At 38.0% G+C, this 288,358-nt stretch overlaps 1 protein-coding gene across 2 annotated transcripts; it reads left to right on the top strand.

Annotated features, from left to right (window-relative positions):
* Positions 1–12,311: 12,311 nt before the first annotated feature.
* ANTXR2 (ANTXR cell adhesion molecule 2) lies at positions 12,312–141,997 on the top strand. Of its 2 annotated transcripts, XM_070394185.1 has the most exons (17): positions 12,312–13,117; positions 13,738–13,809; positions 15,881–15,952; positions 28,750–28,831; positions 29,290–29,397; positions 29,526–29,594; positions 30,340–30,420; positions 43,940–44,000; positions 45,699–45,797; positions 47,557–47,626; positions 59,371–59,449; positions 69,143–69,238; positions 82,634–82,678; positions 84,326–84,418; positions 90,163–90,330; positions 90,642–90,722; positions 140,089–141,997. In XM_070394185.1, the coding sequence occupies exons 1-17, from the start codon at positions 12,966–12,968 to the stop codon at positions 140,125–140,127; spliced, it is 1,467 nt and encodes a 488-aa protein (XP_070250286.1). In that variant the 5' UTR covers positions 12,312–12,965; the 3' UTR covers positions 140,128–141,997. The 2 variants fall into 2 exon arrangements, with proteins under 2 accessions (XP_070250286.1, XP_070250279.1); XM_070394178.1 differs by lacking the exon at positions 140,089–141,997 and having other exon boundaries at positions 90,642–90,788.
* The last annotated feature ends 146,361 nt before the right edge of the window (positions 141,998–288,358 follow it).

Here is a 288,358-nt window from a genome sequence, read left to right on the forward strand (position 1 = left end):
TAAAAATCTTATATAATAAAAGCCTAATATGCTAAGTGTCTAGTTATCTGGTTGGCCATTCAAACAATCAAAGCATAATATGCTAATGATATGCTAAGGCCACTCAACTGCTCACTATGATGTGCACTGACCACCAGGGGGCAGATGCTCTGATCAGTAGGTTACCTTGCTGTGGGATCTGGCCGATTGGGACTGAGCGAGATAGGCCAGACATGCCCTGGAGCCCTGCCATGGTCCCTCCCTGTCTGGCCAATCTCCTGCGCCCCTCCCTGCCCCAATCATGCACCAGTGGGGGCCCTCGGCCTGGCCTGCACCCTCTCGCAATCTGGGACCCCTCAGGGAATGTTGGAGAGCCAGTTTCAGCTGGACCGCAAAAGGACCTGTTGCTATGATATGCACTGACCACCAGGGGGCAAATGGTCAATGCAGGAGCTGCCCCCTGGTGGTCAGTTCACTCCCACAGGGGAAGCACCGCTCAACCAGAAGCTGGGCTCACTGCTAGCAAGTGCTGTGGCAACAGCGGGAGCCTCTCCCACCTCTGCGCTAGCATTAAGAATGTCCAACTGACATCCTTAAAGGACATCTCCTGAGGGCTTCCAGATTGTGAGAGGGCTCAGGCCTGGCTGAGGGACCCCCCCCTCCCCCAGCACACGAATTTCATGCACCAGGCCTCTAGTTAATTTATAAAAGCCATTATCAGCCTTATCTTTGTCTAGTTGAGCTTCATGTAAGGGTAAAATCTTTTGGACAGAAAGGAGATGAGAATATGATCAATATAAACAATATACATATTGCACTCTATGGAACTGAGGTATCCCCCAGAGAACTTGGGTGTAAGTAGAATTTTTGAAAGTGAATCTTGCTCCTTTGAGGACTCTCTTAATAAAAGATGGGCTACATGTCTTGTGGAAGATACCTTTGGATAGCCCCCGGCCTCTAGGAAATGTCCTCTCACCACCAAGGGTGAGGCCCTGTCTGCCATGTTTTGATTACACGTTCATGCCTCTGAACTTGAGCTGCAATCAAGGGTGGACATCCGATCCAAACTAGATCAATACAATAGAATCTCCTTTCCTGGGAATTTGAAATTGGGACCTGGACCTTTCAGGTTAGACTCTGGTCTCACCCATAGGCTTCATTACAGTCCTCCCCTTGGTTTCTGTGATACACTCTGGAGCTTCCTTTTGTCTTTACCTTATTCACATTGGTACCTGTTACTATGACCAGATTTACATCTTTCTTGGAGTGAACCCAATGGATTGAATTGAAGACTTTAGTTTCGAAATGCAAGCTTATTATTGTCAAAACCTTCTGGGACCTTATTCCAACAATGAGATATCCCATAGGCTGTTTCCTTTGAGCCTTCTCTCCCACAGTCTCATGCACAGGTGCCCAATCTCCAACTTTTCCCCTGGCATCTCTTGCCTTCGGAATACATCTATTTCTCTGAGGCCCTTACCTTCCCACCCCTAGGAGTGCCTTTCTTCTGATTTACTGTTAAATTTACACTTTTGAATCAATCTAGACTTTAATATTTCATGGAACACAAGATAAAAAGCAATACAATAATAGTAAGTTTTATCTATTTTGAAAATATTGTTTTTTAATACATTTTATTGATTTTTTACAGAGAGGAAGGGAGAGGGATAGAAAGTTAGAAACATCGATGAGAGAGAAACCGATCAGCTGCCTCCTGCACACCCCCCACTGGGGATATGCCCACAACCAAGGTACATGCCCTTGACCGGAATCGAACCTGGGACCCTTAAGTCTGCAGGCCAACGCTCTATCCACTGAGCCAAACCAGTTAGGCCGCAGTGGTTCTCAACCTTCTGGCCCTTTAAATACAGTTCCTCATGTTGTGACCCAACCATAAAATTATTTTCGTTGCTACTTCATAACTGTAATGTTGCTACTATTATGAATCGTAATGTAAATATCTGATATGCAGGATAGTCTTAGGCGACCCCTGTGAAAGGGTAGTTCGACCGCCAAAGGGGTCGCGACCCACAGGTTGAGAACCGCTGGGTTAGGGCATTGAAAATAGTTTTAAGTGCTCTCAGCTTCTCGGCATCTTTCCTCTCCGATTTATCTTGCCACAGCACCTGGTTATCCTTCTAAAAGTGTAGCACTATTGAACCCCTCTGACATTTAAATTTATTATTGTCTCCATTTCGTCTATTGAAAATGTTCACACTAAAAGGTATTTTTCAGGCAAAGTCTGGCAAACCTTGTCATTAAAGGTGAGGTAGTAAATATTTTAGGTCTGTGGACCATATGGCTTCTGTCTCAACTATTCAACTTTGCTGTGGTAACAGAAATGGTCACAGGCAATATTCAAGCAAATGGGCATGGCTGTGTCGGACAAAACATTATCCACAAAACAGATCGTATGTGGGATTGACCTAAAGCCTTCTTCATGTTGGATCTCAGCCGGCTCTGTCCCTTGGCTTCCTACCCCATCCCTTCACACTCTCGGGGCTCTACTGACATTAAATTTCTTTCTGTGGCCCTGAGGTACTCCGTTCATTCACTACTCAATGCTTCTGTCCCCTTGGATGAGGGCAGGGGTGGGGCATAGGGAGATAGTTGTTTCTCCAAGCCCATTTTCCACAGGAGGTCCCTTTGCATCAACTTTAAGGTAACATATAGTCTTAATTCTGGTTAAGGGGATGATGACAATATTCTGAAGATAGCATGATAAAATATATGACTAAAACTCAGTGCTAATACCAGGATACAGGTAATACTATGAAATAGGTAAAGAGGTAGTCATAGATTTGTGCCTTTTTTTTTGGTTACTCCTTACCTGAGGATATTTTTCCATTGATTTTTTAGAGAGAGCGGAAGGGAGAGGGAGAGAGAAACATCGATGTGAGAGGGACACATCAATTGGTTGCCTACTGCATGCACTCCAACCAGGGTCAGGGAACCTGCAGCTGAGGTATGTGCCTTTGACCAGAATTGAACTAGGGACCCTTCAATCCGCCCACCTATGCTCTATCCACTGAGCCAAACGGGCTAGGGCCTATTTTTTTTTTATATGCATTCTCTTCTCCCTATCTTCATTAATGATGCCAGACCCTACCCTTAGATATAGAAGCTGGCTATGCCTTTCTCTCTTCAATTTTCTTTTTCAAGTTGCAGGTTAAATGTTCTGTCCTTTATCAACTCTGATCTCTCCAACTAGCAGTAATTTCTCTCTCTTTGGGATTCCTGTTACACCCCATCACATCACATATGGTTAAAAAATAACCACAATCCTGTATCATGGTTATTTTTTAAAGTGTTTTAGTTTAATAACTAGACTATCTATTTAGAGTGTCTCTGGGAATGGACTGGATGCAGTGGTCGGCAAACTCATTAGTCAACAGAGCCAAATAGCAACAGTACAACGATTGAAATTTCTTTTGAGAGCCAAATTTTTTAAACTTATACTATACAGGTAGGTACATTGATATTAACTTAATTAGGGTACTCCTAAGCTGGCCTTTGCTAAAAACATCCTCAATCTGACTGAGGTACATTCGCTGAGGTCGACCCCTTCCAACTCTCCCATCCACACTCGTCTTGTATACTTGTTTCATCTATCTCCTTTTGTTCATCCTCTCTATACATCCAAACCATCTCAACATACCTTTCTCAATCCTCGACACTACATCTTCTTTCACTCCACAACGTTCCCTAAAATTAACTTAATAAACTTTACTTTTGTCACCCGCGCACTATTTGCGGACGCGACTAGCACTAACCACTGCACAATGAGACTGCTGACTGACTGGCTCACTCAACTCCTGCATGAATCTCACGCACCTCCCCCTCGCTGCATATCCCACAGCCTGCCTGTGCTGCGTCTCCCATCGCCCGACCAACACCTCCCACTTCTTCTAACGCCACTTCTTCAAAACAGACTCGCCCAGGCCAAAACCTACTTCTGAGCATGGGCCAGGAAGTTTCAATCGCACTGTACGTGCGCGCCCGCATGTGGTGTTTTGTGGAAGAGCCACAATCAAGGGGCCAAAGAGCCACATGTGGCTCGCGAACCGCAGTTTGCCAACCACTGGTGTATCCTAAAGACCACAGACCAGTGCTTTGCAGAGAGTAGGCATTAGAAAGTTATTGGATTAATAGATTTTTAATACTTTATAAAGATGGATTTCTTCACATTGAAGTTCCCTTTGTTTGATGAAGAAGTGTTAACTCTGTATAAAGATCAAGGTCAAAAGCAAACCTTTGGTTCACTAATCTTTAAAAAATATCCTCAGGCACTGTGGTCCAGTGTTGCTGAACTGCAGTTGGCACTTTTGCTAGCCAAATTCGCTCCATATGAAACCCACTGGCCATTTGGGGATTGACAACTCTCCTACTGCTCCTTTCAAAGAACTTCTTAAGGAAACTGGGATAGATAATCTATGTGCCATATGTGCTGTTAAAATAAAGTTGGATATGCACTAATCAAGCGGTTTCCATGAGAAACGCAAGGCCTCCAAAATATGAAAAATCGTTTTAATTGTAGGACTTATGGTAAGCACTCCAAATAGCAAAATTACATTTCAAACTTTTTTATCTAAAAAACTAGTTTGTACCAAAGCTTAAATATCCTGGAGCAGAAACACTGTGGCTGTTTAAAATGTTATAAAACAAGTTTGAAGCAAGCAAAAGAAAGTTTTCTCTTTCATGTTGCCTGCAAAGTCTTTAACTTAGTGCTTAGCTTAAAAGCAATACATATATATATATATTTTTCTTTTTTTCTTTTTGAGAAGGTGGAGACTCAGGTACAGGTACAGGGTTCCCCTTTCTCTCGCATAGCAGACTGCAGGCAAGAGAGTGAGAATAGCCAAATCGAAGTCCCTTAGCTGAAGCACTGGCTGAGAACATCCTGATTTAGGTGTCAGATCCAGGATAAGCCAGTTTTTTTGTTTGTTTCTTTTGAGGAAAGTGATAGTTAAGGAGGAATTGAGATGGAACACTGTTAATTTTTAATGCACCCAGTGTTTAAAGCCAGCTGATTGTCAACTAAAAGTGTTTTTTTTTTAATCAAAAAGACAATGTAGACAGAAGCACTAAAATCTATAACTTCCCATCCAAATTGGTTTCTATTGTTATTTTTAAGTTTTATGTTATTACAACATATTATGAAATAAAGATTACAATAGTAATTTAAATTCTTCTAAGTTATTGTACATTGTAATCTCTTAGAAGCTGGTATAAATATACAACTTATTTGTTTAAAATAATTTGGGAGTGGAAGATTGAAAGATTACTTCTGTCCTTTGCAATTTTTAAATTGAATTTATTGGGTTGACATTGTTTTACAAAGCGATACAGGTCTCAAGTGCTTGCTGCAACTTGCTTCATTTCCCTTCTGAATTGTCTGCTTCTATTTATATTCACTCCTAGGCTTTGAATTTTGTTATTTATAATTTCTACCTCTGATTCTATAGGTGGCTTAAAGGATTTGTACTTGTCTTGCAGTATTCTCAAAGGAGGAGATTGGATCTTCTTTTATTAAATCTATTTCTCTTTTTCCTCTCTAGGGTATCTATGTTTCCCTTGGAGGAGGAATCATATCAAATGAGTGCGATGGATAATTTAAAACTTCCCAATTTTTTATCTTTTTTTTTCATGTATAACCCTTTAATTATAAATGCCAACAAAATGACTAATTTAAGGTTTATAGAGATGATAGAATGTTAGGACTTGTCAATGTCTTTGAAAACAGAATCTGCTCTAGCGACTTTAAACGAAAGGGCCGTATTAAGGGTGTAAATAGCTTCCAGAGGCATTTGGCTAGCTGAAGAAGGAGAGGGAAGGCTGAGCTCCCAGGAACAACTCCCAGAGCATACTCGGGCACGGAGCTGCAAGGGGGCTGCTCTCTGCTGGGATCAGGGAGGAGATGAACCCCAGATCCATCGAATGGGCCCCCAACTGCTGCCTCCTGCGCGCTGCCTCTGTCAGGACCCGCGCCAGCAAAAAGGACACCCCATGTCCTGCCTCTCTCCCCATGGGCCTCAGTTCTGATTCAGAGTCTGGCCTGAGCCTGTATGGCCAGATTCTAAATCATGAGGAAACCCGCCCGTAGGGGAGTCCAGGAGATGTCTCTTTTAAGCTTTTCCTAATGTGCAGAAGGACATGTTGAAGGGGAGTTGGGTCAGTATTGTGTTTACCCACAGGGTCCACCATGCCAGGCAATTTTTATTTTCTCTTTTCTTTGATTCCCACCTCTCCCCCAGGTGGGATGCTGATAAACAGCAAAATGATTAGAATTTGAAAGCTGGTTTAGGAATCAAGTTGTGTCAACATGCATCAAAGACCAATGAGGAAAATAACTATTTTCCCATTTCCTTACATGTACCTTCCTTCTCTGATGGTGAAAACATGGCTCCCATGATCTATACTTACTGAATTTATCAACCTCCCCTGTCTGTAACAATTTCTCCTCACCACTGTGAGCCTCAGCCTGCAGGAGCTCTGACACCACCACCAGCCTGCACCGCCACCCAGGCTGTCAAACTCCCCACGTGGCTGCCACTCTGCCAGGGCAGTTTCTACAGCCCATCCCCAGATTTCCTGACAATTTATGGGGGAAAGTGATCCCTGAAAAGAATCCCCCCATGGAGATTACATGGGTTTTCATCTCCCATGCTTGGCTGCTCCTTGATCTGAACTTCTTTTCCCCTGCTTGCCCCACTCCTGCTCCACATTATGGACAGCTCATCTTCTAGGCTCTCTCCCTTCCTGTTCATGCTCTGACACCCAGCACTGGGGTGACACCCCTGCACAGAAGTCCATGCTGGTGCTCCAACTCCTCCAAGCTGAGCTTCCCTCATAAAGATGTCCTCCTCCCCTCACGTAGGCTCAGAAACCACACTTTGGGCAGTGCTGCCTCTACATACATGTCGCACACACGCATAACCTCCTCACCTGGCTTGTTCTTTGACTCTTCATGTTGGGCCACTGCCTTCGCATGTGGACATCTCTCTTACCCTTTTTGGGCTCCAATACCCCATGCCAGGATGCCTCATTCTGCACCAGGGGACACTCCTCCATGTGCTTGGCCTCAGACACCCTGTGCAGGACCACGATAGCTTCTCTTTTCCGTGACACCATTTCTTGCCCCTACCTAGTGGCTTTTGACCTGAATTGTTCATTAAGGGAATGGAAGAGCAGATAAATAGGAGGAACGTGGTATCAGAGAAATGGGGGTACAGAATGAGGTAAGACCAAAGGTATAACTGTGTATGTATATGAGGGACACAGAGTACATAAAGAGGACTTATTAGCAGTGATAATAGAGCTAATTTGTGATGCTACTGTGGAGGGCCTTAAATTGTCAGGGAATGAGATTTCTTTGGCAGTTGGTAAGTGATTGGCTTTTATACTTCAGAAATAAATCACATTGCAGTATAAAAGGTATGGGAGACAGAATACTATTAGAATAATTCCACTGAGAATTGAGAAACTGACCTGAACCAGGTCTATGAGAAAGGGCATGAGAGGAAGGGATGCAGTTACACTGAGGTGGCCAGATTATTATGACCGGCCAGATTACTATGACCACCCCATCAGTAATTCGTTGGGCCACCTCTTGCCTTCAGTACTGCGGCGATTCTTCTTGGCATTGACTCCACGAGATGTTGAAAGGTGATGCGAGGAATCTGACACCATGCCTGATGAATAGCCCTGTCCAGTTCTGTGAAATTTGATGGTTGTGTAACCAGCTGCCTGATGGCTCTTTTAACTTCGTCCCACAAATGCTCAATTGGATTGAGATCTGGTGATTGTGGGGGCCACCTAAGCAAGGTAAAGTCTCCCTCATGTTCTTGAAACCACTCCTGCACAATACGAGCACCATGGCATGGCGCATTGTCTTGTTGGAAGAAGCCATCTCCATTGGGATACGCCATCAACATGATAGGATGAACTTGATCAGCAACGATACTTAGGTATGTTGTGCTATTTAGACGTTTATAATGATCTGGCTCTCTAACAACTTCAGCATAAAATTATAGCTAATTTGCCTACAAACGTCAGGCAGTCATAATAATCTGGCCACTCAGTGTATAGTGCAGTTATAGATTTTATCCTTCCAGAATGCCATTCTGAGCCTGACCTGGTTTGTGAAGGTCTGACATTGCACGTGAGATGTGACTTTCATCAAACAAGCTGCCAGGTGTCTTGGATTTTCGTGGGAGTTCTAGATGCTATAGTTGCATCACCTGGATTCCTTCATCGGAGGCACTCCTTCCCCAAAGCCAGGAGTTTGGCTGCTGACAGCTCACCATTGAGTTCCTCCTTAAAATTGCCTTGAGCCAAAGGAAGCTGCCTTGTCCCCGGTTATGCTCCCTCTACAGGGGCAGCCACATTTAATGAATGGTCTGGAGGGGACACAAAACCCTGGCCTCATTGCGTCACTGAAATCAGGACACCTATGAAAGACCATTTCAACTCCAGGAGCTACCCCTGAAGGTGGCTGAGGCCTCCTTTGCAACTTCATCATGTTCAACTTTCCCTCTGAACATTCCTGCTTCTCGCACCTGTCATAGTGTTTGCTCCTGAGAGCACTCTCCAAAATACCTCCTGCATGCAAAGCTCAGAGTCTCGGGTCTGTTTCTGGAAAACTGGATTTAAAACGCATTCAATCACAAACGCAGATGTTGGTAATCATTCTGTCATTGGTTGACATCCTCTGTTGTCATACACGGAGATATTAACGTTGAGGTAGAATCATTTTGTTCTCTTTCAGGAACTAGTTCAGACATTGGGGAAGTCTAGCTCTTTCATGACTGTACCTGATAAAAGTTTAAATAAGCTTTGTCACCTATGGGTCCTGAGGATTTATTTTCTGCTTCTGAATCACTGGAGCTGTGTAATGAATCACTGCATGTGATGTGACTATGATTCATTTCCAGTGTGGTTCTTCCCTTCCAGGAGAGTCGTATTTGTTGCTGCGGATGTAACACAAAGGTATTTACTTGTAAATAATTTAGATCATATGATTTTTTTACACAGAAAGGATACATGTATTTTATTTTCCTATGTGTATTATTGTTGCTTATTTTCCCCTGCTGTTTATTATTTGTCTGGGTGGGAGACATAGAAATAAATTAATGATAGGGTGTTGGAGAGGTGAATTCCTGAGAGGAGTGGGTATATAATATGTGCTTAGAACATTGCCAGGTACATAGTAGGTATCAAATATTTTTTAAATAACAGTTAGTAAAGAAATAATTAAATAAAATTGAACAAGAAGTCCATGGGAGCTCTGCAGGTGGCAGAGGGCTTAGTGAACATTTTTAGTCATTGGGTGTCCACCTCAAGCTACTCTAAGTCTGTATAACTGGGTTTAAAAGGGTTTCGTATTCAATAGCATATTTTTTTATAATGAGGTGATAAATTCTAACATTGAATTTGAAGTTTGGTTTGATACCAAGAATAATTTTCAAAGAGTAGGGTCTTGTATGGATTGTGAAGCAAAATACTTCAGCAGAAATCTAGATAATTTGATAAAAAATATTTTAGATTTATTTATCTAAATAATTCAGTCTAGCCCCTCATCTCTCTCTTCCTCTCTGCTTTCCCTCTCTAATATCCCCTTTCATTTTCTGTCTCTCTGCTTAAAAATCTGCATTTCCTGTCCCATTCTTGATTTAAAACTGAAAGTTAAACAGAGTCCCTTAACCTGGCTAGTGTCTAGCTGCCACAATGCCCCAGTCCTCTCACCTGGTAGAGGAGAAGAGAAGGTGTTGCTATTGTTACTGCTCCTTCTTCGTGGCTTGGTGAGATCCCAAGTCTGCCCTCATTATTGTTTGGGAATTCGGAGACCAACAGCCTCCTTCACCAAGGACCATCCCAGGGACTGCCCCAGTTTTAGCACTGACAGTCCCCTGTCCCTGGACACCCCTCATCTGGAACAGATCAGGACAGTTGTTTGCCCAGTAACTAATGCATTTTCCACCGATTTTTACTAGGTGAAAGTGATTCTGATAATTATATGATTATCGATTAATTATTGGTCTGTGCCAGGAGAGGCCACTTCCCTGCTTTGCTGAGACTCTTATATGTGCCAATGAATACAATGAAAAGAGTTCCAGAACTGGGCTGAACTGATTACCCAAACAAACAAAAGAATGGTGACAAACTTTAGTATATCAATCACCTCTACTGGCTTTGTAGTCAGGAAAGAGGAACTGAGTGGGAGGACTTGACTAGGGCCTGGGAATTGGAGGAAGAACAAATTTTAAGGTATTCTGTTTTACTTTGGGCCTAAAACAAGATGGTTTCTGAGATCAGTTTGTGGAGTCCCAGAGATGAGCAAAGAGTCAAGAAGCTAGGGGAAAAGAAAGCCAATAAATGTGAGTTTAAAATACTTCATCATGAGGATATGTCGCAGGCAGATAGTCATTATTCAATGCAGCTGGTCCTGAGGTCAGCCCTGGAGTTTCACCATTTATCTGGTTTTGCTACTTCTCTGGGCCTAAAGCTGAAATAGAACTGAGGCCTAGATGCTATCTCTAGGGGAGAAAGGTCACACTGGGGATGAGATCCCATCTTACAATTGTCCTTTGCTAGGCACCCAGGGCTTTCCACCACAGTGACCTTTTGTACTTGGCCCATTGTCCTTGCCCTGCTCATATCTGCCTTCCGGCCTACCATAGCCCCATCAATACCTTCCCCAACCCATCAATTAAGAAGTGGTGCATCCAGCAGATGGTATTAGAATTTCCATCTCCAAGTGGCAGATATTGCAAAAACAGGGTCCATCTGTATTTATTAAAGCTCTTATCCATTCATTTTTCTCGGTTAAGCTGCTGTAGGATGATATAGTCTCCTAACTGGTCTCCATCCTTTCATTCTTGTTCCTCCAAGTCCATTGTATCATATCAACATGAATAATCTTTGAAAAACATAGATCTTATTCCTTTATCCCCTATCCTACCCTCTGGGTTAAAATCATCTAATGGGTTCTTATCACACCTAATATAAAGTATCTGAAATCTTTATCACAGTTTACAAAGCATCACCTAATGTGGCCTCTGCCTACCTCTCTTCATCTTACCCACACAGCTCCAGCCACATGATTGTCTTTCTGCTTCTTGAATGTGCTCAGTTAATGACTATGGAGAGTTGCAGGAGCTGGGAATGTGTCCTCTTTCAGCTCCTGGATTAACTGCCTTCTTTTGGTTAGTCATCTAGTCAGTTATTTCTATTATATTAAAAGATTTTAAATCTCTGCAAACCACCTTTTAATATGGACATGATTCATTTATTTTTGCCTGTTTTTTCTTCCTTGACCACACCATAAGCTTGGTGAAAGCAGGTGCTTGTCACCTTGTTCTGTGCATTAGCTGTTAAGTACTAATAGATAATTGATAGCAAATCTTTGTCAAAGTGACTGGTTTCTATTTGCAAAATGCTTATAAACAAATCCGTTTGTATATAAAATATAACTTAAATGAAAAGTTGCATACACATGACAACAAACTGGAGAGATAGTAAAAGGCAATATGTAATTAAGTACTATGTGAACTTTTTATCACAAAGCCTTGCTTTAGTTAAAACACAAAGGACGAGGTGACACATCATATTACTGTCAATCATTATAAGTTCTAAAAGCCAGTTTCAACCAGGAGAAGGCAGAAGACTTAGGTGGAAGTGGTGGAAAGGAGAAAGGAGGGGGCGGGGAGTGTAGATGGCCTACACAGAGAGTTTGAATGCAGCAAACTTCAGCTCCTGCACTAGTTTGGTAAGGGCAGCCTGGCTTGCCCCAAGATGAAATTCTTAGTATTTGGAGCTTGGGGTAAATGACAGTGGGAAAAAATATTTTGAAGTACAATTTTCCATTCAGAAAGATCCCCTCCCACCTCCCTTACCCCCTGCCCTCCCCCCCCCCCCCCCCACACACACACACCTTTCCTTGGCTTGGCGAGATGAAACTACAAAGGTTTATCATAGAAAAAGAAGAAGTTGCCTTCCTAGGTGGAGGGTTGGGGAAGTAAAAAGAGTGTGTGTGCTTGTGGGAGTGGGGGTGGGGCGGAATAGCCTATCGCCCCCCTTGGAATTGTTAGTCTTCGGTCTTCGATCCCAGCGACTCCAGCTGCTGAAATGGACCAGGCCTGCAGGGTGTATGGGTGTGCAGCTGCTACAGGACATTTGCTTTTCTAAACTCCTCCTCTTCCCCCAATTTGGCAAGCATTAGTCATTTTCAACTCGGCAAGAACCCACAAGTGTGCGTGTGGGGCTGCGGGCTCCGGATCAGGCCCCGCCCACCCTGAGCGGTGACTTGGCCCCGCTGCGCGCTGGGCTCTGGTTGGAGTGGCCGGTCCGAGCCGCTCGCCCGGGGCCGCTCAGCCTCCTCCCCTAAAGGGGACCGCCCGGCCGCGCCGCGCCAGGGCCGCCGAGCACAAGGAAGAAAGTTTGCCGCGCCCGGGCGAGTCGGGCCGCCGGAGGAAGGGAAGGAGCCGGAGGACCGGGACCTCCGCTCTGAGTTTGTGCAGCCGTCGTGGCGTCCGGGGGGCGGCTGCCCGCCGCGCACTGCAGCCGCCGGGCTTCGGGCCACCCCGCGGAATGGGGCTCGGGGTCCGGTCCTAGGCGGGAGCCACAGGCTGGTCTGGAGGCCGGGGAGGAACTTCTTCCGCGCGCTGCCGCCTGGGCCCTGGCTGCCTGCAGAGACTCTCCGGATCCGCGGGGGAAGGACTGACTGCGCTCCGCCGGGATTCGCCTGGGTTCCGGCGGCGGCGGCAGCTGCGGCTGCGGCTGCAGCGTCTCCCTTTGTCCTCTGTGGACCTCCCTCCCGCCCCTTCTCCCTCCCGCTGTCAGGGAGTAGGTTCCGCTGCTCCAGGCGCCGGCGCCCTCGCAGCTCGTCGCCCCGGGGTTCTGGGGGACTCCTACCACCGCCGCCGCGTCCCGGGGAGCCCCGCCGAGGGGGCCGGGAGCTGACGGAGGCGCAGCCCCCCTCCCGCAGGATGGTGGCGCGGCTGTCGCTGGCCCGCAGTCCGGGGAGCTGGCTGGTCCCGGGGCTGTGGCTGCTGGCGCTCGGCGGTCCCGGGGGGCTGCTGAGCGCCCAGGAGCAGCCCAGCTGCAGAGGCGCCTTTGATCTCTACTTCGTCCTGGACAAGTGAGTGCCAAGGGGGTCCAGTGTCTTGTGGGGCGGGTGGCATGGGGTGAGTTGTGGCCGGGAAGCAAAGATGTGTGCGCGCCCTGGGGAGGGGAGTCAGAAACCCGTGGATGGCTACCTTGTTGCTCTTTCCGGGCACAGGGCCAGCGCTTTGGGTTCTTTGCGGGCTGGGGGTGGTGATAGGAGCCAGTCCTGAGGTGCAGGACTCTCTGGGAAAGTGGGGTAGTCCCTGCTTGCAGTCCAAGGGCTTTCTGGGAAATGGAAATGCGGCCACTGGGGGTAGCCTTCTGTGCCCCTGGAACTCAGACCAGACTGTTGGTCAGCCTCCCTGTCCTCACCCCGTCACTCTGGCTAAAGTTTGCTTGGTTTTATCCTAGGAAAGGCCCAGGGTTAACAAACCCTGTGTAGTTTGCATGTCCTGGGAAGAAGGCTGTGTTTACTTTAAAGAGCTGGGGTCCTGCTCCCAACTATTAGCAGGCAGGGGGTCCCCAAAGATGGGTTGACTTTCTCAGTTCTTGCAACACCTAAGTTTCATGGCTGGTGTTGTTACTTTGATTCTAGCAGCGGCCCCATGTACATGTTTGTTTTTCTGATCAGTTCTCTTTCTTTCTTTTTTTCAGGTCTTGGAGTGTGGCCAATAACTGGCTTGAAATTTACGATTTTGTCAAGCAACTTACAGAACGATTTGTGAGGTATTTCTCCCACTTTACTTTTCTAGCGACTGGAGTGTGAGGTTGAGGGAAGTAGACCAGCATGCAGGGTATTCCCCCCGCTTTTTTGGAAACCTTTTGCAGGAAAAGCCTTCAGTGAAATGTGGATGTGAAAGAGCCTCAGGATCATTATTACACACATGCTCTTATTAGGACAGACCTTCACTTGTTGAGGGCTTATGTCATCTGGACCCCAGAAACTTGGCTCAGGCCCCAGGGAAGCATCTTCAAATGCTATTCCACATGTCTTTTCCTTTTTGAATTTTCATCTGTTATGAATTTCAGTTATGCTTTCTCATAATTTATCACATTAAAATTTTTATGCTAATAGTATCCATCATATATTTTCCTTTCCACACGATTCTTAGCATTGTAGAGGTCCTCATTAAAAAAAAAAAAAGTGTTGGTAAACTTCAAATGAACATGTGTTAATAACCTACTACCAGAAAAGGCACTTGTGTGGTTGTTTAAAGAAATGACTTGTGTTTACAAAATGTGTGGGTGGGTGTGTGGTGCGTTTAGAATTTAACTGTTCTATATATGCAATGAGCCTTCCTACGAAAGACTGGTTTCTTCTCCTATAAAAAGCATAACTACTATGCAGTCCAGCTCACCCTCTTATTTAGAGGTAACTAGGGATTAGTGGCATCCCTACTTAAACATAGCCCCCAGACACCAGGCTTTTGAGGCTTTCTTCCCCCCTTTCATTTTTCTTTTTTAAAGAAAAACATGCAATGAGCAAATGCAAGTTTATCAAGATAATGGAAAGGACACAAAAAGGAGCTGTATCATTAAATATTGCTTCTTTCAGTCTTGTTAGCCCAAATGTTGTCTGTAAAACAGGCTTGGATGATCAAAACATTTTGAAAGTCATGTTGCAAGTAACTTCAACAATCTGTAGAGGCCTAGGCAATCCTTGCTTTCAGTTATTGGCAGCCGTAAAGTTATCCCTATAAAAATGTATGCTTGTCCACGTTCCATCATCGGTCTCCTGCTTCAGAAACCAAGTATGACACTCATTTCTGGGCGGGGTCAGAGGTAAAACTGTCTAAGAAAGAAAAACAAACAGGGCCCTATGTCCTTTAATGTCAAAGACAGAAGAGAGTTCTTGATAAGTTTCCTGATTTAATCCAGGAGTGTGCAGAGAGTTTTCACATAGATTTTGATTGAGAGCAATGGATCATTTCAATACAACATTTTCAAGAAGGGAGGTTCTTATTTATTTGGTCTGCTTTGCAAGTTGGACTTCTGTAATACACAGTTTTCTGGCTCAAGTTTGGTTGCTCCGTTACTAGGATACAGCGTAGGAAGTGAATAAAGGGTGACTACTGAAGAGAGTAACTTTCAAAATATGCATGGGACATCGTTCTGATCTTGCGGTCTGTAGGTCTTAGCTTCATACCTTCAGTTTCCAATCTGAGTAATGGTTGCAAAGAGTGTCTTAGAAACAGGAACCATTCTGTGGTATAAATGCCGAAAGCTTAAAAGACGCAGCTCACTGGGGCAGTGGTTGACTATGGCAATATGACCGTTGAGACTTGGAAAATTGAAGATGACTAATCAAAACGGGATTTGTTGGTCTCTTTCAAATTGCCCATGGCATTCTTTAAGTATTCTAAAGTATTCAGGATAACTTTTTATGAAATTCATAATGTAGTGGTAATTAAGTCAAACTGGCTACTCTCCAATCCCCGATATTGCTAGCCATAATCTTTCTGCAGGGTTTGGTCTCCTTTAAGGAGATAGGATAGAACATCAAGCAGTTTCTCAAAAGAATTGTTCATGGACCTAGAATTTATCTTTCTAGTAAGTCTCTTCCTAAACGGCCCCAAGGGTCATGGAGGAGTGCTTGAGTGCTGAGAAGCACGGCCTGAATCCAAAATGCCTTGTGCAGTAACATTAAGCAGAGTTAGTGTATCTTAGGGGTTCCATTGGAAAGGAGCCTGGGCTATTCAGTGAGACGGATTTTAAAGGAGACTCCCTAGCTATATATCTGCATTGTACCACTATTTCCTTTAAACATGTTTTAACTGCCTCTCTTCTTATTTTGCAGCCCTCGCATGAGAGTATCTTTCATTGTGTTTTCTTCTCAAGCAACCACTATTTTGCCATTAACTGGAGACAGGTTAGTGCATTATCATGTCGCTGCAGGCTTTTAGCAGAGACTAATCTTAAAAGAATGATTGATATTCCAAGTGGTGGTTCAGGCCTCTCAGTGGGATCAAGCAAATGCACAGACAATTGGGTTCTCTTCACTAATAGAGGGGAAAGGAGGTATGAGTAATATAAAAGAGCGGATAATCTGAAAATCAATATCATTCATATTGGCTGTGGAATGTACAGTGAAACCCAGAACTCTGCCTAGTTGTATATTCACTACCTCCCACCATTTCCCTTCTCTGTTACTATAAGTAGTTCTACATCTTTCTTGTTTAGATGTAATATATTAATCAATTAGGAATTTGAAGAACATTAGGGAGGGGAAGCTATGGATCTATTTGGATAATTCACTAGATTCAGCAGACATCCTGGATCTCTAGTCTTACTCTGAGGTGCACTGGTGCTGAATATGTTTATTTTTTTAAAGGAACTTGCTTTATATTATATTAGTATGTATATGTATATATATAACGTACATATAAAATACATCTATATAGCTCACATTTTTATCAGACATGTGTAATATATATGTATGTGTCTCTACACACAGATACACACACACACAAGACACACACACACAAATACATAAATCTTTTGTAAAAGGTATAGCTTTTTCCAAGCCAATGTCACCGTATTTCATATGACCATTTCTATGTCATTTGAACTCACTGTGGCAAGTTGGAAATAGTCATCACCGTATTTTAAAGAATGGCTAGTTTCCATGGGATCAGTTTTGCTTACTAGACTCTGAGTTCTTTGTTTTTATATCTACTTCATTTAATACCAGGTATGCATGATAGCTCTTGCTCAGTACTTGTTGAATCAATGAATGAGTTAGCATTATTTTGAAATCAAACTGTAGTTTTAGCAGGGGAGGCTGGTGGAGTTTGTTTTGCATAATATGTGGATTTCCCAGGAGTTATGTGTGAATACAGGTTTCTTTTATAAATTATTTTTCTTTGAAAAATGTCAAGAAAGCATAGTATTTAAAAGGATTCAGGGAGAGAACTTATATAAACTTTAAATTTATTTGTGCTTTAAGTATTACTTTTCCTGGAGAGGAAGTCTGTAGATGGGGCGGGGGGCACGCGGTCTGGCTTACAACCTCAGTCTTCTCATGGATACTTCCCTTCCATCCTTTTTTACGTGCACCTGGGTTTCTTCAAGGCCAGAACAATAGCAGCCCCTTATAACCCATATACAACATCTTTCTACACTCAGTGATGTGGCAGTCCTTGCCTTCATGGGAATACATTTTCTTCACTGCCCAGCCTATTTCCAAAGAAACGGATTTGGACCTAGCCTATCCTCTAGGAGGAAATAAAAGCATAATGGTGACATTTATGGAGCGCATATATAGGGAAAAGCACTTAGCATAATGCCAGACATATAGTAGACTTTCAGTAATTGTCACCTGCATATGCTGTGCCAGTAATTGTCCGTCAGACACTTTACATATGGGTCCTCCAGCCCTTTGAAGATGAAGTGTAATCAGTGGTCTCCAAGTGGATATTGCTTAGACATGCACATGAAGAGTTAGAATCATTCATTTAAATTAGAGGTTCTTCCCTTCTCTTGGTTGAATCTCATAGGGGAGAGATTGGAATGGGATAAAGAGGCTTCTATTTGAAGAGACAGCATAACATTGTTGTTAAGAGCCACTGAACTGGTATCTAGCAAAACGGTCATGGGCAAGTTACTTAACCTTTTTTTAAAAAAAAAAAAAAAGATTTTTAAATTGATTTTTAGAGAAAGAGGAAGGGAGAGGGAGAGAGACAGAAACATTGGTGTGAGAGCCAAACAGAGACAGGCTGCCTCCTGCACACCCTGCCTGGGAATCAAGCTTACAACCCGGGCATGTGCCCTGACCAGGAATCAACACAGCACACTTTCAGCGCAGGGGATGACGCCCAACCCACTGAGCCACATTGGCCAGGACACTTAACCTCTTTATGCCTCCTTTTCCCCCCTCTGCATACTGACGGCAAAGATGATGATAACAATAACTACCTCATAAGATTGTTGTAAGAATCAAAGTCAGTGAGTGAGGAGAATATACGACAGAATCTGGCACGTATGTATTCAAGAGGTGAAAGCTTTGGTGTTACCTGGAGCTAGGGAGTATGTAGTATTTAATGATCAGGGAAGAATTGTGTTTATATAAAGAGATTATTGTCCTTTTGAAAGGATTTGTAATACTCCAGGCAGAATTTTAATAGTGCTACTTGCAACTTATGTTGCTCGCCTGTCTCTTGGAAATAAAGATACATTTATTTTTATTGAATTTAATGATTTGTGGCATGTTGAACTAGTTTGGGATGGCAGAAAGAACACTAAGAAGGTCTGGGTTAGAGTTCTGGTTTTGCTACTTCCTGACTTGGAGACTTGGACCAAGTATATACTCAGTGTGTTACTTTTTATATGTATAAATCACAGGCATAAACTATCAAGTTTTCTTAAGAGAGATGTTATGAAGATCAAAATAAGATAACGCATAGAAAAGTACTTTGTATATCACAGAATAGTCTCCAGTAAAGGATATTATTTTCTGCTTCTAGTTATTCTTATACTAACTTTATTTAAGTCAGCAGTAACTTTTTAAATTTCTATGGCCCTCTATATTTGGATATAAGATCATTTTTCATCCATTACATACTATCAAGTGTGTAGAAACAATTTGCATATTTAGATGCAAGATCACTGAACAAATGTTTCCACAACTATTGTGGATCTTTGAGTTAAAGCCTAGAAATTGGTATTCTACATATCAACTTTCTTGATGGCGTGTATCAGACTGACAAACAGATCTACATGCATGAGCAACACAAAAGTTAAGCACAGCAGGTTTCACAATTTTGGTTCTATCACTCATAATTCTTCAGTTCTGTGGTAAATATGAGAAGTACCTCTTTCATGTTTCTCAGAGTGTTGCTAAATACTTTCAGTAGAGATGAAGCAAGATTGGAGGGCAGTACGTCCTTATGGTTGGGCAGTGTCTTCTCTTAGGGTTTCAGCATAACATCTAGTGCTATGTAAATGCACGAATAGAATAATGGCAAGAAATGACCAGTTATACATTTCATATACTCATCACTTAGAAACTTTATTCTTTTAAATATTTCAATTCAAGACACTCCCTTCTATTCTCTTGTCCTCATGATTTTTATCCTCCATATATCTGTTAGTCCATTTTTTCCATCTACCTGCATGCCTTCCTTATAAGATTTGTTGAGCATTGTGGGTTCTGGGAGTAACACAAAGATGTATAATCTAGTGTGTGTGAAAATAAGGGGTGTGCACATACACATCAGTAGTTCAAGGCTGAATTACAGGATCAGGTAAGAAGAAAGTGCTGAGTGTTTTTCAATATGGAAATTTCCAGCCTTTTAATATTAGAGAATTTGAAACAGAAATAATTTTAAAGGATATTTTAGTCTTTGTGGTACATAATTGGGGATAGTGAATTATGCTCAGTTGTGTTTAGTATGGTCTTAATGATATTAAAGTGATTTAGTTGAAATCATTTAGTGAACAATTATTGGTGCTAGGCAGTGTGCAAAATGCTTTCCATTCATTACCTCATTGAATCCTCCTATCAACTCCATGTAATACATACTATTATGATCTCATCTTTACAAATGAGGAAACTGAAGCTAAGAAAGGTAATGTAGCTTGTCCAAGGATACTTAGTTAATAAGTGGTGATCAGTATATCAGCCAGAATGGTATCTTAATGTATAAAGTAGATCATGCCACTCTCATGCCGAATACAGTCTAATGGCTTGGAATAGAAGAACACGTCTCCCCGTGGCCTAAAGCTCCTACCTGATTGCCTCACCCAATCCTCTGTTACAACACTAGATGCCATAGCTAGCCCACTGGCTGCCTTTCCATTCCCTAAAAAGGCCAAGCTTGTTTCCACATTAGGACATTTGCTCTTTCTCGGCCCCAGGTCTTGTCCAGGCCAGATCATTCTTGTCATTTTGGCCTTATCCCATGTGTCATTTCCTCTGAGAGGCCTTGCTTGGCCATCAAGTCTGAGGGAACCCTGACCTGCCTCCTCAGTAAATTCTCACAATACTCTATCTGGTTATCATGTTTTGAAATTATTCTATTAATTAATCAATATATTTTCATCTCCATGACTCTAATGTAAAGTACATGAGAGCAGAGCGGTCTTCTTTGTCTTGTTCACCCATATATCCAACACCTAGAACAGAGCGTGGCACACAGTGGATGCTCAATAGATATGTGTTGAGTGAATGGTTGAGTTTGTCTGACTCTAGAACCTTAGTTATTAATTGTTCTAATGTTTTTTCTCTCTTTGAAAAATGGTAAATGATGACATATTTCCAAATTTTCTCATTCTCATTCTTATAGATCAGTTATAAATATTTTCAATTCTGTTTTCAATATACTTGTCCCAAGATTTAAAAGGTTATATTTATTTGATCTGAACACAATTACCCATTACTTAGGGAAAAAAATATTCCTTGGCCTGACTTGTTGGAAATTGAAGAGAAGTCATTAAGTTTAGATAATATACACATTTCTATTATTTGAAAGAATTTATTCTAATTCCTTATCATCTGAATTAAAAATGTACTTGTGACAAGATAGTCCTTTTAAGGGACATATGACAGTCTCTGTAAATGTTTAGAAGGTTCCTATTAGCAGTTCTCCTTTTTAGGAACGATGTCTCACTGAGATACTAGCACCAGAGTGCAAAGATAGGCATGTGCAAAATTAGACGTTGCAGCTTTGTCCATAATAGTGAAAAACTGTATTCAATCCTAATGCCTATAAATTGATACTGTACTTAGAGTATATTCATAGAACAGATACTATGCAGCCATTAAAAGAATTGGAAAATTCATATAGATTGACATGAAAATATATCTAAGATATATTAATTGAGGAAGGAAAGTTGCCAAACACTCTGTTAAGTATGATTTTATTTTTTAAAATAAAAACAAAATATTTAACTGTTTCTATAGTTTTGTGTGTGAGAGAGTGAGAGAGAGAGAGAGAGAGAGAGAGAGAGAGAGATTATAGAAAAAAGGCTGGAAGATAGGCAACAAACTGTTAACAATGTTACTGTGAGATTCAATGTGGGGAAAGTCTTTGTGTTTTAATTTCTATGCATGTAGGTTATTCAGTTTTATTTCGACAATAATGTACCATGTAAAAATTAAAAGGAATTGTTACTGACTTTTTCTGTAGCTAGAGATGGCTATCTTGAAATCAGAATGAACCCAGGGGTTTGAAAGAGTAAGCGCTAGGAATAGAGCATATCCAGCTCTTCTACTGGAGGGTCCTGAAGTCTTCTTGTTAAAATGAAAACGCCAGGACTGCACCTTGGGTAAATAACATAGGAGCTACACACTAGCTGTGTGACTTTGGACAAGTCACTTTGCCTCTTGGTGCCCAATCCCCTTGCCTGCTAAAAGGAGCTTATCATCCCCGCCATATAGTGACGCTGGGACAATAAACACATGTAATGTGTGAGAAGGCCTGCCTTGATGACTGGGTGGGAAAGAGGCTGATGTGGAAATGAGATTTGGAGGTTATCAGTTACGCTGTTAGTATCATTTCCAACATGCTGTGCCAGGATGATAACTGAAGTGATTTGCTCAAGGTGACACCGCTGAGTAACTAGACCCAGAATTCCCGCCCAGGTCTGACCCCAGGTCTGACCCCGAACGTGAACCCTTACCTGCCGCACTGCCTGAGACTGTGTTCCCCCTTCACCAGCTTTCACAATTAGTCAGAATTTGTCATAACTCAAAGACATAGTCATCCTCTGAATTTATTATATTATGATGAGAGGAAGTGACTATAGGGTTTAGAAAAACTCTAATAGGGAAGTAATGACTCCTGTTTAGAAAAGCCAGTTTTGGCCACACACTGTGCTAATCCTGAGGGGTTTGGGCATGGCAGCAGCTCAGATCCTGGTCCTGGATATGTTGATACTTACTTTCAGTGAAATTCTATATCTGTTTTGTGTGTTCTAGAAAGTTAAATGCACTGTTACTCATGCCTGTGAGGCAGCTCTGGCTTCCTGAAGTGGTAGAATGCCGAGGTCCACTTCTCATGGCCCAGGAAGGCATCGAATGGGGAAATGGAATGAAAATGTACAAAATGCAGTTATGGACTCCAGGTGTGATCTGTGTGCCACACTTTGGTTAGGGTAGAATAAATTGGAGAGCAATCTTTCACAAAACCCGGATTGTGTGGAGCATTTTGTAAGCAGAGACTTTTGAGTCAGGACTGCTACCTTGGGGTCACTGGTTTGGACTGGAGCACAGAGGCTTGGGCATATGTTAGCCTTACAGTGACATGTTAAATAAACAATAAGCAAGTTTGTATATAAAGAGATAACTAAACTTAGATAATAGAATATATTAGCAATGTTTGTGTTTAGAAAATAATCTTTCACTGTTTGGAAACCTTAAAACATTTTTTTAAGTTGAAGAGCAAATAAGAAAACAATTACTTTTCTGAAATTTATCACTCATGCAGTATGTAGTATAGCAGAATATAACACAATTAAGTAGATAATTGGAGGAGGTATATGTGAATGAATGAACAGGTTTCCTCTCATATTGTTTTTTAAATTTCTGTCAGTCTGGTGAATATTGTGGCTTATTAATAGAATAAAACAATAAAAATAAAGTTCATTGAACACTTACTATGTATCAGACATTTTGTTAAATGCTTTATATACACCTAGAGGCCTGATGCATGAAATTCATGCAAGAGTAGGCCTTTCCCTGGCTGCCGTCACTGGCTACACTCTGGCACCAGGGACCCGGGCTTACCTCTGGCCTCTGGCAGGCACCCAGGAACCGGGGTTTCCCTTGCAGCCCCTGCTTCATCCAGAAGGTCGTCTCATCTACTCAGCATATTACACTTTTATTAATTAGAGGCCCGATGCACGAAAATTCTTGCAAGAGTAGGCCTTCCTTCCCCCGGCTGCTGGCACCAGCTTCCCTCAGGCACCGGGACCCGAGCTGGCTTTCCCCAGGCCGCCTGCAGGCACCCACGACCCAGGCTGGCCTCCCTCTGGCCCCAGCTTCATCAAGAAAGACGTCTGGTCTAATTAGCATATTACCCTTTTATTATTTTATTATAGATAATTCAGGTAAAGTACAGTGCTAAGTAAATCATTAGTAATTTTTTACAGACAAAATTTTGAGAATATTGTTTTGTTTCATATTCTACTCAATCTACTAAGGTCTACTTATAAAATAAAAGTTTTATTATATTATGTAAATGGGTTATTATGATAAAATTCTCAGGTATTTCCATGTTTTGTTTGCAGTTACCATTTATTTTAAAGACTAATGCCCCTGACTAATAACATCTTAAGGATAAATAACAGAATCAATGTATGATATAAACATCTATACATTTATGCTTATGCAGTTATCCAAATTGGCATTTGGTAGCATAGATGCCTGGAGCTTTTAGGTTTTGTGGTAGATTGTTCTTTTGTGACCTCCAATGAGGCACAGCATACATACATACATACATACATACATATGTGTATATGATCATATATGTAATATGTGTAATATATAAAGTACATGTATATATGAAATAAATATATTCATTTAACTATATAATTTTAAAAATCTGAGCTGGCCCTATTGCTTGCTTTAATCAAGATTGTGACAGACATAAACACGAAACATGAAACTTTACCAGTGTCAGGTCTAAGACTTAATAAGGCTTGGGGTTTCCTCTTCTTGTGGTCTTGGTAGCCAGCTGCCATATGAAAACTTTGACAACCATGAGACCACCATGGTAGGAGGAAACCTTGCTGAGCCACATGGACAAGTCTATGTGGAAGAATAAAGACGCTGGTCAGCAGTCCAGGCTGGGCTCAAAGGCAGTAGCCAGCACCAGCACCAGCATCAACTTGCCAACCGTGTGATGGAGATCATTTCTACTCTCCTAGCCATTCCAGCCTCCCAGCTCACAACCTGTGAAGTATAACTGCCCATTCAGTGCACAATATTATGAGAAACAATAAAATGTGTTTATACCACCAATTTCTGGGTAGGTTATTATACAGCAGTAGATAAGCACAATAGAAATTGTGGGAAGCTGAGTGACCTTGAGGAGACTGAGAGTAAAAACTGGAAGAGCAGAGACAAGTTGTTATTGGAGGCTGACGCAGAGATAACCATTTTATGTTAACGGAGTGAACAAAATCCTACTAACAGGGGAGTGACTGATATCAACAAATAACAATAGTAGCTACAACTTAGTCTGCACTTATTATGTGCCATTTAATCCTCATAATGCCCCCACAGGGTGGATATCTTCATCCCTATTTTATAGATGAGGAGACAAGGCTTAGAATAAATCTCTGTTCTCTCTGGCTATCTGCCATACTATCTCAGGAACTGTACTTTACAGTTTAAAAGAATATCCTTGTCACTCCCAAACCTCTTCAGTAGGACTGATTGGCAAAACAGGTAAGGAAAAGAGCATTCCAACAACATGGGAAAGTTTTTAAATTAGATTAGACCAGAGGTTCTTAGTTATTATTTCCAAAAAGTAACCCATCCCTATTACAAAGCAATTAGAGTTAGAATATTTAGGTAAATAAGGTAAATTAGAATCTTTTAATTAAGGCACAGAAGAGATTTTATAAAAAGTCCGTTAGGTGATTACAGGGCACAGCCAGGGTGGAGAACTACACTGCACCTGTAGAGAGGTATGTGGGAATAGCCATGGTCTATGTGTGAGCTGTTCTCACATCAGAATCACAGTGTTAATGTGGGGTGTGTGTGCAACAGATGTGTGTAGGTTGGTTGATTGACATCTGGAAAGAGCTTTGAGATCTGGAACATTAAGATAATGTGCATTGAAAAGTTCAAGTACTATAGAGATAAATTGTATACGAGTAAATGTACATCCTCAGCATAAGTAGAAGGTACTTAAAATTGTGCCTTAATTATGTTAGTTGGGAAATTTAGAATTCTCTGCCAACCCTTTTTTTATGCCACTATTCGTAAAAATACATCTTTGTTTTAGTTATGACATCATGAGCACCTTTCACAATTCAAAGTGTTATAGGGATGGAGAAAAGCCATTGACGTCACACAGTGCATGGTAGCTGTTGTTGCTGTTTCCTTCCCTTCCATTCTTTCTCTTGTCTTTTTATTCTTCCTTTCCCTTTTTATTTTTTTAAAATATATTTTTATTGATTTCAGAGAGGAAGGGAGAGGGAGAGAGAGATAGAAAAGTCAATGATGAGAGGGAATCATTGATTGGCTGCCTCCTGCACACCCCATATGGGGGATCCAGCTGCAACCCGGGCACGTGCCCTTGACAGGGAATCCATCCTGGGACCCTTCAGTCCGCAGGTCGATGCTCTATCCACTGAGCAAAACTGGCTATGGCCCCATCCCTTTTTAATCTCTTCCTTTCCCTACTCAGCAGAGAAATTTGAGAGGTAGTAATAGAGATGGAAGTGTTAATTTTATAGATTAAAAAAGGGTCAATTCTTATAGTTGATTATAGAGTTTGGTCTCCAGTTCTCATAAAAACAAAAACAAAAAAACACCGGTTAAATATACCATTTGTTTAAATTTTTCCTCTTTCCAAAAAGTATCTGAAGTTGCACAGAACATTGCAGAAAATTAACAACATATAAAAATAAAAGTGGCCATAGTTGGTTTGGCTCAGTGGATAGAGCGTCTGCCTGTGGACTGAAGGGTCCCAGGTTTGATTCTGGTCAAGGGCACATGCCTGGGTTGTGGGCTAGGTCCCTGTAGGTCCCTGGTGGAGGGTGTGCAGGAGGCAGCCAAATCAATGACTCTCATCATTGATGTTTCTATCCTTCTCTCCCTCTCTCTTCCTCTCTGAAAGCAATGAAAAAACAAACAAAATAAAAATAAATAAAAGTAAAGTAAAGATCTTGGAAAGAGGATGCAGCATTATAATAACCATAGGAGCTTCACAGGATTTTGTGAATGAGTAAGAAATTTACTGTGGGCTCCCCATTAAGAGGAGAAGGAAGTTTACATAATGTAGTTAGCAAAAAGGAGGAAGTGTGTAGCAATTACTCAGGGATGACAAGAAACTTCTGCTTTGGGACCTTCTAGGTGACATTGTGTGTCAGGAAAGCAGCACACGCCCTTGACTACAGCTTCATAGCAAGTAGTTTCAATATTGCTGTTCCTTGTAGTTGAAGACATAATGTTAAAGCCCAGCTCAATAAGGTTGATCTTCCAAGGTTGAGATGTTGGATTTTAGCTGATCTTTACAACATATCCATTTTTTTCTATGTTGACTTTTATCATTTCCTCCTTGCTTTTCTTTAGAGATTTCTTTAAGTCAGTGGTTCTCAACCTTCCCAATGCTTCGACCCTTTAGTACAGTTCCTCATGTTTTGGTGACCCCCAACCATAAAATTATTTTCGTTGCTACTTCATAACTGTAATGTTGCTCCTGTTATGAATCGTAATGTAAATATCTGATATGCAGGATGGTCTTAGGTGACCCCTGTGAAAGGGTCGTTCGACCGCCAAAGGGGTCGCGACCCACAGGTGAGAACCGCTGGCTTAGAGTCTTCTGCTGGTGTTGTCTGGTCCTCAGGGGTGATGGGGAGCTGAATCTGAACTGAAGGGAGAAAGCGATTTTTGCCAGTCAGAATCTGTTGGGGTAAACTTGAATTTCAGTTGTCTTTTTCATTTTCTTTTTGACAGCAAACATTAATGCTTGAGGACATGCTGCCACTCATTTCTGGAAAGCACCAAGTATTTGTTTTTTATCTGTGAGACTCAGACAGAATCAGTTTCAAGTTGTTTCTGTAGATACTAAAGATAAATATTTAGATTAAAAAAGTTTATAAATTATGTAATTTACTCCATCATCTGTGGAATTATGAATTTTTTCCTAGGGTAGATTGAAAAATTTATTGAACACTTACTTTGTAAAAGACATTACAATGAGTAGTAGGTGCAGAGTAGGGGGATACATTATACATACCAGACATGGGGTAGCCCACTGTAAACTTCCAGTCTTGTTGAGAAGTGAAAATATTACGTGAAATTAATATTTTAAATTATTTTAAAGTAGAATGTTTTTAAGAGACAGTTATTTATTGTAGTGAAAGCTAAACATTCATAAGTTTGGGGTACTGTAGAAAGAGAGTATAATGAAGTTAGAGATAGGTTCAGAATAGGTAGATTTTAAACCAAGTATCAAAAGAGACAGCATCTGTTATTAGAGATAACTAAATCAGGAAGGAGAAAGATTAAGATCATATTTTGAAAGTTGTCTTGTGTTTTGGGGAAACTTCTTGAGAGGGAGAACTTATCTAATAATAATTTGCATTACAATATTATCAATAACTTACTTTTAAAATGTGAGTGAGGCTCTTGTGAATGACTCATTTATTGCAAGTATTTGAAACACAACATTGCAGCATGACAAAATAATAAGTAATTTTTTATTAATTTCTGGCATGTGTTTTAATAGTATATGAAGTATAGATAGTATATACACATATTGTGTATGACCCCAGTAAATTCCTTGATTTTCAGATAATATGAAAACTTGAATTTCAGTTCTCTTATCTGCCATCTATCATCCTCATGAGTAGTGTGACTGCTCTTCATGATTTATTGAAAGCATTATACTTAAGTTTAATATTTCAAGACTTTTATTTAGAAAGGTATTTTTCTTTGCTTCTGTTTTAAAACTAAAATACCCAAAGCAATATATTAAGATCTTTCTCTTGTTCTTTTAAGTTTAAAATTTTAAAAATTAGTTTTGAGTTTATTTCAGGTTATTTTGCAACATTGAAGTATTTATCTCTTAAGATTCTTGAAGTGTGTCCCCCGCCCCCCTTTTTCTTTTTAAAAAAGTCTTTGGAATCTGTATTAAAAAAACTGAAAAATGTGTCTTCTCTTACTCATACACACAAAATACCTCTTACTATTATAGTCATACTTTATTTCAATGTACTCCATTGGGACAACTAATTAGTCATGATGAAAAAAATATTCTATGGTTCTTTCTCTTTTTAATTCATACTATTCTTCTGAATAATCTATTGTCATCCATCCATCCATTTATTTTTTATTTGTTCATCTCCATTTATTCTTTTATTTGTTCACCAAATACATGTTAAATATCCACAACATTCAAGAGAATGAACTGGTGTCTGGATGGATGAGAAGGTGCTATAAAATTGCCTACATCAAGAGACATGACTCTGGGAGACAAAAGTAGAAAATGTTAATTTTCATAAGTAACATCATTAAGTAACACACTTTAGGAATTTGCAGATAACAAGGAAAATTTCCAACTCATAGGGAGGTGGGTTAAGTGCTTCAGAAATATTTTTTTAGTTAAGCTGAACTACTCAGTCCTTGGTGGCTTTTCTTTTTCTTTTTTCTCTCTTTTTTTTTTTTTATGAAGTAACATATTTTACTCCTTAGCATTTAGTAAAATAAATATGATTGAAGGTAGATGTTCTCCACTCAAAATTACTAGTTTATGCTTAAATTTTCAAGATATTTCACATTGTTAATACTTTTGTTTTTTGTAGTTAAAACACAGATATTATTATATACTCATTAACATGACAGAAAGTATGAAGAGCTATCTGCCCTCAAAGCTCATGCTCTTTCCTTTTCTTACTGAAGAAAGCTTAGTTGCAATGCTGCCATGTGTTTTGAGAAGTGCTTATTGTGATCTTTGCTAATTTTTGTTTAATATTATAAAACATTATTTTCAGAGGCAAAATCAATCAAGGCTTGAAGGACTTAAAAGATGTTGTTCCAGTAGGAGAGACATTCATCCATGAAGGACTAAAGAAAGTAAGTTTTTTAACATTTATGCATATGGGAGAGAATGTTTTCTTATGCTGTGATGAAATAATTTATAACTCTCTAGTCAAAATGAAAACCCTATTACATATCTATTTAGAAAAAAATCTAAATTCATTTAGTTGTTTTAGGAATGAGGCTGATAGAAAACATTACTTATCATGATAAGAAAAATTTGGATGGTATTTTGCCTTTTAAAATTATTTTATTTTATTTTCTCTTTGGTAGCTAACCAAAGCTAAAAATCTATGTCATTTAAACACAATAGTAATTACTCTATAAAGTAAATATATGTATATTTCAATAAAATAGTTAACAAAAATACTGTATTTTAAAAGCCAGTCCATAATATCTTGATTTTGTCACAATTATAAATTCAGTTCGAATAGAACATGCTGGTTCAAAGTTAAGATTAAATTGTGAGTTAGATAATTATTCTTCATTTTCAGGCAAATGAACAAATTGAGAAAGCAGGAGGCTTAAAAACCTCCAGTATCATAATTGCTCTGACAGATGGAAAGTTGGAAGGTCTGGTGCCATCATATGCAGAGAAAGAGGTGAGTATTGAACTGAAACTGTTCTTTATACCCCAGTGTATTCATCGATAGCCTGATATTTGAGTAATTAACTTCTCTCTCTCTCTCTCTCTCTCTACCTCTACCTCTATCTCTATTTCTCTCCATAGGCAAAATTAGCCAGGTCATTTGGGGCTAGAGTTTATTGTGTTGGTGTCCTTGACTTTGAACAAGGTCAGGTGAGTAGAGCATATGCAAACTTTAACCTAAATCATATAATTGTCTTAAGGCTAGTTTATTAAATTCCTTTCACTGATGCTAAAGATTTTCTATAAAAATGAGCATATTCTTGTATGTCTTGATTAATAATGTCTGATCTTAACAGGTTTTATTACTGAAAAATAAAACTCAAAATTTATTGAACATTTTTTGGTTTGGAAGAACTCAGGAGAAACATTTAGGTTAAAATAATATAAGTACTTCTGTTCTTTAACTCAACTGACAAGACTATTATGACAGTCTTATTTAAGTGTTTTATTTTGATTTAAAACCAGACCCTTAGGAGTTCAGGGATTTAGGAAGTTTGCTTATGAGAAATCTTTAATTATTTTCTTTAAAAAACTTTTTTTCAGGAAGTTTTAAGGTTTTATATATTTAAAATGTTTTTTGCACTCACAAAATGATTTTGCATTTAAATTTTTGGTTGAGCATGACTAATTAGGACTCCTGTCTCTGGTGACATTTACAGCTAGTAGAGTTCTGTACTGTTCTGAAATTGAAACTTGAGGCCAACGTAAAGCTGATCTCAGTTCATTTCATTGTGATGCATTTAGAGTATCCCTAGTGCAGTTTCTGACAGGCTACAGTAGGGGATAAATCTTGTGGTGTAATTCTTCAGAAGAACATAATTAAAATGTAATGAAGTTTATAAAGTGTTATATGTCTCAACCACCTCTTAATTAAATTTTTCTCCTCTTTCTAAAGCTCGAAAGAATTGCTGATTCCAAGGAACAAGTTTTTCCTGTCAAAGGTGGATTTCAAGCTCTTAAAGGAATAATTAATTCTGTGAGTATTTCTCTGGGGGCAGGAAAGGCTCATAATTTTAGATACATTTTAAACTGTAAGAAGTAATCCTGAGATCCAGTTCAGGTGGTCATTATCTTGAAGAAAGAGGTTAAGGAGGAAGGTTGTTCAGCATTGCAAGCACCATGTAATTCTAAAGATCTAGATTTTGTTTGTCAGATTTGGTATTAATTTTTGCAAATTGAGCTCTGTGAGATTGGGTTTGTGATTTCAAGTTTAAGATTTTAATAAACAATCTTAGACACTTCTACCCTTTGAGCATGGTGTTCCTCAGCATCTTGATAGCTGGAGAGTTTTATAGGCTTTATAGAAGCAATGTCAAATAAAAATTTGGATTGGAATGTGTGATTACTCTCTTTCCAATATGGTATTTCCTAGCTATCAGTCAGGCAACTTGAAGCACCGGCTGAATATTTGACTGCTCTTGTTGTTCTTTCCATTTTAATGATTAATAGTTTCACTGGAACTCATAATATTTCTGTTTCAAATTCAGCAGAGCTGTCTCTGGTGATCATTAGAATCTGGGCTATCCTAAACAGGGTATGGGGAAGTGGAGTGATGAAATGCAAAGCAAAACTCCCAGGCTTTCACAGCTGAGGTTTATGTTTCATTTTACTGCCTTTTGCTAGAAGCACTAGGAACAGTTGCTATTAAGTATTTATGATATTTTGGTAAACATCATCCTAAAATGGAAGTGAATAATATGATATTCTCTAAGTCAAAGCTTTTCCTTTAATCTCTAGGTATTTATTGAAGGGGGAAATATTGTAGTTTCTTCTGACATTGGGCTCTGGCTTTTATAAAATTTTTCTTTAAAGATCATGTTTTTCAGAAACAGAGTGATATTTATTGAATTTGGTTTTAGTATCATGTAAGCTCTTTTTCCTATTTAATTAATGGAGCTTTTCAGAGAAGACATGTAATTTGGCCTTATCACATATTAGTACTTCTAGTGGACAGGCAAAATGTAAATGCAGAATGGAACAGAGATTTAAATATTTTAGGAGTTTACATACATTAGTAGTTTTTATGAAAAATTGCAATATTTTTATAGCTGGATTCAAGATAAATACTTTACAACTGTGATTTGCTTTAAAATATAGGAATATGTGTGGACATTGCAAAATAGAGGATAATTTGACCCAATCAATCAATCAATGGATTGTATTTTAAATAGAATTTTATTGTGCTTGGGAATTTATAATTATTTTAATAATTATACTGGCAGAGAGAAAAGACCTTACTGAGTTATTCCCTTTGGAATATTTTTTTCTCTATATGAAAAATTTAATTCAAAATTCTCCACATGACTAATTTCCTTTTCAAAACTCTTTATGGGTTATGATTACAGATTTCTCCTTCAAGAAATTAATAGTTAACTACCAGAGGAGATAATATTGTTGTTATTGCCTTGTTATATTTATTTGTTAAATTTTGTTTTTAAAAATTTGTATTAGGGAAACTTTAGAATGGAATTTCTAAATACAGTGTTTCTTTCCTGAAGTTCTTGATGGACTTTAGCTTGAGTAAATTGTGTTGAAAGACTTAGCATATGTTGGAGCAGATGTGGAGAAAAAGGAACCCTCATTCACTGCTGGTGGGAATGTAAACAGCCACTATGGAAAGCAGTATGGAGATGCCTCAAAAAAATTATGAATAGAGCCTCCATCTTACCTAGGAATCCTTCTTCTAGGTATCTACTTAAATAAGACAAATTATCTTCTCTGAAGGGACTTGAAAATAATGATAAATTGAGTTTTGGAATATGGTGATCCCCTGCAAGAATTATGAAGTGTTGGGATTTGGAGGTGGGAAATTTCAGTGAGCCACCCTATGTGGTAAAAAAAGAATCATATAATGTTATTTATGTTAAAATGACAATATGGCTACAGTAGAGTTGCCAGAAGGATGGGTTAAGTTTGATATGTGAAGTCATGGAAGCTTTTTGTGGTAGGGATTGGATTGTGCTGTGATAATTGGAGTAGATTGAATTAGAAACAAAGAACATAGACTTTTAGGAGCAGCTTGGGCTGAGTGGCTGAGGCACAGGAGGGAGTGTGGCTTGGCCTGGATCATGGAGGGATATGGGGGATAAACATCGACCTGTAGGCTGGGCCCAGATTATGGAGGCCTTCAGATGCTTGGATGGAGACTTTGCACTTATTTCATAAATAATTGGGGAATCATGAAAGATTAGAGTATGAAAAGTATATGATAGCAGTGAATGTTTAGAAAGAATACTTTTATGATAATGTAGAGCAGGGGTCCTCAAACTTTTTAAACAGGGGGCCAGTTCACTGTCCCTCAGACAGTTGGAGGGCCGGACTATAGTTAAAAAAAAACACACTATGAACACATTCCTATGCACACTGCACATATCTTATTTTGAAGTAAAAAAAAACAAAATGGGAACAAATACAATATTTGTATTTGCATGTGGCCCGCGGGCCGTAGTTTGAGGACCCCTGATGTAGAGGATGATTTGGAAGATGGAAAGGTGTATTCTAAGTGTCTTGCAGTAATGTCTGTGAGACACGGTAAAAGGAAACTTAATATAGTGGAGACAATATGGTTGGGAATAGAATGACCTGACTGAGCTCCAACCATACCACTGCCATGTGGCCTGTATGTGTTCTCTAATGTAACCTGAGTTTTAAAATTCTCATCAGCCCAATGGGGATATTAACATCTGTTTCATTGGGTTGTTTTGTGAATTAAATGAGATGATGATTAAGAATGATCTAACTCAGAAGGACTGGTAGGAAGCGAGGAATCGTGTAAAGCTGGGACTGTGTAGGAAAGGAGTCCCCTGAGAGAGATGCCAGTATTCTAAACAATCAACGATTTAGTCCTAAAAGGGCATGGCATTGATATGTGAGAGGATCAAATCTAGCAAGTGTGTCATAATAACAAAGAGTGCTAGATGATGTTGTTACCCATAGTCAAGTATTTGGCCAGGCCTTAGTTCTAAATCCTAAGGCTATGGGACTAGGGAACCAGTCAATAACTGGGGAAGGAGATTTAGTCTTCCCAAGACAAAAACTATGTGGAATTTCAGGACCCTGCATTCAGAAAAGAGCCACCATTCTCATGGGGGACCCTGTAGTGCAAATTAGTGATGCAGAGCAGAAACCTAGTTTTTAAGGAGGAAACAGCATCCCTGATGGACCCATACTTCCTCAGGAATTATTTCAGGCACTGGGATGCTAGGTCTTTTGCAATAAAACTAGGTCGAGAACTTCAAGGGAAATGACTAATAAACTCTGCCCTGTCAGAATCTTATCAATAGACAGGGTCGGACTGAACTCTAGGTATGAAATGTTTTTCTTTCTGAGTCAGCCTCTGGAGGCTCTGGCAAATATTCGCTGGCAGCTGTTCATTGCTGTTGTTACTGTCATGGCAGTGAAACTGGAAAGAAAAAGGTAAACTTGGTAAGCTTTAAAAAGTTAATAGGACTTGAGAGCTCACTGGATATACGATGAAAAGGACAGAGAGGGGCTCACATGCCCCTTGGGCATTCTCCCCCGACTTAGACGACTAACTAGAAACAGTGAGAATGAAAGCTCTTTTTAGAAAGTGTTAGGGTAGGAGGAGGAGTTGGGTAGGAGGGCAGAGAGAGATGTTGAATTGGGCCTCAGGAGAAATCCTAGTGGGAGATGTCCCTTCAGGAAGTGGAGGTCCAGTGAAATGTTCAAGTGGGAAAACTTTAGAATTTTAGTCATTGTTCCTCCTCTTGTTCTTTCCTCTCTCCCATTGCCCACAAACACGAGGGTATAATTCTTCTATTTTCCACTTTAGGTTGCCATTAACATCTTAGAATGTTTAACATTTATTTTTGGTTTCTTGGAAAAGTGAGTGCAGGACTTTTATTTAAAAGTGAAATATTTAAACGAGTATAAGTCAGACTGACATGTGAGTACCACGTGGTTTCTGGTTTAGTGTTTCATAATGCAGTGCTGTGGAAGAAAACATTAAAACTTTTGAAAATCTAGGATTGCTGAAAAATATGGAAATAATAAAAATCAAAATGCTCTGTGGAAGACCCCCCTCCTTTTTATTCCCCCCTAAAAACAAGACCATGGGATGTTTTTCTCTTTGCAATTAGTTCCATGATTTTTTTTTGATAGAGTACCTCAGAAAGTAGTAAACAGAAGAGATGAATCACTTGTGAAGCTGGTTGTATAAATAGCCCTCATCGGGAAGAATTAAGAGCTCTGCATCCTGGGTGATGGCAGCTACTGTCCCAGTTCCTAAGTCCCTAATGGGGAAGTACAGGAAGGTAAATAGGAAGGAAATGATTGCTCACACGTGTAGGAAATTTAAATAAAACTGTAATGCATTCTTTATAAAGTGAAAAAAAGTGCAACATACATTTAAAAAGTAACTTCATTCCCAGTGCTGAAAATAGAAGCTTCGTTGGACCTTTAGAGCTAAATTATTTCAGTAATGTCTATTATTATTGTTAGGTGTTTTTGTTTTTTTCTTTAAAAGTATCTAAGAAAGGTGTCTAAACTATGTTTTAATGGAATGATAAAACATTGCAAAACCATTTCCTCTTCAGGTAAAACATTTCCATAGAAGAGGGTACCTAATAAACATTCTGATAAGACCTTAGCTTAAGTGATTTTAGCAGGTTCTACTACGAATGTTGACTGGTTAGTTGTGGAAATCTTTATTTATAAAATCATGGTTTGATAAAAAGCCTAAAGTCTGAGCTAACTATAAAGATATATTTACAGGGAAAAAAACAAAACTGGCAGGACTTATTCACGATTGGAAATAAGTGTCTACAACTCTTTTTAAAAAGGACTGGCTATAGTGTAAGGCTCACTATAAATCAAATTCTTCTGCGCTTCTGTTTATCCAAGGATCTTCAGTACTGAATAGAGATGAGGAGTCTCATCAGGACATCTTTCATATTAATTGTAGGAAGGTTGGGACTATATTTTCCTCCTCCTTTTTATGCCTAGTGTCTAATATAGCATTGAGTAAGCAGTCATTGCTTAATTCAAATTTATAAATGAACAAGTCAATAAAATTTATGCCTCCTAAATTATTTTTATATTTTATAACATAGTTATGGTGTATTTAAGCATTAAGAAAAGCAAAAACTTTTTTTTTCCAGAAAATGCTTAAATTTGTTGCCAGAAAATGCTTTATTCTGGTTCCATATAACTTAGATTTCATCCTCTTATATATATTCCACTCTATTAAGATTTTCGGTTACAACTGATAAAATCCAAGTTCATAATAGCTTAAAGGAAATAAAGAAAGTTATTGGAATATTACAGGGTGCTCCTGAGGAGGAAATTGCCTCAGTTGCAGTTCGATCCAGTGAATTGATCAATTCTCATTCTTAGGGTTTTCTTTCTTTGTAAATTTTGTCAGTTATCCTATTTGTCTCATTCTCTTCTTGCTCAGATGAGGGTAATTGTCAAAGGTGTCAGGCTTACAGGGTCTTCAGTTAGCAAATCTGTTGAAAAGAAAGAGCTATTGTCTCTGGGCATCAGTATATTTGGTTGCAGATAAAGACTCTGATGGATTCAGTTGGGTCAAGTTCTCATTCTGTACTGATTACCTTGTGGACGGTATGTGGACTAGCCCGGATAGCCTGCCTGTTTCCGTAGGGGTTGGGAGCAAGGTAGAGAGGGAGAAGGCATCCTGATCCATAGCCTCACCAGGACACATGCAGTGGAGAACAGTTTCCCCAATAGAAACAGGAACACCGTTCATAGACATGTTAAAGATGAGAAAGTGTTCTTGGGTAGAAAAAAAAAAAGTCAATAGCTATTACAGTCCAATATATTCAAATAAATTTAAATTTTTTGATGTATATTCTAATAAGGCACTCTGTTTCTTCTAAATTCCAATGAACTAAAAAAAATACAAATATAAAATTTGCTTTAAATTATACATTTTATTTACTGAAATTTTACAATGTTATCTTGACATTCATTGTCCAGTGCCCTATTTCCATTTGCACACTCATTTTACTTAATACTAACATTAGTCATTTCTTTTTCTTTAGTTGGCTGGGATCGTAGGTTAAGGAAATCAAATTACTTTGAATAAATAATTACAGCTTTGTGATAGTTTGTGAGTAAACTAAACTGGTAACATGGGTTTACATCGCCAAAATTAGTGCCCAGTGTTTATTTCTTAGCAGTTATCTGTTGGGCTGCAAAAGGAGACGACAGTTAGAGGCTTACCTATTCTTGAAAAAGCAGATTCAATTCAGTAGAAGGCCATTGAAAAAGAGGAAACAATGGTTACGACTTATGAATAACTGTATCATCAGTGTAAATTGTAAATTGTAATGGGTAAAATGCATGATTTCTCAGTTATATCTTATTTTCCCCCAATGTTGTAATTCCTAATTCATTCAGAAGCACTTATTGAATATCTACTATGTGCAAGGTACTTTTCTGGGTGTTGAGTTACAAACATGGATATGGTACCCCTGATTTTTCTGAGCTCACAGTTTTTAGGCATATGTGTTTGATTGTAAAATTAATAGAAAAACAGATAAAGCTTTTTTTCTATTCTTGTTGGACAAGAAATATTTTATATGTCAATCCAGATTTTGAAAATTCAAATTGGAACAAGTGTAGAGTTAGAATGTCTGACAGATCTATTTCATGTTTCAGTTAATAAAACAAGAGAATGGGCAAATAGGACTAATATAAAATAATATATGCAGCAGAGTGAGAAACATGCTGGGATGCAATTTCTTTAAATTCTTAAATAGATGGTACATTTATTATCACTTTATCCCATAATTTCCATGAGCTTTTTGTGGAAAGTCTTCACCCTGTAAGCAAACATTAAGTGATTGTGCTGGTCAAAAGAAAAGAAAAACAAAAAGTAGAGACAGATAAACTCTTGTTTCTAATCAGTTCGTTTTTAGCATATTTCTATGATATAGACATATTTTCACCAGCAGTGTAATCAGCACTCTGCATTTGTTGTGGTTGGAGCTGAGGAGAGTAAAAGGCAATGATTATAACTTACACTCCTCCCTAGATTTCTTCGGGTAAAAGTGTGTTTAGAAATTTGTCACTTGTGCTTGTACTACCCGCTCACATGCAGAGGAAGGGAGACTCCATATTTAGAAATGGTCGGTGCAGAACACGCTGTATTGAGCAACTGGTGTTTTGAATCTTCAAGCACTTTTTTTTAAATGAACTCAACCAAAACATGTGATTACAAATTACAATTGCTTTTCATTGAACTATTGCCTCTTAGATAAAAATTTGATAGCCAGAGAGGAAATAAAAAGTATAAATCTGTGTATTGAGAGGTAAAAGGCAAACAAGAAAAGATTGTGAGAAACATCTTTCCAGTTGTCTTAACTGCTTATTTTATGCACAAATATGACTAATTACTAAAGCTTTATTCTGTTGGGAACTTTAGAACTAATGCTGTTCAGTGACTTTTTTCTTATGAGATTTAAAATCGGAATCCTTTATACTTGAGATGAGCTCCTATAGTACTCAGTGAGTCAGAAAAAAAGCATGCTTTTTTGACTTTATTATTATTCTTACTGACATTTTCTGACATGCTACATGTCATAGAAATTAGCAATTTCTATCTGTTAAAAAGGCACACCTAGGGTGCTTGTAAACTACCTGCAATGTTCTGTTGTAGGTGGTGTTATACGCCCAGAGTCAATGTTAGAAAATGATTGCTATGGTGAATATTTTGAATTTTAATAAAGCTTTAAAATGTTGGAGATGTTTAGGTGTCATTGAATTTAAGTATGAGGAAATATTTGGCTTTTAACTTTCTTGTGTTACTATATGGCAGGCTTTTCATCATACATTTTAAAGGAAGCTTTCAAGACACACACATTTTTAAATAGGACAGAAAGTTTTGATGATGAGGACAGTGACTGTTATTACAGAGAGTAAACATATAAAACCATCTTTATGCATTTTATTCACAGTTTGCAACAACATGCTGGAATGTCTAATTTTTACACAAAGTACCAGAACTTAGAATTCTATGTATTTTAACATCTTTTCTATTATAGATTTATATTTACTAGCTTATAAACACAAATTTTGCAGATGGTCTTGTGTACACCAATAGCTACTCTGTCTAGATCTCTTTCTCGTGGAAGTCCACACCCTTAGCTTCTACCCAACCTGTGCCCTATGTGTGCAACTGCAGGTGAAAAAGGTTTAAAGACCCTGCGGTTCAAACACATAGGAGGGGAAGAAACTAAAAAAAAAAGAACAACAGAGGACAGACCTTCTTCAGGCACACATGTAGGCAGACCGTGTTTTCCAATGTTGGCATTCCATTTCAGAAAACATTTTCCCTCACGCTGCTTGCATTTCTTGTCTTACTCATGGTTCTGCTGCCTGGATTTCCATGTTTAGGGTTTTTATGGCTAAAAAAATCCTCTTCATTTTTCCTAGGTATAATCCTGTCTAGTTGTTTGAAGGATAATCAGTTCACATATTCAGATGTACGTACAGGAGGTTGACAGTTATTTGTATGGAAAATAATATAATAACAAGTAATAATACAACTACAAACTCTGTTTCCTGTACTCACAACTTTAAACCTACTTTTGCCTGACTTGTATTAGTATGAATGAGTTTATGCAGTGAGAACAGCTACATTGAAATGGAATATTTTAAGAGTCAAGGCAAACTCCCTAGTGATTGTGTTTAGAAAATAAGTGTCTGTGTGAGAGAGTGGTGTGGAAAGGGACAAAGACAAACTTATTTTATATCAATAATTTGCCTGAACTCAGTTCCACATCCAGAAAAAATAGAGAAAAACAAAAGAAAATTGAAACCCCATGCCTTCTAGTGCTGAATACCCTTTCTTTTTCCAGGACTCAGGTGAGTTCTACGGTTTTTGAACTATGAAACCTAAATACTATCGATGCCATTACTTTTATGAAAAAAAAGAAAAATAAAAAAAAAGGTGGTTTGGTTCAGTGGATAGAGTGTCGGCCTGTAGACTGAAGGGTCCCAGGTTTGATTTTGGTCAAGGGCGTGTACCTCAGTTGCAGGCTTGATCCCTGGCCCTGGTCGGGATGTGTGAAGAAGGCAACCAATTGATGTGTTTCTCTTACATGGATGTTTCTGTCTCTCAGTCTCTCCCCTTCCTTTCCACTCTGTCTAAAAATCAATGGGAAAATATTCTTGGGTGAGGATTAACAACAAAAACAACAAAAAGCCTTCTTAGATCAAATAACAAATTAATTTTTCTAAACAGTTTCATTTTAGTTTTCCAAATGCTTGCTATGTCCCCAAACTAGAGTCAGGACCTCTGGTAACCTTTTAGGTTCTGGATGATGCTGAGAAATAAAAAATATGTGTTTTGTCTGTATAACACAAATTTGCAATAGAAAGCAGTAAAAGACAATAAAGAAAAACTAAATAAAAAGAAAGCAAGCCCTATGAATTTGGGTATCCTATATATTATTAATTCAGAGGATGATCTAAAATTTTTATTTATTCAAAGTCAGTGGTATTGGGAATTTTAAAACAGACCTGTAAAATCCCCAACAAATGAAAGTCAAAGTTTAGTGACATTCATTTGAAGATAGGAAAGAAACCAGATTTTAGATTGTTTTTGATAGCATAAAAGGAGTCCAGGAAAATAGGCAACTAAATTTCACTAGTTTGTTAGATATTAGATTTTATAATGGTTAGACTGTCAAAATGGGTAGTAGAGTGCACTGGTTAGAAGAATGGGCTTTGGACTCAATCAGACATGAATCTGGCTCTACTCTTTCAAAGTTAGTTATTCAGGGCAGCTTTTAAAAATCTCTGTAAGCCCCAGTTTTCTCATCTGTAAAATGGTTATAAAAATAGTGTGTATTCATAAGACTTGGGAGGATTAACTGAAGAAATTCAGTAAAGTGCCTAGCACAGTTTCTGGAACATAATGATTGTGCAACCAAATAAAAAGTGATAATTATGATTATCATTGTTAGTAATTTGTTTGAATTTTTGACTAATTATATTTGTATTCAATTTAGAAAGTTGACTGTTGTCATCCATATTAATATTTGAGGATTTAAAAGTAGGGATTAGGTAATTATATAAATATTACATGTATTTGTAAATATTCCTTAATACTAATATCACTTTTTAAGTGAACTGATGCTTTTGATCCAGGAGTATACTTTTCATGATGAACATTAAGTTCATTGTCAATTTATATATATTTTATATTCCAAAATCTCAAATGGTGCAATTTTGCATGTAGTGTGTGCAAGACTTCAAGTGCCCTGATTTTATTAATGGTATTTGTCTTGTTTTTAAATTTGGCTGATGGTGCTATTGGCTCTTTCTGATGTCAACCTTTATTTGAAACTATTTTCTGTTTCTATTGAGATATAATGAAGACAGATAGAAATACATATTTGAAGAAATATCCTTACAAGAAATCTGTTGTACAAATCATGGAAATACAGAGTATGAAAGATAATGTATCAGTTATGATAATTGGGACACCTGGTCCAATTTTCAATCAATCAATAACAGTATTTGATTTGATAAAAATTAACCAGAGTGTTTAAAATATTTGTCCCTCTCTGTCCATTGTCATTTAGTGATGACAATTTTAATAATAGACTCATTTTGAAATCTTGAACATTTGATCTTGTGCAATTACTTGGTGAGAATAGGTTATGAACTATTTTGTATTTATCTAACTGATTATTTAAAAAATGCAATGATGTAAACTTTTGCACACAAACATTAAATTAGTTCAACTTCTGGTTGTTTTCTTAAAAATAGGAATATGGTAAACTCCAGATAGAAAAACCAAAGTTAGGATAAATATTATTTTCTAAGAATTTATATACTTTCATCTTTCTCTTTTTTCCCTACCACATTCTCTCTTTGTCTTTGGTTATTTTTTCATTTGGAAATGGTTTTGGTGGACTTAGTTACAAATTATGTGTTCCTGGCTTTCCAGCATTCACAATTGATTGGAAGGGGAGATGTTTTTTCACATAAATTAACTTTATTTTGCCTTATGTTAGTCCTAATGTGATTGTTGTTTTGCTTATTAGGCAGACATTCTTAATACATAGTCTCATTACTTCATGGATTCAGTCATTGTTCTGTAAGTGTTTCTTGGTTGTACTGCATGTAAAAACCAATGTGCCAGTCCAGAAAGGGTTGAGAAGTGTAGTGTGATTCTATTTCTATACTCAGAGTTTGTCTTCTGAACAAGGAAGTGATTCATCCACTCAAATAATATGATATAAAGTCCCAATAAATTTTAAAAAATGAAAATATAGTTTATAGAAAGGCAGGTTGGTCTGTGGTAAATTCAAATGCATTGTGTATTCCTGTGTATAAATATGTATTTTTACAAGTTACTGCAAGATATGAGCAACCTTTAAATATTCATCCCTGCTTAATGTAACTTGATTTTTTTTTAAATTTCAGATCTGAGTGCAACACAAATTGCTAAATGATCCTGAACTCTTTGTTTAAAATCTAATACTTTACAGGGCATTAAAAGAGTCTAGTTTCAGAGATATAGACCATCAGTGGTACTTGAAGGTATTTAATCTTCAGTGTAAGGAGAGCTCTATAAGAATTGTTAATTTAATCTTGTTATTGAAACTATCATTTTAAAAATGCTTTGATAAATTACATCAAATAAAGGTGGAAGTCAATATGTACATTTGTCTTAAATATTACAAGTTCTGGTTTAATTGTGGTCAATTTGGTAGGAGAGAGAAAACCAACATAATTTCAGAAATTCACACAGGTCATTCTGGGATACATATTCTTTGACATGGCCTTTGTAAAATCTCTTTACAACTTTTTGATTTACCTTGTTCTAAGAAATATTTTTAAATAAATTTCTATTTCAATAGATTAAATCTTTAAACTACTGTCATACTTCTCCTTGATGCTTGAAACATTTTTCAGTGAGTCTAACAGAGGTGTAGCTAAAAACCAATAAAGAAATTGTAAACTTGGTGAAGTCCATAATAAATCTGTTTTAAAATAAGTTCTTACAGAACTGCTGGCAGAGAACACAGATTTGAGGGCTTTGTGTTTTTCTTTGACCTTCCATTTTGGTGGCTCACTGTTCTCACTTTCATTTCAGATCCACCAAAGCTAAAGCTATAATGTGTTTTGTTTTGTTTTTTAAGTTGGAACATTTTTAGCTCTGTATTCCTTTAGCAAAACTTTATAGTCTTGTTATCTGGATTATGTTAAAATATTTAAAGATATTAGTGATTTAAGATACTTCCCATACTAGAGTGCACATTAACCTTTGACAATAGTCTTCAATTCTTAATTATTTTTTAAAAAAAAATATTTTTATTGACTTCAGACAGGAAGGGAGGGAGAGAGAGAAATATAAACATCAAAGATGGGAGAGAATCATTGATTGCCTGCCTTCTGCCTGCCCAACACTGAGGATCGACCCTGTGATCTGGGCATGTGCCCTGACCAGGAATTGAACCGTGACCTCCTGGTTCAGAGGTCAATGCTCAACCACTGAACCATGCTGGCCGGGCTTAACTCAATTCTTAATCGAACAATGGTACTCCCTCCTCAGTGGATAAGATAAAATAGCAGACCCAGAGGAGGTATTTGGGTGTGGAAAGTTTTTGGGGTGCTCTGGAATCTCTTTGGTCAATCTCTTTCTGCATTTAAATAGACCTCATCTAGAATTTCTCAGATATAAAAATTTACTATATTTGTTTCCTAATCACTAGGTGAAAAGTGGCTTCACTGGGAAACTGTCTAAAAACAGTTGCCCCCAATCAGAGATGCATAGTCAGCAACAAAATTCCCTCAGTTGAACCAGCTGATTTTTAGAGTCTGACAGTTTATATTTTCACTGTTGTTAAAGAAAGCACTGAAAATGTTATTTCCTGCTACAGTCCTTCCTTCCTGTTCTAGTTCTGAGCAGGAGATGCTAGAAACCACTGTACGTGCATTATCTGTTTTCAACTCCCGTCAAGAAGGAATGCTGTGCAAAGATCATCTGGAGTTTGTCTGAGTTTGATAATGTAGTGCAGAGCAGTTCTAAAAATAAAGACAGGATTGTTGTGTCCATTAAGAACGGCCTATTTCATCATTGTTGTTTTTCACTTGTAGCCTTGTGCCTTGTATGGCGGTTTCTATTTTTCAGGACAAGCTAAGAAGAGCCATTCTGTGTCTTTGCCCTGGGAATGCGGCGCACAGAGTCTGTGTTTCTGAGAATAATATTTGGCTCATACAAGGAGCCTGTGTTCTGCAAGTGTCATGTCTGATACCTATAAGCAGTATCAGCATTCATAGGGATTGAGGCTTTACAAAATAAAGCCTTAGAATACATACTGAAAAACAATACAGATTTCCTAAGAGCTTGGTGACTGTGTATGTGATAGTTAATAGATGTTTCTCTGTCATCTGGTGAAGTTAAGGGGAGGACTCAAGATTATTAGTAGTCTTATAATTCACTTCACATGTTAAAATTTCGTTCTATATCTTGGTCTTCTCTGTTTCCTTTTTAGATACTAGCTCGGTCATGCACTGAAATCCTGGAATTGCATCCCTCAAGTGTGTGTGTGGGGGGTAAGTGGTTAGAATTTAAAAATACCATGGAAGAAAATGTGTTTTTTTCCTAGTTAAAATATATGATTTGAAACGCATGTTGGAAAGAGAATAGCAAAATTAACTTTTTTGGCATCTTTGTCTGTAAGAATTTTTAAATAATTCCTTGAAATATTTCTATTTTAAATTCAAATTTTTAAGACTGGAGTGTTATTTTAAATAATGAACATATTGTGTGACAGGCTTTTAGAGTCTTCTGTATATTTAGTTCATGTTTGAGACCTTCCCTATGACAAGTAAAATAAAATATGAAATTTTGTCTTTTATCTGATTATACAGACAGTCATGGATCTGTAGAGTTTGAGCTCCATGCTTTGATAACCAGGCCAAAGGCCAGTATCCACCAGCTCAGGGCACATAGGAAGTGACTTAGGGCTTGATGGCAGGAAGGAAGCAGGTGGCTTCTTTAGCTGGTGCTAAGTACAGACTCAGGTTTTAACACATCAAAGCCTTCCTTACCCAGAACATGAGTCTCTTTGGCCTTTTCTATTTCTCATTCATGTCTGGCCTGGAGTTCATTTTAACCTGACTTTACTTAGGAAAGGAAAAATAATTTGTCTGGTGGGGGAGGAAATGTGCTGTGAAGTTGACCATCGGCCTCCCAACTGCAGGACATGGTGTTGAGTTCTGTACTTTCTAGTCTCCTTAGCTAATGATTACTGAGATGTTTAGGAGGAATAGTGCATTGGGCCATCCCAGCAGTTTTATAATTCCTGATTCACAGATGGGGAAACTGAGGCAGAGAAAAATTACTATTTGCTATTAGTAATTGTCTTATTAGATCCCTTTGTCTGACTGACTCTAAAGCTCATGTTCCCTTTCTACTGAGTCATATTTTAATTATTACCTGCATTTTATTTTAACTTATGAGTAAAATTCCTTTTATAACACACTTAATGGCCAGTGACATGGCAGTATTTTCTTCCATAGTTACTTATTATGTATATGTTAGATTATGTGTTAGATAGGATGTGTCTGAGGGGATTGAGAGCCAAACACTATTTAAACAGTTATAATATATCATCTTGCAACTAAGAGGCACGCATTTATTTGCCAATCAAGATTTTAGACGTTAACTTTTTTTTCTAGCATGTTATTTCACTCTCTAATGTTAAGTGACTGCTCCTGTTTATATACATAGAGTACAATAAATTAAGTCAACTTTCTTTAGTGACTGGCCAGAGATTATCTGTAGTCCAAAATACTTTACCTCCAGTGAGTTATAAATTTGTATGCAACAAAAAATGAATGTGGGATTAGTAATGTGAAGAAGTTGTTAAAGAACTCTATATGGTGTGTCATACATAGATTAAAGAAAACACAACACATGACAGTTCTAAGAACCAAAGCGCAGCAATCATTGATGTTCTTTACATTCCCATACCTCAGTACCTGAAAATAGAGAAAAACAAAGAGGTTTTATTTCTCCTCATGTTTTCCTAAGGAGAGAATGGGGGGAAGTTTGTGTGGTAGATAATATCTCCACTTTTCCCCTAAAGGTCTAAGAAAGCACAGAGTTGGAAATAGAGCCATGTCTTCTTTGTTATCAGTTGGCTGAATAGTGTGAAGAAATTCATTCTTTCTACCTTGATTTTTCAAATTATATCTTTTTTTTTGTAAAGCAGTGATTAAAATGTTTATTTTTCTTTTTACTTCTAGAGGAATTTCAAATCGTTTTGAATGGAAGAGGACTCAACTTGGGCAGTCGCAATGGCGACGTTCTCTGTACCTACACAGTAAATGACACCTACACCAAGAGTAGGTCCCCATAACTTGTGTTGCTTTAATACCTCCTGAGCAAGTCAGCGTCAGATGTTTTCCTCTTTTCTCAACTGAAACCAACTGTCCTATATTTTTTAACAAAGGAAAGGGAAATGAAGTCCCGTGATAATAGAAATAGTAATAATTATTTAATTGTTATTTAATGAAGGCAATGTTTGTTCATAGCTTAAATGTTGGATGCTGTTCTGAGTAGCCTCATTACACAGACGATGGTCTTGTGGCTGAAAGAGTCAAATAACTTGCCTGTGGCGACTCAGTCAATAATGGGCAGAGCTGAGAGTTAAACCCAGTTTTCCTGTCTGCACTCTGTGATGACTGCATCAACTGCCTGATTAACTGCATCTTTTTCTAGATTTATTTCTTATCACTCTTGTTTGAAAATCTCACTCACTTGGACTACTCTACTACTTATTGTCACTTGTTTTCTTTATCCAATTTCCCAATAATTTGTTAATTAGGTTTTTGAGACAGGCTTTTTGTCTTATATTTTATGTCTCCAGTGCCCACCCAGCATAGTGTTTATTGATTATAATCATATTTATGGAATTAGGTTTTATTTTTCCTAGCTTGGCTTTTAAAAAAGCAGATGAGTATAATGATTTTATCTTCATTCTGAGAAATACTCCACTTACATGATCTTAGTATTCTGAGCATTTTGGGTTTCTGTTAAGACATTTTTCCCTCATTGATTATAGTGTCTTCTAAAATTTATACTGGAAGGCATATGCTACAACTCTGAACTCTGGTAGAATTATTTCTTGAGAGGTTCATTTGCAATTTTGCTGTTTATCTGATGGTACTAAACACTTCAATTAGCATAGCTTTGGCTACACACAGAGTAACTAAGTGTTCAATATGTGTTTGGTGAATTAAAGTGGTGATGATCTCAGCATGATAAATGTCATAATGAATTCCTTTCTTTTCTATTAAGATTATCATTTTGGTAAGGCAAGACAGTAACATTTTTTAATGAATTCTCTTTGTTGTAGGTCCCAAAATTGAAGAGGACAAATGATTTTATTTTTATTCAGTAGTCTTCTGTACCTAAGCATTACTTTTATCTAACTCCTTTTGATTACATAGCTGAATTGATTTTACTGTAAACATATTTATACTTGGCTACTTAAGATTAAGTTTATTAAAGTAAGTATTCAAATAAATAAGTAGAGATAGATTGTATTTTCATCATTCCCATTCTAGGATTATCCATTTGATCATGTAATGTGTGAATATTTATAGTCTAGATAATTTCCTCACATATTAAAATTACAAGGGAAACTTAAGCATGCAGCTTTATAAAATATAGATTTTATATTATAGACACAACTGTTTTATTAAACTCTTGAAATAAATTCATTCTCTTTTGGACATTCATCTTCGTTTTCCCATCATTTCTAAATTCTGCCTTTAAATATTTATACCATTTAAAAAATCTAAGGTATTTGACAAATTGGGGGGGAGATGATCATTTCATAGGGTCTACAAATGTATGTGAACTTAGTCTAAGTAAAAATGTCATGATTTATAATTTATCAATACTATGTATCAATTAAATATATAACTTCTATTTTTCATTCCTTTTTTCTTCTCCTTTTTCTATAGATGAGTGTCTGTTTTTTCATGCTAGTATATCTAACATTCCATACTTGAACTCTGATTGTCTTTGTCTTTCATATTATTAATAAACTGAGATTCCTAAAACCCGTTACCAAGTCTATGGCATTTTATTTTCCAGGTGTAAAGCCAGTAAGTGTGGAGGGGAATTCTGTGCTTTGTCCTGCACCTAGTCTGAATAAAGTTGGAGAGTAAGTACTTCATTAAAAACATTTAAAAACATTTTAGCTACCGATTATTAGGGAATGGTGACAGATATACATTATTTGTTTTATTATATTTTTTTGTATAGTTTGAACATGAAATAGTAAACCCTAAACAAACCACTCTGATTAGTACTTCACCTATACTCTTAGTTTAGTAAAGTCTGTTATATCTTATTTCTTAACTATTGATTAAAAAGCTATAAATATTTATCTGGGTGGGTTTGAGAACTATTGTTAGAGCCTTTAAAAAAATCAGAGCCACAGCCATTATTTTGAACTTCAGAGTATTTAATTTACACACACACACACACACACACACACACACACACGGTCCAAAGTGAGATTTTGACTAATTGCTATAGTTTTTAAATATTAAGATTAAAGATAAAAATGAAAATGGCTCAATAAGGCACACCTCAGACTAGAAAATACTTTTGCTTTAATTTGTTTGTCAGTCCTGTCAAAGTCTATATTCTTATGTTCTTCAGTTAAAAAAAGGGATATTTAGTTTGGGAGAAGACCTTTATTTGAATTACCATACACAAGTAATTTTACTAGTAATTTATTATTTCCATTTATGATTTTTTATATCTTCTCTATTAAGAAGGAAATGATTGGAAACATTTCAAATATTCCCTAGCCCAATAGTAGTGGATACAATATGCTTATGATAATGAATAGGATACAGTTTTGTTTTTTTAGGATCACTTTCAACAGATCTTGAACCTAAAGTAGAGGACAATAAAATATACAAGGCCCCAACCCCAATTCTGGATTAGTGTTCAAATAATGAAGATTATATTTTTCTCGATGGAACCCAAGAGAATCAATCATATTAGTAGTTTGAAGTTTACTTGAGCACTTATCTTCAGTGGATGCATAAATATTCAAGATATCTATTGAACATCACTTCGGGTCACCTAAGTAAATTCGGGCAGTATCAGCTGTCTATTTTAAATTGATTGAAGGAGTGCAAAACTTTTTTTTCTTTCTATAAAAATATTTATTTTGTGTTATGTAATAATCTAGTTTTATTGATAACATGCTCATGGCTGTATCAGGCTGTGTCTTGGAATTTGAAGCAGATCCATTTTGCCTAGAGCCAGCTTAGTCCCAAGTGCACAGTGAGACTCCACGACTTTCTGAGTAATCACATCTGTGTTAGCAGTGATAAATCTATGGACTTGATGTTTGGTTCTATTTTAACAAATCTATAATTCCATATTGATCCTCCTGATCATTCTCTTCCATCTGCTCCTGTGGCTGTCTTTTCTGTCTTAGTCATTAGCAGCTCCACCTTTTTTGTGGTTCAGGTCAGAAAGCTTTGATTCATTAATGATTTCTCTTTCATGCAGGCCATCAAAGAACCTCATTAGCTCTACTTTCAAAATATGTTCAGAATCCAATCCTTCCCCACCACCTCTACTGATATCATCCTAGACCAAGCTACTGTCATCTCTTGCTTGGCTTATTAGTCTCTCCACTGGTTTTTTCTGCTTCTGTTCTTGGCAGGAGTGATCCTGTTAAAGCACTTAAAATTGTCCATAATGAGTTCCCCATTCCACTCACAGTTAAAGTCGAGTCACTGCAATGTTTTACAAGGTTCTACAGGATCTGGCCCCTCCTATGTCTCAGACTTCACTTTCCTTTTGCCCTTCCCATTATGGTCACACTGGCCTCTTTGCTATTACTTAACCACATCAGCTTACTCCCATACCAGTACTTTTACACTTGCTGTTCCCTCAGCTTGAAATGCTCTTCCTCTCATGGTTCACTCTCTCACCTTCTTCGTCTTATTCAGAGGTCTTCTTAGTAAGCTCTTCTTGGTCACCTCGTGTAATTATAGTCTTATTGTGTCTCCTTCTTGCTAGGGTGCATTTTGTTTGCCTTGTTTCTTGCTGTATCTCTAGCACCTTACACATGCCTAACCTACAGTAGATTCGCTAAATGTTTGTTACCTGAAGGATGAATACATTTTTCTCCAATACTTTGGTTTACTAGTTATATAAACAGTTAAAGGAGCGCATTTGGTTGTTGGGGGCAGGGCCTATATCAGGTCAGAGAAAAATGATCAGATTCCTATTTTGGAAGGAATGCCATTTAAGAAAGCAGAAAACTATCTTGGATTTTTTTTGAATATTTATAGCCATTTATTTGGGAGCTTGCTTTGCCTATAAACTCACGACCGATAAGGCACATTGTTGCAAGATCATGGGGGCTGAGGGCGAGAGACCAATATGAGGATCCTGGTAAAGGGACAAAGTGAGAAAACTTCCTGTTTCTTCCTCCCTCCCCCAACTCCAGGAGCAAAGAGCCACAGGTTTCAAAGTCCAGGTGGCCTCCTCTGCACCCCCACCCTTGCTATCAAGCTTCCTTTAAAGCAACACATCTTTAAATATTAAGTTCTTCTGTTTTTGTTTTGTGTATTTTTTTATCATACGAGTCCAAAAAAACAATGCTTGGGAATTCATTCTCAAGAATTTATGTAGAACAGGTGGCCTAGATTAAAGCCTTGGCAAGATTCTTGGCCAAGCCGAATCCACAAACCAGCAGATCATGCACAAAGGCAACAGTTCTGGTGAGAAATGATGAGTTACTCCTGTTGGGTACAGGATCCTAGAGTTGGTCAGTTTAGGAGCCAAGGGCCTTCTGTCCTTGAAAGTATGAAACCAGGTCTGTGCCAACTCAATACTGCTGCTCTAGGAAGCAATGACAGCTACAGATAATAGAAACACAGCACAAGAAAAAAACCCTGTTTATATTTTATTGAGTAACAAGGAGCTCAGAATAGTCTGTTGTATTTATTTGCCTCCTGCCAAGCCCAGAGCTGCCTCGGGAGAGGATGCCGACTGACCTTGTCCAGAGTGGCTCTTTTGCAAAGTGGTAGGCTGTAGCGACAGGTGTTTCTTCTGTTCTTTTTTTGTGGATAACCTACCTCTTCCATAAACCAAGGGAAAGAAGCTGACAAAGTGCTTAGAACGTCTGTGTACAGTTCAAGTGCATAGTGATTTCTGCGCTGCTCTTTGTGTTCAGACACACCGAGTTTACTGTATATGTCAGGTTTCCTCTTGGTTGCCTGGCCTGACAATTAAGCTGATTGCAGACAGATGATTAAATACGAATTGAGCACACTCTGTATGCCATGGATATGCCCTGGAGACACTCTCATCCCTCTGGACAGTGAAGGGCCCTTGACTCGCCTGAACCAAATGACCATCAGTACATTTTCTAATCGGTGCTTTCTGTGTGGGAATCCCTTCTCCCTCCTGCTAGGAGAATGGATGCAGTACCCCCAGATTTTAGCCAGTGTGCCTTCTGAATGTTTTTCAATTTGTTATTTGCCAAGAATAACTGAGGAATAATATTTTATCTTTTAATTCTAAGAGGAAAACTTGGTTTGGGGTTTCTTTCTTGTGTTGTGTTTTGATTATCTTGGATTTTTAATAGTAGTGTCTACTTAAGGAAGACACCTTGCTTTCTTCTCCAAAGTAATTATAAAATGCAATATGCCTGGTCTGTCCCAGACACTGAATGTGCTTTCTTTAGAATTTGCCTTTGGGCGTAGTCTCCTTTTGAAGAGACTGCCATAGAGACTGCTGGTAGTCTTTAGTGACTTATAGATAGGCTACATTCAGGAGATGTGATTTTTAAAGATCATATAGAGCGTAATAAATACCAGACATGACATCCTCTGTTTGGCTTGTGACACTAATATTTCACCTACAAGCAAACTGAGATTGTTTGGGGAAGGAGCTTAGTCTAAGGTAATTACTTTTGATCTTTTTATTTTTTGAAATCAAATACATCATGCCACTGAGGCAAAACTTGAGAAGATTTTGTTAGTGTATGAGGTATTTAGGGACATCATTATTTTTTCTACTAAGTATGTTGCAAGTAATTTGGAGCTTTCCTTTGCCTTGACTTTTCTTCAGATGCTTTTGTAGCTCTCTTCTGAGATTGGATTAAAATCAACACAGCCGAAACACTTTAGCCTTGTAAGGTGACGGATGCTTAATATGCTTGCTTAATTATCTTTTGGCTAAGGTTTCAAACCCATTAAGTAGCTAGTTAGTCTATATTTCAAATGAACACATCTGGCCCAGCAACGAATGAAGGTTTTTCCTGTGTGAGAGTGACAGATGTGACGATGGTTCCCCCTGTTCCCTCACTTAAATAATTAACAACAGGCTGGTGAAGTAGCCTTAGACAGACAGTCTCAAAGCCAGATGTGTAGTCTTAGAGCTGGATCCATGGGCATGTGCCTCATCTCATTAGCCTACTCTAACAGTTCCTTTCTCATCTTTATGTTATACTTCCTGAATTACATTTGTTTGAGGATTATTTCTTGAAAACCCAGGGCTCATGAATTTTGGGTTGAAAGAGGGTTAACATGAAATTGTTGACTTGGAGATGAGAACGAAGGATGTAGCAGAGTAGTTAGGACATAGATTTGCATTCGGAAATTGATATGGAGTAAACAAAAGTTAAAACCACCTGGGCAACTCTTATGCAGGTATATCACCAGTTAGCCTTGTTGAAGTGGTTCTTCGAAGTACTTTCTTTGAGAAAAATCTTTCATTAAATTTCTTTATTTGATAGAGATTTTTAGACTAAGTTGAACAAATTCTTAATATTTAAACAGAAGGTATGTAAAGGTGGTAGTAGTGAGGTTGTTCTTTTCGATTTCTTTCATTGGACACAGTTTAATTTTAAAACGTCACACGATTAAACAAATTGTCTTACCAAGAAAACACAGTAGATAGTTTGGAAGCTTTTTTCTGCTAATGGTTCATTTGCACCAAACTGTCTTAAGTTTGAATAGAAAGGACTCTGTGAAGGCCTTTGAATCCTCCCATTCCAGGGCAGGCGCCTCGTGGTGTACAGTGCAGGTGTTAGCCGTATTTTCAGGATGGGTTTATTCTCTGACCCTTGTTTAGTGAGACAGCAGCAATAACACAGCTGCTCTGCAATAGTTGAGATCTCAAACCTGTAATTTGGCAAGAAGAACAGAGCAAATTGGGTAAATATACATAAACACATTGTGAAGAAAGAAAAACAGAACAGAATGAACCGGAGCCTTATCCTACAGTTTGTTTGATAGAGATTATTTAAGGAGGCATATGGTATAGTTAAATGTGCTTTCAAAAATGTTGGCCAGAATCTTCTGGCAAATATGAAATAAATACCTAAATCAGATGAAACTGATAGTATTAGTTCTCTTAAAAGGCACTGTGGGAAGACACTTGACAGAGTGTTTTTAGTAAGAAGTGGAGGAATATCAGCGAATGTGGAAAATTTTAATCATCTGGTGCTGATGGGTCATTGAGATGAATGGTGTGGTAGACTTGGGATTAGTGCCTGAGTTGATAATAGAATCTTTTTAAAATTTTCCTCCACATTGTTATGTTTCTAATATAATCCATTTTCCTGGAATAAATTGATTAATTTCATTACTCTTTCTTGGTTGGACAAATTCTGCCTTTACCCTAGCTTCTTACATGAACACTGCTTTTCAATATACCTATGTATGTACACCTATACAATCTCTCATTCCATTGTCTTAGTAGGTGGTAATACAGTCACAACTTAAGTCTTCTGTTTTCTCTGATGAATGAGACTTTTATCTACTTATTTTTATCATGGATACCAGGACGTTCTTTATGTCTTTATTTTGGATATAAACATTGATGCGTTAAGGCTGAGGACACTCTCTGTTTCTCAATTTCGGTACCTGCCCTTCAGTGGTGGAACTTTTATCTTTCCTTTCACATGGTGTATTGCTTTCTGATTACATATAAAAATGTGATAAGTTTACCTAATCTGCATTTTATTTCTATTTTAAATATTATGTTCTGTTCTGGAGATTGTCTTTTAAGAGCCAATCTATGGGTGGCCAACAAGATGTTGCCGAGTATGGAAATATTAAATAGGATGAACTTTAAAATTCTGGCAGAGTTGGATTCAGGAGTGACACATCAGCTCTGTGCAAACATCAGGTCTGGTCTGTCATGTAAGAGATAGATTTGACTTATTCTTTATTGCACCAAGTAAAGGAGAGAGAAAGAGTGGAAGGTAAAAGAAGGCACATTTCAGTTCAATATTGGGAAATCTTTCTAACAATTAGGATTATTTAGAGAGTGCTTGGTAACTAAAAGTGTTCAAAGAGGGACAGCTACGTGATTAGGTAGAAGATATCCTTAAATATGTATGTAAAACCTCTTATTATCTGCTTCTAAGTTTTATATTATTGAAGCTTCTGCTATTACTAAGACACTTGACATTTTTAGATGAAAGGCACTAAAAATTGAGTGATTATTTCTAAGTGCCTTTTTTTGTATTTTATTAAAATATACAAATCAGTTAAAAAAAGAGGTTATTTTCAGTGTAATACTGAAAACATTTACTATACAACATAGCTGTTATGTGCTATACATCTCTGAATATAGCTTTGTTTTTCTTCTGAAATCTAGCAATCTTCCTGACTGTAATCTTTGTTTTAGTTATACATATATTTTGAGATATCTCAAAAATAAATTACTTTATTTAAAAATCTTTTAAACATATTGAAGAAAATATTTTAGACAAAACATTAATTTATATAAATTCATAACTAGAAGTGAATTCTTCAAAGTATTCACAAATATAAAACTTCATTTTTCAACTTGTAATCTTTATTATGCATAAAGCTAACTTTTAAAAAGCTCTGCAGAGTATTTAATAGTAGCACTTAATTTCAAAATACCTTAAGTCACCTTAATTTTAATCACTTTCTGAGTAGTTGCCAGTTTAATTTTCAGTATGTGCAAATTGGAGGTAAATTATTTATTACTTCCAGCAAATGTCTTTCACAATTTTATTTAATTTTTTCACCATTTTTAATGGATCATAAAATGGCAGTCTTTTATTGGATATGCATAAAGTCAGTAGCAAATGAATACCTTGCAGATAGGTTACTATAGATTGAAATGTCAATCATATTTCATGGAGTATGAAATATCTCAGATCAGAGTAGCTCCGACATATGGCACTGAACTATTCCCTTGTTTTGGAATTGTCATACATCTTTAAAAATTAAATAAAAGCACTTTGACCATTAGGCCTCCTTACATTTTATTTAATGAATTATATATCACAATACTATTTAATATTTTCTCAAATGGAATAAATTTAGTTTTATCACAATTAATTGAGTACCAATTGATATTAAAATGCACTTCAAACAATCTTTTTGTTATGTTAGATTGTTTGGGCTTCTTCTATCCATCTACTTGGGGAAAAATTTTTTAAATATGGAGCAAAGAGTGGAAGCAATTCTAAACAATGTAGAACCAATTTATGGAAAAGGAACTTGAAAGAGCTGTTAGTTCTCAGCCTATCTTCCCAGACCACCATGTGTTATCTGTACTATGGGCCGGTCCTGTCTCAGAAGGTTCTTCCTTATATTTCATGAACTTCACTTTCTCACCTGCCTGGCTGTTTCTTCTCAGATGTGACTCAGGCTCTTCTTCTTGCAGTCCTTTGACTCTCAGTTTTCACCATGATTGCATTTCTGATCCACAAACACATCTTTTCTGCTTCCTTTTCTTGCTGATGAGCTTCAGATCTTCAGATAAGATCTTTTCCTTAGCGTAAAACCTACTATTCAAATGTCCACTATCCATATGTCTACTAACTCACTTATATTTCCCATAGTCACCTTACTCTTGAAGTTCCCAAGTTAAACTCATATATTTCTGTTCAAACCTGCTTCTTTTCTATGTTTTCTGTGTAGTTTATCCACCCACTTGTACAAGATGGAACCTATGAAGTCATCTTTATTCCTTCTTCCTCACCTACAACCAATAAGTGTCCAAGTCCGTTCATTCTGTCTCTCAGTTTTTATTTTCACACCACCCTTGTTGCTACTATTTTCAGTTCTACTTTGATTCTTATGTGAAACACAGTAAGATACTCTTAACTGGTCTTTCTACTGTAGAAATTTACTCTTCCAAGCCATGCTCTACACTGCAAGAAGAGTGATATTTGTAAAACACAATTTTGACCATATTTCTACCTAGTTTAAAAACTCTTAAGACTAATTCCACATGTCTAAAGATGGCATCCTGGATTTCCCCCCATATTCCCCTTTTAGCCTGAAGGCATATATTCTCACTCTCACACTCTAGGTTGCTGTATATTTAGTGGCTTTCAGTTCCTTGACTGTTCTTTGCCTTTCTTGCCTTCCAGCCTGTCAAATAGTGCTCCATCTTCTTGAATCCCCTTCTAATCTCTTTTCCTAACTTCTGATCATTCTTTAGGATTCATCTCAGAGGTGAATTCCTGCAGGAAACCTTTGTTGATGCCCATGGAAAGGCTGCATCAGTTGTGTCTCCCACCTCATTCTCTGGAACCCCTGTGCATATATCTATTTTAGTTAATATCACACTCATATTGTAATTGCTTATATGACTTCCTTTCAGTTACATTGTAATGCTGTGTGTGTGTTTTCTTTATTGGTTACTGCAGCCCTACTACCAAGCACAGCCTAGGTTGGCCTATTGCAGGTAATTTATGAATATATATTTAATTAACTAGTAATAGAATGATTGAGTGGTTGATTAAATAAGCTTATTGGAAAATATTCATAAACTAATTGGGAAGGCAGTTTTAGGTTTTAGGTTTAACACACAGCTCAACATTGCTACTGTTGCCCCATCCTGTGTGTAATTAAGTAAAAATGACATAGCTTTAATATATTTTTGTTTGTAATAAAAGCTCTATAACTGAGAGTATGGGTTTACTGTCTTGATTATATAGAAGTTATATAGCAATAGGAATGAGAAATCCATATATACTAACAGAAGTAACATGAAAAATTACAGAAAACTTTAAACCCATATACTGGAGCCTTGGGGTGAAGAAAATCATGGTATTGAGTTTGGTTAGAGGGTAAGATGGTTTTATCAATGTGTGTAGTAAGCAAGTAGCATAGTTTTAGACAAAGGTCTTTTCCCAGCAAGCGTGTGTGTGTGTGTGTGTGTGTGTGTGTGTGTGTGTTCATAAATAAATATCTCAGCATGTAGTAAATGTTATTATAGTTATACATAAGAAATATGTGAATATAGTGAAAAATTAAAGGAGTGATACTAAGCCCTTGTCCGTGAGAGAGATTTAAATATAAAACCCTAAAATATTTACCAAGGATTAAGGTAGTTTGTGGTAGAAGTGACTATAGAGTCAGAGAAGTCCAATATTTGGGCAAGTTACCTTTTAAGCTTCAGGTTACTTATTTGGACAATTGAGATAATACTACTTCCTACCTCATTGGCTTACTGTGAGAATTAAATGAGAAGGTAAATTGAATATGGCTTATAGTTAGGATTGATAAATGCCATAATCATTGATACTGCTGTTGACAGCAATGCTTTGATCAAGAAGGTGAGGATTATATTTTTTCAATTGAGTCCACATGTCAAAAGATTTACCAGGTAGCTATCCATGTATGCAGTCTTTTTTTCTTTAACACTCATCCGAGGATATGCTTATAGATTTTAGAGGGCAGCGGGGAGAGAGAGAGAGAAAGAGAAAGAGAGGTGAGGGAGAACATTGATTGGTCACCTTCTATACATGCCCAGACCAGGAGTCTAACTGGAAAGCTTTTGTTGTACAGGACTATGTCCCAACCCACTGGGCCACACCAGCCAGGCCTCCAGGTCTGTGGAGTCTTCGATCAGTTTTATTTGACAGCAGCCACATTATACTAGACTGAGTTTTGGAGGATAATGTGTAGTTATTTTGGTTGCCTACAAAATCTCATCAGCATGCTTCTCTACCATAGGAAAGAGTGAACTTTCTTGTAAAACAAAAACTGTTCTACGGATCCCTTGAAAACTGAATCAATAAGATTACCCGCAATAATCACACTTTATTATAAATAAAATAATCTTCCCCCAAACTAAAGCCATGTCATGTCACATGCTTCCTGGTACGTGCTTTAAAGTAGAGGAATTAAGAACTAGGAAATATTATTTTTGGATTCAACTGTGCTTAGTCTTCAACAAAATAAAACATGGCATTCAGTTTTGCAGAATAAGCAATTAGGTTTAAGTTTTCTTTTTTAAGTAAGACACTTGGCATTCTACGTTGGAATAGTTCAGAAGTTCACTTAAGTTGATATAAACACCCTAAGTTCTCATTCTCTTGTGGATTTAACTAAGCTTTGTTTTAAACACAAAATGTTTTGAAGAGAATATTTTACAAGAAATATTATTAATAGGAGTATTCCTGAATTTTGAAGAAGTTTGCTAGTAGTCACTTTCCTGGTGGTTCTCTCTCTGTACAAATGCATACTAAGTTCACATTGAGAAAAGAAACACATTAGGAACTTTTATTTCATCAAGCATGTGTAGTATGATGGAAAGAGTTCAAAATTTGTTAGAGTCCTAGTTTTACCACTTTCAGCAAGGTAATGAACATTTCTGGGCCCCATGTACCCCATCTGTAAACTGTGGAACTACTTCTTACTTGAAGAGTTATTGTAAGGATTAAATGAGGTGATGTCTGTAAAATGTCCATGATAGCATCTGGCACAGAGCAGGCACTAAATGATACCTCTCATCCCTCCTCTCCGGCATCTTTATTCTGTTTAATCCTACCTCTCCTTAACTAACATATTTGGCACTCGATTCAAGGTGTAGAGAAGAAATCTTTTAAATCTAGCAAAATTCTACTAATTCAGAGTAATTAAGGCATAGTTTCTGGCTATTATTTTTTGGAATTTAGAATATTTTATGAGAATTGGAGCATAGCACTTTATAGGAGCCAGATTAACAAAATGTTACCTTGAACATTTGCTTTAATGAATCTTGTGATGATAGTAATGTTTAGAGATGGGGAAAATAAGCTAAATGGGAATTAAGGGTATTTTATCTCTTTTTAGATTTTTTGAACCTGAAAAAAATCTCATCATTTTTACAGATTAAGGAATTTTTTTTCTAATCTTTTTAAACTACAGTAGTTTCTCCTTATCCATGGGGAATACATTCCAAGATTCCCAGTGGATGCCTAAAACCAGGGATAGTACCAAAACCTATATATAATCTGTTTTTTCTGTATATACATACCTTTCACTTAAAGGGAGCACTTTACCACTTCTCTTTTGGCATATCCGAAACACTACTTTTGCACTTTGGGGCCATTATTATATAAAGTGAGGGTTACTTGAACACAAGCACTGAGATACATTGATAGTCAATCTGATAATGGAGAGGGCTAAGTGACCAAAGGGCGGGGAGCATTTACAACATGGATTAGCTGGGCAGAGGGATGACAGAGCAGGATGGTGAGAAATTCATCATGCTACTCAAAACAACATACAATTTAAAATTTATCAATTTTTTTTAATTTCTGGAATTCCCCATGTAATATTTTCAGACCACAGTTGACTATAGACTTATCTAAGTAAAGATTCAGATAAGGAGAGGATTATTGTAAAAAATAACAGGGATTTCTGAATGTTTCTGCTTATGTTAATACTTTTAGGAACAATTAGATCACTTACAGAATTTGCCTCTGGCTAGTCCAGTAGGAACTGGCACTAAGAAAGAAAAAAGCTGGAATAGCTGATTGAAGCGTGGACTTTTTAAAGTAGACTTTCCGGTCAGTTTTGAATTATGTGAGGAAGTAAAAACATCCCATAATATTCTAGTTTTAAATTTATTTTTAATTTTTGTTTCTTCATTTTATTTCAGAACTCTTGATGTTTCAGTGAGCTTTAACGGAGGAAAATCTGTTATCTCGAGCTCATTAGTAGTCACAGCCACAGAATGTGTAAGTACAAAGTTTGCATAAAGTTGCCTTTTAAAAATAGTTTTATCCAGAAGTAACTTCCGGGTCCTCAGTGTTGAGCATACTATAGTAAAGAAGGTATATGTAATAAATGAGATCATTACAAGGAAAAATTTGTATAGAGTTTAAGTTATTTTTTTCCCTGTGGCTGTGTTTAAAGGGAATTTTCATATAGTATACATTTTATTTTGATACTTATAAAATTCAAGTCATTTAAAATAAAAATAAGCTATGAGAATGATTTCCAAATGAAGCATTTCTTCTTGAAATATTAAACACATGAACAGAATGCTTTTTTGTAATGAAGGTTGCATTATAGCATCTATGACATTTATCCTGTTTTCAAAATTATTTGTGCATCTTAATGAATGAGCTATTGTTTTATCCATTTAACTTTCTCATATGATTAAGGAATTCGATTTTGATAGCTTGATAATATCTCAGTTTGAAGCTATAATTTAGTTAAGATGTTGATTTATATTACCTAAGATGCAATGTTTTGAAATGTAAGCTCCCTTGATAAGATAGTGTTTTCTTTGTAGTTAAATTTTGGGGTTTATAGAAAATTTTTATATTAGATTGTTGTACATGAAAAGAGAACACAAAAATGGACTGATCACATGGCTATTATTTTTACAAGTATATTTTCTTCCTAAAAACATGTAAATTAAAGCAAAAGGGAAAACAAGCATGCATATGGGCCCTTGGTCGCTATGAATACCCTAAGGATAGCTCTATCAGTACCTGTTTCTATTTTGAAAATAGCTAGTTTTATTCCCCCTTTTACCTATAATTCATGTTGTAATTTGTAGGTTTGGTGGATCTTGCAATCTGTAAATTTTCTGTTCTCTCCGGATGTGGTTGAGATTACAAACACTTGTGGTATAGCTCACTGTTAAGCTCACTGAAATGACATTCTTTCTCCATCCTCCTTCCTATTCTGCACCTCCAGCCCTCTTTTTCACCTCTTTTCACATAAGCAGGAAAACAGATCTTTTCTGTATCCTGTAACCAGCATGATTGCAGTGTGCATGGATGCTGAGGCTAAATGACTCATCTGGCATTTATAAGTTAGATGCCTTAAGGCAGTCTTTCTATATCTTGCTAGTTCTCAGGAAAACATAATGTGACTTAAAGTGGTTTAAGAGTGAGGTGAAAAAGAAAGAGTGAGGTGATATCAGAAAAAGGGATATCAGCTGTGTCATAGATGGAGAGTGAAGGGAGAAGCTGTAATATTAAATAAAGGATCAAAGCAATTTTCATGGAAAAGAGAGTTGAGAAAATACTTAAGGAAAGTGAGGGAGTGAGCCTTGAAAATCACTCAAGGGAGGAGTGTTTCATGCAGAGGGAGCAGCTAAAACAAAGCCTGCAGTGGGACTGGGTCTGGCAAGTTAAAGAAGAGCGAGGTGGTTAGTTTTCTGGAGGGGAGGCATTTGCGGGAAGCAGAAGTCTTGAGATGAGTAGGAGGGAGTGGAGGGAAGGAGACAGGTTTTGTAAGTCATTGTAAAGACTTGAGTTTTTCTTCTGAGTGAAACAGGGAGCCTTGAAAGGCGACTCGTTATGGCAATGTTTTAAAAGGATCATTCCAGCTCTTACGTAAAAATATACTTTGCAGGGAGGGTCCAAAGTGGAAACATGGAGACCGATTCTGTGGCTGTTTCCGTAATTGAATTCTAGGCAAAGGGAGTGTGGCTACACTATGGAGATAGCAATGGAGATGGTGAGAAGTTGTTGGATTGAATTTAAATATATTTTTAAAGATGGTACCCATGGAATGGATGCCTGGACAGATTAGATGTGGGTGTGAGAGAAAGACATTAAGAATAGTTTCAAGCTTTTTCATCTGAGCAACTAGGGTGAGCTGTCTTCAGGTTGAGTAATTTCTGCAAGAGGACAGTGGGCAATATTATGAAAAATAGCTGGGCATTGTATTTAATTGAAATCCAGTCTTTCCGGCATATTCAGATGTGATAATTAGGTGAGATGCACTTAGTGATGTTACTCATTGTAAGGTGATACTTTGGGTTTTACAGGCATTTGAAAACCAAACAGAAGAAAACACCATTACTTTAGCAATGATTCGTTCTTGTGGCAACCCCACAGATACAGAAGCCTCTCTCTGCGCTCCAAGAACATCCGGGCTTAATCCTGTTAAGGCACTTAGGTCACTGAACTGTCATTTCCTGTTTATGTCCGGCCTTTCTCAGCAGTCTTGAGATGTTGAGGGCAGGGCTTGTGCCTTGCTTGTTGCCCCCTCCCTTGCACAGGACTCATTTTCCAAAATTATTTGTTCAACGAATGAATGAAAGTAGCTGTATATCTAGTTTAAATGTGGGAAATCTAAGATTTAGATTAAAGAGATTTAAGATTAGAGCCTGAGGAGGGTATTTGGGCAGTCATTTCTTTTCTATCTCAGAAGGCCTCCTAAATATGTCTCTGAAAAAATACAGTTAAAGGTGTCTTGACCTCTCACTTCCCTCCTATCCTCCTTGGAACCACTGCTCTTCTTCTGAATCACTTGGAATAATAATACCAAGAATGCGTTTTCTGAGCATGTATTAAATGCAAGACACTGTGCTCAGCACTATATATGAGTTAATCCCTTTATGACTTCATGTGATACTCAAAATTCAAGAAGAGGCGATTGGTTAGTACTTTAATTTTACAGATGAGAAAACTGAGAAACAGAGAGCCACCTTCAACTGTTAGTGCACATTTATGTAAACATGTTAGAAGGTACTTTTTCTGTTGGGTGGACCCGACCCTCAGCAGGGGTACATGGTTTGATGCGCAGAACATGTGCTGATTTCAGCCCCCACTGTGCTGAGAGAGGGCGGACTTGGGACCTAGAGGCTCTGGAGGTTAAATTACTTGTTCAGTTTCCCAATTGAGTAAAGGCTAGAAGTGAGACTTGAACCCAAGTCTGTCTTGCTCTCAGGCTGAACACCTGCACAACCTGCCATTTGTAGCAAGGTCCCAAATGGATTTTTATAAAACAGGTTGGTAGAGTGTGTGTGTGTGTGTGTGTGTGTGTGTGTGTGTGTGTGTAAAAAGTCAGGTAGTTAGCATGTCAGGCTTTGGGGCTGTACTGCTTTTGTCACTTCTACTCAACTCTGCCATGTTGTGCAAAAGCAGCTATAGACTTCTGTAAACAAATGGGCACTGCTGTGTTCAACACAAATATGCACATTGAAATTTGAATTTCATGAAACATTCTTCTTTTTATTTTTTCAGCTATGTAATCATGTAAAAACATTTCTTAGTTTGTCAGAGATCTTATGAAATAGATGAGTTTATTTAACCTTTGGGCCACAGTTTGCTAATTCCTAATATGGAATATTCCAAAAGAATCCAGTAAATGAAATTATCACCTACTCTATGATCCCCCCCACCCCCAACTCTAAATTCATGGAAACAAAATTGTGGAGACCCATTTCCTCCTTTCTGTGTCTGTTTTATTTTTAATAAGGTTGCTATGATTATTTTCTAGATAGATTAAAACTATTCATGGAATTTTGAAATTTTTGACTGGTTCCTCTTTCCCATAGTTATTTTGGAAGTGTGGTAGTGACTCTGGTTTGTTTTTATATTTCTGTGATTCTCTTAGCTAGAATTTCAGTTATATTTGGCAAATTTTTTGACTGTACATTATAATTTGCTTTTAATGAAGTAAAGGAAATTAGATGCAGAGAAAGTTAAAAAATGTAATATATCCAGGATGACAAGAACATCTATTTCTTCTACCCTAAGATCAAGTTCAATATCCTGATATAGCTCTAGTTAACCAGTAAAAAAATTTTGGCCTCATGGCCTTGACCAACATCTGGGTACTAAGTTGCTGACTGGACTGCTCAGTTAACTTGTATACCCTAATGTTTTTAGATATCTGAAAATGATATTTGTTCAAAACTATAGTTAGAAAGAATTGTTCCAACAAATGGCCAATTGAAAGGTCATTCAACAAGTGACCAATTCCTTCTGTATTAAAGGAATTACTACTTTTTAGAAATTTGTGTTTCCTATCTCTTCTTCAGCTTTTTCAGGTGCTAGCAGGTCCCTCAAACTCTGTGCTTTAGCCAAAGTTGTCTTTTTCTTGTTTTTGCAAAAATCCATTAATTCTGCCTCCACTCCCTCCCTGGGATTTCTTATGATTCCTCAAGGAGGTCCTCTCAGAACCTTAGACCAGGTTAGCTCACAGTTTGACATGTTTCTGTCGTAGTTTCCTTATATACTGCTCACCTTTGTAATGATTTTTTCAAGGTCTGTCTCTCCAACTAACCTGTGGGCTTCATGAAGATTTGTCTAACTTTGTAACTTTGGTACCTGTTTAACCATGTACCGTTGAAACAGAAGCAGGCCCAACCAGAAAGGAGAAGCATTTAGGTTCTGCGTATGATACAAATCTGTGTTATCATATCTAGTTCCATTGGACGCTAAGTCTTTAGTTTGCAGCATGTTAGCTGCTCATAGGAATGAAGTCTATGTATTTGACCTCTCCTTAATTTGTTTATAAAGTATGTGAACAATGAAATGATTTCCCTTTCATGATTGAAGTCTTTTATGCACTGATAGTGGCTCTGGGAAATCAAAACAAAGGAACTGGGAACGTCTGATCTTGTATACAGTTTACTGAGCTAATGTCTGGGACCAGACATCCAGCGCTGGGTTTCATACATTTACAGCAAGTCCAGGTTGTCTGAAATTCTGTGCTTCCTCTGACCTATGTTCTATCATGCTTAGCTTAAATATGAAAAAAAGAATAGGTCTGTAGGTCTTTGGAAGGTGTGTATTTTTGTTTTAATTTAGTGTAGACAAATCTTTGGAATCAGTTGAGATAATACCGTCATACTAAATGTATATTGCATCTAGACATGCATAGTGTTTTGTCAATTGTTCCTAATAGGGACATTTATTTTTAGGGAAAATCAAGAATTTTAATTGCCTATCATGCCCAGCCCATCTACTTCCAATTCTGTCAGCATCATTTTCTGAATTTCATACTCATAACACATTCATAGAAAAAAACTAGTCACTAAACTTTTAGCAGGTACATACCCCCTGGTTGCATATCTGCATTTCTGAACACAAGGTTTGAATTCTAAGAAAGGAAGCCAGATGTTCAGAGAACCCTTTTGAAAGCTATATAGCACAGCCAATGAACAACTTCCGTGAGGGCTACGGCTAGTCCCTTGTGCAGGAGAGGTCTCATGCCAGACTCATACCGTACACGAGCAGTCCCAGACTGGTTGTACCTTATACAAGCCCTTAGATTTGAAGGTGGGATCATGGATTTATACATTTGACAGCATTTCTTCCATAGCATACCCCAGTTTTTATGTATTTCTCTGACATTGTTTTTCTCTTTGCTTAGATTTTAAAGCTGAGCATAATCAAACCTGTGAAGAGTTGCATGATTTTGCATGAATGTTTAGAATTCTGTGTATAAAGATGCACTTTGAGTATTTTCCTAAGTAGCCTGATGTATATTTGAATTATTTTCTTTGGTTTTAAGAGAACTTCAATATTTGCCTGGAAAATTTCTATAACATAGTTATCTCCCTCCTACCCCACCCCCCGCCACACACCTCTTTCTATGTGAAGATGCTTATTTAGATGTTTAGGATACATCAATGGCCAAATGTGGAGCTTATATTTTCATTCTTCCTAACTCTAGATGAATAAATTGCTAGATGCATAGATGCCTTTTTATTTATTACTAGTGGCCTGGTGCACGAAATGTGTGCATGGGAGGATGTCCCTCAGCCCAGCCTGCACCCTCTCCAATCTGGGACCCCTCGGGGGATGTCCCTCTTGCAATCAGGGACTGCTGGCTCCTAACTGCTCACCTGCCTGCCTGCCTGATTGCCCCTAACACTCTGCCTGCCAGCCTGCTCACCCCCAACTACCCCCCCTTGTCAGCCTGCTCACCTCCAACTGCCCCCACCCTGCTGGCCTGCTCACCCCCAACTTCCTCCCCTGCCAGCCTGATTGCCCCCAACTGGCGCCCCCTCCTGGCCTGATCGCCCCTAATCCCCTCTGCCTTGGCTCTGCCACCATGGCTTTGTCTGGAAGGTATCCCGGTCTAATTAGCATATTACCCTTTTATTAGTATAGATAGAGGCCTGGTGCACGGGTGGGGGCTGGCTGGTCTGCCCTGAAGGGGGTCCCGGATCAGGGTGGGGGTCCCCTTGGGAGGGCAGGGCCAGCCTGGGCAAGGGGCTGATGGCAGTTTTCAGGCTGTCCACACCCCCTTCAGGGTGGGGGGGTCTCTGCTGGGGTGCATGGCCAGCCTGGGCGAGGGGCTGATGGCCGTTTTCAGGCTGGCCACTCCCCCATCGGGGTGAGGGTCCCCACTGGGGGGGCGTGACCGGCCTGGGCGAGGGGCTGAGGGCGGTTTGCAGGCTGGCCATACTCCCATTGGGGTTAGGGTCCCTGCTGGGGGCCGTGACCTGCCTGGGTGAGGGGCTGAGGGCCATTTGGGGGTGGTTTGCAGGTCAGCCAAGCCCCCAGCTTTGTCCGGAAGGACGTCTGGAAGGTCTCCGGAAGATCTCCCGGTCTAATTAGGATATTATTCTTTTATTAGTATAGATGCTAAATTATTTTTTATGGTAAATATCATGAAAGAACATTTTTGAGTGCCTTAAGAATGGTTTGATAGTAGATGGAAAAGCTCTGTGAAGATAGTGTGGGTGTGACGTTTTCTAGTTATTTTTGTTTTCTGAAAGAGAAATCAAATGAAATGATCAAGGATTCTAAGTGATACTTTGGTGGTGTCTGTTTTGGTTTATTTGTAACCTAATATTAGTTACAGAAGTAGCTTCCATGGTTAGTCCCTCTTCCATCCAGATAAAAAAACTAGAAAACAAATGACAGCTTTAAATGTTCATGTGTACTTGATTCTGAATCTTTTTCTGAAAATTTCTGAAGTTAGTTAATGTTTTATGGTCTATGCTGCCCTGAGAATTATTTATTTTAAAAATTATTTTTTAATTTCAGTTTACATTATACATTATTTTATATTAGTTTCAATATACAGGATAGTGATTAGACAATCATATTCTTTACAAAGTGTTCCCCCTGATTTTCCAGTACCCACCTGGTCCCATACATAATTATTACAATATTATTGACTATATTCCCTATGCTGTATTTTACATCTCTGTGACTGTTTTGTAGCTACCAATTTGTATTTCTTAACCCTTTCATGTTTTTCACCCAACTCCCCTGAGAATTGTTTTAAAAGTTATTTTGTAATGGATTTATTGAAACTGAAAGCCTGCTAATAATAAATATCTTTGAAAATTGATTTGTTTTGGAACGGTTTCCAAGCCACTATCTAGAATCTCGTTTGCTTTGCATTTCTCTGTAATATTAACAGGTGATCAGGAAATGACACATTTCAAGATTTTTCAGATTAACCGAGTAAAATACTAGCACTTCCTTGCTAATACTTTTGAAAACTACCTTTTCTTCTTTTTTTCCAGTTATTTGCAAATAACTGTTTACATAAAGATTATTATCTCTTTGTGCATAGGTCACTATGTATTACACTTCCAATTCCATTATAAAATGTTCTGATTAAATGCTACTACCATCCTCGCTTAAACATCAGAAAGTCTCTATTTGATCAATGCTAACATTTTCCAAAGTGGATTCTAGGAATTCCTGGATCTGTAGGTTAGTGAAAATGTTATGAGAAAAAACAAAGGCTTCTGTGCCGATATTAAATTGGACTTTTTTTTCCTACAAAACCAGAGCTTTAAACATGTTAATGGGCAAAGTAATTTTCTGAGAGAAATATAATAGTCTGACTTTTCCACAGAGTTTGTTGCTTCAGGAACAATGGCTTTCTCATTTGATGGATTAGTATAAAGGTCTAATTTTAAGCAAACTGTTTAATTTCTCTGGGCCTCTATTTTTCAGTACCTTTAATACAATGCCATTCTAAGACCCATACTGGTAGGTCCTCTGCCCCGCCGCCAACATCTCAGTCTATCAGCTGTTGGGATAAATGTGGCTCTCACCCTGACTTCTGAGCTTCTACTGATTTGTTTGGAATGCCAGAAAATGTATCTCTGAAAATCTGCCTTATAAAGTGCCTTATAATGTTTTCATCCAGACAGTGTATTGATTTATTCTTTTTCTTCCCTGAGTTCTTTCCCTTAAAAAAAAATGAAACATTATTACTGAGGATCCCACAGAATGGGTTAGGTAGAGACACCTTGCCCCCTTGGGACCTGTAGCTTTACACTAGAAATTCAGTCAGCATTCTTCTCTGTGTTTGTGGATTTTGCGATCTTATTTCTTTGGAGGCCATTCTCTCCGTAAGTAGCCTAGCATGGGGTAGCCACTGGTCCGTGGGCTGGACCTAGCCCTGCTTCCTAGAGTTCACAGCAAAGGCTTCCTGGGGTCGTGACTGCAGTTACGCTTGTAGGATGAACAGATGGTTGCTAGAGGAAGGGGGTTAGAGGCAGAGCCCAGTGAAGGGCCTTTGGCTGGAGGAACTCTACACTAGAAAGTAAAAGAACACTGCTGTGGCTTTTGTGGGGAGAGCGTTCGAGCTGCCGTGAGAGATTGTCTGATATGTGAATGCACGAGGTTGCATTCTTGCATTGGTGCATGTATACCATTTGCCAACAAGAACCGCTGTTGTTAACTTTTCACCTTGGTGATTTTTGATATTCATCTCTTCTATCATTAAATATATAAAGTAAATAGTATTCCATCCTCAAAAAGTCTGGGGAAATTCTGCATAAATTCTGCCTAGAGGTAATCATGATTGTAACAGTCTTTTCCCAGAGACAAAAGATAAGGATCATAGGGACCATTCCTATAACCCAAATACTGATTCTTTTTTACATTCCTTTAAGGCATAATTTAAAACAATCTCTAGCACTTTGGAAGATTTTATATTTATTATGACTTGCCTTATAATAACATATATGAAATAGAATATAAGGCAATTTATATACTTTAAAGAATTTAAAGGAATAGAAATCTGGTTTGAGATTATTATGCTTCCTTTATTGGTTTCTGGTGTTTCCTTAAAAAAATGTGTATTGGGTATAGACATAAGAATCATTCATACCTGTTGAGAATTTTTTTAATCCTCACCTGAGGATATGCTTTTATTGATTTTTAGAGAGAGAGGAAGGGAGAGAAAGATACTGAGAAACATCAATGTGAGGAATTTCTCCCCCTTCCTCTCTCTTTAAAAAAAAGGGGGGGGGGGATGGACATTCACTAGAATTTTTCACACAAACAAACAAAAATGCCACAACAAACAAAAAAGTATCAAAGGAGGAGACCTAAGGACAGTTACATGAAATCCATTGTTGGTAGATTAAGGGGGCAGGAGAAAGCAAAACAGGGACATCTCTGGGACAGGATAAAACAGAGACACACGATAGTTAATAAAAATAGACAGGCTCCCTTCAGATAAAGGTTGGCCTTTGTCAAGGCAGGTGCAGTCCTAGGACGTGACTGCCGGCCTTGAGTTAGTTTTACTTAGGATTTTTATGTTCAGACCATCCTATGTGGTTACTCTCAGTCTCTGAGTTTGCAAGGCTCATAACATAGGCCTCCCCAGAGCATAGTATGTGGCCCCCTTTCGTCCACAAGGACTTGACCATTAGCTTCGCTGACCATCTTGCTTTTGTTTTCTTCCTCCTCCAGTCTAATGGGATCGCAGCCATCATTGCCATCCTGGTGTTACTGCTGCTCTTGGGCATCGGTTTGATGTGGTGGTTTTGGCCTCTTTGCTGCAAAGTGGTGAGTAAGAAGGATTTTTAGCTACTCCTTATTTAACCAGTGAGATATAAATTGCCGGGGTCCAACCCCAGCAGGTCCAGGGGTCCCCAAAGGTGTGGACGGAGTCGGCGAAGAAGCAATGACACGGAGACAGCCTTCAGTTGATCAGCAGCCTAGTCAGGACCTCTAGCCAGGATCTCTAGCCAAAGTTCTGGTTGGGATCTCCAGCCAAGTTCTGGTTAGGATCTGGTTAGGATCTGATGAGGATCTGATGTTTATTGTCTTGTTACATTTATACCAGCCGATTTTAATCCTGTCAATTTCTATTACAAAGGTTAGGGCGTTTCTTATCTCCATTCCAGGGAGTAAAGCTTATGTACTTAACTACCCACCTGGCACTTAATTAAGGGGTTGTATCCCCTCCCTAACCTCAGGGAAAAATCCCTACCTGGGGAAACAACCTTTCTCAGAGAGGTGACTTTGGTTAAAACACATGGCACTAAGGAGAGCAAACATATTAAGAACAATATGCTATATATCCAGGTCCCTTGAAACATATGCTGTGCAGATGTTTCTTTCCTGCAGCGACTGTGTCAAGCAGCAAGGATGGACTGGCTTCCGGCAATAAATAAGGCTTGGAAGGTGAATCAACACTACATTGTTCACCAACAGCAAAGTTTCAATTAGCAAATTGAACTTCAATCATTTTTATCACTAATAACTTCTAGGAAACATGCATGCCAATAAATATTTATTGTAAAACTTCATCTCAAAAGTATTTCAAAATCAGGTGTGGAGGAAGAAGGGACGAGGAAGGTAGAGGAGGTCATAGAGATAAAGGCTTTGTACTAAGTACAAAAGAATTTCAAGTAAATTGAATGGTATTTTCTACTGGATTTATTGGAAGAAGTTGATCATCTGTCAGGGTTTTTTTAAAATATGTATTTATTGATTTTAGAGATGAAGAGAGAGGGAGAGAGAGGTAGAAACATCAAGGATGAGAGAAAATCACTGACTGGCTGCCTCCCACATGGGCCACACTGGGGATCAAGCCTATAACCCCGGGCATGTGCCCTGAGCTGGAATCGAACTGTGACCTCCTTGTTCATAGGTTGATGCTCAACCACTGAGCCACGCAGGCCGGGTTGTCAGGTGTTTTTTTAAAGTGCGTATTGAACCTTTCATTACCTCTTTGAAAGAGCTACTATTTCAGAACCTCTCTGTTTGCTTCTCAGAAAAGCAGTTTAGAAATAAGTCATGTGCAAATGTTAGGGGATCTGTTAGACAGTCACTTTTGAGGTTATGCCAGTTGGTTTTTGTTTGTATCATGTTCCATGAGTGAGTAAAACCTCTGACAGAATCTGGGAGTAAAATAGTCTTTTACTGCTGCTGTATTAAATTGCCTCACATTGGGTGACTTAGCTTAAAACAATGCGTATTTGTTGTCTAACCACGATGTAATCACAGATCCATCACGGGTCTCTCTGGGCTAAAAGGTATCAGCATGGGTGCATTCCTCCCTTAGTGCTCCAGAGGACAGTCTGTTCCCTCGCCTTTTCCAGCTTCCAGAGGCCACTCACATTCATTGATTAGGGGTCCCCCTCCCCCATCTTCAAAGCCAGCAACGATGCATCTCTTCTGTAGTCACGGCTCCCTCTCTCTCAACCCAGCTGGGACGTGCGGCACCTCCAATGTTAAGGAACCATGTGATTAGGTTGGACACTAGGATAAGCCAGGATAATCTCCCATCTCAAGGTCTTTAACCTTAATCGCATCTGCAAAGTTCCTTTTACCTTGTAAGGCAATTTAGTCACAGTTCCAGGGAATTGGAGTGTGGACATCCTTGTGGGGCTGTAAATCTGCCAACCACAGGGTGCAATGTTGAGTGATAAATATTGGCAGATTTTAAGCAATCCCATTTGGATTCTTCAGGCTTCATAGAAAAGATTATCCTGAAGAGCACTTTTTCAAAGCATGCCTACTACTTGTTTTGATAGTGTCCCTTTTATTAGCAGCACATCATTTAGAACCTTGTATTCCATAGATCACAGTATTGTTTTACGTACTATTACTAGACTGCCTTTCCCTCTCATCTCTGCTGACTGATTTCAGCAACATCCGGCAGTGCTTTTTGTATTAGTCCTGCATTCATTATTCATTGTACTTCAGTCTGCTTTCACGAGGCAGCTTTACAGTCCTTTACCTCAGAGCTGTTGGCCCATGGAGGAGATACAGAATTAAACAACAGTAGAGACAAGAAGCATCCTGCCTCTTTGCTGAACTAATCAGTTTCCTGCCGTAGCAGTTTATGCACAAACGGCTTCCTGTTTTAATCTTGATTTTCCTAGATGTGACTATTGTAGGGCAGTTAGCATTCTTGAGTCTCAAATTTACAAAGCAAAAATGTGCCCTAAAGTGATTTGTACTTCTTGCTTTTTTATTTTAAATTTTGCAGTGCTGGATTGCCTTCCTTCATTACTTTGCAATTTCATCTATTATTGGCCAGAGGGCTCACAAGTGTCAAAGTATGTGTTTTTTAAAGATACTTGCAAAAACTGAAGCAGGCTTCTTTGGGAGTTTGCTGGATGTGCTCAAAGGAGGTTTCCACTATCATTTTGGTCGTGAAAATAGATCTATTTTGACCATGAGACTCTGCAGATTGCAAAGCACATAGTGTATTTCCTTCTGCCAGGCTTAGGGCACCTTTAAGGTGTGTTTTCAGGACGTGAGGGCTTCCAATCGTGAACGCTTGCTAATTTCTGGAGCTTATTTACCAGAGAGAACCAGTTTTAGTTTATATTTAGAAATATAGACTGAGAGAGCAGCTAGCCCTGTGTATGAGCTGACACTTAGATCTAGGTGTAAATGAGACACAGCTAACATTTCCCAAAGTAAGGTTTAAAAGCAGAGAGAAGGTAAAGGCAAAATTCTGTATTCAGCTCTTAGCAATCTAACAAGTTCCAGTATTGTGCTGGGAACTGGGGAGTGGGTGTGTCTGCACAAAAATGATGATAATATGATATGAAAACATATTTTAATATGAAAACACAGAACTGTGGGTAAAATGTCAATGGAGGGTCAAAAGTGCCTCAGTAGCAACAGGTGTAAACAGTAATAACACAAAGGAAGAGGGATTTGCTAGAGTTAAGGGGCTATTTTAGAGGAACCTGACTAAGCTGCTGACTCCAAACTGAGCTTTGAATGATGAATAAGTTGTTGGCAGTTGGTGGGGGACATTTCCGGTGAAGTGTGTGCAGAATTACTAGGTATTCTGGCATGCTTTGGGAAGGCCGGGGCTGAGGCCTAGGGTGTCAGTGGCAGGGAGTGGGGAAGGAAGGCTTGGGATGTAGCCATGAACCCCATTAGGGAGGGCCTCCTCTGTCTTTTAGGAAGTTTGAACTCTCCCTGCGCATGAGGAGAAGCCACTGGAGAGGTTTGATCGGTATAATCCCCTGAAAGAAGCTTTGCTTGTTGCTTGGTTAGAGGTCTGGTCCTCAGGGGGTTAAGTCTGCATCCAACGCAATTCCATCAACAATTGAAATGGAAAGCCAGTGACAGGTAGTGCATCTTAGAAATGGAGCGAAGTATCTCTAACAAAGTGTAGAGAATTGGAGAATAACATAGAGGCTAAGTGAACTAGGGAAACATGGAGAGGCGATGGAAAACCAGGGGCAGAGGAGACTAACCTTGTGAAAAAAATGTTGAGTGTTGAATCAGGTGTTGTACTATAACTGCGGGAACTTTATTTTACTTTGTTCCTTTTACAGAATACACATATGCAATGCTGGAATTAGAATGTGGTTATTTAAGTAATTCTTAGCATTAACTTATCAGGGATCAGTTTGACTTCGATTGTCTATTGTGAGCAGTGATATTACTTTTTAATGGGGTGAGAAATGCATTTCTCTCAGCTTGGTGTTGTACAGCTTTCTCTTTGGTTGAGTGTGTTTTAAGTATCAGTGGTAGAGATTTAAAGGTATGTCTGTTCTCTGGGCATGTTTACATCATGTCTGTGATTCACCTCTTAGGGAGTCACATGCTCAGAAACTCTTATCAGGATAGAGAGCCTGGGGGAAAAGCCCTGAACAGAGGCCTTAATATTTGTCACACATTCTTCATTCAATGGTTTCATATTTAATGGGAATATCTTATGAAATGATTTGGTCATTTATTGTTTAAAAATTACAGTTTCATGTATAATAATAGCTCAAATATGACAGTGTTACTTAGATCTTAGACAGTGATTCTCAGTTTGTTTGTTTTTTCATGCCTGAGGACTCCTAGAAGAGTGGCTGTCCGATTTCAGTGGTGGCCATCCTCCCTGAGGGGAAGGAGGGCTGAGATATCCCGGGATCAGTGCAGTTTGGAAAGCCCTGTGTAGTAGGCTGGCTAATGACCTCTGAAGTTATCGGGGTCTTAATCCCTGTACACTGAATGTTAGCTTCTATGGTGAAAGGGACTTTGTAGATGTGATTAAATTAAGGATCTTGAGATAGGGAGATTTTTCCAGGGTGACTTAGGTGGGTTCCTAGATCAACCATTGTAGTTCATTATTTAATGAAATAATAAAGAAACATATATTTCTATTTCACAGATTTAGGGTTTTTTTACACATTTGATAATTTTATTTTAATATAATTGGGTTTCTTTAAACTCTGTGTATTTTAATTTAGCTTAATTATTCTGAGAAGGGGTTCCATAGGTTCACCAGATTGCTTCTGAGGGGCTTAGGGTGAAAAGGTTAAGAAAACAAAAAAAAAACATGCAATAGAATCTGGACAGCCAAGATGCTTTTAATATGAGACTATTTAAAAATTTTAAATCTTTCAGTTTATTTTAATGAGTATTTTCAAGACTAAAAGAGAAATGGTATCATTAAAAATGTTGCAGAATAGTGTCTTTTCTGTGCCTGGGCTTTCCATGACAAATAGAAATCTAAATCAATGACATTTGGGGAACTTTATCTAGTAATAATCACAACAAAAGAGCCCTCATGCAAAGCTGACATTTTGGGGCACTACCAATAGTGAATTATGGAGTGTGTTGAGTTTGCAAACTATTCCATAAGGGGAAAAGTTCTCATTTTTGTATGAAGTTATTTCTCACCATCTGTTAAGAGTCTGTATCCTGCTCATTGAGTATCCTCACATCCTCTTTTACAACTGCTTTTCTTTAACAAAAACATCAACAGCATCCTCTCTTTTTCCTTAAATTAAAAAAAATGGGACAGGAAAGATTAAAAATAAACTTATGTATTGAATCATGAGTGAGATAACGGAAAATGTGGATGTTTCATCATTGTTTAGCTTAGAAGGCATGTTGGATTTACGGCAGATTTGTTGTACTATCAGGATGGCAGAAATGACAGTCCTATAGTTGCATCATTTGGAATAACCAGACTCTCCACAGGATTACAGATGTAAGGCTAATGAGGTGGCAAACAAAGGCTTTCTGGAGTGTTGTCAATTAGAGTGTGTTATACAGCTGCAAATATCTGAATATACTGGAAATGATAAATGCTCACTCTGCTCTAGTGTCCTTGGCCAAAGTTCTCCATCCGCAAGGGAATACTCATTTCCCTTAGTGCATTTAAGACATTACACAAAGATCTCATACATCTTAATTTAAAAAATCATTTAAAAAGTTATCTTTTTAAGGCCCAACTTGTTTATAAGTAAGTTGAGCTTTCATGACGAGGATATATCTGACTGGAGCTCGAAGGAATCATTTTCTTAGCCAGCAACAGCTGTGCTGTTTTTTGTAAATAGTAATAATGTTTCCACATTCACTTGTTTTTTATTGTTGAGGAGGGCTCATGGTGCCTTTATTGAGTTACTTTGAGAGCAGCTTGATAATTTTTTTTTGGAATGCACAATAAAGTAGAAGTAATTTAAATTTTAATATGCCTTCCTTGCACCATTAATTAAAATGATTTATGTTTGGTTGCCCCCTTGAAATAGAGTGTGATGTTAGTACTCATTGCTTCCATGGTGATGTTTTTCAACAGAGCATCATGTACGAAACAGGGTACCAAACTCTTCTTGGTCCTAGTTTATTTGCCTTGACAGCAGCACCTTAACTTAACTGCTGGCAGAATACACTCTCACACTTCTTTCCAGTCCTCATTTGGCATTTTTAAATGACTAGTCATTGACCAGACTTCCTACCAGCTATTTGTTGCTAGTAAGAATCCTTTCCTTATTAAAGATTTTTATTGATTTTTAGAGAGAGAGAAAGAGAGAGGGAGAGAGAAACATCACTGTGAGACAAACATTGATTGGCTTGTCTCCTGCACTCCCCCTACTGGGGATTGAGCTAGAAATCCAGGCATGTGCCCTGAGTGGGAATTGAACCAGCAACCTTTCTGTTGTCGGGATGATGCCCAATCAACTGAGCCAGACCAGTCAATCTTTGACCATTGATGAATCTGTCAAGGAGGAAAAGAAAGGAAATGAAAGGAAAGGCAGGATGAGGTAACCCAGATCGTATTTTGGTCCGGATGTTGAAAGCATCTAATTTTGTGAGATTTAGAAAAGAACTTCCCAAACAGCAATATAAGAGCCTTTGTGCTTATGCACTTCAGAGGAGAGGAACTACACTTGCTCTCTGATCTTATCAAAAAGAGATGGGAGAATGAAAGGAAGACCCACCTATATTTTTCAACAAATTTTTGTAGCCAGTAAGAATGATTTCTCTATTGTCTGCGGGCTCCCAGACACTTAGATGACATTGCTGATAAACTGGGCATTTGTTTTTGTCATTGGCAAGAATCAGTTCTGAAATAGTTCTTGATCTACAGTTGCTGTACAGTATCTTTTTAAATTCAGTGCAGTTCACTGTTGACAGTTCTTTTCACTCTTTTCTGAATATCAGAACATATGATTGCATCAAGCTGGCTGCAGGCTCCAGTGCTGACATTTTCTAGCGCAAAGAATGCCCACATCACTCGAGCATTTGAAAAGTGTTAATGAGCAGATCAAAAGGACTGTTGCCTGAAGCAGCTAACTTTTTTTTCCCCCTAAGAAATCGGCTCTCCTCCAAACTGAAATCTTCATTCTAGCAGCTAAGTAGATGAGATGTAATCCTCCCCGATGATGATAATAACAAATAAAAAAAAATTGGAGAAGAATCAAACTCTGCATATGGTTCATAAAGTGGTGAAAGTGTTTTCCAGAATCTTCAATACTGAGCTGAAGGATGCTAAGTGGAAAAAAATCCTGGCAACTAGGCAATATTATGCCTTTTAAAATCTGCAAATTCTCATAAAATATGGTGCATATGAATACATCTTTTTCTGAAATGCATGTGCTCTTGCACTATTTAATACAAGAATGAGATTCTCATGACTGTTATTTTTAATGTATTTGGACTGACAGTAAGGTTTCCCGTTCTCCTGAACTAGTTTGACTGAAATGTAGGGGTATCAGTTGGACACAGATTTTGCCATTTTTGGCTTTTGGGCTGAATGGCTTCAGATCATTTCTCCTTTGTTGCTTATGAGGCCACATGGTAGAGTGAAGAGAGGGAGCATTTTGAAACATCAGACACATAAGGAACATTTTATTTTCTGTTCCATCATTTCTAGGTTAGGGATGTTGACTATGTGAATTATCAAGTTATTGCTCAATAAAATGGGAATGATAAACTTTTTTCACGTAGTCACCATAAAAATTAAATTATATCTATCTATCTGCCTACTTTTTTAATACATTCATCCATCCGTCTATCTGTCCATTCTATGCATCCCAGCCAGTGACAATTACTCAACAAATCTTAAGCCTTTTCTTCTACACTCTTCCCCTTTGCAGTCCAAACTTATTTTGAAAGGATGTCATATGGCAGAAGAAGTTGAACTCAGAGTTTGAAGGTAGATGGGCCTGGGTCCTGGGTTTGAATCCTAATACTAATGTTTTCTCTTTGTATATCCTTGAGCAAGTTATTGAAGTTGGAGTCTCCTTATATTTAAATGGAGAGAAGCATAGTAACTGCATAGGGTTATATGACAGAACCAATAAGTGGTGGTTACTGTTAATAGTAATATTAATACACAAATGAGCCATAGCACTGACTCAGTTTCTGAAGGTAGTGTTATATTTTGTGGTGATGGCTGTGTCTCTTAATTTAGCAGGTCAAAAGTTGACGTAGGCAGAGTTTTAAGGCTGTTGTTCCTATTGTTAACAATGTAGAAAATGTATCTGCCAGGATTTCAGAATCAATTTAAATTTATAATAAGTCATGCATTTAGTCATTTGTAAGATTAATTACATGTTATTGGAAAAACAAACCCTAATGTTCTTTTCTATAATAAGGTGAATACAAATGCTTTAGACATATGGCCTACTTAATTATGAAAAGGCATAGAAGCAAAAGTCCTGGTGGAGACATTATGATTTGTATTATTTTTGTTTGTTTGTTTTTTTAGTATTCTATTGGAATTTTCATCTTGGAAAGGGCTACAATTAATTGAATTAATTTTCTAGATGAAGAAACTTAGGGTAGTCTTACATCTTCCCACCTACCACTGAGTTCCTAAGTTCTCTGAATTTATTGGTTAAGAGAAATGTGATGCTCCATTTCCTTTGGAATAAGCAATATTTTAGTTTCATGGAAATCATCTCTTTATCATTTTTTCTTCCTATTTTTCTCATAAATTTAGAGGTTGGCTATGAGCCTTTTAGAATGTTCTCAGCTATTTCCTTCAGTTTACTTTTCATTCATATTTTTATTACCTGCTGCTTGCAGAGCACTTTATTAGGCACTAGAGTTAGTTATAAAGAACGGGGAATGATTATTGCCCTGAAGAAATCTACAGTCTTAAAGAGTAATTGAAAAATTCCAAAATAAACATATAAACCCAAGTTAATGAAGCATGAATAGTTCAACTGAACAGCAAAATATAGTTTTAGAAGTTTTAAAGCTTCCAGATAAAGCAATAGTAAGTTGGTGGTGTAGTCTGTGAATGCTGGATAGGAGTTAACATAAAAATGGTCATTTTATTTGGGGGAAGCAAAGGGATCTTTGGTCTTCCTTGGGTAGAGGGACATGTAAAGGTATATTTGTAAATCGGGGATTAGGATGGAGCCACACTGTGCTGAGGCATGTGAAAAGGAGAATAGAAGACCGGGCTCATGGAAATGTATTGAGAAAGAGCTTTGTTTTTCCAGGTTGTGGCTTATGATACCAAATAAAGGGACTCCAGTAAGGTGAAAGAATGCAAAGACACCTCTTACTATCCTTTTGTGAGTTTGTCAGCAGTGATCATATAAGGATTGGAGTTTTGTCTATATCAATACTATGCAGGATAATGAGTATGGCATTAAAAATGGCAGAATCATGGAGAGGGGTGTCCAGTAATTCTTGGAAGGTATATAGAACAAGGTTGTGGATACCATTTATGTCCTCAGAAATTTATATCCCAGTGCAAAATGTACAGGTAATAAGCAGGCTAAATTTTAAATCCTCACAAGGAAATGAAAATGAGTTTAGATATATTATATTCAGACTTAGTGGAATGAAGGATGTACCTTTATCCTTTTCTAGTGAGAGAAGTTTAGACAACACTTTATGGTAATTTGCAAAATTAAGAGTGGAAGCATGATTTGTAAGTGTGTTCCAATAAATTTCAGTAATTCATTGATTTAATTGTTGTCATTGTAACCATTGACCCATTTTGACCAGAGAAATGATCAATTAAGTTTGTGCTAGAAAAATATTTATCTGACTACATACGTTAGAGTGAGGGATGGATTAGAGATAGATAAACAAGCTAGATGTCTAATTTAAGTAAGAAGAGAATGTAGACATTGATGACAAAAAAAAAGCAATGGTAATTAAAGACTTATCAATCAATGTCATCAATATGTTATTAGTTAAAATGCATAAAATGGGAGTGAGGATTGGTGGGGTGCATCTGTTTCCTCTGAGCACCATTCATTTACTGATAATGGGTATGCCACACTTAAAGTGCTATTAGCAGTTCTGGAAACCACACTTTGACATATTGATAAAATGAATATATATTAGTGAAACTGACCAAGATGAGCACATAACTCAGAGCCATTGTATGAGAAATGGCTGTGACGTTTAGCTTTGAGATTAATAAATTCAATAGATACATGGCTATCATCCTAGTATTCAAAATTAGGAACTGCTCTCTTCTGGAAGAAAATTTAGTTGTGTGCCTGTGTATTTCCACATCCTAGGATCAGGACTAAAGAGTGGCATCTACAGAGAGGAAGGCTTTGGCTCCTTTGGGGAAAAACACTTTCAAATTATTTGAGTTTCTTGCCAATGGAATGAATTGTTTTGTGAGGTAGTGAGTTTCTCTTTATTGCAGGAATTCAAACATAGTTGGGCTACAACTTGGTGGGAATTTTTCACAATATTGAAGTTTTGGTTGATTGTGAAAAATGTTGTACAGATATTTGTTACGTCCAGAGAATATTGAGTTTATGATTTTAGGTAGTGACAGTGGGAACAGAATGCAAAGAATCTGCCCTTCTTCCCTGGCTCCCTCCTCCCCACCTTATCCCTCTCTTCCCCTCTCCTCCTTTTTTCTCCCTTCCACTCCTCTCTCCTCTCCTACTTCCTTTCTCTCTCTTTGTCTCTTCCTCCCTCCTCTTTACTACCTTTCTCCTTTCCTGGCCTTCTAACTTCCCTTTCCCCCGCCTGCCTTTCTTTCTTCTCTCTTACAAAATAAAAACTTAACTAAGTTCTGGGAATACAGTGAGGAACAAAGAAGATAAAAACCCCACCCTTATGGAAGTTTCAGTTTTTTGGAGCTAAGAAATGTTATCAACTCTGATAAATGCCAGGGAAGAACAAATAGGCATCTGGAAATATGAAGGGGATCTGCTTTGGGAAAATTGGGGGAATTTGTGAGGAGGGGGAACTTTTCAAAGAATCTATTGGACATGGTAAATGATTTGGTGAAGTCACTTAGAATAAAAGAAGAAATTATAGAGTGTGAAAAATTTGGAGCTTCAACTAGAAAGAATGATATATTTGAAAGAAACAGAGAAAATAGGGAGAAGAGTTGGCTTTTAAATGAAAATGTTTAGGTTGCTTTTGACTCTTGAATATGGAATGTTGATGAGTCTGGTTTACATTGGTTGCTTTTGGACATGTAGGTTGATAATGGTATGAGTGCTTCTTTGTTATAAAGGAAATTCACCTATAGCTTGGTAACCTTGACTTTTTTATTTTACCACAGCATCATTTTAAATTTTAATCCTCTACTGGTATTTATTTCAGATCTAACTGTAAAAACTCACAGATTTTTATCTTTCGAAATTACCAGAAAGAACTGGAATTTACTTTTATTGATAAAATAAAATTGAATTATATAAAAGAGTTCAATAGAAACAACAGCATTTCTTGTAGCATTAAATGCTACATAATGAGTTAGTTTGAGATTCAATCTGTGGGGTTGTAATTATTGTCTATGTATTTTTTTCCTGAGATTTACATCTAAACTAAAATTTGAATGATGAAAATATTATGCATAAAAATTGAATCCGTTTTCTCCACATTATCAATAACATTAATTTTTAAAATATATATTTTTATTGATATTAGAGAGAAGGGGGGGAGAGAGAGAGGGAGAAAGAGAGAGAGAGTGAGAGAGAGAGAGAGAGAGAGAGAGAGAGAGAAAGAAAGAGAAACATCAATGACAAGAGAGAATCAATGATTGGTTGCCTCTTGCATGCCCCCTACTGCGGATTGAGCCTGCAACCTGAGCATGTGCCCTGACCAGGAATCTAACAGTGACCTCCTGATTCATAGGTTGATGCTCAACCACTGAGCAATAACATTAATTTTTTAAAACACCTTTTATTAATAAAAGTTTCAAATGTACACAAAGAAAGACTAAAATAATAAAACGCTCTTTTCTCCTTTACTCAGTTTCAATTTCTGGCTAACCCTAAACCCAGATAATTTTGGTGAAAGTATCAGAAGCATATTATTTAACTTGGAAAAATTGTAGTATATATCTTAAAAGGGCAAGCAGTCTTTGAAAAACATACCCAAGATAATAGTAATATACCTAAATAATAATGATTCCTTGATTATTTTAATTTTTAAACTTATTATTTTAAACTTTTGAAAATTTAATAACATAATTGAAACATTTGACATTAGATGAAATGAAGCAATTATATTTTCAAAGTTTTTTGTTTGTTTGTTTGTTTTTAGTTAGTATAGAGACTTGATATGTACCTGAATGATCAGAAGCCACTGGCACTTGGTCAATAATTTTCTAACATGATGGTACAAAAGTCCAGATACTCCAACCAGAAAAGGTCATTTAAATTAGATGGAGGGGTCTATTTCTCTCACTTAAAGAATTAATCACATAAAATTTCATGAAATAATATATTAAGTAATTGTTCACAGGAAAAGGAATGTTGGCTAAAAAGTTGGTTTGTTTCTAGGTTAAAGGCTGGGGAAAGCATATGTTAATTTCCCTGTCATCTCACCCAGAGCAAGCTAAATTTTGTATTGTCAACCTATGAAAAAGTCAACGAGTCATAGCAGGGAGATTTTGGAAGTCAATCCCTACTCTGTTTGAGGGGACATACTGTAATCTCGTGGGAAAAAAAAGTTTGTATTTTGACATTAGAAGAACCACTTAGCGAAGCTTTGTGCAAGGTATTTGACAATTGTTCTTGTTATTCATGTGACATATGAAGCTAATAACATGTATACCATAAAGATAGGATGAATGAATGTGTGTGGAGAAGTTTTGTGAATTTTAGGTGCTTTTTATCTATTTTGCCTAACAAATGACTCCACAACCTTGTGTCTTCAAACAATAATTTAGTGTCTTCACGGTTCTGTGGAGACTGGCTCAACCAGGAGGTTTCCACTTGGTGTTCTCTCATGTGATTGCGGTCAGGTGGCAGCTGGGCTGGAGGCATCAGAAAGTTAAAGAGGCTCTATGTGCAAGAGAGATTCTTCTCTCACATTCTGGCACCTCAGCTGGGAAGGCTGGCACAGCTGGGGGCTGGCCATGTGTCTGTCTCTCACCACCTAGCCATACCATAATGTTATCCTGGGCTTCCTCACAGCTTGATGGTTTCAGGGTAGTCATGACATGGCAGCAGGCTTCCCCTAGAATGAGTGTTCCAAGGGTGTTAGGGGAAGTGAAAACACTTCTTTTGACCTAGCCTCAGAAGTCACATGGTATCACTTCTACCTCATGCTAGTCAAAAGCTAGTTACAGGAAAGTCCAGATTCAAAAGGAGGAGCATACATATTGGGCAGCGGGGGTGGGTGGGGGATGGGGTGTTAAGGATCATTGGGGACATCATTGGTGCTAACACAGTATTTTACTAATCTAATTATTTTATACACCCTTACTGTTTCCTCTCTATGACACAAAAGTTTTACATTTAATTTTTTGTTTCTGGACAGGTTATCAAGGATCCTCCTCCACCACCACCCTCTGCACCAGTAGAGGTAAATGAGTGCTTAATAAGTGATGTCAGTGTTTTTCAGATATTATCTCCAAACTTGACCAATTACATTATTATTAGATAACTATGATACCCATGTATTGACTTTTTTTTTTTAATATATTTTATTGATTTTTTTACAGAGAGGAAGGGAGAGAGATAGAGAGTTAGAAACATCGATGAGAGAGAAACACCAATCAGCTGCCTCCTGCACATCTACTGGGGAAGTGCCTGCAACCCAGGTACATGCCCTTGCCCGGAATCGAACCTGGGACCCTTCAGTCCGCAGGCCGATGCTCTATCCACTGAGCCAAACCGGTTTCGGCGTATTGACTTTTTAATTCATGAAAATCAATAGTTATTGTTTGTCCTCTTATGATTTCTTGCATGTGCTAGATGAGATCAACAGTACATAGATTTAATTTACTTCTTATAGCAATATATCAATAGTTCTGATGTCACTTATTTTGTTTAAAAAAAGTTCGAAACTGCAAACTGGCAGTTCAAAGGTGTTACTACTTTTCTCAAAATGATTAATACAGTAGTCTCCCTTATTCATGGTTTCTCTTCCTGTAGTTTCAGTTACCGGTGGTCAACTGTGGTCAGCTGAGGTCTGAAAATATTAAATGGAAAATTCCAGAAATAAACAATTAAAAATTTTAGTTTACATGTCAGTCTGAAGAGGGTGATGAAGTCCACACCATCCCATTCTGTCCTGCCAGGGATGCCTTTGTCCAGTGTATCCCTGCTGTACACCTGCCTATTAGTAACGCAGTAGCCGTCTTGGTTACCAAACTATGTCTCAGTAGTGCAGTGCTTGTGTTCACATAACCTTTATTTTATTTAGTAATGGCCCCAAAGTGCGAGAGTAGTGATGTTGGCAGTTTGGATATGCCAAAGAGAAGCTGTAAAGTGCTTCCTTTATGTGAAAAGGTGAAAGTTCTCAATAAGAAAAGAAAAAAAAAATGTTGAGGTTGCTAAGATCTACAGTAAGAACACCATGAAATTTCCTAATTTTTAAATTAAACTATATCATAGGTATGTATGTATAGAAAATACATCGTATATATTAGGTTTGGTACTATCCACGGTTTCAGGCATCCAATGAAGGTTTGGTGGGGCGGGGATAAAAGCTAAAAGCGGGCTGTTGTACTTTAAATAACTGTTTGTTAGCCAAAAATGTGTTAGCAACATGAAATACAGGATGTACTGCCTTATGCATTTTTAAAGCTTCTCAACTACCTATCTTTTTAGTACAAACTTCACAGAACTCAAACATACACATACTTTGATGCTTTACATGGTTATTGAAATGCTCTCCCAATTTTAATGTTTTATCTTTTTAAATATAAAGTGATGAATAGAAAAACAAAACAAAACAAATGATGCTCATAGCAACGTTTGGTAACTTAGTGAATAAAGGAGATTCCCTAAAATTGTGGAGAGGAAGGAGTCCTCCTGTGCTCTGGAACTCCAGAGGAAATTTATGCCGTAAGCATCCACACATCTACATGTCTCATGTATAACTTGTACTGTGTTTCTTACACATGAATTGCGTTATTCAGAAAAATGGCTCAGTGTGAACCAGTCCTGACTAAGCAATATTTTAAGAATGTAATTGAACCAATTTTTAAAAATTGTATCTAAATAGGAGGAAGAGGATCCTCTGCCAAACAAGAAATGGCCAACTGTGGATGCTTCCTATTATGGCGGTCGAGGGGTTGGAGGAATTAAAAGAATGGAGGTTGGTATCTTTAAAAAAATAGAAGCCACTAATTTGGAATATGAATTTCTGGAACTATGAAACCATGGAAACTGTACTTTTTATAATTCAATATCACAATACATCCATTTTTTTACTTAACACTGGGTCTTTTGCAGATATTCTTTTTCTATGGAATCATCTTAGCCATTTCAAAATTCTCTAAGAAGAACTAACTTCATTAGTCAAAGAACTGCATTGATACCATGTCTGAATTCTAAAGGGCAAAACAAAGTTAGGGTTTTTCTCACTATTTTGGAAAAAATTACTGCAGAGAACATCAATTTTAAAGAAGCCAGCCACTTAAAATTGCAACAATACTCATCTTTGAAAAGATCTAATAGCTATGTACTATTTGAGGAGAAAAATGTTAAAATATTCAATAGTATGGATATGACCTTATCACAAATGTAGAGGAAACACATGTAAGGCTTTTTTTAATAAACTTTTAGTTACCACTTATGAACAATCATAATTAATATTAAATATCTTTTATTAGAATGCATTGAACTTTTTGACTGACTCAAATTGTGGAATGAACTGAAGTTTAATATTATATTTTAAAAATTAAATGAGGTCTTCTTACCACCACATAAATATTCTTCAAAGTGATTAATCTCATATAATAAAACCTTAATATGCAAATCAACCAAACAGTGGAGCAACTGGCAGAATGACCGGTTGCTATGACACACACTAACCACCAGGGGGCAGATGCTCAATGCAGGAGCTGCCCCCTGGTGGTCAGTGTGCTCCCACTGTGGGAGCGCCACTCAGCCAGAAGCTGGGCTCACCGCTGGCGAGAGCAGCTGCAGTGGTGGGAGCCTCTCCCTCCCGCCTACGCTGCAGGTGGGCGGTAAGGAGCAAGAGGTCCTGGACTGTGAGAGGGATGTCTGATTACTGGCTTATTAGGGCACAGGCTGGGCTGAGTGCCCGCCCCCCCAGTACATGAATTTCATGCACCAGGCCTCTAGTTAATTAATAATATGCAATCATTGCCAGCACCAAGCCCTTCACTAGTTCAAATATGCCAGCATCTCACCCCAACGAGAATTGAAATAATTTTTCATTGATATATTGCCCTCATTATTAAACACAGATCTTGATATTTTTCTCCTTTAATTTTACTTCTTGATAAGGAATTTTTTTATGTTGTGCAGTCATGGTACATGTCTTCTGTCATATCTGCTTTGTCCCATCACTGCCAGCAGAAGTCAATTAGCTAACTAGCAACCTCAAAACTGTTGCAATTTTCTTTTTTAAACACTTCAATAAATTTCAGATTCCCAATAAAAGTTTCCTCTTTTTAGAATAAATTTCAGTAGTTTTCAAAAAAAGCTTAGGCCTACTTAACATGGTTGTCATTATCGAAATGGTTATTCAAGTCATCTGATAGTGATTGTCACCTTCTTGAGCACATTACATGTTAAAATAATGCACATTATCCATAAAAGCTTGCCACTGTATTGTTGAAATATCTTCTGAGACAAGTACCTCATTGCCTGTAAGCCATGAGAAAGGCAAGTGCTAAAATCTATTAAGGAGTGCGGGTGAATTTCCCGCCAAAATATAAGATGGCTCTGTCTTTTGGTTTTGTTCCATCCACCAAAAGGGTGGATTACAAACAAATATTTGGTAATACACAGTTACAATCGGCCCGAGTTTACACGTTTCCCGCACTCCACCGCAAATCTATATGAACCGAGTTAAAGACGGCTCCCGCGGAGTACGCGCAATTCACGCGAGCCGACTTAACTCGTTTCCCGCACTCCAAGTGTTAAGTTTGTCTTTTGGAGAGAAGATTGCATCTGTGTTTGCCTGTGGGTAATTGGGAATATCAAGTAGTATGAAGACCATAACTGGGCTAGCTCTTGTTGCTTGATACGGAAGCAAGGTCATTTTCCTTCAGCCTGACTTTGCTATGCCGTTCTAGCCTTGGAGGGGTCGGAAAGAGTGGATTAGATATTCCTTTGTATATAGAAAATGCACTTGTAAATAAAAGTGTTACATTTGGATATCTATAGATGATATCATAACTTATTTTTACCTTAGTTAGCCTCATTTCAAAATGAATGTGTAAAAAGATGTTTGCAAAGGGAAAAAAAAAGTTTCGACATGATATACCACAAAATGTTAGAATAGTTTTCTCTGCATGGACTGATTTTCAATTTGTGCTATATATTTCTCCATTTTTTCCTAATTTATTTGACATTGAACTCATAAGGGTGAGGTAAAAGTAGGTTTATAGTTCTGAGTATGTGAAGTAGTTTATTATTGTATTATTATTTACTAGTTATTGTATTATTTTCTATACAAGCAACTATAAATCTACTTTTGCCCAATCCTGTATTCCGAACAATAAATTTAATTCCATTTTGAAATCTATACTTGTAAAATACCACTTGACAACGAGATACGGATGTGTTAGTATGTAATATATTAGTATATTTTAGATGAATAAATATGTTCATGTTAAAACTCTAGGAATTATGCCAGATTTTTGCTAGTTCAATATTTCAGTGTCCCAAAGATTGAGATCTCTTTCTAAAGAAAAGCATAGGCATGAGCTGAATAGATCCTAAGTTAAAGGGTAAATTATTGGTTTATGCTCAAGAAAGCCAAGGATTCACACACATTTTTTAATAACTTGTACTTTAAGTTTTAAGCATTATTCTCTTAACATGTGAAATTATATTGCCTGTTTCTATTCAGTTGAGAAAAACATTATGACAAGGACTCACCCACTTTTAATAATTGAGGTCCACTTTAGCTTTAGATAATTCTGGCTACATTTTATGGTGTATTCCATCAATAAGATGGAAATGGGAATGAGAATGACAAAAAATGAAAAATTAAATGTGGACATTACAAAGGGGAAATGCAATACCTAAAAATACACAATAAAAATTGAAGTGATCGTTAAACATCATTAAACTTTCTCGATCATGAACTTACTTAAACTTGGAGAGGGAAAACAGAACACATAATCTGCTTTAAAATTTTGCCTATTTAAACCTGGAAAGCATTTTCTTTGAAAAAATACATTGAACTGGGGAAAGTAAAAGGAATTCTAGAAACTATGACCACATCTGAATTACAGAACAAATCTTCATAACTAATGCTATTTTAAGCTGGTATAAGGATTTTAGTTAGAACTATGGTAATGGAAATTTGCAGAAAACTGGAATTGAGCTGATGTTAATAACAGCTGTTAGCACAGCTGATCCACAATACCTAATGACTTCAAATGTATATTTCTGCCAATTCAGCGTGAAACTGCTTTTGTTTCTTTTCTTGGTGCTGAAATTGCTCCTTTATAATATAACCTTCTAGTCATCCAAATATGCTCTGAAAATTATGGAATATTATTGTTTATCATGAAAGTCAAGCAGAGTTGGAAGAACTTAATTATCTAGCTTGCGCTTACTTCTCCCCCCACCCCACCCCCACCCCCACCCCGAAAAAATATCCATGTATATGAACTCTGCTAAGTCTCCCTTTGGTGATTTAGTCTTGTTATTCTTTTATCCTTTGTGACCATCTCAATGTGGTCAAGCTAAAATATTAAAATGTATACATATACTTGTGTACATATTTAACTGCTTTTAAGAGTTTTAGGAAAACTATAAAGTTAGACTTTGAGATGAAGTGAGATCATTTGTTTTGTTGTTTGTCTGATGGTGATGACAAAACAGCTACTTCATGAACTAACACTAGTAGATTTACATAACGAATTTCCTTTAGAACTCAGCAACCGTATTTCATACGTGTAGTGTCTTGATAGTTGAGTTCCTGGAAATGCCACTTTGGGTCAGAACTCTAGTTTAACCAGCTTTGGGTTCTTTATCTGAGATTGGTTTTTCAGTGAAACTTGGAGGGAAAAGATGATTACCATGACCTTTGCGATACCAGCTGTGAAGGTTAGGCTGAGGAGCTGTATATGTTAAAATCTATCATTTCTAAATGGATCTAAAATGTATCTTCTTATACTTCTATTCTGAATTACTTTTAGAGTTATAATATTTATATGTTTACTTAACTGGGCATCTTTTTCCATTTTTTGTTTTTCCCCTTAAAATTGAGACTTTACAGCTGCAAGGATATGTGTCCTGATGTTAGGGTTTTGTAGTTCAATTTAGCTGTTTCTAAAGATTTTAGCAGTCTTAGTTTATCTAGGTGAAGGTGCTGTGATTTGAAAGAGAAGGTCACTTCTCTGGAAGGAGAGCCAGCTATCTAGTTCTAAAGGTTTAATGGTGTTTAAAGCAATTTAACACCCTCATAAAGAACATTCTAGTACCACTGATTACACTGAGAGATACAGATACATTTTGATGAGTCAATAGGGCCCAATTGAAATTGAAAGACTATTCTAAAATTGTAGTAAAAAAAAAAGGCTAAAAACATCTAAGGAAGCCTTACCAAAAAGCGGGGAATAATTCTTTCTATAAATAGGGATTATCTGTATTCCCACCCACTAAGGTCATTAGAATGCTTTAAAATGGATTTAACAATTTTTTCTTTGTAGAAATCACTTAACTCTGCTGAATCAGTGTGCCCTGGACAGGCCTTCCTACTTCTTTCTAGAGCTTCATTTATGTTACCTCTGTCATCTTTGGTAATGCCCTTGGCTTTGGACTTCTCCACTGCTCTTGATTGGATGAAGCCTTTTCTAGGGGCTGCATCTTGTTCACATGCTCACACACTCAGATTTATCTCTTATTTCTTGTTCATTTTAAAACAGAGAAAACAATCAGTTGACCCTGTGGTTTTTCAATGTCCAGAATTTTCAAAGAACAAAATTCCCTAAAATTTGTGGAAATCCCTGGTGTTTCTGAAATTTTCTTTCCATAACCGAGTTTTTTTTTCTTGAAAATTTGTCTTCCTCAAAAACTGTTATATCAAGTAACCATACTCAGATGAGAACAGGAACTAAAGACTGAAAGTTACTTTATAAAATCAGGCTTTACAAAAGTAAGGAAAAAACATATATAGTTATTTTACTGCTGGAGAATAAATGTTTAAATCATACATTTTGCCTCAACCAAACTTTATGAAAAGTTTGGAAGGAACAATGAACTCCTTTGTGTAAAATACATTTATAAAATTCAAACCTATTCGAAACTTAATAACCTATTTCGGACTATCTGCATTCAGATCTCTGCCCTGCTACGTACTAGCTGGATGGGTTTGGGTATGTCACTGAACCTCTCTGGGTCTCAGTTCCCTCATCTGGAAGGCAAAATACAGTATCTCATTGCATTTTTATATGAATTAAATGCAGATGGGCACATAGTAAGCATTCAATAAATTGTAATTATCATTATTATCATCTATTTCCCTCAGTGCCATCAGTGTATATGGGTATGTGTTTAGCTGGAAGAGGGCCCTATCCGATTAAAGAATAGGATTACAGATTATCATGCATTATGAACTACCTATTAATTCCTTATTTGAAACAATGGAAAAATGGTTGCTTCAAATTTTAATTAACTCTAGATTCATACAAAGGGCCTTTTATTTTTATTTTTTCTGGGATCTTCATGTTAAGACCATAAGTAATGGTGATAAACCTATTAAATCTCAGAAGAGGAGAAAATTTAGAGTTAGTCTACTGTGCATCTTCTTTTTACTCTGAAGTGGTGAACTGAAGGACCGTTGGTTAAATCATAACTTATTTTTCCAAGACACTGTATGTCTGAGATAATGTTTTCCCCTTCATTTGAAAGGTTCGCTGGGGTGATAAAGGATCTACTGAGGAAGGTGCAAGGCTAGAGAAAGCCAAAAATGCTGTGGTGACAATCCCTGAAGAAACAGAGGAACCCATCCGGCCGAGGCCACCTCGACCTAGACCCTCGTACCAGCCTCCTCAGACAAAGTGGTACACACCAATTAAGGTATTGCCCAAGTTTTGTGTAATTTAACTGAAATTTCCCAGAGAAACTGTAACTCTTTTTGTCCTCCCCACCCAAGTCTCTGAAGGAGGACCCAGGTCCATCACATAGCAGACATGTAGTCTGCATTATAGCAACTGAATATGTTCTCAGCAACAAGGACCTCCTCTTCTTATTACTTACTTATTCTTTATTTTAATTTATGAAAAAAGTAAGAGTAGAGATTAGGCTGTACCATCTTCATTTTAACTCATGTATTCAGCCAATAGAGGTTGCGTGTGTTCCTTAGGAATTTACAAATATGTTCCCTTTAGGGTCGGCTGGATGCGCTCTGGGCTTTGCTGCGGCGGCAGTACGACCGGGTTTCCTTGATGCGACCTCAGGAAGGAGATGAGGTTTGTATGCGAGGATGTGTTGGGAAGGAGCTGACTGCATGGGTCTGTATAATGAAAGTGAAATAATAATAATCAAAAAGAATTTAAAGCCCTCAGTACATTTCAGGAAGGATTTATCATCTCCTATTATATATGGTGCTTAATAAATGATCTGTTGTTAGACTACATCTTCAAGATGCAGTTTAATAAGTCCCTTTTCAAGTAATACATAAAAAAAGTATGGCCCATTGTACACTTGCTTTAATGAGCACACTCTGCTTCAGCCTTTGACTTGGACGACATCATGTTCTGAGGTTTCACCCAATGGGGAGACAGACTCCGAGTTAGGAATTGAAGTCTTTCTCTAGCATCTCCTAGCAATAAAGACTGGAGAACATGCCTCCGAGCCTCTATTTCTCGGTATAAATATGTTATTTCCCTGCCTCCAACAGTTGATGAATCTAACTTCTTAAACACATGAAAGTGTCTTTGAAAGCATTATAGAAATATATACACATATACACATATGTATAGAAATATACAAATATACATACACATGTGTATGCATTTTCTCTACCAAGTAAGCCTATTTGAAGCTTTTTTGTTTTGGAGATTTGTCTAGAATTCCTCCAGTTTTATAATTTCTTTAATATATTAGCACTATTTGCTATTGTATCAATGTAGAAAAAAATGTTTAAAACCTTTTGATATGTAACAATAGTGAGTTTTGTTGAGAAACACACCACTGTTAGTGATAACAACAATGTTTTCATTATGTGTCAGCATGACCCTGAACATCATTCACTTCAGCTTCAGAGGACTTTGGTTCATTCAGGTGCAATAAGCTATTTTTTTAAGGATAAATAAGTGATGAGATTCATATTTGTTTTACAGCGCCAAGCTAAAGTTATATTTAGTGTTGTATAATTTTGTCATGTTATTTAAAAGGCAAAATGTCTAAATCTTATGATTTTACTTCTATGAGATGGGGGTTATTTCAGAAATATCTGAGTTCAACCATTTAGGAAATCTAATTTGAGAAAATATTCCTGGAATATTCCCAGATCACTTACCCTTTGCTAGTACCACAGGTAGAGAGAACGAGGTAGTTTTTGAAGCAGATTTTTTCATTACTAGACTTCTGTGGTTAATAGAATGGTCTTATATTTAATGGTACCTCTGTTTAAATGTACGCATGATTTGGAGTTCTGCTTCTGCAACAACATATAGCAACTCTACTTATCATTCAGTATGCTAGACTTTCTCTTCCTCATGTTAGACATTAGTTTATTTGTTCAATAATGTAAGTGTTGGGAATTGCTAACACTGAAGATGTAGTGGCCAGCAAAAACAGACAATACTCTCAGCACTCTTGCCAATACTTTATATATTCTTTTAATTCCCATAATTAAAATTTATTTTTCAGTCTTTCAAAATGCCTATTAATTTTGATTTCATTAAATAATTTTTATTATAAATATGTACAAGTAATGGCATCAGGTAATACTAACCAAGGGGCGGGTGGTGTACAAACTGTAGCTTTTGCTCTTAAGAAACCTGAAATTTGTTTGGGAACCGAGACATATATATAGAAATAATGTTTACTCCAGAATGTGATCTTGAATGCATACAGTAAGAGAGATTAAACCTTCCTTTTGGAGGAATTTTGGATGCTTTTTCAAAAACATAGGCCTTATGCCTTTGAAAAAAGGTAGGATTTCATCAGGTGGAGTTAGGTAGAATGAGCATTTCCATTGACGAAGCATCATGAGCAAAGTCTCTGAGGCAGCCAAGAATACTATCATCTGTGGATTACTAGGAAGTATGGAGGTTGGAGGTTAAAACCAGAATAGGTTGGGAACACAAGAGATCTTTGAGTTTGGATAAGTTGATATATTTTGTTTTTGAAAGGATGCATTAGTCTCGTTCATTCAACACATATTGAGGTAGTGCCTAACATGGACCAAGATGTCCCAGTGGCAGGGCTCTTTGTGTTGGATTTTCTTGGTAGCCGGGAAATCATTGAATGAGAAGGTTAGTGTTGGAGTTGTTTTGATTGCATTTTTTTTCATATAAATTGGTGAATAACATTTGCAAATAATTTTGTTATTTCCCTGTACTCATAAAAGCTGGTGTATGTTTACTACTGAGTATACTTCTTATGAAGTATTTGTTTAATGGTGTAGGAGGTGTGTGTGTGTGTGTGTGTGTGTGTGTGTGTATGTGAATGTAAATACAAAGCAATTTGTATGTTATAGGAATTAGGTAGGCTTTTGGAAAAATCTTCTAGTTGGAATTGAATGCAGTTTGTTTTATATTGTCAGAAACAAACAAGAGTGCTTCCATTTCCAAATTTTTAAAGGAAGGAATAGTCTTTTTTCTTAAAAAAAGGAAAAAGAACAAACCTTATGATGTTTAAAAAACAGTAAAACACAATTGTTTTCAGGCAGTGGCTGATGGCTCCAATATAACAGAACCTCTGCCTCGTCAGCGGCACGTTTCCTACCTTGGAAAACAATCTTGTCATTTATTTATAAGGTGTTTACCGCAGATTCTGCCTCCTGTGAGTTCAGTTTAATAAACAAATCAGCGAACGTAGCACTAAACCCAGAGTCACGCACACTTAATCTGCAAGTCAAATACTCTCCTTTCATGACGCGGAGGCCGCACCGGGCTCATTTGCAGAATTCACGGCTGAATTGAAGTCCTTGATCAAGTCATTGAAGTTCAGGCATAAAGTATCAAAGCGGCGCGAGCCCTCCCCGCGTCCCTCGCTCCTGCTGCCTCTCCGCGCCGCCAGCTCCCGCCGAGGCGGCGGTGCGTCCGCGGGCTTTGGGGCCGCGCCCCCTCGGAGCCATGAAGGTCTCAGCGCCGGCGCGAGGGCAGGGCCGCGGCCAGGTGTGAGCCTGCAGGTTGTCGCCGACATCTGTTTGCAGCGGCGGCGGCGGCCTCCCCAGCCGCCAGCGAGCGGCCGCATTGCCAGCGGAGGAGGCTGAGAGCGGCTGGACCGTTTTGGTCTCAGCCGCTGCCTGGAGGCCCGAAACACCAAAGGTAGGAGCAGGGGTGGACACAGCTGCGCTCCCAAACTTGCCTTAGGCACAGATACAGAGATCTAATGCGGTTTGGCTCCATTGCGGTGGGGAGACCGGGACAGAACGCCGCTTCAGAGACAACCGAGCGCTGCAACATCTGCCGCCAAGGTTCCCGGGAGTGAGGGGGACAGCAGGTACCGATCGAAGACTCCAATAAACAACCTCCACCGAGCGGGGGCTCTTTTGAAGGGCCGCCATCAAACGCAAGGGAGTGCGCAGCAGGAGTTTGTTTGGTTTTCAAAGCAGTGTTTAGTTTCTGCAATAACAAGGTAACTTATAAATGATGCATTACCACGCGTTCTTTTTTTTTTTTTTTTAATTTGAAAAGGGAGAGTTAGAGAAGCAGAAAGGCAAAGAAAGGAGAGCACAGCACCGGTTTTGGAGTTGTTCCACAAGCCGTTAAATCCCTGCGGAACTTCTTGGCTGAACCTGAGGTTATGTTAACCTTCAGGCCGCAATCCCTCGTTCACCAGCAAGCAGATGTAAATGTATATACTGCCCTGGAAGGCTCCTAGTAATAGTAACACCCGTGATGTACACCCACTGTTTGTTTTCATTTATTTTCTAAACATATTTTTATTGATTTCAAAGAGGGAGAGAGAGAGAGAAACATCACCGAGCCATGCCAGCGGGGCCACTGTTTGTTTTTAAACTTATATAACGGGGCTTCTTATGACATGGAGGTGAAATATAATTTGATTTTTTCTGATCGGTACACTCTTTTAGTAAAGTTAGGAAAATTACTTCGACTTTAATTTTCTTCCTCTTTATAAAGGCTTCATGCCTATATTTGGATATTAAAAATAAGATTTTAAGTCAAAAGTAAGAACTTCATGTTACTGGTAAAGGCAGCATTTTTCTTTTCTGAGGGGGTTTTCCCCGCTACCATCTAGGTTCAGCCAGAAAAAAAAAATTGTGTAATTTTCTCTGGGAATATGGCAAAACTCACAATTATGCACACACAGATATGTGACATAAAGAATTGTTTAAAATAGCCAGTTAAGTAAAACCCCAGGGTATAGTACGATAACACAGACTCTATAGTAATGTAAATTATTATCATTAAGAAAATGTAGGCCAGCCCATGTGGGTCAGTGGTTGAACATGACCTATGAACCAGGAGATCACAGTTGATTCCTAGTCAGGGCACATGCCGGGGTTGTGGGCTCAATCCTCAGTGTGGGGCGTGCAAGAGGCAGAGAATCGATGATTCTCATCATTGATGTTTCTATCTCTCTCTCTCTCCCTTCCTCTCTGAAATCAATAAAAATAATATATTAAAAAGAAAAGAAAAGAAAATGTAGGCTCCTTCACCTGAGGAACTCTGCATGACCATTTGAGATGAAGGACAGGTACAGACCTAAAGGCATCCTTTGGAGTGGGAGGGGCCAGGGAACAGTGGCCTGAGGACAGATGCTAGTGTGTAGCAAAGCATTCACCAGTTAGTGGTGAAATAAGCAACATAAGTGCATGGTGAATTTCCAATTGAGCTAAATTTATTTTGTTGAGATTACTTTTGTTATTTATGCAAATACAATTTTGATTTTCTGAAATTAAAATTTAATTAATTTAATTTTCTGGTAGCTGCTTAAAAAACAGTCCATTCTGACAGAACTCAATGTTAGTCTTCAATTTCTAAAAATCTACCCAAACAAATCTGAACATAGGGCAGGTTCGTTGAAAAGGCACCAGAGTAACTGATAACCTCAGAGGCACATGGTTTCAGATTGGTTCTCCTGTTTACATCTCTCGTTCTAGATTTATGTTCACTCCTCTGACCGTCCTGCTCTTGAATTCTCATGCTCAAATCAAACTGGCCTTGCCCTCCTCAGTGTGGATTCTTCAACCCTTCTAACCCTCCCACTTCTTGATGCTTACAGATCACCCAGTGCTCAGAAATATCCATAACTTCACCTTCAGAATGAGTGAACACCTTGAGAGCAGAGATGTTATGCCACATCGCCTTTAAGCTCCCCATCACATTTGCAAACTGTAAACCACTTGTGTTACCGGAAAGATTGACACCTTCACTCAAATGGTTTGATGCTGCTGCTCATGACAGCATTCTTGTACTTAGTTTTTAGGTTCCATCTAAATACAGAGTGGGGCAAAAGTAGGTTTACAGTTTTGAGTACGTAAAACAGTTTATTCTTATATTATTATTTATTCATTATTGTATTATTTTCCATAAGAACAACTGAAACTACTTTTGCCCCACCATGTATGTTGTGTCATAGTAGATTTTAGGGACTGTAAGGAAACCCTTTCTTTTAGAATGAGTCAGTATAATTGTAGACAAAATGCCCACAGTACTTTCATACCTTTCCTTTTTTTAAAAAAATATTGTATTGATTTCACATAGGAAGGGGGAGGGAGAGAGAAATAGTAACATCAGTGATGAAAGGAAACCATTGATCGGCTGCCTCCTGCATATTCCACACTGGGGATCGAGTCCACAACCCGGGCATATGCTCTGACTGGGAATTGACCCGTGACCTCCTCGTTCATAGGTTGATGCTCAACCATTGAGCCACGCTGGCCTGGCATACCTTCCCTTTTTTTGTATACTTAAATGAAATAGTAGAGAAAAAATATCAATGAAAAAACCTATAAAGTGATTGCTTACCTTTCATTTCTGTAAGATTTGAAGTTTTATATGGTTCTTTAGGCAAATTATGATGTTTCATCACTGGGAGAGAGTACCACTAGAACTTCCTGTCCTTTATGTTACCAGTAATACCTTTCATTCTTATTGTTTCCTGTCTTTACATTCCCTGGCATCCTTATAGTACCTTAAATGCCCTGTTTAAATTAGTAGAAGTAATTATTAATTTTGGATCATACATATTTGAAAGATAAATTTTTACTAAAATAACCCATATCATGAACATGCCATTGTTATTACAATCCCACTGACTGATAGATGTATGTCTACATCTGTATATGGGTGTGCATAATATGATGAACATAAGTATATGTATATATTTCTATAGAACATGTTTTTCTCAGGGTGTATGTCATCAACTAATGTCCGTTTCAATGGAAAATAACAAACTTATTAGAGTACTTTTTCATACAACTTCTTAGCTTAAATAAACCCATTTCTTAATTATGCATATTAGCTGGCAAAAGTGTTGACTTAATTTGGTTCCCTAATGTGAAAAATAGAATATATTTAAATTACCAAAAAATTTATTTGTTCAAAGAAAATGTAAGTAGAACTTGGATAGTGAATTGCCTTTTACTGTCCTGGTCCAGACATAATTTGTATTTAGTCTCATCATATATATTTTATGTACTAACTTATAAGTTTAGGTAAAGATTTTTCTTGGTTGAAATTGATCATCAACCTGCTTGTCCAGTATGAAGCACAATTTTAGTTTGAATCAAAATAAGAGATTTCTAACGTGTTTTAAAAAATGAAGCACTATTTCTTACAATAAATTTTTCTACTAAAGCCATTTCCTGACACTAAGGATTTAACAAAGAGTTTATTGTGAATTCAGTATATTTCATTCAATTAACATTAATAACCCCAGTGAGAACAGTGTGCACACACACTTATACACAGGTTTCTATGGGTTTGCAATTACACATATACATCATATATCACATAATATTTTAAATGCCTAACAGAGTTAGTAAGAAAATTTGTAAGACATCTATATATATAAAAGCCTAAGCAACCGGCCAATCTGCTGACTGTCTGACCATCCGGTAGCTATGAAGCACAATGACCATCAGGGGGCAGACACTCCAACCGGTAGCTATGATGCACACTGACCACCAGGGGGCAGACACTCAATGCAGGAGCTGCTGAGCTGTGGTGACTTGGGTGACGCACCCAGAACCACAGAGGAGGGAGCCCAATTCCAGAGTGTGTCACCCGAGAACCACCCTCTCGCAATCCGGGACTCCTAAGGGGATGTCGGAGAGCTGGTTTTGGCCCGATCCCTGTAGGCCAGGCCGAGGGACCCCACCAGTGTACAGATACACCAGGCCTCTAGTGTTTTAATAAATATTTAAATAGCACATTTATATACATGGCATAAAAAGTTCTATAGTTATGAGTATTTACTCTCTGATTATCTTTCTCTGACCCTCATTCATTTATCCCCTTTTTCCTACCTTTTAACATTGGTTGATTCCTAAATTTTAACCCTGATATTATGTTTTTTTTCTCATCCTACTTTTCTAGAGAGCACACAGATTTTCACTGTTTCGCTATCATAATAGGCACGTCATTTTTCGAAAATCTATCCTCTCTCCTGAGTTTTGCTTGCATGTCTCTGTAAACTTATATGAATTTTTCTCTTGGATATTCTATTGTCACAACATTATCTGTGTTTACCCGGACCTACCATATTCCCTGTGTATAGCTTTCAAATTTTAACTTTTCTCTGTTGTTCTCTCTATCCTTCACCTGATGCATCTAAGCTAAGGCCCAGCAGACCTTATGGTTCTCACAGCTCAATGAGTGGGGTAAAGACTTTAACTTCTTAATTCAGAGTATGATGTCCTACGTCAACAAGTCACAATATTTCTCTATAATGTTCACAAGATATTGATTCAATGAAAAGAATTGTGTCTATTAATGCCCCGTTTCATTTTATTATAATTGAATAAAAATGAACTATTGATAAATATATGCATTAGATTCTACTGATTCTTAAGAGATACATCATTTTAACTTTGTAGAATTTAAATGTTTTTGTTATCAGGACTTATAATTTTACCTTCATGATTCTACCCCGAAACTAAGCTACTTGAGAAAATGAAGGCGTCAGTGCAATTCTCAAGTGGACAAATTTGAATTATTTCTTATAACAATACTAGAGGCCTGGGGCATGAAATTCATGTACTTGGGGGGTGGGGGGTGAGCTCTCAGTCTGGCCTGTGTCCTCTCACAGTCCGGGAGCCCTCAGGAAATGTCCAACTGGGGGGTCAGGCCTAAGCCATCAGTTGGACATCCTTAGTGCTGCTGCAGAGGCAGGAGAGGCTCCCGCCACTGCCACTGCACTCGCCAGCCTGTGAGCCCAGCTTCTGGCTGAGCAGCGCTCCCCCTCTGGGAGTGCACTGACCACCAGGGGGCAGCTCCTGCATTAGTGTCTGCCCCCTGGTGTTCAGTGCGCATCATAGTGACTGGTTGTTCCGCCATTTTGGTCGATTTGCATATTAGCCTTTTATTATATAGGATGGCTGAGGATGCTGCTGCATAAAAGTGTTATTTATATTGGGTGATGATTTATCATTTTTGGATGATGATTAATTTTAAATTTATAATTAAATCTTAAAATTTTCAGAGTTATAAATGCATGACACAATTCTTTCCCCTTAGGTTGAATTCTGAGTAGATTAAGGCTTATACTTTTTAATTCCCTTTATCAGGATATGTTTACTTTGTTGCTTGCAGTTGCATTCTTCTCATTTTTTTTTCTTTTTTTAAGCCTCAACTACTTTATTCTTTTTTTTCCCCTTTACTGATTAAGGTATTAGAAATATGTCCTTATCCCCCCCATTGTCCCTCCATACCCCCCCATGCCCCCCCCCCCCGTGTCTGTATCCATTGGTTATGCTTATATGCATGCATACAAGTCCTTTGGTTGATCTCTCCCCCTTCATTTTTTTTCTAAGGCAAATTTAATATTTGTTTCATAGTCGATTGAAGAAGAGTTTTCAGTGATGAAAATTCTTGTGAGATCTGTATTTATCCCAGTGAAATCATACATTACAATGTCAACCTATTGCATAATCATTTTCTGTGCAGCAGCTTAGTCCAGTTTATAGAAGTGCTGGGTCTTCTCAACAGTGAGAAGAGGACTGAATCTTAAGTTCAGTTCCTACTCTCCACAAGGAGTGGCATGGCTTTACCTGTCCTCTGAATCCAGATTTATAGACTAGTCTTATGCTCTTAACTAGATCAGTTCCTCTTTCATCATCTACTTAAAGTAGGACAGCTGTCTGAGCTGTTGGTTGTAAATTTGCTAATGTCTACTTCTGTTAATCTCTGATACAAAAGGCAGCAGATAACAGGATCAAAGTTTCAGGAAATGGGGTTTTACAGCCTGAAAGGAGGCTGGGAGGGTGGAGGGAGTGGGGCATAGAAGAGGTGGGAGGATGTTACATTGGGGAGAAGGGGATGACTTCTGTCATTAATCTTAATTAATTGCCAAGAGTTTTAAATCTGAGTTATTAATACTGAAGTTAAGCCCTTAATATACTGTTCATGCTTTGGTATCAGATGCTCTATTATGAGATAAGAGATTTAGGAGGGAGGTGTGTGTGTGTGTGTGTATGTGCGTTTTACATAAATATTTTCATTTACATCTTTCAAAGATTTCCCTGGCTTAATATTCAGGTCTTCACCTTTAACAGTTACTGTGGAATAGTTAGGAATTATAGACAAGTAACAATAAATCCAAATAAAATCCCTGGGCATAGCAACAGCAGTAAATCTGAGTAATATTACTATCATGTTTACCAGAATACAAAGTACTTCCCTGAAGAGGAAATGTGAAATAGGAAGAGGGAGAATCAAGAGCTAGAAAGGAGAAATGATGGAAAGAACAAAGAGAAAGAATGAAAAATGGGGAAAAGATATTATTCCCCTGAAAAATATGCAGGTGACAGGAGAATGAAATGTTTATTTAAAGAAATTACAAATTATATGTGCGTAAGGTTGCATATTTCACTGCTGCAACCCTAATCATTTGGAGTTAAACAAATGGAACCTTGAAATGACTAAGAAGTCTCCTCTTAAAATCTCCTTTCCCGTCTCTCCTCTGGTAGCTGTTCCATGTATTTTTGGGGTTAAACTCCTTTCATCATTGAATCTGTTATTGTTCTGAGATACTTTTCAATGTGCAATTGCATCTAACTGTATTAATTATAATCATTTTGGCTATGGAAAAATGTCTTGTAATTCTTTATAGAGAAATCTTTTAAAAACAGAGAAAGCTTAAACTTCAAAAATACGATTTCAGGATTGTCTCATATTCTCCATACATTTGGACAAACTAAAAAGAAAAAGGTCTGTAATGAAAACATACAGCATACTAAATTAATTTAGATTTTACTGATTTTCAAATTTAGTTTTTACATGTATATCTTATATCTGATGTCTATAACCTGAATTTTAGTAGTAAGTTAGATTTGGCTCTGAGATATATATATTTCTTTTTTACAGTAATTTTTTGTTCTTTTTATGGTCAACTTTAAATGTAAATAGAACAAGCATGAAATAGTGTTCATTTATTTTACTTATCTTCCTCTTTATTTTTTTACATAGTAACTGAGTATTGGAGAGACTAAAAAAATCAAGTCTACAGATGCTGAGAGTTTAGATTTTAATTTATAGGCACTGAGACAGTAAAGTTTTGGAGCTGGACAACAATATGATCAAGTGAAATTAGAATTAGGCTCTTGGAAAGTTTGCAAATAAATTTGTGACAGAAGTGGAGAGAATATGTGGTTTCCTGCATATCCTAGCCCTGTATCAATGCGTTTATCTTTGTATGTAGTCTCTCATCATGAGTCACAAAAAGAATCACATAAAATTATGATGTAGCAGGTCTGGTGGAATATCATGTTGTCAAGTCATTTCTTGGATAAAATAATTTTTTTCCCAGTAGAAATCCCACCTCGCTCCCTCTTCTTTTTTTTTAAGGTCAGAAATGTATGGCTTCAGATACATTTTCTTGATTTGTCAGGGGTCGTCTTTTTGCTACATAGAGATTTTTAGATAGACAACAAGGTCGGATGCATGTGTGTATGTTTACATGTGTGTGCATGCATGTATATGTGGTGTTGTTTATGTGTCTAATGGGGGGCAGAGCATTGTACTTGTTAAAGGCACTCATAATTTCAGGAAAGAGCAATTTATAGGAAAGATTTAGAACTCAAATTCAGATAACAGTTATTGAGTACCTACTATTATTTAGGGATGTTCAACTCTTAACAGTATTAAGAGTAGGTGTGATATTCCTCCCATTTTGCAGATGAAGAATGTGAGACCCAGAGATGTTTTGTGAACTTACCAAGGTTACATTGCTAAAAAGTAACTGAGCCTAGATTTAAACCCAAGTTGTTTAAATTCCCAGTTCAGTGAATGCTGTCATTTTACAGTGTGACACTTTTCCCGCTCCCCATTCAGTCAATAACTGATTGAATTAAGGCTATTATATAGGTAGAGAAGTACTTTTAAAATTTCAGTTTTGAATTTGATTCTCCTGTGATGAAATGATCAATTTTGTGTCTACGTCTGTACCAATATACCGATAATTCATTTCAGCAGGTCTTCAGAAAATATGCATATTACTCTGTTATATATAACATTTCATTTTATACTTAATATTAATTTACTATTATATATATTTAATTCTACATGCATATATAAGTAAAAGGCAATATTTAGAAATGGCAGAACGTTCCACAGAAAATTCATTTGCATCTTAAAAGTAGCATAATTCAACCCCTTGCTATACTGTGAACTTCTACCTCTTCTTTAACTCTGTGCCTCAGAAGGAAGAGCAGATTTGAAGGAATAAGAAGGATGATATAACTTGTACATTCCAGGAATTACAAGTACTTTTCTAGGCTGGAGTATGAGTCTGGTAGTTGGGAAGTAAGTTATGGGAAGAAGGCAGAATTACAGATATGCCTAAAGTCCTCGGTTGCATATTGGTAACAAATACACTACATTTGGAGGCAGTAAACTTGACATCTCTATACTGTCATTGATCATCTTGAAACCAAGCATAAATTTCCTCATCTCTTTGGTCCTCAGTTTTCTCATTTGTATATAGAGAAAGAAATTATCACCAAGATACTTCTGAATTTTAGCAATCACGGTTTTCATCTAGTTCCAAGCAGGCCAGCTCTATGAAGATAGAACTTTTTTTGTCATGTTCACTAGGAGAACCCCAGAACCTTGCACTGGGCCTCTCAGCCAGTAGGCTTCAGTAATCTTTGATGAGTAAAATAATATAATCTTTGATGAGTAAAATAATTTTTGTAGATAGAAAATAAAGTTCATTGTTTACAAGTCTGCTTAAATTCACACTTTTTTAGTAATTAGACATTTCATGAGGCCACTAATAATTAATAAACACATATAAACATTTTACAAGTTGCTATAAGAATTAAAAGGTAGCATATATTTCTCACAATATTCTGGAACATGTTTAAATGTTATAACATATATACAAAATATCCATAATAAATATTTGACTACCAGTAGCTTAAAATAAATGGAAAATAACTGCATATGGAAGAAAATGAAGAGGATACAGATTTAAGAGAACAGAATATTTAAATTTTATGCCAGTTTTGTTTTTATAAGACATCTACCTGCTGCTTTTCTTCTTTCAAATAAGAGAAGATATTAATGTGATATTTGATTATTTCCATTGTCCATTGTCATTTTGATGTGTTGCAACTTGCTGCCAAGTGTCACAACTACAATAGAATTTAAAAGCAAACTTTCTTTTATTTAATACTAGTATAAGCAGTGGAGTTCTAATGTGTTCCCATCATTAAGTGCATATAGCTCCATGGAACTGTCCTCCCATTGGACCACTTTGGAATCGATTTTCCAAGTTGGGCTAGCAATGGTAGACAAATGCTAAGTGAAAATCAATCACTTTGTAAGTCAGATAAATACACTCTTTTTATTAAGTGTTTGTTTTTCCTATGGATGACAAGTAACATTTGTGGTGACCTCTAGCCTTTGAATGCTTTTAACATAAGCCTTGAAGGTCTATGGCCTGATTATAATTTTATTCTTACATTAGAATTATCTTAATCTTGATCAGTTAGATAAAAGTATCTTTTAGATATTATTTATAAATAGAAAATATTTGATTTATTATTTTGATCACAAATTCTTAGACCATTAATATTTCAAATGTCTGTGAGAAATATTTCATTACAAAGTTGATGGAAATAGCAACCTGTTATTGGGAAATACAAGGATGTAGCAAATACCCTAACCTTAAAAGATAACTATATACCTTAACTAACTATGTTCCTTAAATAACCATAGTGACGTTGGGACAGTGTCAGGAACAAAAACTGTGACAGCCAGCATAGATAGTCAAAACCTGAGGGATATACTTAACTAAAAATTTAGAATATAAGTCTATGAAAGTCAGCATACATTACAATCATTATTTACATCATCATTAATGATAAAAAGCCAACACAATCTCTAATGCAGTAGCTAAGTGCCACACATTGTACTAGTTATCTTACATATGTTAGTCTAATTCTCAAAACAACTTGTGGAAAAGGGCTTTTATCCCCACATTATGGATAAGGAAACTGAAGATCAGAAAGGTCAGGTAAGTTGCCAGGATCCTGCAGGTAGATGGTGAGTGAATGTATTAAGTTAGTTTGAGCTTTAAATAGTTCATTGGAAATTTTAGTTAGCCACTTAAATTCTGCTTTAATTTACGTTTCACAATTAATTGGACAAATATACAGAAGATGCACCACAGTTTAGTATGGTTTTAGTTGTAATTTATAGTCCCATGAGTATAAACAATGAAGTTAATGGGAATTATTAGTAAACCATTTAAATGACAGGCATCACTATATGCACAAAGGAGACTAACAGAGGTCAAACAATTGGTAAGTGATGAAATTTAAACTCAGAATTTAATGTCACCAAAACTTCACTTACATTACAATGGAATTACTGACTTGTAAAGATACAGTTTACCAAGGAGTAAATTCTTGGGGCATTGGCGGACCCTGAGATTTTAAGTGCATTTCTCTATACAATAATTATTATTTATATATTTTAACTGGGTGTATTGGCCTGCATTTTCTCAGGAAGACCTCCACAGAGTAAGGATTATGGCAGTATGGTCACCACCTGGGAGGGTGACAGCTGCTGCAGCCGGATCCAGCCCTTGTCATCATTAATGACCTGCATTTGACACTTTATCCCAGCCATCCTTGTTTAATGTACAATGTATTGCATTAGAATAATTATGACCTGTCATCCTCTATTTAACAGACAGCTCTTAGTCATCCCAGACATGCAGATGTCATGTGATAATGTACCAAACCCATGCTAGTTCCTGTGTTCTCAGCCTGTTTGTGGGTTCCTGTGTCTTCTCTTTCCTTTTTTCTCACAATGTTCAAATACATTTTATACCTAAATTGAAGCAATTTTAGTTTATTGCTGATATTGAAAGGGTTAGATGCCTTCATTTTTAGATAATAGCCAGACATTTATTAAGGGATAATGTTTTCTGAACATAAAGCATGGTCAATGGATTTAGAGTCTCTATTCATCCTGCTAAAAATACTGGTGAGCTGAAGTAGAAATCAGAGAAAGGAATAGTAGTGCTGACTCGAGGAAAGGATGATGACCACATCCAAATGATATAAATCATGTATGGAGGGTACTATGCCTATATTAAACACTTTATTTTAATTTACAGATCTGAGTGGCTCCCAAGGACTTTCCCTTCTCTCTTTCTTTCTTTCATTTAGTTTTAGGGAAAGAAACACAGGGGATTCACTATATTATTGAAATGGAACCTCCACCGTGATTTTAGGTCATCATAGTGTTGTTGCATATTTGTTAACTGGCTTTAGCAATAACTGTGTCCCAGAGAGTGAAGATTGAGACTTTTTAAATAGACTTGTATTATCTTTGTTTTGCTTAAGGCCCTACTCATAGGCTTCTGTTATGGTTTATTTTTACTTAGGAGAGTTAATCTAAAATGTGCTACTGAATTTCTGTGTATCTTAATTTGACACTTTAAGAAAACAAAATCAGTCATGCCTGAAATGTGGAATAACACATGCCTTCTATTCATTATGTGGTTTACCCCAACTTTATTGTCAGAAATCCAAGTTCAATATAATCTTTTGTATTCATCAGCTGATTGGCCTTGAGCAAGTTATATAACCTCTCTGAACTTTTTTTTTTTTGAAGCAAAATTTTTCAGCTGAGGCTTTTATCTGAATCACAGAACAGAAAAAAATAATATAAGGGACTATTTTCTCATTCTCCCAAGTATGTTATACAACTAGCATATGGCTTACATGAGAAGTTATTTTATCATATACAATAGAGCCTTCAACAGTCTTACTGTAATTATTTAACCCTGGTTGTGAAAGGCCAATGAGGATTTAAAAGTTTTTTCCACTTTACATATTTTTACCACAGCTTTTCTCATTTGTTGAGAAATATGAGCATAATACTTTGATTTTGCAAGCCAAAGTGAATGCAGTCAACTAGTAATTTATATTCTTTAGTTCCCAGATTATTACTCAGTAAAAAGGAGATTTCTCTAAAGCTAAATTTAATTTCTCAAATATGTACATTCTGGATAAAGTATCATTTTATAACAGTAATGAATGGTGAGAAGATAAATCTGTTTTTAAATGCGCTTATTCTATTACATATTTGTGATATTAAGTTTCTGTATACATTATGTTCTCTTCGGAATGCAGCCTTTTTTAGAGTTTTATAATATCCACTGACAAGACACTTAACCATAGATAATAAATATGATGCATGACTATATGTTTTTACCATAAGTTGTATTGTCACTCAAAAGTGACCTTGATAGGGAAGCGGAAGGCAAGAGAGACATGCAGGGCCTCTTGAGAGCACGTGGAGTGATGCGTATCGGGAGAAGACACTAAAGATTTATTGTCTGTGGCAAAGGAAACACAGATCTCTGCTTGTGCAATAAGTGTTTTTGACATTGCCCACCACGGTATAGGGTGATTAGAAGTTGTAGGTTAAAATCTTCTGTTGGAACAAAACAAACAGATTTACAGTGTTGCTTATATTATGACCTTAGATTGCTTGTTTAGTCTTTATAGCACTTAAAACATGAATGATGGTCCGGGCCAGTTGCTCAATGGTTAGGGAGTCGACCTGCTATCTGAAGGGTTGCAGGTTCAATTCCAGTCAAGGGCATATACCTCAGTTGCAGGTTCCTCAGCCCTGGTAGGGGAGCATGCGAGAAGCTACCAATGTGTCTCTCTCATGTTGGTGTTTCTCTCTCTCTCTCTCTCTCTCAATGAAAAAAGTATCATCAGGTGAGGATTAAAAACAAACAAAATCTATGAATGATGGTCATGCCAAGCCAATCCTTGTTGTAAATAGGACTTTGCTACCCTAATAATCAGATTTACCTAATTAAACCAATATGCAAAGGCAGATTTGATTATAAGAGGAGGTAGCAATGCAGAGTAGCATAATTATTATTTTTTTTCCTCCCAGTTTTATCTTTTGCTAAGTGAACTGTCTTCCCTGTCTACATATGCTAGTTTAAAATAAGACAAATGTAAATGATCCTCTTAGCTTGAAATCTGAAGGAAAGAAAACATTCCCAATGGCAAGAGCTGCAGACCTTGGGGTAGCTGTTCTCAGTGGTCAGAGAACAGCCCCATCTGGCTGTGAGGTAGGATTTACGATTCAGCTACGGTAGGCTTCTCTTTGCTGCTGGCCGGAAGAAGCAGGCATCTTACACGCGAAGAGCTTCATAGTGATTTGGAATACTGTCTGTGTGGGTATATACTCATGTTAGTAAGAAAATAAATGAAGCATTAATCCTTTTTATTTTGAATGGTGTCTTGATCCTAAGGTTTTAGGATTAGGACTTTATAGAATGTCAATTATCTAGCATATAGGTTCAGCTAGCATTGGCCATCCTAATATAATAAATTCTTCAATTAACTAACCAGAGCAGGGAAGGTTTTGTGGCTCATCACCTATTCTCTTTCTTTCTTTTCCTTTAAGTTGGGCATTTCATGAAAGCTATAGGAAAACTGTATTTCCTCTGATGGTTCCACAGGAATGGATTAGGGCAGCCCACATTCAATGACTGATTGATGTGAGGTCCCAAGACTTGGCTCTCTGCCTCCATTCAGAGCCACTCGAGGGGGAATGGCAGCTTCAGAGGTCCCCATGGAATTGGTTGAGGCCTCTGTTGAGAATTCAACACAGTGTAAATTCTTTCTTTGCCCAATCCTAACTCCTTCACAGAAATAGGTTGTGATAAACATTTTGCACACAAATATTCACCTGAGAGTGCTTACAGGGGCATACAACCTAACTTAGTAACCCTTCACTATCCTGTAATACCTCAGTTCTATTCCTGACTGTACTGTTTACTAACTGAAGGGTTGCAGGTTCAATTCCATTCAAGGGCATATACCTCAGTTGCAGGTTCCCTTAAGCACATTCTTAGGCTAAAACTCATTATCTTTTTCTTAGTATTATAATAGCACTTACCACACAGGGTTGTTTGAAGATTGAGATAGTAAAGCACATAGCTCAGTCTCAGAAAGTTCTTAATAAATATTTGCTATTGTTAGTTTATCACATTTTTAATTATATTTCCAACACTTGTAGTCTTTGTCTCTCAATTTCATGCTCAGTCTACATTTTATCATTTTATATATTCCACTTTGGAAGAAAAGCTCACTTTCTCTGCTTTTAGCTTATTAAATTTTTTAAAAATTTAGATCAGTATGAAGTGGGCAAATCTAGGATATTTATTGACATGTAAGAACAAATATATTAAAGTAGGGCCTACCTGTGATGCCCAAAATAAATGTAATTCAGGCTCCCCTTGGTGTAACAGCTCTTGTTACTGCATGAGCTCCTTCATCCATTCTCCTTATACCAGAGGTGGGAGGGCTGAATCTGGAGGAATGCTACGTGAACACCTACAATGAACCTGAATGGCTGAGGTGCACTGATATATAATGAAAACTGAGTATTTGGGTTTCAATTTGTATTAGGGATCTCAGATCAGTAGACTGTAGGCTTCTTTTTTTCTTGATATATTTTTATTGATTTCAGAAAGGAAGGGGGAGAGAGAGAGAGAGAGAGAGAGAGAGAGAGAAACATCAGAGATGAAAGAGAATCATTGATTGGCTGCCACCTGCATGCTCCACACTGGGGGCCTAGCCCTCAACCCCGGCATGTGCCCTGACCAGGAATTGAACTGTGACCTCCTTGTTATAAGTAGATGCTCAACCATTGAGCCACACTGGCCCTATGATTGTAGGCATTTTAATGCAAAAAAAAAAAAACCACACAAAAAACAAACAAGCAACCCATAAAAATTGCTTCCCTAGCTTTATTTTATGTCATATAAATACACTGCTTTATTTTGTGAAGATTGTATGAGCTAATACATCTGAAACATTTAAAATACTTCCTGGGCATACAGTAAATGCTGAATAAGTGTTAAATCTTTTAGCCATTGATAACAATACATAGATCAGTGCATTTCTTCCAACAAAATGATGTAAGATGGATGATGATTGACATGGAAATCTGGAAGCTAAAATTGTAATGGGAATTTTGATGAGTAAGATTATCCCATATTTAAGTTAACTACTGCAATATAAAAAATACTTTGGGACTTATTCTTGAAAAGAGATTTCCACCTTTCCACTTTTCCAGACTTTTGTACATATTGCTTAACGTAATAAGTTGTCTTCTAATTGGACAAGAACTTTCCGCACGTTTGCTTTCTAATCATTTCCTTCAGAAGGCAGGAGAGTGAGAGCCCCTCACACTCATCACTTCAGGAGCTCCGTGGGGACGAATCTATCTCCATTAAAGCTGCTTGAAACTAAGCCTGGATTCATGAGTTAAATAATTCAGGTCATGTTTTAAAAATCAAGAATTATCTGCTTGAGAAGCATTTATACTTAATTTTAAGAAGCTGAAGAGTAGAAAAGTGTGGTGTCATTAGGTAATTATAAAACAAGTATAATTTCATTGAATTTCTTTATCTTCCTGTTGCCAGGAGTCACTCTGCTGAAACCTTGAGCTCTAGGGAGAGAACACTGGGCGAGAGGGAAGGAGAATCCTAAGGGGCACGAGAGCCTGGCAGCAGTGGCGGACATGCTTAAATGTATTTAAAAGATTAATAGGCTATTGAGATTTAAATTGCCAACACAAAGCATGTTACACCAGGTTCACAAACGTATGGGTAACAACCATATGGGCCACAGTTTAGGCCAATGGCGTGCTTTTGTGTTGTGACAGGCATAGATACATTGTGAAGGCTGAAAAAAAATACCTTTTATTTGTCACTTAAATACAAATATACACTTAAAGACAAGAACTCATGTTCACACACACACACTCCTCCCCCAAGCAGTGCAGTACATTATTATTTTTTTGGTGTGGTGCCAAAATATGACATTGTAAAAATCTGACCACCTTTCTCCTACTGCAGCAGTTTAAAATGGTCTTGTAATTTAGTGGTTTTTAATGAGTATGATAGTAGTAATTATCCCTATATATAATACAGTATATTAACCACCATGGATAACACAGTACTAGTACTTAATGTAAGGTACTACTTTTTCAGTATTATTCAAATTTTTCTGTAGGGACTGAATTGGTTATAGAGAGGTTGGCATGAAAATGCTGATGCATTTTGGATACATTTAATGGGCTTGAATTCTGCAGTTCTCTTCTTTTTCCTGTGTTTCCATCACTCTTCTGCAGTTCACAGAGATATCCTCTGGAGGAAAATATTTTGTAATTTGTATGAATAGCACTACCAGTGCTGTTAGGCTTTGCAAAGCTTCTGGCAGGTTTAATTAGCTTGATTCAAACTCAGAAATGAAGTCTGCTTTCAGACCTGGCCAGAGAACTTGCCACTGTGGTTAGTGGTCTTGCTTCTGAACTTCTCTATCTACATGGACAATAGTACTGTTTATAATCTACCGCAGGAAAGCTTTTGCAAAGAGTTGAAACAACAAATTCCTAAAAGTGAGGAATGGGTAAGCCAGTTATTTACGAGTAAAAACTAGGATAAAATAGTAAGCAGATGTCACAATACAGTTCTTGTTTTTACTGAAAAGCAAAATACCATTGATGGGTTTTAAAAACACAGGTACAGTGCTAGGTACATGGTTGATGCTCAGTATAAATATTTGGTTCAGTGGATATTTAATTGTTCAACTTATACTTTGTTAGTGATGCACAACACTTTATGATTTCTTTATTTCTAGGACAGATAATGAAACAAAAATCTGTTTTTTGAGAATGGTATAATCTAGGCAGTATCTCTATGAGGGTCGGTGTAAAATAGAGTTGGGAGTTAGTAGCTCAAGTGAGTGACAGAAAAAAGTTACTTGCAGATAGATAATTTTCTGTGGATGTACTACAGTGAGAATTTAAAGGAAGATATCCAAACATTTATGAATCTGGCAAACAATCTTGCAGAAAACTTTTTCTTCTGCCCTATTTGATGCTGTTTCAGATGGTTATATGAGACTGGTTTTTAAGGAACTTAATTGAGCAAAATATGAATCTTTTGAGATTTTCTTGTTACTGGTAATTGCCTCATTAAGAAACGGAAATGGGCATCTTGTTTTCTTAATGCTACTGTTGAGACTATAGTGATTGGCTCCTATTCTTTATAGCTGAATTAAAAGCCTAATTAAGTTTATGGGTGTGTTCTTAAACTCTATAAAATTAAGACTAATTCATGTTTTACTTTTGTAAGAGTAAAGCAAAAAAGTTATCATCAGTACACTTTTTCTTCTTTGTAACAAAGATTAAAATGAGAAATACCTTCAAATGATTGAGTGAATACATAAGGAAACTTTTCATTGCTTGCTGACTTTGGGTCTAAAATTGTGCAAGACATGAAAAATGCAAGCATAGTTGTTATACTTGTGTAGTACAAAGTAAGAATGACTATAAGTGTAAAGGTCGTTATAATCTACTAGTAGCCCTGCGCATGAATCTGTGCACCAGTAGGTCGCTGCGGACCCGCACCCCCCCGCCCCCCAGCCACTCATAGCTTGCTGCCCTGCCCCTCCTGTAGCTCTCCGAAGCCCGCTTGTACTTCGCTTCCCACCCTCCTGCTGATCTGTGATCTGGTCGCCAGGGGCTTGGTTGTTAAGCCTCAGGGCATAATGGCTAATTAGCATATTCTCTTATATAGGATTGTGCAATATATAACCAGAATCTGAAGTGAAATACTTTAAATGTTGTACAATAATTTTAAAATTAATTGCTTTCTAACTATTTCATGTTAGCTCTTTCTCCTTCACTATCTTTTACATTTAGTAAAGGATTTTTACTTCTTTTGCATCATTCTCCAGTCTCCAAGACCAACTTGAATAGTGTTGAAATATTTCACTATTTCCTTCTCTCAGCGATTATACCTGAACTTTTATGAGGAAATAAATTATCTCAGAAGGAAAAGAAACCTTGATAGAATTAGAAAAATGCGACAACATTCTAGCTGTTCACTTAGATTGTGGATGTGACGTTAAGGGGAAAACTTCTTGTATGGGAAACCTCAATGCAGGGCTCTAAGGTAGCGCTACCAGTTATAGTGCTGATTTAGGTAAGAGAACAGAAATAGTTTTGAAAGAGAATAGCCAAGTTCTGCTGAGAGAAGATCTGAAAATAGCATAGTGGAATAGCAGTATATCAATTTAAAGTTTATGTGACTAGAGATTGCTTAAAAATTCAGCAAAAGATGATATCATTTGTAGTACTTATTGAAGAATGGTGTTTGAAACAACTAAACTTTCAGAAGTAGCATCAGAATGATACTGGCAATGCTGTGAGGTACTCCCTACATTTAGAACTATGAATAATATTAGAACATGTGATCTGTAATCAGGTTCTACACATGGCACATCCTAATAAATCCCATTTTCTGCCCTAGCCGGTTTGGCTCAGTGGATAGAGCGTTGGCCTGTGGACCAAAGGGTCCCAGATCCATTCCGGTCAAGGGCACATGCCTCAGTTGCAGTCTTCTTCCTGGTCAGGGCATGTGCAGGAGGCCACCAATCAGTGTGTTTCTCTCACATCGACATTTCTCTCTGTCTTTCCCTCTTTCTCCCATTCTCTCTAAAAATCAATGGAAAAATACCCTCTGGTGGGGATTAAAAAAACAACACATTTTTCTTACAATTTTAGAATAGGATCAAAATTCTTGGTGCTTTTTTTGTGGAAGAGGCAATTATAGTTTAAGTAATAGATCCCATTGAAAGCTAAGTCATCTCTTGAGCGTATATTAACTGTCACTCTTTAATGTGGCTCTCCAACAGCTGGACTGCAGTAGAAACATACTACATAGCATTGCAGTGAAATGTTCCTTCCCCAAACAAGTAGCCAACAGACACACATGTGGGTACTCATCTCTAATTCACCTTCGAATTCCAAGTTCTTTGCTTGAATTCTAAACATGTCTTGAAATTTCTTCACATTGCAGTATCTGTGGCCAAAAGCCATAAGACTTCCTTCTCCTTTTATCCCATGTACCTTAGGCACACAAGTAAATATCAGTGCACTGTCTTGCGCTTTGGTTTCTACTTTGCTTCCTCAAATTAGTTTTTGATCTAGGCTTCACCCTAGTTACTGTTCCTTGTGGTATTTCCCCTAGTTTTAGGTTCCCTTTTTCCCATCCAGCTGGCCTTTGAATTTCTCTTTTTCTGTTCATTAATCTTCCTAGATAATCTACTCTCCCCACAACCCTTCATCACTACTTCAATTTCACATTCGTTGTCCATGATGGACCATCACAGGTCACGTGTAATTTCAGGAACGCAGTTTCTAGTTGAGCACATTGTGTCCTGCGTAGGGTGGGAACACAATGATGGGGGTGTTCACTGGGTCCAGCCCACTCTGTGCAGGTCCAGCTGAGTCAGGGTGGCGGAAAGGGTGCTTGTTCTAACTGACCAAGTGTCTTTTTTTTTTAAAGGGAACATACAAATTTTAAACTTTTCACATTGGTAGATGGCATATTCTTTTTTTTTTTTTTTTAAATATATTTTATTGATTTTTTTACAGAGAGGAAGGGAGAGGAATAGAGAGTTAGAAACATCGATGAAAGAGGAACATCGATCAGCTGCCTCTTGCACACCCCCTACTGGGGATGTGCCCGCAACCAAGGTACATGCCCTTGACCGGAATCGAACCCGGGACCTTTCAGTCTGCAGGCCGACGCTCTATCCACTGAGCCAAACCGGTTTCGGCAGATGACATATTCTTAGTTACGACCAGCACTATTTAGTTTTTTCTTGATAGAATGCCCAGAGTCAGTCCTCTGAAAGCATACACGATCACACTCTGACTAGAATGTATGCATTATGAAAAGAACTGCTGAATAGATAGATAGTTCTTTGGTTTGGAATTTGATTAATGAAGGATTTTTGTTTTTGTTTTTGTCCCCCCCCCCTAATATTTACTTTGAAGTTGTATTGAAAACAAAATCTATGAATCAAACTATTTGCCAGTTCATCTCTGTAGGAATACATGACACTTATTAGAGTTTATCATGTACATCTCCACAATTCTCCCAGTATCTCTATGAGACAGTGCTACATTTTATAAATGAGGAAAATAAGATGGAAAAGATACCTAGCTTCAAGTCAAATGATTCTCAAATATTAGATTTTGTTTTCAAAGACAAAAAGAACCCACATTCTTGACCACTCCTTTCATCTTATTTTATCGCATTGATGGTTATTTGCTGCTGCTGTTATCACAGAAAGTCTGTTCTATTGCTTTTTTCATACACAGTTTATATTTGAGAGAAAACTCAAAATTATTAACAGCTATTTAGTTTCTTCCAGAAATTTGGTTCAATGATAAGATTATAATTGAGAAAAAGTAACTTTGTTTTTGTGTGTGTATAGAAGAGGTGGGGTAAAAGAAATAAATAAGGTGGTAAGTTTTTTTTTTAAATTTATCTTATTACAAAAATAGATATGTACTTATTAAAGAAAACTGCAAAAGTTTCAAGACAAAGAAGAAAAATGTTATCTTTTTATATCACATAAACTAGTTTTTTGAGTTTTTTTCTGAGCCTGTTTTTAAAAATATAATTGAAATATACTATATAAATACTAATTTCTATTATTTAAAATTATATCATAATTTTTATATTGAATAAATTTCAAGATAACAATCACATAAAATTATTTATTTTATTTTATATTTTTTATCACCATTTATCCCTCATACCCTCCTCTATTCCCCCCCAACCCCCTCCCTACCATCACCACACTATTGTCCATGTCCGTGAGTTCTTTGCATCTTACTACAGTCAATTTAGTAATCCTCAGTGTTTGGATATTTAATATAGTTTTTATTGATGGGAAGGGCACCATTATAATTAATGCAGCAATGATTACTTTTATTCCAATTTGGGTTTAATTGAAGAGAAAATGGATAGGTTTATAATGAAGAAATCGGTTTAGAAAGGAATATCTTTTTCCAAGGAAAATCATTGAGTTGTGGTGAGTCGTTTGGACAATTACACAAGGAAATCCTTACTCCAGTGATGTTCTCCCTCCAGGACTGCCTCCTCCACTGCTCTTCTGATCTCAGACTGGATCACACATTAAATGTTTAACCCTTTTCTCTTCTTGGTGATATTCTTCATGAAACAAACTTAACCGTGAGGTAGCCATACAGGTAGGAATGTAAACATAGTTAATTTCATTAGTGTTTTGCTTGAATTTAAAATTGAACTAATTATGAATATTAAAGGCCTTATTTAATTTACCTATATCATGGATATTTTGTGGGCAATTCAAATTTGGAATATGGTGATATCACTTGGTAAAAAAAAAAAAAAGAAGATGCCCTAACTGGTTTAGCTCAGTGGATAGAGCATCGGCCTATGGACTGAAAGGTCCCAGGTTCGATTCCGGTCAAGGGCATGTACCTGGGTTGCGGGCACATCCCCTGTAGGACATGTGCAGGAGGCAGCTGATCGATGTTTCTCTCCCATCGATGTTTCTAACTCTCTATCCCTCTCCCTTCCTCTCTGTAAAAAATCAATAAAATATATTTAAAAAAAAAGGAAGAGAGAAAATATTAACTATCCTCAAAGTAACGTTATATCAGCAGTTTGCCATCCATTTGAGTCACACCAGAACACTGTTATGAGATAAGGAAACAGAGAATGGGTAGGAAAAAGTCTCTAGATATTCGGATACACGTGGATTTGTGAATGTGTTCAGACATTGCACAAACCAGGTTATCTTCATTTAGTATTATTTGTAAGGATATATCATTGATCCAAACACCATCTAAATTAATACACTTGTGGCAAATAAAACAAATTAAACATGCTCACTTGCTCAAGAGTTCCTATTGTTGATCTGGGAACCAACAGCGAGCGTTCACGGTTGCAGCTTTAACCTTGCCAATCACAGACTTCCTGCAAGTGCACTGCAGTTATTTGGAACCTTTTCTGGGTTGGCATGGGCTTTCTTTTGCTAGATTACATTTATGCATTAGTGCCATCTGTGCCCGCCGTACCTTCTGTGAGTTAGCCCTGGCCAAGTGACTGGCATTTATCTGGAAGGAGAGAGAGAGAGAGGAGAGAGGGGGAGGTTTGAGTAAAGAGAGGGGGCGGGGGTTGAAAATATGAATGAGAGAGATCTTAGGGCATTTATTTTACTCATTGTTGGCACGAGTGGAATTTAAGAAAGAGACACATTGGTAAGCATAAAATATTTGCAGCTGGTATCCCTGACTTCAACCTTTATGAAGTTAGCTCTATTAATTTTCTTCTCTTAAAAATGTATATAGAATAGCTATTTACATTTAGCCTGGGATATGCAAAAGAAGTTCAACCCAAGCATTTAAATAAGGAAATACAGCAAAACATTTGCAAAATCTTCAAGTTGAGAAAAATCATGTGCAATTCGAATATGTGTGCACTTCTTAAGTGACAGTGAATATACATAATGTGAGCTGGGCTTCGTTGTTTAGATTTGGTAGACTGCTTGAATTGGACTCTATTTTGGTAAATGTATTAAAATGTAAACTTACGAATATTACAATCATGTGTAGGGAAAGTATGGTTCTATATTTAATGTATAATTAGTACTGAATTTATTCTGTAGAATCTTTATGCGATTATATTATTTTAAACTATAAGGTATTGCAAAATAATTCAGCAACTTCCATACCTAAAATACACTCTAAAGTAATAATTGGAAATAACATAGATAAATAACTCTCTGATCAATAAAAATATATATGAAGAGTTTCAGCTTATTTATACTACTAGAGGCCCATTGCACGAAGAGATTCATGCAATCGGCCTTCCTTCCCCTGGCTGCCTGCACCAGTTTTCCTTTGGCACCCGGGACCCAGGCCTTTGCTCCAGCTGTAGCAGAGAAGCCAAGCCTCTTCAGTCTTCAGTCGTCTTCAGTCGTCAGTTGTCGAAGACTTCAGTCTTCACTCCGTGCCTGCATATGCAAATTAACCACCATCTTTGTTGGGTTAATTTGCATACTCATCCTGATTGGCTGGTGGGCATAGCAGAGTGACACCAATTTGCATGTTTCTCTTTTATTAGTGTAGATTATCTACATATATATTATTAAATATGTTTTTATTGATTTTAGAGAGACAGGAAGGGAGAGAGATAGAAACATGATTGGCTGCCTCCTGCAGGTCCCCAGCTGTCGGTGTGTACCCTGTCTGGGAATCAAACTGGTGATCTCTTAGTTCATGGTCTTTGCTCAATCACTGAGCCACACTGGCTGGGCTGCATATATTTTTTATACCTACTCTTAGTGGGCTTATTTGATTTCCATATATCAGGTATGTGGCAAATTAGAAGAAGTACAATAGAACTGGGGCAGAGGGATTATGAAAGATGGATAGAGCACAGTACTGAGAATGAAGAGTTGCAAGGAAGAAAATGAGAGAACTGAGACACAAGACTTGGACAAAACACTGCAGTCTGGGATCTTTTCATGTAAGAAGAAACCACTTCATATTCCCTCAAGTACCCTGAGAATATTCCTGGGCTATATCCTGGTATAATGATCAATAGTCATCATTATAAACCTTTGTCTTTGATATGAGAACATATGCAGACAACTCAGATAAGGAAGATGGAAATGAGAATACATTCTTGAAAAGAGTCCCATCCAAAATGGAAAATATATGCAGTTGTAGGACTTAATGTATTTAATCTACAGTTAACCTAATGTACTAGCCTGTATTGAGCTTTAAGTTCCAGACATCCAGAGAAAGTTCACTTTCTGTAGTTTTAGAGGTATGGTCTCTTTTCTATATGTTCCCCTAATAATGTTTTATATTCCTTTTATAATGTTCTTCAGACCTCATTTATAATGTATTTAATTTATGTATTCCAGCTGGATTGTTTAATAAAGGTAGGCATTTTCCCCTGTATTCCCACCCAAAAATATTTTATTATCTCTAAGATTTATACAAGTACCTAAGATATAGGATTTAATGATTATGGGCGGTGGAGATTGACTCTCCTGGCTCCAGATCTTGGAGCTGCCATTTGCTTGTGATGGCATTTTGAGTAAATGACTTGTCTTCTCCAAGCATCAGTTTCCTAGTCTGTATATTCAGAAAACTAATACTTGCCCTAGAAGACCATTGTGATGATTAAATAATCCTAGTGCTTACAAAACCCTTAGGAAAGCACCTGGTACATAATAAGGACTAAGTTGTTTAATGGCTGGTTAGTAAGTATTAGCATTGCTGTTGTTGACAAGAAAACCATTGATTATGTACATGTGGACTATAGTTGCTTGTGGTTCACATTAGTTCAAATTATATCTTTAAAAATGATTATAACCAATTATCTGCATTTTATTATTTTTGACTATGTATCAATTTGGACAGATCTTGAGAATCACAGTGATACTGCCATGTTAGCACTACAAGAAAGAATTACCACAGCAATTGCTCCTGCCTGGGCCCTGGGGCATGTCTCAGTTGAAGAAACTCCATGTGGCAGAAACATTAGGAACAGCTATCCAGCCCTGGCCACTGTGGTTCAGTTGGTTGAGTGTTGTCCCATGCACTGAGAGGTCGCTGGTCGATGTTTCTGTCTCTGTTTCTCTCTTTCTCGCTCTTCCTTCTTCTCTTTCTAAAATCAATTACAAATATATTTTTAAAAAAGAAAACTCTTTTTTTTTAAAAAAAAAGAACTAGTGAGAATTTTATTCTTTCATTAACACCAGCTAGAATCTTTACATTTTTGCCTTTGATGACTGAGTCTGTGAGCTCAATAGTAGTCAGCTACATCCACCAGATAGTAGGCAATAGAGAAGAAGACCTCTATGAGGGTCACTCTAATGGCTAACGGGATGGAACAAAGGCTCCTTTGCATCCCACTCTCAATTATCAGGATAATTTTTTCACTCTGAATTACTTATTCCAAACTATTGCATATAATTAAGATTTTGACTATTAGCCTTTGATTGAGATTCAGATAGTAATATATCTAAAAAGAATGTTGAATTAACATTTGAAATGTCAACTATATTTTACTGTTTCTTACAAAAAATACATATTAAGCAATAATTATTATTTTTTGCTATGTGCCATCATTAGTTTTATGTTATTAAAACTGATGGACTAGCTTGGTATACAAAATAATTATGATAAATATATACACAGAGAGGACCACATATTAGTAATTTATAAGAAAATCTATTATATATTAAAATAAATTAATAAATGTTTTATTTAAACATAATTTCTCAATAATATTTCTAACAATAATTACTGTAATATGGGGACTTTTTTGTGTGTGTGTCTTATATTCACCTTATCAATGATTTCTATAAAATATGATAATATTTGAATTTATTTTAAACTCCTATAAATAGTAATTTTATTGGGTAAAATATATATATATAACATAAAATTTACAATCTTAGCCATTTTATGTATACAATTTAGGAGCATTAAGTACATTGATGGTTTGCAACTATCACCACCATGCATCTCTAGCATGTTTTGATCATCCAAAACTAAAATTCTACACCCATTAAGCAATAAATCCCCATTCCCCCGTAGCCCCTGGCAATCATTAATTTTGTGTCTCTGAATTGGATTATTCTATGTACCACATAAAAATGGAATCATACAATACTTGACCTTTTTTTGTCTGGCTTATTTTACTTAGCATAGTGTTTTATTTATTTATTTTTTCTTTATTCATTAAGGTATTACATGTGTACCCTTGTCCCCCCTCCCCCCATTGGGCTTTCTTGTTTTTTTGTTGATGGTTTCTTTTGCTGTGCAGAAGCTTTTTATTTTGATGTAGTTCCACTTGTTTATTTTCTCTTTAGTTTCCATTGCCCTAGGAGCTGTATCGGTGAAGATATTGGTCTGCATATATCTGAGATTTTGCTGCCTGTGGATTCCTCTAAGATTTTTATGGTCTCTCATCTTACATTTAAGTCCTTTATCCATTTTGAGTTTATTTTTGTGTATGGTGTAAGTTGGTGGTCTAGTTTCATTTTTTTGCATGTATCTGTCCAATTTTCCCAGCACCATTTATTGAAGAGACTGTTTTGACTCCATTGTATGCTCTTGCCTCCTTTGTCAAATATTAATTAAGCATAGTGGTTTTGGTCGATTTCTGGGTTCTCTCTTTTATACCATCTAGTCTATATGTCTGTTCTTGTGCCAGTACCAGGCAGTTTTGAGAACAGTGGCTTTGTAATATAGCTTGATATCTGGTATTGAGATCCTTTCTACTTTGTTCTTCTTTCTCAGGATTGCTGCAGCTATTTGGAGTCTTTTTTTATTCCAGATGAAATTTTGGAGAGTTTGTTCTAGGTCTGTGAAATATGCCATTGGTATTTTAATGGGGAGTGTATTGAATCTATAGATTGCTTTGAGTAGTATGGACATTTTAATGATGTTAATTCTACCAATCCATGAAAACGGTATGTTCTTCCATCTGTTTATACCTTCCTCTATGTCTTTTTTTCAGTGTTCTGTAGTTTGCCGAATACAGGTCTTTTGCCTCCTTACACTTAGCTATCTTAATATTTTGGTGCAATGGTAAATGGAATTGTTTTTTTAATCTCTCTCTCTGTAAGTTCACTATTGGTGTATAAAAATGCCATAGATTTCTGGGTGTTAATTTTGTACCCTGCTACAAAATTGCCAAATTCATTTATTAAGTCTAATAATTTTTTGATGGAGTCTTTAAGGTTTTCTATGTACAGTATCATGGCATCTGCGAATAATGACAAATTTACTTCTTCTTTTGCAATTTGGATACCTTTTATTTCTTCTTTTTGTCTAATTGCTATGGCTAGCACTTCCAGTACTATGTCGAACAGGAGTGGTGAGAGTGGGCATCCCTGTCTTGTTCCTGTTCTTAGGTGAAATGGTTTTAGGTTTTGCCCATTGAGTATGATGTTGGCTTTGGGTTTGTCATACATGGCTTTTATTATGTTGAGGTATGATGCCTCTATTCCCACTTTCCTGAGGGTTTTTATCAAGAAAGGATGTTGGGTTTTGTGAAATGTTTTTTCTGTATCAACTGAAATGACTATGTGATTTTTATCTCTCAATTTGTTTATGTGATGTATCACGTTTATTGATTTGAGGATATTGTACCATCCTTGCATCCCTGGGATAAATCGTACGTGATCATGGTATATGGTCTTTCTGATGTACTGCTGGATTCAATTTGTTAGAATTTTGTTGAGGATTTGGCATCTATGTTCATGAAGGATATTTGCCTGTAATTCTCTTTCTTTAGGTTGTCTTTATCTGGTTTTGGCATTAGGGTAATGCTGGCTTCATGGAAAGAGCTTGGAAGTGTTCCTTCCTCTTGAATTTTTTGGAATAGTCTGAGGAGAATAGATTTTAGTTCTTCTTTGAATATTTGGTAATAGCATAGTGTTTTCAAAGCTCATCCATAATGTAGCATGCACCAAAAAGTATTTTTTTAAGTTTGAATAATATTCTGTTGTGTCTGTGCCACATTTGTTTATCCATTCTTCCGTCCATGGACATTTGGGTTGTTCCCAATTTTTGGCTATTGCAAATGATGCTACTATCAACATGGATTTAAAGTATCTGCTTTGAGTGCCTGATTCCAAAGTGGAATTGCTGAATCATGTAAATTTTTAATTTTATGTTTAATTATTTGAAAAAAACCACTGTACTGTCTTCCTGTTGCTGCACCATTTTATAATTCTCCCAGGAATATATGAGGATTCTAGTTTCTCCAAAACTTTTTATTTGCTGTTTATTTATTTATCAAATTTTTGATACTAGCTAACATAATGGAAGTGAAGTGGGATAGGGACAGGTTTTTTACCATGTACTTTTCTACTTTTTTTCCCATTTGTAAACAGATAGTATGCATTTTGTTTGACATAGGAATAGAAAGATAAAATACTTATATGATAAATTATGGTAACCTCATAGCAGCCTTCTAATATAAGAAATATAGTTGGACTTCTTAGTTCATTAAAAATATCTAAGATGTGTTATATTCAGCTATCTCCACATTTGGTGAAATTGACTTATTTTTAAAACAAGTTACTTTAAAACATGCAAGTCTTTACAGAGCTTTATAAATTCTCAGCTTTTATTCTAAACTTAAAATCAAATGTCTTTGTTTCAATATGGAAACCATCTCCTCTTTCCATCCACATAAGCTAACACAACCTTCTAGGTGGGATGTTGACATGTGATTTGTAAATGAAATAAAGTTAAATATATTTCCTATCTCAGTAATAACATGGTATAATAAACTTTTTTTAATAGACATGATTGGTATTGCTGTGTTAGGTAAGTTTAATATTCAATGAAATTATATCAGAAACATACATAAAACATACAAATCTTAAATAGATGATTACTTCTGAAAGAAATTAGATTCAAACTCTCATTCAAAAATATTGATTGTTTTATTCAACATGTAGTAATCATGAGTAACTCAGCTGACCCTTGGCATTCTTGAAAGTTTTCCAAAGCCATTATTTTTTAGTTAATTTTATTATACAGTCTTTCAAAGGCAAAGAACACAGGACATTAAACAGAGAAGCATCGATTAGACCAGTGATGGCGAACCTATGACACGCGTGTCAGAGGTGACACGTGAAGTCATTTTTTTTGGTTGATTTTTCTTTGTTAAATGGCATTTAAATATATAAAATAAATATCAAAAATATAAATCTTTGTTTCACTATGGTTGCAAATATCAAAAAATTTCTATATGTAACACGGCACCAGAGTTAAGTTAGATTTTTTCAAAATGCTGACACTCGGAGCTCAAAAGGTTCGCCATCACTGGATTAGACCATCAAACCTCAGAGGGAAGGCAGGAGAGGGTGGGGGTAAGGGGAGAGATCAACCAAAGGACTTGTATGCATGCATATAAGCCTAGCCAATGGACACAGACACCAGGGGAGTGAGGGCATGAGTGGGGGGTGGAGGGGCAATGGGGAGATAAGGACAGATATGTAATACATTAATCAATAAAGAAAAAAAAAAGAACATACTTATTGGTGGTAGATAATTCCAAGGTCATTTTGTTAAGTATAGTTTGTTTTCTTCCCATAAATGTGAAAGGCAACAGAAGAAATTAACTTTAAAAATTAGGCATGTCTATATGACAACTGAATGATGTTAAATTTCTTTTTTTTTTTTTGGTCAGGATTTGTTCAATATTGGTTCATGGACACCACCTCTGTGATAGCTAGTACAGTTAAGTGGATAGATGGATGTTGTTACACTAACAGTAACTGCTAATTTATTCTCTGGCTGCCTTATAAAGGTGTTATTTTTAATATTGACCAATGAGAAACGACCCCAAGTCATACAAAGTGAAGGACTCTTTTGATGTAATCCTTTTAAATTCTGGGACTAAATATTTTTAAAATCTGAACAATGAGATATCAGCTGTGGCAACTTGAAGTCCTGAAGGTTAGTATGATTACAACAAAGAGATTATATTTCTGTTAGTTCTGAATCTCAAGAGATTTGAGTCTGAATTATTCAGAATTACTATAAAGTAGCTTTTGAACCAATGTTTGTGCCTGGAACTCAGATTTGCTTTGTCTTACTTTCATATGTTCTGTTTTAAACATATGTTAAGTTGTATATTTAAGGCTAGAATTACCAAAAAGCCCACATTAAAATATGTTTTCTACATTATCAAAGACTTCAATGCCATCATCATTTGGAAAAAAGAAACACTGAATATAATATGTCTGTAAAACAGACTTTTAATAGCACCAAATAGATTGAACATCTGGCTTTCTTTTCACAAGGTGCGCTGATGTCAGAAAAGACTGAATAAAAATGCTGATATGATTGTCCAGGTTTGGGGTTTGCCAGTAGAAGAATATTTTATTTAATCAGTCTACTCTAATTCCAAGTACAGGTGTTGACATTGATGAAAAAATATGATGATACCTATTTAGAATGACCAGTCATTCACATTGAAATCTAAAACTGTGCTGCTGCTATTGGATTTTTCTGAGGGATGCCATTCAAACACCACTGTACACTGTCACCTCACATAGCTTTTCTGGCTGCTGGTTATGGTATGACAGCTCTGCACAGCTTTTATTATGGCCTTGTACCTATGCATGGCTATGAGCACTTCTCTTTTGTTTTTGTCAAAGAGATATTTTCAGGCAATGAGGTTTTGAAATGGAATTTTTGTTGTCATTTAAAAAAAGTGTACCAAAAGCTGCATTACTGCAGTTTTAAAGAAAGCAAGCTTTATGAACATTAGATTTTTTTGCAATTGAAAAAGGCAGTTTCTTATCTTTTTATTTCTTGTTCCTGACTCTGAAGAATGTTCTGGAATTCATAATTCCTCTAATAATCTCTCACCAAAAGAAGAACTCTAACAATGCATTGCAGATTAAAGGCTTTTTCATTAATTTTAAAAAATATGTATTAAGTGAAATTGATTTATCAAATTATATTTTTTCTATTAAAGAAAGTTTTCATTCTTTTTAAACCTGAATCTTTACTTGTTGATAAAGAGTCCAGACTTAGTATCAACTAAATCTTAAACTTTCACATTTGTCATTAAATGCCATCAATCTTGAGAGCATTTAAAGAATATGTGTTTTGGTAAAGCTGCATGAATTATGCTATATTGTTTTCAAATTTAATGATGCGGTTAATGAACAAAAGTAGAATGATTCCTCCTTGACGCATAACTTGGTCTCTGGAATTTTATTGACATACATAGAATAGCAAGTTATGCCACTTGTGTGAAGAAGGAATATCAATGTCTTAGACAGGGAACAGCAGAAGCAACAAGGAAAATAAACACCCACGAAATCAGTTAATTGAGCACTGATGTAATGTTTCACTACTGCAGGATATGTTTACCTGTGGTTAGGTTGCTCATAATGATCACTTCCTGCTTGTCAAAACATGTATTGTATTTAGATAGAAGAAGCATAATGGGCTTAGAATATATACTTTTGTCTCTACTCTGAATGTTGGTGGTTTCAAGCACGAAACAGACTTCATTTCAAACCATCTGCTCTCTATTTAAAATTGACATCAAGTTCAGTTCCTCTCTGATGCCTACTTGTTTCCCAGCTTAGAACACTTCTATCCTGCAGTTCAGCTGTTACCTATTATGCCTAGCCATTGAGCCAACATATAAGAAATGACATATCTAGGAGTGCTTGGATATTCATGTCACAAAATAAACCAGGAAGACGTTTGCCCATGGAATGATTGCCACTATTGCTAAACTACAAGTCAGTTAGTAAAAACTAAACTATAGTTACCTACTTTTGTGTTTTTAAGTTTGGACAAGTGAATCATTTATTTTATTGTATAGCTTACTAATCATTGTGTTGTTGGATTGAACTGTCAATATTTATATAAAAATCAATAATAATGCTGAACAAACTTTATTATCTAGAGTCTGATTATATTTTTGAAGTAGAATACTAAGTTTATTATATTTTTGGTTTAGAAAATCATTTTGTCTTTGACTATAGACAATCAAAATGTGTTTTTTTAAGCTAACTGAAAGATGGACTCTTTATATCCATATCTATCTATCTATCTATCTATCTATCTATCTACCTACCTACCTACCTATAAATCATCTATTTTGCACTAACACCAGACCCAATACTTGACTTGTAGATAGACAATTCCAGTTTCTAGTTGTGGGATTTATGCTGAGTAATTACATACAGGTGCTCAAATGGAGATTAAGTAACCAAAGGCAATCACTTTTTGTTATGTGACTCTTAAATGTGCATGTCTTTAGTTTTTTTGAGTTCTATGAACCAAAAAGCAAACTATCCTTTGTATAGAAGTAACTTAGTACACATGAGCAAGTAATTAGTATTCTGAGACACTATCACAATCATGTTTGTTTACTTATTTGAATGTATCTATATGCTAGTACAGGTATAAATGTTTAAACTTTGAGTTTATTCTTTCAATTGGGGGGATTAATTATATCTCTAGAGATGGTTTAGCATTTTCACAGTTGTTTTAAGAATCTTGTTAGTTTATATGTTTTTTAGATAAGAATGCCTGTATTGATTTCAGGACAAAATTAATGCATGTTTAGTTTCTTTTCAAACAGTGAGCAAGGGATTCCCATTAAATGCCATTGTATGCTCACTGATCAGCGAAATAACCTCTGGGTTACAGTGGCATCTATCCTCGCAATACAAATACCTGTGGTTATGTATGAAATGAGTGTTCAGACTTGTATCTGCACATAAAAGCAGGGTTAGCTGGGAATTTAGCCAACTGACAAATGACCCATATTTCTATGGATACTTTTCAGGAGAGACAGATAATGAAAATCTGTATGAGTGAAGTGTAGACTGAATTTATCAACACATTTTTTAGTTATTAATTTTTTGACGGGGACAACATATACTATTTTGGGGACCTAAAAGTGAGAGTTTAATTCTTAGAAACTTAGCTATGGATAAATCATTTCATCCTTAGGATCATATACATTAGGAAAATCTGTCAATAAATATTTTTCAGTGCTAATGATATATAAGTTTCAGGATTTCTCCTTAAATGTACCAAAAGCAATTTGTTAAGACGAATTATCTCAATGCCTAATTTTTTAGAGCAGCGGTTCTCAACCTGGTTCTATTTTTGTTCATTAGTTTATATTGTTCATTATATTCCACAAATGAGTGAGATCATGTGATATTTATCTTTCTCTGACTGGCTTATTTCGCTTAACATAATGCTCTCCAGTTCCATTCATGCTGTTGCATATGGTAAGAATTCCTTCTTTTTTTTTTTTTTACCGCAGCGTAGTATTCCATTGTGTAGATGTACCACAGTTTTCAAATCCACTCATCTGTTAATAGGCACTTAGGCTGTTTCCAAATCTTAGCTATTGTATATTGTGCTGCTATGAACATAGGGATGCCTATATCCTTTCTGATTGGTGTTTCCGTTTTCTTGGGATATATTCCTAGAAATGGGATTAGTGGGTCAAATGGAAGTTCCATTTTTATGTTTTTGAGGAAACTCCATACTTTTTTCCACAGTGGCTGCACCAGTCTGCATTCCCATTAGCAATGCGAGAACATTCCTTTTTCTTTGCATCCTCACCAGCACTTGTTTATTTGTTGATGATAGCCATTATGACAGGGGTGAGATGGTACCTCATTGTCATTTTGATTTGCATCTCTCTGATGATTAGTGACGTTGAGCATGTTTTCATATGTCTCTTGGCCTTCCTTATGTCCTCTTTTGAAAAGTATCTATTTAGATCCTTTGCCCATTTTTTGATTGGATTGTCTACCTTCTTTTTGTATGAGTTCCATGTAAATTTTGGAGATTAAACCCTTATCAGAGATAACATTGGCAAATCTGTTCTCCCATGCACTGGGCTTTCTTGTTTTGTTGATGGTTTCTTTTGCTGTGCAGAAGCTTTTTATTTTGATGTAGTCTCATATGTTTATTTTCTCCTTAGTTTCCATTGTCCTTGGAGCTGTATTGGTAAAGATATTGCTATGACATAAGTCTGCTATTTTGCTGCCTATGGCATCTTCTAAGATTTTTATGGCTTCCCATCTTACATTTAAGTCCTCTATCCATTTTGAGTTTAATTTGGGTCAATTTCTGGGTTCTCTGTTCAGTTCCATTGGTCTATATGTCTGTTCTTGTGACAGTACCAGGCAGTTTGAGGACAGTGGCTTTGTAATAGCTTGATATCTGGTATTGTGATCCCTCCAACTTTGTCCTTCTTTCTCAAGATTGCTGCAGCTATTCGGGATCTTTTTTTATTCCATATGAATTTTTGCAGAGTTTGTTTTAGGTCTGTGAAATATGCTGTTGGCATTTTAATGGGGATCGCATTGAATCTATAGATTGCTTTGGGTAGTAGCTTTGGGTAGTATGGACATTTTAATGATGTTGATTCTACCAATCCATGAACAGAATATATTCTTCCATTTGTTTATATCTTTCTCTATCTCTTTTTTCAGCATCCTGCAATTTTCTGAGTACAGGTCCTTTACCTTCTTGGTTAAGTTTATTCCTAGGTATCGTAATTTTTTTGTTGCAATGGTAAATCTGATTTTTTTTAAGTTTCTCTTTCTGTGAGTTCATTATTGGTATATAAAAAAGTCATAGATTTCTGGATGTTAATTTTGTTTTCTGCTACATTGCCAAATTCATTTATTAAGGTTAGTCATTTTTGTTGGAGTCTTTAGAGTTTTGTATGTACAATATCATGTCATCTACAAATAATGACAAATTTACTTCTTCTTTTCCAATTTAAATGACCTTTATTTCTTCTTGTCTGATCACTGTTTATGTGATGTATCACATTTATTGATTTGCAGGTATTGTAACAGCCTTGCATCCTTGGAATAAATCCCATTTGGTCATGGTGTATGATCTTTCTAATGTAATGCTGGATATGATCTGCTAGAATTTTGTTGAGGATTTTAGCATCTATATTCACCTGTAATTTTTTTTCTTTGTAGTGTCTTTATCTAGTTTTGGGATTAGAGTAATACTGGCTTCAGAGAAAGAGCTTGGAAGTATGCCTTTCTTCTTGAATTTTTTAGAATAGTCTGAGAAGGATACGTTTTAGTTCTGCTTTGAATGTTTGGTAAAACTCCCCTATGAAGCCGTCAAGTCCAGGGCTTTTGTTTGCTGAAACTTTTTTGATTACTGTTTCAGTTCATCAGTAGTTATCAGCCTATTCAGGTTTTTTTTTATTTTTCCTGATTGAGTTTTGGAAGCTTGTATATTTCTAGGAATATGTCCATTTTGTCAAGATTGTCCAGTTTTTTGGAGTAGTTGTTCATAGTACTTTTTTTACAATCTTTTGTATGTCTGTGGGGTCAGTTGTTATTTCACTTCTTTCATTTCTGATTTTGTTTATTTGGGTCCTCTCTGTTTCTCGTTGAGTCTGGCTAGAGGTTCATCAATCTTATTATATCCTTTCAAAGAACCAGCTCTTGGTTTTATTGATCTTTTGTAATATTTATTTGGTCTTTATGTAGTTTATTTCCACTCTGATCCTCATTATTTCCTTTCTTCTGCTTACTCTGGGCTTTTCTTGTTGCTCTCTTTCTAATTCTTTAAGTTCAGGGTTAGATAATTTATTACCATTTTTTCTTGTTTTTTGAGGTAGGCCTGTAGAGCTATGAACTTCCCTCTGAGGACTGCTTTCACTGCGTCCCATAGATTTGGGATCGTTGTGTTTACATTGTTATTTGTTTTCAGGATGCTTTTTATTTATTCTTTGATCACTTCAGTAACCCAATCATTGTTTAATAGCATGCTATTTAGCCTACATGTGTTGATTTTTTTTCATTGCTTTTATTGTAGTTGATTTCTAATGTTATGTCATTGTGATCTGAGAAGATACTTGATATGATTTCTATCTTCTTGAATTTGAAGAGACTTTGCCTGTGTCCTAATATGTGGTCTGTCTTTGAAAATGTCCCATGTGCATTTGAGAAGAATGTTTATTCTGTAGCTTGGGATGAAATGTTCTGAGGATGTCAATTACATCCATCTGATCTAGTGAGTCATTTAGGATTGTTGTTTCTTTGCTGATTTTTGTTTTATTGCTATTTTTTCTTTAACCAATGATGTCATAAAGATATCTTTCTTCTTTTATATATTGATATTTCTTATTTATTCACATATTTACTGTTTTCTTTTTCTATATATTTTTTGAAAGATAGGCTTCCACCTAGTGTCTTTTTCTTCAGTTTCAAGAACTTATTTTAGCACTTATTGTTTTTGAAGTCTATTGCAAATAAATTTTGCTTGTCTTAAAATGTTTTTATTTTGCCTGCATTTTTTAGTGTTATTTTTTTAATACTAGGTGCCCAGTGCATGAATTCATGGACCTTGAAAGGAACTGTGGGACACGAGGCTGTGGTGAGCACAGTGACAGGTCTTGGCCCATCCTCCATGCTTCCGCCCGGCCCCTCCTGCCATAGTCCCGGGTCCCCTGTCTGCCGGCAGCCCCGCTCCCACCCCCGCCACTTGCACCCACTGACAGCACAGAGCGATTGGGGCCAGTGCTGTCAGTGGGTGGGAGCAGCGGCTGATGCCTAGATTGCTTCTCAGGAGCAGGGGGAGGTGGAGAAGCCCTTAGGGGCAATCAGGGCCAGCAGCTACTGCTCACACCTGCCTATGGCGCCGAGAAATTTGGACCAGTGCCAGGTGCTGGCAGCGGGTGTGAGCGGCGGATCCGGTGCCAGCAGCAGGTGCAAACATGGCTGGCGTCAGCAGCAGGTACAAGTGCCAGGCAGGACTGTGGTGCATGGGACCAAAGAATTTTCAGGAACCACCAGAGGCTCACTCCTATGACAGTAACCGGCACCCCACCTTGGTCTAGCACCCCCGCTCACCTGCTCCACCATCACACTGCAGCCGATGCCCACCATGTTCCGTGCTCTGCTGCCTGCTGCCAACACTTGCCATGTTGCGCGCGCCCCCTGGTGGTCAGCACATGTCATAGCGACTGGTTGTTCCACCATTCGATCTATTTGCATATTAGCCTTTTATTATATAGGATGGAAATTTAGGTTGACTTCCCCTGCCCATTTAGCATTTTAGAGAGTTCCATTGTCTTGCATTTTTCATTGTTTCTGACAAAAAGTTGGCAGTCATGTTCTCTCTGTATACAGATAGTCCCCAGTTTATAGTGGTTCAATTAATGATTTTTTGACTTTGTGGGGATGCAAAAGCAATATGCATTCAGTAGAATCTGTACTTTGAATTTTTATCTTTTGCTGGGCTAGTGATATGCAGTACAATACTCTGTCATGATGCTAGGCAGTGGCAGTGAGCAGCTACTCCTAGTCAGCCATATGATCATAAAGGTAAACCACTGACACTTTACAGTGTATTTATTGTCTCAGAGAATTTTGCCTAACTCTAGGCTAATGTGAGTGTTGTGAACAAATTTAAGATAGGCTATGCTAAGCTATGATGTTCAATAGTTAGGTATATTAAATGTATTTTTCACTTACGATATTTACAACTTACAGTGGGCTTATTGGATCATAACCACACTATAAATTGGGAATGTGGTGATGAAGGACAGAGAGGTATGCTTTTATGATAGTCTTTGGTTTTCATATGTTTTATTTTAGGGTGTCCAAAAAATGTATACATATACTTTGATAAATTGTAAAAGCAGTGTTTGTTAAAATACATTTCATTTTCAAAATGAGCCATCAGCTGTTAAAGTGTGTATACATTTTGGGGGGACACCCTGTGTATATAATCTGGCATATGGTTTTCTATGTATTTATTCTGCTTGAGGATCACTAAGTTTTTTTATTTGTGTGTGTTTATGCCTTTTATTATTCTGGAAAGTTCTGCATGATTATTTTTCAATTTTTCTTCTGCTCCATTCTTTCTCTTCTGGGACATCAATTACTCATATGACAGACCATTATATATTGTCCCACAAATCTCAGATTCTCTTTAGTTATTTTTTTTTCTTTTTGTTTTTCAATTTGAATAGTTTCTGTTCTCCTACCTTCAAGTTTAATGACTTTTTGTCCTGCTATAGCCAGTCTAATTTGTCAGGCAAACTCAGTACGGTATTTCCCTTCATGACATCTACTGAATATCTATATGGTGTGTGGTCTCCACTGTAAAATGGGACATTTATATATTGGACTTCCATTAGAAAAGAGTATATAGGATTTATACTTCAGCTCAAAATCTTGCAGTTTCATTTCTAGCAGAGGATGGCACCATTTCTCTCATATTATATATAATAATATATACATAAATCTTTTTATACCTCACATATATTGATAGGCCTTTCATATATGTCATATTATGTATAGGAGAGGGAAAGATGATAGTATGTGCTCTCTCTTCAGCTGCTACATGAAATCTCCACTCAAAGATTGTGTCCTCGAGTCAGCATTCCTCCTGTCCCTGATATTCAGGTTTTCTTGGACCTCTTAAATTATCTTATAGGTGTTTCTATGTATATCTGTGCTTTGTATACAGTTTTAAATTTGAATCACTATTTATTGTTGTACAAAACATGAAGGTTTAGTAAACTCTTTTTGAGGTGAGAATATAAATAAATCATCTATGTTTGAAAAATCTAAACTAAAGTGCAGTTGTATACTTCAGCTTGTCAATGGATATTTATGAGGTGAGTATGATACTATAAAGGTTCTGGCAGTGAAGTATATCCTGTACAGATAGCTAGTAAAGGAGCTTGCAAGTGTTAATGCCAGCAGAATTTTAATGCTCAAGAGATGGGAAACTCAACACTTGCTCTGGTTAATGCTACTCTTACTGGCTACAGTGAAAAGGAATGGGTGAAATCAGTTTTTTTAGATACAGCAATAGAACCGGAGTCTATATTCTTAACCAACAGCAAATATGTCAGTTCCTAGTATTGTCTTGTTTTCATCTCTTGATTTAGTTAACTATAGAGGAGTAACATAGCCCCAGACAGTTTTATATTGTGCATCAACTTCTAAACTTACTTACTATGATACCCAAGAGAGTATTTGCCGACAACAGTTTCCAAAGAAATAGCAATAAATTTCTTATTCTAATAGAAACTTACTATTGTCTGAAAATCAGTTAAGTGAAGTTAAAGCTGACATATCCTAATTGTGAATTTAGCCTTTGTTATGACCAAAGTTTTGTTTGTGATTTACCCTTAGTACATTCTGTTTCTTCCTATACTGAGGGAAAGTGGGGAATAGAGTAAAGCTACACACAGCTCTGCTTCAAGAGATGACCTGGAATTAATACATGTCTAATTTATAAAGAATAATAGTGTGCTTTTTTTCCCCTAGCAGCTAAAGAAAATAAAGTTCAGCATTCAATCTTGAGACCTAAGGGATTTATTTTTATAAAAGAACTTTGGGGATTTTAAGAATAGTATAGTTTCAACATGGTTGCATGTATAAACCTGCATGTATAAACCTCAAGTTCATATTATCTATGTTATCTTAGTTCCGGTTAATCATCAATTTTGTCATCATTTCAGATCAGCTATCTGCAAAGTACTTCATTGAGTCCTACCACAATTAGAAAAGGAAACAGATAAGGGAAATAGACATGACATGATCTTTTTGTTTAAAGTACAGGCTGAGGCAATATATTCGTTGGAGGGTTTTAGAGGTTTTGATGAATTATTTGGAGTCTATGATTAAGAAAATTGAGAATTAAGGAAGAAATATATATCAGTTTACATTTACTTATAACTAGTCTACTTCTAAAGAAGTATTGAGAAAAATACACAATAAAACTTCAGAATAAAAATAGAGAAATAATAATGGGCCAAAGTGAATATAGAGCTACACCAGAAAATATGCACGGTGGGTAGCTGTTGCTTTTAGAACATCATGTAAATATGAGCTTTTTGAAAGCAAATGCACAAAGAGAAAGACTGAGTTATATTGTTGCCATAGAATGAAAGGGAAGCTCTGAACTCCAAGAATTCATCCCTTAATATCAGTCTCCTTAATAGCAATTTTCCAAAATGCAAAATTCCATGAAGAGAATGCTGTAATGTTATCATAAATCTAGGGAGGCATTTCTAAAAAGAAGTAAAGAAATCAAGTCTAGCCGAAACTGGTTTGGCTCAGCGGATAGAGCGTCGGCCTGTGGATGGAAAGGTCCCAGGTTCGATTCCGGTCAGGGGCATGTACCTTGGTTGCGGGCACATCCCCAGTAGGAGATGTGCAGGAGGCAGCTGATCGATGTTTCTCTCTCATCGATGTTTCTAACTCTCTATCTCTCTCCCTTCCTCTCTGTAAAAAAATCAATAAAATATATTTAAAAAAAGAAAAGAAATCAAGTCTAGGCAAACATATTACTGGTGATCTGGCTTACCATAGGCATGAATATCCTGAATAATAGTTATCAACTACATTTTTAGTGCAAACAAAACAAAATCTTATACCAAATTGCAATCTTAAAGGGTAGGTGAGAGTGGAGCTCCTTGGGTCAAATTAAGATTGAGAGGCTTGCAGTGTGCCCACTGGCTTTCTGCTTGCATGCCACTCCAGCCATATGTCCCTGAGGCACCATGTGCAGCTCACAGGACTTTGTGGACTGCCGTATAAACCAGCGGTTCTCAACCTGTGGGTCGTGACCCCTTCGGGGGTCGAATGACCCTTTCACAGGGGTCGCCTAAGACCATCAGAAAACACATATATAATTACATATTGTTTTTGTGAATAATCACTATGCTTTAATTATGTTCAATTTGTAACAATGAAAATACATCCTGCATATCAGATATTTACATTATGATTCATAACAGTAGCAAAATTACAGTTATGAAGTAGCAACGAAAATAATTTTATGGTTGGGGGTCACCACAACACAAGGAACTGTATTAAAGGGTTACGGCATTAGGAAGGTTGAGAACCACTGGTATAAACAAAACACTGAACTAGAGAAACAGGCTAAGATTTCACTTAGAACTTCCCTCTCAAAGATAGTTTTGCCAACTGATCTGGAGAGAAAAGATTCCAAAGTTATTACTGATAAGTGAATGAAGTATATATATTTGTGGTTGTTGATTAAATAGAAAAATATATGCCCTATAGATGCTGGGCATTGAGCTCTGGGAACATTGAGTGCTGAAAAAATGTGACATAATCGGCAGTTGGTAGTGATTTCTGGTAGTGTTCAAGTTCCTAAGATGACTTTTAAAAACACAGATGTCCAGCCCGACCGATGTGGCTAAGTGGTTGAGCATCGACTTACAAACCAGGAGGTCATGGTTCGATTCCCGGTCAGGGCACATGCCAAGGTTGCGGGCTCGATCCTCAATGTGGGGTGTGCAGGAGGCAGCTAATCAGTGATTCTCTCTCATCATTGATGTTTCTATCTCTCTCTCCATCTTCCTCTCTAAATCAATAAAAATAAAAATAAATAAAAACATATAGATGTCTAGAAAGGATTATATTTTCCTGATTTAATTTAGTCTTTGGAAACTGTTTTTAAACCATCAAATACATGAACATACAGAAAAGGTATAAAGTAGAATTTAAGAAACCATATGCAATTCCACTACTCATAGCATGTTGGTGTACTGTCCATTAGTTATCTTTTATTCTTTATACATATATTGCATAATCACAGTTATGTATATATATACAAGTTGACATGTTTTTTACTTACAATTTCCATACATCTTTAATTTTCTATTTTAATGGCTATAAAATATTTACTTAGATTGACTAATCATAATTTATTCTCTGGTAGAAATAAATATAAATGGACTGATTATATTTTTGTTATAATTAAAAATCTTATGGTAACTTTTAAAAATCTTTGTCTAGATATTTTATTGGCCTGAATCCCAACATGAAATCACTGAGGCAAGGAATATAAGTTTTTAAAAACTATTACTATATATCATGCTTATCATATAGTTTTTTACCTATTTATGCTTTCACTAGCAATACATGAAAGTTATTTTCTTGCCATAGAATCAGGTAATGTGATCAATATAAATTACATAAGATGGTATACTTTAAAAGAGAGGCAGTTTTAACCCATACTTTCATTAGATAAAATGTCATACCAAGATCATAATACAGTGATATCAATTTGTAATATATAAATGCATTTCTAACATGTTACAAAAATTTTATTTTAAGTTGATAAACATGCCCATAGTGATCTTGTTTACAGTTAATTTACCTAACTGATTATTTAATGTACTGAGGATATAAACTGTAACCTAGTCAGTCAATATCCAAATTATCACATTTCAATGTGTTTGGCTATAATCTAAAGTCAGTAGTTAAATTTTATTTGTTCTGCCTAATTCTTAATTTCTTTAAATATTAAGAATTTTTACTTATAATCTCTTATTTCATGCAAAATGAATAAATTTAATAATTATTTCATTGCATCCAAGGTATGTTGTATTCCCAAGATGAAAGAATGGTATACATTCATAGTTCATTTTTTAAAAAATGTAATCCTCAGATACTAATTTAATTCAATTTTATATTGACTATATGTTGTTATTGTTGAAGTTTATGACCTACTAACTTATAAAGCAATGTAGTAAACTCAAATTGGTTGTATTGATTACCTAATTGAAAAAATTAGGCAAAATTATGGGTGTTTCCTAAAGCCTCATAAAAACTGTATATCTGATTTTATCTATCATTTAGATGCATGATTTCATGTCAATAAAATTTAGAAAAAATATTGATTTAAAAATGCAAAAAATAGTTAACTGTTATTTTTTCATATTAATAATTTTAATTTATAGTATAGTATTACGTTATATTATTCTGTAAATACTTATTCCACTTGAGTTCAAATTTTTAAAATTATTTTGTAAAATATAACAAGCATTTACATTACACATTTGTTTAACTCTTGCTAGCAGAAATCTTGTGTTCATCTATTAACATATTATAATTTTAATGGTTTATTCTAAAGACTGTATAGTCCTATCTGATCCTAGTATTACTCTACATAGAGAGTATTAAAATTATAAATATATGTCTCTATGTGTAGTTCTATATATTTAATTTATATTAAATAGACTCCCGTTAAGCAAGTTAATTAACTTTAAAAATATTTTCAGCATTTCTTCTATTAATCATTAAAGTGAAATAGTCTCAGAAAAATGAACACTAGTAACTAATACTGTTTTGTATTCTGTACTATTCTTTAATGAGTTGTATGTTCTACCTATTTTATACTGTTTTGCATATTACCCTGATAACATACCTTTATTATGTAGGCATTACAAGCATAAGATATGAAGTCTTTTAAACCTTGTCATATCCCATTTCCTATAAATGAAAACTGCTGTGCAGTGTTCTTGCATAGACTGCTTGCCATATTATCAGTGGCAGCCCAAACATTCATGACCTTGAACATAATTAGCATTATCACGATGGGTTTTGTAAGATAGCACTGAATAGTCTTTGAAGGGCCACAGACACCTAATCACAGTCACTTACAACCAGTGTATGTTACTTTGATTTAAGAAAATTCCAGGAAATTGATATTAGCTGCTAGGCTGAAATAATCCCCTGGGGGTGAGGTGTCTGAAAGAATCATGAATAAAATTTTCTTTCTGGCCAAAAGTTTCTATTTTTCTTGATTATACCTTTTCTATCTTTCTCTTTACTGCTACTCTTCTGTTTCTTCATATTTTCTTCTTTCCTTTTCCACCATTGTATTCTCATTTGTAATTCTCTTTTTCTCTCTCAAATTCATACTTATTCTGTATTTGCATTTTTGAGGTCTGGCTTCTCCCCCAGTGGAGGTTTAGTCATTTAGTATTCATTCCTTTATACATTCATCATGCATTTGTTTCTAAGTGATTATTTATTACAAGTCTGCTCCATGTTAGACACTTTGCAGAAGCAATTAGAGGGATGATGGATAATAAGTTCCTATTTCTTTACTGAGAGTATACTATATGCCAGGCACTGCTCTAAGTGTTGTGTGTGTGTGTGTGTGTGTGTGTGTGTATACACCCACACATACAGATTTAATCCTTATAACAGTCCTAAGAATAGGTCCAATTTATTATTAGTATTACTTAAAATATTTTTATTGATTTCAGAGGGGAAGGAAGAGGGATAGAGAGATAGAAACATCAATGATGAGACAGAATCATTGATTGCCTCCTGCACGCCCCCTACTTGGTGGGGATCGAGCCTGCAACCCAGCCATGTGCCCTTGGCCAGAATCGAACCTGGGACCCTTTAGTCCACAGGCTGACACTCTATCCACTGAGCCAAACCAGCGAGGGCTCTGTCCAATTTTTAATCATCATTTTACTTATGAGGAAACAAGCACACAGTAGCTAACTGTTGCCCATGGCCACACAGTTAACGAGTGTCAGAGTGGTATGATAAACTTTGGCTGCAGAGGACATGCAATGGGACCTTTGGGGAAATGAGTGCCATGACTGGGAGAACTAGGCAGTGCTTAACAGAACTCCTCCAAGTATCCAACTTCTCAGTTTGTGTAAAATGAAAGTACACCCAGCATTATCAGCTCTTGATAAAAGCGAAACACACTAAGTCCATGGTTAGGAGGGGAGAAGACATTTGGTTGTTTTTGTTAATAGGTGTATAAAACACAAAGGTGTATACAGCATTTAGGAGGGGTTTTGAGGTACTTGAATCAATAGACATTTGCCAGCTATTAAGCAATACTTAATTCCAAACTTTGGAAGAATTGAAGTAAGGACCTCAGGGTCAAAATCGATAGGGTTTTCTTCACTCGCACTTCTATGTCTTTAATTAAACCACAGAATTTAGGTCTGGAATGATTTAGGTGTTGCAGTTATTTTGAAAATTCAGGTGAACTATCAATCTCACTTTTTCATCTATCCAATTTTTTAAAGTAAATGAATCAGGGTCACCAAGATTCATCTGGGATGAGAACAGAAGTGGTCAGAAAAACTGTAAGCTTAGATGAAACTCAAGTAAAAGTAGAGATTCATGATATCTTCTTTTCCAAATAATGCAGAAGAGAGAAAATAACTTGTTAGGTTCATAAATACACAAGAAAAAAAGTCATTAATTCACATCATTGCCATTATATCATTTCTCATACGTTTGTTTGAATCTGCCAACGAGTATATAATTCACTTAATACTTGTTTTATAGATCTTGTTTGAAGATTCTAGATAACACAAAAATACAGTCTGAGTGCATGGTCTATGACCATTGGATTTACTAACACATTTTGACCTCATTCTAAAGTGCTTATCTCTATGCTTTTCTCCCACTTTCTTTTGCACACATATTATTTGTAGAAAGTAGTAATAAAATTGACAATTACAGAACAGGTTGCTTCCAACAACATTTAGAAATAGATAATTTGATTACTATTTTCCTTTTAGTAAAAAAGCTAATGGAAACAAGTTTGCTTTTATGCTTTGGGCTATTTCATTCATTTCTGAAATTCCCAAATTTATTGAGTAGTCATTTTTTGAAAGGAAAATGGACTAAAATCCTGGTCTTATGTTCCAAGTTTTATTCTCCAACACTTGTTTCTTTTGAGTATCGTAAATGAATGTATTGTTCAAATTTAGAGGGGGAAAAGAGACGTTCTAATATCTGAAATTAGAAAAGAGGTATTATGAAAAATAGGAAAATCTCAACAGGGTGATAATGTTGACCCTAAAGTAGAAAGCAGTATGCTAGTTTTGGGGTTTTTGGGGAATCTGGACATGATTTAGGTAGTACAGTGAATCAGCAGTGTCATACCAAGCAAAGGGAAGGTGGTGGGGACCCTTTATCACTAATTGGAAACTTGGTTTTCAAATGAATTTTAGATTATTTACCATTACATATGAAACTATGTGTCTCAATAGCTATTATTGAATTGCTAATGAATCGGAATGGCAAAGTCTCTTTGGAAATGTGCCATGCAAATAAACAGTCACCATTTGGAGAGCACACATAATGGTGGTGTGCATTGTGGGCACTGGCCAACAGCAGTAGACAAGATCACTAATAAGTATCTTGCAAAAGCCTTTTATAAAAGAGAAGGAAAAAAATAAAAGAGAATCACAAAGAGATGGCATCTCCTCCCTTTCTCCCAGACTCCTTATCTTCAATCTCTTACTACTTAAATGCACTCCTCATGTGTACATTTTAGAACCACCAACTTTATATCAGTTTTAGAAGCACCATATTGCATAAAGGAATACTTTCATCTGAATTCATTATAGAAAGCAACATACAAGGTTGTGGCTTTGATATTCTTATTGCTAGGATAGTAACACTATAAATAGCAATACAATATTTCCATTTTCCATAGAATTTTTCCACTCTAATTTTACCATACCGTTGTGTAGATGAAGTCGCTGTGGAAAATATCTCAATGAGCCATCATGCTTTGACTCGAGGAAAAAAAAATATATGGTTTCCTATGTTATCTTAACATTGACCTTACCTTAGGTGATTGTTTATTATATTATGGTAGGAAAAATAGACATTCTTATGCTTTTTTATAATTGCTTTAATATTTCAATAAGGATGTGTTTCTCTTCTAGGGCCGGTGCATAAACTTCTCCCGAGTTTCGTCTCAGTAAAAAGAAAGAAAGACCAAGAAGGTATGAAGATGGTACATCTTCACACTGCTGATTTCCAACCCAATGAAAAACCTTAAGTGCATCTTAGAAGTTTTTGGAAGAGCAGCTTTATTCCTCTCGTCGGGAAATGTTTTCTCTGCCTTCTGCTTTGCTTGCACCAGACATTTTCAAACACTTGTTCTGCCATCTACTTGGGAGTTGATGAAACCCAGTAGTAACTCATGATTCATGGCACTGAAAATAAAGAGGACCATTAATCTACATGCCATGATTTATACAAAAAAGTTTGCATGAATGTGTAGAAAAGGAAAACAATAAAAAACAACAGCATGAAGATGATATCAAAACGGAGACCACAAAACAACTGGCCGTGATGGATCTTTAATGAAGAGAAGAGTGTTGAACATGGTAACATGGCTCCCGTGTTTCCACATGGCAAGATTGTGTATCCACAGGCAGAGTATGAGATTTTCCGCCAGACTCAGCAAATAAAGGAGTCTATTGCCTTATAGCTCTGTCAGATCACAAAATCCTTCCACGTTCCCTACCACAATGTGCCTATGGGAAGCTTCTGCCTGGAAAATCCTGTCATTCTATCACTGAAAAGTGCACACGCATGACAAAATGTAGACAGTATGCCCCCAGGTATTGGTAGCAAGCAAGATTTTGCCCTTTAGTTTTTCAAGACACCTTTCTTTCATTATGCACTCGGGAAAGAAGACAATTAATAGAGCATTATTACCCAGGAAGACAGCCTCTACCCAGAGGTCTTGAGTGGAGTGTGAGGGACTCATGATTTGAGAACTTGTCCCTGTGATTGGTCAACTTACCCCTCTTTCTCTGTTTAGGGTTTAGTAGTGCATAAAGCATCAATATCTGTAAACATACCAAGCAGTTTTGTTTGCTTTTAATTTAATGGAAGCAGTAACCACAAAGCTTCCGCTCAGGGTTTTTTCTTTCTTCAAGTCTCCAAGGGCTCCTCAGCGTCACAAGCCAGCAACTCTCTTTGCATGAAAATTTCAAAGTTTAATTAATATAATTAAAGGCAACAGCAAGCAGCAGCCTGTGAAGATTTTGCTCATCCTTTTTATGCCTTTTGACATTGAATGACCTATTACTGTATGCGCATTACTTGGGTTTCGAGGGGCACTTTATCTTGGATGTGATTCAGTAGAGAAGAAAAGACCTCCACTCATCAATTTGAAAATTAAATGTTCAGGAGGATCAGCCACCACAAAACATCGAAAATGTATATATTAGAATTTTTTAGAAAAACCACCATCGTGTCATGTCGACGATGCCAAATTATGTTAGCGTGAGCGGAAACACGGTGGGGGAGGAAGAAGGCAGCAGCTGAAGAGAAAAGCTCAAATGATCTAGTCACTTTCGATACTGAATTTCAGATGCGAAATGGATATTCGACGCGAAACCTGACAAAGTGCCCCAGCTTTGATGTGAACTGGTATAGACAATGACCAGTGGCTGGGTCAGTGGGATGTCTCTCTGTGAGCACAAAGGCTTATCAAATGACACTAAAAATAAGTTCAACAACCATCACGTTGGAAGGGAGAAGGCGAACATTTCATGTTTGGCGGGCATGTGAGTGCACAAGACGGAAAGAGCGATTTGGAGCAACCCAGTTTAATTACCCCCATTGTGCTCTTCATGGAAATTTCAAAGGACGGGAGTGATTCTGTGGGTTGGTGTCCAGATTTGTGGCGCTGCTCCAAGAAGCCTGACTCTCACACGCAACTATATATGTACATGTATATCTTCTAGCTTGAATCTTTTGCTCAAGTTTATTTATGTCACTGGCTGGCTGGATCCAACGTCATGTGTCTACATATTCATAAATAAAATTTTACCTGCGCCTCTGCTACCATTTTCTTTAAGCCTACATAAACTCAAGCCTTGTTTGGTTGAATATATCATTGTCCTGGTTAGTTTCGGGGACAGAATTATATTGCGCCCCCAAATGTCCCCTGTGTTCACAAGTGATACTATTGGCAGTAATTATCCATGTGTGCAAGTGTGACTTGGAAGCCCATTGAGTTCTTGTAGGCCTTTCTTCTACATTTGCATCTGGGACAGGGCCTATCCCTATTTTCTTTAAATTGGCACTTCGTTTCTGATCAGTGCACATTCCTAAATGGAATTTATGAGTATCAAGGATGCCTAGAAGCTAAAGCTTTTGCTTTGATAGTGACTTTGAATTTATCTAGTATTGTATGGCATTTGTATGACACTTGTATGTTGCTACATGAGCACTGTAAGTAGACCTCTGCCTTTAAATGGCAAAGTAGCTTTCGGTGGATTGCCGTGCATATGAATTTGCAGTTCTAATACCACTATGGAGAATTCTCCGTGATGACAGAGAGGCATTGGTCTACATGTACTCTAAAAAAGTACCATTCGTAATGTTTAAAGACAGATGAATTTCATTGCACTGAAAGATATGAGTCAGCTTTATGTTACTACTTTCTCTGATCAGGCTACGTAGTAAATGAGAGGACTTTTCTTTAATGAGTACTGTTTTCTCACTACATGGAAAAACTCTTGACCAGTGGTTCTCAACTTTGGCTGCACATTAGAATCACCTGGGAATCTTTTTAAAATCCTGATTTCTGGGCCTCATCCAGGTGATTCTAATGTGCAGCCAAGGTTGAGAACCACTGCTCTAGACCTTTCAACCAGGAAAATAAAGGGGTCATAGAAAGTCATTTCCATAAGTTTAATAACATTGTATATTTTATGTAGAGAAAAAGTTCCTGTTTAATTTTTTTGGACTTAAGTTCAGTCAAGATTTCTTTTCTGTGAATAAATGAGTAAGCCTTTAGCCATAACCCATTTGTGTTGCATAAGGTTTCAAAAACAATTAAGTGGGAAATGACTCCTAACTTATGTGTCTACTCTGCCTGGAAAGAAAGTTTTGAAGGCATCTATATATATTTCATAACAATGTCTGTTCTTTATGGATTTGATCCATAAATATTTATCTATCTGAAAACTTTGATACTTGGAATGTTTTCCTTAAAGCATTTGGTGCTCCAAGAAAAAACATTTGGTGCTAAGAGTTGCATCACTGATGCCTTTCCCCAAGTTACTTCTATTTTAACATTTTATATTTCCTTCCCAATGAGATGCAGAGTAACATGTGAGACCCTCCATCAGCTGGAAGCAGCATCTGTCACTATGGATAATTACTACTTTGACAAAAATATATAAGGTTTAAACCTCCTGTATTTCAGATTGTTAGAGAAGAAATGATTTGCTTATATTTCCCTTGAACTTTATTCTAACCACTTTAAATAATAAATTATTCAATACTTGTTTTTCAAATAAATCTATACTGGGTATAAGATCTGGTGTCTCTGTGAACTTAATAACTTTATCTAAATATCAATGGCCATTGTTTACTGCTCAGAGGCAATGTATTGGTTTATTTTAAAAAAGTAAAACACAATATTATGGCCAACAAGGTATCTAAAATATTGTTGATTGATCAGCTTACATATATTATTTAATTTTTAAAAAGACAAACTATAACTAGATCACATTTATAAGTATTATAAAGCAAGTATTTTTTCATCACCAAGCCTTGGGTTAACTTCTGCTAGATTTTGTACAGCCTCACATTGTTAGGAAATTTATTAGTGTTTTATTGCTTCTGGTAATTGTTGGTGGGTGTTAAGTGCACAGGAGAGAAATGCATACATTCTTTATTGTAATGTGAATGGAAATGTATAAACTAGAACCATAGAACAACTCGGTACATCTGCTGTATGTTTAAGGAAAGAAACTTGCAGGTGAGATTGGAGAATGTTGTCTATTTGCTGGTAATAAAGTGAGCGTAACCATGTATTCTAGCCTCGCAGTTAGATTCATATTTCTCTTAGTGAATGTTTATGGCATGTGTCTGAGAATATTTTAATTGTAATATATCTTTACACTTACAAGGATCTAATTCTGTCAGTTTGATAAAGAAAAAAATTATTTCTCATAAAGAATGTAGACTAACAAAGCCCAGTGCAATTTTTATTTTTGTGCTCTTCTGACAAAAGAAAATGCTGATAAGGAAGTATACAATATAACATGCACATTTATATTAAAATGTGCTCATTCAGCTTGCTTTGCAAGAACTATATTAAGATAAAAAGTGTGTGTGACTATGTGTGTGAAGAATCTAGTGATGGAGGGCCTAGACCACAGACCTCGCCACAGCTAGCTTGCTAACATTGAGCAGATCAGCTTCTCAACCAGAAGCTGGAGATGCACTGGAGATATTTAAAGTCTGTTCCAGCTCTGACAGCATGTCAGTGAATATTGTCACATTGGAGGCTTTCATACTTATGTATTTCATATCTTTAATAACTTGGTTTATTTGTAGGGCATGGCAATATTAGCTTTGTAAGCTGCTATTTAGTTACAAAAATACATTGAACTCATAATCCATAATTTGATAATTAGCCATAATAGAGTAATTTCTCAATTAATTTCCTATAACTAGAACTTGTCAAAGAGCATCTGATAATAAAGTTTATATTTGATGAAATCTCTCAAAAGATGAGTAAACTATTGAGAAATAGATTTGTGTATTTCAATCGGACATTACAATCTTAACAAGTGTCTCAAAGGCATATATAAAAATGTACAGAAATTGTTACAAGATATATATGCCACCAGTTTTATTGATCGAGGTGCTTTGTACCCTGCAGAAATTTAAACCATTAATCATTAATTTTTTTTCTTTTTTTTAGTCAAAATTGGGGATGGGGAGGATCTTAATTTATAAGCATTAGGCCTATATTTCCCATAGGAAGTATTCAGTGGAGGATATTTTATTAATTTGAATATAGCTTAGGACAGACATGTAGTATGTTAGAATTGCTAAACTTTCACAAAGTTACCATCATACTGTAGAAAAAAAAACACCTGAAAGTAGGAATTAAAAAAAGTATCCTTAACATTGTCACCAAATTACTGTAAAGTTATTTGTATCTTAGATGAACTAGATTTGCAAGGTTGTGTCAGTGGATAATCCAAAATAAGTTGTAAAAGTTATTAAAATGTACATTTAGGTAGATTTCAATTTGATAGAAACTACAGGAATTAATCTTTTAAAATGCAAAATAACGAAATGATATATACTGCCTTTATGCACCAGAAGGCAAGGTGATTTTAAACAATTTAGACATAGAACAAAGGAACTGAGAGCACCCGAAGTCAGATGATAGAAAGGAAATTGTTACATCATGTACTAAATTCAAAGCAAATCTGACCTCTCAGCATGCTTCGTACTCCACCATCTGATTTGTATATGTCATTGGGGAAAGAAAAACTGACAATCCAAAATAAGATCCACTAGTTCTAGCAGATGACACCTGGGGATGGAATTTTTACTAGTTAAAATTCTGATGTGGAATGAGATGATTGTCATCATCACACTAAAGTTTTCTTTTTTGAGTTATTTTTTAACAACCTCTAATTCCAAAAGTCTGTTAATTAAACAGCAATGACAGAGCTTCATCTTCTTTAAATACTTTGTTTGTGTGAGGCTGTCACATAGGAAGAGAGATTATATTTTTAAACAATATGTTCAAGTGTAAAAAATCTTCAACAAATTCTTAATGTTTAAAAAAAATGGGAGAAAGTTCCAGGACTTTTGTAATTAACATCTTGGGGTTCTTTATAGGGAACTGGATATTTCAGAATGTTTGAAAGGATTTTAAATAATTTTAAAAGGATATCAATGACTATATATGCCCTGGAATATTCAGTGTCCTTTTTCTCATCTTAATGGATATTGATTGGTATTGATTGGTATAGGTAGTTTAATATAACACAACACTAAAAGCAAAAGAAAATGATCATGGCATTAACAACTGTTCATTAACTCTGTGTTCCTGTCACCAACCAGAAAGTACTGAATGAAGTATTTATATCAAAAATTTTAAATATTCTCATTCAAAATGATACTGGCCAATTCAGAAGTGATTTTAAAATTAAATCTAGTGAGCTGTAAAAATAGTATACCCTCAGATTATCATTTTAAAATCATGGAAAAATGGAAGGCATTCCTTTGTTTCAAAAAATATTTTTTCAACCCTTTAAATATTAGTCCAATAAATCTCAACCCAGGGTCATTACTGCGTATGTTTATAATTTCTAACTTTGAAAAGACACATCAATTAAATTGAGAAGAGAGGGCTTATATTTGCTTTCTATTGCTTCTATAAGAAATTACCACAAACTTTGTGGCTTAAAACAACATGAGGTTCTTTACCTTACAGACCTGGAGATCAGAAGTTCAAAATCAGTTTCATTGAAATAAAAAACTAAGGTTTGAACTGGGCTGGTTTCTTTTGGGGGTTCTGAGATGAAAATCTGTTTCCTCGCTTTTTTTCACCTTCTAGTGGACACCTGTATTCCTTGGCTTGTGGCCCCTTCTTCTAGCTTCAAAGTGTATCATCACTTCATCCTCTGCTTCACCAGATCACCTCTTTTCTCCCTGACCTCCTTCCTCCTTATAAGGACCATTGTCCCCAATCTGATAATCCTAGAAAAGTCCTCATCTCAAATCCTTGACATAATCATTAAGCAAAGTCCCTTTATCCATGTAAGGTCACAGTCACAGGTTCTGGGGATGAGGACATAGCCTACCACAAAGGTTATAGTAATTTTCCTTTCACTACATATTTTCCTTGTACTGGATACAATAAGAAAATATACAAGTTGAGTTCAGCACCATTAAATCCTTGCTTTCCCAAATTCTTTTGATATTGTCATCACACAAGGTGATTATAGTTTGGGAGGAATTCCATTTGTTCCCATTCTACTGCTTCATATTTTACTTGAGATTTTTTTCTCGGCAAAGGAAAAATGCCAGAGGATAATTTCTTGGAAGATTTTTGCCAGATGATAAACCTTGAATGAGGCTGAGAAGCATATGGGCAGGATTTTTGTTGCCTCTGGAGTTTTTGCCTGGCCTATATGCAGAAGCCCAGAAGTTAACCTAGATTTAGTGCCTATAATACTTTCTGCTATCACACTGAAAATCTGTTTGGCCGGTACTGAAATATCACTAGAGACAAAGGACAAAAATCATTGATGTTCTAGTGCTAACATCAGCAATAGACATATAAAAAGAACTTGATAAACACTTCTTAAATTATTGTATTAACTATTTTGTCCTAAATCATGTGGCATTTACCTATGGCATACCCTGTGTTTTACCCAGCTCATTCATTCCCATCTTACCACTCACCCGTGAGGAGATATATATATATATACTGAGTGGCCAGATTATTATGACCACCTGACGTTTGTAGGCAAATTAGCCGTACACTGTATTGTATGGGATATGGAAGCCAAAGGCCTGTTCGAACACCTTTGCTGTCTGCAGTTACCAAGATAAAATGTCTCCAATTCGCACAGGAACACAAGGATTGGACAGTCGAGCATTAGAAAAAAGTCATGTGGTCCATTTCCAGTTGCATCATGCAGATGGCAGAGTGAGAATTTGGCCAGAAACATCATGAAAGCATGCACCCTACATGCATGAGTACAACCCTTCAAGCTGGTGGGGGCAGTGTTATGGTTTAGGGCATGTTTTTCTGTCCTTTAATTCATGGGAACAACGTCTGAATAGCACAACATACCTAAGTATTGTTGCTGATCAAGTTCATCCTTAATCATGTTGATGGCGTATCCCAATGGAGATGGCTTCTTCCAAGAAGGCAATGCGCCATGCCACGGTGCTCGTATTGTGCAGGAGTGGTTTCGAGAACATGAGGGAGACTTTACCTTGCTTAGGTGGCCCCCACAATCACCAGATTCCAATCCAATTGAGCATTTGTGGGACTAAGTTAAAAGAGCCATCAGGCAGCTGGTTCCACAACCATCAAATCTCACAGAACTGGACAGTGCTAGTCATCAGGCATGGTGTCAGATTCCTCGCATCACCTTTCAACATCTGGTGGAGTCAATGCCAAGAAGAATCGCCACAGTATTGAAGGCAAAAGGTGGCCCAGCGAAGTACTGATGGGGTGGTCATAATAATCTGGCCACTCAGTGTGTGTGTGTGTGTATGTGTGTATATATATATATATATATATATATATATATATATATATATATATCCCACATTCAAAGGCTGTTAAATTGCATTGTTTACCCCTATCTTCAGAAAAAAATCACTTCTACTGTCGTGGTAAATAACCTGTTTCCCTATTTTTAATGGTCTGGCTCTCTAGCAACTTCAGCGCGAAATTACAGCTAATTTGCCTACAAATGTCAGGTGATCATAATAATCTGGCCACTCAGTGTGTATATACTATATAACCAAACTATATGATTAGGACTATATATATATAACTGGGACTATATATATATATAAATATTTAGTTTCATGTATGATGTATATTCCAGAACATACATTTCCACAACAGAAAATTCAACAAATAATTATTAAATGCCTACTAAGTAAGGGTTAGGCAATATGTGGATCACTAAGGAAATGGTAATGAATAAGTTGAATGTACACTCTAGCAGAGAAAAAAACACTTTAAGCAAATCGGTAACAAGTGGAATGAGCATGCTGAATGTGTAAGTGCTATGGTTGCATATAATAAGAGGATTTAACCAGGTCTAGGGATTCAGGGAGAAAGTATTAGATGCAAAATCTTTGCAGGGTAAGAACACAAAGGGAGGAGAAAAGAAGAATGTTGTAGAGAGTGGGAAGTCATGCCCTAGGATTAATAAAACCTGAGGTTATCTGAGGACCGAGAGAGATGAATTATAGAATGGAGAGCCAGGACAAGAGAAAACAGATGGGACAGGATGGTATAGGGAAGGGATCAGAAAGTGTACAGATCAGAGATTTCACTATTTCTGACTATCTTCAGGATTAAAAAGAAGTCATTCAGTAAGTGTTTGAAGGGCTAAAGCAGGAGAGCAATATTATCAGGCTGACATTTTGAAGCAATCACAGGTTAGAGGGGAAACGTAAAGGAAAGGGTGTATTACAGATCAACAGCCTCTTCAAGTCTCACATCAATTTGCGTCGTGTGGATGTTATATTTCTGTGTTTGTCATAATTTAAAGTCCCTTTGAATCATGGGAGCATTTATTTTCCAGGACCTCAATTAAAACATATTCCCCTCAGTTTTAAACAGATGCCATGTGTTTAAAGTTAGAACTAGTCATTCTTGCTTCACACTTGCATTTTTTTCTGTTACTTATTCAGGAGGAGTAACTATTTTGAATAATTTGGCCCTCCCCCTGGTCCCCCCACCCCCCCACTCCCTATCTCCATGGCATTTCTCACCCCTGTGCCTAGATCTGACCTCCGCCCAGGTGTCCTGTTGCTGCTCTGAAATGTTCAGCTTGGCCCCCCGAATTGGCAGGGGGCGACCTGCTCATGCCAGTACAACCAGTTTTACAATATTGGGATGGCCCTTCCAGAAGAGCCAGCACAATGCACATGGCAATATCACCCTTATTATGTTGCTCTTGATTTTGGGGGGGCGGTGGGGGGCTTCTGCTGCAACTGGGACACAAAAAATCCTACTTACAATTATGTTATAATTGACTAAAACGGGACCATTCTGGATGCCAGGAAACAGTAGTGAAGGGGGACAAGATCTTGGCTTTCATGGATTTTACCTTCAAGTGGGGAAACAGAAAATAAACAATGGTACTTCCAGAGAGATGCTCTCTCAAAAGGTGTCACATATGTAACATATGACACATGTGCCGTGAAGAAACAAAGCAGGATGAGATAAAAACTAAGCAGAAAAGGATCTGTAGTTGAGGTGGTCAGGGAGGGTGTCTAAGGGCATGAAAATTCCAGGTCCTGAGCCAAAAAACAAACAAAAAAGCTCAGTGAGAAGAGGAAGTTGAGTGGAGAAGGGCAGGGGGTGGGTGAGAGAGTGCGTGGTGTGATGGGAGCGGTAGGTGAGGGAGGGCTGTGAAGGCCAGGTGAGCAGATAAGATTATACTCTGTAAGAGAAGCCGGCTCTTGGAGGATTTGGGCAGGATAGTGACATGTTCTGCTTTATACTAGAAACCAAGAATGACTCTGGCTTCTGGGCGGAGAGCCAGCGTCAGGAGGCAAAAATGGAAGCAGGGAGACAGGTGTAGGTGCCGGAAGATTCTGTTTTGAGAATTCTGTGTTAAGTATAAGATCATTTATATATTTTTCAACACAGTGATTAATGATATAGAGAAATTATTTCAAGTTGATTGTAAGCTTATTAAAAGAAATACCAGGAAATTAAAAACCTCATACTCGGCTTGCTTCTGCGCTGGGACACCTGGGGAAAGAAGCTGGCTTTCCTCTGCTCCTCTGCAGTGAACAAAGGAGCCAGGCGCCCGTGCCTCAGAACTAACTCAGTGACTGCGAGTCATGCTGCCACAGCTTCGGTCGAGTTCAGAATTTCTCAGCATCAAACAAGTCTCAGAAGGTGATTTATTTTTCACCCCCCTCCCCGCCGAGATGGAAGGGAAATAAAATGAAGAAACAAGAAAAGAAGGAGGAGTGCTGAGCAACGTCGTAGGAGGCTGAGCATAACTGGAGAAAACGACAGAGGAAGTTTTCTTGTGTCTTTAAGCGTGAAGGTGCCCCATACTTCATTGCAAAGTGAATGCGTTCCTGCAATGTACACTCTCCATCTCACAATGTCACTTCGCTGACTCCATGCTTGTGTTACTTAAGGAAGTGAGATGAGTTCAGGAAAAATACCCAAGGGACGGTAAGATGATCCTTAAAATTAATATAAAAAATAAACTTCTCTGAAAACTTGCAGAAATTTTGAGGACTGGTTGCTCCAAAACTGATGAGTGGGTTTGAGATAATATGTGGATCTTACACAGCAAGTTGCCCCACCTGTTAACTGTTTTTCCCCAGAATTAAACAGTTAATAAATTTAAAGTTAGTAAAACGAACATCTACTTCAAACATGTTCAAGTAATAATCTTAAGCAAGACATTAATAAAATTAAGAAAATCTTTAAAAAATAAATAAATGAAAAGTAAAATTAATAAACTCTAAAATTGTAAAAATAAAAAGGATAAGATTCTCCTGCTAAATTTCTCCTAAAATATAACATTTATGCCAACGGGCCTTGAGTTCTTGGGAACAAATTATTAAATTCTATATATGCAATAAGAATAGTGTTTATGTCTCTCATATTTTTTGTTACTTTATATAGCTACACATGCACTCCTTTCTAGGAAGTATAATTATTTCAAAAATGCTATGAGTGACTCATAATATGAACTTTATGCATTTCACAGTCCCAAGGATATGCCTGAAGCAATTTGACATATAAAAATAATCTGCTAACATTAATAACTTGCATTTATATATCATTTTGTAATTTTCCAAAGTACTTTCACATGTATTATTTATTATTTTTATTTAATAAACATGTACTGGCTGCATATTATGTATGCAGTGCTAATTTGACCCAAACCTAGGCAAATTTATTATAAAATTGTGCTGTAAGTGTGTAGGTGGAAGTTAGAAGACATGGCCTTTACTTTACTCAGTAAAAAAAAAAAAAAAAAAAAAGTTGTACAGCATGAATCCTGAGTGGCTCATTTGAAAATAACCCTGATGACATAAAATGAGATTTAATGCTAAATGAGGCCTGTTTTATATGGGCAACCCTAGATAAACGCTCCTGCTGAGAGTACCTCATTTTGCTGCCACATCATTTTCCATGTATATTAACAGCCTTCCCGAGGAAGCAAAATACTTTTAAATCATTATATTTGTTGCAAAACATTACTTTGGTCTAACTCACAGGTTAGTTAAGCGCATAAAAATGTAGTATTCCCCAAAGGAAAATAAAACAAAACACAACAGAATACCATAAACCTGATGAGGTGAAGAAGTTTGACAGGATTCCTAGGAAAAGGGGAGGCTCCTGGAGGAAACTGTTTTCAGGCCCAGCTGAAGGACATTATGATAGAGCTGGGTGCTTTAACGACTCCAGACGCAGTTAATGTTGGGCCAGCAAGGGAAGGAAACCCCAGACAGCGCGAGGACCCTGAACTCAGAGTCCTAGTTTTAATTTCCAAGATTGTCTGGTGAAGTGACTCCTCGCCGTGTAAAAGTGCAGTAGATGTATAGTTTGCTCTGTTCCCTTGTAATCATTAACTGTACCAGGTACTTATTCCGTTTTGACACCATGATTTCCCTTCCATTTTACCAACTGACCTACACAAAGCAGGTGAAGAACCGTGCTGCTTAGGGCGAAGCCAGGCCTGGCAACCCTTCAGCCACCCACAGCACCCTGGTTTTCTGATAGCCCCAGGAGCGGGGCGGGATGACGTGTCTGGGGTAGAGTCCTGGAGGCAGAGGGCATTAGTGATGCTTAGTACCAGAGTGTGATGACCCCCCAGATGAGTGCAAACCATGCCTAAGTTCAGGGAGTTGGTTCTGTTGCCAAGAGAAAGACGCCAAAAGCTGACCAAGAAGGCCAGAGCCATATAGCAATTGTATAAGGAATAAACAGTGATGGCAAGAACAAAGCCAGAAAGAGGGGGAAATGCCTTGAATCTGCTCGTTCATGATCTTAATTAGAGAATATTGGCAGGTATCTAGCTTGCATCTGTCTCTGCACCAGAAGATGGGAAACAGCTGTGAGAAAGGAAAACTGGTCTCACCAATCTTATTGACAAGTGGAGGCAGACGTGGAAAAGAAGATGCAAGATCATGAGGTACATAAAGAGAAATAAAAGCGCCCTAGGAGCATGTAATGGGAAGGGGCTAACCTAGTCTGGGTTATAAGGGAAAGCAGTGGTATTTTTACTGAGACTGGGAGGATGAGCATCCCTCCCCCCTTTCTCCCTTCCTCTCTTCCTTCCTCCCTTCCTTCCTTCCTTCCTTCCTTCCTTCCTTCCTTCCTTCCTTCCTTCCTTCCTTCTTTACTTCTTCAGTCCTGTCCACTTAGCAACATAAGTATAACATAAAAATGGCACATAATAGGCTCTTAGTGAATATTTGTTAAGGAATTAAAAAATGATTATTCAGACTCCTAGTTCCTTCTAGGCAGAGTAGTCCCATTTCTCCCATGTCCTCCCAAATACAACTAATAATCCCTGAATATAAGGGGAAAACATGGGACGTCTCTGAAAGGAGGAACGAAGGCAAGCTGCTTGAGGACTTGAGGACCCTGGCAGGTGAGTCCCCTGAGCCTTCTCATTGCCTTATTCCAAACAAGGTGCCTGCAGGAAAGACCTCCTGGCCATGGGGGACTGATGCCCAGTATTGAAGCTGACCTTGTTCCATGTCTTCTCTTGGTAAGTAGAACATGGTTCCATCCAGTGCTTGACTGCATTTTCTTTCCCTTGTTGATTCCAATACCAAAATGCAATAGGTAGGAGTGTTTAGAGTCCTCCCTGGGGCAGGTAGCAGATTTTTTCAATGTTTTTTTTTATTGTGCTAAAATACACGTAACATATAATTTGCCATCGTAGCCATTTTAAGTGTATAATTCAGTGGTATTAAATTCATTTATATTGTTGTGCTACTATCACTGACATCCATCTTCCAAAACACACAATTAAGCATTTTTGGATTTGCTGCAACGTTCAAGTGGTTTGATTTCTTTTTATCATTTTTACAATTTGACTGGTATTCCATTTTCTCTTTTTTTTCCCTTTTCCTCTGCCAAGGGTATAATTAGTGTGTGTGTGTGTGTGTGTGTGTGTGTGAATATTCTTTTGAACTACTTTAACTTGTTCCTTCAGATTTAACATTAAAAAGCCTCAAGGCTACAGTTATAATGAGAATCATATTTTGGAGGCTACATTAGTATAGCAATATAGTTCATGATGTTGTTCCATAATTTGCTTAATCAAATAAATTGAGATCAAGCATTACATTGGAACGGTTCAACCTCTCCATTCATACAAAGTTATAAGTAGCTAATCACATAAAAAATTGCTCTTTTCCCAGGGTTTTGTTTGCATTTTTAAGCTAGTTAGAAGTCAGAAATTAATTAGTGTATTCTATTCCTCTATTAAAATCTAGTGAGACCATATTCCCTAATAAGTAAAACCAAAATAATGAGAAGAATGCTTGGGGATTAGTTAATAAATTAGTTAACTCAGTAGATATTTATTGATTGTAGCTACATACCAGGCACTTTGTTGGCCACTTGTTCACTGGAGTGAGATAGAAACATGATCCTCACCTTTCATGAAGCTTCTTATCTCTATAGCTGTTATAACAGATTACTATAATTACTGTATCTTAAACAACACACATTTAGAATTTTGTCTAGCTTCCCATCAAGATGGAGGCAGAGGTAAATGCTCACATCCTCCCACAACCAAATAAAAATGACAACTAAACTACAGAACAACCATCATTCAGAACTGCTTGAAATCTAGTGGAACAGAAGTTCTACAACTGAGATTGTAAAGAAGAAGCCACATCTCTGGTAGAAGGGGCAGTGATGTGCAATGGGCTGGTCCCAGGCCCACATTAGGTGGATAAAAATTGGGAGTGATATCTCAGCTTTGGAGGTCCCCCTGAGGAACAAGGGATCTCAGCCCTACACCAGGCCTGAAAGCCCAGGGTTCCAGTGCCAGGAAGAGAAGTCCCCGTAGCTTCTGTCTGTAAAAACCAGGGGGATTATGGCTGAGTGAGACAGAGAGCTGCTGGAGTCCCAGGTGTTCCTCTTAAAGGGCCCATGCACAGACTTAGACTCCCTCTAGAAAAACAACAGGGACATACAGAAAGGAACTGAATTGTCTGGCATCAGGGCAAGAGCTGGAGGGAACGTTCTGGCAGAGGCTAATATTCCTTTGCTGAGCTCTCACCTCACAGAAGTGTCTCCATCAACCTGGGTATCACTGTTCAGGCTGATCTGGTGATTCTGTGAGACCCCACCCCACCAACTTTCCTGCCCACCCAAGCTGTCTCTGGTGGCTTTTCCATACAAATGCCCTGTCTTGGATCATGCTTCAGACTTTCCTACATGTCTCAAATAAGGAGTAGCTGGCCTGCGTGTGCTCGTACCTCTTGATAAGTGGCCCCAGGCCTGGCACTAGGGGGAGTCACGGCATGAGAATGGGTAGGGGCTTGATGAGAGTGATTAAAGTCTGGATGTGTGTTTCAGGAATCAGAAACTAACCTGTCACACGAAAAAGTGTTCCTAGTGGCTGGGAGCAATTGGCTGGGTTGCACAGGTGGGTTTCTCAGAAGCAAATGGTGAAGTGGAATTTGGGGTGCAAATGTTTACTGGGGATCATTACCTGTGAAAGAGTGGAAATCATCTAATGATTTTTTTGTGTGTGGTCACTGGGTGAATAAGCTGTGGATCATTCACATAGTTAAAATAAGTAGTATCAATGTGGATGAATCAGAAGAATACAACATTGAGTGAAAAAAACAACCTGAAATAAGATACTTGACATATGATAAACTTTACGTACATTTTAAAAACAAACAGACCAATAGTATATTTTATGGATGGATAAATAGAGAGAAAAACTACAAAAACATCTATGGGAATGAGACCAATCAATTTGGTTACCTCCAGTAGACATGAAATGGGAAGCAAAGGGAGATTCAGTGAGGCAAACATGTCAAGCCCCATGCTGGACACAGGAAACACTACAGATGCTACTATGGTAAAATGTTAACATGTTTTCTCTTATTGGTACATATACAGGTGTCTGTTATAGTATCTTATTTTATTGTTGCATGTTTAAAGCAATACTTAATGATTTTTTTAAAAACCACCACCAGGGACACTTTCTTAATTCTACAAGGCCAATAATATTCATTTCCACAATGGTATGCGACTTTAATCTTCACTTTCTGAGGACCAAATCTCTATGAATTGGTGATCAAGGGAATACTCAAGTCAGGCACATACATTTGGCTAAACACACATGCACACACATGAACATCCTCTTGGTGTAACAAAAGCACAGCCTCATTTAAAGGCTAAGGCCAAATGCACTTGTCTTTTCTCTTTATTTGATGAATTCTTCAAGGGCGAGGACTATGTCCCTTTATGCTCCACCAGCCATCCCTGGCATATTGTGAACACTCAATAAATAATAATTAATTGAATCGTATATAATAGAAGAGTAATATGCAAATTAACCCTCACTCCATCACAAAGATGGCGGCGGCCACGGAGCTGGAGCTAGCAGGAGGCTCGGGTTGCCCCTGGCGATGGAGGAAGCCAAGCTTCCTGCCTGCCCTGGCCAGCACTGAGCTCCACTCAAGGCTAAAAAGTTTCAATTATAGAAGATAAATAAATCCCAGATACCTGCTTCCAGCCGACGTGGCCTCCGCTCAAGGAAGCGCTGGGTTGCCAGGAAGCTTCTAGTCCAGCTGTGGGCAAACTACAGCCCGCGGGCCGGATCTGGCCCATTTGAAATAAATAAAACTAAAAAAAAAAAAAAAAAGACCGTACCCTTTTATGTAATGATGTTTACTTTGAATTTTTATTAGTTCACACAAACACTCCATCCATGCTTTTGTTCTGGCCCTCCGGTCCAGTTTAAGAACCCATTGTGGCCCTCGAGTCAAAAAGTTTGCCCACACCTGTTCTAGCCGGATCAAGGCTACAAAGTTTCAATTACAGAAGTTAAATAAATCCAAGATACCTGCTTCCAGCCCATGGGCGTGGCCAGCCTGAAAACGGCCATCAGCCCCTCACCCAGGCTGGCCAGGCACCCCAATAGGGACCCCCACCCTAAAGGGGCTGTGGCCAGCCTGAAAACAGCCCTCAGCCCCTCACCCAAGCTGGCCAGGCACCCAGTGGGGACCCCCACCCTAAGGAGGTGTGACAACCTGCAAACAGCCATCAGCCCCTCACCCAGGCTGGCCAGACACCCCAGTGGGGACCCCCACCCTGAAGGGGTTTGGCCAGCCTGAAAACGGCCCTCAGCCCCTCACCCAGGCTGTCCAGGCACCCCAGCGGGACTCCCACCCTGATCCGGAACACCTTTCAGGGCAAACCAGCCGGCCCCCCACCCGTGCACCAGGCCTCTATCCTAAATAATAAAAGGGTAATATGCAAATTGACCCTAACAGCAGAAAGACTGGGAATGACTGGTCACTATGACACACACTGACCACCAGGGGGCAGACGCTCAATGCAGGAGCTGCCCCTGGTGGTCAGTGTGCTCCTACAGGGGGAGCTCTGCTCAGCCACAAGCCAGCACTCTCTCACTTCCTCAGCAGCAGTAAGGATGTCTGACTGAAGCTTAGGTCTGCTCCCTGCTGGCAAGTGGAGATCCCTTGAGGGCTGCTGGGCTGCCAGAGGGATGTCTGATTGACAGCTTAGGCCCATTCCCCCAGGGAGCGGGCCTAAGCCAGCAGGTGGAAATCCCCTGAGGGGTCCCAGAGTATGAGATGGCACAGGCCAGGCTGAGGGAACCCCCCAAGTGCACAAATTTTTGTGCACCAGGCCTCTAGTCCCTTAATAATAATCATTCATTTATTCAATAAATAATAATTAATGATAATGAAATGACTGAAAAGAATGGCAAAAGTTGAAAAAAGTTATAAATGATATATAAATGGTGACAGTATATAAATGAGTGTGTGAATAATATTTTAATTTTTGTGGAGACTTAGAACTTGAGCTCTCTGATTTTGACATAGATATTTGACATCTTAGATGTTAGGACACTCTTGTTCTTTTAGTTCATGTTGTTCCTAATGTCTCAGCTATATTCAAATACATTTATATAAAACTATATTATGCATATATGTACACACACATATATTCCTATATATATTTATATATGAATAAACTTACATTTCCCATCTTGATCTATATATCACTGACCCTTGACAAGTCTGTGAGGTATTACACTTACCTGTATGCACACATGCACATGTAAGTGTATTCGTGTGTGTGTGTGTGTGTGTGTGTATGTAGCATCCCCTCTACTTTGTAACACCATTGACACTGTGGTAGCCTATTTGAACCACAGATCATCTATGCTCCATTGTTAGCTAATTACAATACTACGAGATTACTATTTAGTTTATCTCAAATTAATTTGTAATGAGGTATTGAGCTATTAGCAGTTCAATGAATTACTTTCTTACTTTAATAAGAATTGTTGATGCTTTCCTCTGAAAATATGTTTAACAGTGTGAATTCCAGACATGCCTATGTTGGAAACAGGGATCCTTTTGGTGCTACTCAAATTCTGTTATATTTCCACTAGAGGCCTGGTGCATGAAAATTCATGCACTGGACGGGGTGGGGGGTGGGGGGGTGGGGGGGGGATGGGGGGGTCCCTCAGCCTGGCCTGCCCCCTCTCACACTCCGGGAGCCCTCAGGTGCGGGAAGCGACCTGGTGATCAGGGGAAGACGACACCCCATCACACCTCTGCTGCTACCATTGCTGGTAGCACAAGCCTCGGCCAGCCCTGGTTACCTGAACCTCGGGCGGCCCTGGGTGGCTGGGGAACTGAGGGGACTGGGCGTCTCTGGAGGCAGGCGTGTGGAGCGGCCGGGCCAGTCTGGGGGCGGGCCTGGCCTTGCCGCGCACCTGCCGCCCCGGCGGGGCTGAGGGGACTGGGCACCGCCATCTTGTGGCTGTGGGCGCCGCCATCTTTGAGGGTGCGGCAGTCAATTAGCATATTCCCTCTTTATTGGCTGTGGGCGCTGCCATCTTTGCGCCAGCATGAGGGTCAATTAGCATGTTCCCTCTTTATTAGATAGGATACTTTTACTATTCAATTTCAGATGGCAAGTGGAAAGTAAATTCACCCAGTCATCACTTCCACATATCTAGCTTTTCCATCAGACAGATGAAACAAGCAAAATATTGCCTTTTAATTATTTTGCTTTACTTTTAGGTTGTACAGATATAGTTTTATTAAAATTTAAACCAACATTCAGAAGTCTATTTGGTAAACAGAGCAGTACACTAAAAATCATCTGTAATGTTATAAACCAATTTAAGTTGATATGACCAGAATCATCTCCTGAATTTTCAGTTTGTTTGTTTTTTTACCTTGGACATCTTATCTGCGACTCATTCATTTATTTTGTTCCTTCCCATAACTGTAAGTGAAATTACTGTTTACCTCATTTAGGTCCAATACTTGCCTCTCAGAAAAATGAATGAATGTCTGCCCTTTCTAAGTTGGTTCCACAGAGCAACTAAAAAGAGTGAGCACCCCATTCAAAGAACCATGTAATTCACACAAGGCTTTTACTGATGAGAACAATTTTGCTAAAGCATGAAAGCTTTTTAAAAAGAAGATAATATAAAAAAATAGATGTAATAAAAGGAATGAGCCCTTTAGATGACAATGAGGTGATAATAAGCATTTGATGGTATGCTTATGAGTTATTTTATTATTTTATGCGAATAGCCTGAAAGGTATGTTATACGGGGATAATAGTTGGTTTACCATTTGACTTTAAAATAAACTTCAAAGTCAGAGAGCTTTCTGTATTATGTTGATTGTTTAATTATGTCCTTTTAAAAGGCATGGTTTTCATATGCAAAATAGCTTCCCTATACAAGGATATTTTAAAAGAATTCTCTTACTCAGAATGTAAAAATATAAAAATAAATACTTAAATGCAACCAGGGAAATTGGTTGATGAGTCCACTCTGCCCCTTTGAAATTCACCTTTGTCTCTAATGCCTGAGCTATCACTGAAGATTAAAGACAGGATTCAAGGAGGGCTATTTCTCATACTTTACCTGCTCATTAAATGCCAAGCTAGTTTTTTACTCAATTATATATCTGCCAATGAAAATGGTGAGCAAAGACAACATCAAGGCCATGTTTTCACTTTGATCATTGCTTGCTAGTGAATTACAGGGTTGTGAGCTCTCCTACAACAATTTATATTGACCTGGGCTTCATAAATCTGGTACAGTAGGCTGAGTTGCTGAGCTATATGTTGTGATCATGTCTTTCTACTAACAACATTAATCACTTGCTCGAGAGGAAGTAGCAATTCAAGAGTGTTCTGTCTCATGCTCTCACCAGAAAGGACATCTTAATAGAAGGCTTTGATGTTGCCCTTGCCCCTCAGAGGTTTCTAAACTCCTTCCTCTTTTGGTTTCCAAGGTCTAATTTATTTTGTATTCCTTATTAGGCAAGTAAAAAAAAGCAATAAATATACAAATTATATTCCCATGAGAACAATATTATATTTGTAAGCCAACATTTCTAAAGAGGGGATACAGTTAAAAGAGTACTAGATGTATTTGCACATGGCAAGCACGTGAAAAATTTAATTTTCCATGTCTAGATTCTCTCAGAGTTGGAGATGTATTTGAGATGAAATAATTTTATGTTTGCCCTTGTGATGGGCTGCTTCTAACTCATTTTTAAAATGAACAATTTCTCCTTAAGGAAGTACTAAACTTAACTGAAAACCAGCCAACACATCTGTCTTTGAAATGTTCCAGGGCAAAGATATTAACAATGAGTCTGATAGGTTATGCATCTGGCCACTATCATTCTATGTGACAAAAGGAGAGCTATGACTAATATATAGGAAATTATGTCATTTGACACTATATTATAGTAGGAAACAAAAACAAACAAAAAATTAGGCTGGTTTGAATGAAATGAAGTTGTTTTAGGATCATACGCTGTAATTACACCATTGTTTCAGTGCATAAACAGGAGCATAACTACATAATTTTTACTAAAGAATTACTAAGAATAAATACATTACATGCCCCTTTATACTCTGATATTTCATTTGCCCTCCTATAACTATTATTAGATAACTCTTATGGGAGATTTAATTGGTTTTATGTGCAAATTAATTTGTAATCAACTTGTCAATTATTTTTAAATGTAAGGTACAATGTATTGAACACTATTATCCCTGGCCCTACTGGCTAGTTTATAGAACATTTCTTTCTTTCCTTTATTCTCCTATTAAAAAACAACTTTCATGAAGTACAAAGTGTGTAGGGGACACTTAGTTTTTTGTTTTTAAGGCAAATATGATGGCATTTAATTGGGGGAGAGAAGAGTTCTCAGAATTTATTTTTTTCTTACCAGTGTAGAACACATGTTACACTTTCAGAGAATGTTGTTTTCGTCCTTGGTTCTGTCATTTGTGATAGTTTTAGAAAGCCATTTTAATAAGAGTTTCATTGTATACATTTTATCAGACTGACTTCTTTCATATGATTGGCAGTTTTAATTACTGTTGATAATATCGAATTGCCAATTATATGAGACTGGAAATCAGAAGGTCAATTGAGTTTACTTTTAAAAATGTATATAAAATGGTAATAATTTTCCCCTACCCTTTGTGCAAAGAACTAAAGTTTTAATCTCATTTCTGCCACTAATTGGCAGCTTATAAAGCCATGCATTCTCTCAGCTTTATCTGTGTGATGAAGACCATTTTTAATTCAATAGTCTCATGATGGATATAGAACCAGATTGTTGAAAGATTTGTTCCCTGCTTATTAAGTCATCTTTAAACCATCTGTACCTGAATTACATTTTTTCTTAGAATAAAATTAAACTGAGTATATGGGTAATACAGACATTTAAAGAAATGTTGGATAATACAATTCAAGCACTAAAAAACGATACCAAAGCCAATATTATTTTGTACACATACGTGGTAATATGACAGTAAAACTACTATATCGATACTTCTTTTCTATAATATAAAGGAATGCTTACAAATCATAAAAGCACAAAAAGGTGAAGAAGGAAAGCATCTCATAGCCTTAGAGGGATTAATGTTACTTTAGAATGTTTGCTCTCACTTAGTTTTTCTGTTCATACACTACTTTGTATTGAATGAAATTTTGAAAATTAGGATTTCTGGATATGGTGAGCAGGAGTTTAATTGACTAATTTAAGGTCATATGGCAGCCACCGGTAAACTACTATCTGCCTGCTTCAAAATTATCCTAATCCTTATGCGATTATCCTTTCCTTTTTAATGTTATTTTGACACTTAATAAAGTCTATCAGTACTTACTTCTTAGAGGAATCGTATTTAGATCACAGAATCTTCATAAATGATCATTTATTTATTTATTCAAAAATATTTATGGACCCGAGTAATGAGCCAGGCATGCTAAAATAGCAAATATATGGATCCTTGGCTGTGTGCGAGTTGGGGATAGGGAGAAATGTGTGACATAAGTAAGCGAGTAAGTATGTGGGTAAATAAATGAGCAAATGGCTACAGAGAGTGAAAGTGCAGTGAAGACTATAAGCTGGGTGCTAAGGTGGAGGGTAACTGGGGAAGTCTCTTTCAGATAAGGTTATCAGAGGAGGGAGTACTGAGAGGAGGTAACATGTGAATGGGGATCTAAAGAAGAGCTGGAAGAGAATTCTGGGGTGGGAGAGAGTTGATGATGAGCTTGGGAAACAAAAAGGAGGCTAAAGTGGCTGGGGCAGGGTGAGTACGGCAGGGGCTGTCTTAGCCTGCTCAGGCTATTGTAACAAAATATGTACAATGAGTGGCCTAAACTGCAGAAACTTCTTTTCTCACAGTTTTGGAGGTGGCAGGTCTGAGGTGAGGGAGCTAGCATGATCGAGCTGTGGTGAGAGCTTTCTTCCTGACTTGGAGATGGTAGCTTCTTGCTATGTCTTCACGTGACCTGTCCTCGGTATGTGTGCATGAAGAGAGAGAAAGATCTCCCTCTCTCCCTTTCTGTCAGTACTATTGGATAAGGACCCCATGCTCATGATATCATTTAACCTTAATTACCTCCTAAGAGTCCTATCTGCAAGTACGGTCATATTGGGAGTACATAAATACAGCCCATTTTGGGGGTAAGTAAGTACAGTCCATAGCAGGGACACATTATAAAATAAGGTTAGAAAGAAAAGTATACTCTAAAATGCAGTGCCTGGTAAGGAATTTGCATTTTATTTAGTGAGCAATGGGAAAAATATAAAAATAGGATAATCTTAAGTATTGAACTCTGTCTTTTTTCAGCTTCTAAAAAATGTATTCATCCAGTGGACATTTATTAAGCTCTTGTTTAAAAAAAGAACTATGCCAGACACTAAGATTACAAGGATAAATCGATCGTAGACTATCACTGAGCTGCTCACAGCTGAGGAAGCACACAGGACAAAAATAAATGCACAGTAAAGAAGTGTCTTTTCAGCAAAGGGTTTGGGGAAAACTTTGACTCCTATCTTGCAGAGTATACAAAATTAGTTGGAGATGAATTACAGCTTTCAATGTAAAAGTGAAAGCTATAAAGGCTATAGAAGTAAACATAAAAGACTATCTTTATGACCTTGAAGTACGCAAAGAGTTTCTTAGGACAAATATTTATAATATAATGCATTAATTATTAATCAAGTATAACATACAATATAATACATTGTGCAACAATACCGAATGTTGGTGATAATGTGAAGCAAACCAACTCTCACACTTCTAATGGAATTATAAAATGGTATAATCATTTAGAAAATTAGTTCAGTAGATCCTACTAAAGTTAAACATATAACTACCCTATAACCAGCAATTCCACTCCTTTGTATTTACCCCAGACATATGAAAATAAGTACCCAATAAAAACTTGTACTAGTTTTATTTATAGTAGCCAATAACTAGAAATAATTAAATATCCATCAACAGAAGAATAAATGTCAACTTGTATTATTTTAATTTGATGAAAAAATATTCACAATTGTAGACGAATCACAAAAATACATTAAGCAGAAGAAAATAGCACAAAAGATTAAATACAATGGATTATACTTATAGGAAGTTGAAGTGTAAGCAAAACTAGTCTTTAGTGATAAATACTTTAAAAGACAGTTCCAGGGCAGGTTCAGGTGGGGAGGTAAGTACTGACTGGACAGAGAATTTTCTGGGATAAAGGGAATAATCTGTATCTTGATTGGATAATGGTCACACAGGTGTGTCATTTGTCAAAACTCATCAAACTCTATCCATAAGCTCTGTGCATTCTACTATATGTAAAATATACAAAATAAAAACAAAAATTTATTAGTAAAATGTAATGAATAATAAGAGGGAGATGCAAAGAAGGGAATATTTATGCCCCAGAACCTGACTAAAGTGTAGATGGATCATGGATTCAGTTTGTAATTTGATCTGACTTATTTGGGAACCCATGTTGGGCCCAACACTTGACAATAGTATTTCATTCCAACAGATGCATGGACCAAGCTCAATGGCTCCATACTTCATTTTCTTCCCACCTGTTAAGTGCAAACAAATGCTTCAATAACTGGCAGGAGATTCCAACCATAAGAAGCAGGTAGATTAAAATTCATGAAATGAATTCTCCCATTAGGAGAACCCATTGCCTTTGTCCACTTGAGTTTGATCTGTGCTGGGAGGGTGGAGAATCTTCCATTTTGGAGCTAGTTTCTGTTGTTATTCTGTCACAGCCTGAGTACTAACCCTCAGGGCACAGGGCAAGCCTCATCTGTTCAGTCTCAATATTAAGGGAAGGGAGGGTGGTTCAGCTTTGGCCTCTCTGGGAAGGGTGGGGCTGCCATTTTTTAATGTTAACTTGTTAATGTTAAGTACATCCAGAAGGCCAGTGGTTGAATAGTAGCTTTTAAGTTCAAGAACAAAATGAGATGAATTGAAATGAATAAATCCAAGACAGCTGATTAAAACATGTTAATAGGTTGGGTTGTTTTTTTTTTTTTTTAATAATGCTATAAAAATAAAGACGATCTGCACAGACTTGGATAAATAATTGAATTCCTTAAGACTCATTTACATTCTTTCTAAAGGACCTTTTACATCTACCTGTTTCCTGGACATGTTCCCCTTCAATCGAAACAGTGTGGCCATCACCCATACTATATACGCATTTTTCAAAACCTTGAGACCTGGTGACTCTTCTTTTAGTCCATATAATATGTGAAGTTTCCCTAAATAGGATGAATTCCTTTTTATTTATTCATGTGTGTGTGTGTTTTCATTCCACAAATATTTACTGAGGACCTGCTAAGTGCCAGGCACTATGTTGACTTAGGGGTAACACAGATAAATAAGACACAGTCCCTGCCCTCCAAGAAATCCATGCAAAGAATTTAATAAAACTACACCGGAGGCTAATAAAATGGCCACTGCTGACAAACTTCCCAGAGATGACAGAGCACAACTACTCTTCCTTTCATCACAAAATGTACAAAAGGTCTTTTCACTTCACAAGCCAAGGGGAACCTTTCATTCTAGCAGTGCTTCCTACCTTTCCGTGAGAACCAGGAAGTGTTGTTGTTGTTTTTTAATTTCTTCTCTTTTTTTGGGGTACATAAATGAATTATACAATAGACCAATAGCCAGTTTATACTCCCCGCTGTCCTTCCAGAGCTTCAGAGCCAAAAATAAAGGTGCCGCGGAGGTGGAGAACCCAATTTCCATTCTAAGTTTCACACAGTGGGCTTCAGTCAATTACATTTTCTGTTCCTAAGATACAGTTGCTTATGGAGGCAAGCAGCACCCACATTTTTGGGAAACAAGGAGAGGAACTGTCTTCCCCCAGTACCTGCTGCGACTGAGGTCAAGGGCTTCTGCTCAGTTGCTCCAGGGGTGTCATAAAGCCGATTTCCTTTCCTTTCCCAGGCATCAACTTCTTATTACCTGGGTTTTGACTCTTCTGAGCAACACAACAAACATCTTGGAGGGGGAAACAACATGTTTGTCGTTCTTTTTATCCTCACTAATGCATTGGAACTAGGCCATCTGGCTGCCTTTTGGGTAAATCCATTTTATAACAAGATTTTTTTTGTGTGTGTGTGATTCAGTAATTAAACCCCTTTGGATAGAGTTCAAGATGGACCTGCCTTATGCTGAATTTTGCTTTATAGCAAACTGTTAGTCACACGTGCCAGTGAATTTATAAATCAGGATGAGAAATCTCTTCTAGATTTCAGAAAATTAACCAGATTGCTGAGTTCCTTTGACCTTCGGTTCACACTTCAGAGGTGAGTAAGGTGAGAATGAGCTTCACATTCTATCTCCCTCCCCCCAATAGCATTACCAAGATTGTCATATGCCATCTTTATCCTAAATCTAACCCTCTGAAATGCTAAAGTTAAGACAGGAGAATCTTGCTATTGTTACTTATTGCTAAAGTAGAGACAACATATTAAACTTGTCTAGTCAATCATTCATTCAGTAAACACACGCTAGATTCAGAAATAACTAAAGAAACCTGTGAGCTCAGCTTCATTATAACATGATTCATTAGAGACCCAATATTCCTTTCTTGTTGCCATTGTTATGTGAGAACTTCAAACATCAAAATGTGATTTGCCATGACCTCATTTTTGAAATATTTTCTGGGAACAACTCTTTTTTTTCTTTTTTTTTTTGTAAATACCTTGCCCTCCCTTAAACTCAAAAAAGTAAAAAACAATACAAAAATGTGGTTAAAAGTCAAGTGCTCAGTCATGTTTTTCTTGATATCTTGGGGGGAAATTTTTAGCTTCTTGGCCAGTTGTGCTTCCTATTTCTTTTGCCATGAGTCATGGAAAATTCATATGCAGTTTGAGAATTTTTTTCTAGTTACTAATTCATATGAAAATCCCTTTGCAAAACAACATCAATTTGATTTGACTCCCACTCTTTGCCTTTCTTGTTCTTTCTTTGTACCCACTGTCTGATTGGTGAGATGGGCCAACTCTCAACATGCCTATGTGTTTTCTTAGCTATGATCTAGTTCAGTGATGGCGAACCTTTTGAGCTCAGCGTGTCAGCATTTTGAAAAACCCTAACTTAACTCTGGTGCCATGTCACATATAGAATTTTTTTGGTATTTGCAACCATAGTAAAACAAAGATTTACATTTTTGATATTTATTTTATATATTTAAATGACATTTAACAAAGAAAAATCAACCAAAAAAATGAGTTTGTGTGTCACCTCTGACACGTGTGTCATAGGTTTGCCATCACTGATCTAGTTATAACACCATTCAGATCAGTAGCATTAAGAGCTTGTTTGACAAGCAAAGCAACCCTCTGTGGCAGTTAGTTGGGAAATAACTTACTCTTACATCAAGCTAAATTGTTTGAATCTTTTAAATAGACAATGAGCTTGGAACTTCTCCTCAGGCATAAGAATATCTTGTCCTGGGTATTTGAGTTCTGGCATTTTCCCTGCTTGGACATAGATTTGCTTTCTTTTTTGTGCCCCTATGAATGTGTGATCTAGCCTCCTTGAGTAGAGAAAGAATGTTTCTTAATTCCTGAAGGTTCATCAGATGATACCAGACTTCAGAAAATAAGTGGTGACTAACTTTGTGGCTTTTCTATGGACTGACATAAACCACACCCCCAGAAATGGGTAGCTGACATTTGTAATTAAAGAGGAATGTGCTATATAACTTAGGTCTTGAATCTGCAAGGGTTAACAGGGTAATTCAGCAGGTTTAGGGGCACAAGATCCATTGTTGGAATTACATTTGGAGCCACACTTGGGAAAGAGTTCTGTCCTGCTTGCAATAAAGTTTTTAAAAACTACTTATGCAAGTGTGGTTCACTTTGAACTTTCTGGAGATCAACTTCATCATGGGATTTTTAAAGCATTTTAAGTTCTGGCTGGGTCCCATACTCTAAGAGAAAATGATCTAATTAGAAGCCAAGGTATGCCACCATCCAGGCATGTTTACCAAGAAGCAAATGACCACAGGTGCTAAAACCTCTCAAGAGCTCCTGAGTTTAGATAAAATTAAAAAGAGCTAATTGCAATATTGTGAAATGTATTTTTGTTACACATTCTTGTGAGCGCCGTAGTATGATTGTTTCAAAGGGTTATCAAACCGATCTTGTGTTCACAGGATTTTTGTGTGGTAGTGATTTTTTCTTGGCTTGCAAGTTTTATTCTTCTTGGCCACAGTGTAATGCGCTCAGTATAATGTATGGATATTGGAAAGAACTTAAAGGCATATTGGTGAGTTTTACAACTTGGAAGCCCTTTTTATTAATGAGGGGTAGACTCCAAAGATTCCCTTCTGAGTAAAATCCTGAAGACGGGCTTCCTCTGGTTGTTGGGTTAAGACAGCTCTTGTAGATTTAGCTGCCTAGAGTTAATGACTAGGTTTGTGTTGTGACTGAGCTGATGAAGTCTAAGTGAACAGGAGTAAGAGACACAGTGAATACTTGAAACTGCAAAAGCGAAATGTGCATCAATAGGGTTGCCCGTGATGGTCAAATTAGTGACCAAAGCAATGGAGTGCGTCACTGTGCAAATTAATTACCTGTTTTTCTAAGAGTCAAACCTGAGATTAAGTACCACAGGGGGGGATGCAGGTGTGGTTCCAGAGAAAGGACCAAAGGAGACCCTTTTGATCTTGCAGAGTTGGCAGAAATGATGCCCTCCATGGAAAAGTCACTATTGCATGAAGAGGCCAGAAGTCTTTGAGAGAGAGTAGATTTTTGGGTTTTTATATTTCTTCTTAGATACATTAACTATTCACCTTAACTTTATTAGAATTAAACTATGTAGAGATTATAATTAAAACAAGTGTTCACCTCCCACACCCTTTTCCCATCCCTAAGTTCCACTTTCCAACATGAACCCTTTTAGCTGTTTCCTCTGGTATTCTTTTCCATTTGTCTAAATAGGACAATAATATTGTTTTTTCTTAATTTAAAATTTTTGTAGATTGTTGTTTGATTTTTTACTATAGACAATAAATATTTATTGCTACTCCCCCACTCAGGCACCCCTAATTACAGCCACACCTGTTTCCTTCTTCTATCATCTTTATCTACTTTTTTTTTTTTTACCACTTTTGATTAAGTCAATATTCAGTATGTACATTACTGTTATTACATAGAATTAATTACTGCTGAGCTGCCTGATGTAATAAAGTAGCTTTCCATTGTTGCACATTTTTTGTTGTTTCTAGAGTTGTCTTTTTTCATTTATTTACTTATAAATTATTAAATAATTTGGAAAATTTATGAAAAAATTGACCAAACACATCAAATAAGCTATTACTTAAATTATTTTTTCACCTGGCTGGTGTGGCCGGTAGTTGAGGGTGGACCAATGAAGCAGGAGGTGTGTTCAATACCCAATGAGGGCACATGCTGGGGTTGCGGGCTCAGTCCCCTGTGGGGGGCATGCAGGAGATGGCTGATCTCTCTTCATGAATTTCTCCCATCATTGATGTTTCTATCTCTCTCCCTCTCACTTCCTTTCTGAAATCAATAAAAATATATTGTTTAAAATTATTATTTTTTCTTTAAGTCCTCTCTATTTCTCCAGGAGTTTTTAATTTTATTGTCCCAATCTTGACTGTCAATCACTAGACCTTCCAGCATTCCTTCACAGCCATTTTGTCCTTCTCTGTCTTTGATCCACGCTGCTGGCTTCATGTCTTCTACGTTATTGATTCACTCTCTGATTCTGTCAGAGTGCATCCTCAGGTAGCCTTCTGAGAAAGGTTCATGAGAGATGGATGTTTTGAAGTATCTCATGTTTGAAAGTAGAGTATCTGTATTCCATTTTCTCAATCATTGGTTATTTGACTGGCTATAGGATTCTACTGGCTATAGGATTCTAGGTTGTAAGTTACTTACTTATTTATGTTTTTAGAGAGAGGAAGAGAGAGAGAGAGAGAGAGAGAGAGAGAGATCCATGGTTGCCTCCTGCATGTGCCCCAACTGGGGGTCAGGGATCCAAGGCCAACCTGGATATATGCCCTTGCCCTGACCAGAATCAAAAACCTCCACCTTTTGGTGTGTAGAAGGACACTCCAACCAACTAAGCCGCACTAGCCAGGGCCTAGCTTACTTTTTTCTTGTCTTCTATTTCAGGTCCCAGTGCTGCTGTTGATAAGTCTGATATTGTTCTGATTACCAATCCTTGGCTTATGATTTTTTTTTTTCTCTCCAAAAACTTTTTTTCTTTCCTCTTTTCTTTTTTTCTTTCCTATCTGTGTCTGGTTTAATTGTTTGCAGCAGAATGCTCAACATAGCACATAATTACAAATACTCAGGCATGCAAAAGAGGTATTCAAAAGCTTTTTGCAATCTTTTCTTTGTAGTGCTTACAACAAACGGGAGACATGATTTCCTTTAAGCACATACTTACACACGGCTCGGTCCTACAAGCAGCTGGACTCTAGGTCTGCCTGGGGAAGCGGCCCTGCCTGTGGACTAACAAAGAGGTCAGGTTCTCCTCTCCCTGTAATCAGTGCATGGAATCAGGGTGCCAGTGGCGGTGATCACCACGAGCCCATTCTGGAGCCCTCTCCAGCCTTCGCCACATGATCTGGTTGGGTAAAGACATTGGAATTTCTGGAAGGTCAGTGGCCCATACCAGTAATGTATTCTAGGTGACTCTCTGGATGCCCGTGTCTGGGTGAGTCACCTAGATGACTTTTTAGCTCATGGTGCCACCTATGACCCTGAGAACTTTAGACCAGGTGCCCTTGAGGAAGGCCTTTCCCCTCTGTCTTTGGAAATCTTCTACCAGCAGTCCATGCTCCCCCCCACAATAACACCCCCACCTTACATGATGTTGGCTCCTTTGTGCCCCACTGCATCAGCCACCACCTCACAGTGTTGAAGGGGTAGGAGACCATGCCAGCCACAGCAGTCACCCATCTCCATGATCCGTGATGTGGGTGTTCTTGGGGTCAGGGAGCATGTGCCAAAGTAGGCAGCCCAGTAAATGATGATGCCCAGTGCGGAGATGTTGAAGCCCTAGTGTAGGCCTCAGAAGCTGCCACCAGCCGTGGGCAAACTACGGCCCGCGGGCCGGATCCGGCCCGTTTGAAATGAATAAAACTAAAAAAAAAAAAAGACCGTACCCTTTTATGTAATGATGTTTACTTTGACTTTATATTAGTTCACACAAACACTCCATCCATGCTTTTGTTCCAGCCCTCCGGTCCAGTTTAAGAACCCATTGTGGCCCTCGAGTCAAAAAGTTTGCCCACCCCTGCACTAGACAGATCTCCACTAGACAGTCTCCAAGACCTTTGAGTTCCCACTGGGTGCCTATCCCGCCCCCCCACCACCACTTTGCTCCTCCTGCACCCCCATGGGTCCTGGAGAAATCCAGTGGAAGATGAAGGAGAGGCAGCACAGCCAAAGGCCAGGTTGCCAGCAAAACACTGCGTGTGCTTGTCCATGTCCATATCTAAGACCTGCTTCTAGTTATCCTTGAAGGTGAAGTTAAGGGCTTATGGGGGGGTAAGGGGGAGAGTAGCAGATGAGTCCTTGGGGATGCACACGATGCAGTCCAGATGTCCTTGTATGGCTTGTAGGACACAATCTGCTTACTGGCATGTTCCATGTGCCTGCTGAGCTGTCCTAACAGTTCATAATTTGAAAAACCAGTTCTTTTAAGTTGTAACTATAGTCAGGACAATTGCAAGTAACTGCCTGGCAACGCTGTAATTAGTGCACTACATTTGCAACAATTCCACAACCGAGGACTGCACTTTATTCCTGCTTAAAATCGCATTGACAACTATAAAAGGGGGGAAAGAGCCAAAGTCCAACAAAAGGCGTTAGCGGGATCCAGCTGCCTGTGCTCAGGTCACAGCCCAGGCCCAGAGAATGCGTGCGCACCCGAGGCCGGGTCTTGTCTCTGCAAAAGCTTTTTGCAATCTTTCCTTTATTGCATTTCCCTCCATTCCTGGTCTTCCTGCTGAGACCTTTAAAAGTGAAATCACAAACACGTGTTCGTAAGTTCTAGGTAACTTATTTGTATTGTCTTTAATAATTTCCTCTTTGACTTAAATTTTTTTTCTAGGATACCTATATGTTACATGTTTATCTCCTGAATTGATGGTGGTTTTTGTTTGTTTGTTAGTTCATCTTTTAGTTTTACTTTCTGAGTCAATTCTTCAACTTTATTTTACAGTATTCCCATTAATTATTTATATTTCTTCCCTCATATTTTTAAGTTCCTAAAGCATTTTCTCATATTCTAGGCATTTTCCATTTATATTATCCTGTTCTTATTGCATGGCTACAAATCCTCTTCTTATTTTCATGAGAATATTATAGTGTTTGTTGTTCTTTCTTTTTTCTTCTCAAATGTCAGGTTTCTCTTTATGTTAAAAAAAATAAGATGGCCAAAACCAGTTTGGCTCAGTGGATAGAGCGTCGGCCTGCAGACTGAAAGGTCCCAGGTTCGATTCCGGTCAAGGGCATGTACCTGGGTTGCGGGCACATCCCCAGTAGGAGGTGTGCAGGAGGCGGCTGGTCAATGTTTCTCTCTCATTGATGTTTCTAACTCTCTATCTCTCTCCCTTCCTCTCTGTAAAAAATCAATAAAATATATTTAAAAAAAATAAGATGTACACATGTATGAAAGATTATATATTTTCATTGTTCCTCTTAATTAAAATATACAAAATTCTAGATAAAACTTATGTAAAATATTAATTAAATGCATTTGGGACCTACATAAAAGAAAGTGTGCAGAGACCAAAAACAAAGTGAAGTAGGAACCCATGAAAGTAAGTCTGTGTGACCCTGAGGGATTCTAAAGAGAGAGGACAAGGAAAGAGATCTCAGGGTTACTACTCTTTAGATGCACCTTTAAAAATATTTTGTCACTTTCCATTGCCTTAAATTTGATTTCATAGCATAAAGGTTTTCCTCAGTTGTACCGCTGTGTAAGGCAATGAGAAGCAGATCAATGAGGTGAAGGTTATAGAAGAGGGGCAAATAGCAACAGAATTCTTGGTAGATAGATTTTCAGAGACTTTTAGTCTTTTGGGAGCAAGGAAACACTTTCATCTATTTATCAACAGAAATTGAGTGAACTGAGAAATATTTATTTTACTTTTCTTCCATGAAAAACTCTTCTTAGGGATAAATTGAGTTAGGTTTTAATCAGTGACTAGGCCTGGCCAGCAATCAGGGCTGATCTGTGGGGTGACCAGCGGGGGCCTGCAGGCTGGGAGCAGCTCCTGCATTAAATGTCTGTCCCCTGGTGGTCATAGCGGCCAGTCGTTCAGCAGGTCATTTGCCATTCGGTCAATTTGCATATTAGGCTTTTATTATATAGGATAGCTTCTCTCACTTTCCAACTTGAATATGTGATGATCCAATATGGATTTTGTTGTTGTTGTTGTTATTGTTGTAAGCTAGTGATATTCCATGTTAAATCAAAGCTCCTCTCCACTGCTTGCTCAGACCTTTCTCAGTAACTGACCATGTCACACTTTCCAATTGGGATGACATGGCTAAAGCAAGAAACTTTTCTTTTAGTCTGTATTGTTTGCCTTTTAATAATTTTTAGACAAAATTTAAAATATTTTATTTTACAAATGGGCCAAGAAAAGGAGATATTATTTCTCATCCTTTATGTGTAAAAGAACAGTGATAATCTAATACTGAGAGTCTTTACAGTAGTGTCTATCTTAAAAGCATTTCAGAAACACAAGTGTTAGGGAAGAGGAACATATGTCTTAGTGAGCAGGTGGCTGTACAAGAAAAGGAGCTCTATAATGGCTGCTCTGCATTTCTGGAAGCTTGAAATAAACACTGCATAAGCACAGCCTTACTATAGGCATAACAGACAGCAGAGTGTGACTTAATGATCAAAAAATAGAGAATAAAAATTCAGCTACAGGTGTTACATGGTGAAGCATCAAATGGAGGCCCTGAACCATGAGCAGAGCATAGCCAAGTAATTTTAGCATTTTTTGCAGGATTTTTAAGTATCTGCATTAAACTAGTCTTTTTAAGAAGAGAAGTGTTATTCTTTCAGTTATTTACTTCACAAACTTTAGTTGAGTGCCTATTCTGTGCCATGCCTCACAATGGATGCAGAGATGTTCCAAAGTTCATAGTCTAGTAGTAAAAATGAACAGCAACTTTAGACATTACACTATGGGATAGTGAATTCTGTAATGAAAGGAAACAAAGAATGTTGTGTAAGGAGGGCCACCTAACTCAGCCTGAATGACTCCCAGCATAACATTGAGGTAAAGTGGGACTAATTTGGGATAAGAATGATTAGGAGTGTCCCTCTAGGGAAAGGAAGAAGTATGTGCAAAAGCATGAGAGACTTGGCTCAAATCAGTAATTTTGAATTGAATACACTGATATACAGAGTAGCAAAACTTAGGTAACATTATGAAGGTCCTTGCCTGAAGTCTCTGCGAAGCCATTGTAGGTTTTAGAAAGATCAGACTGATAGCAATGTGGCAAGCAGGGTAAAGAGGATTACAAATGAAGGCAGGGAGACCAGACACAAAGCTGTTACAGCAGTGGTTCTCAACCTTGGCTGCACATTAGAATCACCTGGGAATCTTTTTAAAATCCTGATTTCTGGGCCTCATCCTCCGGAAATTCTGTTTCTTTGTTACTAATGTTGTGGCCTCACCCCATAACAAAGAAACAGAATTTCTGGAGGATGAGGCCCAGAAATCAGGATTTTAAAAAGATTCCCAGGTGATTCTAATGTGCAGCCAAGGTTGAGAACTACTGTGCTACAGTAAACAAAGTAAGAAATAATAAAGTGCCAAATCAAGGTAATCACCATTGATATAGGCAGATGTAAAAAATTTAGGAGATATTTTAAAAAGAATCAACTGAAACTGATGACTAATTTGATGAGGTAAGTGAGTAAGGGAAGGTGATGGGTCCAAGATGATGTTCAGGTCCTTGATTGGAAGAATGGGTGTAGGTGCTGCTAATCACCCAGATAGGGAAGTCTGCAAAGAGAAGCAGGTCTGAAGGGAAACTGTTTTGGTTTGAGGTGGGTTCTGTTTACACTGTCTTTTTTAGGCATCCCATGGGGACTTCCATGGCTGGTTGTATATAAAAACCTTGAGGCCAGGAAAGAGGTCTGGGTTTAGAGATGTACAACTGAGAATTATTGCATAGTGTTAATAATTGATGCCATTAGTATGACTATATTATCCAGGAGGAGGTTTAAGGGTCAACTTAGAGAAATACTGATTCTTAAGGAGCAGATAGAGAAAGAGGACATTTTAAAAGAGACTGAGAAGTAATAGATGGTGAAGTCAAAGTGTAACCATGTGAGAGTGGTCTCCCTAAGTCAAAGGAGTTCAAAGAAAGAGCCTGGGTTACAGACGTAACTGCTGCCATGCAGCCAAACTAATTAAGGCTTGAAAAGTGAAAGGAGTGATGGTATAAATTATCATCCAATATAGATAAATTTAAGAATGAAAGGACTGTGATGATTGATTTTTATTGTCAACTAGAGTGGGCCATGGGGTTCTTGGATGTTGGCTAAACAATACTTGTGGGCATGTCTTAAGGATGTTTCTAGGTTAAACTAGCATTTTAATCGGGAGACTGAATAAAGCAGATTGCCCTCTCCAACTGGGGTGAGCATTATCCAATCAGTTGAGGGTATGAAGGGAACAAAGAGCAGAGGAGAATTTGCTTTCTCTGTGTGACTCCTAAGTTAGAACTCTGGTTTCTACAGCTCTTAGACTGGGACTTACTCCATTGGTACTCCTGGTTCTCAGGCCTTCAGAATTAATTAACTTGTTAGCAAGAGAGAATGTGTTCCTTGTATTTTAATAACAACTACAAAATGTCCACCCAGTTACTTTTAAGAAGTGCTCTTTCGGATACCAACTTCATGGTTAAGCCTTGGATTCTCTGGGCAGAATGACAAGGATGCTTGCTTATTCTGTGTATAATGTGGTTATTGTTCCCATTTCATATCTACTATTACTCTGGAAGAATGCAAATATTGAGGGATAGTGTGGCTGCGGTTTCTAGTTAGTTTGTGCCTTTCCTGGATTTTCTTTGATTGTGTAAGCTCTTGAGTTCCAGTGAAAATCACTGTCTATAGAATTTACTTTTCCCAGAAATCCTGGGGAAACCTGAGTCAGGAATAAGAAATCTTAGAAAAAAAAGCTTAGAAAATTATTTTGTAATTTAACTAATAGAAGATATAATTCTGTGTCAAATGAGCGTATGGAGAATTTGGGTGATCTCTATCCACAAACCCACTTATCTCACCTAAATGTGTTATTTTATTCCTTGCCTGGGTTTGTCTTGGGATCTTGTGTCTTAGCTGCATCTTGGCTTTCTTGACTCTATGGTTTGACTCCAATTTCTTCTCTATCAGTCCTGAAACATTTGTTGGGGTTAATAGCTCACTTCTTTTTCAAAACTCACTCTAATACCACTAGAATGTACATGACTCATGGGGAAGCCAGGAAAATCACTTCCAATCCTTTACCACTGTTTCTGGCCCAGGCTGTTAGTTTCCTCATCCTGTGATCTTTTTGCTTTTTGCTTTAAAAATCCACAGACTAAAAAATAGCTCTTGCCCATTTAAAATTTTTTCCATGCAAATCATCAAAATCCACTCTGATCTTACCAAATGGGGGAAGTAAGTTGATTCCTTCCAATGCTGGAAACCTTCTTCTTGTAACTAGTTCTCTCATTTCCCCCTTGTCCATCAGTAAACTTTGGAGACTTCTCAAGATTTTGTTCCAATGCAAAAGATCTAGTCCACCCTTCTTGTAACACTTCCTTGATTTACATTTGTGGGGGTTTCCAAATAACGTAAGTATTCAACATGAATATTTTAAATTAAAACTGGAGACATTTTTTTTATCCCCAACAGAACCCTAGTCGTGAATCTCTCAAGTCTGTTCTTTTGTGTCAGTTTGTATTACTGGATATTGAGCCTTCCTGAAAGCCCAGGTAGTGCAAGGGTCTTGATATGATGAGGTGACTATGTTGCTATCCTGATTCTGCAGCTGGCCAAGTGGTCAGTGTTTGGTTTATTCAGCATGAGTTTTTGCAAAAAAATTACTTTGATGAGAGTAAAATAAAACTTCTATTTTTTCTCCCTTGGAAGATAGATGTAGGAAAGATGGATCAATAAATACATTTTGGAAAAACCAAGATGGCGGCATAGGTTAACGCTGGAGTTTGCTGCCTCGAACAACCACTTCAAAAATACAACTAAAAGTCGGAACGGACATCACCCAGAACCACAGGAAGGTGGGCTGAGTGGAAATCCTACAACTAGAAGGAAAGAGAAATCCATACCAAGACTCAGAGGAGGCGCAGTGCGGAAGTGAAATACTAAGGTGCAGAGTGCATGTGGAGCGGGGCCGGCGGTGGAGGGCGCGGTTGTTGTTTTCAATCGGGAGGGAGTTTCAGACTCTGAGCTCCAGATCTGGGCGAGTCTCTAGGGACCCAGACTCAAACGGGAGAAGCGGGACTGTCTGGCATTGGTCGGAACTTGAATGCAGTTTTCTCTCCCGGGACTCTGAGAGGCAGAGCCCCTGCGGACGGAGTTGAGAGCAGCCATAACTGCTCGCTCTGCCCGCCCTGTAGACCCCCCGGGGACCCGCCCCACCCAATCCCAGCACAGAGGCATTTGCCGGATAGCCTTAGGCAAACGCTAGACTAGCACCGCCCTAGAGATCCAGCACAGAAGCTCTCCCACTGCACACACAGCTGACTCTCATAGCCAGTTAGCCTGGAGGTCAATTCACCCCCAGTATTGCCGACAACAATCAAGGCTTAACTACAACAAAACTGTGCACAAAGACCACCAGGGGGTGCACCAAGAAAGCATAAAAAATGCGGAGACAAAGAAACATGACAGAAATGGAGGATATAGAGCTAAAAAAAGCACTTTTAAGGTCTTTCAATAATTTTCTAGAAACTGCCGATAAACATGATGAGATCCTCAAGAAATCTAATGAGACCCTCGATGTTGTGATAAAGAACCAACTAGAAATTAAGCATACACTGACTGAAATAAAGAATATTATACAGACACCCAACAGCAGACCAGAGGAGCACAAGAATCAAGTCAAAGATTTGAAATGCGAAGAAGCAAAAAACACCCAACCGGAAAAGCAAAATGAAAAAAGAATCCGAAAATACGAAGATAGAGTAAGGAGCCTCTGGGACAGTTTCAAGCGTACCAACATCAGAATTATAGGGGTGCCAGAAGATGAGAGACAGCAAGATATTGAAAACCTATTTGAAGAAATAATGACAGAAAACTTCCCCCACCTGGTGAAAGAAATGGACTTACAGGTCCAAGAAGCGCAGAGAACCCCAAACAAAAGGAATCCAAAGAGGACCACACCAAGACACATCATAATTAAAATGCCAAGAGCAAAAGACAAAGAGAGAATCTTAAAAGCAGCAAGAGAAAGAGACTCAATTACCTACAAGGGAATACCCATACGACTGTCAGCTGATTTCTCAACAGAAACTTTGCAGGCCAGAAGGGAATGGCAAGAAATATTCAAAGTGCTGAATACCAAGAACCTACAACCAAGATTACTTTATCCAGCAAAGCTATCATTCAGAAGTGAAGGTCAGATAAAGAGCTTCACAGATAAGGAAAAGCTAAAGGAGTTCATCACCACTAAACCAGTATTATACGAAATGCTGAAAGGTATCCTTTAAGAAGAGGAAGAAGAAGAAAAAGGTAAAGATACAAATTATGAACAACAAACATGCATCTATCAACAAGTGAATCTAAGAATCAAGTGAATAAATCATCTGATGTACAGAATGAACTGGTGATTATAATAGAATCAGGGACATAGAAAGGGAATGGACTGACTATTCTTGGGGGGGAAAGGGGAGTGGGAGATGCGGGAAGAGACTGGACAAAAATCATGCAGCTGTGGATGAGGACAGTGGGTGGGGAGTAAGGGCGGAGGGTGGGGCGGGAACTGGGAGGAGGGCAGTTATGGGGGGGGGAAAGAGGAACAAATGTAATAATCTGAGCAATAAAGATTTAATTTAAAAAAAATACATTTTGATTAATTAACTATGAAGAGAAAATGGGACAAAAGTAAGGAGGGTCATCAGTAAGGGAAGTTTCTGGAATCTTGATGGAGCAAGTGCTGATATTGGTTTCAAGGTCAAAGACTAGAAGACAATGAAGTGAAACTTGGCTTATCTCTCACATGCTATGTGCTTAGAGCAGAGGTTCAGGGAAATTTGATCCTTCTATACACATATTGAATTATGTGATTTTGAATTTCTGTAGAACTAATTAACTTTAATCCAATAAGAAATAACTTGGTAGAGGAAGAATATAATGGTCAGAGCAACAACAAAACTTGAATTGTTCATGCTATATTGTGGCTCTAAAGAACACTGTGATACTCAGCAGAATGAGATGAAACGTTTTTATCTATTTTCTTACTGCTGCTTAATCTGTTGTCATTCAGTGTCCTCATAGTCATAAATGTTAAATAACCTATGAGGAAATTATAATAGCCTATGAGGGAATCAGGCTTGTGTAACTGTACCTGTTAGGACATAGATGTGGTCTAGCATTAAGGATTCTTAAAAATTTTTGTTGATTAAAAGGTAAACTCACATACACACATGTACACATATATTCCTAAATTGATGATTAGATAAATATTTAAGTATGTAATTATTAGATTGCTGTGTATGAGTAAACAAATGAGAGAAATTTAAAGCACTGAAGTAGCCTCAATGAATGCTTATGCATATTAGTTCTTCAAAAATGTTTAATGAATAAACAAAAATATTCCTTTCAGGGTATCAGTGCAGAGTTTTACCTGAAAAATTCATGTTAATTTTGTAATTTACTATGTACTTACTAGTATATCTGTCTTAGACTTAGTATAAGCATAATGTTTTATATTTATAATAACGTCTTAAGAAGAACAAAATTAATGAAAGGTTTTCTTCCCCAAATCTTTGAGTAAGATGGATTTTCCAGAAAGATATATTCAGTTTTTATCCTACAGTTTTGTGTACCACTGAGCACACCAAAGTGTGGTCCTAATTTATTGGGTCATCGCTGTGGCTGGACAGTAGAAACACTAGGGTACATTTTTAAAATGCCAATATCTGGGTCTCACCAAAGTCTCCTTAAATCTGAATCTCTGGGGTAGATTCTTAGCACTGATATTTTTATAATCTCATCAGATGAATCTAATGTGCACCCAGTAGTTACCCTGCTATTATTGGGGACTTACTCCACTTTGAGAAACATGGATGAGGTAATATTGGACACTACCCTTCATACCTACCTCCACATCTTGAAATTGTTTCATCACTAGGACCTTGGAATAGCTGTAAGTACAACAGTAAACTGATTGCAGGGGACTGGAAACCTGGTTCTCAGTGAAACCCAGGCCTAGCATGTGGCCCCTGGGAATCCTGAAGATCAGCATACAAGCTACTGATTCTACAGTAGACAAACAGAACTGCTATTTCTTAACACTTTGCCTATTGATTCCCCCCATGGTAACTTCCTACATTGAAGGAAATTTTTATTTGACAAAATTAATTGTTGATTTTTGGAAGTAATAAGTAATTATAACTTTATCAGTTTGACTTTTTAAAAGCCCACAAAATTCTCCAACAATATTTTCAGTATTTGCTGAAGGATGACATCCCCCTTGCCTTAATCATGTGCCAGATTACTCGTAAACCTGGACCATATGCCACTGCAATTTGTTGATGGGCCCAAGCTGTTTTGGTACATAAAAACTCCAAGGGGATTAGAATGGCTCAATCCTCACTGTGAACAGAGCAACGGCAGTAGGGCAGCTATATGCTCATCTGTCTCTCCTTGTCTATACATTACCTGTATTCTCTTCATTTAGGTCATTGGGAACCCAAATCTGGAGATCACATTAATGACTGAAAAAAAATGCCTTTTACCCTAATAAATTCCTTCTTTAGATGCTTACACAGAAACCACGTTTCAGAGACACACAGATCATGCAAATAATGTCATGCATGATCACTATGTGCACAAGCAGGAAATGCTCTCACAACTTTGGCTTTAGGATGGTCCTGGGGGAATAAGCTCCCTAAAATTGATGAGTGTCATAAAGTATTTTTCTCCTTTATTGGACTCCTGTTTTCTGCTCAGTACAGTTGATGGTGTTATTCTCTGTCATCAATATTTGAATAACTACAAGTTTCTCTGTTTCTAATCAGTAAACCTCTATGACTCTTGACTTGAAATCAGAATCAGATGGTTGATTACTTACATTTAAAAATGACCTTTGGAAAAATATAATTTTCTAAAAGACACTTTCCCACACTCCACTTTTCTAAAGTAAAACTTTCCCCAAATAAAGAAATCATTGTGATTTGTTTCTTATGTCTTAAGATCCTTGACAATTCTTGATAGCAGACACTTGTTTTAAAAATCTGACATGGTGTCTTTAAAGGTGAAGCAGTAAAGCATGTTGATTTCAAGTCTACTAATTTTTCATACTGCTAAAAGTGCTTTATACAAATAGGAAGCAGTAGGGAAATACTGGTTATTCAGATTCCAATGTTGCTATTAAAGAACTCGCACGTTGCACAGTTATGTGTGGACCTTGGAGAATAGGATACTTGAAGTTATAGTTGAAGTGAAAGTCATTCAAGCAAATGCAGGAAACATCTACGAATTTTCTTCTGCCCAATTCCAGAATACTCCCTCAACTTTTCTGAAAAATCTGCTTTGAATACTTGTAATGATGAGGAATGCCAGAGAGCCATTCTTTTTGTCTGAATCCTACACCCTGCAACTTTCATTCAGAGTTCTGCCTTTGAGAGCTCAGCAGAAAAATTTTAATTTTGCTATTCCTCATGACCACCCCCTAAATACTGTGTGAAAGACACACCTCTATCCCCAGGAATTTGACAGTCATGATGACTAACTCTATACATGCATTTGCCTTTTACTAGAGATGCCATTACCCATACACAAGGGGTGATGTTGTCACTTCGTGGCCCAACAGCATTACCACAATGTTGCAACTGGCCAATACCCACATGTGTGTTCAAAATGCATCGTGCACATACAGGATAGCGGTTCAGTCGGTCACCATTGACTGTGGGTCTCTTTTCAGCAGTCAGAAAGGGATCATGCTCTCTTGGAAATGCTCCTTACTTTCTTTGTTGTTGAGTATTGTTGTGGCTTATTTAGAAGATACGACATACATTGCAAAAAGGGATTCACATCCCGTTCAGATTCCCACGGGTGGGGGAGTCTTTCTTAATCATGAATTAATTAATTAAATCACTGCCTCTTTACATCCCTTAATCAAGTTTTTTGTTGTTGTTGTTGTTAAAAGTGACACATAAGTGTGACTGCCATAGAAAACAAAGTGATTATTATTATTATTAATTATTCTTGCATAAGCAAGAAGACTTGGTGTTTAAGTCTGCTGCTTTTGTGCTGGGCCCTGAGGTGTAGCCACCATGAGTACACATGGCCCATTTAAGAACTTTCTCAGATCACTATAGCCTTGTGGGTCTTGAGGACGCAAGCCCCATTGACTTTCAAAGCTAGATGTTTTGGGGGCTGGTCACTCAGCAGCAGATCTTAAAAGTTGGGGTGTCAGAATTGGGGTTCAAATCCTTCACTCTTCAGGGAGAAGCTTGGAGTTGTGAGCTCCTTCCTGAGTGTGGGTCGTCATGATGGGGGTGGTGTGTATGGTGAGATTGTGTCTCAGTCTCTCCTACAGGTTTAGATGTGGGTGTTTCCATGTTTGCCTGATGCAGAGGAGTCGCTCAGCTAGATTTGTGGTTTCTTTCAGAGAAAATTGTTCTATATGGAGCTGTAGATTCGCTGTGTCCCTGTCAGGAAGTGAGTTCAGGATCCTCCTGTGTCATCATCTAGAACCTCTTTGGTCAGCACATATTTATGTGCAGGCTGGTCCCTGGATCCCAGTGTGTCTTCTGGAGCTGTAATCCTGCTTGCATGGGATGCTGGGAATCTGGGCTCCTTGTTCTTCCAGATTACCACTTCATCTGGTGTGCTCCCACTTGCTCCAGTAAGGGCAGATGCTGTAATTTAGAGGGGGGAGCTGCACATCTGGGGAATAATTATATACTTTTTATTATTTCACATGCCTTTGTTTGTCTTATCCTCTCCTTACCCAGGTAGGCTTTCTCCATGTGGTAGGTGATACAGTTATCAATAGCCTTAAGTTCATATCATTCCAATTCAGTGGTCTTACAGGAATTAAAACGTTTCTGTAAGCTCTGCATGAAAAATTATAGGGAGGTTGAGGCCACATACATATTTCTGAGCTGGTGACTGTGGCCACTGAGTGTGTTATCACAATGGGTCAGGCCAGAATCACATGCCTCAGTGTGTGCCCAGGTTCCAGGAACTGGGTTCTCACCTGATCTCTCTACGCCTTTTCCATGTTGCTATGGAAGGGAAAGAGGCGGTTAAATGTGCACATAATTCATGGGAATGAGTTTAGGATTTGAACTTTCTCAATGAATTTTGAAATTTTGCATGCTGGAGAAACATATTTCTGTAATTATTGTGCTTCTGCTGATCTCTGACCTTAAAATGTCCTAAAAAAGTGAATACATTATTCTGAACATATTGTTTTTTGTTCTGAGATCAATTATATCATTAAACCCACAAATCATCTCTGTCACATGAAAAAATATCTAAGGTGGCTCTGAGTTATAAAAATTGTCTTTCAGCTATGAACTTAAAATGATTTCAAAGTCCCTTTTTGTCAAATGAAAAGTTTACAATTCCAGACTGTTTAAAGAGATAGTTATTTAATTTTGAGAATTTAATAAACTACCATTTAAAATTGTTTTAAAATCTTAAAACATCTTAAGTAATTCTTATACACAGAGTACAAGATGTGGGAAGTGTGAAATTAAAAATATTGTCACTAATTAGAGATGACCTTATATAGTTTCACCACTTGTAAGTTATCAGGACATATGTAACTTGTGAAAATGATTTTCATATCTTACTTCCAAACATTATGTGTTTTCTCTTCATTTTTTAAAAAACATGTAAACACACAAATGCACATGTTAAGATATACTTTTATATAAATAGGAGTTAAAAATCCATTTGTTAAGATATCCTAATAAAAACGTATTATTTATGTCCTTCTCCGTCACAGAAAGGACACCTTTTTTGGAGGCCTAACAAACTGGTGCATCGGGTGATGGAAAAACATCCACAACATCAAATACATTTTTTTGCACATGTACTGAAAGTGCAGTAAGGTGAACATAAATTTAAAACAAAACTTTTAAAGGAAATGGTGAATGGAAGATTAGTGGACTGGATAAAAGTGTTAAGCAGGTAGAGACATAAATGGAAATCTGTTTTAAACCTATTTCCATAACATCACGTCACAAAAAGGGGGCGGGGGAGGTCATAAGAGGCCATGCTTTACATAGGTAAGTTGGGAAAATCAGGCTGATGTTTTGGTATGATTATGCCAATTGGCATCTAAACTGAGTGATTCACATACTCGGCCTCACATCTTCTTGGGCCACTTTTTACTCCAGCCTTTGCTGCAGCAGCAGGTGGTGTGTAGTGGTAACGTGATGCGATTTTGCCTGCACTGCCATATCTGGGCCTCCACAGAGCAGGGGGAGGCTGAGATGATTGATGTCAGCTGGTGCTAAATGTAACAAGGAAGCAGAAAAGGGTGCTAGTGTGGGGAGAGGAGAGGGCCCCAATTTTTAAAAAGGTGGTCAGTGAAGTTCTCACTGGGGATATAGTGTTGCAACACAGACCTGAAGGAGCGAGGGAGGGAGTCCCGCCATGGTCGGCAAACTGCGGCTCACAAGCCACATGCGGCTCTTTGGCCCCTTGAGTATGGATCTTCCACAAAATAACACGTGCAGGCGTGCGTACAGTGCGATTGAAACTTCGTGGCCCATGCGCAGAAGTCAGTTTTCAGCCTGGGCGAGTCTATTTTGAATAAATACTGTTGATATTTGGCTCTGTTGACTAATGAGTTTGCTGACCACTGCGTCTGGGGGATAGACGTCCAGGCGCAGGAAACAGTGCAGAAGCTCTGAGGCAGCAGTGAGGCTGGAATGCTCCCGGGTACCCAGGAAGCCAGTGTTTCTGGAAAAGAGAGACAGAAAATCTGGCACTAACGTCAGAGGTAATGGTGCCCTGAAGTAGAGCCTCATAGGCCTCTGCAGATAATGGCTTGGGCTCTGACAAGATGGGAACTCAAAGTTTTGAAGGACCAGTATAATGTGGCTGGGGTGTTGAGACTAGACTACAGATTGTGTGGGCAAGTGTGGAAACAATTGTCTGTTAGGGACTATTGCAATAATTCCACCAAGAGGTAATAGTGGATCTGTAAAAGGTGGGAGCATTGAGGAAAATTGTAGCTATATTTAGAAGGTAGAGCCAGTAGAATTTGCTAACAAAGGCAATGTGAGATATGAGGAGAGGCATGAAGGATAATTGTACTATCTGAAAGACAGAAAGGAAGCAGTCACTATTAACTGAGACAGGGAAGACTGATAGTTGGTAGGCTGGGGAAGGGATCAGGTTTTGGATACAATATGTGTGAGATACCTATTAGGATCCAAATGAAAATATCAATAAGGCATAGGCTGGACATATGTGTCTGGAATACAGAGGAATGCTTGGGAAGAATTGTAAATTTGGAAGTCATCATCATCTAGATGATATTTAAAGTCACAAAACTTGTAATCACTGAGGTAGAGTGTTCAGGGAGAAAAGAAAAGGGGTCTTGGGGCTGAGGTCTGGGTCACTCCAAAGTGTAGAGGTTGGGGTGCTAAGGACAAGCTTGCAAAGGAGCCAGAGAAGGAGCGGACATTGAGGTAGAGGGTAGAGGGACAGTGTGAAACCTTGGCAGCCAGATGAAGAAAGTTTCAACAGTGTAACCACTGAAGGGAGGTGTGTGAGATGAGGATTAAGAATTAGTCATTGGATTTAACAGTATGGAAGTCATTGAGGATCCTGCAGAGCAGTTTCAGTGGAGAGGCGGGGAAAAGGTCAGATGCAGTTCAAGAGTAAGGGGCAAGAAATTTAAAAGCGTATGATTTCACTTACGTATGGAATCTAAAGATAAAAAAAGGATGAAAACGAACAAACAAAATTGAAATAGATACATAGATACAGAAAGGGAACTGGTGGTTACCAGAGGAGAGGGGTGTTGGGGGTCTGGGTAAAAGAGCTGAAGGGATTAAAAAGAATAAATTGGTACTTACAAAATAGTCAGGAGGACATAAGCAAAGCATAGGGAATATAGTCAATAACTATAACAAATGACACTTTGATACTATGTATGGTGCCGATGGGGTACTGGAAATATTGAGGGGAACACTATATACCAGTTAAGTGTTTGATTGTAACCAGTAAGCTATACACCTGAAACCAACACAGAATAAAACTGAAAAAAAAAATAGTGAATACAAAAAGTATTTAAAGGGAAGACCAGCATGGTGTTGTGGCTGGAGAGGGTCCTTGAAGTCAAGATAAGGATTCTGTTATTAATATGGAAGAGATGATAGCATGCAAATAAGTTGTTAGGAGCTATTCAGGTAAGAGGGAAAATTGGTGTTGGAAGAGAAGAGAAAGAATTGCTGGAGTTATGGCCTTGAGTAGACAAGAAGTCATGTGATCCAGTATACAAAGGACCTTAGATAGCAACAGAATGTATAAAGTGACAGAATGACAGGAAGGTAAGAAGAATACATGGGCACACATGCAGGGTGGTGGTTAGATGTGGTGATGCAAGCTTATTTGAATTGGTTTTTATTGTTTCTATTTTACTGTTAAAGGAAGTAAAATCAAGAGCTGACATGAAGTTGGAGGAGGATGTGTTGGGTGGATGAGGGTGGAGGAGGTTTGAAATGGTCCTTAGCAGGCTGGGAGAGTGAATGGATTAGGAAAACACATTTGGTTCTTGAGCAGCATTATGGCTTGATTGACAGTGGCTACATTGAAAGTTGTGTGATTTTTTTCCAACCGTGTTCATCTGGGTGGAGGGGCAGTTGCAACCAGAGATTTGAATATAACTAGGATGGGGATTTCGCCAGTCTACCGTGCTACATGAGAGCCGTGCAAGGGAATTGAGGATGTACACAGGGAGGATTTTTGTGATAGCATGATTTATACTAGATTTATGTTTTCTTTTAAATTAATTCTCTCAACTGACTTCCCTTTTTCTAGTAAAGCTCTCAGCTGTTACTCATCCAGCTTTGGAATCTCAGAATCGTTTTGGTATCTCATTTCCTCTCACTGCCCAGATAGACCCAGTCACCAAGTAGCAGCTGTCACATCATTCTCATCCCAATGTCACTGTAAAAGAAGGTGAGTGCAGGAGCTGATGGTGCACGGAGGCGGGGGGAGCAGCCTACCTTCAGAATGTGGAGGTTCTAGAAATCCGAGGTGAAGAATACTATTATTAATTAAACAGGAAGCCATAGACTTCTTACCTGGTGACAAGCTTCTTCGGTATATTCTCCCAGGAGAAACATGAGGAATCATGGTCCTTAGTGACTTAACCTCAGAAATCTCAGAGCAGCCTATTTTTGTAAATAAACTGTATTGGAACACAGGCAGATTTATTTCTTTACTTATCATCTATAGCTGTTTTCCAGCTTCCACCGCAGAGTTGAATGATTGCAACAGAAACTGTATGGTCTGCAAAGCCTAAAGTAGTGACTATCTGACCCCAGGAAAAAGATTGCTGAGAGCTGCTCTAAAACATAAAAGAAAGTGTCCACAGTGGGAGTTTTCAAACTGACCAGTCGTGACCTTTGTTGTAGAACAGTATACACTGTAAAAATTGAGTCATATCTACAAAACAGTTCAAATTTCTCAGTGAGATTAGAGGGGAGTTCCTACTCCTCATTTCCTCTCTCCAGGGATGTTACCTAAGACAAGACAAAATACATGATCAGATTTAAACATTAATTTTGGGACATTTGCCAGACCAGATGGTAAGAAAAGCTAAATACCATTGATTTATTTCTTACCCTTTGTGAAGCAACATTAGAGACAATGGACCTTATCAGAACAAATGAGAATAAACAACAGAATGCAGATCAGAGGAGAATTAAGAACAAATGCTATTGGATTTTATTATGCTATAATTAATTTTTTTATGTAGAAAGCACTAATTATTAGCAAATTTTAAACGGCACCAACCAAGCTTTATCTCAGCGATTTTCAACCTTTTTTTTTTAAAAAATCTCATGGCACACATAAACTAATTACTAAAATTCTGCCAATCTGACCAAAACACAGGTATAATTTTGATTCATTCACACTGGGCAGCTATTGCTGTGTTGGCTGTTGTCATTTTTTTATTTGACAGTCTAAGGGAAAAGAGGTCAGTGCCCCGAAGTAGTCAGGTTGTAAAAATTCTTCAGCACACTGGTTGAAAAATCACTGCTTTATCTGATGGCAGCTGGGCAAAGATTGCCTTTCCTGTTTCATAAATATCGCTTTTCCTTGTTACAATAATGTTCAGTGTCCTGAGGAAGCTCTCTTGCAAATGCAGCTCGCCATCCATTAAACGCCTTTGAGCACTTAGTTCATTCTGGAGGCTGGAGACACAGAGATTAGGAAGAGCTGCTCTCTGCTAACGATGCTGCAGAGCAGTGGGGATTGCACCCAGAACTGCAGCAATATTCTTACATTGTTTCAGGTCACAGACCTTTATGAGACTGTTCAAAGCTGCAAATCCTCATTTAGAAAATAAATGTGTAAAGGCACATATAAGAAAATTTTACATGGAATTTCAAGGTTGTTTTATTTTATTTCCTCAAGGTCATTTATGAAAGTCCATATGGGGGTTAATCCCATTTTTAGAAGCGTTGGGGAGCAGCATGAGCACAACGGAAAGAATGTGCATACCTTTGCACGTGTGTACATGCAAGTGTCTTAGTTTCTTCAGGGGATTAAGATGGAAAAAATCATATATAGGTGGGAGGAATGGTTTATGCAAAAATAATGAGATATGATACGGTAAGGGAATTAGGAAGTCAAGGCAGTTTGGTATAACACATCCTTAATGGAACACGAAAGCCTTGGAGAAGGGGCTAAAAAAGAGACTAGAGACTGGATCACACCAGGTTTTGTATGTTGTATGGGTAGACCTATCTCTTCTCCTTCTGGGATTATACTCCCTAAGGGGATACACCCTATGTATGGGTCGTTCCATTTATCAAGAACACATAAAAGACATATTTGTTTGCTGCTGGCTGGTTCATTTTCTCTTGCCTGGCTTTCTCTTGCTTCTTTTTTTTCTGAATTAAACTACATTCTACTAAACAACATATCTTATAGACAATAGTCTAGAATTAATTTAATTTTGTAGTATGCCTGCTAGGTATATTTTATTTCACCTAGTTACACACAAGGAATTGAGATCCTGAAAGGCACTAACTTGAGCAAGTTCACACAGCTGAAGTGGCAGAGCTGGGCAGTCAATCCTCTTTTGACTCTAGGTTTTATGCTTTTTCCTCTGGGCTTATTTATACTGGGCCAAATAAAATTTTATTTGAAGAATAAGTGATTATTTCTGGCTAATGTAGAATACTCTCTTAGGGTAAGTCAGGTTATTAATTAAAACCTACTTTCAATTTAGTAATTTTATTTAGGCCAAGAATTTTTAGGGGACTAGGACTTATTTTATTTTTTAGTGATCCTTTACTCTTACCTCCCCTTGCTTTGGTTTCCATTTTGGTAAAGAGAATGCTGGATGGAGGAAGGCTTATTGCTGGGGTTGAACTGAGCAAGCCGGACAGGCTGGGAAAGGACTGGAAGGGCTAAGACCTGGATGGCAAGGCACTGGGAATTCCTCCAAAACACAAATTGCAAGCAGTAGACAAAATGTGCATCATAGAGTTACACATGAAGAATGTTTGAAAAATGTCCCTGGCCTTCGCTAGGGGTGGTAAAAATATATCATTAGATCATCACGAAGCAGAGAAGGCAATGAAGTCAGGGAGGGGAGAATGTCTACATATTCACAAATATAGCCGTCCCCTCCCCTACCCCCCGCCCCCCGCCAGTGCCAACTGTGGCTCCAAATTCTGTCTGCTTTGCTTTTAACATAATAGCGTACTTCTAGAAGGCCTTTCCCAAGGTTAAGCCCCATTAGCACATGGACTCTTACTGAGAACTACATGCTAATTAAAGACGACCGATGCTGAGGTGAAGAGTAAAAAGGAAGGGACGATGCAGGAGTGAGTTTTGGTTGTGAGAAGATTTAGAACATCCAGCCACCAGGGAGATCAGACTGAGCGCAGTTTAAGGACAGTCCAAACCCAACAACAAGAAAAACAGAGACAATGGTGGTTGGTGATGTCAACAGGGAGGAGGCTTCATTGGACGGATCTGGCTTGCTCTGTAATTGTGCTGAGGGCCTGCTCTGAATATAATACATTAAGATCCAGCACATGATGAAATAATTTATTATGAGACATTGAACCATGTTTGCAAGAGAGTAAAACAGGTCAAAGGCACCTCCCAATGTTGCGTAAATGATGGGGAAGCACTGTTTGTGTGTTCCCCTCTGAAGGACAACCTCTAACCCTGCTCACCCGGAGCCAGCGGAGTCACGGCTCTGTTTATGGGGAAGTTTCTGTGATCTCTCCAGCACGCTTTCCCCTCAGCTGCAGCCCAAGCACAGGCCCTCTTCACAGCCTTGCATCATCTCCTCGGAACCAGGCCAGGTGGAGAGGGAACAGCTGTGAAGGGAGGACTGGCCAAAGCCCCAAGGATTCCACAGAGGGTCCAGAAATCCCCTTTACCAAGGAAATTTAAGGAGCCTGAGGGCACTTTCAACAAACACAAGGGCACTCTCATCGCACAGAAGGGCAGTGTGAGGAGACAGGAACAAAATACAAGCTGAGTGCCATGACCACACTGCAGGACAAAAGGCATTTATAATGAGGCTAAAAGTTTTGTGTATTTCTTAGCATTTGGTAATATGATGACAGACGTGTTTACTAAAGCCTAAGAACAGATGCTTTTAATACAATTGGGCATGGAATCCCACAGCAGATCACAAAGTCCCACTGTATTTTCATAATTAAAATACATATTTTAAAGATCCTTTCAATGGTTCAGTGTCACTGTGCACATTATGACTTAATTTTATTAAAAAATCTGTTTCTAAAATGACTCTTCAGAACTGTCGATAGATCCATGATATGAACTGTAATTATTTTTAAGGGAATAGCAGTTGTTATCATTTATTCTGATCTCATTCCTCTAAATTAAAAGACAGTATTACTAACACATATCTTGGGGAATTATGAAGTATTTTTCACCCTCTATTTTTGGTCCTTTGAATGACTTTCATTGCTGTGTCATGATTTACAAGCTGGGTATTATTGTGGCACGTTTAAATCTCTGTACCTGTGTAATTGCAGCTGCAAAAAGGAGATAATATTAGAATCTACCTGCCTCAGTTGTTTGAGAATTAAATGGAATAATATATTTAAAGTACTTAGCAAAATACTGGGCCATGAAAGTACTCAGTAAGTGCTAGCCATAATAATCTTTATCATCACCACCATTACTCATTTAAATTCAGGTTAGTCAAGAATACTGTAGTTTTTAGATGATACATTTTGTTTGAAGATAGCATATAACTTCTTTCTCATAATTATTACTACTCTCTGATTTAAAAACATACAAAAATTTAGCATCCTCCAAATTTGCTTTGCAAGTGAAACATATATGTATACATGGGGAGAGGTCTGTTTTTTGTTTGTTTGTTTTTTGTTTTAATTTCAAATTCTAATAATATCTAGGTTTAATTTCTATGAATGGTAATGTTTGAGTTGTGACAAACTTGAAAGTGTCAATAATTAAAATCTGTTGATAATCATATTTGCATTATAAATTTTGTCTAATCTTTAAATCTAATATACCAACATAGAGTCTTTGATGTTTTTAAATTTGTTTATTCAAAGAAAATGTGAAAACACTTGTATACCAATGTGGAATGCTGAAAAATGTGTCATTCAGAGGAAGTTGGAAACATCTGTGAACCTCAAACTCATCTTGTTTGCTGTGTTTTGGGGCACTGGATTCTCAAGCATTATTGAGAAATGTTCAGAGATGAGTGGAAAGTGTTTTGAAATCAGAAGAGAAGATGTACTCCAGTTCCTACCCACCACAGCGTGGAGACCTCCCTCTGTTTAAAGGGCAGCCAGGCATTGTCTTTGGATGTTCATGTGCCCATCACAGTGACATAAATGGGAGTGTCATGCTGAAGTCCTTCCAGCCTTAGATACATCACGGGTTGGATATTTTAGAACTAGATATGAGTAGTTTCTAGGCCTAGAATCAGATGTGAAGAGAGTTAAATGCCCCATAATTAGTTTTCAAAAAGCTACAAATATAATTTAATAAGTTTTTTTTTTTAAATTGATTTTTAGAAGGGAGAGGGATAGAGAGATAGAAACATCGATGAGATGAGAAAAACATCATTAGTAGGCTGCTTCCTGCACGCCCCTCACTGGGGATGGAGCCTGCAACCTGGGCATGTGCCTTGACCAGGAATTAAACTGGTGACCTCTTGGTTCCTGGGTCGACACTCAACTTCTGAGCCACACTGGCTGGGCACTACAAATATAACTTAATTGGGATAAGTCCTACTCTAATAAATAAGTTATGTTTCCCAGGCCCCTGTGTAGAAATATAATTCCTTGAAGTGGTTAACATTTTCATGTTTCAGAAGTTCTTCCTTTCTGGCTTACCGTGACTTTAGATTCCTTAATAATACTTTGTCTTAGACACTCTCTGAAGGCAGATTCTAAGACAAAAGCTTCCATATAAGTAGCTCATTCCTGAATAACTTGAAAGCAAGAAGCAAGTGACACTGGAAAGTAAGGAGAAGTGGTGGAGGATTAACCAGGAAGGGGGCAGGAAGTGAATATGAGGATGCATTACTGAGTTGGCTACACCACTGGTGCTCAATCTGTGGTTCCTTCTGAAGAGCCTTCTGGTATATGTCTCATAATTGACCAACTGGATATCTAAAGGGTGGACATCAGTCCTTTAGCTTCTGTCTCCTCTCCCATTGGCCAAGGGAAGACTCCCTGACATTGACTCCCTTGCAGTTCCCAATGATGCATGTGTTTTTACAGATTTCCCATGCAGCTGCTTCAAAACCAGAACCAAAGAAACAAAACCAAAAAACAAAACCCCAGGCAGGAAGTGAAAGATACTTACCTCAGGTCTGAACCCAGTGCTGTCAGGCTGCACCTGTGGGAAGCTGGTACAGCCTTCTAAGACCTAGTCACTACAGCAGTCCTGGAGTGGAATGCAGACAGGATTTGGGGAGAGCCCAAGAGGCATCTGCTATAGTTTATCTCTTTCACTTCTCAGGTTCTCTCATTCCTGTTGCAGTGTCCCTTTCAAGTTAGTGACCAAACTTTTAAGGACTGAATCACAGAGGGTTAGTCAATGATCTACAGTCCTCATGGCTGGAGCTAGCCCTGAAGCCATGATCAATATTTTCTTTCCTCTACCATGCATTTTGAATTCCCCTTATACTGTATTTGGCTAATAAGACAGTCTAGTTGCTGCCTGGTGGAAGGACCCCAGGCTTTCATCACTGGGGTCTGAACCCTTGGTTGCCTTACCCTTGTTGGGCTGTGGCTGCTGCAACTGCTGATTCTATTACCACCCAGTGTAGAAGCACCAAAAGACATCCCAGAGAGTCTCCTCTCTTTCAGGTATACTCCTCCCTGACCCCAAGGGGTAGCAGCCATCCTCACCCCCCCATGGGAATTAAGCTCCATTATTATTCCCAACGTAGTTAACTCTTTACTTGCTGATCTTCAGACATGTGAGCCCAACTTGACCAGATGGCAGTTGTAGCTCCAAGTATACAGTGTGTACAGTGTACCCTAACAGAAGTATTCCATCCTGGGAAATAAGACTTCTACTATGACCTAAAGTGATGGTGACCAAGAAGCATACGTTCTGAAAGTGGGTCACTGGGAGTGATGGTGAGAAGCACCAACCCTACTTCTACCCTTGGTTTCCTCTGTACATTCCATCTCTTAGGGACATTGGTACAGAATTAATCCACATTTTGGAGGACTGCATGCCAACCTCACAGAATGATATACCTGAGCTGGTGGCTTTGCAAAGCCTTCCTACTATTCTATTCTACAGATAGCTATTCTATGCAGGCTTACTGCTTCTTACTGATGAGGTGTATAATAAGATTCTGTAGATATGTGCCCATTCTTATACATCCTTTGCTGTAAAATTGGAATTGAAGCAGACAGAAAATGGAAGGTACATGATAAGTGCATGTTCAGCTTTTAACTCAAATAATGACTTTGTGGTGGATATAACCCAAAAGATAACAAAGTTTATTTTGCAAATAATTCAGTAAATCCAAACTGCCATGCATAAGTTATAATGGTTAACAGCAATCAAAGGGTAGAGCTATTTTTCTAACAGACCCCTCCTGACTAGTGAAGAAATTGGGTTATTACTTACTTTGTTTTTTAAATATATTTTTATTGATTTAAGAGAAGAAGGGAGAGGGAGAGAGAGATAGAAACATTAATGATGAGAGAGAATCATTGATCAGCTGCCTCCTGTACTCTCCACATTGGGGATTGAGCCCGCAACCCAGCCATGTGCCCTTGACTGGAATCGAACAGTGACCTCTTGATTTATAGGTCGACGCTCGCCCACTGAGTCATGCCGACCAGGCAAGCTGTTTATTTGATTGCAGATACAATCAGGTTGATGCCCAGGTATGTGGGCATCATAAGAGAAATGGAAATTCCTTGACATCTGCTACCCCCTCCTCCGCACTCTCCCCATCCTCCTTTCTGAAACAGCTGTATTCGCTTCAGGAAATTTGAGCACTGTGGGCAATTTAGAAAAAAAGAAAATGCAGTTTGAAATTATGAATTTTTCAAAGTACTGTAAGAGTAATTGATAGTAATGATTTTAAAAATCAACTTTTTATTACCTCTCACCAGCTGCAAAGTGTTTTGTACCAGTGAGTTTTTGCAATAATGCAGGATGGTACATTTTTTCAACTTTGAAGAAAAAAAATACTTGAACTACAGAAAAAGAAAAAAGGGCAAAGAGTGTGTGTACAGACACTGGGGCAGGCACAATACAGCAAGTCTGAGGAGGCGGAAGTCCGTGCTGCTGCTGGAGCTTGGACAGAGAGGACGGTAGTTAACTCACCAAGAATCCAAGCAGTGGCTGGGCTCGAAGGGCCATGGAGCACCTGGAGTAAAGCCACACTCTGTGTTCAAGAACATTCACTTCAGGAGGCTAGAAGCAAATATGCTAATTCCCCTTTTCTGTCCTTATCCTCATGCAGTTTATTGGAGGATGTCTTGGATTTTAAGAAGTTCTCATGGTGAAAGGCATCCAGCTGGACACCACAGATGACACCTTGGATCAATTCCTTGTGGGCTGTGTCTTCATCCCCTGGCAGATTGAGACGATGGAGCCTGAATGTTTCAGTGACATCAATGAAAGTGAAAATGAGGAAGATGTGGCATTAGACCTAGAAAACAGGCCACCCCATCCTCAGACTCCCCAGGAGACAGGACTGCCTTAACACTGGCCCCACGGAGAATGAAGAGCCACCAAAGAGACTGACCACTCACTATGCAGAGTCAGACCTCAATGCCAAGGAGCATGTGCTCAGGGTTTAATACTCTCGGTGAATTGTAATAAACATGTACTGCACTTCTTAAAATGTAAAAAATAAAACCCCAAACCAATATGTTAATGGAAGGCAATGTTACATGTAATACCATGTCGCTGTTCTAGGCATTAGGCAACATTCCAATAGTAGTGCTAGAGGAGGCTCCGTAGATATAAAAAGAAAACCCAGGTGTCAGTTCTGGTAAGGATGGTACAGGGAGGAAGAGGTCCAATGTAATAAAACTGAAGTCAAGATGTTTGGCTATTCTCATGGGGGCTGGTGCCACACTGCTGGTGGTGCCTAGGGCATTCAGTAGTGGCAGTAGCTAGATCATTGTTGACGAGAGAATCCCATGCTATATAGTCCATGTACAGCCCTAATCCCTGACACAATGGCTACATCACTCATAACTCATTGTGTCAGCACCACTGGGCTGAGTAAATAAGATGATGACACAGGATGGATCGATCATCCTGTTCAGTTGGTGATTGAGTGCCTCCTTTTTGGTGAATGCTCCTCACTGAGACTTGAATATTTGCCCACTCACATACTCCAATGTGAGACATAAATATTTGCATACTATACTCATTTCTATTGTTCCACCTACTTGCCTCTTTTGTAGTCTTCCTTTTCTTGATATTTGATTGTTGTTCCTTCAGTCACAGTGATTAATGTATATTCATGACCACTCTCCTCTCCACACACGGTAAATGATAAGCTGTACTGCTTACAGTTTGAACAGAGAGCATTTCCTTCACCAGTCTTCTGGGGGCAACCTCTGAGTCAGGCTGTAGTGTGGCAGCAGTATATTTCTGGCTAATCCCAATGTATTAAGCCTTCCCATCTGTGGACCAGACATGACTTTGTCCTTTTCTTGTTCATTGGTCATAATTGTTTCAGGTTGGGTTCTCCAGTAAGCAGAGATTCAACATGCAAGAGGTTTATCAGAGTGTGCTCTTGAGAACAATATCTGTGGAAGGAAAGGGAGGGGGTAGGATGGCAGAGAGAGAAGTGAGCTGTGATGCAGTTTCTGTGGAATGCCTGAGCCAGTGGGACAGAAAAATCTGATCTGCGAGTAGGAGACTCTAAGAGCCGTCCTGAGTTCGGACAAGAGGGCTGGGCCTTTATATGCCTTTATCAATGGTAAATGAATGTGGGCTGCTCCAGGAGATGCATGATCTTAGGCAAGAAGACTTTAGTTGTGCAATCCCCAAAAGGGCGGACAGCTGAGGGCTGGCTATTACAGCAGGTAGGGGTAAATCCTAAAGGGAAATCTGAGTAGTAGATCTCAGCATAGGCCAGAGTAGCCAACTTCTGGAAAGTATGGCTTGAAGGAAAGGAAAGGCATGGGTACAACAGAGATGGTTTCCATGGGAGTCTGTCATGTAATTTGCTTGTTCTCTCTAATTCTGCCCAAGTCTGAACCTGAATGAAACATTGTCCCCATTCATACACAGGATTGCTGCTGTGTCCCCTGGACCTTATGGCTTGGTTGATTATCAAAGGCAGCACTGGACCATACTCATCCAGTATTCCAGGTAAGGCTCCAGATCTAAATACCTGTATTTTTAATCCACTGGATGCAAGAGAGTTAAATTCTTATCTAGAAATTTATCACACTTGGTGAAGACCTTGATCTCTGCTTTCAATCCCTGTAGTTTGTTGATGACTGTAGCAATTCCGTGGAGAATTAGAGTGTCAGAACACTAAGGCACAAATTGAAGTTGAAAATTAACTTATGAACTCATTCTTTTAAACAGAAACTTTTCCTGGAGGTAACAATGAATTGACTGAGCAAAAAGAACATGCATGATAATTATGCTTACAAAGTACTTTCAGTTTTCTCTTTTGGCAACCAATATGAGTAGAGTTATAATTGAAGTTTCTTTTTTTATTATGTTTTCCTTTTAGAATGTAGATTCATAAAACCCTTAGGTTGCTAGAGATCTTAAATTTTCTAGCTAGTGCCTTTGCCTATAGTTAAGCACCTATGTTAAAAATTAATCTTCTGGAAGAAATACCAGTTGTTTAATAAACATTTAATAATTTATTTTAATACTTGACTGCTGTAAGTGAATTCTAATATATTTATCTATCAATTGATGAGGATATTCAAAATTTATACATAAATTACATATAACATATAAAACTAGGAAGGTATATATAGAAAAAATATATTTATAAAACAAGTCCAATATACTATATACTCCTGGTATAATATATAAAAACTTGAGAGAAAATTAAATGATGCGGACGATGCATGTCTCCAATATGTAGGATTATGTCGTGGCTTTAAAAGAAATTATTTTAAGTTCTTCCCATCAAGATTTGAGGTCTAAAATTTCCTCCCTTTGAATATGGACTGGCTTTAGTGACGCTCTTGTGATTAACAGAATGTAGCAGATGTAGCTTCAAGGTCAGGTCAGAAAAGACCATGAGGCTTCCACTTGTTTCCCTTGGAAAGCTTACTCTTGGATAAGTAAGGAACCGTGTAGCCCAATCATCCTGAGACCACTACGCTGGAAAAAACACAAGTAGACACTCTAGTTAACAGCTCAGCTAAGCAGCCTACAATCCAGTCCAGGAGTCAGCATTTGAGTGAACCATCTTTGACATCCCGTCCATTCAGACTTTTGATGACCGCAGTCCCAGCCAACATCTGAGTGCGCCCATATCACAGACCGTTAGAGTGAGTGACCCAGCCAACTCTTGCTCAAATTCCTAACTTTTAAAATGTAAGTAAAAACAAAGTACAATGTCTGCTTCCACAGTTTGGGGGTAATTTGTTAGGCGTATTAATAACTGATTAGTATGTGCCAAGCACTCTGCACCATGCTTTATCTCAATCAACCCCTTAGGTCTTGACCACATTGAAAAGTAAGTACTATTTCATTTTAGAGATGAGGAAAGTGAATTTCATATAAGTTAACACTCTCCTAATGTCATGCAGCTAGAAGAGGCAGAGTTGGAGTTCAAACTCAAGTCTGCCTGATTATCTGTTACCTGAAAAATAATATCAAAAAAGTTTGTAGAGTAAGGTCTATTCTTCAAGTAGGAAAAAAAAGGCAACATATTTGAGTGAATTATAAGTACCCATCTACACTAATAAAAGAGAAAGATGCAATTGACCGTACCTTTGTGATGCCCACGAGCCAATCAGGAGTAAGTATGCAAATTAACCCAACAAAGATGGCTCAGGGCCTCTGGGCAGCATGGGAAGGCAGAAAGGCATCTCCGGCCAGAGTGAAGGTGGTGCCGGCAGTCAGGAGAAGGAAGGCCCATTTTTGCATGAATCTTTATGTGTTGGGCCTCTAGTATTCAAATAAAACAATTAAAACACTTTCTAGAATTCAGCATGTGCAGGCTGAAAATGAAAAATTTTGATGAGAGGGCCCTAATGAAAAACAAATTTAACTATTACCATATGAGCATTGTTGCCTGAATAGTGATAATGCTAAATGGCTGAGCAAGATGTATTGAAAATAATCTGTAACAACTTTTGTAAAGATGTTTTGGCATAAAAATGAAGAGGAATTTCATTTCGAAACACTGAAAAGCATGAGTGAAAGTATAATTAGTATCAGTAAAAGGCACTTTACTTCAAATGACTTTGATGGAATTCTAGTTCTTCAACATGCCATTACTCATTTAAACTAACATAAAAAAAGAATCAATATTTCTTTTCTTTTTGCCCCCTGTATAGGTCTCCTTTTAAAACAGAAATTTCAAACTTAAACTGTTTACTTTAGTATTGCATGCCCAGACTGATTGAGGGGTTATAATTATGCCCATTCACTCACAAAACTGAATATATTTTTAAATTTGTTCTAATTGTGTATATAGCTTGTAATTTACTTATTTCAAATTAAAACATTTTTTTTATTTTTATGGTTAATTTACACAGTTTTTTACATAGTAACTCTAAATACTGGCAAAGATACTTTTCATCACTGATTACCTCTTGGATTGCTCTATATCTTTTTCAGAGGTTCTTTGCTTTATTCCTCTATAATGGTTGATATTTGGGGGATATTTTGGATGTGTAGGGTACATTTATTAGGAATTGGTTTGCTTGACCCATGGTTCTCAAGCATTTGTGTGTGCATAAATCATCTGGGGGACACATTATTAAAAACTAGATTTCAGGGCCACATTGCCAAAGATTCTGATTGGAAGGTGGTGGGTGAGGCCTAGAGTTCTACATTTCTATGGAGGACCTTAAGAATTTCTTTTGCAGATGGTCTGAGTGTCATAGTTGGACAAACACTGAGTATTATGTTAGTAATTTTAGTGACTCCCATCAGATTGTAGGATGTCACTTACCTAAGTTGCCAAATGTGTAGCCCTCATCCATATAAAGGTATGAGATTTATTAAAAATAAAAAATAAGAACTTCAATACTTAAAAATATTACTCAAAATAAAAGAAACCATTAAGTGACAATAAAAATATTTATTGTAACTATTTGAAATTATTACTTAAAATAGTTTTATCTAAAATTTAATGTTAAAGAACAATCTTAGCAACCCTAATAGTATTTACAACCTTAATTCCCATTTTCCCAGGAAACTTAGCTTAGTCTCAGGTTCTAGAGGTAGGGGTGTGTCATTATTCCACCTACAGCAGATGATAAACCCAGAATAGAAAAGACACAAAAGTTGGACTTTCTCAAATCAGGCATGATTGTTACCAGTTTCTGCCTGTTTTAGGGAACTGGAGGTCTAGGAAAAGTCACATCAAGATAATTTACATCTTTTTCTAACTTGTGTGGTCCATCTTGCTTCTGTTAATTATTGATGTATTTGGCTAATTAAATCCAGAATTTAATCTAATCTGTGTGTCTGGAGAAGGCTGGGAAGTCTCCACTTGCCAGTCCGCAACCAACACGAAGAATCAGGAACTCAGCAAAGATGAAGTTGTAATGCACTATTTCTCAACTTGAAAATTCAGAATGAAAAGTATGAGCAATCCTGCTCTTCCAGGGAATTCCCTTTCAATCCCAGCGTTCAAGAAGAGATTGTCAACTGCTTAAGGATATTGCAATAAAAATTCAAAGTATGATGGGGATTAGAGTAGATTGTATCTAAGATACCTTCTATCGTGTGTTTTATTATTTTAATTATGTCAACACAGTGGAGTTAATAATGATTTGGGAACTGTCCTTATATCATGGTATAACTCAACCAACTCACTGTCAGCAGGGCAGTGAAAGAGACTGAATCTGCAGCAAAAATTGCCCACATGCTGAACAATGAAAAAAAAAATTAGGAAAGGACAGAATTCTGAGTCATGTTACAAAAGAAGCTTTTAAGTTTCAAGGAAAATTTGGTAAACTCTCCTTGGGAGTTCTAGTAAGATGCCCAGGGCCATGAATTAAGTGTTCACGTGAGAGAGGATTTTAGAAGCCAGAAGACAGATGTTTAAATATGCAGATGCTATTTTATTTGATGCTAAAAAAGGAGAATTATTTGTCAAATCTAAACTGTTGCTGAGAAACTAAGAAAGGTATTTCCAAAGTAAGTGCCAGTAAACACTGAAAAACCTTGGGGGCTGCTTGCCAAGGCTGTAAACTCTATTTGTCACAGTGCCTGTGCAGTACAGAGTTTCTTCTAAATATATCTTCTCCACTTGTTTTTGTCATAGAATTATATACAATGAGAGGTCATACACCTGAAATTGCTTCTTTTAGCTTTGTCAGAAGCAATTTTGTTTAATATCAACTGCACTGTTAAAATCTACGAGGACTCAGATTCATTAGGTCCTAACGTTTTGAGGGTTAGGGGTGTTGTCTCATTCCTCTCTGTATGCTCTAAATTATCCCACTTAATGGTTAATACATACTAGGAGTTACATGCCACCCAGACTTCTTGTGAACCAATGAATATATTGTAAGAATAGATTTAATGAATTACTGACTAAAAATCAATGTAGAGATGTTTCCTTTTTTTGATACTTTTTCACTGGGGATTGAGTCCACAACCTGGGCATGTGCCCTTGACCAGAATCAAACCCAGGACCCTTCAGTCCATAGGCTGACGCTCTATCCACTGAGTCAAACTGGCTAGGGCTAGAGATGTTCCTTTAATATTTTGTGAAATAAGATATTGAGCAAATATGGTAAATAGAACCTTATGAAAGTGTTAGAATATTATTATTTTTATCTATAACAATGGTAATTTCTTGTAGTTCTGAATATGAGTAGTTTACTTATCTTTCCTCCCCAAGTTATCATATTTAGAATAAATCATAATTTATTAGACTTCTATTAAGGGCCAATTGTTCAGATGTCTTTTTCCATGTTATCTTATTTAATCTTTAAAACAACCTTAGAGTAGACTGAATTCTAAAATGGCCTCCAAGATGCCCATTCCTGCTGTACATTTTTGTACATTACCCTGACACTGTGAATCTCATAGATTTTACTTTGATAATTAGATTATGTTAAATGGCACCATTGACTTTAAGAAAGGGAGATTATCTGGGTGGATTGGACCTAACCACATTAACCCTTTAAATCTGGGCCTTTGAGGTCAGATACAGAAGTCAGACATTAGAGCAAGAGAGGGACTTGAGGTGAGGGTGACTCTCAGCTGCTGGCTTTGCAGGTGGAAGGACCACGTGGGAAGGAATGGGGGCAGCTTCTAGGTGTGAAGAGTGATCTACATACAGCTAGTAGGAAAACGGGGCTCAGTTCAACAACAGCAAGCACAGGAACCCTGCCAACAGTCCTTGTGCTCTGACAATGACTCTGAACCACAGATGAGAAATGAAGAACCAGCTGACACCCGAGCTTCAGCCTGTGAGACTGTGAACAGTCTAGTCATGTGCGAGCTATAGAGACTGAGAAAGACTAAATTTGTGTTGTGTTTTGGTCCCTGTGTTTGCAAGAGGTAATTGGTTACACAACAACAGAAAACTAATACAAATCCTCTACACTCTTTCACTTCATTTTACAAAAGAGGGTCAGAGATGAATAACTAATATACTGATATGAATAACTAATTTTCTCTCTTTTTAAAAAAATATTGGGGTGACAATGGTGAATGGAATTATATAGGGTTCAGGTGTACAATTCTATAATACATCATCTGTATATTGTATCGTGTGTTAACCAGCCTAGGTCAAGTCTCCTCCCATGACCATTTATCCCCCTTTACTCTCTTCTACCTTCCCCACCCCTTTTTCTCTCTGGTACTCTCCGTACTGTTGTCGTTGTCTATGGGTTGTTGCTGTTATTGTGTTTTCTTTTTTCTCAATCCCTTCACCTTTTCACTGAGCCTCCCAAACCCTGTCCCCTCTGACAGCTGTCAATCTGTTCTCTGTATCTCTGAGTCAAGGCATGGGCACAAAGGGCCTTAACACAGTACTTTTGACTTTGTGGTTAATATTTCTTTTAATGTGTCCTACTCTTTGTAAAGAGCTTTGGAAGAGGAAATGAGAATTTAAGAATTAGAGTTTTGTCAAGACAATGGTAGATTTTCATGTAGGCAAGAGGTCATGCATAGAGAAGTTCCTGTACTTGTGGTTATATTAAACCTTTTACATTTCTGGGTGTTTTGATGACAAACATAAAAATCCTCTGTGAACTCAATTTGGGTAAGATAAAAAAAGCTTTTGGCAAGAAAGAATCACATGATGTTGGGAAAGATTAACTATCTTTCTGAAATGGCAGATGCATTTGTGGTAACTTTCAAAGTCATGGGATTCCTCTTTATTTATTTCTTCCTTGCTGAGAAAACAGCACACCAAGCCCAACATTTTCTAAACTATTTTTAAAAGAAATCACATTATGCTATTTTATCGCATGTTAGTATGTTTTCTATGAATCTCTAGGAGTAAGAAAAGCAGTATTGAGCAAAATCACCCAATATAGGCTTCATATTTTATTACATTAAGTAGTATGTGTGTGAGAGGGATCATTCTGATTTCTAGAACTATGCATTTTACTTAGAATTTTATATTGTCTTTCAAAATAATTGATTTTATTGTTTCGTTTTTGTCATGTAATTGTTGTATTTTATGTAAGTCATGTAACTGAGAAAAGTCCTATGGAGTTTTTAAAAAGTTATTCATAATCCCAATACCTCATAATACTTTTACTGTTTTTTATTAGCTTTATTCTAGACATAGTTTTATGTATATATGCAGACCAAAAGGATAGATAGATCAAAAAATATATACTGTATACTATTTTAAAATAAATAAAATTTTACTTGGGGAAAAAAGAAATGAAACATATGCTGAATTTTCAATAATTTCTTTACCACATGACATATTAGCTCTAAAACCCTCTGAAGCAGAAGTGGAAAAACTTTTACTGTAGAGGGCCAAGTATTATATATTACTAATATTTAACATTAAAAGGTTGTAAGCCACACATGGTCTCTGAAAAGTATCTTCCTGTGTGTGTAGGGAAAACATAGGGTGCATTATATAACTTTTTTACAAATTTACAAGTCATTCTTAGCTCCAGGGCTGAACAAAACAGGCCATGAGCCAGAATTAACCCAAGATAAGAATTCAATATTATGACAAACATTAAAAGATTAGAGTTATATTTAGTGAATTCCTTTATTAAAGTACTAGAGGCCCAGTGCATAAATTCATGCATGGGTGGGGTCTGGCCAGCCCGGCCCCAATTGGGGTGGATCAGGGCAGGGCCTGTTGGGAGGAGGAGATGGCGGGAGGTTGGCCTGCCATCCCACCCCAATTGAAGCCTGATCAGGGTCGGGCTGGGGGAGGGGCCATGGGCAATTGGCTGATGGGCCCTGCCCCTGATTGGCGTGGGAGGGCTGATTGGGGGTGGGGTCGACTGGGGGAGGGGCTGCAGGAGGTTGGCATAGTAATACAGAATATACACAAATCATGAGCATAAATCTCAAAAATTTTCACAAAGTGAACTCATTAAGTAATAAGCTAAATTGGATTAAAGAAAGTTACATTTCTAGCAGCTCAGAAGTATCCCCTTCTACCCATGGCAGCCATGGAGGTGTTGCTTTCATCTTTCTTTAAAGGGACTTGCTATTCAGTAGCCAGGTGTGCAAAGACAGACTTCCCTGAGCTGTGCCTCTTTCAGCATCTGTGGCCCCTGAGGCCCACCCTTCTGTGGTAACCCTCAGTCAATAACTAAACACAGTGGGCTCACTAGGGCCCGCCTACTACTGCCCAACTCCTGTATTTGCTAATCTTTGTGCACAGCTTCCTAATGGATTGACTGAGACTTTCTCAAACCTGCACTTCACTCTGAGGTTTTTCTTATTCAGTTCTGATTCCTTTCCCAGGTGTTGGAGCAGCACAGGATGGGTATACAGACTTTCACTCCCAATCATGCTTCCATCCCACTTATATTTATCAGGTATTACCTCTCAGTAAACCTGTTGCACTCTTAATCCACCTCAGCAACTGCTTCCTGGAGGACACAAAATGACACCTGTCCCCTTCCATCTCTTCCTCCACCCTGTCAAGCGTAACCACCACCCTGACTTTTACCATCCTATGTAGTTTCCTCAATTGAACTTGATATCAATGGAATCATACATTATGTAGTCTTTGTAACTGGCTTATTTTGCTCAATATATTGTTTATGAGATTCACCTTTCTCCTTCTGATGGTTGTATGCCCCCGTCTTTTCACAGCAAGGGTTCAGGGATCTAGAGAAGGGGCTGCAACATAAATGGACAGAGACTAGACAAGAAATATAAATTTGGAAGGCATTGGGGGAGCCAGATGGAAACCCTTCCCTAGAGGAATGAGCTCCCTGAATGTCCAGACCCACGGCTTTGTATTCACACATTTTGCCCTTTAGCAAAGCAGGCACACATACCAAAGGTAAGGTTTGGTAAACAGTAAAAGGATTATCAGGTTAGGGGAATTGTCTTCAGCTGTTTGGCCAGCAGCAGGGTAATATAATGCTGATATTCAGCCCTCCTGAATATCAAAGCCCATCAGCCTTTTGAGGACTTTTCGAATTTATTATGACCTGCTGGACTTAGCCACCAGCAGCTGTAAATTGTTTCTTCTTGTTCTTTGAATTTCCATTGTGTGAATATACCAGAATTTATTTATCCATCCTCCTGTAGATGGACAACAGGTGCTTCCAGTTTGAGGTTATGAGCAGAGCTGCCATAAAAATTGCTGTACATGTCTTTTAGTGAACATTTGATTCACATCTTTTGCTTGAGTTTATACCTAGGAGTGTAATTGTTGGGTCATATGGTATCCATATGCTCAGTGTTGGTAGATTTTGCCAAACAAATTTCCGAAGTTATTTTATTAATTTATACTCCCACAAGCAATGTATGATATTTCAAGTTGCCCCATAAAAAAGAATCTTTGCCTGGCCACAGTGGGTCAGTGATTGATCATCAACCTATGAACCAGGAGGTCATGGTCTTATTCCTGGTCAGGGCTCATGCCCAGGTTGCAGGCTTTATCCCCACTGGGGTGCATGCAGGAGGCAGCTAATTACTGATTCTCTCTCATAATTAATGTTTCCATATCTCTCTCCCTCTCCCTTCCTCTCTGAAATCAATAATATATATATATATATATATATATATATATATATATATATATATATATATATATATATATATTTTGGGAAAAAAGTTTTTTATTTTAGCCATGCTGGTGGGCATAAAGATATATTACATTATAGTTTTCATTTGAAGGTCATTGTAAAACAAATCTAGTTGAGTACCTTTTCATAAGTTTATTGGTATTTGGATGTTATCTTTTGTAAAGTGTCTTCAGGTATTTTGCTCATTTTCTATTGTATTGTATTCCATTGTATGCATTTTTCATGTGGGTTTTTTTAATGTTGTTTCTGTATTCTGGAAGGAATCTTTTATAGAATATATATAGGTCAAATATATTCTACTATTTTTGCTGTGGTAATGCTTCCTACTGATGAAAAGAAGTTCTTAGTTATAATATAGTCTAATTTATTTTTTTTAATTTATGGTTAATGTTTTTTGTTTCAAATTCAGAAAACATTTGCCTACCTCAAAGTCTGAAGATATTCTATGTTTTCTTCCAAAAGCTTCATTGTTTTAGCTTTAACACGTAACTTTTGACTTTATTTTTGTATACTGAGGAAGTAGTGGTCATGATCCAGTTTTTTAATATCAATATTCAGTTTTTCCCAGTACAATTTATTGAAAAAGTCATCTTTTCTACAACACACTGAATATTCATTTAGACTATAAAAGAGTTGAAAATTTATTTACCCTCAATTTATTTCCAGTGGTCTATTTTTTCCCTCCATTATTTCCATCTTTTCCTAATTTCTAGAGCTTTGTAATATATCTTGGTATCTAGCATTGCAACTTCTGGCTTTGTTCTTCCCCAAGAATGCTTTGTTTATTCTTGGGTCTCTTTTCTTTTATATAAATTTTATAATCATCTCATGATTTTCACTCAGTTTAATAATATTAAATCTGTGAATCAAATAGTTGACAACTGACATATACAATACTGAATTTTCCAAACTATAAATATGGTATAGGCTTTCATATATTAAATCTTCTTTGATTCTTCTTAGTAATATATATATACATATATATGTATATATATATGTATATATATATGTACATATATATGTGTGTATATATATATATAGTGTGAAGATCTTGTACATATGTTACTATATTTATTTCTAGATATTAACTAATATATTTTTCTGTAGATTCTTTTGGACTTTCTATATAGTCAATCAAGTTGTCTGTGAATAATTGAAGTTTTAATTCTTCAATTTCAATACTTATAACTGGTATTTTTTTGTTTCTCTTTGTTTTGTTTTATACTTCAGATTACAAATACAATGTTTAGTGGTACTAAGGTGGTGATAACAGGCATCTATCTCATTCTGAACCTTAGGAGAAAAACTTTCTGTAATTTCTTATTAAATATCCTGCTTGGTAGATTTTTGTAGATAATCTTTCAAATATTAAGGGAGTTATTTTTATCATATACTAGAGGCCTGGTGCACGAATTCCTGCACCAGTGGGATCCCTTGGCCTGGCCTGTGGGATTGAGGTAAAACTGGCTCTCTGACATTCCCTGAGGGATACCGGATTGCTAGAGGGTGTAGGCCAGGCTGAGGTACCCCACCAGTGCACAATCAGAGCTGGGGAGAGACACGGGAGGTTGGCCAGCTGGGGAGGGACCGTGGGAGGGCTCTAGGGCGTTTCTGGCCCGTCTCACTCAGTCCCGATTGGCTGGACTCCAGCAGCAAGCTAACCTATTAGTTGGAGCATCTGCCCCCTGGTGGTCAGTGCATGTCATAGCAACTGGTCGACCAGTCGATTATCTGCCCCATGGTGGTCAGTGCACATCATAGTGAGCAGTTAAGCGGCCTTAGCATATCATTAGCATATTACACTTTGATTGGTTGAACGGACAACCGGACAACTGGATGACTGGATACTTAGCATATTAGGCTTTTATTATATAGGATAACTTTTGAACTTTAGAGGTGCTTTTATGTATCTATTGAGATTATACCGTCAGTTTTCTTCTTTTGTTCATTTATTTACTAGAGACCTGGTGCACAAAATTTGTGCATGGGGTGGGGGGGAGTTTCCCTCAGCCTGGCCTTCACCCTCTTGCAATCTGAGACCCCTCAGATATCCCTCTTTTAATCCCAGACTGCTGGCTCCTAACTGCTCCTCTGCCTGCCTGTCTGCCTGATCACCCCTAACCACTCACCTGCCTGTCTGATTGCCCCTAACTGCTTGCCTGCTTGCCTGATTGCCCCTAACCACCTCTGCCTTGCTCCCCCTCCCCACTGTGGCTTTATCTGGAAGGACGTCTGGAATGATGTCCAGAAGGTCGTTTGGCTGTCCTGTCTAACTAGCATATTACACTTTTATTATTATAGACTTTCTAATGTTAAACCAATTGTTTATTACGGTATTCAATACCTATATTTTGTTTAAAATTTTTGCATCTATTATTATGAAAAAAATAGTCTGTAACTTTTTTATCTTAATATTCTTGTCCGTTTTGGTATAAAGATTATCTTGGATCCATAAATGAGTGTTTCTTTTTTCTAACTTCTGAAATGATTTGGGTAAATTATTTTCCTTAAAATTCTGGGAAACTTTACTGAAGAAACTATCAAGATCTGATGCTTTCTCTGCAGGGAAATTTTAACAATGAATTTACTTTCTTTAATGGATTTATAATTATTAAATTAACTACTTTTTTTGTGTCTACATTGGTAATTTGCTTTTCCAAGGAATTTGTTCATTTCAATTATACTGTCAAATTTGTTAGTGTAAAATTTTTTCCATTATAGTTCATCCTTAATTTTTTATTATATCTAGGATTTGACTCTTGTCTACTTTTTCATTACTATATCAGCAATTTGTATTATTTCCCTTTTAGGGGGGTGGCATTGTTGCAATGCAGCTAACAATTTAATTAATCTTTTCTAAGAACTGACTCATGACAGTTGATTTTCCTCTACTGTAGTTATTTCATCTATATCCTTATATCTGCATGTCTAATTTTTTCTTTCTTCAATTTTCTGTGTTTTTTTTTAGCTTCTTATGGTGAAATATTAGGTCATTGAGTTAGACCTTTTACTTCCCAATGTAAGCATTTGAAATTATACATTTTTATGGTTTTTGCTGCATCCCACAAATTCTGGTATTTTCTAATTCAAATGTTTCAAATTATCTAACTTCTTCTTCATTTCTTCTTGACCCATGAGTTATTTAGGAGTGTGTATTACAAGTGTTTGTAGCTTTTCTAGAAATAGTGTTGTTAGTCATTTCTAATTTAATTCTTTTGTGATAAGGAAACTTACTGTGAAGTATTTAAGTTTTCTTGATATTTACTGATAATTTTTTCTTGGCCCAGTATATGCTCTATCTTGAACATCTGCTGTGCACTGGAAAATAATCTGTAAGTTCTAATTGTTGGATTAAATGTTTATTAATGTCAAGCAAAATAAGATGGTTGATAGTATTATTCAAATATCCTCTTTCCTCTTTGATTTTTTTGACTACTTGTTCTATCAATTATGGCAGAATGTTATTAGAGCTTCCAACTATGAAGCTGTGCTTGTCTATTTCCTCTAGTTTTATCTGCTTTTCTTCCATGTATTTTGAATTTCTTTTGTTATATGCATATGCATTTTGTGTGTTTTTTTATATCCTTGCAATGATTTGACTCCTCTTCCATGAATTTTCCTTTTATCTCTGGTAATACTCTTCAAATCTACTTTTGGAATTAACATAGACATGACAATTTTCTTATGCTTACCGCTTTCATGGTATATGGTTTTATAATTATTTCAGTTTATCTCTTAAAATGAATCATTTAAAGAAAACACAGAGTTGAAATTTGCTTTTTTATATAGTCTGACAATCTCTGATTTTTAAGTGGACACTTCAATTGTTTTCTATATAGTTCAATTATTTCATTTAGTTGGGTTTATGTCTACCATTTTGCTATCTGATCTCTTTGAAAGTCATTTTGTGGGATTTTTTTTCTCTTATTTACTACTTTCTGTTTTTAATCATGTGTGTTGTGTTTATTGCTGTTTTTGCTTTTAAGGTGGCTTTCTCCTTTAAATGTATTTGTTTTTCTCTTAAATTTTATTTTAAAAGTTTGCTGGCCCAATCTCGTCTTTTACTTTTTGTAATTTCATCTCTGAAAGCTTTGTAGTATTTGTGGGTGTTTTGTCTTTACAATATACAGAGATATCTATGAAGAACTATTTTTATGATTTCCTTTTCAGTTGCCTTAAGTGATATTTACTCTTAACTGGTATTTACTCTTTCACCTGCAAGTTACTTATGTTTCAGTCCTTTATTTATTCTCTTCCCCACCTAAGAGTTTCATATTGATTTCATTATTATTTTGAGGGAAGCTAATTATTTGTTACAGATTCATGTAGTTTGAAATAGAGATAGTGAAATGAGCTAGTCAGCTTCTTCTTGGAATTTCTGCTGCAAGTACCCTCCATAGATCTGTCATTTCATTTGTTCCAGGGACAATTTTCTTATAGTTGTTACTAGAGGCCTGGTGCATGACATGTGTGCACATTGGGGTGGAGGGGGGGCGGGCGGGGGGAGGACCCTCAGCCTGGCCTGCATCCTTTCGAAATCCTGGACCACTCGGGGGATGTCGGGCCTAAACCAGCAGTCAGACATCCCTCTTGCAATCCAGGATGCTGCATGCACCAGTGACCACACTTTTCATACAGGTGAAAGGCATCTTGCTGTTGTATGGGCAGCTCCATTTTTTTGCCCTGATTATAAAAAGTAGTACATAACATGATCCTTCTGAGGCAGTAGTACCATTTTCCCTATCTTATGGGTGGCAAAACTGAAGCAGAGAGAAGTTAAGTAATTGGCTTTGTCACAGGGTTATAAGTGTCAGAAACAGGGCTGACCAAAAAACGTGCAAGCCAGAGTCCATGCATGTCATTGCTGAATCATCCTGTTTTTTCAGTGTTAGAGTAGCCTTGCCAAGTTTTAATTTTTGAATCTAAGAGACTGTTCCCAATATATAGGGTAGGGTCCCTAGGCCTGACCAGCAATTAAGGCCATCTGTGGGGCGACCAGTGGGTGGGGCGATCGGGGGAGCCGCTGCTGGCACCTGCCTTGGCTGGTGGCCTGGACCCCCCTGCTGGCCAGCCCCGCCCCCCTGCCACCACCACCGATTGACTCCCTCTCGGGGGTGGGGGAGGCAGTGTGCATCATAGCAACCAGTTGTTCCGCAGGTCGTTCTGCCGTTCAGTCAATTTGCATATAGGGTTTTATTATATAGGATTATCGTCAGTGTTCAAAGGGCTTACTGAAGAAGTCTGTTTGCTGACAACTCTCTGACAATCACTTTCTACTTTTTTTCCTTGATCTTAGATTACCCTCCAAGGGCTCCCTAAGCTAGCACAATGAACGTAAAAGTACCTGATCAATACTGTTTCTCCTTCAGCTTCACCTCCCTTTCCATCCTGTGGTCTCAAACAGGATTTCTAGCAGGGTCTTACCATTCCTTCATGTGATACAAGGATACCCCTAGTTCTTGTCTCTCTGAACAAGGGATATTTGTATAGTCCATTTGTGACCATGCTCTTTAATTTGAAGAAAACTCAGAAAACAGAGGCCAAATCTCATCTTTCTCCTGCAGTTTCATGCACATTTTATAGTATTTTTGCAAGTATGCTTTGGGTTTCTGGTTTTCTAAAGTTTTAAAATATATTATTTTCCATGAGTTTCAAAGAAAAGAAATGTAAAAACAACAATTTTATTCTGCTATATTTAACGGGAAGTCCAGCCAGTATTTTTTGAAGATTTTGGTTTATACTACACCTTTCACACAAAGATTTGTGATACTTTCTCTGCACTTTGAGTGTTTTAGGATTTGGTGAATCCTATAGTACCAATTTTACGGCACCATGAATAACATCTTCGTCTCAAGTATTACCTATTAAAGGAGACAGCATTGCACTGAGTTTAATGTCATGGTTTTGAAATCACATAGGTCTTTGTTAAAGTGTTAAAGCTACCACACACCTGTTGTATAAGAATTGAGAAATTGCTTAATTTCTCTAGATCCTATTTTCTCCCTCTCTGTGTTGGTGATGAGAATACTTACCTCACAGTGATATAATTAGATAAATGTTTAAATGAGATAACAAGAGAGAATTGATGTATAGTCATTGCTGAATAAACAACAACAATTAGGATTATTATTCTAGATAAAGATATTTGACTCAAATTGAAATATTAATTGTCATAAAGTTATATTTCAAAATTCACCTTTCAGAATCTTTGGGTAGAAATATATAAGTAACTCTCCCCATACAAGTAAAATTATTTTGCTGGGGAATCAATAAAGTATTTTAGAAATGATTCCTATATCCTAGGACCCCGACATCTTAGCTTACTGGGAGAAAAGTTTTGCTCATGCAAGTATATGCCAGCTGGTGGCATGTTATCTTTTGTCTTGTCTGCACCCTGACCTTTCAGCTTTATAACTTCCAAATGTTTATGGTATGAGAACTGCCCTTTTAAAATTGACACAGTGATTAAAATTGAAAATGCAAGCCAAGACTTGTCTCATAAATAGGCTGGATCTGAGCATGCATCTGTCCAGCAAAAATCTTCTAAGCAAGCAGGCATGCATTTCTTTGCTTGCATTGCAAAAGTAAAGGTGACATTTATACCATTCAATAATTTTTCTCTCCATCTGTTTATTCAATGGTGAGATTTAAGTTGGCAAATGCTACACTCACGTTGATACTACTCCTAGGCTATCTTTCAAATATTCAGCTATTAAATGGATGTATCCAGGGCCTTGTTGACATAAATTTCTTATAAATTTCAATTTCTAAGAAAACACCTCTTCCAAAAGAGAAGAGGCACCACAGCAGAACCCCTCATACTCCAGCTGTTTATCTTGCTAACAGACCTGCCAGTTTCATCCAAATTTCTCAGATCCTATAACAGGTTGTCTAAACTACTCTCCTCACTTAGGATCATCTATATAACTTTCTTCATACCTGAATAGAGATGAATTGCAATAATTCAAAACTATTTTTCTCAGGAGCTATGAGGGAGAAAATCCCCAAAGCATAGTAGAATGCCTATAGTAATTTTAATTTTATGCTATTCAAAGAACATAGAGATTCAGAGGAAAGATTTCATAACAATACAAAATTTTTATTTAAATACAATTTAAATCAAGTCAGATGTGAACCAGACACAGGCATTTTAATTTTTCCTCTTCCTTACTTTGCTTTCATCTGCTGAAATTCTAGTCACAGTGGCCTTCTTCTTGTTTCTTGAGCATGCCAAGGTAGATCCTTTTGACTAGTTGTTAGACTTTTATCACCAGTTGATCCCTCTTCTTGGAAGACTAATCTTCATATTTTTATACGTGTGGATCTCAATTAAAAAGTTTCCCCTCCAGGAGGATTTTTCTCTTTAACTCAGTGCTCTGTTTTATTTTTCTTCAGAGCACTTAACGCTATATAAAATTACAGATGCTCCTTGACTTACAATAGGGTTACATACTGACAAACCAATATTTTAAGTATAAAATATTGTGAGCTAAAAATGCATTTATACCCTCAACCTACTGAACATCACAGCTTAGCCTAGGTCAGTGATCGGCAAACTGCAGTCCCTTGAGTGTGGCTCTTCCACAAAATACCACGTGTGGGAGCACACGTACAGTGCGATTGGGAAACTTCGTGGCCACACTCAAGGGGCCAAAGAGCCTCATGTGGCTCGCGAGCTGCAGTTTGCCGACCACTGGCCTAGGTTACTTTAAATGTGCCCAGAACATTTGCATCAACCTACAGTGGCAATTATCTTGAGTTCCATCTCAAGAGTAACTTCCTTCCTCTTCTCACCAGAAGCAGGAGACACAGATGAGGGTTTGCGGAAATGATGGGATGTGAAAACATAAACAAAACATCCAAAAAACATTGACAACACAGCACACTGCAGAGTATTGGTTGTTTACCTTCATGATCCCAGGCCTGACAGGGAGCTGTGGTTTGCTGCCTCTGCCCAGCATCACATGAGGGTACCATACCACATGTCACTAGCACTGGAAAAATAACAAAATTCACAATTCGAAAGTATGGTTTCTAGAGGAAGCCTATTGATTCCATATCATTGTAAAGTTAAAAAAATTTAAGTCTGGACTGTTGCAGAAGACCAGAGAAAAACCAAGCAACGCTTTTAGAGAAAAGGAGTCACACTGTTTATCTACACCAGTGGACTCAGCGGAATAACTTCCCAAATCTGAGTAAAGTAACATGCAGGGGGCTTCTCTTTTATATCGTTCTGGTGTCTTTGTCCCTCAAATATGGATTATGCTTCCGGTCCTTTTTGTGGGCTTTGCAAGAAGGCCCCAGGTGTTGGGGGTCTCCAGGCCATATCTAATGGTCTTGCCTGGCGTCAGCACTAATAACACCCCTCTTCCGGGCTGTGCACTGTTCACAGTTTATGGCCTCTGTGAAATGTGAGCAGTTAGATAACAGGTTCTACAAGACCAGTTTCTGGGAAAGAGGCAATGACTTAATTATAGGTTATCAAGAATGTACACTGGGCTTGCTGGCACAGATTCAGATTGCTAGCCCCCCAAATATCAGGGTTACATTGGAATTAGCCTTTTTCACATTCTTAGGACCATAATAAGTCAGGACCATATGTATTTTGTCTTTTAAATAAAAACATTCTCCCTTTACTAGAATGTAATCTACACAATAGGAGGGACTTGTTTTTTTTAATTTTATTTTTCATTATTTCCCTTTGTGTAAAAAAGTGTTTGTAATACAGAAGGTACTCAGTAAATACTTGTTGAATAGGTAAATGAATGAATGACATCTGCCAACTAGACTTCAGCTTTCTTCTAAGCTTTCTTTTGTGAAGTTTGATTCTAACATCTTTTGTTTTAAGCTGGGGTCTAAGCTAACCACATTAAATTATGGTGACCACACTTAGTTCATCTGTGTTCTTCTTTGCAGGTAAATAGAAGGGGATTTCTTTTATTTCAAAAGCCTGAATATCCTACTGGTCTCCCCACTAAGTCCTGATCTAAATTTGAGGGATGCATCTAAAACATACTCATTTGCTAGGAAAAGAACATTGACATCACTGGGTCAAATAAATCTGACTTTCTTCACTTTCAAACTCTTCTGATTGTCTCCTTCCTGTGGGAGACAAATGCTTATAGTGTCTGAACATGCCAATTTAGAATGTTTAAGTGTTTAAATACTCAAGTAATAATAATAATGGTTATTGTTGTAGATTTAATAATAGTTATTTGTAGAATCTATTCAGGAATCTACAAAAATCCTGAGAACATAGGAAGGTCTCATCATTTTGTAAATGTTACTTATTATCTGAAGCACAACACCATTTGGGTGCTTTAGGGAAGGACATTAATTGTTAAAAGTTGAGAGATGTAAGGGACCCCAAAATCATCTAGTCCAACTCCTACTCCAGTGCTTGGATTCTCTGCATAAAATTTCTCCCAAGTGATTGTCCTGTGAGACTGTGCCTGGACACCATTACTGAGATTGGCATGATGATTTTAGATAGTAAATTCCATCTTTGGACAATTTTGATTGTAAGAAATGTGTCCTCTTATGCTAAGAGGATAAATTGTTTTTCTGAGGAGTCCTTCAATTGATTCCATTTCCATTCCATAGCACATACTGAACAATTTTATTTCCAATTACAAAAAATAAATTTTCTTTTAATATTTCTATTATAAAAACAACACAGGATTATAATAAAAATTCAAATAATATACAAGGGTGCAAAATAAAAAAGTATCTCTGCCTCACTCCATCTCAGTACTACTCTTCAGAAGACCCACTATCAAAGTTTACTTGGGGATCCCTTGAGAAAATTCTCACCTAAAAACACATATGTCTACCGATATAGATAGAAGTTATGTAGATTTTAAACTAGGAGTTAGAATGCACACTATTCTGAATTACCTTTCTATTTTATAGCTGATTACTATTTTCCTATGAAAACCTACAGACCTACTTTATTCTTATTATTAGTTGCAGAATATTTTATTGGAAAAATACTGATTGATATGTTTTTATCCATGTTTAAAAATATATGTAGGATCAATTCTCCAAAAAAGGATTTGTTGGGTCAATTTTTTTATTGTTGTAAGCAAGAATTTTGCTATTTTTAAAAATAATTAATTAGTATTCTGTTCTAAAATGACATAACACAGTTACTTTCCCCCCCAAATTTCATAGCAAGTCTTCTCTCTTTGACAGAAAAAAGCATAAAATAAATATGTTATGCCTGAGATTCAACCTTTTTTTTCATTTTTAGAGTTAACAAGCTAAAATTGTCAATATTGAAGTAGTTAGTACCTTTAAACGTAGCAAAGGGGACAATGATCAAATACTACCATTATTTATTTTCTTGCTCCAATTACTCCAAATTTGGCTATTGGGAGTATAACAAAATTCCACAGATTGGGTGACTTAAACAACAGAAATAAATTTCTCACAATTTGGGAGGTTGGAAGTCCAATATCAAAGTATAGGCAGGTTTGATTTCTCCTAAGAACTCTCTCCTTGTCATGCAGATGGCTGTCTTCTCAGCGTGTCTCCACATGGCCTTTTCTCTGGGCATGCACATCCCTGTGTCTCTCTCTCTTCTCATAAAAACACTAGTCCTAGGGCCCCACCCTTATGACTTCATTTAGCCTTAATTACCTCCTTGAAGGTCTTATCTCCAAATACAGTCAAATTGGGGGCTAGAACTTCAACATGTGAGTTCATGCATAACAGCATTTATTTGTCTTCAAGTGTCTTTGATTAGCAATCAAAGTTGGCTGCCACTCATAGCCTCTCCTTCTATACTGCAGTCTGCTTCTGCTAAGGCTGCCTTGCTTCTCTGATTCCTCATCCTGCTTTCTCACTGTGCTTCTCCATAGCATGAAAGGGCAATGATAACATTCCCACCCTCCTCACTCTCTTCAACATATTTATTGAAAGCAGAGTCATTGTGTGAGTCCTTCAGGTCCCGCTGATTATAGGGAGACTGCATGATGTGAAAGGTCAAAAGATGTAGATGTCTTCTCAAAAAACTTTCTTAATTTGGTACAAATTTCATTGGATGTAGCAGCTCTCAGTCATTGTATGTAGTTTTTCTGTGCTTTCCTAGTTTCATTGCAGATGGAGTTTTCTTCTCTGTTTTTCATTCTCTTTATTGTTTTCAGTTGGCTTCTGGAAGAGTGGGGCCAAGTGCCTTTATTTGACCATTATCTTTAACTACAGGTAAATTATGTTATTTATTGTTATTTTTAATATTATGGAAATTCTAAAGACATAACTATAGATACTAATGGAGATTGCATATTGATAAATTTTAAAATGTTCCTCTAAGTAGTACTTGTGTTAAACATAATCATAATTAAAATAAGAGCCACCAATATTTACTGAACTCTTATTCTATGCCAGATATTGTGCTAAGTACCCATAAAGAAAACCCAATTTACTCTTATAACCACCTTAAAACAGAGATAACAGCAATACATTTCACAAATGGTAATACTTGTTCAAGGCCACCCAAGTGATAAACAGTGATAAATGTTAGAGCTGAATATTAAACAAGGTATACCTACCTAAAGTACATATTCTTAACCCCTATGTTGTAGAGATTATCTTTGGGAGAAAAAAATACAAGCCATAAAAGAAATAAATACAGAAGAAATAACAGTAACAACTGAACACACCTCAATAGTTTATAATACTGTTATCTTAACTGACTATTCTATCCTATATAATAAAGAGGTAATATGCAAATTAACCCTCCTTCCCTCACAAGATGGCTGCCTATGACCAGGCCGGCAGGGGCGTTAGTGAGGGACGACCAAACAACTGAACAAGCAGGCTGCATGGGGTGACCAGGCTGGCAGGGGGAGGTGAGAGGTGACCAGGCTCGCAAGAGGGGGGCAGTTAGGGGCGACCAGGCCGGCAGGGGGAGGGTGCAGTTGGGGGTGACCAGGCAGGCAGGGGGTGGCAGTTGGGGGTGATTAGGCTGGCAGAGGGGCAGTGAGGATCAAATAGGCTGGTGAGGGGGCAGTTGGCGGTGACCAAGCTGGCAGGGGGGAAACTAGGGGCAACAAGGCTGGCAGAGGGGGGCAGTTGGGGGCGACCAAGACAGCAGGGGGGGCAGTAAGGGGTGACCAGGCTGGTAGGGGGGCAGTTAGGAGTGACCAGGCTGGCAGGGAGGAGGCAGTTGGGGGGGAACTGGCCAGCAGGAGGGGGCAGCTAGGGGTGATCAGGTTGGCAGGAGAGTTAGTGAGGGACGACCAAATGACTGAACAGCAGGCTACATGGGGCAACCAGGCCGGCAGGAGGGCTGTGAGGGGTGACCAGGCCAACAGGGGGGGGCAGTTGGGGGTGACCAGGCCAGCAGGGGGGGGGGGGCAGTTGGGGGCGACCAGGCAGGCAGGCAGGTGAGCGATTAGGAGCCAGTGGTCCAGGATTGTGAGAGGGATGTCCGACTGCCGGTTTAGGCCCGATCCCTGGTGATTGGGCCTAAACCGGCAGTTGGACACCCCCCCAAGGGGTCCTGGATTGGAGAGGGTGCAGGGTGGGCTGAGGAGACCCCCCCACCCATGCATGAATTTCATGCACCGGGCCTCTAGTTTCAAATAATATCACTACAATGCATGTTAACTCATTTTATAAACATACTCACAGAATAAAACAAACACATATATGTCATGGTCACTATATAATTTTTTACTTACCAAAGCAACATATTGCCTCTACTCTGAGTGGTCTATTTGTTTCATAGTTATTTACTTTTTTATACAAGAAATAAAACCCTGGCACTGGTTACTATACACTAATATAGCCAATACAGACTGATGCAGTTTTCTCCCCATGACCACATAGCTATTAACATGGAGAAAATCTGGATTATCAGGTGCTGAATGTGCAAAAATGAGTCAAGCTTTCTGTGCTGGGTGATTGAACATGTTCTTGGATCAGTCTATCAAGCTTTAATTGAACTACAAATCCAGTGATGATTGGAATAGAACTCTGGTCCAAAACATATATTCTAAGCTCTAGTTAATGAGCAGAGGCTAATGGAGACCACTGCTTATATACATGGCATCCTTTGACTAAGATCTAAAAAATATGGCAATGTAGCATTTAAAGTATTAGTTATGTAACAATATTTAGTCAGTAACCACTTTGTGCTCAATAAATGAGACTAGAAAAATAAAATGTAACATTAGAATATTTTAAAATAATTCAAGTCCTCATCTGTATTTTATGTTCTTCAAGGCTATATGTTTTTTCATACACTATTAGTGTATTATTAATTACATAGAAGTTGTTAAATATATATTTTATTTTTACTAGGTGTACCGGTTAATAGCGGATTTTGTAATCAAAGAAAACATGATAATTTCAAGAGAAACATCAAAAGTGCTTTATTCAAAGTAATGTCCATCGCTAGCTACACATTTCCCCATCTTTCAGGTAATTTGTGGATACCATCCCAATAGAACTTTTCTTGTTTTGAGGCAAATCATTCAGAGACCCAATTTTCCACTGCTTTGTATGTTTTGTAGGGCTGCTCAGAAAGTGCATGTTTCATTGATCGGAACAAGTGGTAATCTGAAGGAGCAAGGTCTGGTGAATACAGCAGGTGGGTTAATACTTCCCAGGCAAGATTTTTTAATGTGTCTTTAACTGGTTTTGAAGTGTGTGATGGTGCGTCATCATGAAGCAAAATTACTTTGCCGTGTCTTCTTGAACATTCTGGTCATTTCATGATCAAAGTGTGGTTCAAATTGATTATTTGTTGTCAGTAGTGATCAGTATTAATGGTTTCACCTGGTTTTAGAAGCTCATAATACACACCTTCCTGATCCCACCAAATGCAGAGCATTGTTTTCTTTCCGAAGCAATTCGGCCTTGCAGTCAATTTTGATGGTTGACGTGGATCAACCCATGATTTTGTGCATTTGAGATTCTCAAAATAAATCTACTTTTCATTGCCAGTCATGATTCTATCCAAAAAAGACTTTTTTTCATGCAGTTGAAGCAACATTTTACTGATGACTTTTCGGTTTTCCATTTGTCTTTCGTTCAGTTGATGTGGCACCCATTTTCCTTCCTTTAAAATCTTTCCCATTGCTTGTAATTGATCGGAAATTGTTTGCTGAGCAATGTTTAATCTTTCTGCAAGTTGTTTTTGAGTTTGACACACATCTTCATCCAATAATGCTTTTAATTTTGGTCTTCAAACTTTTTCGCTTGACCTGGACGTTGTTTATCTTTCACATCGAAATCATCACTTTTAAAGCATTTAAACAAGTGTCTTGAGATGGAGCATGTTCACCATAAGCTTCCTGAAGTATACGATAACTTTTCCTTCAAAATAAAGTAATGAATTATAACTTCCCGCAAATGCTCTTTTTTTAGCACAAAATTCAACATTTTTAAGTGTAAAAATATCTATGATGTTAACACCTTCAGCAAATTTGACATATGAAGTTTTGAAGCTTGTTGTCAATACAACAAAATAGCATACATATCAAATCGCATGTATATCAACATATGTGTAACTCTATCTATTGAATAAAAAATCCGCATTATTAACCGGTACACCTAGTATGTATGAATGATGGGCCTTTGGAGGAAGTAGATAAGTAGTTGAGTTATATAATAGATTCCATTCATTATAAAAGTTATTATAGTCAATATAAAATGTGTGTTTACAAAATACAATGTATACTAGTTAGTATTGCAGTTGTTACTGTCAACATTTTCATCTGACATTTTGAATGAGCTCATTGGTTTAAAATTACCAAAATTAGTTAAGCCACAGGAAAATTCACTTAACATTGTCAACTTGACAAGGTTTGAGAGTGTGAAGTTTGTTTCTGAAATATTTTTGAAAGTGTTATTATTTAAAATATTCACATTTACAAATGCACACAAAATTAAAGGTAAAAGTAATTGATAAATCCAAGTGACAAAACTATAGAGATGGAGAGGTGATGAGTGGTTGCTAGGCACTAGAGATGAGAGAGCAGATGGAGAGGTATGTGGCTATAAAGGGTAGTGTGACATCCTTGTGGTGATGGAATTGTTTTGTATCTTGAATGTGGTGGTAGTTGTAGGAATCTATACATGTAATATACATGCTCACAGTGACACATGTAATAAAATGGCACAGGCACACTGCATTGATATCTATTTTCTGGTCTGGATACTGTTCTATAGTTACATAACATGGAATCATTGGGAGAAACTGGGTGAATCATACACAGGACCTCTCTATTATTTTTGTATCTTCTTGTGAATTTATAACTATTTCAAAGTAAAAGGATAAAAAATGATTGAGCAGAGTTAATACTGACTTGTATAATGGTTGTATGTTTTCCCTCACCACTTACATTTAAATATTTTCTACAGTTCTAGTTTGAATGATGCTATTTACAAGCTGTACATATTTGGGCTTTTAACAAGCAGTTGCAAGTGGCATATCAACTCATCAAATGCATCGTGTACTCTTGTTTTTTTCAGTGATGAACACATGGCATTCAATCTGATATTTTTCTTTGGACGGCAGAATTTCTCAAGTGTTTCGTTCGAAATACTGTTGTGACACTCGCTCGTTTCTACCTTTATTGCCAATATGGTTTCATATATTTCACCAGTGCAATAAAAATGTGAAATCCTGGAGTTGCTGATTTTACAGTTTCTCTGTGATGTCAAGTATACTTTGAAACAATATATTAATAGTCTGTTATTCACAATCTCTTTCTTGTGTTCCTATATATTACACTTAGGTGAATGGTATAGATCTTCCTCATAATGCATAAAGCATGCTGCAAGACACATTGCTGGCATCTTATTTTATCTGTCTAAAAGTGGATGAGAAAGACATTACAACTGTCTTGCCCAGTCTGTCTCTGTCAATGTTAGGAATCATCCACAGGCAAATATCCATCTCATTGTTTCCATTTGCATTTCTTTGAAAACTAGTGAAATGGAACCTTTTAGCACTTATTTCCATTTGTGTTACCGATTTATGAATTGTCTCTTTGTACTGATTTGTCTTTTTTTTCTATTTAGATAATATTATTTTCCCAATTAATTTAAGGAGCTGCTCCTGACTATTAATATGGAGCCTTTGTTGTATATGTTGCAAATATTCCTTTGTAGTATATCTTCAATGGGAGAAGGAACACCCTGGTGTGTTCAAGGAAGTGAAAAAAAAAAAAAAAAGCCAGCCAGCCTGGTGTAACTGATGCACAGAGAGTGAAGGGGAACCGGAGCAAAGAACCATTAGAGATATAGAAACACACAGGCTGTGTAAGGATGTTAGTTCTTATTCTAAAGCAGTGTGAAGCCATTGAAATGTTTTACTAGTAAGGTGGCATGAAGTATAGAAATGATTGTGATGTTGCAATTGAGATTTATCCTAAAAATATTAAAAATAATCCATTAACATTATTAGCAAAAAGAATGGACTATAGTAATCTTCTATATATATAAAAACCTAAGCAACCAAACTACGGAACGACCAGTTGACTGGTCGCTATGACGAGCACTGTCCACCAGGGGACAGACACTCAACTCAGTAGCTGCCCCCTGGTAGTCAGTGTGCTCCCACCAGCCCAGCGGCAGCCACTCACTCCCTTGGTAGTCCTGCAGGTCCAATCTCTGGAGAACGGGCCAGGCACCAATGGACTGGTGCCACCAGCACGATCCCGACAGCGCTGCCAGCCTCTGGAAATCAGTCTCGGGCACCATGGCCGCTTCCCCTAAATGCTCTGCAAGGAAGAAACAATATAAAAGTGGCCGCCAGGTGGCTCCCGACAACTGGCATGAACCTCTGCAGGAGGGATCTGGATCCCAGGCCAGCAAGGGCATCCTACTGCCCGCCCGGAGGACTGATCACATCCTGGTCCTCCCCACCCGCCTTGGGACTGGCGCAAGACACAGGGCTCGTGGATGGCTAGTGCCACTGTGGCAGCACGAGCCTCTCCCAGTCAGGACTGACTGGGCGCAAGCCCTCGGCAGGCGCAGCGGAACCAGGATGAGCTGGAGGGGCAGGCAAGAGCAGAAGGTGGCGTTGGACTGCTGGTTTCTGCCTGATCCCCACAGGCCATGCCGAGGGACCCCACCTATGCACGAATTTGTGCACTGGGCCTCTAGTTATTTAATAAATATCTGAGTTCATTGTTAATATGAATATAACTATTACTCTCAACATTGTGTCAGAAGAAGACTCTGAATTCTGATGAGGCTAAATAATGTTTTCAACGACACAGCTATAGAGAACTGTTTCTAAGCTGCATCTTATTCTCTTCTGATATCCAGAGTGAGTGCATGTCTGCAGTAAGCAGTCTCAGAACTCACAACACAAATTTGGCTAAGGAAGTGATCCTGTAACAGATCAAGGCATTAGGAGTGTTAACAAAAACTCAGTCATGCATTGGGTCACTCCCATGGGAGTCATAACAGGTGGGTATGATCCATGTGTTGGAGGCCAAAAGACTCAGTTACAAGAGCATTTACACAGAACAGGGATGGGAAACATTATTATCCTCATTACAGAGTTAGTCTGCCAGGATTTACAAGTGCCATTTTTCAAAATTAAATAATTTACAAATTTTGTGTTTACAAACATGCACATACTTTGTGGGCCCTCAGTAAATGCTAGCTGATTGGCTGACAGATAAATACTTCCATAAACAGATAAACACTTCTAAATTAACTGTAGCCATATATTTAAAAGGCAATATCATATCTGTGTATAAACTGGAGATTAAATATACTAGATACATAGCAATAATGCAATAGTAAAAATATCTTTCTAAATTGTGAGTTCCTTGAACATTAAATTAAGATAAAGTTCAGTAATTATTAAAATAGCCCAAATGAAAGTTTTATAAAGTAAGTTTACACTACAAAATAGGTGCTCTTCCAAGATTATAAACTATATCTTCAAATCTTTACCTATCAATTTGTAAATAATGAGGCCAACGATCTTGTGTGATGGTTTTGAGAAAGAAGATATAAAGAAAAGTTTATCTTTACCTTAATTACTTTTTTTCTATTTCATGGACAAAAGTGCCCAAATTAAAACTCAGCCTTCATCTTTGTCTCCTGGTTAAGACCATGGCAAGTACACCCTCAGGTTTTATTCATCAGAAAAGCCACACCCAACCTTATTTGAATAGCCATCTGAGCAACTCTCAAAGATTCATTGCCATTAGAAGGAGACATGAGAAATGAGTGTCACATTATTAAAGACATGACATCCTAATGAAAGGAGTCCTGTGTAGAAGCCAGTGAGGGTACAGATATGGCCAAAGTGATTATAAATCTTATCTCTGTAAATGTCAATATCCAAAAACCTGATCCTTTAATTAGAATCTTTTGTTTGTTTGTTTAAGCTCAGGACATGAAACTCATTTCATGTCAAGCTGCCTAGAAACTGAGTTGCTTAGAACAAAAAGATTTGTCCTGGAAATAGAAAAACAGGGTTGTAACAGTCCAGATATATAAATATGTATATGGACTATCATTTTCTTATAATAAATGGTAAGAAGATATTCGGGTGACAGTGAGAGAGGCCTGTGGAGGGCCTGCTTTATCACCGGCCTCGGGCTATGTTTTCCAAGCAGCACTCTCGCCATCTAAACCCTGGGCCGTCATTAGTTCCTGCACATGGAAGCAATGAAGGTGTCTCTTAAAGTAAATCATGTGAGGATTTTTATAATCTCAAATAAAATTTTCTAATCTTTTTTTCTAAGTTTTCCAGGTTTAAGGTTTTAATCTTTTATTATTTATTGTGCAGCAGTTTCGAGGAGCATGGGGAGAAGCAAGACTTGGTTAAATAGTTAGATGGCAAAATCTGTGCTGTTCAAGGCTCTGTTAAAAACTAAAAGGTTCTTTCTTTTTCATATTATTACTATTTACCTTCTGATGCTTAACAATTAATAGCTTGTGGCTTTGTAAACCTTTGGCTGTTGATCAGTAAAATTGTGGAGAAATGTATTTTAGAGATTGTGTGAGAAAGAAAGCCTGCATATAAATTTTCTCTTCAACCATCAGAAAGACCATAGACGTCCATTTCAACCAAACATATTTTCCAGTGTATTATTTTTATGATATCAGGATAAAGAAAATAATATGTCAATAAAACAAAACAAAAGCTATTGGAAACTGCAACTTTGAAAATTAATAAGAAAGCTGTTATGGGATAAAGATAAGCATTTCTTTATTTTTAATGAGGATTTGATAAAATAACAATCATTGCAAATAATTTTTTGTCAAATTAAATGAGAATAAATTCAATAAGGGGAAAGGGACACTGTTCTAACTTATTTTTTGAAAGTTGTAAGTCTCTGTATTTATTTCTGGTATTGTTTGAGGCAGACAAATTGGCACCGGTGTTAAACCAGTGGGGTCAGATTGGACCTGGGTTCAGCAACTTCGGGACTTGAGTTCTGGCTAGGACAGAATTCAGAACCACGACTCAAACTATAAGAGAATATTTATTTATAAAATTTGTATAAACACAGATGTAGAAGAAGTAAATCATAGAAGAAATGGGATGAGGAAACAAGTTATAGGGGCAAAGGAAGGATCCTAGGAACTTGGGAGTGAGGAAGGTAATTGTAACCCCTCTGGGGAGAGGGAAAGTTGTGGGGTGCTCCCAGGAGGGAGAGCGCTCTGGGTCTTCTGTCCAAAGGGTTCTAAGAGTAGAGATCTTAGGGGAGGTCCCAGGGGGAAGATCTTAACAGAATTCAGCATCTTTCCAGAAGTGTCCTTTCAGGGTCTAGGTCTCCACTGATTGGTTGGTCAGTGCCAGGGCAGGGGCCATTATCTAATGCAGCTGGTCCTGAGGGCAGCCATGGCATTGCTTGTCTGGTTTTGCTTCTTTTCTGGGCCTGAAGCTGAAATACGACTGAGGTATAGATGTTATTTCTAGAAAGAAAAAGGTCAGTGGGGTTCAAATCTCATGACCAGTGATATACTAGGGGAGGAAGGGTCACCCTGAGGATAAGACCACACCTGACAATTGTCCATTGATAGGCAACCAAGGTGACCTTCTGTACCTGGCCCATCATCCTGGCTCTGCTCATGTCTGTCTAACTGCCTACCCTAGTATTAAGTAAAGTTTATTTGTGTCTGCCTGTTAAGCCTTAGATATGAGCTTGGTTAGAAAATTATGAAACCTGAAAGGGTCTGACCCTTATCTAACGCAGGAAAAATGAAAAGCAGACATACTGAGAATCAATTCAGAATGAAAATTCAAAATGTGCAGTCATTAGACATTGACTATTGAATTATTATTCTTGTATATTTAGGTGTTTGTAAGTCCAATATACATTCATAGGAATGAAGGGAGGAGAGGAAGAAAAAGCAAAGATGGCAAGAATGAAGAAAGGCAGGTAGAAAGGAAAACAGTAAAAATGAGGGAGAGGAATAAAGAGGAAACGAAATGATTACTGGTGAGTGTGAGATGAGAATTGAATCAAATATAAAATAACTTTCATTCCTATCCTGCTTCTTGAACACAATGCTAGCTGTAGTTTTTGTCAGCATTTACAACAAAAATTATACCCATTCTTTTATTTATTTATTTTAATATTAAAACATAAACCACCTTTAATTTATTTTATTTTATTTATTATTTTTTTATTGCTTAAAGTATTACAAAGAGTATTACATATGTCTCCTTCTCGCCCCCCCCCCCCCCCGCTTGCTAAAACGAGTCTCATCCTTCCTTCTCTTAGACTCTGATTTTGAAAAGACTACTGTAATTTTGGATTATGTATGCCATTTGGACCTTCAATTTATTTGTAGCAGCAAGCACTAATGAGTGTACTGTTTGTCCCATAATTGCTATCTTCAGTGAGCATTTTGTTCCATTATGATCGCCTAGAACATTTTATTCTTGAAAAGAGGTGGCACAGACTGATTCTTCATTTTCAGAACACTCTTTTAAATTCCCCGGTTTTAAAATATTTAAAGTTATCTTTTGAATAACAAAATGTGGGGAGAAATTATCAGAACTGGAACACATTTTAAAACTTATGTTGAATATTTATACTTTTATTTTGGAGATGAAAATATATTATGAAATGTAGCCTGACACAGAGAACTCATTCATGATATGCATTAATAATATAAATATATAGATGGAAATAAAATCAGCTGTAAAAAATACGGTAATTATGAGTGCTTTTTACCACACCATATATACATATACATATACCCTATTTTTCCATGTATAAAACACTATTTTTTTTTCAAAAATTCTTAGACTGAAAATTGAGGGGCGTCTTATACACGAAAGTCAGCTGAGGAGGGAGCCAACAGGCGCATAGCTGCCCATACCTTGTCAAACAGGCTTATCCAATCATGAGCCTTATTGTTACTGACATCAGCGGATGCCATAATTGGAGGTGGAGGTGGAGAGTGCACAGATGCAACAGGGACCGGAGCATTCTGAGCTTATAAAGATATCAAAAAATAAAAAAGATAAATATCAGTGATTGTCTTACTCTGCAAAATTCAAACTAAATGTAATCAACTATGCAAAAGAGTATGGGAATAGAGCTGCAGAGAGATAATTTGGACCTCCTCCCACTGGGTGTATGATAAGACAGTGGAGAAAACAAGAAGAACAACTCCTTAGGATGCCAAAAAAGAAGAAGGCCTTAAGAGGAAAACCAGCAAAATGTTTAAAATATTGATTCTTAATTTTGTGTTGGAAAAGTGGGGGACATCTTATACATGGGGTGTCTTATACATGGGAAAAATATGGTATTTTTTTTACCTTTCCTTATGCAGTGTTCAATAGCAGCAGCAATAATGCTGATTTTAATGTAAAGACTATCAGTTCAAGTGTTGCTGGGTTTTTATATATATACTAGAGGCCCGATGCACAAAAATTTGTGCACTCAGTGGGGGAGGGGGGTCCTCAGCCCGGCCTATGCCCTCTTGCAGTCTGGGACCCTCAGGAGATAACAACCTGCTGGCTTAGGCCTGCTCCCGGGTGGAAGAGGGCAGGCCCAATCCCTAGGTGCAGCCCCTGGTCAGGCTCAGAGCAGGGCTGATTGGGGAGTTGGGGCGCCACCCCCTGTCATGCACAGAGCAGGGCGGATTGGGAGGTTGTGATGCCACCCTCAGTCACGCTCAGGGTAGGGTTGATTGGGGGGTTGGGGCACCGCCCCCTGTCACACTCAAGGCAGGGTCGATGGGGAGGTTGCAGCGCCACCCCCGTCACGCACAGAGCAGGGCCAATCAGGGGGTTGGGGCGCCACCACTGTCATACTCAGGGCAGGGCCGATGGGGAGGTTATGGCTCTACCCCGTCACACACACAGCAGGGCCGGTGGGGTGGGGGGGGTTGGGGCACCTTCCCCTGTCACGAACAGAGCAGGGCGGATAGGGAGGTTGTGGCCCCACCCCCTGTCACACACAGAGCTGCAGGGCAATCAGGGGGTTTGGGCGCTGCCCCCTATCACGCTGATCCGGTGCCAGGAGGCCTCGAGGCTCCGCTGATCCCGGTGCTGGGAGGCATATTACCCTTTTACTATATAGGATAGAGGCCTGGGGGCCGGCTGATTTGCCCTGAAGGGTGTCCTGGATCAGGGTGGGGGTCCCCACTGGGGTGCCTGGCCAGCCTGGATGAGGGGATGATGGCTGTTTGCAGCTGGTCACACACCCTTCAGGGTGGGGTTCCTCACTGGGGTGCCTGGCCAGTCTGGGTGAGGGGCTGAGGGCTGCTTTCAGGCTGGCGGTTGTTGACTGAAGCTCCCAACCGCTCCTTTTTTTTCTCTTTTTTTTATTTTATTCTGGACCAGCTTTAGCTCTGGCTCTAGCTCTGAGGCTTCGTATCTGGTTTGTTTGCTGTTCTATAATCGAAACAATGTATAACTTCAGCTCTGAGATCCCGGCAGGCTGAAAGCTGGTTTCTGAGGGTTTTTTTTTAGCTTCTACATTTGCAACATAGTACATAGTTGCTTAGAGTTGCAACTCAGAGGCCGGCAAGTCAGGCGGGGAACGTTGGAGTCCGCAGTCACTGGAGCAAGCAAGCCTCATGTTCGCTTCCAGCTGCCTGGCTGCCGGCCGCCATCTTGGTTGACAGTTAATTTGCATAAGGATATGCTGATTAGCCAATGGGAAGGGTAGGGGTCGTACGCTAATTATCATGTTCTCTTTTATTAGTGTAGATAAGAATAATGACTTAAGCCCTGGCTAGTTAGCTTAGTGGTTAGAGCATCAGTCCAAGGACCAAAGGATCTTGGGTCCAATTCTGGGTCCAGGACATGTACCTCAGTTGCAGGTTCAATCCTGGCCCCAAGTTGGGGCATGTGCCGGAGGCAACCAATTGATGCATTTCTCTCACCTCCCTCTCTCTCTCTCTCTCTCTCTCTCTCTCTCTCTCTTCTTCTTCTTTCCCCCTTTCTCTCCCTCCCTTTCACTTTCTCTAAAAAACAATGGAAAAAAATAATCTTAGGTGAGGATGAAAAAGAGAAGAATGACTCTAAGTGTTTTATAAATGTTACGTTGTTGCTTGCAATCCATCTTTGTGATTTTTGAAAATCAGCAATGGGTGTTTAGGAGAATATGCATTTTATTTTAAACTAGTGACCTGGTGCACAGATTCATGCACATTGAAAGGAAATTAATTAGAAGGTAGCCAGCAGTGTGGGACTGGGTGAGACGGGTCAGACACACCCTAGAGCCAACCTCCTGAGGGTCCCTCCCTGGTTGGCCGCACCTGGGGTGGTGCCATAGCTTGAAGGGCATCTGTGGAGTGAGTTGGGTCCCTCTGGCAGGTGGGGTCCCTAGGCCTGTCCTGTGGGGATCAGGCTGAAACTGGCTCTCTGACATCCTCTGAGGGGTTCCGGAGTGTGAGAGAGCACTCTGCAAAGTTGCTATCATACAGGGTGTGGAACGCAAATGCAAGTGTGCAGTAAACCAGATTTGGGGCTGACAGTGCCCCAGCAACAACATAACCCACAGCCAATGGTGGAATCGTGTGGCCCCACGAGGAATCAGGCTCCCTCCTCTCTGGTTTCAGGGTGCGCCATCTGAGAACCGCCACTGCCAACAGCTCAGCAGCTCCTGAATTGAGCATCTGCTCCCTGGTGGTCAGTGTGTGTCATAGTGACTGGTCAGACGGACACTTAGCATATTAGCCATAATATATATATGACTAATTTAAGTAATTTAAATTCTCATTAGCATTGTATCAAGGACCACATGCAAATACCTTGTAAGTATTTACTATATAAATGTTTACAATGTATATATATTTGTAAAAAATGATCTGAAATGACACACAGAGTAGCAGATGGTTATAAATAAAGTTAGAGAGGTCAAAAAACATATTCGTCAACAAAATGTGGTTGACAGAAAAAAAATTATAACAGGAACATATGACAAGACACTGTGATTTAGATTTAACTATGCTCTGGGCTTCCAGATTGCCAAGTCAAATAGAGTCCATTTCTTATTATATGACAAAAGAAAGTATAGCAAATCTTATGAGAAGAAAAGGTAGGTGTTACCATGCAAATAATGTGATAAATAATTCTGCTAAGAAGAAGCCAAGTCTCAAGATACAAGCTATAGATGGGCTTATGCAAGTATCTAGATAGACATTTCCTAGATGTCTTGGGAAGGAGGAGGGGATATTCTCATGTCTCATGACTATTAATTTTCACATCCATTTACTTAACAAGATACACAATAGGGAGAGCAGCACTTTTTTTGTACTTGGAGTTCTCTGCCTGAAATGCTCTCCTTCCCTGCTACATTTAAGTAATCCCTACTCCTCTTTCAGCCTGAGCACAAACTTCAATCTCTAAATGGAAGGTTTCTCTAAGCATCTAAGCTTTCTTCTAGCACCCCAGTATGATACTTTTGACTGTGTTGTTATAGTTGATTGACTTCTCCCTCCTAGACTATAAACTTACTGAAGGCATGGGATATCTTAGTTAATATTTTATTCCCAGTACCTAATGTGGTCTTTGGCACTTGGTAGATGCTCAATAACTCTTTGGTAAATGAATGGATGGATGGATGGATGGATTGGATGGATGGATGGATGGATGGATGAGTAAATTTAGGGTTGTACTAGGGAGTCTTGTCATCAGTGAATGGATTTAGGGTGAGAAAGTTGAATGATTTAAAGTGAGAGCAAAAGACAGCACTATTAATGGAGAGGAGTGGGGTGTGTCTCAGCCTCAGAGCTTAGATTTCAAATGCTTTCTGGAGGAGCTTCCCATTCATTCAAAGTCAGCCTGGGTATTGATTCTTGAGTGAAATTTGGTGAGGGATGAGAAAAGGGTTGATTTAATCACATTTCCAAAGTTCAAGCTGCTGTGTACTTGAAGGCTGAAGGAGAGAATTGAATAAAAATCTTGATACACATCTATTCTATAACACAGATTTTTTTAGGCATTAATTTTTAATACTGTCTTTTTTTTCAGTTAACTGTTAGATACTTCCCCTTTATTTTTAACATAAGCACATATAAATATGGAAAATTTTTTATTTTGTTTTTTATTATACTTTACATTTAATATTATTTTGTTTTAGTTTCATGTGTACAGCAGAGTGGTTAGACAGTCATATGCTTTACAAAGTGGTCCTCCCATTATTTCTAGTACCACCTGGCACCATACATAGTTATTACAATATTTTTTTACTGTATTTCCTATGCTGTACTTTACATCCCTGTGACTATTTTGTAACTACCAATTTGTACTTTTTTTGTAATACTGTCTTTATCATTGTTGCCTTTGAGGAAGGCAATTTATATTTAGCAATAACTGCTATTAACTAGTATTCATGGACATAGCCTTTCTTTCTGTTTGTTCTGATGTTCCAAAATTGCAAGGAAAAAATGCCTGCTATTTAATTATATTAAATCAGATATGTGAACAACAGAATTCTGGCATCAAGGACTGTATTAGCAAATTGTGCCAATTAGAAACATACAGCAAGTACCCTACACTTTCCTTTTGCATTAGTGGCTTTTAAATCATATAGTGGCAGAGTAACAAATGCAGCTAGCATGGTCTGACTGTCACATTTTCCACACGTTCATTTTTAGCTATTTTGCCTTTTGAAGAACACATACAGTATGCTGTAGGCCTACACATGAAATGCTTCCCAAAATATAAGAGATAATTATTTGCTTAAAGAGTAATATGCAAACATTCTTCTTCAGATCATTATGAGCACTTATATTTTCGTATGGGAAGCTAGCCAACAAGGAAAGACGTGCGGCACTTTGGGATGCCATCCATGTTTAATAAATTAAATACTACAAAAAAAGAAAGTTATCAGATTTCTTATGATCAAAAGAACAACCAAAAGTAAAAAGATATTCTAAAATGACAGTTAACATCTACCCCACAGGGCCCTATTAAACAATAATCCTATGAAAAAGTAAAATCTGCTCTAAGAATGAATGTTGGTAGTCGTCAAGAAATATTTCATTTTTAATAGACTCTGAAGATATATCTTCCTTCCTAAATATATGTTATTTATATATAACATTATATATGGTTTGATTAAAATCTACCATCTAGCTAGTTGGTTTTTATTGGTTCCATTTGTTCTTTAATTCTCTTTATTTTATTTTTTGCATTTTCTGAGCTTAATTAAGCTTTTTTTATGATTCTATGTTATTTTTCTCTAGTGACTTATTATTTATATATTTATAAAAAAAATTGCAGTTGTCCTAGGAATTCTACTATATATGTATGTATATGTGTGTATGTTCTTATATTTTATATTTCTGTCATTTCCATTTAATTTTATAGTTTCAACTTCTTTCATGAATATATCTATCTGGTTTTATATGTGCTCTACCTTTTCATTCAGAGCCTTTAACGTATTAATTGTAGTTGTTTTAAATTCTTTGTTTGATATTTGCAATATCCATGTCATATCTGAGTCTAGTTCTGATGATTGCTTTGTTTTTCAAACTCCTTTTTTTCACTTTCATATATTTCATAATTTTTTAAAAAGCTGGACATATTTCATAGTACAGTACATACTGAAATAAATGCTTTTTTATAGTTGTATATGTTATGCTTCTCCTTATGCTAGGCTCTTAGTATTGAGAAGTGTGTTAACATACTGAAGAGTTGGGCTAAATTTGCAATTTTTTTGCACAGGTTTCAACTGTCTCTAGTTATAGGGTGTGGACAAGTTGTCCAGGGCTTTTTTCCTCAATATTTTCTCCCCAGAGAGAATACAACTCTCCAGCTGCATCTCATTGTTATCATTTCTGAATGCTTATTGGCATGGTGGTGGGAGGTGTGGGGAGGGAAAGTGCTCTGGTGTCCTGATTAAGCCTCACTCTTAGGCAGGTGAACCTGGGTCTCGAGTGGTGTGGCCTCCTGCTGTTGCCACCATGCTTTGCTTAGTACATATTCCTGCTCTTTCCCTATTTATTTCTTCCTTGTTTCTTTTCTCTAGACTTAGTGGGTTTCCAACAGTGCCCTAAGCAAGATTTTGTGGGTTTCCAACAGTGCTCTTTTCCCTATATACTATCTCCCTATAGGGAATGAAGGGAGATGAGTTTGGGAGGGGTTTTCACAGTGGCTGGTGTTATCTTCCGCCTGACAAGTGTCATGAAGGAAGTTTTGTTGGGATTCTAAATATGTGAGTATTTGATGTGGTTCATGGAGGAAAAATATATTAGTTGGTAAAGACCTACACAGTATATGCACTCACAATTAACTTTAAACCTTCCATCAATTCACATTTGGCCTTTTGTAATGCAATAAAATTTTAGCTGATTCTTCTTACTGGCTTACTAGTATATATACCTGAGGGCATTTGACCCACATGTGCAAAAGCTTGGTTTCTTTCTATCCATGAATAATTTCTGATAGCTTCAAGAAAGTCATTAATTCACAGTTTGGGGGAAAAAAACCCCACACAACTTTTTTTATAATCATGAGATCAATATTCTTTACAGCTCTTTATATCTCTTATATAAAACAAAGTTTATCAATGTATTTAGTATATCCATTCTAGTAGGTGTGAAATGTTATTGTCTTCTTAAATGTGTTGCATTTTCTGATGACTAATGATATTGAGCCTATTTTAAGTGGTTATCAGCCATTTGTATATCTGTCATGTAGTTTGGAACAATTTTATGCTCAAGTTTTTTACACATTACTTAATTGGGTTGCTTATCTATTTATTATTGATTGGTAAGATCTCATTACATATTTTTGATACAAGTCCTTTGTCATATAGATGTATTGGAAATATTTTCTCCTTGTCAGTGGCTTTCCAGTTTATTTTTTAATTGTGTCTTTTGATGAAAAGAAGTTTTTCATTTTTATGAAGTTCTATTTATCAAATTTTTATGGATCTTGTGTTTTGAGTCCTTTAAAAAATCATTACCTACTCCAATAATAAAATCATAATCTTATTTTTGTTCTTATAAGAGCTTCATGTTTTTAGATTTCATGTTTAAGTCTATGATCCATAGCAAATTAATTTTTTGGCATGGTATAATGTAGGAGTTAAGGTTCAACCCCCCCCCCCCCTTAATATTGATGTAGTTATTTCTAGCACCATTGGTTGAAAAGTTTATTCCTTCTCCCATTGAATTATGTTGATATCTTTGTGGAAATCAGTTGGCCATATGTATGTGTGCCTATTGCCAGACTCGTATTCTATCCATTAGTATATTTGTCCATTCTTAGGCTAGCACCACACTACAATGATTTCTATGCCATTGTAATGCATTAAAGTTGGGTGGTGTTTTATGCTTTGGTAAGAGGGAATTGCAGTTGGATTTATAAGACTCATAGTCTAGTATCTTTTTCCATTTCACTAGCCAAGAAATGAAACCAAAACTTCTAAGCCTTCTGAACTCTTCTACCATCTCTCTCTCTTTTTTCTTTACTTTCTTTTATTCTTTTATTTATTTTAAAAATTAAAAATAAAATATCCTTGCCTATACATCATGTCAATGCTTTGAAATAGCATTGCTCTATGTAGAGTTATAAAGAGTTTTATATGTGAAAAGTCATGTATACCTGTTTAGAAGCTTCAGATTTTTTTTTTAATTTCTGATTTTGACTCAAAGACAAGAAGAACCAGGGACACAAAACCATAGAAGAATTAATGTATCTCAATTAAAATAGGGCCTCTTTTCTTCTTATCACCCAATACTTCCATCTATAGTCAGGCAAAAATCAAATTAGTTATTAATTGATGTACATTAAAATTCATTAACTCTAAGTGTGAAGCCTGGACTATAATTAACTGTCTTTCTTACCTTTTGTTCTGAAATCTCTAGGTAAAAGATCCCATTGCTTGTAAGGAGGAAAACAATTTGTATTCTATAGGTAGTTAGAAATGAGGCCTTCAGAAGGCTGGGTGACTAAGACCCCAAAATGTCGGATCATAACCAAGAAGCAGGGTCAAATCCCCAGAAACGAGTTTCCTATGTGCAGTTTATCTTTGACATATTTGAAAGGGGAAGAAAAGTAGTAATAGTTTACAATATTCTGATCTTATGATATTTACACCTTAAATTATACTTTGTATATGTCTTCAACCAAGTCAAAATTGTGTTCAAACTTAAGACCCCTCCCCCCAAAAAGCAATACTCCCTGAATATGCACTTGCAAATAAATGGTTAGAAAAATATAAATTTTAAACTAAGTGCATTGAAATCACTATATGTTTTCTTAAAACACACCTTACAAATGAGTGATAGAGAAAAATAAATTACCTCAGTCTCAGCTAAAGTGAGAATTGATATTCAGGCAGATTTACAGCAACAGTTATATTGGAGCTTTGGTATCTGTAATCTACAAAAATAACAATCAAGTAACTATTATTCTGTGTGATCTCAAGCTCAATAAAAGCTGGGTATGAGGTGAATTATGCACAGACTTTAAGTGGTGATTTTAACTCATTTTGCAGTGGATTCTATCCATGGATAGACAGGAAAAAAATAATGTGAAGCCCGGCAGGTGTGGCTCAGTGGTTGAGTATTGACCTATGAACCAGGAGGTCACTGTTCAATTCCTGGCCAGGACACATGCCCAGGTTGTGGGCTGGATCCATAGAAGGGGGTGAGCAGAAGGCAGCCAATCAATGATTCTCTCTCAACATTGATGTTTCTATCTCCCTCTTCTCTAAAATCAATAAAAATACATATTTTAAAAAATCACGTGAAATGGGAAATAAAGAAAACAAAATTTATAAAATTAATTGGAAATCATTAAGAAGTTTTATTCTCTCAGTTTCACCACTCTTTAAATCAGACAACTGAGGCCCCATGATTGAAATGACTTTTCAAAGCCATAATTCTGGAATTGCCAGGATTATAGGACAAACTTGTTTTCTACCTAGTTCATAAGTAATTTTCTCCAGGGCATAATGAACTTAATTCTCAATTTATGATTGAATCATTTTTATATTAATCTGGATATCTTGTATCTGACTCAGAAGATAACTACCGTACATGTGATACCTATAGCTGATATTGATTTCAGTGCTATATTAAATAGTTAATAGTAAGGAAGATGCTATGGACTGAATTGTGTCATCTCTCTTCCAATTTCATCTATTGAAGCACTAACCTCAAATGTGATGGTATTTGGGACATACTTAAGTTTAGATGGGGTCATGAAGGTAGGGTCCTCATGATGGGATTAGTGTCTTATAAGGAGAGACACCAGAAAGTGTAGGTGCTATCTCTACCTCTAGCATTGTCCTCAATGCAATATAAGAACAAAGCATGAAGATGACCATCTACAAACCTGGAAGGGAGCTCTCACCAGAAATCAACCGGGCCAGTATCTTGATTTGAACTTCCAGCCTCCAGAGCTGTGGGAAAATAAATGGTATTTTGGTATAATGGTGACCAGAATTTACTGCAACAAATGGTTTCAATGTACTGACAAAATGTTTCTACAAGAGAAAGAATTTATTTCTTGTCATTTGCCACACTCAAATGGATAATACCAGATTAAAAGCATAAGGGAAACTAAGATTTTATTCTTTTTATCTAATTCCATGGAAGCATGGAACTGACTGACAGATCTCAGAGGGAAGAGGGTCAGGAAGCGATTACCCAAGCACTTATATGCATATATGCATAACCCATGAAGGCCTGGGGTGGGGTGGGAGCTGGGTGGAGGGGAGGAAAGGGGGGGAAATGGGTGACATCTGTAATACTCTCAACAATAAAATTTTAAAAAATTTTAAAAAGTTTACTTCTTTATATGTGAATAAAACTGGAATTTTAAAGCCAGAGGGACCTTTTGTGTCATCTAGTACATTCCTCCTGCCTCCACTGTACAGATGAGGAAACTGAAATTCAGAGAGGTCAAAAGACCCTTTCAATGTGACTTGGATCGTGATTGGCAGAAATAGGAATAGAAATCAAGTCTCATGACAGCTTTTTAAGGGTGTATTTTCACTATATCACACTGATGCTTCTTAAAAATTAGTGACTGGAAAGTAGAAACTGATCATTAGCAACTGGATGACGCTGAAGCAGATGCTCTGGTGAGGTGAAGCTTATGGCACGGAGCAGAGACACAATTAACAAATACTATTGGATTTGCCATGGAGGAAGTGAGCTTTATGACTCATAACAAAACCCCACAAAGGAGGATCTCGGCAGTTTCAGGTCAACTTTCAGCAGCTCTTGCTTGAGACTCAGCTTGCTTAATGGGCTGAGCTACCCTGGGCCCTCCTGGGGCTCATTAGATAAATGACTACGGTCTTTAGACCTTGAGATTTGGAGCTGAAGCTGCCTTGTGCTGCCAGAGGGAGACTAGTAATTACTGTTAATATTAAAGAGCAATAGATCATTGGGATTTAAATTCCAGTTCTCTCTGAGGACATAAAGATATCATGCAAGGCATGGGATAAAAGTATGTTGCCAACTATATTTTAATCACAGAGACTTTGAATAAGTAGAATCGTGAACGAGCTATATCTTATCATGGTTTTACCCCTTAATTCTAGGTCATACCAGTAAAAGCATTATTTTCTACCTATTGGCCAAGAGATAAATATTGCATGAAGATAAAACATATGGTAAGAAATGGGAGAGTTATCTATTTCTCTAAGTTGTACAAATCTAACTAAATCTAGCTCACAAGTCTAGAGGGCAGGTAAACCCCACATATAACACAGGCAACCCTTCTAATGGTTGCTATCAATTTAACATCCAAACCACAGTGCCTTAAATTTGTGGTTTTCTTCTCAAGACTTCTAGGACTTCGAGAAAATTAAATAATAAAAATTTTTAAAAGGAGGAAAAATCTTCTTTAAAACATATGGATATGTCAAATAAATGACATCTTTCACCAACCTCATGGCCTCATAGCCACATAACTGGTGGCAGCCAGATGTTTCATTCCTGCGAAGGGGAAGAGCAATGCTGGGGCTGCTGTCTGTGTGGGTGACCCTTCAGAGTTTAACCAGTCGAAAGAAATTGTGCTGAACTTACTTCACTATCAACGATACTTTTGAGGTTGTATGTTCGGTGACTGTGTTTTAGTTAGTTAGTTAGTTAGTTAGTTAGTTAATTTGCCCCTTGAAGGTTTCTCTTCAAAAGGGACTGTATAAGCCTGTTAGCAAACATTGCTACAGTGATGCTCATTCAAGTAAGGGTTCATTTCTTGCAACGGCCTCTGATGAACTTAGATTGTTCAGTTCTCAGGGGGTTTTTGTTTGTTTTTTCAGTTATCAACTGAAGATGAAATTTTTTAAAAATTGGAAGATGGGTCTGAGCCTTGCTGGCCTTGTGGTGAGGAGGACTGGGAAGTGTGCATTAATTCTGCTGACATTGATGCACCTCAGTTATATAAATCTATCAGTGAGCAGCATACTCAATCACAAGTCTGCTGCCAATATTTAATTCTAACTTTCATCTGTTGGGGAATTTTTACATTGGCCTAGAATCAATATTTTGCTCTGTCAAGAGTAATCACTCTAGAAAGTACTGCATCCATACTTTGTAATTCATTTAAAAAGATTAATACTATTTTTTTTTTAAAAAAAGGTCATACAGCAGAATATTGCTTGGTCATGAAAAAGAATGAAATTAGACCATTTGTGACAACATGGATGGACCTGGAGGGTATTATGCTAAGCAAAATAGATCAGACAGAGAAAGACAAATGCCATATAATTTCACTTACATGTGGAATCTAAAGTACAAAATAAACAAAGAAACAAAACAGAAATAAACTTATGCATACAGAGAACAAATTGAGGATTGCCAGATGGGACAGTAGTTGGGGGGCTGAGTGAAAAAGGTGAGTGAAAAAGGTGAAGGGATTAAGAGTACAAATTGGTAGTTACAAAATAGTCATGGGGGTGTAAAGTACAGCATAGTGAATAATACTGTAATAGCTATGTATGGTGCCAAGTGGTACTAGAATTATCAGAAGGGGATCACTCTATAAATTATGTAATTGACCACTATGCTGAGCTTGTGAAACTAATATAAAATAACTAGAGGCCCAGTGCACAAAAATTTGTGCACTCGGAGGGGGGGGGGGGGGTCCCTCAGCCCGGTCTGTGCCCTCTCGCAGTCTGGGACCCCTCAGGGGATAATGACCTGCTGGCTTAGGCCTGCTCCCGGGTGGCAGAGGGCAGGCCCAATCCCTAGGTGCAGCCCCTGGTCGGGCTCAGAGCAGGGCCAATTGGGGGGTTGGGGCAGGAGGAGTCACACTCAAGGCACTGCCAATAGGAGAGTTGGGGCACCGCCCCCTGTCACGCAGAGAGCAGGGCCGATCAGGGGGTTGGGGTGCTGCCCCCTGTCACTCACAGAGCAGGGCCCATCAGGGGGGTTGAGGCTCCGTACCCTGTCACACACAGAGCAGGGCCGGTCAGGGGGTTGAGGAGCTCCCCCCTGTCACGCACAGAGCAGGGCCGATCAGGGGGTTGAGGAACTCCCCCTTGTCATGCACAGAGCAGGGCAGATGAGGGGTTTGGGGCGCTGCCCCCATCATGCACAGAGCAGGGCCCATCAGGGGGGTTGGGGCTCCATACCCTGCCACACACAGAGCAGGGCCGGTCAGGGGGTTGAGGAGCTCCCCCCTGTCACGCACAGAGCAGGGCTGATCAGGGGGTTGAGGAACTCCCCCCTGTCATGCACAGAGCAGGGCAGATGAGGGGGTTGGGGCGCTGCCCCCTGTCGTGCACAGAGCAGGGCCCATCAGGGGGGTTGGGGCTCCATACCCTGCCACACACAGAGCAGGGCCGATAAGGGGTTGAGGAGCTCCCCCCTGTCACGCACAGAGCAGGGCTGATCAGGGGGTTGAGGAACTCCCCCCTGTCATGCACAGAGCAGGGCAGATGAGGGGGTTGGGGCGCTGCCCCCTGTCGTGCACAGAGCAGGGCCCATCAGGGGGGTTGGGGCTCCATACCCTGCCACACACAGAGCAGGGCCGATAAGGGGTTGAGGAGCTCCCCCCTGTCACGCACAGAGCAGGGCCCATCAGGGGGATTGGGGCTCCATACCCTGCCACACACAGAGCAGGGCCGATAAGGGGTTGAGGAGCTCCCCCCTGTCACGCACAGAGCAGGGCCCATCAGGGGGTTGAGGAGCTCCCCCCGTCACTCACAGAGTAGGGCCCATCAGGGGTTGAGGAGCTCCCCCTGTCACTCACAGAGTAGGGCCGATAGGGGAGTTGGGGCACCGCCCCCTGTCACACTCAGAGCAGGGCGGATCAGGGGGTTGGGGCACCGCCCTGTATCACCCACAGAGCAGGACCGATCAGGGGTTTGGGGCGCCACCACTGTCACACTCAGGGCAGGGCCAATGGGGAGGTTATGGCTCTACCCCATCACGCACAGAGCAGGGCTGATCAGGGAGTTGGGGCGCCACACCCTGTCACACACAGAGCCGCAGGGCAATCAGGGGGTTGGGGAGCTCCCCCCCTATCAGGCACAGAGCGGGGCTGATCATGGGGTTGGGGCGCCTTCCCCTGTCACAAACAGAGCAGGGCAGATAGGGAGGTTGTGGCCCCGCCCCCTGTCACACACAGAGCCACAGGGCAATCATGAGGTTGGGGTGCTGCCCCCTGTCAAGCTGATCCCGGTGCCGGGAGGCATATTACCCTTTTACTATATAGGATAGAGGCCTGGTGCACGGGTGGGGGCTGGCTGGTTTGCCCTGAAGGGTGTCCTGGATCAGGGTGGGCATCCCCACTGGGGTGCCTGGCCAGTCTGGGTGAGGGGCTGAGGGCTGTTTTCAGGCTGGCGGGTGACTTGAGCTCCCAACCGCTCCTTTTTTTCTTTTCTTTTTTATTCTCGGCCAGCTTTAGTTCTGAGGCTCGTCTCCAGCTCTGAGGCCTCGGCTGCTGAAAGCAGATTCCTGGCCTTTGTTTACCTTCTGTATTTGAAACAATGTTGCGGTCCTGCTAGCTGAAGCCTGGCTGACTAAAGCAGGTTTCTGGGGTTTGGTTTAGCTTCTATATTTGTTACAATGTTTCTTAGAGTTGTAGCTCAGAGGCCAGCAAGGCAGGCGAGGAAGCTTGGCTTCCTCTGTCACTGAAGCAAGCAAGCCTCCCTGTTCACGTCAGCTGCCTCGCTGCCAGCCGCCATCTTGGTTTGCAGTTAATTTGCATATCTCCCTGATTAGCCAATGGGAAGGTAGTGGAGATATGGCTAATTACCATGTTTCTCTTTTATTAGATAGGATATCGAATTTCAACTGTAATTGAAAAAAAGAGCAAATGAACCCACATTCTGATCTGAATTTGAGACCTTAAGTGTATTAGTATTTAATGTTTAAATAAATGAGTTATATGTAAATGCAAAATAATAAAATGTTCTAAAAATGATAAAAAGATTAATCCAAAAGTCTTCCTCCACTCAGGATTGTTTTTGAAAACTCCCACAATATTATTTTTGTTTGACTGATAGATGCTATGTTAGCAGTGTTGAATAAGGGAGAAAAAGGTGCTGTTTTGGGAGTAGCTTTGAAAATGTAAAGCTAAAGAAAATCCTAAAAATATAAACCTATTGTTATCCTTATTTTCCTAATGGTGAGCTTTCTAGCACTTCCTGTAATTTTTCCTTTGTTGAGCAGGAGGGAGCAAGCCAGTTAGAACAGTGATTAACAACGTGACGAAGGCATAGTCTCTCAGAAGTTGCTATAAAAATATACCCATCTGGTTTGTATGATAGCTTTTCTGTATTGTTCACCATTTCTAAGTCTGGAAGTCTGAGGAGAGAGGAGAGATCAGATGCACTTGGTGGCTGAAGCAAAAGGGCAGGATGGTAGCGGGCACACACTTTCCCTGGACGGCCAACCAGAGTCTGGAACAATGGCTTTGCACCATGCTCTGTCGCTGTCAGGGAGGACCTCACCCTCTATTTCTCAATTACATCTTGGTTGCCGATAAAAATAATAACAAATTATTAATTCATGTTGATTGCTCTTCATGTGCTGTGAGACACAGTTCATTAAGTATAGTTTTCCCAGTTGCAAGTTATCTTCTATGAGAGATAACCCCAGAAAGTCACCCCATCTGGAAGTGTCAGGGGTCTAGTGGGAAGAAAGGAAAGGGAGGGAGGAAAACTGGGTAATGCATTCACTCTACGGTTCTTTGTGAAATAAGATTGCTGCCAAAATGTGTCACTCTGACAAGTTCCTTAGCAGATTTTAGAGCAGTGGGCCTCCCAGAAATCAGGATTTTAAGAAGATTCCCAGGTGATTCTAATGTGCAGCCAAGGTTGAGAACCACTGTTTTAGAGCATCTTAGAGATGTTTAAGAGCTGTATTAGCCAGCAGCTGTGAAGATCACCGGCAAGCAGCTGAATGAAAAAAAGAAAAAGAAAAAGGAAAAAAAAGCGCCCAGTTAACAGAAAGATGAAAAGTAGGAAAAATAAGCCTTCCCCGCCAACTTCTATGACTCTTGAAGGATTATTGAGGCACCCAGTGAAGACAGGGAAGGTGTGTGGGGCATATTACTCATGTCATTACTACTTATAAATGCTGGACAGCCCAAAATGACAAATGGCAAGTTTGCCATTCTGAAGGAAAAAAAAGGCAAATTGAGAAGGTGTCTTTTCAGCCCAGTGAAGCGACGTTATTGCCCAGCATTTAAAAAAGAAGCAACCACGACTAAAAAGTGCTGGTTACTCCATGCAAGCGGAAGGTAGAGGCTGCACATTACTGCCTTGAAAGCAGAAAAGTTTCTTCTTTTCTGAATCAGTGACCCCCAAACTCTGTCATTAGGAACAATAATTAAAAGGTGCTCTAAGAGGGAATGGATGGATGATTGCCACTAAGAGGCACATTCTCATTAATTTATTACCGATTTTTAACTTTGCTTCATTAGGACATGTCTGCTGAAGGCCATTTAGGACTCAGGGGATTTGCCTGCACTTCACGTTGCCTCCATATTGGTTCCAGGGAAGGTGGATCATTTCAGTTTGTTGTCCTCCATGGACCGATACGTACAGGGAGGTGCGGGGAAATCTATGGCCTTGTAAATCTTCCAATCAGGGAAGTGGTCAACTTCTTTAGGATGTTCTTGGAGACTGACTGAGGAGGCTTTTAGGAATCAATTCTGAGAAACAACCATCAGCTAAGCAAATTGCGAAGCAGTTTGCATGTCATGTTTATGCTTTTGCCCTGGTGCGATGTCTGCATAAAATTTGACCCCGGCCCAGATCAATTAAGATCCAGGGCTCAAGGATTCTGAAAGCAGCCTTGGGCTTAGGTTCCTTCTGCATATTTTGCTCTCACTGTGTTTCCAGTTGTCACAGGCTTCAAGAGGACTGCCTCATCGGAGGGGTGGGGTCCCTACATGCGTGATCTAGAGCCATACAGCAGGTAGCATCACACGTGATGGAAGAGGGGTCATTCCAGAGAGGTTCTCTAAATGTTCTTTTTTTTTCTTTTTGTTTTTCAAATACTTCTGGCCAAATAAATTACTCCTATCACCTCTCTGCCTTAGGGCTAAGCATCCAGATCTAAGTCTCCTGGTTTCCCATGAATATCCCTTGTAATGGGGCTGCAAGGACATAAATTGATCTATCCCAGAATTGGACTACCACCAAGGAGACTAGAATTAGGCATCTGTTGGCTGTCACAATGTACTAGAGCTTGACTTTGTCTCCTATAGAACAGCAAGTGCCATGCTTTCTGACCTCAAACTTTATTTGAAAGGATCAACTATTTAAAAGTTCCTAGGGTGAAAATTTCCCCATCCTTACCATTGCTTTTGTCTCCAGAAAGCCTGGTATAAACCAGAACCTCAGTCTAGTTTATAGACCCTGAATGATTGAATAAAGTGTGAGTTCATGTCTTGAATGCCATGGCTTTTCCTACTCTTTTCCCCATGGTGTGAGGTATGGAGAATGTGATCCAAGATCATCTAAAGTAAATTCTTAAATTAAAAACTGGTCATTGGTCCAGCCAGTGTGACTCAGTGGTTCAGTGTTAACCCATGAACCAAGAGGATACTGGTTTGATTCTGGGTCAGGGCACATGCCAGGGTTGCAGGCTCCATCCCCAGTGGGGAGCATGCAGGAGAAGGCTGACCAATGTTTCTATCTCTCTATACCTCTTTTTCCCTCGCTCTCTAAAATCAATAGAAACATATTTAAAAAATAAATAAGAACTGGTCATTGTATTTGCTTTATTCATATAAATAAAGTGTTGTTTTCTTTCATTTGGTGAAGGGCTTGGTAATCTGAATTACATTTTTAGGTATTTTTTTAAACAAATCTATTACAGATAAGAGAACACCCAAATTGCCATGGTAAAAACAAGTGCACAAAATGAACCCATTATCCAATATTCATAGAGCTCTGTTTACCAATAATTAACAAATCCAACTGATATTAAGAACTTAGCCCCTCTAATGGGGCAGACCACAGGGAAATATCAAAGAAGTGCTAACAGCTGGCTTGTTAATATTCTCAGTCTTTTTTTTTTTCTTTTTACAATAGAAAACAAATGAGAAGCACAAAAGCAATTTTACAGTTATCCTGTTTAAGATAAACCAGCAGAAGTAAAAGTACTGACTGGATTGATAGCATGACTATATCCCAGATCATATATTCTAATATTGGTTAATAGGTATATAAATGTTATCAGCTTAAGAAACACTAATATCCCAGCAACTGATTTTATTCTTTAGTAAATACTTTAGTAACAGAAGAACCCAATCAGAAATCTTAATAGAGAAGAGCAATCTCATTGAGGCACTGCTAAACACCATCTGTTTCCAAGCAAACCCATATGAAGGAGCCCTTCAAATAGTAAAAAGACCACAAAGAATGCCAAATTTCACCTTGCTTTCATTCTTTATTTTCTTTTATATTTCAGTTTATTTTTAAGCATTGTAGATGTAGTGATTTGGACAGATAAAAATGAAAGCTAAATACAGAGCTAATCGTTTAGAGGAAGGAGCTATCTTATCTTTCAGATTTCTTCTGCCCTCCTCAGCCACCCGCTTCCCTGGCCACTCATCTCAGTGGTCACTTGCTCAAAGAAGCCTTCCCTGACCCAGACATGGAAAGCTCCCTGTCTATAACAGGTATACTACATGTCACCTGGATCATAATACTCATCATATGTAAATTTCCAGGTGCTAAGTCAACATTTATCTCTGGCACAGTTCCATTCTCTTCAGTATTCATTGGAGTGCCTGGCGCATGGTAGATATTCAATCAATGTTTGTTTGTTTGTTTAAATAAATGAACAAGCAAATTAATTAAAAGCTCAAATGGTAAATATACAATTGGACCAATATCACCCTAATTTAAGTAGAGATTTTTAGATAATATTTTATGAGTATCAACTGGAAATATACCATTAGAAACATTTTTTTTTATCAGCAGGACTTTATACTTACTAAGCCTAGTATAACATCCTATCTAATAAAAGACAAAAAGGATAATTGACCACTTCCCATTGGCTAATCAGGGCGATATGCAAATTAACCGCCAACAAAGATGGTGGTTAATTTGCATACGTAGGCCCCAAGCGGTGGAGTGAAGCCAAATGTACCCGAAGCCTGCTGAGCAGCAAGGCCTCACAGCCCGGGATCAGCGGAGCTGTGAGGCCTCACGCCCCCAGGATCAGCGGAGCTTCATGCCCCTAGGATCCGAGGAGCCGGGAGGCCTCATGGCCCGGTGCCAAGTGGAGCCGTGAGGCCTCACACCCCGGGATCAGCGGAGCCTGGAAGCCTGACGGCTGGGGCGGGGGGGAGGGGAGGGGGGTGGGCGGGGAGGGGGTTCTGGCCAGAGTCCAGCCAGAGCAAAGGCCTGGATCCCAGGTGCCAGAGGAAAACTGGTGCCAGCAGCCAAGGGAAGGGAAGGCCTATTGCATGAATCTTTTCGTGCAACAGGTATCTAGTATCCTATATTAGATAATAGTTATCGAAGACATGTCTATTTCAGTAGTACCCAATTCATTTAGTGTGTGTGTGTGTGTGTGTGTGTGTGTATGTTTGCGCGCGCGCACACCCATGCACACTCCCTGCATGTAGAGAGGACAGTTAGATCCCCCTACGCTTCTTGCATTAAGATACTTAAGTTTCTAAAGGGCCATTTATGAAAGATATCTTTTCCTGAGTCATTGTAACCTCTAGTCCTGAAACACTATTTGGATCTCATGAAATTTTAGATGCAGTTTTAAACCAGAAAAGAATCCAACTAATTATTATTAACCTGGAATTTATCCTTTGGGTCCTCTCATTCCAATGGCTTGAAGTAATCATCTTCCTAAGTATTAGACTATCTCCTTTCACACGACAACTTATTTTGGGACTCGGGACCCACGCTGAAAGAATTTAACTACATAGTATATGAAAATATGTGAGGATATTATAGTGCAGCAAATAAAATTTAAGGCAAAAGATGGATAAAATCCAATTTTACTAAGAGGGAAAGCATTATGATTTATTACCTTATACTTTGTGTAATAATCAAACTGTTTAAGTTTAAGTATGTCTGAAACAAGTATATAAAAACCAAAATTAATGTTCACACACTTTCACCTTCATGAATACTAAATATTTAAATGGCTTAGACAATAAAATAAGATGAGGAAGAAAAATAGGTTTAAAATACCATTAACCTTTGTACTTCAATTTCACTATCTGGAGTGCAGGGGACTCTTGATGAAGTTTCCACGTGCTAGTCATTCTGGTTTTGCACGGTGACAGCACAATGAGTTAAGAAGCTGCTGTAAAACATCTTATTAGCCTTGTTTTGAAATAAGCACCTCTTTACACTTAATTGTACAATGTTGAACTTGAAAAATGTTTTATAGTTCTTAAATTAAATAAATTTTTATTTAATTCCAAGAGGAAATTCTAGACTCTGTAAATATTTCATTTATGTCTTTATTTATATTTGTGTGTAATAATTGCTCTTTGTTTCGTCTTCATTTTTGTGATTATGATAAGTATATGCATGTCAGTGCATGTGATAATTCCTATTTTGTTTCACCTTATTTCTGCCTCTTTTGTTATTTTAGATCCCAAGATAAGTAAATATAATAAAAGTTTATTATAAATAATTAAACATAAATTTACTCTTTAAAGAAAATAATTGTATATCACAGGCTTCTCCAGGTACCATAGTAATTCACTTGTGCACGATTCCTTGTCTCAGAGGTCAAGGAGTTTTTTAAAGAGAAACTGAGTATAAAATTGAAAGATTTAGCAGGGAGGTCAGCATTGGGACCAGTAAGGAAGGTAGAAATAAAAAGGAAAATCACCCTAGTTTTACAGATGAGGAAATTGTCACGTAGAAAAGCTTAACTTCCATGCTAATACAGCTAGTTAGAAAGTGGCCATGCTGAGCTTTAACATAAGTGTGTCTAGTGTCAAAGACTATTTCCATGTCTTCACATGCTTCCTCTCTAAGGTCAAGTACCAAGCATGTGTGTAAGACACTCATTGAGTGCAGATCCTTGATGATATCCCACTGAGCACCATCCGAGCAGTGAATAGCATACTGATGTTACAGGAAAGAGCCCATTTATAAAGGGTGGTGCCTTTGAGAAACAGAGATCAGAGTAACGAATGGAATATACTGACTTAAGGTCTGAGGCCTGAAAGGAACACTTTGGTAAAATGACTATCGTCTAGAACTAGGATGTTTCCAGGTGCTTCCTGGTGCTGAAGGCATTGGTAGCATCTCCCTGTGATATGGGAAATGTCAGAATTGGAAATGATCCCTGCCAGTGTGGTTCAGTGGTTGAGTGTTGGCCCACGAATCAGGAAGTCATGGTTAGATTCCGGTCAAGGCACATGTCCGGGTTGTGGGCTAGATCCCCAGTTGCGGGCGTACAGGAGGCAGTCGATTAATGTTTCTCTCTATTCCCATCCCTTCCTCTCTCTAAAATAAATTAGAAGAATTGGAAAGGAAATCAGCTTTTCAAGTGCCTTTAATAGTAGAACATACACATGTTCTCAGAAGACTTTTCAGTACAAATCACTTCCATGCTATAGGCACACTTTCTCCCTTATTATTTAAATTGTGATTATAAAACATGTTCTGAATTTAAAATAACTAACATTTTCAGGTGAAAAGATGAGGATGTTATTTTTAAATAAGATACAGTTACTTAAAGGTGCCTTAGTGACTTATGTGATGATCTTTGTGATTTCTTTACTGTGGCCTATTTTCTTTTGTTTTCATTAACACATATTCCTTAAGCATGAAATATCAGTGATATTTAATAAACAATAATAGTGTTTTTCAATTGAAGGAGATTAAAAGTTTGGGGAATGTGGGGCTGGGAGATGGGGAATATATCTTTGGCAGTTAGACGGCTGTGGCTCCAAAATTTGGAGTTAAGAGGCAAGCAAAGAATGTTTTATTGCTAGGATCTAAAACAAATTTTATTGGAAACTTTTATGTTTGTAGGTTTGAGTAGGTTTTATAGTGAAGAGTTCTGAAAACTGCCATAAAATTTTGCCTTGGGGGTTATGATTACATTTGTATTTCCCCCAAACTTATATAAATAAAAAAGACAGTTTTTACTGTGAAAGCTTAAAAGGTTAGAGTGGTATTTGGTCTGTGATGAACCTTTTATAGGCTTGATGTTATAGGAATTTATTTTTAAAATATCAATAAAAATACAACTTTAGAGGCCTTGATAAAGAAATCGTAGAAACTTGAAGTTGAAGTTTCCATTCAAATAGATTCACATAGATAATTTAATTAATTTCACTATGTAAACTATCTTTAATATTAGCTGATTCTACAATTTTAGATGGTTGTGATACATAATTTGTAATGTTTCTTTATGGATAATATGAGGTAATATGAGTTAAAATTTTCCTTGCTAGGGCTTATTTAACATTAGGATGGACAATCACATGGCCGAGGAATTAGAATTGTTCCCCCTTATCCGCAGGGAAACCATAGTTCTGAACCCTATGTATACCATGTATATATAGTACTGAACCCTATGTTTTCCTGACACATACATACCTTTCCACTTAATGAAAGCACTTTACGATTTCTCTTTGGCATGTCTGAATGACCACATCCCTACTCTTGCGCTTTGGGGCCATTATTAACTAAAATAAGGGTTCCTTGAACACAAGTACGGTGATACTGAGACAGGCAGATCTGATAACTAGGAAGGCTGCTAAGAGACCATGCAATGTGTACTGTATACAGCGTGGGCACATTAGACAAAAGAATAATTAACATCCTGGGTAGAATGGAATAGGACGGCATGAGATTTCATTACGTTACTCCAAATGACACTCAATTTAAAACTTATGAATTATTTATGGGATTTTCCATTTAATATTTTTAGACTGCTCTTGACCATGTGTAACTGAAACCACAGAAAGCAAAACTGCAGGTAAAGGGGGATGGCTGTCTAGAGAAAATTGACATATCTTAGAGGAGACCAGGTGAACCCTAAGATTTCTTTTCAAAACAGACACTGTGAATTTTAAGCTCCAAGGACAGTTTTAAAATAATATTTAGAAATGTCCCTCTTTCTACCTCTTCCTTTGGACCAGTGGTTTTATCTTGCAATAACAAATTCTATACCAAAGAAGAAGAAAGAGAGAAAGAGTCATTGTCATGTACATCATGTATTACATATGACATAAAATAACTATGTAAGGAATGAAGTATTTTCTCATTTTCTAACTGAGGAAACTGAGCCAATTAGAGATAGAATTCAGACCTGAGTCTCCTCGATACCCAGACCTGCGCTTTTCCCCATTATGTCAATTTTTAAATGTTACTACTTAGAGTGAAAGGTGAGGTGAAAAGTTAGGAAGTGATTGCCAGTTTATTCTATGCAATAATATAGAATCAATAGTATGGATTTGGCTTCAAGGGCTATTGTCTGGATACTTCTAGATCAGTCAGTCAGTCAACAGATATCTATTAGGCACCTATTGTGTCAGACATTGTTCTAGGCATTGTCGATACTGCAGTAAACTAAGTAAATCGAAAACTTATATTCTAGTGGGGGAGGAGACCAACAATATACATAAAGAAGACAATTCTAGGCCTTAATAAGTACTTTGAAAAAAAGTCAATCAGGAAGAAATAAATTTGTCTTGACTAAGAATAAAAGTGGCTGAATATGGTCAAAAATTTTGACTATAGTTTGTTGAGCACATTGAAAGCCATGCTAACAAATTTGGGTTTGAACTTGTAGGTAGTGAGGATTCCATGACAATTTTGTTCTAGAAAATTACATGATAAAATGTGTGTTTTAGACAGTTGCCTCTACTGACAGCAGAGAGAGTGGAATAGAAGGAGAAAACAAAGAAAGACAAAGACAAAGCAGGAGACTTATGATAATTCAAGCTATGATGATGAAATTACCAAGGCAACAAGGATAGTTTCATGAAGTATTAGTGAAATATGAGGGCAGGTATTAGTTAGTGGATATATGGGATGAGGAAATCACAGTGGCTGGATTTGCTAATCTTGAGTAAAAATATAGCTTTCCTTGTTTTAGAGAGATGAAAGATACAGGGCAGGGGTGGGCAACCTTTTTGTGAGTGCGTGCCAAAACCAGCAAAATCTCTGACTCAAAATTTTTCTGCGTGCCGACCCTAATTTTTTGAGAACATGTTACTCCTACTTGATATCTCTTAAGGTGTACGTATGTGAAGAACCTTGAAGAAATATTAAAATTCATTCGAGTGACAAAAACACAGTATATGATGATGAAAAATACATTTATTTTTTAATGTATACATGTACACTGTTAGTCCAACAGAAAACTTTATGACTCCATTTGATATTATCAGTGGGACTTTTGCTGCTGCATCACTGATGACAGAGATTTTACATAAGGTTTATATTTCGTGAACTTCAGAGATATGCACTTTCATCTGTCAGGCTACTCCTATTATGAGACTTAACAAAATTCATCACTGAGAACAAAAATTCACAAGCGTATGTAGATGAAACCAAAACACTGGTCGGATCTAGGAAGACAGGGAGAGTTAAGGCAGAGGCATAGAAATTGCTCTTCCCCTCTCTCGTCAATCCATATCTATGGTCTTTAAGATAACTTGTTATGTAAAATTATTTATTTATCTAAGATGCACCTACACTGAATTTATCTGAAAAATAAAAAAGTCAATATTAAGAAAAAAATTGTAAATGGAAGATTATAAGAGAGCGTTTCGCGTGCCAGCAAAAGGTACTGGCGTGCCATTTTGGCACGCGTGCCAGGGGTTGCCCACCCCTGATATAGGGGGAGGCAGGAGGAGAAATAAGTGTTTTATCAGAGATTTGAATTTGGACAAATTGAATTTAAGGTACTTGTGGCCTCATCCAAGCTAACTTATTTCAGTAAGCATGAGTATTCTCTTGACTGCAGTTGAGTCTGGAGATAAAAAAAATTAGGGAGTTAGCAACTTAGATGTGCTAACTGAGGCTATGATAATGGATTAAAGATGATACTACAGATTTTAGGGTGAATAGATGTTGGGTATACAGTAAGAAGTAATTGTGATTATCATGCTTTTCCCAGAGTAATAGCTTTAGAAACTAATATAATAAGCACTGAAGCTATTTGAAAAATACAGAGAAAAATTTCCCTGGAGTGTGTCCTTATCTTCTTCTGTACACTTACCCTCTCTCTCACTCTCTTACTTCACCATGCAATCTCTTCATTCAAATTAGTTTTCCCTCTCCTCTTTTCTCTTCAAAGTCACTCTCTCCTTCTTCTGCATGTATATCACTTCTCTCTTTATTCTAACAGCATTTTATAAGATTCTCAGCCTTTTCATTTTCTTTGTAGCAAAAATGACTCTCAGTCAAAGAAAATGTAGGCCATGGGAAGAAGAATGTCCTTACTTCAACCTTGTACAGATGAATTCGAAGGATGGCATGATATATTGGAAAGACTAGGGAATATGTTGCCAAAAAAAGTGGGTTTCCAGTACAGAATTTCTACTTACTAACAGTATGAATGTTGAAACTTTTGAATATCTGTATGCCTCATAAGAAGACCCACTTCACAGGATTATAACAAGTATTAAATGGAATAATATATGTAATGTGTTATGTAGAGAGCTGTACAGATATTGAGTTTTCATCTACTGTCTGGCTTACTCAATAAATGTTTGTTGAATGATCACCTTTATTAAGGATTCTTGTGTCTACCCCTATAGATCTGCCAGTCTCTATAAGATTGTTTCTTTAAGCATTTATAGCTGCCAGAATTTCTGGCCTTGAGTATTTTATAATGCCTTCATGCATTTTTATTGCATTGGCTTAATCTTAAAAAACAAATGTACTAAATTATTATATAAAATTATATCATATAATTGTTACTAAATTATGCTAAAATAATATTATTTTTTTTCTTTTTGATTGTCTTTTTAATAATCCTGATTTCTCTTTTTCTGTAAATCTTTTTTATTCAATTCTCAACTATACACAAAGAACATAAAAATATTTAATCTACTCTAAAAAACCAAACATAAAGGTATAGCAACCAGATAAGGCTATCATTTACTTAAGTTCTCATTCAGCTGTGATTTTTATATTGCCTACTAAATTTATTTACTTTCTAGGATTTTTTTCCTTACTGTAAAATATTGAAACTGACTTTGGGGCTTGTCTTAAAAACTTTAAACTTGAAAACCATGATTATTTCTTAGAACCTCTAATGAACCACATATAGAATTATATGACCTCAGAAGGCCATTGCACTCCAGTCTACAGCTTTTTTTTTTCTTTTCTATCAGATAGATTAAACTCCATTCTGTGCCATGCTTTTAGATTGCAGTCCAAATCTAGTACAAATATGCTGTAGAAGTTAATGATGATGAAAGCATGGTACATATTAGACTATAGGCTTTTTGAAAACAAAGTCAGGTATTTTTAATATTACTGTATTTTCCATGTATAAGATGCTATTTTTTTCTAAAATTGTTAGACTGAAAACTGAAGGGCATCTTATACACAGAAGTCAGCCGAGGATGGAGCCCATGGGTGTGTAGCTGCCCATACCTGTCAAACAGGCCTCCTCCAATCATGAGCCTTATTGTTACTGATGTTAGGTCTCTCTCTCTTCAAATGTCCTTCAGAGGGTCATTCCTTGACTACCTCATTTAAATAGTTTCCCCCTAACTACCAGTCTCTATGTACTTTACCTAATATGTTTTTATTTATAGTACTCATCATTATCAAAAATTAAACTTTTATTTGTACACTTGTATATTGTCTGTCACCCTACCACCACTAAACTCTAAGGTTCGTGCAGGCAAGGATCTTATTTGTAGCTACCGCTGCTATACCCTCACAGCTTAGAAGAATGCTTGGGGAAATATTAGGTGCTCAATAAAAATTTTGTTGAATTGATACACAAATTCCTGATATTTGCATTTGTTTTATCTCTAGGAGCCCTGAAAGATCTTTGAGAATAGAAATTAAATCCTATATCTTATCAGGCAATAGTAGGGTCAATGTCACTGAGTAAATAATTAAATTTATCATTTATTTGGGACTTATAAACTAGACACCTACATTTTCTCATTTAGTCCTCAAAACAACTTTCTGAGGTAGTTATTATTATCCAAGGAAACTGGAATACAGGAAAGTGAAGTAGTTTCCTCAGAATCATTCAGTTAGTAAGTGGCAAAGCTGGCATTCAAATCCCATTTGGTTGGACTCAAACACTATGCTTTCTAGTTATGCACTATTTTATGTGGAAGCCTTTAAAATTCTCTTAAATGGAAACATAATGCCTTGGTTTCTATTTTATCATCCAATAGCAAAATTTTCACAGTCTACCTAAAACTAAACCTTCAATTCAATGCTGCACTCAGGAAGTCAGCCTAATGTGAATGCTCTCACACAGCCAACAAGTTTTCCAGCCCCCCAAACTCTCAGGCTTGAGGCATAGCCTCCCTGGACCTGGACACTAACATTTCTTCTATTATGTTCTTTCATGTAGCACATTTTATTACAACATCTTAGCACCTGAGTGAATCTTATCTGTTCTACATCCCCTCATTTTGGATCATATAAATGCAACTTAATTTTATTAGAAATTGCATTGCAAATATGATTTAATGAACAGCAGAAGTTGTTAATCCATTACTGACAAAAATAAACAACAACTTAAATATATAATTGGACCACAGATATGAAAGCAAGGAAATAATTGACAAAGAAAACTTGCTTCAGATAAGTTAAACAGGCAAGGACCACTTTATTCAAGACTATTGTAATAAGGGAAGAGAAACTGAACTCAACTCCTTTAAAACAAAGAGTAGGGGAGTCACTGGGATGAGCTCGTAAAGAAGTCTTGGAGAATAGTAGTGGGGAGGTAGGTCAATGTGATTAGGTCATCTGTGTTTGTTATCGGAAGTTAGGCTCCTACCCTCCCATAGAGACTGGGAAATAGAGGTACTATTTTTCTTGATGATTAACTTTTGAAGGATAGCTTCCAGGTTATTTAGAAAGACATTTCTGGATGATAAAACTGTCAAGAGATTGGGAGGTTTACATCACAAAGGGATAGAAAAGAAATGTACAACAGTTTTATAACAAAAAAGAGAGGTCAGGGGCTAATAGAAAGAAACCCCCTCTAAAGTTGAGTCAACTGTGGGAACTATTAAGACCACCTTGGACAGTATAAATAAGTGGTCATCAATGTATATGAACTATTTCTATTCATAGAGCTAGATAATAATTGTGCCTTTAGCTAACATCACAAATAATTTAGAATTTTTCTTTTGAAACTGTTTTCCAGTGTGATCATGACTGTAGCTTACCAGATGAATTAATGCTCAGGAAGTACTATACAAGGCCCTTTTGTCTAGTCCAGAGATTCCTATTTAGCGAATGCTCTCTGGGAAATAATTCCCACGCCTTGTTAACTAGCCCAAAGGGCTGGTTCTAAAGTGGGAATTCCAAATTTTCTTTATATTTCTGTGGGTAGAAAAAATATTTCATAGAGTTAAAATTTACATGTTTCAGAAAACAGCATTTGTTATGGTATGAGTTAATGTAATTATTTACATAGTTAGAATTTTTTGTGTTTTGTTAGAGACAAGTTGTGGAGTTGTGGAAAACCCAACAGATTAACTAAACTCGTAACTTGGCAGGGCTCAAGCTTCAAACTCTGTTTTCCTTGCAGATCTTGTCAAGACTAGGATCTGTTATGGTGGGCCTGGAGTAATCCTTGTTCTAATATAGTGTTTCATCCTAAATCCTGTTTTTTTTCTGTCATGTTAGCTTGATGTTTGGGGGTTTTAACACAGTCTCTCCCCTCTGGCTAAGATGTAACTGTAAAATCTCCCAGCATTGCTTGATTTATTCGCAACCCCAGTAAGCTTGCTGGTAAACCTTGTGCAGTCTTGTCCTCTGCATGTGAAGTCTAACTCTTGGCCAAGGGCTGTGAGAAGTCCCACCCAGACTTTGGAGTTTCTTCCCATCCTGTGCAACCACCTTTCTACCAGGCACTCTGCTCTGTTGAATCTAATCATTTCATCAGTCCAAAAGTGGAATTATTGTCTCCTTAGCTTGTCAGGCATCTGGCTCATGGCTCCATGCCATGAGCTGGGGGCAGGGAGTAGGGTATATTGGGTGGTAATTATCCATATACAGACAGCAGAGTTAATAGGGGGCTCACCCTATGAGTTTCCCTTCTCTTAGGGGTCATAGCCCTCTACTGCCACAACCTTTTGCAGCGAGGATTCAGGATCTGGAGAAGGGGCTGCGCACAAATGGATATACTAGACAAGAAATATAAATTTAGAAGGCATGGGAGAACAAGGTGGAGATCTACTCTCTAGTGGAGTGGCTCCCTGAATGTCCGGACCCATAGCTTTTTATTTACTAGAATACACATTTGCCCTTTAGCAAACCAAACAGACATATCAATGGTAAGGTTTGTAAACAATAAAGGATTATCAGTTTAGGGGATTGCCTTCAGCCATTCAGCCAGCAGCAGTGTATACAATGCTGATTCTCAGCCTTCTGACTGACTTCTCACATTTATGTTAGCTACTTGTTGGTTTTTGCCTCCAGCACTCTACAGTCTATTGTTGAATATCTGAAAACTGTTCTCTCATATATAGCATAATTCTGTAGTTGTTTATGGTAGAAAAACTAAATTAGTACTCTCATAAAACAAAGTAAAAGACTTCTGAAAATAGTACTTTTTAATCTTATTTTGGGGCACTTTGATAATATGCTAAAAGCTATTGACTGTTTCCTCAACATTAATAGTTATTTAGATCTCTAGCTTGACCTCATGGGGAAGGGGATTTAAGAGTGTTTCTGTTCATCTTTACGTATATCTTACACAGTTTAAATAACATGCATACAGTTTCCTGATGTTTTCATTATGCCTTATGCTCCCAATTACTGAAAGAAGACTTCATCACATTTACATGAAATCATCTTTGCCAGCTATTTATATTGCAACATTTGTTTTCTTTTTCTGGCATTTTTTTTTATATAATTAATTAGTTAATTACCATGATTTATTCTGAGACAACTTCTTTTAGGTAAGTCTGTAGTATTTAGTTACAATGGGATTTTATTTTAACCAAATCCAGGAGTCCCTTCCATTTTATTCATGATTTTATTAGATGTACAATAATCATTATAATGGTATTTTCATTTTACTTCTGCTGTTCCGTTGTGGTGTGTGTGTGTGTGTGTGTGTGTGTGTGTGTTGTGTGTGTGTGTAAGTTTGCTTCTCTAATTTATTATCTTTGATTAGTTACTTTGGGTAATTAGAAAAAGAAATAGTTCTATTTTTAATTCTAGTAGTGGCTACTTTAGTCTCATTGTTTCACTTGTGTCTCTAGGCATGCATGCATATTTGACATTCCAAATTTCTATTCTGTGTCATTCTCATGACTTCACAAGCAGCTCTTCAGTTTACCTCTGAGTGAAGAATTTCCCTTGTATCATCTGCTTCATTCACCGTCACATATTTGTTCTGAACATCTGGATTTGTGCTTGTTCAATGGTATGTGAGTTTGAAATGCCAAGGGAAATAATTGGACAATGCAATCTACTCAAAGTTCAAAAGATTAATTATGTTTCTAATGTTCTATCATTTGTCAGAAGCCTACTGTGTCAAATCACAGACAGGTATCAGAAAGTCCCTGTTACTTAAAAAGTGTCCTGGGAATGAATTTTTATTCTTTTTTAAAGTTTTTTTTTATCTTTTTTGTTGAAAATATTACTTATATCCCCTTCCCCCCACTCTTTCCATCCCCCAGCCCAGGCCTTCACCACACTATTGTCTGTGTCCATGGATTATGCATATATGTATATAAGTACTTTGGTTAATCTCTTCCCACCCACCATATGCCCCCTTCCCTCTGAGGTTTGTCAGTCTATTCCATGCTTCCATGTCTCTGGATCTATTTTGTTCTTCAGTTTATTTTGTTCATTAGATTCCACATATTACTTTTTAAAGTGTTGTCTCAACTCATTTCCGTACAGATCTCTTTTCATTCATAAGTCATTACCATTGCCTTTCAAGTTTCTTGTGAGAAGGGAATCTCTGAGAGATATATCAAAAAATAAAAAAGGGTATCTAAATTGTCAAATGGAATAACAGGGAGGTTCTAAAATGTTGGAAACTTTGTTTTAATTCTAGATCAGAGTAGAAGTCCCCTACATTTCAGTGGTGATCTATGAAATTATTTTACTAATTTATTCCTTTGTGAAATGAAGTCAGGAGAAGAAGAAGTTCACAGCCATTGCCCTTGATTCTCCCTTGTGAAAATTCAAGAGGGTGTCATGGTTTGGGTAAGCCACTTGCATAGACATCTGGGAAGAAATCCAGTCTAAGCCACCTTAAACAGAATATATTTTCCTTAAAAAAAAAAAAGTTCCAGGATACTACCTTCTTCATAAAAAGTTCACTTTATATTTCTGAAAGTTCAAAATGTATATTTTTATATAAAAATTTCAATTATGTCTTATGAAATATAATGAAAATTTTTTATTTAATAATTTATTTATTTTAACTTTTTATTAAGTTTATCTTTCCCCAAACTTAATTCATGTCTCTTTTCCACAAATTGTCTAATAAAATTTAGGCTCAACTCTAGGAATAGGGTGACTATGTGCCTCCTTGTTTCCAAAATATCAACCCTACTTCTACCATTACCACATTTTAACAATTTCTATGTCATGTTATGCCCACAACAATTAAACCCCATTTGCACTAATATTATGGGATACAAGTTCAATCTAAAGTATTATTTTTTAATAAACTCTAAAATTCCAAAGGGCTTACTTAAATTGAGAGGCAGAATGGAACACAGAATTAGTAAATTCATGAGGAAAGTGAACAAATTTGTGGGATTTGAGAGAAATTCCTCAAGGCAGAGGCTGAGGGACTGCTCTGAAGATAAAATGTCCTCACTTGACAACTTGTTTTACTACCTACTCCAGCTGTGCCTGTGAAATTATTCCCAGTGAACATTTCTAAAGTGATTTCCTAAAAGAATGACCAATTATTATTGAATGATATTGTTGATAGGCACATCTCATTATACTCTTGCCAGCACTAAGTATTGTAATTTTTAAAATCTTTGCCAGATTTATGCAGAAAATCTCAAATTATTTTCTTCATTGGAAGTTCTTCATTCGTAGGTTAAATATGTTTTTAGTTTTTCTGTGAATTATATTTCTATCTTCTCATGCAACATATATTGGCTATGTAGGGGCTGATTTAATCTTTAATAATTTTGTCCCCTTAGTTCACTTCCATTCTCTCAATTGCTCTGCTTTATAAACATATCCAGTGAGTATAAGGTCCAAACAAAACCATCAATTTGTTGTCTTATCTCAATAACCCTAGAGTGTGACTTGAGATAAAGTTGCTCAAAACTGTGAGGAGAGTACAGTGAAAGATTGTTTATACATTGTATTTTTAATGCTCTTATCAATTTAGCTAAATATCGTGAATGTCAGAATGAAAACAAAGATGCCTGCTATCACCTTAATTAGTTGACATTGTTAAAAGAGCTAGTTATTGTTTTACACCAAGAAAAGGAGATGATGTAAAGTTATTAGAAATAGGAGATAAACAGATCATTTTAAAATCTAAAAATACCTATGTTCAAATTATCAGAATCAATAGGTTATCCCAAAATTTTTGGATATCTTGAACTGTGTATGTCTCCAGTATCCTATATAATAAAAGGCTAATATGCAAATTGACTGAATGGCAGAACCACTGGTTGCTATGATGCACACTGATCACCAGGGGGCAGATGCTCAGCGCAGGAGCTGCCCCCTGGTGGTCAGTGCGCTCCCATAGGGGGAGCGCTGCTCAGTCAGAAGCTGGGCTCAAGACTGGTGAGCACAGCGGCAGTGGTGGCAGGAGCCTCTCCACCCTCCACGGCAGTCCGACATCCCCCGAGGGCTCCCAGACTGCGAGAGGGCGCAGGCTGGGCTGAGGGAACCCTTCCCTTCCCCCGCCACCTGCCGAGTGCACGAGATTCATGCACCAAGCCTCTAGTTATAGAATAAAAAGCCTATTTCCTCATTGAAAAGGTAAAGATTACCCTCCTTGTATTGAAATCTAGATGAAACGCAGGTAAACTTCACCTAGAAAACTAATTCCAATTTCTTGGTTTTCATGGAATATGTATTGGTATTATTTAAGAAAACCCTCCCCAACAAAAACACTTTTCATATAACAATTTAATTTGAATATTTAATGTTCAAAAACAGATTGGTAGTTAGATACATTTGATATACCTGTTTATTACACTGGTGATTTCTGTGGCCACCTTTTGGGCTTGACTGAATTGTCCAAATGTTCCATACTAGCTATATGAAAACACATAAGGAGTCAAAAGGAAGAAATTGAAAGGACTTCAACAGATATTGCAATTGATGAAAGGATTAGTGAGGTATGGAAATGAGAAGGGTAGATATAGCTAATGCTATTAATGGTTAAAGTTTACCACCTGTGCCTGGCTGGTGTGTCCCAGTGGTTGAGCACTGACCCATGCACCAAGAGGATGCCGGTTGGATTCCTGGTCAGAGTTTCGGGCTGGTCCCCAGCTGGGGCCATGCAGGAGGTAGCTGATCCATGTTCTCTTTCATTGATGTTTCTATCTCTCTCTCCCTCTTCCTTCCTCTCTCTTTAAAATCAATAAAAAAACATATTAACAACAAAATGTACTACTTATTATTCACTTTATACTTAAGCGTTTCACATATAGTGTAGGTTTCAGCCTTCAAAACAAGCTTACGGGAAAGCTGATATTTGTATTCCCATCATGTGAAAAAGAACTAAAGCTTAGAAAGGTGAAATATCTTTTCCACGACCAAAGAGCTTAGCAGCAGAGATAGAATTATAATGCAAACTTATATGATTTAAAAAACTGAATATGAATTACTCTTAATAGCCAAATTAATGTACTTAATTAATTTACTAATTTAAAGTAATATATGCACCTAATTTAAAATTCAAATAGTTTAAAACAAGGCATAAAACTAAAAACAACAATTAGTTACCCTAAATCCCACACTCTAGATGTAACACTTTCAATTTTTTTACCTGTGTTCTTTGGTCATTTAACTCAACATTTCTAAGTAACAAAGTTTATACCACTATTTTTTATAAATTAAATGTACTGAGCTTTAATTTATTACATCACAAGATATACTATTCAATGAGCTTAGATAAATGTGTGCATCCACACCTCTCTAATCAGTAGACATTACTATCACCCCAGAAAGTTCTCATGTGCCTTTTTCCAGCTAATTCCTTTGCCCATCTGGATCCAAGGCACTGGTGTAATTTTTATCAACATAAATTTATATAAATTAGTGTTATCTGTTTAGAACTTCATATATAGTACATTATTTTACATGTCTGGCTTCTTTAGTTCAGCAAAATAATCTTGAGATTCACTCATGTTATGGCTTATAATAGCACTTAGTAGTATTCCATTGTGTAGATGTGCCACAATTTAAAAAATCTATTTTCCTTTGATGGAATTTGAGTTTTGTACAGTGTTTGACTATTAGGACTAAATCTACTGTGAATATTGTGCATAAGTCTTTGAGTGAACATATGTTTTTCTTTATCTTTGAAGTGAAATGTGGTAGGTGTATGTTTAACTTCATAAGAAACTGCTGAAACATTTTCAACATTGTACTGTTCATATTTTTATAACAGTGTATGAGAGTTGTAGTTCTACAGTCTCACTGACACTTATTTTTTCAGTATTTTTAATGTTAGTCATTATCTTGGATGTGTAGTCCTATCTCATTATAGTTTTAATCTACATTTTCCTGAAGAGTAATGACTTTGAGCATCTATGCACTTGGTCATTCATATATTTTCTGTTCTGAAATATCTGTTGAAGTCCTTCGCCCACTGAGTTTTTCTTATTTTTGAATTGTAATATATATATATATATATATATATATATATATATATGTAATTGCCAAACATATTTATTGCAAATATTTTCTCCCAAGGTATGGTCTGCCTTGTTCTTTTCTAAATTATGTCTTTTAAAAGGAAGTCATTCATTTTGATCAAGTTTATCAATTTTAGTTATATTGTTAGTGCTTGTTTCTCATAGCAGCTTCACCATTTCACAATCCCATCAACAGTGCACAAGGATTGAGATTTCTCCATATCCCTACCTACACATGTGGTTTGTCTTGATTTTTGAGAGTTCGATTCCTAACAGGTGTGAGGTGATATCTCATTGTTGTTTTCATTTGCATTTGCCTTGATGATTAGTGATGTTGAGCATCTTTTCATCTACTTGTTGGTCACTTGTATATATTTTGGGGGGATATGTGTATTCAAGACTTTTGCCCATTTTAAAATGGAGTTATTATGCCGAAACCGGTTTGGCTCAGTGGATAGAACGTCGGCCTGCGGACTGAAGGGTCCCGGGTTCGATTCCGGTCAAGGGCATGTGCCTTGGTTGCAGGCACATCCCCAGTGGGAGATGTGCAGGAGGCAGCTGATCGATGTTTCTCTCTCATCGATGTTTCTGACTCTCTATCTCTCTCCTTTCCTCTCTGTAAAAAATCAATAAAATATATTAAAAAAAAAAAAGATAAAATGGAGTTATTAGTTTTTATATATTCTACACATTAACTCCTAGATATATGGCTTGAAAATATTTTCTCATTCCATCAGTTGCCATTTCACTCTGTGAGGTCTCCAGGTTTGTTCTTCGTTCTCAAGATTGTTTTGGTAGTTTTGAGTTCATTGAGACATTGGCCTGTGTAGGTAGGAGGAGTCTCACGTTTCACATGTAGACTTTCACATAATCTATGTTTTCACTATAGCCTCTTTACCCTCAGCTGAGCTGGGTGCTTCTGTGGCCAGGGTATCTTTGGTTCAGCACAAATTAAGTCCACAGTGTTCTGCTGTGGTGAATATAATAAGGGTGAGAAAGGGTGATAGTTGCTTTGCTGTGTGGTGTATGGACAGGGATCCCCAATGATATTCTTTATCACCTTGAAGCAGTCTCAATAAATGCTCATTGGTGGATTGATCCTGTCTTTCAGCATTAGTGAACTGATTGCTGGACTGAGGAGCAGATAATCTAGACAAAAAGAGTACAAGAAAAGTTCAAGCAAGCAAAAATTAGTACTGTTGAAAATTAAAGTTATTAAAATCGTTAGATTCCTGAAGTTTCTAAATGCAATTCATTGGTGACTATAAATATCTTATTTTCTCGCAAAGTTCTGTTTAAAGAAAGATTATGGAATTTAGAGTATTTAAAACTGTGCTCTTATAAGCAGACATATTAGAACCTTAAGTGAATAATCACTAACATTAACTTGCTTAGTTTTTGCATGTTTAAAGTTCTAAATATCTCTGCCAATAAGATTAGAAATTTAAGAAATTCTTTAGAAGAATGATTACATTTTCCTGAATAGCTCATGATTTTTTTCTGTAGTTTTTTTTTTTAGGCTTCTTAAGTGACTATTAAAAGCGTGAATGGAAATATTTTGTACCCATCATGCTACAGATTGGCATCTTCAAAAGATAAGAAATATTGCCAAGTCTATCGCTAATCAAGTTCCATAATTTACAACCTGTGCAAATTGTGGGCTGAGAACCACAGCAGTTGTGCTGAGCATTTCTGGGAAGTTACCATCATTCCAGCACCAATTATTAAAACCTCTTACACACATTAAAGCTATTAAGATTAAAAATATAGCACACTTGTCATTAAATATGGATGACTTCATGTAATATGCATCATATACAAAAACAATGTCCTGCCACTTGAGCTTTATCACCACCCTATGGAAAATCCACAAACCCAGCTTCCCACATCAGAGCTCATTTTGGCAAAGCCAAGGAGCAACTTTGTCATGCAAAATAAACACAGATGTTCCACACTCGCAAGAGGAGGTGGTGTACAGGGGGGATGCAGGGCTCTGTAAAAGAGAATGCCTCCTTATGTACCCTACAGCAGTATCTTTTGTAGAGGCTACACATGGTGCTTAAAAAGACTGATTTTTCTGTTTTAAAAAATAATTGTCTTTTCTGACTACAGTTGAGAACATAGTTCTCTCTGCAATTATGTAGAAGTATAAGCACAAGGTCTGAGGATGTTGGTTTGGATGTTTTTGAGCTAAAGAGAACTAAATTTCACATGCATCGTAAGCAGTGCCTTTCTTGTCAGTGATTTATTGATTTCTGTCTGTAAGGGATAATATTAATCACCATATTAACTATAAGAAGGTCCAAGGAAGGAAAAGTTTCTAGCCCTTCTATTAACTCAGAGTTAATGCTGGGTGGTTCCAAATGACCAGACCGCTGTAATTGAGTTCCCTTTGTTCCTTTCATTCTCAGCTCATTGCGATGGCATATCTCTGCTAAATAAACATTCCTGGGACTCAGATGTATTTCCCCAGAAACAAAAATAGAGTTGCAAATGACGAAGAACACATGTTTGGGATTTCTGATACCTGCCCAAGAATTGCATTTGGCCTTCAGTTATGGCCTCTTTAAAATACCTACTCAAAATAGAGTTTCCCCTCTTCCCCCATACTGCCATGTAGTTGGGAAAAACGGAATCGGATGCAATTGGAAGCAGAAGGATAAGATTGGGGTTATTGTCATTTGGGAACTATACAAGTTTTGTGAACACCGCTGTCTTGAAATAGTTTTAATCTGAAATATACCCAAATCCCATGGAGGGGAGGAGTGTTAGAAGGCTAACAAAAGCTCCCTATGTTCTGACAGCAATTTTGTCTTGGTTATAATGGGAAATCAATCCTAGTAGTCATATTCCAATTAGTAAAAAAAAAAAAAAACAGGTAAAAAGCATTTTAGGAAATAAGCATCCTCTTGAGATGACCAAAAGTCATGTCTACCATCTTTTACCTTAGATGTGACAGACAGAAAATTTCACGGTGTACCATTTGCCTTTCATGCTACAAGTATTTGTGTTCTCTCATGCTCTCTTTATTACAATGTCTTTTATACTTTTCTAACAAAACATCCTCATCAATATTTTCATAACAGACTCCAAATGCATATTTATTTACTTATTGCATAGTCAAATATAAAAATTAAAATAGATGTGGCTAGAATAAAATTTTAAAGACAATTTTAGTTTTATTTCTTATTATTGGTTTAAAAACCCTGTTGTGTTATAATTTTATTTTGGACTAAAATGACTGTAGAACTGAGAGCCATGTGATCAACTTGACTAAATATGCTTTACAAATCTGGCTCAACATTTATGATACAGCCATTTAAGAATCTTGTTCTTCTAAGTGGAGTTTATGTCTTAGTTATAATAACTGCCATAGTTGAAAGATACTTTATGGGAAGACAGAGAGAGCCAAATGGGAGGACATCTTTGGCTGTGATTAATAAATCATGATATTTATTTTTAAAATCTCAACTCTCAATGAAATAAAACTATTTTTCTTAAAATTTAACTAATACATTTCCATCTTCTTGATGTCAATTAGTTTCACTTGCAAACTCATAAGTTGTCATATTAATTTTAACAAATTGCTCAGTCCACTGAAAATTTTATTTTTCAGATTTTAGCATGCATAGATTTTAAAATATTATATATACTTTTTTGGGGGGGCTAAAAATATCACTTAATAATGGAATATTTCTAAACAACAGTTTTCTTTCTACATACCGTCCCTATAGTACAAATTACTTTCTCCCCTGTTATTGAAGTGTTACCTTTATCTTGAAGGGGCATGGAACAATACCTCCTTATCCCCAGGGGGTACATTCCAAGATCCCCAGTGATTGCCTGAAACCATGGATAGTATTGAATCCTATATGTACTACCTTTTTTCCCCCCTGTACATACATACCTTTTCACTTAAAGAAAGCACTTTAAGTCTCTTTGGCACATACCAATTGCCCCCATCACTATTCTTGTTCTTCGGGGCCATTATTAAGTAAAATAAGGGTTACTTGAACACAAGCTCTGCAATAGCACAACAGTCGATATGATAACCACGATTGTTACTAAGTGATTAATGAGAGGGGAGCATATAATGCCTGTGCACATAACCTACATGAGATCAAGCCCCAAACCCAGGCATGTGCCCTGACTGGGAATCAAACCATCCTGTTTCATTGGTCAATGCTCAATCACTGAGCCACACTGGCTGGACCTTCAAGTGTATTCTTTTTTTTTTTTAAATTTTCTTTTATTGCTTAAAGTATTACAAAGAGTATTACATATGTCTCCTTCCCCCCCGCCCCCTTGACATTCCCTCGGCCTCCCCTACCCCCGTGTCTTATGTCCATTGGTTATGCTTATATGCACGCATACAAGTCCTTTGGTTGATCTCTTCCTCCACCGCCCCTCCCCCAATCCTCCCCGGCCTTCCCGCTGTAGTTTGACAGTCTGTTCCATGCTGCTCTGCCTCTGTATCTATTTTTGTTCATCAGTTTATAATAGTCTTTATTATCCATAAATGAGTGCGATCATGTGGTATTTTTCCTTCATTGACTGGCTTATTTCACTTAGCATAATGCTCTCCAATTCCATCCATGCTGTTGCAAATGGTAAGAATTAGGAATTCTTATCAAGTGTATTTTTTTTTTTAATATATTTTATTGATTTTTTACAGAGAGGAAGGAAGAGAAATAGAGAGTTAGAAACATCGATGAGAGAGAAACATCAATCAGCTGCCTCCTGCACATCTCCTACTGGGGATGTGCCCACAACCCAGGTACATGCCCTTGACTGGAATCGAACCTGGGACCTTTCAGTCCGCAGGCCGACGCTCTATCCACTGAGCCAAACCGGTTTCGGCACAAGTGTATTCTTGATGTCAGATATGTTATTTTTCATTTTCAGCTGAATCTTATTTATGAGTTTGATTTTTTATTTCATGCTGTTATAGTTCTCAATAAGTTTCTTGAAATTCTCACTAAGTTCCTTGAGCAACCTTGTAGCCATTACTTTGAACTCTGTATCTGATAAATTGCTTGCCTCCATTTCATTTAACTCTTTCTGGAATTTCCTCCTTTTTTAATTTGGGGGTTGTGTATTTGTCTCCCCATTTTTTACATCTCTTTGTATTTGTTTCTATATATTAGAGCAAATTGCTATGCCTCCCAGTCTTTGTGGGGTGGCCTTAGGTAGTAGGTGTCTTATGGGACCCAGTGGTGCCTCTCATAGATCCCCTAAGTGGCTCTAAGAATGTCCCTTGTGTGAGTTACTTGGGTTTTCCCATTGTAATTGGGTCCTGGATGCTGCTGTCCCATTCCTGATGAGTTGGTGATGAGCTCCCTCCCCTATTTCCTGCTGTGCCCCATCCATTGGCCCCTTCCATGGGCCTTAGCAAGGGCTAATAGCCTTCCAGCTTCCACAAGTTTATGAAGTTAAAGACCTTCTGTGATATCCATACCCTTTAGGATATTTCATAAAATATAATTAAGTTCCACTGATTCAATAAAGAAAAATAATAAACATCCTGAGTGGTTCAGCACTCAGAGAGAGAAGAAATGGTTCAAATAATGTTTCGGGTCCAATGAAATAGAACAACTTAGAGACACATAGGAATACATAAATTTATTTAAATGAAAAAAACAAACAAGAGAAGTAAAACGGATTTGAGTGTGATACGTGCATACACATAAACACTCACACACACCCCAAATTTTCTGAAGCTTTAAAAATGTCTTAAACTAAAAATGCAGTGGATGAAACCAAGGAGAAATGATTACTGTTGATATTTGTGTTAATCATGTTGTTATCTATAAAATAGCAATATATTTTAAAATATAGAAATTATACAGCCACTCTCTGATCATAATTCAATAAAATTAGAAATTAAAAATTAGTGACAAAAGTCTTACCTACATAGAAATTAAAATATATATACTCCAATCAAAGAACAAATAAAAATTAAACATAAAAATTAATATTAATGTTGCTGGGCCCAGCCGGCATGGCTCAGTGGTTGAACGTTGACCTATGAATCAAGAGGTCATGGTTTGATTCCTTGTTGGGGCACATGCCCGGGTTGCAGGCTCAATTCCCAGTGTGGGGCGTGCAGGTGCCAGCTGATCAATGATTCTCTCTCATCATTGATGTTTCTATCTCTCCCTCTCTCTTCCTCTCTGAAATCGATCCAAATATATTTTAAAAATATATATTGATGTTTTGGGGATGCATGCATGGTCAGCTAAGAGAACTCTTAAAGTGACGAAACAATACAAGAATTGTGAAAGGAATCTATTCTCTCATTAGACATGTGTTTGTGAACTCAGTTATTGTCATTAAGTGCTTTAGAAGACTTAATTGATAGGAATTACCAAATGTGTGCAAAGTTTATAATTCAGATTTTGTAATAAATGGCGGCTACCAAACTTTCTGAGGATTACAGTGAACTTTACAGATTAATTCATTTTCATTTTAGTGTCTGCTGTGTGCCAGGTCTAAGTGCTAGATTTCAAACTATTGTGCAAAGATATTCAAATGCATTCCAGAATATATTATCCTGTTACTAGCTGCTATAAGAGAATGTGTTCAGGCCCACCGTCCTGAATTCACTTCCATCAGGTCAGACAACAACCAAGGACTTAAAAATTGTGTTACTTTCTCTGTATTGAGGTCATAAAACTGCCTGAGTCTCAGCACAGGTGGCTAATCTCTGCATGAAATGCCTGAGCCTGTAAAATAGGAAGGGATGCCATAGATCTATGGTGATTGCAGACACACCGAGGACCCCCGTTCAGTACATCTGTCTGAGAACTGAGGGAAGTCAGACATCATAGGAGGCAGAAAATACAAAGCAGTCTAAATAACAAAGTTTTCTCCCATTTAACGCCCACATATACTAAGAAGAAATGTTTAATCTTCTCTTTAAGATATGTTCTTGAATGCTTTTGAATGACTGATGTGTTTGTTTGTTTTCTACAGGTTTTATCACCTGCCAATCACTCAGTTGGGTAGGAAGCTACTCCTTCTTCAGCTCCGAGTGATGTTTTACTTCAGTAGATTGTGTGGCTACTGATATCATTTCTTATTAATCACAAGTGAATAAATCTATCATTAAATCATCTTAGCGTTAACTATATTAAGTTCAATCTTTTAATTTTTAACAAAAATTATCTATACATTGACATAGTTTTGAGATTTTTTTTAGCATTTCTTTAGTTTTGTTTGGTCTTTTTTTGTGTGAAGGGAGGCAACCTGTTCAAATATGAGTATGCTGTATTTATAATATAGTATAATAATCAAATATGGAAATCTGCTGATTTCTAATTTGAAAATAGAACAACAAAAATAAAATAGAATATATTTAAGAAGTATATTTGCATTGATCATTGTCTTTGGTCATGATTTATTTATGGAAACTAGATACTAACTTCCTCATGGTATATAATCTCTTCCCCTTATATGTCCCACATAAATTCTGGGAGGTATTATTCTATACATATCATTTTTCACACTAGAGAACAGAAATATAAAGAAGTTATTTATTTTATCCTGGGGAATATCATGAGTAAAACAATTAGAATCCTCAAGACTATGACATTAATAGGCTATTTCATAAGGATTACAAATGAGTATATGCTATAACTATCAGTTACCAATGAAAATAGAAAGGCATCTTTTAAAGAGAGAAATTAAAATAATGGCCTCAAAATATCGTCACTCAACTTTCCAGAACAGCTGAATCTGGAAGCTAAAGTGTTAACATCTATAAGCTGTTCCAACAAGGGAATATATACTATTAAATATTGGGAGTTATTTAAAATGCCAGTGAGTATAATAGCAGTGCTCTGAAATAACCATTTCATCTGCCTACATTACTCTAAAATTAATGAATAATGAAGCGATGCCCTTCACATTCTCTTCCCTTTCCATTCCAAGATATATTGATTAGATGACATTTATTTAAGTTTGGGATAATGTATTAATTTCAAGATAATTATTCAATATACTTTTGTCACTGTTGATATGCTTCAATGTCATCCAGGGGCCGGGGGATGAATAAACTGTTATCTGACATTGCTGGACAGGGTGCTAGAAATAAATGCCATTTTTCTCCTTGAGAGTCACTGACTTGGGTTTTTACTCGGGGAGGGGTATGCAAGAGGAGAAAGCTGAAGGTGGAGAGGGCATGATGTTGTAACCTGCAGGTTAAGCGGATAAATATATTTTAAAAGATGGTACTTTGGGCCAAAGTGCTTTTCCATTGTTGCTGGGGTCAGACTGATCCTCAGCAAAGCTGACAGAGCCCATCCTTAGTGGATGCCACTGCAATATTAACATTCATTTGGAGCAGATGTGGCTAAAAGCATGAAACATTGAACAAACAGCTGCCATGGATCCAGTGCCATTGCATAAGCACTTATGTTCTGTTAATGCAGTGGATTGCTAGGGCCAGTAGGGCAGACATTATTCCCCACATTTCTTTAGCAGATGGGCTAAACCATGGCTCCTCAGAGCAGTGTTGCACCATGGAAGCAATACCTTTATCTTATGGAGAGATTCTAATACAAAACCATCTACCCATAAAAGAGCTGCCTTGAAAGTCAGATTACTCTGTCAAGGTATTTTGTAGGTATGTACTTCAACATGTGTTCACTTTGATTTATTCCATTTTGATGTTGATAGTGTGCCAGTGCTGCAGTGTTGTTTCTTCCTCTCCTCTCACCTAGTGTTTGCGTGTGCCCTCACATGATGAATACAGGACTCTGTGATTCTGCAATTAGGGTAAGTCAGATCATGGTACTTCCAACTTGCATCTGTGCTTGCCCGATTCAGTGAGCTCAGACACAGTGCTTCTAAGTCTGTGGTTACCAGTTTGGCTTCCTTCCTCTGTTCATTGGAACAATTTAAATTTTAGGACCACAAAACAAAAATGTCAACCATTATGAGTCACAACTATAATGTGTTTGTAGTAAACATCAATAGGTCTCCAGACTTCCTGTAATGCAGAGACTGCATGGGTGGTATTTGTAAGTTTAGAGAGAAAAAGGGGCAAGCAATAATTGTAGCCTGTTCTATCTCAGGCTGATTTATACTCAGTTGCCTTTCCACTTCCCCATGCAGACTAGAGTCACTGGGGTAATTAATCCTTAATAAGCTGACACACTGATCTCTTAACAAGTGGCTAATTCCTTCAAATTGAGCAGAAGTGGGAGAAATGCCATATGGAATTACATTTTCATAGATTCTCAAAGAACAATTTTTCCTAACTGAAATTGTAACTCACCCCTTTATACTATCTAAGTTATCTGCTCCGATGTCAGGAGGGAGGGGGCAGAAAGAGAAAGAGTGAGTGAGAAAGAGAGTGACTGAAGCCATAAATGGAAAATGAGAAAAAAAGGAAAGCAACAATCATGTCATCCATTCATTCTCCTTTCTGAGAGTACATACTTAGTGCCAAGTACTATTGCAAGAATATAGGTAGGGATACATTGATTAAGTCAATGATCACATGAAGCTTATATTTTAACTAGAGGCCCAGTGCCTAAAATTCGTGCACTTGGGGGCAGATGGGAGGGAAGTGTCCCTCAGCCTGGCCTGCCCCTTCTTACAGTCTGGGAGCCCTCAGGGGATGTCCAAATGCCGTGGAGGCAGGTGAGGCTCCTGCCACTGCCACTGTGCTCACCAGCTGTGAGCCCGGCCCTGGGCTTCTGGCTGAGCAGCACTCCCCCTATGGAAGTGCACTGATCACCAGGAGATAGCTCCTGCAATGAGCGTCTGCCCCCTGGTGGTCAGTGCATTTCATAGCGACTGGTCGTTCTCCCATTCAGTCAATTTGCATATTAGCCTTTTATTATATAGGATATAAGGCAATGATGAAAAAAAAACACACAATAAACCAATACATTAAATAGGTCATTTCAGATTTTGATGAGTTCTATAAACAGAATAAAATAGAAAACTATTTGAGAGTAAGGGACTGGGATAATGGGGGTTGGAGTGGGGCACGGGGTAATATGTTACTTTATGGTCAGAGAAGACTTCTCAGAGGAGGAGCTATTGGGGTGCTGAGAGCTAAAAGATGAGAAGAAGCCATCACTGGGAAGAGGGAGACACAAGAGCTCCAGGTGGAGGGCACAGGGCAAGGATCCTATAGTGGAAACAAGCTTGGTCTATTGAGGAGTAGAAAGAAGGCATTTTATCTGGCTGCACTAGAAGCCTCTGTATTATGATGTAAATTCACCTTTTTAAATTACCTCAAGTGCAGACATTGGAGAAGAGGGATTACAGAAGAAATTTAGCCTGATATCTTAGGCCCTATTTAACCAGTGGGTCCCTGGTTAAATGAAAAAAAAAATGAAGGATCCTGGGGATCCTTCGAATAGTAGTTGCCCACATGGTTCTGTTATATAGTCAAGATCACCCTCCAAACCTTAGGTTGCTCTCTCAAAAACAGATGTCATAACCCAGAAGAGAGAGCGGCAAGGAAGTGTGACTATCTCTGTTCAGCTATATCCTGCTTACTGTTCTCCTGACAACAGTGCCCGTATTTTCAAATATGGAAAACTGTGGAACTTTGCTATGGATCCAGTAAATAACAGGAGAAATTCTGAACAATGCCTTAGAGTTTTCCCAGATGCCTGAGAACTGAATGGAACTAGAAGAGCTGAGACTGGTACCAGAGAGGAATTTAGTTCAAAATGTTCTTTCTTTGTTTGTTTTTTACCTAACATGAAACAAACCCAAAGCCAGGAAGTGGCAGTTCTAAACAAGTTGTGCTAGATGCTGCTTAGAAGCAGCAAGGAGATGTGTGAAAAGTCTCTGTCATGTTGGCATGTTCACTGCTCTTCTGAGAGACAGATGACTGAAGCCCACCTCTCCTGAAGCTCTGCAATAAGAATGTGAGCAATCTCTGTGTTGGCAAGTTGATATCGATAACAACCACAACAACAACAAAGAAAAAGAAAAGGAAAGAAAGAGGCTTAATCATAACACAACCCTGGAGAAGATGAGCAGTTATGGGGTGAGGGAGGGGCCCTGAGCATGGTGGTAGGAAGAGAAATGATCCTATACCCAGGTCCAAAATTTTGGATATGAGTCATTTAGTACAATGCTTTAGAGACGATGCATCTTCAGTCTCTGCTTGAATTTACAATTACCACCTGGAATTCTTAGCTTTATTCTGAAGACCATAGAATCGAAAAGTTATTGCTAAATTAGCCCATCATTGATTTTCAAATTGTGTTTTCCTGAGTCCTACCTTAGCTAAAGTAGAGCTGAGGATTGAGGGGATTAAGAAGGTGAGAAAGAACTTTCAGCTTCCCACCTCGTTTCTAGCTGGTTCTCCTTTCTAAAAAGCTAAGATAAACATTGGCTTTGCAAGGTCAGGAGGCTGAAGGAAGTTGCAACTGAAGCAATACAGCCTGCTTCTTCCTGTGGGTGGGTTTGACTTCTTGGGCATACATGATGTTTCTGAAGCACAGATAGCAAACTAAACAGAATTTAAGTAGACCTTGCAGCATTTATAAGCTATTTGCAAGACTCCTTTCTCTACTTCTAAAACACATCACAACCTGCCCTGTTTGCTGATATCCAACTACAGTTCCTGGCATATGACTGGTTCTCATTGATCAAAGCCTGTTACAGAAATCGTCATCATGTTGTGACAGACGAAACTCTGACTTCTAGTTTGGGGCTCTGTATGCTGAGGCTATTGGGGCCCAATCTTACCCATAGTAAGGCCTAGTCAGTTTATCCCTCCTCCTCCATGCAGCCCCCTAGACCTCACTAATCTCTCCTCTTAGTATCATTGCAGGTGAGTGTATTCAAGTACACAGTCTCCTTTAATGTTGGTTGGGATTCTTTTTTCAGTTTTTTTCTGTCAACAAGATTATAATGTCCTTAAAAGCACAAAATTGGTCTTAGATTTTTAAAACTATTTTATTGATTTTTTTACAGAGAGGAAGGGAGAGGGGTAGAGAGTTAGAAACATCAATGAGAGAGAAACATCGATCCGCTGCCTCCTGCACACCTCCTACTGGGGATGTGCCCACAACCAAGGTACATGCCCTTGACCGGAATCCAACCTGGGACCTTTCAGTCCTCAGGCTGAGGCTCTATCCACTGAGCCAAAGTGGTTAGGGCAGATTTTTTGTTTGTTTCATGCATGTCTCATATTCAAGTACTAGCACAGTGCTGAATTCATTATAGACAAGCAATAAATATTTGTTGTTTCATAGGCCTCACTCATTTCCGAAATACTATTACAATTTATTGAAACTTATTCCAACTTAGAAAACATCTCTTATGACATCTGCTTTCTATATTATCTCTGCTCTTATTTTTAAAATATATTTTTATTGATTTCATAGAGGAAGGGAAAAGGAGAGAGAGAGAGAGAGAGAGAGAGAGAGAAAGAAACATCAATTATGAGAGAATCATTGATTGGCTGCCTCCTGCACTCCCCCTACTGGGGATCGAACCCACAACCCAGGCATGTGCCCTTGATTGGAATTGAACCCAGGACCCTTCAGTCCACAAGCCGACACTCCATCCACTGAGCCAAGCCAGCTAGGGCTTACCTCTGCTCTTGAAAGGATATTGAAAAAATATTATAATAAACACTTTTTATTTCTTTAGTACATATATAATCCTATTCTAGATCAAAATTAAAAGAGACTTGCATTCTACTGTCTTTCAGTCTTGTAGTTAGAGGTGAATGTTATTAGGACACAAATATATTGGCATGACTAAGAATTTTAGATACTCCACCAGCTGATATGCTGGTTTGTGTATGAAACGACAATCAGAACTTCTATATTTTCAACTTAATGCTATTTCAACTTTTGCACAACCGTAATTCTGCATTTAGTTTTCTTTTTTTTCTTTATCCTCACTAGAGGACATGCTCTTTTATTCATTTTACCGAGAGAGGAAGGGGGAAAGAGAAACATCACTTGGCTGCCTCCCCTGTGCGCCCTGCTTGGGGATTGAACCTGCAACCTGGATATGTGCCCTGACAGGGACTCGATCAGGCTACCTTTTGGTGTAGGAGATGACGCTCCAACCAACTGAGGCACCCGGCCAGTGCTAGGTTTCTAATTTTTAAAGTGACAGGATAGCTCTCCCTCATCTGCGTGTGAGCCATGTTCTCAGTCTGATTTAGATGCAGTCTGTCAGGTGCTCTAATTGCCTTAGAGAACAGTACTGTATAAATACCAGAGATCATTGTTATTGTGTCTCCAAGACATTAGTCCAAGAAATGTAATTCCCTGGCCTCAAATGTAAGTTAAATGATATAGCATACGCTTTGCTCGGAGCGCTGATGACTCTGGTAAAGCTGCCACCTGGCTAACAAGCCCAGTGAGAAATGTACAGGGGGCTCCGGTGTCATTTATAACCGTGCCTATACACTGGGTAACCAGGACCGCACTGCTCCCCCCTCTGTTGGCTGTCTTCACTGCTGGAAAGACTGATCTGCCTTCAGAGCTGCTGTTGGCCATTGCCGCCTGCTGGCTCTGGCATACCCCTCCCCTGACTCCCCTCCTGGCGTTGTCCTGGCAGCCTCCCCTAACTGCCAAGTTTGAGTCAGAGAGCGCAGGGGTTTGGGAGCTTTCGTGTAGCTGAGGCTGCATCCTGCACACCGGCTGACAGTGGGGTGTCCTGGTGCTCTCCAGGGGCAGTCTGTTGACTACTATGGTGATCAGCTGGCCAACAGCAGCAGTGATTGGAAATAGCCCCAGAGAACGTCACAAATTGGCAAGGAAAGGCCACCGAGGGAGCAGCCTTTCATAACAGAAAACAAACAATGTTTTATGAGGTAGCTGCGAGCGTTTCTATCCAGCCAGATTTCATTTTAGGCCTTCAAAATTTGCTCAGATAGAATTGCATTTAAACATTTATACTTGAGTCCTGAAACTCTTCATTCCTTTTGTTTTACTTTTAAGTTCTTGCCTAGAACTTTGGTGTTTCTATTCAGCATGTAAGGGGTCAAAGCCTGTCTGAGGTCATGATGGTTTCTGGTGGCAGACCGGCAATGGAACAAAGTGTGCTCACCTTGTCTAGTTCTTTTAGCACAGACACAACTTATTTGTATACTAGAGGCCTGGTGCACGAAATTCGTGCACTGGAGGGGGAGGTCCCTCAGCCCGGCCTGAGCCCTCATGCAGTCTGGGACCCTCCAGGGGATGTCCACCTCTCCCCATGGGAAGCGGGCCTAAACTGGAAGTCGGACATTTCTCTCGCAGTCCGGGACCCCTCGCTCCTTACCTCCAGCCTGCTCACAGCTCCTTACCACTTGGCTCACTGCTCCTTAGCGCTGCTGTAGAGGCGGGAGAGGCTCCTGCCACCACTGCTACACTCGCCAGCTATGAGCTGGCTTCTGGCTCAGCGGCGCTCCCCCTGTGGGAGCGCACTGAGCACCAGGGGGCAGCTCCTGTGTTGAGCATCTGCCCCTTGGTGGTCAGTGCACATCATAACAACCAGTCCGTCTGGTCGTCCCACCATAAGGTCACTTAGGCTTTTGTTATATAGATTGAATCATCTGCGTGACAAACAAAAGGTGTTTGTGGGCATTGTCAATACACGGAATAATCTTCTCTTAATATGGGTGGAGCCATTAATGAGCTTTTGTCCTAACTGGGCTGTAAAAGGCCCAATTGGAGTGAGTCATAGCAGAGTGCACTGTGAATACAGCACAAACACACTCATAATAACAAAGCTAGCATTCCAGGGAGTGTGAATCAGGCCTGGAAGCTGAGGCTTTCTGTAATGTTTTTAAATGTAGATTTTATTTTTATGCAGATATGGTGAGCCTAACACATTAGGAGACAATGACCATAAAAAAGATGGGTTTGTTTATTCACTGTTCTCAAGCAGAAGGGGCATGCTCCATGGTGGGGCCACTGGGAAGCACCTGGAGGTCAGGAAGCAGAGGGACCAGGGGAACACAGGGCCAGAGTCTCATCCTGGTTCCCACAGAAAGGAGTGGGTGAGGCGGGGTGAGCAGGTTTTGGATGATGGGCTAGTTTAAATAAATTCGGGAAGGGGAGTTGTGGGGATGGGTGGAAAAAGCCAAGGAATTAAGAAGTACAAATTGGTAGTTACAAAATAGTCACAGGAATGTAAAGTATAAGATGGGAAATATACTCAATAATAATTATGTAATAACTATGTGTGGTGCCAGGTGATCTGACTTATCAGGGGATCACTTTGTAAATTATATGAATGTCTAACCACTATGAAACATCAAGTTGCTCACCTTGTACACCTGGAACTTATATAAAATAATATTGAATATCAACTTTAATTGAAAAATAAATAAATAAATAAATAAATAAATAAATAAGGCAGGGCTCCGGTCCATAGGGACTGTCCCTGGTTGTCTGGTACCTGGCCCTGGGGTGACAAAGGCAGAGGAATAGTGGCCCTGACTATGAGAGCTGAATAGAGGAAGTGGTTGGCTATGAGCTGTGGTTTGAGTAGTTTGATATGAAAAACATGCTTCCAGTGAGTTGTTAGCAATCTCTAGGAATTAGCTATGCCTGGGAAGGGCCGTAAGGCCCTACATGTGAAATTATCAAGAATGTAGAGTCAAAAGACATGCTGAACACATGGAGTTAGCACATATCATGCTACACAGAATTAAGTACAACAGTGTTGTAGTTTTTTTGCTCTTTATATTGTTCAATGAAAAAAATCTCAAATCCAATAGTCCTAATGACTGCTTGTGGCATAGCAAGGAAGGATACTGTGACTCTGTGACATTCAAAATTTCAGCTACAGCCATTACACAGGAGAGTGCAGAGAGAGGGGAAAAGGAGGAAAAAGAAAGAAACCTCATTAGAAACATAACTGTGTTCAGTAGAAACTCTATTGTTGGTGGTGGCTGGTCCATTTGAGATGCTACAGATCCGATGAGAAGAAAGGCATTAGAAAAGCAGCAAATGCTAATTTTGTTTTGTTTTGTTTTGTTGCATGGCAGGGAGCTTTTTGTTTTGATTGAGATTATTTGCTTTGCAAGCAATAGGAAATCATGAGGACTCTGGAGGGAGGGTGACCTGGATTTGGAGCCTGGCCCTGGCCCTTAGGAGCTCTGTGATACTAGGTTGGCCTCACCAGATCTATTGCTTCATCACTAATATGGAGATAATAATAACTTGAGTAAGTGCTCAAAAAAATGTCAGCTGTGAATGAGTCAAATCCCATTAGAAAGAGCCAGAAAAATGGATCAATCTTATATCTGGTATGTGATTCTTCCTCTTATTTCACAGCCTTATTAACAAATAGGGTATTTTCATTTTGGTTCCCTTCATCTTGATGTTACAACATTTCTAGTCTTACCGAAATTGATTCTGAATAAAGGGTAATTTGAGTCTATTTAGCACTAATAATAATAATAATAATTAATAATTATGAAAAGTACAGATAAGGGAAGGTTAACTTATTGGAAAATTCCTCTGGTCTCAACAAAGTCTTGTGTTCTGATTTTCCGTTTATTTACATATAATAGCTGAAATATATTTACAATCCTTTTTCTTTTTAGAAGCTATGTAGGCTCATAGAAGAGAATCAGAAAAATGTTGCATAGGAGAAAGAAGAAAAAATTTAAAATCATCTATAGTCATTTCATCTAAACTCTCCATTCCATTTTCATGTTTTCTCATTTTCTCTTTTTTTTCTAAATCAGTGTTGTAAACATATAATTGTTATTCACATGGTACAGAAAATTTTCATCCTTTAAATAACATTGTATCATATTTGCAAGTTTGTTGCATACTCTATTATATCACATTTAGTGTCTGACTAGTATTCTCTTTAACGCTTTTCAAATTATCATAAGAATTATTAGGACAGCTGAGAACATGTGACTATGGAACAAAAATCCCAAATTGATGGCTCATGAGCTAGAACCACTCAGAAGACATATTTAGGAGAGTGGGCCAACTTAAATAAACAAAAACAACAATAACCTTAAAAAATGATGGATTTCTGCTTTTCTTAAATACTTGAACCTTGCAATATCACACTTGCAGTTTCCTGTGCAAGAATCTTGGAAAACAGAGTATTATTTCCTTTTGGATTTCATATGAGATTTTCAGTCTGTTGCAATCTCCCATATCCTGTTGTTCCCACTTAACTTACCTACATTTGAGACTCAAGGAGACTTAGGGGGGATTCAAGCTACATTCATGGTTGTGCCACTAAGGCCACATCAAACTATAAGAATCTAAGGCTTTGGTTAAGCCATCAGGGCCCAAGGACAGAATGGTATAACAGTGAAATTAAACAATTCATTGGATATGGCAAAGATGAAGGATGCTTACAACATTTTGAGTCTCGTTCAGTAGAAGAGTGTCAAGGTCAATGACTGATGCAGGAAAACGACAAGTTTGGCTTTTTATCTATGGATTTTTTTTTCTATGAGTTCATTTTCTGGAGGAACTTAAAGTATAAATTATCATTACTTGTCTTCATCAGCTATGTTGCTTCCTAAGGCAACTATAATTCCTAAGAATGGCCAGCAGCAACTCTGATTTCTCTTTATGATGTTGGGTTGAGCTCAGAAGAAAAACTGAAACTACAGTTGATAAAGTCCAGCCAGCCATCAAGTCAGCCAAGGCAACAATCTGCTATATGATGATCTGATCACATTTTGGGTACTGAGTTGAATGATTCCATCCAAAGGAGACTTGAGATCCTGTCAAAGGAAGCATTATTAGAATAATTAGAACATTATTCTGATGAACTGATGACTACTTTCAAGAATTTACAAGAGTGTTTGTAATAAAAAAGAATTGATTTCCTATGAGTGACCTCGAAGTATGAAATTAGGAATAATAAGTACACATTGTATTTTGGCAAGGTTCAGAATAAATATAATGAAGAATATTCTAAAAATTAGAGGTCATAAAAAATAGTACAGGTCTCCTTGGAAAGTGGCATTTCCTTTCACCAGAGATATGCAGACACATGCGGGAAAATGACTTGTCAGGGAGCTGGAGAGAGGATGCAAACATGGACTAAATAGCCTCTAAAATCTTATCCAGTCCTACCATTATACGAATCCATAAGCCAGAGTATTCTACAAGTAACTCCAGAGACTCTTAAGTTGATGGTAGAAGTGGCATCTCCGACACACAACCTGCACTTCTAGCAGAGCCAAGAACTTGAGAGTAATCTTATATCTCCCACTCAGATCTGCACTGGTTGCCAAACTGCAGGGGAGTAAAGACTCCGCGTTATCTTGATAGACGAGCTGGCGAATCCCACACAGCTGTGTTGTGGAAATGTTCTCAATTCCCCTCATGATAACATTGAGTCATAAAAGGAAGAAATGAACATTTATTTGCCAACTCCACCTGTCTGTTGGGCCCACCATATCTATATTAGCATCAAGGGAACTTGCCTATAGTGCTGAAATTTTTATCAGTAGGAGAGAAGCAACTGTTCTTTCCCTTAAGTTGTGCTTTAAGCCAGCTTCTTTTTTCATCAGAAACTAAATGATAAAAATTGAGTGTTGGATGACTCACTTGTCAACATTTACATTTAGTAAAAATGTTTGGAACTAAAAATCTCAAAACTTTTGAGCTTCACATTTTTAAAATTCAGATCTAGAGTGAAAATTACTTTTGTTCGGAATCCAATCTGAATCCAACAAACTGTCTTTTAGAATTCACTTGTGTTTTCTATAGAAAAGCAAGGTCAGTGAAGGAGAAAAAGAAGAGGTGAATGAAAATCCAGAAGGAACAGTTTTTTTCTTTAAATCTGAAGTTCTTGAATTTATCCTTTTCTTAAGTTTCTTGGTAAGTTTATTATTTCTGAATCTGTGACAATGACATCTCTTCCATTATCAAAGAGAATTAATTTTAGAGTTGAGTGGGAAGTGAGTTTTCAACTGTCCAGATTAACTGATGCACTCACTAATTGAAGTGCCAGTTTTTATTTATATTTGCAATTAGTTCATCTGCTTCCTGTACACTTTTAGGACCAGATATTTGTTAGGCAGATTTCTTTTAAAAACTGACTACCATTGATTTTGACCCATACTCTCAAGTTGAAGTATAAGCATGACCTAGTGGGACAATGTGAGCTGTTCTATTGTTAGGAATAATGGAAATACCAAACAAAAAGAATCGATAACAATAACATAACTGGTTCTCTGGACCACAACATCAAATCAGAACTGGCATCTGTACCCACCACCTTTACCGTTTGATTGATAAGCATGATTTCCTGACTCTCTCAATTTATCTCTCATTACTCTCTGAGAAGTGTGCCAACCACTCATTTATTTTTATTATCTTTATAGTCTTATACTTGCATAAGATGCCAAGAACTAGCATTCAGGAAAAGAATAGGTCAATTAACTATAGCCAAAAGAAAAATGTCAGTTTCTTCAGTGTGACCCTGAAATCAGTATCATATTGCATCATTACCAAATCTATATAGAAATGCACCATTATCTATTTTGAGTTTATTTTTGTGAATGGTGTAAGTTAGTGTTCTAATTTCATTTTTTTTGCATGTATCTGTCCAATTTTCCCAATACCATTTACTGAAGAGACTATCTTGACTCCATTGTATGCTCTTGCCTCCTTTGTCAAATATTAATTGAGCATAATGGCTTGGGTCAATTTCTGGATTCTCTGTTCTGTTCCATTAGTCTATATGTGTGTTCTTGTGCCAGTACCAGGCAGTTTTGAGAACCTTGGCTTGGTAATATAGCTTGATATCTGGTATTATGATCCCACCAACTTTGTTCTTCCTTATCAAGATTGTTGCAGCTATTTGGGGTCTTTTTTTTATTCCAGATGAATTTTTGGAGAGTTTGTTCTAGGTCTTTGAAGTATGCCATTGGTATTTTAATGGGGATTGCATTGAATCTGTAGATAGCTTTGGGTAGTATGGTCATTTTAATGATGTTGATTCTACCAATCCATGAACATGGTATATTCTTCCATTTGTTTAGGCCTTCCTCTATCTTTTCAGCATCCTGTAATTTTCTGAGTACAGGTCCTTTACCTCCTTGATTAAATTTATTCCTAGGTATCTTAATTTTTTTGGTGCAATGTTAAATGGGATTTTGTTTGTTTGTTTGTTTGTTTCTCTTTATGTGAGTTCATTATTGGTATATAAAAAAGCCATAGATTTCTGGGTGTTAATTTTGTGGACAAAGACTTAAATGTTAATAACAACAGGAAATCATAAAAATCTTAGAAGAAGCCATGGACAGCAAATAGCAGACATTTGTTGTAGCAATATCCTTACTGATACAGCTCCTAAAAAAATGGAAACTAAGAAGAAAATAAACAAATGGGACTACATCAAAATAAAAAGCTTCTGCACAACAAAAGAAACCATCAACAAAACAATAAGAAAGCCCACTGCATGGGAGAACATATTTTCCAATGTTATTTCCGATAAGGGATTACTCTCCAAAATGTATAGGTAACTCATACAACTTAACAAAAGGTAAACAAACAATCCAATCAAATAATGGGCAAAGGACCCAAATAGACACCATTCAAAAGAGGACATAGAAGGACAAGAGACATATGAAAACATGCTCAAAGTCACTAATGATCTGAGAGATGCAAGTCAAAACCACAACCATCTCACACCTGTCAGAATGGCTATCATCAACAAATCAACAAATGCCAAGTGATGGAGAGAATGCAGAGTAAAAGGAACCCTAGTGCACTGCTGGTGGGAATGCAGACTGGGCAGCCACTGTGGAAAACAATATAGCGTTTCTTCAAAAAACTAAAAATGGAACTTCCATTTGACTCAGTAATCACATTTCTAGGAATATATCCCAAGAAGACAGAAACACCAATCAGAAAGGACATATGCACCTCTATGTGCATAGCAGCACAATTTACAATAGCTAAGATTTGGAAATAGCCTAAGTGCCCATTAGCAGATGAGTGGATTAGAAAACTGTGGTACATCTACGTTGCTGTAAAAAAGAATGAATTCTTACCATTTGCAACAGCATGGATGGACCTGGAGAGCATTATGCTAAGCAAAATAAGTCAGTCAGATAAACATAAATGTCACATGATCTCACTCATAAGTGGAATATAATGAACAACATATACTGATGTGCAAAAATAGAACCAGAGTCATTGAAGCATCGAACAGACTGTCCAGCCTATGAGGGAAGGCAGGGGGTGGGGGAGGGGTAAGAGATCAGCCAAAGGACTTGTATGCATGCATATGAACATAACCAATGGACACAGACTGGCGGGGAGTGAGGCATGTGCTTGGGGGTGGGGACGGCTGGGGAGAGGTTAATGGGGGAAAAAGGAGACTTATGTAATACTTTAAACAATAAAGAATGAACAAAACAAACAAACAAAAAGAAATGCACCCTTGTCATTCAGACACTACAAATCTCCACACAACCTATTCTAAGTCCTCCTACTGTGCAGATTTTATGTATATTTGGCTTTTATTTTATTCTGCTAATAAAATCCCCTTTCTGGTCTCAGGTGAACAGAGTCGTTTTCCAGTCTATTGTAACAATCTCCTGCCCCCACATCTACTTGGTCACTGACCCACACATGGTATGGTTTTGAAATGACCCAGAACCAAAGGGACAGCACTGAACCTTATGACTCTAGCAGTCTCTGGGTGTTTTAATTATGTAACACTTGAACACAAAGCAAAAATTACAAATGATGTCCTTTTTTTCCAGATAGGAAATATTAGGACATATGAACTGTTTCCATAGCATCCTTAAGCCTGGTGACTCCCAAACTTTGAACTAGCTGTTTAAGAACTGCCCAAGCCTTTTAAAAGTTTAAATAGAACTTCCTAACTCTGATCAATAAATGCTAGGGGTGATTTTGAGATAGAGGTTAACTGTGGGTGTTAAATACTATATTATTCATATTTTGATTGGAAACTTTAGTCAGAAATTCAAGTCCTGCCATTTGATTTCCATAGTCTGAATTCACCATCAGGATGGTGATGGGTTTGTTTCCAGTGTAGTCTAGATGTCAGAAAATGAACAGTCTTGATATAGATGGTGCCACCTGTAGATAATAACATATTTTGTTTTAGTACAATGCAGATTTTTAAAATACCAGAAAAAGGAAAGGCAACCATTCTTGAATTCTTTTATTTTCTAAATTGATTTTCAGAGAGAGGGGGGTGAGGGAGAGAGAGATAGAGAAAGAGAGAGAGATAAACACTGACTTGCTACTCCATCCTATGCAGTCATTGGTTGACTCTTACATGTGCCAGGGATTGAACTGCAACCCCGGCGCATTTGGATGATGCTCCGACTAACTGAGCTACCTGGCCAGCGCTTGAATTCTATTTCTAATCTGAGTTTGAGTATTTTTGTCGATATGCTCCTTTGGTAGTAATCCCTAACAGTCTCTCCAGTCACCCTGCTCCTGTGCCAGTGCCCACTGTTGCTGTTTACCATTAACCATGTGTTAGGATAGAATTTGAATTGCGACTCTCCTCTCCATTATAACATTTCAGCTTGACAAACTTGAGGCCGGGCCTCCTAAAACACTTAGCCCACATCCAGCCGCTTTCAGCACCGCGATGTCTTTCTCTGCTCATTCATTCTTTCTTGCTTACTTCCTTGGCTTATTTGCATGCAGTCTCATTCCTGGATCACGTGACATGCTCTTTCAGTGCTCAGGTGAATACTTTCAGATGCATCTTTTGGTCTTCTCAGATCCAGTCAGAACTTTGACATTAAATTAATAGATCTGAAAAGTCATCTATATCATAATGTTTGGGGGCTAGGCTAATGGAGAATCTATATGAAATTCTTCTCAGTTAACATTTACCTTATTTTTCACATTAAAATTTTACTATTTTATTAAGATCACAAACTCGAAAGTATGTATTTTCTGTAATCCAAAATAAATATATTTGTGTATGATTATATGTATTTTTAAAATTTCTTAGAAAAGTACAAAACTACATTAAACTCTCTGTTTCATTGTTTTCTACACATTTATTATTTTAGGCTTTTCATAAATAACAGTGTAGAAAGCCTCGTGTCTTTCCCTACAGTCAGCAGACCCACTGAAGGCAGAAGTGTCAGTGAATGTTATCTCTATTCAGTGACAACATTAGCTGTTGGGTTCAGTCCAGTTTTCAAATGCAATCCCTCCTGCATATGTTTAATAGCTTTAGAAAAAGAAGAAAAAATGTAAAGAATGAAAGACCCGGGATGTCCAGGAAACGAAGAAATGCTTAATGATGTATATCATTATGTATTTTGTGCTTAAATTAAAATTATACTACACTTGATCTTAGCCAAAAGGCTGAGAAGTGGTCAGTTAAAATGATATAGTGAGTACTCTGCTCATGTGCGGGCTTTATAAGGTCCAAGTAGTATTGTACCTGCAATACTGCTATATTAGGGCACTGCACAGAAGTGGTCCCTCATCCCTTTGTTCCTAATAAATCATAATGACAGGTGAGGTTCACTCCCATGGGACTTAACATTTTTTTATGGGGTTTGGCATAAATAATATAAAATCCAGGTTATATGCATTTCCTTCTTTTTCTCTCACTGAGGGGAAAGGTTAATACTTTTTTAAAAAAAATTGTTTAAAAACAGGTGTGGATAGAACAAGCATAAGGTATGAGACAGATATATTGTAAACTATCTTATCTATCTATACTACTAAAAGGGTAATATGCTAATTAAACTGTGTTGACTGGACATCTTCCAGAGGTCCGACTTCCTTCCAGACAAAGCCACAGTAGCGGAGGGCCAAGGCAGAGGTGGTTAGGGGTGATCAGGCTGGCAGGAAAGGGCAGTTGGGGGCGATCAGGCTGGCAGGGGAGGGCAGTTGGGGTGATCAGGCCAGCAGGCAAGCAGTTAGGAGCCAGCAGTCCCAGATTGTGAGAGGGATGTCCCACTGCTGGTTTAGGCCCGATCCCGCAGGGGTCCCAGATTGAAGAGGGTGTAGGCCGGGCTGAGGAACAGCCCCCCCAACCCCCCCGCCCCTATGCATGAATTTTGTGCACCGAGCCTCTAGTCTACACTAATAAAAGAGAAACATGGTAATTAGCATACGACCGCTACCCTTCCCATTGGCTAATCAGCATATCCTTATGCAAATCAACTGCCAATTAAGATGGCGGTTAACCGCCAACAAAGATGGAGGCTAATTTGCATACGCCCAATGATGGGAGGTGAAAGGGGAAGGACTAAAGAATGGTGATCGGCAACCCAGGCGGCAGGCAAGAGCCAGGGGGTGGGCAAAGGCTGCCTTTCCCCACCCCACAGCTGGTGATCGCCATTGGAAAGCTGGGCAGCAAACCTGACCCCAGGGGCTGGGGTTGCTGTCTGGCCTGTGCTGAGCGGTGGTGATGGGAGGGCGGAGGGCCCGGGCGCAGGCCAGGCGGCAACCCCAGACCCCACTGGGGCCGGGGCTTCCCGCTGGCCTGCGAGGAGCAATCCCCATGGCAATTGGAGGGCAGAGGTGGGGTGCAGGCCCAGCGGCAACCCGAGACACCCCAGAAGCCACCTGCCTGCCACCCGTGACCCTATCAGGTCCGGGCCACAGGCTGACGTCTGTGTACAGCCACAGAAGCCGCCTGCCCGCTTGTCAGTGACCCGATCCGGTCCTGGGTTTCAGGCCCTGGCCCGTGTGCGGCTGCAGAAGCTGCCTGCCCACAGTGTGTGCAGCCGCAGAAACCTCCGGCTGGTGCCTGTGTGCAGTCTGCAGTCGCAGAAGCCGCCTGCCTGCTGCATCCCACTATGATCCACTGAGTTATGAGGCCAGAGAGCAAGGAGAACTTCCGCCCCTGAGTCAAAGTGGGGAGTGGAGGACATAGCCTCCCCTCCTAAAGTTGCCAAAGGACAGGACCTAACCTAAGCCACATCCTCTGAGACAGCCAGGCCGGGCCCCCCTCCCCCTTCCCCTGTCCCTGCACAGCTCCCATAGCTCCCCACTGGCTGAGTCAGGCACAACAGGTTTGCAGCCACAGGGGCGATTTAGCAGCTAATGAAAAATGCGAGAACAAACAAATGAAGCAGCTACTGCAGTGGGGAAAAGATGTTCATCAAATTCGTTGTCTCTGAAAAACTGAGGCAGCCAGCACAGGCCTCTGCACAGGATGAGGCTTCTGCTTCTAAAGAAACGTCCTGGGGTTAAAGGTGAGGGGGTGCTGCCCTTCCACTCTCTGAGCTCTCGGAGGAGTTTGTGCTCCTCCTCCTGGTATTCTTAACACCCAGAGACCCCTCCCCAGTCCAGGCAGGAATGTTCCACGCTGACCGCCTCCAGAAAGCAGAGAACAAAGAGGCACTTCTTGACTTCAAGCCTCTAAACCAGTGGTTTTCAACCTTGGCTGCACATTAGAATCACCTGGGGATCTTTTTAAAATCCTGATTTCTGGGCCTCATCCTCTGGAAATTCTGTTTCTTTGTTATGGGGTAGAGCCACAACATTAGTAACAAAGGATGAGGCGCAGAAATCAGGATTTTAAAAAGATTCCCAGGTGATTCTAATGTGTAGCCAAGGTTGAGAACCACTGCTCTAAACAGACTTGACCACTGTGGGCAAAGACCTGCAGCTGAGAGGGGACAGGTTCTGGGTGTCGAGGTCCAGAGCATGGAAGGCCTCCTGGGGGAGCAGTGGATCTGGAAGCCTGTGTGCTGGGTCAGAGACACCCCTGCCTCCCACCCTCCCCTGCCCTGCACATAGACGTGCCTGGACTGGGGTGAGGAGGAGAAGGAGAACTAGAGGGAAGGAACACTGAGTGTTTGTTGGCGGCCATGTAAAAAGGACTATGACCCTCCCCTCCCACTGAGTCACTCCCTAAGGCAGCAGGAGACCGAGGGTCTGAGAGCAGCCACACAGCTTTGTGGCCGTGACCAAGGCACCAAGATGATGTCCATGCAATGGGGCTGAGAAGGTGTCAGAGGACCTCACCCCAGAAAGCCCAATAGCTCTTTGTGTGAGAGAGAGAAGGTGGCAGGGAGGGATGAAGAGAGCGAATTGGACTCAAGAGGCCTCAAGGCCCAGATGAAGAGAATATACCAGGGGTCGGCATGGACTTGAGCTCTGAGGTGAGGGTCAGGTGAGGGTCAAGGGCACTGGGTGGAGGCCAGTCCAGACAGAAGACTGAGGTCCACATGTTCTTGACCCTGCTCGGTTCTTTGGCACCTCTGCCTGAGATATAAACTGTCTGACATGGAAGTACAACTCCAGAGAAGGGGGTGGGGAACCTAAGTTAAATAATATTTTGTTTTTGTTTTTTCACTTGGCAGAATGGGGGCTGAAGTTGAAGTTAGGTTTGGTTACTAAACAATAAAGAAAGCAACATTTCTTGCACACCCGACTGTGTGGTCTGAGTTTGCTGCTGCCTATAAACTGAGAAAAAGTTGTAAAATGAAGTACTAATCTCTAGGGTTTAGGTCAGACCAAGGAGTAGTGCCACTCAGC

The sequence above is a fragment of the Myotis yumanensis genome, unplaced genomic scaffold (assembly GCF_028538775.1).
Source record: "Myotis yumanensis isolate MYYU_CA2020_CCGP unplaced genomic scaffold, mMyoYum1.0.hap1 SCAF_1, whole genome shotgun sequence".
Lineage (NCBI taxonomy): Eukaryota > Metazoa > Chordata > Mammalia > Chiroptera > Vespertilionidae > Myotis > Myotis yumanensis.

Excerpts from the sequence above, each read along its gene's own strand:
- ANTXR2 (XM_070394178.1), top strand. The coding sequence starts at position 12,966 with ATGGTGGCGCGGCTGTCGCTGGCCCGCAGTCCGGGGAGCTGGCTGGTC. Across the intron at positions 15,953-28,749 it reads TTGCCATTAACTGGAGACAG|AGGCAAAATCAATCAAGGCT; the intron begins GTTAGTGCATTA and ends CATTATTTTCAG. Across the intron at positions 69,239-82,633 it reads GGCCTCTTTGCTGCAAAGTG|GTTATCAAGGATCCTCCTCC; the intron begins GTGAGTAAGAAG and ends GTTTCTGGACAG.